The 288,358-nt window shown below is 37.8% G+C and overlaps 1 protein-coding gene across 2 annotated transcripts; it reads right to left on the bottom strand.

Annotated features, from left to right (window-relative positions):
- Positions 1-132,451: 132,451 nt before the first annotated feature.
- Positions 132,452-258,938, bottom strand: ZNF608 (zinc finger protein 608). 2 transcript variants are annotated; one of them, XM_083352000.1, is made up of 10 exons: positions 258,699-258,938; positions 254,621-255,638; positions 190,696-190,951; positions 144,584-144,671; positions 140,660-143,087; positions 136,778-137,195; positions 136,211-136,383; positions 135,010-135,163; positions 133,175-133,256; positions 132,452-132,596 (listed from the first exon to the last, which is right to left on the bottom strand). In XM_083352000.1, exons 2-10 carry the CDS (start codon positions 255,476-255,478, stop codon positions 132,590-132,592), a joined length of 4,464 nt encoding a protein of 1,487 aa, XP_083208126.1. In that variant the 5' UTR covers positions 255,479-255,638; positions 258,699-258,938; the 3' UTR covers positions 132,452-132,589. The 2 variants fall into 2 exon arrangements, with proteins under 2 accessions (XP_083208126.1, XP_083208127.1); XM_083352001.1 differs by lacking the exon at positions 132,452-132,596 and having other exon boundaries at positions 132,998-133,256.
- Between the last annotated feature and the right edge of the window lie 29,420 nt (positions 258,939-288,358).

Genomic DNA, 288,358 nt, shown 5'->3' with positions numbered 1-288,358 from the left:
ATGTAGGAGAAACCAGACTGTTGTATTTGTGAGAAGTGGTATTACGCAAATGCTTTATTCATTTATTGTGCTACATTTAAGTAATCTTCCTAGAAGCTCAGTCTTATTTGCAGGGGGAAGCATTAATTGCCCATTTGCTGTAGTAACCTTTTAAAGTGGACAGCATTTCTTACCCAGTTTGACACACACAGTCCCTTTCTCTAATTATTCTGTGCTTGCATTGAAAGGGTACTTTGCCATACAAGGTACTTAATATTGCTGGACAACCTCTATTACAACTCTTCTTTATAGAGTACGGACTTCAAAATATTGAATGGGAAAAAATCCTGTTTTATTCATATTATTTCCTTTGCTGCATGGGCATCAGATTTTTAGCATAATACATTGATTAGAAGTGTCACAGGACTATTTCCTGTTTTTGAAAATACAACTAAGGCTATTCCTTCTGAATTTAGCTTCAAGCACGTACCATCCAGTAGGAGATATAGGAATATAGCCAGCCATACCAACAGGCTGAAAAATAGCTTTTATCCGTGGGCTGTTAGGCTTTTAAATGGGACATAATCTTATGCAGAATTGACTTGGGAGGCCGGTGTGTGGTGTAGTTGGTTCACATAGTGTGGTGGGATAGAGGGTTTGTTGTCACTGTGTGTTGTGGTTGAGAGAGCATGGGGGGAGGCTCAGCTAATCTCAATGTACACATGTTGTACTTTGACAATAAAGGTTTATTATTATTATTATTATTATTATTATTATTATTATTATTATTATTATTATTATTATTATTACAGGTGCAGCCACCTGTAGTATGTTCTCTTGAGCCAAATTTAAAACTGTATTAACTGTGAACATAGTGGAGCATAACTGGGCATTGCAATGGGGCTTTGTACACAAATGCATGGAAAAAGTGGTTTTTCTATCATACTTGTTGTTTCCATATTGGATCTTATTGCTGAGCTGAACTTACCCTAGGATATTAACACAGATGTGATGGAATGGAGATGTGAAGTGAAAAGAGAATGGAAGCAATGTGAAAAGTGACTCTTCTCACATGAACATATTATATTCTTTTAGGAAACCATTCAGCATCTAACCCATATGGGGATGATGATATGGAGATGATGATGATGATGATGATGATGATGATGATGATGATAAGAAGAAGAACTAAGCAACCAGTGATCAATTGGGTCAGACTTTCAAAGATATTTTCTTACCTAAACAAAGAAACAGAATGACCACAGCTGGATTGTTTTTTTATTATTTTGGTTTTAAAAGTAAAAAGAGAACACATTTTATTACAGAAAAAATATGCATAGCAGGACAGACTGCTTGTCATTATTTTTTTCCAGTAAATTCATTAATCTATGATGATGTTGTGCCCTTCAGTCAGTGATGTCTCCTGGCAACTGCCTGGACACGTCCCTACAGTTTTCTTGGAAAAATTTCAGAAGTGATTTCCCATTGCCTCTTTTCTAGGGCTGGGCAGAATGACTGGCCCAAGGTTATCCAAATGGCTTCATGTCTAAAGCAGGACTAGAACTCACAGTCTCCCAGTTTCCAGTCTGACACCTTAGTTATTACACAAAACTGACTTATTTATTTATGTATTTTTAGGTGCTACTAATACTTTTAGTGCTGATGCTGCTCTCAGTGAGTACCATCCTAGGCACTTCAGTGTTTATTGAATTTTTACATTAAGAGTCTGAATAATCATGGATAAAGAGTCCTTCCTTGGCTATTATTTGAAGAAATTTGTCAGGAAGTGCCACTAAATGATCACATCTTTGTTAACAGGTTAAAAAAAAATCCTGAGAAAATTCTCAGTCTGAGATCTATGAATGGCAAAGAAAATTCATCCAGGAACTCTGTTAGATGTATGTCTCACACTGATTTAATTCTCAAAAACATAATATTGAAAAAGGCCTTATTATTTACATTTGACATTTCAAGCAAGCAAATAATCACAGAATATTCCATAAGAATCACCCATCTGTCAGTGTGTTTTTGTACAATATGGCAAAGCTTGCAAGAAATTGTGTTGTTCATTATGAAGCCAGCAGATGCCATTTTATTTTAAAGAAAAGACACTAGAATACCCTGCTGTGAAGCACATGGATTAACTGAGTATTACATAGCAAAATCTGGACACTTCTGAGATAGGCATGCCTCATAATTCCCTGATAAGCTCCAGTTCATATGGCTGAAAGCTATTCTGTTCTATAATACATCATAGCCAGCTGGGGACAGAATGTACCATAGGTAATAAAGGGGGGAAGTGGGCAGCCCAATGACCAGGAAGTTGGAAAGTGCAAGATGTGCACTCTAAAACATTGGTGGAAGGTATGCATCTCTTTTCAAGGGGTAATGTTTGTTCTAGTGAAAAGATCAGAAACAAAACATACACAGAAAAGGAAAAAGGATGACAGGGCATTTTGCTGTAGATGGAACTGGAGAACATGTAAGAAAAGCTATTTCTTTGAGTACATAGCTATAATTTATGGTCCAGACACTGAAACTGTAAAATCATACTATGTGAATGACTTACCCTCCTTTTGACACAGTAACAGATTAATGGCCCTTGGCAGGCACTTTCACAGATAATCTTGGAACAGATAAAATATGAAACTTGCCACTGCCATTTTATGCAATTTTTTTCATAAGAGAAATACTGAAAAGGTAAACAGACTGGCAAGAACTAACGAGTGTCTGTATGTCTCTCTGTGTATGCATGGCTGTGTGTGATATGTTTGTTTTTGGCTAAATGATCTGCTTGTATAGTAAACTACATGCTATCAGTTTGAAATCAGAAAGATTCCTTATGAGAGGTTATGTTCCTGAATATAAGTTGAATGTTGAGAGAATACTAAATAATCGGGGAACAGGACATCTCACTAATGGCCAAATAGAGCAAATATATCATGGTTGTCTGGAATGCAAGAAACAGATTTTGCCTGGCCATCAATGAAAGCTGGCTGACATTCATTGTCTTTGAAGTAAAAATTAAATTTATGATGAAATACATGAACATAGAAAAGCTTTATTTCTATCTTAAGTCCATCTTGAAAAGCAGGATGATTATAATGGAATCTGCAGCATGAGAAATAGACAAATTCCCTTTGTTTCTTAGGTGCTGGAGACTGGTTTAACTAACAATAGACCAAGTAAGAGATTGAAGGGAGGCCCATCTCTTCTCTTTCTCCTTCCATTTTCCCTTTGGTCAAATAGGGGTATAGGTGAGAGCAATGTTGCAATTCCAATAGTATGATTAACATTACATCAACAAACCAGATATAATATTTACAAAGATGAAAATTTAAAGAGATGAATTAATAGCACTAGAATATCCTCATAGGTAGTCCTTGCTTAATGACCAAAATTGGGGCTGGCTAAGCAACACAGTTGTTAAATGAGGCATCATATGACTGCAACTTATAATTTCACTGCTGGCTTCTCATTGACTCTGCCTGTTGGAAGCACATTGTGAAGCACACAAATGGTCATCCAGTGACCATGGGAGGCTATAATGGTTGTAAGTGTGATGACCAGTAGTAAAATCAGTTTTTCAGCATTGTCATAACTTCAAATGATCATTAATCAGGATAGTCAAGTGAGGACTATGTGTGTTCTCTGTTGGTTGCACATTTAATTTGATGAATAATAAGCTTTTGTTATAATTAGGGATAGACAACATGAGGTCCTTCAAATACTGTTGAACTTCAACCCCCAGTCCCCAATATCCTAGCCAGCATGGTGACTGATGAAGAATAACGAGGTCTGTAGTTTTATCATTTCTGAAGAGAACAAGATTCTTTTCATTCACACACTTGCATGTATAAACCACTTCTTTTAACTGATTCAGCAACATAAACAGCTCTTATTCAGCCAGCAATCTAACCCAGTGTTTTAAAATTCCTAATTTTTTTTTAGTGACAGTTAATCAATATCTCAAGTTACATTTGTTTAGTAGCAATTTATTTCTTGATTATAGCTGCCATTTTCCTACCAATGTCAAGCATTCCAATTATATATTACTCTGGTTCTTCTTCTTGTTATTAATAAACCAAGGCTGAAGAAGTGTTTTCATGAAACAGTTTAAATAAATCATGTCAAGGAGCAAGAATAATAAGCACATGAAATCTACTTAAATTATCTTGTACCAATAAAGAATCCAGAGAAATTTCACTTTGTAAATTGGTTGTGAGTGCCTTGGTATATTTATAATTGGTTTTGAATGTACCAGTTTTTAGTTACTGTGGGAGAGGTTAGATTTGATACATAGAAGAGATTCAGGTACTGAATTGTATAAACCAGGGATGTCCAACCTTGGCAACTTTAAGACTTGTAGACTTCAACTCCCAGAATTCCCCGCCCAGCATACACTCCAGGAGTGGACACCTCTGGAATAAACCATTGCACCCATCACCCATCGAAGGGCCTTTTGTTCTGCCAAATGCTAAATCTACTTCTACAGTTGTTTTTGGTGACAAAATACTAGTAACCATGATAAATCTAAATAACAAAATGTGTATTCTGATATCACAGTGCAAGCTCTGCTTTTCTGTTTTTACATCACAATGTCACACACAAATGCATAAAAGGGCAGAACCTAGGTCAAGACATTGCCACATACCGGTAGTAACACTATTAAATACAGTAGTGAAGTACAGTAGTGAATAAAGCCACTCATGCTTGTAAGGTTACATTACAAATATTCAGTTGGCATCTTACAAATGATTCATCTTCCTTTCATTATTTACATTGTTATTATGCTGAATCTGTTAACACATTTCTTTATAATCTTCTGCCAATCAAGTTTATTTGATTAATTAATTAGGACACCTTTTTTGCTTGTGAAAAAAGTGTATTTGTGCTAAGCAATTAATCAAATAAACTTTGCACTGCCATTCAATACACACAGGTGTTTTTTTATCATTGATATATAAGAATCAAACTTCACATTTAAAGAATAACATCCTCCAATTCCGTTGGAGAAATATCTGATTTCCAGAGCTGATGGAGAAACTTATGCTTTGTTTTAGCAATGTTACAAAAAATATCCAGGAACCATTCGAGTTTCATTCCTAATATCAGATTTCTATATGCATAAATTATTTTTTTCTTGGAGGATTATTTCAAAACTATACCATGTGATTCTGTTTGTTGGGTAGCTCAGTTTTAAAGGACTATTGGAGTGCAAAGTTCACACAGTAGTTTTGTGTTTTTTAATGTTTCTTCTAACAGATGCTAGAAGAAAAGAATGTAGATGTCTAAAAACAGTAATTAGAAAATAAATTAGCTCAGCTTTTAGATGAATATTATATAGGTTTAGTTAGGATTTGATAACATGCCTTGAGCTGTCTCTGGCTTTTGGCTTCAGCATAAAACCATCAGCCACATTGCATTCAAACATAAACAATTGGTGAGAGTAAGTCTAATTGGAGTAATGTCCTGATTTGCAGGTTTTATTTATTTTTTAAATCCTTAATAAAAACATGGAGTTTTGACATGAGCAGGTCTAATTGTAATAATAATGCCAAACCGTGAATGCTTTTAAAGTTAATTTCTTGGTCTTTGGTTAATCATCTGAGGTAGGTTAAATGTTTTCTAATTATGGCATAGTTTAACCATACTTCAGAATACGACACAGTGAAAACAGGAACCTCAAACATTATAAAAAGTGTTTAGATTCAAGGTTTCTTATTTTACTGAGAGGAGAAAGGGTTCAGTAAAAAGAAACCTTTTTGTCTTGCTAACAGTCTCTTACTATCTTTATTGCAAGTGCCTGCTTTTTTAATATTAGTATTGATTTCTTTTATGTATACAGTCTGCTCCTTCTGTTCAGACTGTGAGTATAAATGCAATACTCATTTTGTTCCTGAGACCCATTACAAATCATTTTCACTGATAGTCAATAGTATCTCAACTATTATTATTTTCTCTGGAGAACACAGTAGGTTTCCCCACAACACCCCACCCCCCACCCCTTCTCCTTGCCTGGCCTTTCACAAAGGTGCATTTTATCCCCAGAAACGAGAAATCTATTTTTGGTTTGGTCAGTTTAAATGTATATATATACAGAGAGAGAGAGAGAGAGAGAGAGAGAGAGAGAGAGAGAGAGAGAGAGAGAGAGAGAGAGAGAGAGAGAGAGAGAGAGATGTGAAGGGTTATTTTGTGAGGGAGGGTGGATTTACTTTATGAGATATTCAGCATAAATGTTTTGCTACATGGCTATAGTCCAGTATTCATTTCATGTCCCACATTTGTTTCAGTTTCATATGTGTGTGTGTGTGTGTGTGTGTGTGTGTGTGTGTATACACACAGACAGACAGACAGACAGATATAGAGAGAACGTTTTTAAATGCCAGATTCTTTGCAATTTTTTTTAATACTTGGTGGAGCACCATCTCCCATGTGATCAATACTTGTGGCCAAACAGTGAAGTTCTAGTTTCAAGGAAGCTGCTGCTTAAGATCTCAAGCCAAGTATAAACATTTAGCTATGTTTCAACACTGTTTTTATATCAAATAACTTTGGCACCGAGACCCATAATAAGTTAAACTATTTTCTGCCCATCATTGCTAGCAGGCCTATTGCCATGGTTTTCTTTAAAACCAGATTGATTATCACAGATTAAGTCCAAATATTCTTAGTCTTTGAGTCTTTCTTGGTCATAATCATCATGTTGATTTTGATACTGAGAAACTATTGTTGTTGTTAGTTGCGAAGTCGTGTCCGACCCATCGCGACCCTATGGACAATGTTCCTCCAGGCTTTCCTGTCCTCTACCATCTTCTGGAGTCCATTTAAGCTCACGCCTACTGCTTCAATGACTCCATCCAGCCACCTCATTCTCTGTCGTCCCCTTCTTCTATTGCCCTCAACCTTTCCCAGCATTAGGCTCTTCTCCAGTGAGTCCTTCCTTCTCATTAGGTGGCCAAAGTATTTGAGTTTTAGCTTCAGGATCTGGCCTTCTAAAGAGCAGTCAGGGTTGATCTCCTCTAGGACTCACCGGTTTGATCGCCTTGCAGTCCAAGGAACTCGCAGGAGTCTTCTCCAGCACCATAGTTCAAAGGCTTCAATTCTTTGGCGCTCAGCCTTTCTTATGGTCCAACTTTCACTGCCATACATTGCAACTGGGAAGACCATAGCCTTGACTATACGCACTTTTGTTGACAGGGTGATGTCTCTGCTTTTTAGTGTGCTGTCTAGATTTGCCATGGCTTTCCTCCCCAGGAGCAAGCGTCTTTTAATTTCTTGACTACAGTCCCCATCTGCAGTGATCTTGGAGCCCAGGAAAATAAAATCTGTCACTACCTCCATTTCTTCCCCATCTATTTGCCAGGAATTGAGAGGGCCAGATGCCATGATCTTGGTTTTCTTAATGTTAAGTTTCAACCAACTTTTGCACTCTCCTTCTTCACCCGCAACAAGAGGCTCTTTAGTTCACTTTCTGCCATTAGAGTGGTATCATCTGCATATCTTAGGTTGTTGATGTTTCTTCCGGCAATCTTAATTCCAACTTTTGATTCATCTAGCCCTGCCTTTCTCATGATGTGCTCTGCATATAAGTTAAATAGGCAAGGCGACAGTATACAGCCTTGCCGGACTCCTTTCCCAATTTTGAACCAATCAGTGGTTCCGTGTCCAGTTCTCACTGTTGCTTCTTGGCCCGCATATAGGTTTCTCAAGAGACAAATAAGATGGTCTGGTATGCCCATCTCTTTAAGAACTTGCCACAGTTTGTTATGATCCACACAATCAAAGGCTTTAGCATAGTCAATGAAGCAGAAGTAGATGTTTTTCTGGAACTCTCTAGCTTTCTCCATGATCCAGCGTATGTTAGCAATTTGATCTCTAGTTCCTCTGGCTCTTCGAAATCCTGCCTGTACTTCTGGTAGTTCTCGATCCACATACTGCTGGAGTCTAGCTTGTAGAATTTTAAGCATAACTTTACTAGCATGAGAAATGAGTGCAATGGTGCGATAGTTTGAACATTCTTTGGCACTGCCTTTCTTTGGAATTGGAATGTAAACTGATCTTTTCCAATCCTGTGGCCACTGTTGAGTTTTCCAAATTTGCTGGCAAATTGAGTGTAGCACTTTTACTGCATCGTCTTTTAAGATTTTGAATAGCTCAGCTGGAATACTGTCACTTCCACTAGCTTTATTGTTGCTCAGCTTTTCTAAGGCCCACTTCACTTCACATTCTAGGATGTCTGGCTCGAGGTCAGTGACCACCTCATTGTGATTATCAGGGACGTTAAGCTCATTCTTGTATAGTTCTTCTGTGTAATTTTGCCACCTCTTCTTAATCTCTTCTGCCTCTGTTAGGTCCCTGCCATTTTGGTCCTTTATCATGCCCATTTTTGCATGAAACGTTCCTTTCATCTCTCCAATTTTCTTGAAAAGATCTCTGGTCCTCCCTATTCTATTGTTTTCTTCTATTTCTTTGCATTGTTCATTTAAGAAGGCATTCTTATCTCTTCTAGCTATTCTTTGGAATTCTGCATTTAATTGGGCATATCTTTCTTTTTCTCCCTTGCCTTTCGCTTCTCTCCTTTCCTCAGCTATTTGCAAAACTTCCTCAGACAGCCATTTTGCTTTCTTGCATTTCTTTTTCTTTGGGATGGTTTTGGTTGCTACCTGTTGTACAATGTCGTGAACCTCTGTCCATAGTTCTTCAGGCACTCTGTCTATCAGATCTAATTCCTTAAATCTATTTGTCACCTCTACTGTATATTCAACAGGGATATGATTTAATTCATACCTGACTGGCCTAGCGCTTTTCCCTACTTTCTTTAATTTAAGCCTAAACTTTGCAACAAGAAGCTCATGGTCTGAGCCACAGTCAGCTCCTGGTCTTGTTTTTACTGACTGTATAGAGCTTCTCCATCTTTGGCTGCAGAGCATATAGTCAATCTGATTTCTGTGTTGACCGTCTGGTGATGTCCATGTGTAAAGCCGCCTCTTGGGTTGTTGGAAAAGAGTGTTTGCTATGACCATCGTATTCTCTTGACAAAATTCTATCAGCCTGTGCCCTGCTTCATTTTGTACTCCAAGGCCAAACTTGCCTGTTATTCCAGTTATCTTTTGGCTTCCTACTTTGGCATTCCAATCCCCCATGATGATAAGGACATCATTTCTGGGTGTTAGTTCTATAAGGTGCTGTAGGGCTTCATAGAACCGGTCAATTTCATCCTCTTCAGCACCGGTGGTTGGGGCATAGACTTGGACTACTGTGATATTGAATGGTTTGCCTTGGATTCGAACTGAGATCATTCTGTCATTTTGAGGATTGTATCCCAGTATTGTCTTTCCTACTCTTTTATTGACTATGAAGGCTACTCCATTTCTTCTGAGGGATTCTTGCCCGCAGTAGTATACCTGATGGTCATCTGAATTAAATTCACCCATTCCTGTCCATTTTGGTTCGCTGATACCTAAGATGTCAATGTTTAGTCTTGTCATCTCTTGTTTGACCACGTCCAGCTTTCCTTGATTCATGGATCTTACATTCCAGGTTCCTATGAAGAAAAAATCTTTACAGCATCGGACTTTCCTTTCACCACCAGACATATCCACAGCTGAGCGTCCTTTAGGCTTTGGCCCAGTCGCTTCATTCTTTCTGGCGCTACTAGTACTAGCCCTCTGCTCTTCCCCAGTAGCATATTGGACACCTTCCGACCTGAGGGGCTCATCTTCCAGCGTCATATCATTTTGCCTTTTGGTACTGTCCATAGGGTTTTCATGGCAAAGATACTGGAGTGGTTTGCCATTTCCTTCCCCAGTGGATCACGTTTTGTCAGAACTCTCTGCTATGACCTGTCCGTCTTGGGTGGCCCTGCACGGCATAGCTCATAGCTTCATTGAATTACGCAAGCCCCTTCGCCACGACAAGGCAGTAATCCATGAAGGGGTAGAAACTATTAGGGCTTCTTATAAACATGCAAATAGAGAATGCTTCATTTGTTTTCCTTTTGATACTTCTGTAGACCATATTTTAATTCTGTCATTAAAATTAGAGAACTAATGGATAACATGTGAAAAGAATGCAAGGGGATCAGCAGATGAAGGAAATCAATTAAAATCTTATTTCCACTGTTGGAAACTTTCTACAGGGGTCATGGCTGATATTTACCAAAGGTGGTCATGTCAGCTTTAAGCCCATAACCCTTCCATACTTTTTTTCCCTTTTAGAGCAAAGTCTGTTACTTTCAGTTTTTAACTTCACATACTTCCATGATACACAATAATCCAATATAGCCTGGATAAGTTATTTTTAGTAAGAGGTAGCATGATCTCTAGCCCTTTTCTCTGCTGATCCTGCATATGAGGCCCCATAGCACCTAAAGATCAAAAGGTGGGAAAGCTGAGGATATTTCACTAGACAATTAATTAAAGTCTCTTTTCCCTCTGCTTTAAAAAAGCAAAGCAAGATAATTGCAAATTAGTATTAAAACCTGATCAATGAGACAACTTCTCAAAAAAGTGAATATAGTGCATGACCTTCTTTGAACTGGATGCCTTGATCTCTCGCTAGAAAAAAAAAGAATTTGTCAGAAGCAATTACCTATTTAAGCAAACTTTTAAAATTTGGAAAATCACAATCATAGGTTAAATATCACTTGGTTTGCGCACTTTATTTAATAAACGGAAATAATAAATTATGCCTTGCTTTGAAGATAATTGGCAATGATATTGAATATGTCCTTGGTCCAAGGCCACCAAATTCCCAAGCAAAGAGGTAGCATTATTAAAATAAGTTACAACTTCCCATAATAACTAATTGTGCAAGTGCTGAATGCTCTGAACATGATGGACTATGGAAGTGTTTGAATGAAGTTTTCCAAGATAAATCACATAACAATCCAAATGTTACACTGGTTTATTATGAGAAACATAAATCACATAGAAGCAGGGCTGCAAACTTATTTTTGTAGGGGAAAAAAGACCTGGTAGGTTACAACAGGTTAGAAGCTAAAGAAGCATTTAAGACTTATACCTGTAGAACAATGTCCCTTGCTGCCAGATATCAATGGAAATAGGCACAAAAAAGAAAATAAAAAAATCCTTTGTTATTGGCAATGGTTGATTTCCAACTGCAAGGCAACATGACTAATTTTCTCCATACTCAGCTTGTCGATCAAGTGGTCGGCAGTTTGGTGGGTCGAATCCCGAGTGCCGCATAACAGAGTGAGCACCTGTTACACGTCCCAGCTTCTGCCAACCTAGCAGTTTGAAAGCACATAAAAAATGTAAGTAGAAAAATAGGGAGCACTACAGTGGGAAGGTAACAGTGTTCCGTGCACCTTTGGCGTCTAGTCATGCCGGCCACATGACCACGGAGATGTCCTCGGACAAGCGCTGGCTCTTCAGCTTTGTAACAGAGATGAGCACCGGTCCCTAGAGTTGGAAACAACTAGCACGCATGTGCGGGGGAACCTTTACCTTTACCTTTATGGTGAAAACAAAAAGTTTGGTATCCATGCACCCATCTTATTTACACACATACAAAAAATAACTACTCTGTCTCCAAGTTTCTACAAACTCAACTTTACAGATTACAATTTTGATTACTATTTGCTCCATCTTATTTGTAATGGAGTTGGCTTTTATTAGACAATGGCATAACAACTTGCCCCACCAAGCCCTGTCCCCTGCAAATCTCCACTTTTGTATTAAATGTGAAAAATAAGAAATATTTTTCTGCTCTTATCTGGGCTGAACCTTGTATTTTTATTATATTCAGAGTTATTTGTTTTTGAAAGATTAATCGCTGCAGGAGACTGGCAGTTATTGAGTGAAGCATCTATGTGATTTCAACAGTTTATATAAAAGAATTTAGAGCTGTTGGAGAAAGGTATGAAAAAGCTGTTAAAGGATAAGGAAGGAGTGAACCATTAAGAAGGGACTGGCAGAAAAAAAATATAACCCTGAGAGAAAGGAAAGTGTGAGAAATTAACTCAAAAAAGCTTTGCCTTGATTTGGTTTGGTGTAAGACAGTGTAGAGAGAAACATGGACAGGCTTTCAAGATTTTGATATACTACTTTGCTACAAAAATGAACAATCCTGCTCTGTTTCTTGATTTAGCCTATCTGAAAGACTAACAATCAAAATATGTCTGCTTCTTTCAATACTGTTAGTAGTTTAGAAACTGCTGTGAAAAGTTAAACGATAATGGAGGTCATAGGGAAGTCAACAAAAGTCCCACCATAATAATTGATGTGTGTCCCTATGCTCAAACCTCCACTCACCAAAAGTCAGCTTTATGCAGAAGATTCAGGAATAAACTCATTAAAGCAATTGGGACTCATAAAGCAGTACCACCTTTATGTCTGTCTCATAGGAAAAACTGGAAAAATCAGGCTGTTTTAATGAATAACGGAAGCACCACTTTTGTGTAAAGTCAAAAGGATTTCTGAGGTTGTTCTCAGATAAAGATGCTGCAAACTTGGCTAGTCACAAGCTATTCATCTTTGTTCTTGTTTCTTAAGAGACCACATATAGGCTTTTTTTTCTAGCTCCCTTGAGGGACATCAGGTTAATCAATAACAACTGGCCACTTAGAGAAAAAAAAATTTAGGCAATTTTTGTTTTGAACTACACGCCAGACTCCACACCCAACTCTTATTAGCTCATTCAATGACCTTTATTTCATGGAGCAGCACACTTGATGAGAAAGGAGTTCAAGGAGGATTTTTTTCTTGCCAGCAAAGGGACTTCATAACTGCAACTCAATTTTTCATTTTTAAAATATCTTCAACAACTCCAAAGCACTAGGACAATTAGTACTATGAAATTATAGCCAGCTTCTGAAACAATGGAGAAAATTAAATGTATCATTCCTAAGATATATAAACTGCAATAAAAATGACCTTTCTCTGTCTTTCTCTTTTAATTTCAGTTTATGCACATTATCTTTCAGATGATAAACTGAAGTACTGGTATTCTTTTGTACAATGATTTATAAAATAAATATTAAGTCTGAGAAAAGTAGATTAGTAATTTCCAAGGTCACTCTCTATTTAACATCATGTCTATACAGTATAACAGAGAGTGATTATGATGGAAATGCATCCCATAAATACAAACAGTTTCAACCTCATTGCTGAGTACTTTAAGAAAGAACCTATCTTCCATCTAGTTCTTTTATAAAAGCTGGATTAAAATGTTAGCTCCTCTCATCCCCCCTCCCAATCTTTTCTCATTATTTTTGAGCATTTAAATACAATAAACAAAAAAAAGGTTAATACTGGTTTCAGATTTTATTCATAATAAAATCAGATTCAGATTTGGACCTTTAGTCATTCAGATTTATTCATAATAATTCTTTCTATATAAATTTAATCAGTCTAGACCTGATGATTTACCTCAGAAACTTTTAGAAATATCTACCTCAGTATTTTTCAGAAATGTCATATAGAATTAGTAACTCTTGTTATAAAAATTTGAGGTTCTGTGATGCCTAAGTAGAGTCAGTCTAGTACAGGGTTAATTTGTTGGACTGATTCTGGAGAAACCCTGGTCCAAATCCATCCTCAGCCACAGATGTTTTCTAGGCAATTTTATTTCTTCATCTTCTCTTAGCTGAAGGTAACCTACAGGATTTTGGTTTGAGGAAGAAAATACAAGGAGGGAGTGATATGCATTGAGTTCTTCACAAAGAGGGGAAAAAATAATTCTGAACAATAAATATATGTGAAGGTCTAAGAGGTTACCCAAAGGCTTACCGTAATTTTAATGATATACTGTATACATGTTTAATTTAGCATGCATCTGAGTATAAAATTTGTGTAGGAAGGTTATCTCTCTCTGCCATTATCTTGCTTTCAGTGGCAAAGGATGCCACATGAGCATCCAAGATCTTCAGCACAACCACTAAAATAACTTCAGCTCAGCCCTAAGAAATATCATTGAAAAAACACATACGGTATATTGCCTTTAACATCCTTCAGATGTTAAGTTTCTATACATGTGGCTTATCTCCCTAGCTATAAAAATATTTGAAAATTAGTTGTCTTGCCATTATTGTTAACCAGTTAAAATGTTTAAGTGTGTGATGCATTACTTCTCTTCTTTATGTCAGTGGAAATGGATCTATAATGTATTAGATATTAATCAATAAGCTACCTGGAGCAGCACAAATAATAATTGCATGCTCTTAGAAGAAAGCATCAAGTTTTACATGGCAGAATTGGATATCAAAAAAAACATGTAACTTGGCTTACTTCAAAAAATTGACAGACAGTATTAGAAAACTAAAAACATGAATCAAATAGATATGTTTGTGACAGAATAAGCTCCTTTTATTTTCTCTTATATTCATTGTATTCCAACTAGTTCTTCCCCAATCAGATGTAATTTTGAAATATAGTCCTCTAAAATGACATACTGTATGTTCAGTTTGGACCACCAAGCTCCCTTATTTGTTGCTGTTTTCTCTCTCAGCCCAAGTACCTCACAGGGTTGTTGTGAGGACACTAGGAAGAGGGTGTTGGATATGTTTGCCATCTTGAGTTATTTTTGTAAAAATAAAAAGGTGGGATATTAATAAACAAAATAAATAAATATTAGGTACAGTAATGGTTTTATTTCAATATTTAATATGACTGATATTTCTTTTAAAATATTCTATAAAAATGGAGATTTTCTGAAGTGGGTAGTGAGCTGAGGATCTAAACAGACTATTTCCAATCTATTCCTTTATGTAGATCATTACATCATTATCAGACATTTTTAGGAATTTATCAGTCAGACATTATCAATGTGGAACATTATCTCCATTTCCTGAATTTTAAAGTACTGTGCTCTGATATCACAACTGCAATTTTTGATTATGAAAAAAATGAAGCACAAATGAAGTTGCTGTTTCGCTTGAATGAAGAGTGAAGGGATTCATATTTACTTCAAGCTCCATGAACTGCCTATGACTGTAGACAATATTATGGTAAACTTGATCATTATTAATATATAATGCATTTGTTCTATTTTAAAATTATGTTATAATATTTAATATTTGTATGTTCATTAATTTAAACTGGGTGTGTGCAGCTTTCTGCTCAGCTTCCATGTATATTCCAGTTTAATTCAATATGGCAATCAGGCTAATTTTTAAAATGACTCATGATAAGAGATTAAATCGAGTGGTGTGTTTGTTTGTTTTTTGTTTTTTAAATACCTCACCCTACTTTGCTTGTTTCATCTATCATTGATGTGCAATAAAGACTTCAACATATCTGTCTTATGGAAATATATTCTTCAATAGGAAAAAAGACTTTCTACCCCTTCCTTATGATAGGTGTGATGTAGGAGAAGAAGTGGCAAAACATGGGAGTGGAATCAAAACAGAAATCAGCGTAGAAACTCTTGGTAACAATAGCAATATCACTTAAAGTTATATACTATTTCACAGTGCTTTACAGCTCTCTCTAAGCAATTTACAGAGTCAGCATATTGCTTCTAACAATCTGGGTCCTCATTTTAGTAACCCTGGAAGAATGGAAGGCTGAGTCAAGCGTGAGCCAGTAACAATCGAACTGCTGAACTGCCAGCAGAATTAGCCTGGAGTACCGCATTCTAACCACTGCACCACCACCATTTAGTCCACCCCTCTTGAACTCCATTGATTCTTATCTAATGCCGAGATATTAGTTAGTACATTCTTGTGCCTAGGTACATTTAGTAATAAATTAGTTTAATTGGAACTTCGCATGTGGTCCTGATCTTTCGCACCTAACAAATGATGGCATATCTTTAAATGTATTTATATAATTATATAAAAATCTTAACTGCCTTAGTGAATATTTTTTGAAAGGCAGATTACACACACACACACACGTATCTATGTGTTTATTCTGAAATTATCATTTGTAATATAGGAAATATTATAATGTTCATTTTGTATGTCTTCCACTGAATATGAATGCTCATTCAAATATCTCAGTTTAATTTCCTATAATCAGTTCCGTGCCAATCCAATTACCCAAAACAACAACACAAACACCAGCGCATACTGCATTTCATTACAAAAATTAGGGTTAGGACGCTGAGCTTGTCGATCAGAAGGTCGGCAGTTTGGCGGGTCGAATCCCGAGTGCCGCGTAACAGAGTGAGTGCCTGTTACACGTACCAGCTTCTGCCAACCTAGCAGTTCGAAAGCACGTTAAAATGCAAGTAGAAAAATAGGGACCACTACGGAGGGAAGGTAACAGCGTTCCGTGCGCCTTTGGCATCTAGTCATGCTGGCCACATGACCACAGAGATGTCCTCAGACAAGCGCTGGCTCTTTGGCTTTGAAACGGAGATGAGCACCGGCCCCTAGAGTCGGAAATGACTAGCACACATGTGCAGGGGAAACCTTTACCTTTTTTACAATGCATTTAAAATCAAGCTTTTAAATTAAAGATATAAGAGCAGAATTAGATAGCAATCTTGGTAAAAGACGGGTTTCTGTGGGTTTATGGTAGAAATAGGAAAAGAAAAGATAGAAATATGAAAGAAACTGATAATTATATAATGCTTTTTTATTCATTTAAGTGTTGTGATTCAGGGTCAGCCTGTGGGTTCGGCAGTTGGGTCGGATGACTCAGAGGAGGAGGAGGGGGGTGTTGAAGAGCTTGCTGATGATGGCCTTGAGGCTCTGCAGAGCCCTCAGCCGGGCCCTTCCCACCTGGTCACGACGGAGACCCAGCTGTGTGAGCCTGACAGCATGGATGAAGATAACCCACAGCTGGCCCTGTTCAAGGACGCCCGACGCAGGAGGCAGTCAATCAGGAGTAAACAGAGGAAGGCAATGGGGCACCTCGGAAGGAGGCAGAGAGAGGCCACGCCCTGAACTGTATTTAAGGGGAATGTGTGGGAGGGTTGGTTTGCTGAAGGCAACCGCTTGGATAGTTCCTGTTTCATAGCTCCTGTTTCATGGTTGGTGTCTTGTCTTGCTCTGTTTTATGTTAATAAATTTGGCAGGCTTTATTCCAGCCTCTTGCCGTTTGTAAACGGGTTGTCCCTGCTTTTGCTGCAGGGCCAGTAGCAGGCTGGTACAGAACATTAAGTGCTTCTTCAAGCTATGACTGTGATACTAATCGTGTTTAGCAGATTTATATGCATTAAAGCTAGCAAACTGAACAAATTTTGTAGATTGTTCCAAGGTGACTTCTGAGTAGACAACACTTTTTTTTTCATGATAACATGTTTACATTGGAGTTCACAGCAGAAGTTTCTATACGGCTAACAGCTCAGGGAAGGACATAAGGCATGTATAGCATTACTCACAGTATTGATGTATACCAGACATGGATGGTTACAGAAGGCTGGACTTGAATTCAGTGTTATTTATGGATTTTCTGAGGATTTTTTGGCAAGTAACTTCATGTCAAGTGTCCCATTTTAAATAGTAGTGGCACACCCAGCGGGATTGATGCGAGAAGAGATGAGATTTGTAAATCAATCTGCATAATAAAATAACCAAAGAAAGGCATAGCAAGCTTGTTATCTCTGTTTGCAGCTTGAATAAATTAGGATTAATGAATTGGGTCTTTGTTATGAAGGACAATCCATCTCTTCTATCTAGGCAACATTTCCCATACCTTTTTATCTTACCATTCCTTTTGTGTGTGTTTTGGCAAGTGTTTAAGTTGTTATTTTACTTCTTGGTAGAATAAATCTGATGGGAGGGGGACTATCTGACTCTACAGCATTTTTATTGAACTTATTTATATAATATTCTTTTTATCTTAGAAACAATCTTGCTCAGAAAAGTAAATATTTGTGTTTCAATTGTATGGATTCAATTCCATACAATTCCAATATAAAACTTTATTCAACTATAACATGAAATTTTCCATTTAGGAAATAAAATTATGGTGTTTCTGAATTTGCATACTGTTTACTTTTTGCTATTTTTTACGTCAGAAAAGAGCATAAGAAAATAGGAGCTTCACATTGAGGATGAGATAGGGCATTTTTCCATCTTACTCATTAATCTCAACAGTCTAGCGGTTAGTTCTTCTAGAGATGTTTGATAATGAACTTGTGACTTTCTTTAAAGAATGCAGCTTCTGATTTCTGCTATTGACTTTTACCTTTGTACCTCATTATTTTAGGAATTATGATTTCTTAAAGCTAAGGTCATTGGCAATAAGTAGGATCAAAGTATAATCTCCACAAACTGTGTTTCAATTTCAGCTGTCATGTAGTTAGTTATTGCTGTAATTCAATCTGTTTTTCCTTATGGACTGAAAAAGAGGAAGGCTCGAAGGAAAAGAGACTTAGGGCGCTCATCCACAACTCAGTGCTATCTCGTATTAGTCCTTAAGGCATCAGAAAACAATATTTTCTGCCTCTACCACCGATCCCTAGTTTGCTCTATGGATGATGATGGTGATTGGTTCTCCTTGTATACAAGGCATATTAAAGTATAGAACTGGAGGATTCTCTCCACTTTATTTCTTTTTCTTCCCCCCTAGTCACAGATGACTGAGTTTAAGAGCAACCAATACTTGGTCACTAAACATTTGCCGTTACTGATCAGCTGCTGTTCAGCTAGGTCTCCAAGCTAGAATTTGGTTCAAAGACCTGAAGAATACAGGGGAAAAACCCATTTTGGAAGAAAAAGATTCTAACTACCCAGAGCAGAATGTCTGGGTGCCTAGAACAAGGCTGATCAGTGCTAGGTTGATTGTATCTCTAGAGATCACCTGATTACATCACAAACAGTGTGGTTAATAAAGTAAATCAAATAATATCCACGGCAAAACTGTGCTGGGATAAGAGGGAAGACATTACATTTAACAGTGGTACAGATAAGAATATCTTAAGGTAACCTTAGATTTCAACTAGGGATCAGATGAAGGCAATGTCAGGAGGTCACAATAGAAAAAGGTGACCTCAGTATGTTGTGCTGCAATTGGATGAAACTATGAAGAACAGCTCTGGTCATGCCGTTACAGCAGAAAATTATATTCTATTATTTTTACTTTATTTCTATATTAACTGGATCTACTTTTTTAAAACAAACAACCTAAATATCTTCAAAAATATCATTACTTGTTTTTAAACTTGGAATATCACTGTGCACAATTTTGATAAGCCTGCCTTTTTCAAAGGACTTGAAATGATGGCATATGTTTCTGGAGGCATTTTTAGTAGATATAATAGACAATATACACAGAATTCATACATCATCCTTTCTTTGCTTTCTGTTAGATAGCAGCACCAAGATGGAGCTGCCTTAGGATTATGGATCTTGTAAACTGTAGGGTACATCTTAAATTGGGAAAAGGTATTATAGGTATTAATATATTTGTACTCTTAAAAACTCTGAAGTTGACTTTAGAGATCAACTTAAAGCGAAATTTTTATATATGATAAATTAAAATTAACTGTAACTATCCAGCTGAACAAATGTGTTGGCCGTGAAGATTGTCAATCAATCTAAAGGTCGTTCCAAGTCCATGGGCCAGCAATCACTTTGGTTAGACAACTATGCTGTAGTCAGCATTTTACTCAAAGACAGCAAATGTACTTAATACTTAATATCCTGCATCTACAAAATGGCTTAGGTATCTCCAATTCAATTATCTATTGATCAAAGATACTTTGGAGGAAAAATCATTCTGGGATATGGTAGCCTGATTACATGTGTTGGGATTTTATGATGTCCTTGTACCTTTTTTTATAGACTTTTCAAGGTACCACTTCTGGATATGATTTATTGCTGGGGAAATATGACTGATACCATAGGTTCTGAGAAGAAAATAATTATAATGTGTTAGCAATTTGTGATTATTTCATATGCAAGTGTCTGTTACAATAAACAGCAAGTAAAAATGGATTAAAATTTACATAGAGACTTATAGATATACATGGAGACACTAGCCATGCACTTTTAATTTTCATTACATAGAACCTACTTTTTCATTATATAGAACCTCCTGCTAATCAGTTTCACTGAATGATCCTAGATCAGGGGTCAGCAACCTGAAACAGTGAAAGAGCCACTCGGAACCTGTTTCCTCACAAAAGGAAAAACTGGGAGCTGCAAAAAATGTGTGTGCATGCGCGTACATGCGCGCATGTGCAGAACAGGGTTTGACTGAAGAGAGGAGCCAAGGAGAGATATGCACCTACCCTGCATATTTGAATTGATTGGTTGAACTTTTTTAGTCCCACTTTTTTTTTTTGGACTGCACATGGCAGAGGACTGGGAGCCGCAGGAGACGGCTGAAAGAGCCGCATGTGGCTCCGGAGCCGCGGGTTGCAGACCTGTGTCCTAGATTATTTCAAAGAAAGAAAAATATTCCTCTTAACCCACTTTCTTCTCCCTTAAGCCTTCCACTTTCTCTACCTTTCCTTATCCCTCTTCTCTCTGCAAAACTTTTCAGACCAAAATGCCACTTACCTATCTACCTGTACATCTACCCATTACTTATCAAGATTGTATGCAACAATCATTCAGTCTAAGCATCTTTAATATATATGTTTCAACTCAGAATGTTCAACATTGTTTATGCTAGCTAGGAATTCTGGAATTTTGACTTCTGGAAGTGCTTTAATTAAGGAAGAGTGCTATACATCAATAAAATTATAATATAAATATATGAAACATCCATACCTCAAGATTTGTACTTCTATATTGTGTTTTTTCCTGATTAAATCATTATCCCTACTAAAAAAATGACAGAAGAGAGATTTTATAACAATTATGACTGTCAGTGTACATTAAAATTACAGGCTGAAAGCTGCCACCCAACCAATCATTCAACATACGTGGTCTTTATTTTCTGATTTAGGAAGCAGTGAACTAGAGAAGTGAATTATAAATATGATGAGATTTATTTTATTAGTTTTGTGCAGAGATTATAGAACTAGCCAGACTCTGCTTGATTTCTCTGCCAAGTATAATAAGTTAATAAATTAATTCAGGTAATGTGTGCCAAGATTTTATCCAGTCACTGTGTACCGTGAATACAACAAAAATTACATTGAATTGAACATGCTGAGTTAAACATACACAATGTATTGTATATGGAAATGTTACCAACATAAAATAATTCATAATACTTAGTAGCAAAATGCCCTTGAATAAAGGTTAAGCTCTCTTAACTATATAACAAATTATGAAAAAATGTATTTATAAAAATCAGAAATTTCAGCTAAACTGACTTCATGTTTTCTGTTGTCTGTTTCTGTAAATCTTAGAAAAAGGGAAGCAAAATGAAGCACATGGCAACAAGCAGAATTGATAAATTAATTATCATGTGTGCAAGTACAATTAACCTGAACTTCACCTTCTTACTGTTGTGGCTATCTGGATTATCCTTTTAATTACTTGCTTTACAGAGAGATCATCCTCTATAGAGTGGGGAGGAAAGGTTGTTCAATAAGAAAACAAAGTAAAAATCAGTTCAATCCTCTTTACATATTATAGGCAATTAATTTTATAAATGCATGAAGTCAATGTTGTCTAGCTTTATTAAAATTGGTACTGTATAATCTAATTACCATGCATGAAAATTTTTTATGACATTTGACCTGAGCTGCAGCCTATATTTTTATATTTATTATTGTGAATTTTGTCACCTTCACAAAGATGTTGTTTTCTGAACTTTAGCTGCACCCTAAGTGTTATTTTCTTGCTATTTATTTGAGTGCCTTCTTGGGAACTATAACCTTTGTTTGATTCCTGATCAATATAGTAAAGCAGTTCAGGCCACTATGTGAATTTTACTCACAATGTTTTATAAATGAGCAATCAGAGGCTTTTTGCACAAGCCCAGAAAAGTTTGCAACTTTTGACAGAGCACCATGTGTCTTCTTAAGGAGACGTGCTGGTGGTAGGCTTCACTCCCATTCCCATTGTTGACTGTCTTCATTTCAAATTTCACAGAGACAAGGTCTGTGTGAAACTCTGCCAGCAGTGACAGGTTTGTGGGAGGGAGGGGCAAAGTGTGGGAAGAAAAGGGAACCTTTTCAGTCCCACAACCAGGTTGCGTTATTGATTTGCTTCAAGTTATTATTTGTAGTTCTGTTCCCCAGTACGAGAACTTGTACTTCTTTCCCATCCTATTTGTTATGTATTGGGCTTAATTGTAACACCATGTGGTAAGCTGGAGCTAGCTAACGGCTCCCAGCAACTCAGACACCCCGTCTCCAGTGCTGCTATTGGCTGCCTCTAAGTGGCAATGGGTTGCTTTAAACCTATTGGCTGCCACCTAGGGGCCAGGCTATAAATTGCTGCAAGCTGCAGCTCAGTTCCTCAGTTCAGATCCTGCAAGCAAATAAACATGACCATTGCTGAACTCACTCACCTCTTCTTCATTCCTGTGCAACGAACTCACTACACAACACTATTAATTAATTAAATGGTAGAATATCAGGAAGAGCATAATACCATGCTAGAAACTGCAATGCACCAATTATTATTTTCAGGAACGCTGAACTATGTGTATTCTAACTGTAGTGCAAACGACGCATTGTGGTGTAAATCATCTAGTCACTGTATTTTACCCACGTTATTTCCTATTACTTGTAAGCAATTGGACTAATGAAGGATGAAACTGGCAGAATGGTAAATTGCAACCTTTGCTTAGTTTTTTCTGTTCACTGTAGCTAAGAAATCTCTAGCCACTACCTCAATAGAAAGGAGAAGCTAGTAATACACTGGGCTGTAGATTTACTATATTGATAAAAGTGGGGATGAGTTGGCTTTCCTTGTGACCCCCCCCCAGAGCCAAATTAGGGATAATTAGAATCACATTTAGAATCCCTGTATGATCACAGTTTACATCATCTACATTTTAAAAAGTTGATGCAATCTCACTATATAAGTTTTTTCTGGCAGCATTAATCACAAGCTTATGGATCTGAGGTATATTTTATATGCTCATCAGGATGGAAAGAGTAAAAAAAATAGGAGTATATGTGGAAGAGAGGCAGCCCACGCTTCCTCTGTAACATCTAATTATATAGTGACAAGTGCATTATTTAGTCCTTTCTTCCAACAGCTGAAGTGAGAGCAGAAAACACTGATCTCTACATGTGTTTTGCATTGCATTTTAAGAATGCTACAGATAACAGTGGTGGGTTAAGAAATTAAGTGAAATTTGTCAGAAGATTGAAAACACACTCTGTAAGAAAAGCCTGTTTTGCTTTAAGAACAGCAGAGAAAGGATTGCAATTGAAAATCGGTCTCATAGAATATAACTCTGAGATGGCCTTTAAATGGAGGTTAAATAGCTGAAAGATACTCTGCACTGAACAAGAGCTTGGCTTTGATGACCTGCAAAATCCTTAGTTCTGCTTCATAGCGGGCATTGTCCAGAGAGCAAAGCAGAGCTGAGATGCAATGTCCCCTTTCATAGGACAGAGCACTGTGTATCAGTGGGAAGACTTTGTCTATACATAGCTTAGGCCCGGGATACTTGCAGGACCATCTGCTGCCGGGAACGAATTCCCATCGCCCAGTACACTCACACAGAGAAGGCCTCCTCAGGGTACCGTCGGCTAGACAATGTCGGCTGGCGACCCCCAGGGGAAGATCCTTCTCTGTGGGAGTGCCAACCCTGTGGAACCAGCTCCCCCCTGAGCTTCGGATGGCCCAAGATCTCCAGTCCTTTCGCCGCGGCCTCAAAACACTCCTTTTCCACCTGGCTGACCTGGACTGACAGGGATTTTAATTATGTTTTTAATTTTTAACTCTAATTTTAATTTATTTTAATTTTTAATTTTAATTTATTGTACAGAGGCCTTTAATTTTAATTTTATCTTAATTTCTGTATTTATTATATGTTATTGTTGTTAGCCACCCTGAGTCCTTCGGGAGATAGGGCGGGATATAAGTCCCATTAATAAATAAATAAATAAATAAATTTGTACTTCTGCACAATTAATCATTGTAAAAAAAAAATTGAGAGACAACTAGATAAGAGATCATGAAAAGACATGGGAGGGAAAGTTGAAAATATGCAATAAAGAATCATCTATAGCAGTGTTCCATTATTTGAGGGGGGTCAACCTATTTTTCCAAAGCACCAGAAGGCAAGACAAGAAACAATGGATAGAAATTAATCAAGGAGAAAAGCAACCTAGAACTAAGGAGAAATTTCCTAATGGTGAGACCAATTAACCACTGGAATGGCTTGCTTTCAGAAGTTGTGGGTGCTCCATCACTGGAGGCTTTTAAGAAGAGACTGGACAGTCACTTGTCTGAAATGGTATAAGGCAGAGGTAGGCAACCTTGGCTCTTTTATGACTCGTGGACTTCAACTCCCAGAATTCATGCTGGCTCAGGAATTCTGGGAGTTGAAGTCCACGAGTCATAAAAGAGCCAAGGTTGCCTACATCTGGTATAGGGTCTGCTGCTTGAGCAGGGGGTTATTCTAGAAGACTTCCAAGATCCCTTCCAACTCTGTTATCCTGATTCTGTTTAAATATAGAACAAAGGATTCAGTGAGTTGAGAATTTCCATCCTGCAGAAAGCAAACCTTGTGTGGATGATGGGAAACTATGCAGCACAAATTTGAAAGAGTATATATCTCAAACCTAAATAAAATAAAACTTTTAAGTAAAATCAATGACTTTGGTACTATAGAAATTGTAAATCACATACATATACAAGTGTTAACAATAGAAACTGTAAGTAACTGGCACCTCCTTGTGCAGTAATTGAGATTTTTTTATGGACAGAAGGATTTATCTCCCTAAGGAAGGCACTGCTAGGCTTTAAGATGCACTAAAAATAGAAATTGATATATTTTATATTTCTTAAATATTTAATCCTTGCAGTGCAGTAGTAGGCATATTGCCACTATATCTTAATGGCTATTGGGGAAGAAGATTACTCTCTTGAGTCCTTCAGCTTTTAACATTAATCTGCAAGTTGTGCAACATTTTATAGGCTTATTTTTTATTCAAATATAATCTATATTTAAAATAATAACCAAAAGTATTCAGCTTTGGGGAAGAAACATGGCTATTTGCACTGGAGCTAGTTAGTCTTACACAGTACAATAATCACTGATATCACTCATCTTCTTTATTTTGTTTATTTAATAGTTTTGCTGATTCCTTTTCTGCTTTTTGACTTTTTTTAAAAAACAAATCCAAATTAGATGCAACTTAATGTGAGTTATGTGCTTGGTAAAATGCTGTAGTTGTCTGAAGTTTAATTGTATAAGCATGCAAAACTCAGGTGCTTTGGCCAGTAATGCCTCAAAAGGGATGGATTTTTATTGTCTTTATTTCAAATATAACTGAGCAGATTTATATTCCCAATCCATATTTGTTTTTTTATGAATATTTTCCATTTCACCTGCCTTCTCCTGTTTGCTGTCCCTGAGCAATGTTGCCATCCTCATATTGAAAAGACAAATGCAAGTTCTTTCCCTGATCAGTTGTAGATTAATATATTTGATGAGAAGGAAGTAGAGATAAGTTAAAGTATGAATGCTTAATAAGAATGGTTAATGGCATGCTTGACTTCTAGGTTGTTGCAAAGGTTACAGCCAGATAAATAAAGGATTGACCTGGATCAGGCAAGAAAATATTGTATTTCCAGATATAGGTGATGGAACCAATGAAAGAGCATTTGCAGACAATGCTGCCTTGTAGAGAAAGAATTCTATCAGCTACTGAGGAGTGGATATTTTATAACAACAATAAAGAATGTTCTAGTGCACAGATAAACATCAGTCTGAAAAACAATTAGATATTTTATTAAAAAAGAAGCATGTGTTTACCTTCATGCTGCTTTATAAATACATGCTGTTTAATAAATGCATATTTATTAAATACTGTTTAATAAAGGCACATTTCAGTTGAATGTAGGTAGTCCTTGACTTACATTTTGTTTAGCGACCATGCAAAGATACATCAGCACTGAAAAAAGTGACGTATGACCCAGTCCTCATACTTATCCCAGCATCCCCACAATCATCAATATTTGGGGATGGCATGTATTTACAGAGATTGCATATCCTAACTGCCATTTAATAATAATAATAAAGTTGGAAGGGATCTTGGTGGTCATCTAGTCCAACCCTCCCCCCCCACTCAGGCAGGAAACCCTATACCATTTCAGACAAATGGCTGAATATTATAAATATTTTCCATTTCACCTGCCTTCTCCGGTCTGCTGTCCCTAAGCAATGTTGCCATCCTCATGTTGAAAAGACAAATACAAGTCACTTCTTAAAAATTTTCAGTGTAGCAACCTTCCCAGCCAGCTTCTGACAGAGGAAACTGGATTTGCTTAATGCTTGTGACATGAGTCACAACAACTATGGGGGGGGGAGTTGTAAAAAAGGGCATGGCTGAATAATCACTTTGCTTGGCAAGGGAAATTATGGTTCCAATTGTCCTAAGTCGAGGATTTGTCCATATGTTGCCAAGCAAATATTCTTGGTAAGTGTCCCTCATGAAAGATATGTTGTGATTGTCCCGGTGTCAAAGCTGTTTCACGCAAGAACCAACCAGTAACTCTCTTTGAGCAGATCCAAACATGTCTTGGGTCCAAACACAACTGTGTGGGTATCTGGATCACATTTTGTCCTCTGTATAGAGGAAGCTGTGGGGAAAAAATCATTTGTGATCCAGAGCTCAGTGAAGGAAAACTATTCTGAAAAACAGTTCTGCACCTAAAAAAATGACTAATAACCTGTCTCTTTAAAAATGGCCATGTGAATAAAACTGTGTTGGACAAAAATGACTACTGAATTGCTTTGTGTTCCTCCATTTTGTGTGTGTGTGTGAGAGTGTGTGTTTAACTTTCTTTCAAAAAAAAAACCACCTGCATCACACTGAAACAATCTGACTTCAAGTACTGTAAGTGCTTCTTTATAACTGCAGGTATTTCTAAATATGTACTTTAATGGAACATAAGGAAATCCATTTCTCTAATGTATTTCCTACTAGCCCCAACATATCATGTTCAGCATTTTATCTTACAAGGCACTTAGAAGTAAAAAAAAAGTAATTGAAAGGGAGGGTGAGGTATATATATACACACCCTCCTGTGCAATACACCAGTATTTGATGGAAAGTTAATTGGGTGAGCTGAGGACAACTTGTTTTCCTCTTGAAATTGGAGGTCTAGCCTGGCAAGATGAATCTCTTCTGTTTTCCTCTGAAAAAGACTGCAATATATTTTCTCATCAGTGTCAGCAGCCACTAAAGAATGCCAGGGCAGCTAATGTTATGCTTGTCAAACACAAACAAATTTGGTTTGGAGAGAGGGCAAAGCACAAAGCTTCTCCTCAGCTGAAAGGAGCACATTAAGCGCGACCCCCTTTTTCGGGAGCGTGTGTATGCTTGTAGGAGAAAGTGCTCAAGATATATAATTAATGTTAGCTAACTCCCAGTAAGGTTAATTGTTGCTCCTCTGAACTCTAATCTGCACAAAGCTGATAAACCCCACAAAGAGTAATAATAATAAAAAAAAATTAGGTCACAGAAAAGTCATTGCCTTTTTTTAAAACAAAAATAAATAAATGCTGAAGAAAATTAATTATTAAATTTAGGAGTATTTCTGCAGAGGAATTCAGAGAAGTATTTATACTAGATACCTTTTGGTAATAAATAATACTAACAATAATAAATGTTCAGGTCTCACCTATCCTCTGAATGTGTTAATCAAAGATTTGAATGAATTAACTCTGATCTTATCTGGATGCCATAGAGATAGGGCTGCAGTTAACAACAAGACACAGTAATTGCTGAGAGCAATTGAGCTTCCATACCTGAAGATTTCCTACTATTTTCGACATTACATTATCAGAGCTATCTTGTAACTGAAATTCAAAAGGAAAAAAAGATTATTGATCCTCAAAAATATAATGAAGTAGTTCTGCATCTAATAAAATTTAGCATCACTTACTCTTATGCTTCTCCAATTACTATATCATTGTTAGAAGATGGTGATGATAATAATAAGGGTTGCAGTCCTCATTCCTAAGAGGAGTTGTTTCCAGCTTGCAAAAAACACTATATAAATATTCTCAACTCTCTCTATATATATTACTCCCAGATCAATTTCTGAATAGGTAAGCAGAAGGTCACTGGCCTCAGTAGAATTAACTTTTTTTTTAATAAAGAGGACTCTTAACTGTTTTAGGAATGCAAAATTAGTGATGATTAGTGCTAACTCTTATTACTGAACATGGACATTTTACATTTATTTAGAATTGTTAACTCCCCCAAACAAAACAAAACAAAAGGAAATGTGATACAATTGGAAATGTGATAAAATTCTATCCAGCTTTTAAGCATATTGTTATTACCTTTTCTGTGGCATATTTTAAACTATTACACAAATTTATAAATTCTTATAAAGATTAGGTAGATACATATATAAAAAGGTAAAGGTTCCCCCACACATGCGTGCTAGTCATTTCCAACTGTAGGGGCCAGTGCTCATCTCTGTTTCAAAGCTGAAGAGCCAGCGTTTGTCTGAGGATGTCTCCGTGGTCATGTGGCCAGCATGACTAGACGCCAAAGGCGCACGGAATGCTGTTACCTTCCCACCATAGTGTTCCCTATTTTTCTACTTGCTTTTTTACGTGCTTTCGAACTGCTAGGTTATAGTGAAGAAATTATGTGTCAATTAGTCAGAGCTGCACAGTTACTGTATATCCTATATATTTAAAAAACTTTAATTTTTCCATTTTCAATGTACCATTCAATTTTTTGTAAGTTTTAATTTTCATTATCTTTACTGTAGCTTCATTTTCAGATGTGAAGAATATATTGGTCATACACACTTTTATAGATTAGGTATAGTTGGCTGAATGACTATTTTCAAAGTCTACTTGTTCATGGCTTCTCTTCATCTTGGTGGGATTGTTCTGGTCAATCTTTTTATCAATGATTTGGAAGAGGGAGTATAAGGAGAGAAATGAGACAAAATTGGAAACAGTGACAAATAATTTAGATGAATGAGAAAATATTCAAAAAGGTCCAGCAGGGCTTGAGCAGTGAATGGAAATGAATAGAATAGAATTTTACAGGGAGCAAAAAGCACCTGAATAGGAAAAAAATATTAAGGATCCTAAAGGATACTTGGCTTGGCAGTAATAACAATAGCAATAGCACTTAGACTTATATACCGCTTCGCAATGTTTTACAGCCCTCTCTAAGCAGTTTACAGAGTTAGCCAGTGGTGGGATTCAAATATGTGAGCAACCGGTTCTCTGTGTGGATGCCGTTTCCGGAAGTCCATTCTGGGCCTAGGCAACAAAAAATTAGCTACCGGTTCTGGTGCAAACTGGCTGAATCCCACCACTGGAGTCAGCATATTGCCCCCAGTAATCTGGGACCTCACCTTTGGAAGGATGGAAGGCTGAGTCAACCTTGAGTCAGTGACAATCAAACTGCCAAACTGCAGGCAGCCGGCAGTACAGGAGAAGTAGCCTGCAGTACTGCATTTTAACCACTGTGCCACTGCAACTCATAATCATGTGATAGGGATCTGGCTTTTCTTGTTAACCAGGAGTTTACATGAACTAGCAACTGATGCAGCTCCACAAAAAGGCAAATGCTAACATGGGGTGTATTAACAGGAGCATAAGAGTTCTGTTCATGAGAATTGTTCCACTATAACTGAACCACGCCACAATTAAAAAATGACACTGATGAATTGGAGCATGCTCAAAGAAGAGCTACTAAAGATGGTGAAGGGTCTGGAAACCAAACCCTGTAAGGAAGGGTTAAATAACTTGGATATGTTTAGCTTAGAAAAAAGACATCTAAAGACAGAGATATTAAAGCAGTCTTCAAATATCCATATGGTCATCAGGCAAAAAGATGAGTGACATTTATTCTCTATTGTTCTAGAGGGAAAGATCAGAATCAATAAATTAAAACAGCTAGTTATCTAGAGGAACCTTCTGACCATATGAGTGTCATCTAGTGGAATTAAGTTGAACTATGTCATCAAACTAGAAAATAGTAGCAATAGCCATGTGAACTATAGGGGAAATGGTGGGTTTCCTTGTTTCATAAAAGCTTTAGAACACACACTCTAACCCTAACCCTGACAGTTTTAAATGAAAAATTCATTCTCTTTTTCATCCCAATAGAAATGGCCAGTATTTTAAAATAATTGTGTAAAGTCCTTAGAAAAATGTGCCTGTTTATTATTACAACATCTCATAATGTCTGGAGTATTTGCATATACCTCCTCCTTAATTGCTCAAGGACCCCTTTTATTCAAGTATGAATCAGTTTGTTTTTGTCCTCTGACACTTAAATTTGTCCAATGCAAAATTTTCAGATGCAAATGCCTAATATAATCTTTTTAACAACACACACACACATCTACTGTGATATGCAACAAATTTTCAATAAAATACCTTTCTTGGAGTTTTTGATTTTTCAATTTTTTAACAGCAGCAAGAAAAACAATTGCAGAATTTGATGCTAGTATTTCTGCCTAACAAAATCCAGTGGGCCTGAAATGCCCAGATTTACTTTTAAAATCCATAGTAGTGTTACATTATAAGGGACGCGGTGGCTCAGTGGGTTAGGATGCTGAGGTTGTCAATCAGAAGGTCGGCAGTTTTGTGGGTCGAATCCTGAGTGCCGCGTAACAGAGTGAGTGCCTGTTACTCGTCCCACCTTCTGCCAACCTAGCAGTTCAAAAGCACATAAAAATGCAAGTAGAAAAATAGGGACCAATACGGTGGGAAGGTAACAGTGTTCCATGCGCCTTTGGTGTCTAGTCATGCTGGCCACATGACCACGGAGACATCCTCGGACAAGCGTTGGCTCTTTGGCTCTGAAACGGAGATGAGCACCGGCCCCTAGAGTTGGAAACAACTAGCATGCATGTGCGGGGGAACCTTTACCTTTACCTTAGTGTTACATTACACTTCTACTCTCCAATGTGAGCAGAATAGCAATAATAAACTCCTATTCTGTCTTGATGCATTTGAGTTCTGTGCTGTATTTATTGGTATCTGAATTCATAATTCCATGTAAAACATATCATTTTATTCCACAATCCAACAATTTTAATACAACAATTAAAAACATTAAGCCCAGTAGTTTTGCTTGCAAACCTTCCTTTATGGATTTTTTTTTAAAAAAAAGTTAAAAAAATAGCCAAAACTGCCACCATTTAGTTCCAAATACTGATCTGCACATAGTTGGCATGGGCATTTACATTATGAGCAAGACATTAAGTGAATTTGACATTCAGTTTACCAGCAAGTTTCACAGTACATGGGCAAAATGTTGCCCTGAATATGTAAAATATTATGATCATTGCCATACCTAACTAATTGCATTTGTGGCATGCTGGCCATAAAATTAATTAGCAGTACAGAAAGCATCATGATAACCAGCTATAAATACTAAACACTACTAATTATTTCAGTCATAAAAGGGTCCTGCCAAGAAATATATAATGAAGCAATATGTTGCAGAGAGAGAAAAAGATCTTTTGCAACTTGCAACAACTGAGCTGTTCTGTTTAGTGATATTGTCATAACTAGTGGATTAACCAATTTGAGTCTAAACTAAAATGACCAAGCTAGGATTTTCAAGATGTTTAAAGACTGCAATGATTGTGAAAATGCAGGTGGATCGCTTGAATTGTCTGAGTCTATCTGAAGCTCCAACAATTGATTTCTTTTTTTTTTCTTTAAAGGGGAGGGGGGAAGCAGATGACATTTCAGTGAATAGCCATCTTTCGATTTTTTTCTTCCACTGAAGCATTCAGTGAGTGCAGCCAACATAATAGGCTGAAGTAAACAGTGTCAGGCTCTGTTATATCAGGAGTTTTTTTTAAATCAGGCAGACAAACTATCATCAATGCCTGAAGCCCTGTAAATCACAGTTGGTACTGAAAATGAGTTTGCTTTCTAACAAGCATTTTCGTGACTTTTTAAAGAATAGAAAAGGCTGATGCTTATGGTTGCTACACATAATTATGCTACTGTTTTATTAATGAGTAAGTATGAACAGTTTATGAGATGTAATAATGGAATTAGATCCCAGCTGAAGCAAGTCAGATCGAGCTGAATGTCCTAAGAATATGAATAAAAGATGCAGTGATGGGCTAAGTTACTTTATTTGGAACTTCCAGGACAGCAAAACATCCTCTTTCACCACACCTCCCATTTTCAACACCTATTTTTCTTGTTCTAACAAACTCACATAGCAAAATGTGAGACAAAACAATCAGGATAGTTTATGCTATATCCTTGTAAAGAGGCCATATTCACTCTGTTCTCTACCTCAGGAAATTCATACTAGGCCAGTTCAGCCAGGAAGATAAAAGATTATTCCAGCCTCCTGGAGAGAGACCAATCCATTGGCACGCTGGTCAGGAATCAGCTGGGAAAGACAATTTATAGGGTGATTTCTTCTGACCTCTGTCTACCCCAAGATTTCTTATTATATGAAACCCTGAAGAGAAAATAGATCTCAAAAGCAGAATGGAACATGTAGCCTAATCCAAAAAATGAACCATTTTTTAAAGATTCAGGATTCCAGTAAAGCTCTAAGGAGGATTTAGATTTTTAAAAACTATAATTCACCAAAATACCAGTGTTCATGTGCATAAGTGTAGGGGAAAAAGCAAACTTTGTGGAATCGCAATGTATGCTGACCCTTTTGTAAATGTATGAGAGACAAGGGGTAGGATTTGCATTGTAATACCATAGCTGTCATCTTGCCTTTTGAAATTCTTATTCCACTCTCCCCCACTACAAACAACTGCACCTAAATTCAGAAGAAACTATCAGCATCTACTTTTGTATTTTTCTGACCTAAAGTTGTAATACAAAAAAATCTCAGAGTGCATGCAGATTGAGAATCATCTGTCTCTCCAATCTTCTAAACATCTCAGTTAAATAGAGGTAACTCTGCTGTGATAGCTCAGAAGTTGAGAATGAATCCAGTTTAATAGCTTCAAAAATGAAATCACCAGGCTCCAGTAGTGTGAAAAACCCAAACCTGTTTATCTGTATATTTCACTTGTTATGGGTAACCAGTCCCTGGATGCCTTCCTCATAGACCATTTTCTGAATGAATGTTAGCATAGACAATGTCAAACAATCCATCTTTAACAATCACAGAGCTTTTTATTAAATACTCAAAGAAAATAAGGGACTTTTGTTTTCCAAATGTCTTAACTGCCATAGAAACAATCTGGCTTTATTTATACAAACTAAAAAATCAGACCAATTAAAAATCTAGTACGTATATTGGCTCAACTTGTGAATCTTGTTTAGTTTAGGGGCATAGTATGCTGGATGAATGAGCCTTTTGATTATTATTTAATGTTTTAACTGAACTCAAAAACTAGATTAGCATAATAACCAAATTTGGCAACTGATATGAACATGGCCAAGTGCCTTTATAATACCTGGTTAAATGTGTGACAACTGTCAAACTAAGAAACTTGGTTATCGCCTAGGTTTACTTCTTTTCACAATAGAAATTGTTGGGTATATACAAAATCCTTTTAATCCTCATTTTGCTTTGTTTGCCTTTGTTCCCTTAAATATTTTCTTAGAGTCAGAAAAAATGGCTATAAAAACATTCACTTACTTTTGAACAGCTCAAGAGATTTTTCAACCCACAACTGGAATATGATTAAGGTAATAAGGTGAGGGTCAAGTTAGTTCAAATGTAAACATATATTCACCGTGTATGCATGGGGAGCTGACTTGAACTCACTAGTATGAGCACAGATCTGGGCTGCAAACAACCAAACAAATATTAGTTGGAGCAAGGATAATGACATTAAATGAGGGAGGAGATCTTTGGGGAACTATCTCCACATTTGAGAGAGAGAAAAGGAATCACATACACATATACCTATGTGTACACACAAACACATGATTCTTTTTTATTGCTGTGTGATTGTTTTCTATTGAAAATCACAGGACTTTTATTTTATTAATGCAATAAACATCCCATATAAAAGCAAACAATTAAAATGATAAAAAATAGCATAAGCATTTCAATGAATGGTAGCCTTATTTTATTATAATGATCCCAAGCTAATCTACATCTACATCTACACTGATGTTTCATTCATATGTTATTAATAACATCAACTCTGCACACTATTGAATATTTAATCTTTTTAGGTTCTCAATGAAGAAGAATACATCTTTTATCTATGATAGAGCATGGAGAATCTGCTTTCTTTGTCCAAATGTCAATTTCCAGACAAAAGGAATACAGTTCAAAAGAATGTGAACATTTAAAAGAATATTTAATCTTTCTTGCAGTTAATACATATGACTTCCACCCAGAATGAAACAATTATCAGGACTGTACAAACATATGTTTAAAGGAAGCTTTAAACCCTTTGAACTTCTATTAACATGACAATTTTTTCAAGACTTTTCTATATAAACAGAATAGAATCCAATAAGTCCAAAATAATATTTTTACTGAATAAGATGTCATCTAAAATCTATCAAACATATTGATATTACCCTTTCCCCCCAACATCTAGGGTACTAAGGAATCTAAAATTATTTATTCCATTCAAGCATTTAGGTGTACATATTAAGTTCTGGCTTAGTATTTATATTTTAAAATAAAAGTTTGCTGACACTTTTGAGAATTAGCTTCTGTAAAAGAATCTAAGATTTTCCTTTATTAGTGTAGGATAGATAGCCCTCCCAATAGTGTTGGCTAAATTATGGGATGTCTTTTTCCCAAGATAGCACAACTTGTTTTCTTTTTGCTGAGAAATTAAATTGGCTTTTAGTTTCATTTGGCTCTGCCAGGCAGTCTTTCTACAATTATTTTTATTTGCTGACATGTTCTTATGATAGTACTTTATCTCAGTGGCTTGATTCTGATTGTATGGATAAAAATGCTAAACTTAATTAATATTTAGTATACTGGATATTTTGCTATAGACTTCAGTGTAAAGGTTTTTTTTTACTAAACTCAAAGCAATGGATTATATTCATTTGTTAAAATATGCATTAAATAAAGAATTAGCAGCTTCTATTTTTTATTAAAAGATAAAGCTCAAATTAATCTATGAGCTGATGAATGCCCATTTTAATTTGATAAATGTTATAATTCAACAGCCCATATTTCCATTGTCTTTGGGATATAAATCAAAATTAGTTATTCTGAAATAGCATAAGTCATAAAATAACACATGCAGAATTAATTGTCATTATAGATTTGCATGAAACTGATTCTGTGAATATAGCAAATCATAACTTTAGTAAAATATTGACAGAAGGTTCCAAATTCAATAATTGCAAGAAAATGAACCACTAGAATATCAGTACAGAAAAATAGTGTTGAACTTGGCCTTTATTGTTAGTGCGCTAACAATAATTAAATAGGATTTTCTATGCCATTAAGCAATTCATTTTATACTCAATATAGTAATATATATATACTGGTTCAGTTTCCATGGCCTGCTGCTACAATCTTGTGTTTTCAGCTTCTTATTTTCATTAATCCAAAGGGTTCATTGTTCGGCTGTAGATGAGCCATAATAATAGCTTGCTGTGATTCCAGTTTTGGTGAGAATCAAAATAGGTTCTATTTTAATTATTCTGTGCATTCTTCGATATAAGTGAAGCACTTTGAAGAGTTCTCATAAAATTCAATATAGTGGATCTGAAACCCAGTAAGATACAAAAAAAATATTTCTCCATTTTTGGTTATTATGATTAAACAAATTGAAATAGAAACTGCTAAATAAACAAGTTCTAAATTTAAATGGTTCAGAATCCCCTCTAGCACTAGCTATTTGAAAACTTTAGTAGGGAAAGAAACAAGGCATTGAAATGTATGGCAGATAAGCATCAGTGAAAGATAGCTTGGTATGTGTATGCAATATTCTTTTTTTTAAAAAAATGATTAATTCAACAGAATATTGTTTTGTTTGAATTGACTATATCAAGTCATTTAATGAAGAAACTGATGGGCATAGCTAAATGTTAAGATATGTTAATACTCATAATGCAACTTTGTCATGTGCTCTAGTGAGTTCCACCTGGATAGACATGATTTCACATATTCTGGGGGAAAAGATCACTGTTTTGGAGATGCTTATGTTCTCTGTACAGTAATAGTTTAGAGCAGGGGTCTTGAAACCTGGCCCTTTCATGACTTGTGGACTTCAACTTCCAAAATTCCTCAGCCAGGCACACTGTCTGAGGAATTCTGGGAGTTGAAGTCCCCAAGTCATAAAAAGGCCAAGTTTGAAGACCCCTGGTTTAGAGACTAATCTAAGGACAACTGAAATGGATATTGCATGTTTCTACGATTGGAAAGATATTTACACAAGGACAGCTATATAATCCTCCATCTATTACAAATGGAATAATACTTCATTGGGAGCCTGCACACAGGATTCTGGAAGAATGAAGAAGAGCTCACTAAGCAACTGAAAAGTGGAACTTTGTTTCATTGGATCAAGCTAGCGACCCACACAGATATTACAACTACCTAAAAACCTAAATCAGGAAATCTACAGGAGACTGTCTCTTTGGATCTGCCCAACCCTTAAGAGCAATGAAGTAATGGAGAAAGGGGCTAGCATTGCGGTGACCTGCAAGGTGTGTACTGTGTTTGGATTCCAGCCTAGAGAGGACTCCAAATGCAAACTAATCAGATTGCTGGTGGAAAAAGTGGAGGATCTAGAGCAGGGGTGTCAAATTGCCGACCCACGGGCCAGACATGTCACACAGAAGCCGCGCTCACCGCATTGCTGGCAATGGCAAAACAGTCCTGATACGTCGTGCGATGTCACATGAGGCATATCTAGCCACTCTGAGACTCATCTGTGCAAATAAGAAATTCCTAGACAAGTCAGAAGTCTATCTACAAGCTCAACACAGTAATGTGACTAGGGCAGCTGGGACTTTACTCCACACTGCTGGGGCAGTTGTAACTTCAAACTGCTTGCCTAGGCTGGGTTGATGTAGTTTTACACTGTGAGACTGAACTGAAGCTGCTGCAGCTTTGCACTGCAGCGCTGGAGTATCTTGGGAAAGTCACAGCTTCGTGCTGCAGCTCAGGGACTTCATGCAGCTCCAGAACCAGGGCATACTATAAAAGCCTTGAGCTTCAGTGGGTGGACAAAGAAGAACTGAGAGTGGGAGAGATTTCTTGTAAGCTTTCCCGTTGAATTTCCTTGAGGAAAAACTAACTTCCTTCTTTCTTATCCTTCCTTCATTCTTTTTCTTTCCTCCCATATCTCCTCCTTCCTTCTTTATTTTTCCTCATTCCATTTCCCTTTTTGCTCTTTCCTTCCTTCCTTCCTTCCTTCCTTCCTTCCTTCCTTCCTTCCTTCCTTCCTTTCTTCCTTCCTTCCTTCCTTCCTCCCTCCCTCCCTCCCTCCCTCCCTTCCCTTCTCAGCAGGCAGGTAAATGGCTGCCACCAGGTGAAGGAGGGAGTGAGGAAGTATGGTACAAGTGCAGAGGGATTGGTGCTCCCATGAACTTGTGGAACATTGTAAGGGAAAGCTGAAATTGAAGATGACATGACTGCAGCTGACCATGGCAGTCCAGCAGCAATGCTGAAGCAATCACAGCTTGTCTAAATTTCTTGGGAGTCATGGATCCCAGCATCCTGAAAGTTAGCTGATTATTTTGGTTCCTGGGCTCCACCCAGCTTCTGGACAAATAATTATCCACTGTAGCACCTTAATAAGATGCTACTAATTAACAGATATTTAAAATACATTCTGACTGTGTCATTCATTACACAGTGGATTTTTAAGTTGGTGAAATGTGAGCAATAGTATATTGGCTAGAAAAACATTCTCTAGAGATGATATCCTGTGTTGCACAGAATAGCATGCATATCCTTAGGGCATATTCATACCAGACCTATCTCTGCTGTCAGAATGGAATGCTGCATGTGGCAGGATGATGACTGGAGCTGGTAACCTATATTGTATCTAGATTGCATCTCTAGCTTGCAAAAAGATGCTATGTGAAACCCTCAACTGAAGAAAAATTTGGAGATAGATTTACAAGCCCGTCTGGTAATTAGAATGAAATATAATTACAAATTTTCATGTAAAACAAATAAATGGTAAAAAAAAGAATTAATGTAATAGAAGTGTTGTATTCTCTCACTCTCTGAAACTAAAAGAAAGAAGAAAAATATAATACACTTGAATAAAGCTAGAGTGATCTTGTGTGGCAAAGTTAATTGATGTGTACTGGAGAATGGAGGTGTAAATTTAATTATGAATGAACAAGGTAAAATGTACAACAGAAAGCATGAACTGATGTCATCTAGGTTGCTTTAGATTTGGATGACAGTAAAAGTCCATAGACTAGCAACAATTGCTTATACTGCTCCGGAATAATGGAAGAGCCAGAGATATGTGCAAGATATGTGTGTGTATATGTGTATGTATATATGAATTGAATGGATAGATGTGTGTGTGTGTGTGTATCATACATACAATAAATGAAATGAAGTGAATATAAATTGAAGTGATTGATTTGATTGTTTAGATAAATACATAACTTTTATCATCATTTTTAACTATGGGCACAATGGGACACATTAAAAATGAAATTTAGTTGCTTGCTCTCAAAGTATACACATACATAATACACATTTAAACATACTATATACAACATATTTATAGACCTACACCCTTAAATATAAGTAACATATAAATATTAATCACTGTCCATCTTGAATATATAATGGAAGGAGGAATATTATAATGAAATATTGAGAAAATTGATAAAGATTCTCTTGACAAGGTGGGACCAAACCAGGCCAAACACAAAAGTCCAAACATCAAGGCCACGTAGGATTGCTTTTCTTGCTGACATACTCTCTCTCTCTCTCTCTCTCTCTCTCTCTCTCTCTCTCTCTCTCTGTGTGTGTGTGTGTGTGTGTGTGTGTGTTGAACTGATCAGAGTTGAACTGTGGGGTCCTTGGTGCTCTCTGACCTTGGTGGTTTTCTTACAGATGTTTCATTACCAAACTAGGTAATATCATCAGTGCAGTTATCATTGTCCCATTGTCCAAAAATAGGTTACCCCATCATCTGATCCTTCTATTAACCAGAAGGATATTGTGTGTATCAGCACAGGGTAGGAGAAGCCTAATACATTTTCTACCAAAGTAAAGGTTCAGGTAGCTTCCCCATTCAATAATGAAGCCAATTAGGGATTCCAATCTGACTTCAGTACCAACATGGCCAATTTTAACTTTTTGGCTACTCTCATCTCCTATCACTGCTACATCCAATGCTTCCTTGGCTACAGAAAATATGGAATGTGGAGCCCCATGGAAAGAAAGGGTTAGATATCTCTCTTCCACCAGCCAATTGTATTATTTTGCTGCTTTTTGGCAGATTGTCAAGTGAAAGCTGCACACACCAATCTTTAAACCTCTGGCTATAAGCTAAAAGTGCCAATCTTTTTATATTTGTATGTTAAACATTCATGCAGCAAATGATTCTGTCACAGAAAACATTCTTATTTATAATGTGCAAACATTTTTATATTTTTCTCCCTATCCTTAGAATTTACAACCTTGTGGTTGTTCCTGGCCATTTGAGATTTATTGCCTTTATAGGCTTTAGTGATTAATTTCTTATTGCTTTTTGGTCCTTTGCTTTGTTTTTATTATTTTGCTGGTTGTTGATCTCTTACTGATGCTTCATTGCTGTTTGCCTGTGTAGTATATACAAAAGGGAGGCTACATGCCTTTCATAATTAATAAATACACTTAATCATAGAAATATTTTTTTACAATTAAGCTACATTCAAACAATATTGTATTCATTAAAATGAAAAACATAAGCTATTCTAAGAAGGAAAGGCTTCTTAGATTATATTTGCCATCCTGAGAATTCCTGGCTTTGGGAGGCACCATACAACTAATAAGGAAAGAATTACAGTATATATTACAGAGAACTAGATCTGGGTTGCAAAAACCCAATTAACCACTAGATAGCAGCAAAGAGTTTTCTGTACCTGTTGCTGTCCAGGTATTTGTAGTCACATCCAGTTGCCCTGTAATATCTGGTACACTCACTCACTCGTTGCACCTTCAAATCATCATCAAAACAATAAAACTAAAAAAAATTCATATTAAGACTTCCAATTGTTCAAATTTTTATTTCCAAGGAAAATGTGCTCCAATAATACCCCACTAAAGGTATGATATCTTTGGAATATAGAATTCTTGATTATACTTTTTATGGACAGGAGAAAAAGGAATAAATGATGAAAAGCTTTAAGTTATCCACAACAGTTTAGAGTTCCCCATTTGTCCATTTCTTGGTCTTTTAAGTACTCACATTCTTAAACAGAAAGTAATTACTGAGGAAATTAACTTTATAGCCACAGATTGTGGTGTCATGATAATTTAGAGGAATAGGAAGGATGTTTTCTTAGCAATCTTTCTTTATCTTTCTTTTTTGGTTATCACTTAATGGCATTCATTAAAACTGATAACAGAAATAGCTTTTCTTTTTAAATTTCCTACCCAAGCCTCCAGTTTAGTTGAGTTAACTTTCCTTGGAACAATATATTAGTGTCATGCTCAATTGACTTTCCTTATAAAGGAAATGAAAGTCCATTCTCTGCACCAGTGGAAACAATATAAATATACATGCTTCTGTCCTTTTGTTAAAATAATTGTAAACCTTAACAAAATCTGTCACAGACAACCTCTATATTGTGATACCCACAGCTTGCCAAAGTCAATTCCCCCCCCCCCCTAACCAGAGAAAGAAAGAAAGCAATATTTACCTTTGAAATTCAGGGCTGGTTAGTAACAAGCCAAAGCATGAGCTTTCATTGTCAGCCAATCAGTGGCTTCTCATTTCCTTTCCACCTGTTTTTCCCTGCAGCCAAAAGATATATTATTGACTTTCTGGAGAACCTGGTGTTCAGACTCTGAAATTGCACTCCTTATCTTTTAATCATTCAATAATACTGAAAGTAGACCAGGGAAGAAATCAACAGATCTTCCCACTCAGCTATCTTTCTTTCTTTCTTTCATCCTTGTCCTGGCTGGTTTTTAATTTCAGAACAACAAAGCTCCTTCTGGAAAATCTGAAAGAGTTCTTTTCCATCAGCTGAACTCTCATTCTTAATCTGTATCAGATGAAATGTGTCTCTACAGATTTTTAAGGGAAACATGCCCTGCATTGTTTAATTGTCTTACCCTTGCTTTTATCTTTATGTTTAACTTTGTTGGGCTCCAGTAATTAATTGTCTGATTTTAGTATATAGCCTTTCAGTAACATTAAAAATAGTAATATTAAGGATTAATATTAAGCATGGTTATAAAACTGGCCCCGTGAATGACATAAAAATGTAATCAGAAATATTTCAACATTCCCCTTCTTATTGCCCAGTATCACTATAGCCTTTGGATTGCACTGCCAGTTGTGGTTGGCAGCTGGGTTAGTATTTAAAAACCCTAATATGGAATGGGGAAAGACAATTCCTTTCTGCAATATTTCTGTTTTGAAAGGAATCTCACGTGTGACTCCATGGAGTGGAGACAAACAAGAGAAATAGAGTTATTATCTCTTTTTTTGCAATAATTCCTTTATGCTTTTTTCATTTTCCTGCAGGACTATATTTACATATGTGTTAACCATTCATCTGGGCTTGAAGGAAACAACCACAGATTAATAATATAGAACTTTGTACTTAAAAAGGAAAAGAGGATGTAAAAATCTTTTTGGCTTTAAATATTTGCACTGATTCTAAATCAAACGGATTTCCTATAGAAAAATGGAAAGGAAACTATGGCCTAAGAAATCTACAAAATAAATTTGCTTTCAATTTAGATGTAGGTTAGCTGTACAGTTCTAAGTTGTATAAGTCACCTAAGTTACTGAAGTGCTTAGAAAGCATAAATCCAAAGAACAAAATATTAAAGTATACAATAACAAAATAAAAAATGTCATTGTGCACTGCCGTGTTTTTAACTATCCTTTCAGAGATAGCTGTTTTCCTAAAACAAATTTCCCTTGGTCTCAGTCTTGGATGTCCCCACCAAATTTTAACCAGTAAATTGGGAGATAGAATGAGCTTTGTTTCTTTCCTCAGTCTTGGTTTCCAGCTTTTGCCTTTAGTTTTTTAAAAACAAGCCACCTGCATATATAAGGGAATCCTGATGACCACTGTCCTTTCTTGTGATCCATATAGGAAAAAATGAGCTATGGAAATTATCTTGGAGAAGCTATCCGGCCATCCACAATACCAGATGCAGAAACATGCATTAAGTCCAGGCTGACTCTCCATGTCTTCCTGAAAGAGGGAAGGGAAAACACATGTCAACTTTTAAGATTCTCTTCCTAATGCCTAACTCAATAAAGTTTAGTTCTAGTCTTCTTGTGGAACGGGTTTCCTAGTCTGGTCTACCTTGTATGGCTGACAACATTATTACAAATCTTTTACTATTTTCAAGAGAAGCTGATGATTTTATCTTTGTTAGCAAGGATGGCATCTAACCTTCAGGGCACTCCAGCGAGGAACACCTGCTGCAGCTTTATCACAACACCAACATCAGATAGATTTACTAACAAATAACCTACAAAATGCCATGTTGCAACTAACAGAGCCTTTTGGCCAGAATTTACCTCAGCAAGCAGCAGCATAGCAGCCTGGCCTATAGCTGAATTGTATCTCTATACTCCTATTGTAGTTTGCTAGAAAGGTTTGGAGGAAACCAGGTTCAATTTCTGACCTTTACAACTCAGTGTAAATTTCTTATAGCCAATCAGCCATAGAATTTCCAACAGATTGTGCCAAGAACCTATGCATGGAGTTTGCTGAAAGAAGGGGCAGCCAAATACCCATTACTGATATTAATGATCCAGTATTAGTCAGCTATCAGGATTTAGAGCAGGGGTCGGCAACCTAAAAAAGAAAAAGAGCCACTGGGAACCGGTTCCATCACAAATTAAAAAAAGAGGGAGCCGCGTGCGTGTGTCCATGCACGCGCATGCGCAAAAAGGTTTTTTGCGCATGCGCGGACGCACGCGGCTGCCATTTTTTAAAAAATGAGATGGAACCGGTTCCCGGTTGCCCGATGGCGACGGCCCGTCTGCAAAGCTGCCGCTTTCGGCAGCTTTGCAGACGGGCCGTGGCAGCTTCCGCAAAGAGCGGCGCCCCTGCCCATTCCGAGAGGTGCGCGCGCACCTCTCCGAACGACCGGAGGTGCGCGCGTACCTCCGCGCGAATGGGCAGCGGTGCCGCTCTTTCAGGAAGCCCGCCGCGGCCCGTCTGTGAAGCTGCCGAAAGCGGCAGCTTAGCAAACGGGCTGCGGCAGCTTCCGCAAAGAGCGGCGCCCCTGCCCATTCCGAGAGGTGCGCGCGCACCTCTCCGAACGACCGGAGTTGCACGCGCACCTCCGTGCGAAGGGGCAGCGGCGCCGCTCTTTCAGGAAGCTGCCGAAAGCGAAGGGGCAGCGGCGCCGCTCTTTCAGGAAGCTGCCGAAAGCGGCAGCTTCCTGAAAGAGCGGCCCGCTGCCCGTTCGCGCGGAGGTACGCGCGCACCTCCCCAAAGGTTTGGGGAGGTGCGCGCGCACCTCCGGTCGTTCGGAGAGGTGCGCACGCACCTCTCGGAATGGGCAGGGGCGCCGCTCTTTGCGGAAGCTGCCGCGGGCCCGTCTGCTAAGCTGCCGCTTTCGGCAGCTTCACAGACGGGCCGCGGCGGGCTTCCTGAAAGAGCGGCACCGCTGCCCGTTCGCGCGGAGGTACGCGCGCACCTCCCCAAAGGTTTGGGGAGGTGCACGCGCACCTCCGGTCGTTCGGAGAGGTGCGCACGCACCTCTCGGAATGGGCAGGGGCGCCGCTCTTTGCGGAAGCTGCCGCGGCCCGTCTGCTAAGCTGCCGCTTTCGGCAGCTTCACAGACGGGCCACGGCGGGCTTCCTGAAAGAGCGGCACCGCTGCCCATTCGCGCGGAGGTACGCGCGCACCTCTCCAAAGGTTTGGGGAGGTGCGCGCGCACCTCCGCCCATTCGGGGAGGTGCGCGTGCACCTCTCCAAATGGGCGGTGCCACTCTCCATTTGGAGAGGTGCGCGCGCACCACTGCCCGTTGGAAGAGGTGCGCGCGCACCGGGCGGCTGGGAGCCGCAAGAGACGGCTCAAAGAGCCGCATGCGGCTCCGGAGCCGCAGGTTGCCGACCTGTGATTTAGAGCATCCTTTGATGATTTAATTACAACAACTGTAACTATAACATTCACAAATTCAAGCAAAGTCAGCACAGACTGCATCCCAGATCATTTGAAGGAGCTATTTCAACATCTCCTGGTAATAGGTAAGCTAGTCAGAGGAGTTGAAGCATTGGAGAAATGGCAAGGGGAGTGGGTTTTTTGGGCTTTCTTCACCCATAACTCTCTTCCCAACAGCTTCATCAGAATCCAGCACTAGAGAGAGAGAGAGAGAGACACCTCATTTTATACTTTTACTATATAACTCTTAGGAATAAACCCAGCTCTTACACAGCTAAAGTTCCTGGACTTGGCTTTGAAGTATCAAAACTATGAATCTACAGGTGACATTGAAAGAAGTTGATCAAAATGAATAAGGAACAGGAATCCTTAGTTGCATTTGACACCATGTACAACAAACAATAGTTTTAGCTTGGTTAATTGTGGAGCAATCTTCTCCAGATTCATGAACAAAGTATTTTATGACATTTTAGACAAATATGTAGAGTGTATTTGGATGACAAATTGATTTTTCCCCCCTGGAAAATGACTCATGTCAGAAACATTTTAAAACAGAATCTGCAAATGCAGTCTTTGATAAATTGGAGAAATGTCCCTTTGATCTACCCTAGATCCAAGGCTATTTGGGATTAGACTATTCCACTTCTAGTGTCTATACTGAACTCATACAATGGCATGAGAATATACTTCTGCTTTTTAAAGCACCATTGATTTGTTAACATGAGATATTCTGATTTTCTATTCCAGACTTCTAGTAAACTACTGATATCCATCTTGGTTATGCTCTTTATTTATTAAGACAGTTGTAAGTATTGTCAAAAATAAATTCCAATATTGACAATAATTCAGGGAATTTTAGACACCGCTAATGCGTTCTGAGGAAAAACTGTAACTGATATGTTTTAATTGAATATACCTACATTTCACACCTTCAGAAAATCCAAAGTCTTCTTGCAATAACTCAAATGGTATAAAAATGTGATTACCAATAATATATTCAAAGCTGCTTAGATTGTACAGTAACAGAGTTCTGACTGCTCCAAATTTAGGAAAGCTATTCTATTATTTGAAATACATTCTGTGATCAATGAACAAATTGATAGAAAACTCATTATTACCGTATTGTGAGGGTACTAAATGTATGGTCCTAGAGCAGCATTCCCCCCCCCAAAAAAACCCTCTTTTTAGGGCTTTCCAAAAATTTCTTCCAGATTCTAACTTTTAATGGACAAAACAGGAACACTATTAAATATATAAAAAACAATTAACGGTTTATAAATATACAGTAACATAATATTAACTCACATCCACTTTTGTCTGGCCCTCCCCACTTTTGCAATGTGATTCTAGCGTCTCACTCAACCTGTAGTTCTTGTCCTAAATATGTCACCTACCTTTTCTCTCCATTTAGGGAATCATGGCCCAGATGAAACAGCTTAGGTAATACTTTTCCCACATTATGAAAAACATAATGTTAACATAGTTAAAGAGCTTTTGATGATGTATGTTGTTTTTTTTTAAAGAAAAAAGCATGAACTGTACAAAATATTTTTGGCATTCAGTTATATTCCTTCAGGGCTCAACTCTCAGCATCCTTGCTCAGTTTGCACTACACACCACCTGTGTGTTGGGGGAAGACCAAATAGAGGATATGTATTGCTTTAATGAAAGTGGTCCTTCTTCTGGTACCCAATAACCCCCATAGCATATTCTGCTTCTTTTCCAGATGGTCGTAGATATGCAGTTTAGCACTAAATAGCCACATTTGGAACACACAGAGATACAGTCTAATTGTCTCAAAAAGGCATTTTAAAAAAGTGACTAAGGTGGTGTGATACAATGGGGAAATTTGAAAAGCCACAAGTAAAAGACGTTTTTAATCTAAGAAGCCTCAGAGCAGACTGCAAAATGGAATGGGTGCCAAACTCAATCCATTATTCTACTGTGGTCACAAACATTGCTGAATGGACGCCAACTAAGCCAGCAGCAAAATTCCAGGAATAATGTGGCATCAAAGTCATTTTGTGTTAGCAGCTTTCCATTATGCTCATCCAGCTTTGCATTAGCATGCATTTCTCTCAAGGCTGCAAAAAACCTGTTCATGTGGCTGTTTTTTTTTTTTACATTGGGCTAAATAGTTCATAGTTAACCCATAGAGTTGGAAACGACTAGCATGCATATGCAGGGGAACCTTTACCTTTACCTTTTAAATAGTTGATATACTGCTCCATAGGAAAATATTATAATTTGTCTATTCTTTTCTACAAATAATTTTCAGTGTGTAATCCTCTGTAAACCAATAAAGTATAGGTAATTACATTTAGTGATCTGTTTTTGGCCATCAAGAACTCCAATCCATTTTTGTGGGATTTTTAGCAGCTCCATGCTTCAGAGATAAGGGGCTATTAATTCCTAGAACTCAACCACAAAAGCTGAATCAGCAGCAAGTCAAATATGTTATAAACATTTTCAGCTTTATAAGTTAACAATACAATGTTGCTTTTGGATCATTTATTTCAATAGTAGAACAATTAAAACACTATACCAGGTGTAATAATAATAATAATAGTAATAATTTAATTTTTATACCGCCCTTCTCCCGAAGGACTCAGGGTGGTGTACAGGGCAATACAATAAAATACAATATATAAAAATTAAAAGAAATATTAATTACAATAGCCCAATTCAATAGATTAATACAAAACATTAAAATACCCCTAAACCCATCAGACCAGGCCGGCTTGTTCAAATAAATATGTGTTTAGGTCACGTCGGAAGGAGCGAAGGTCGGGAGCCGTCCGGAGCTCCACCGGTAAACGGTTCCAAAGGTCTGGCGTGCCCACAGAGAATGCCCTCTCCCTGGGGGCCGCCAGTTGACACTCTTTGACCGACGGCACCCTAAGGAGGCCCTCTCTGTGGGAGCGTACTGGACGAAGGGAAGTTGATGCTGGCAGCAGATGCTCCCGTAAGTAACCCGGACCCATGCCATTTAGGGCTTTATAGGTCGTAACCAGCACCTTGAATCTTACCCGGAGGACAACCGGAAGCCAATGCAGCTCACGTAGAGGTGTTACATGGGAGTATCGGGAAGCCCCCACCACCACTCACACGGCTGCATTTTGCACCAACTGGAGCCTCCGAGTAGTCCTCAACGGCAGCCCCATGTAGAGAGCATTGCAATAGTCCAAACGGGAGGTCATGAGTGCATGAGTGACTGTGCACAAGGCATCCCGGTCTAGATAGGGCCACAACTGATGCACCAGGTGAACCTGAGCGAAGGCCCCCCCTAGTCACAGCTCCTATATGATCATCCAAGGAGAGCTGTGAATCTAGGAGGACACCCAAGTTACGAGCCCTATCTACGGGGGGTAATATCTCACCCCCCATAATTAACGATGGAATATTCTGAATTTCCCGAGACGCCGGCACACACAGCCACTCAGTCTTGTCAGGGTTGAGCCGAAGCCTGTTCCTCCCCATTCAGACCCGGACCGCCTCCAGGCAATGGGACATCACGGAGAGGGCATCACTGGGGTGGTTTGGGGTGGAGATAAAAAGCTGGGTATCATCAGCATATTGATGATACCCAACCCCAAAACCACGAATGATCTCACCCAGCGGCTTCATATAGATGTTGAACAGGAGAGGCGAGAGGACTCACCCCTGAGGCACTCCACAAACAAGAGGCCTCGAGGCCAACCTCTTCCCTCCTGCCAACACCGACTGTGAACGTCCCAGGTGGTAGGAGGAGAACCACCATAAAACGGTGCCTCCCACTCCCAACCCCCAAAGACGCTGCAGTAAGATACCATGGTCGATGGTATCAAAAGCCGCTGAGAGGTCTAATAGGACTAGGACAGAGGAACAACCCCTGTCCCGAGCCCGCCAGAGATCATTCACCAGCACGACCAATGCCGTCTCCGTGCTGTACCCAGGCCTGAAGCCTGATTGGTATGGGTCTAGATAATCAGCTTCCTCCAGGAACAAAGGGAGCTGCTGCGCCACCACACTCTCAACAACCTTCGCAAGAAAGCGAAGGTTGGAGACTGGTCGAAAGTTGTTTAAAACATCTGGGTCCAGGGCAGGGTTCTTGAGGAGGGGTCTCACCACCACCTCCTTCAAGGTGGCGTGAAAACTACCCTCATTCAGAGAAGCACTTATCACTGCCTGGAGCCAGCCTCGTGTCCCCTCCCGAGCCGAATAAACCAGCCAGGAGGGGCACGGGTCCAATAAACAGGTGGTGGAGCTCAGCCTCCCCATAATCCTGTCCACCTCTTCCGGAGTCACAGGGTCGAACTCTTCCCAGATGACATCGACAAGATCACACATGTTCTCACCGTTAGACTCTGCCCAGTCGGAGGCCAGACCGGTCTGGATCCGAGTGATTTTGTCTGACAGATGCTGGCTAAACTCCTCGGCACGACCCTGCAAGGGCTCCTCCCTCACCTCCTGATTCAGGAGGGAGCAAGTCACCCTAAACAGGGCGGCTTGGCGATTATCTGCGGACGCGATGAGGGCAGCAGTTTAACCTCGCTGTCCTCATCACCGCGAGGTAAGACCTTGTGAAGGACCTTAGTCGCAATCGGTCGGATTTAGACTGGCTAGACCTCCAACAGCTCTCTAGGCCCCGTCTCCAACACTTCATCTCCGGGAGCTCCATGGAGAACCACGGAGCCCACTGGGATCTGCACCGGGTCAGGGGCCGCATGGGTACAACTTGGTCGAGTGCCTCAGTGGCTGCCTTTTCCCAGGCTTCCACTAGGGCCTCAGCCGAGCTGTGAACTAAGGCGGCAGGTGGGGACCCAAGGGCCGCCTGGAACCGCTCAGGGTCCATTAGGCACCTGGGGCGGAACCATCTAGTTGGTGTAATGGAAAGACATCTGTATCTGGAACTCTGTCAAACATTTAGACATCAGTATCTGTAGAGACTGAAGACTTTTTTTCAAATTCCTTGGTTTTGATAAAATTGGTTTTTATCCAGTGGTGGGGTTCAGCTGGTTCTCACCACTTCGGCAGAACCAGTAGCTAAATTTTTGTTGCCCAGGCCCAGAAAGGACTCCTGGAAGCAGCAACCACACAGAGAACCAGTTGTTCACATATTTGAATCCCACCACTGTTTTTATCCCTTTGGTTTTTTATTTTTTATTTATTTTAATTCCATTTATATCCCGCCCTTCTCCGAAGACTCAGGGCGGTTTACAAGCTTAGCAGTAGCCTTCATTCTATGTATATGCCTGCTTCTAAGGACTTTCACACACACACACACACCCAAGCGGCATTATTACAAAGTCAGCTTAATTGCCCCCAACAATCTGGGTCCTCATTTTACCTACCTCAGAAGGATGGAAGGCTGAGTCAACCTTGAGCCTGGTGGGATGCGAACCTGCACTAATTGCAGGCAGCTGGTGTTACTTAAGGAAGCATTAGCCCACTGCTCCACCAAGGCTCTTTTCATCATTGGTTTACCAAGTATAGGTTTTCACAGTTTTCCTTTTCGTGTAACTTATGTTTGTGTGCAGTAATTCCATTCCCATAAACCTGCTCCTTGAAATTACAGTTTAAATAAAATATACATAAAAGGTTCCTGCCCTTATTGTTCATTCTTCACTTCTTGGATGAGAAGTGAAACGTCTTCAAAGAAAAGCAAGAAAGTCCAGTTGCCTCTTGAAAAAGCACCTTTGGGACAACCATGACCTGGATGACTGAGAATCTCCATAGATACTTAGAAGATGGCAAATAAACAAGATGAAATTAAACTGTTAGCACAGGAAATAAAATACAGCTTAATAGATATAACAGACCTGATGTGGTGATTCTCATGATTGGAAAATAGCAACTGAAGGATGCATTGTTTTGTTTTTTTAAAAAAACAACAACCCCTGGAACAATCAGCCACAACTGAGCCCAACATTTTCTGTTCCTAAGTGAGATAAGATAAGATAATATTTATTGTCATTTGTTAACTGAATTTTTCCCCATTTTGCAACCTTTCTTGCCACATTTGTTAAGTGAATCACTGAAGTTGTTAGGTTGGTAACATGGTTGTTAACTGAATCTGGCCTCCCTGTCGAGTTTGCTTGTCAGAACGTTGCAAAATGAGATCACATGACCCTGGGACACTGCAACCACGATAAGTATGAATCAGTAGCCAAGCACCTGAATTTTAATCACGTGACCATGTGGATACTGCAACAGTCATAAGTGTGAAAGACAGTTATAAATCACTTTTTTTTCAGTGCCGTTGTAACTTCAAATGGTCACTAAATGAACTGTTGTAAGTCGAGGACTATCTGTATTAGGGAGCATTTGGAATAAACGCTACCAGGTAACCAGAGTGTTCATTGGGTGATTTCAAGCTAATTAATTTCATATGGTGGTATTTGTAGGGATACAATTAGATCAGACATGTCAAACACAAGGCCCGGGGGCCAGATCCGGCCCGCGAAGTGGTTTCATGCGGCCCGCAAAGCCATCCTGGAAACAGTGAGGGAACGGCTGCCACTGCCTTGGCCCTGGCCCAGAGAGCCTCCTTCTGCCAGAGACCCTCAGATCTGTTCCACTCCTGCCCAGGCTCCCATAGGCACCCTTGATGCGAACGATGTAGAGCTGGCCATGCCCACCAAGTAGGCCATATGCACTCTAGCCACGCCCACCCAGTAGGCCACGCCCACCCTGGCCATACCCACCCGGCCCCCTGAGGGCAACTGCCATGCTGATGCGGCCCTCAATGAAATTGAGTTTGACACCCCTGAATTCGATTATACAATCTATTTTGAAATCTCTTAGAAAAGGTGGAATAAACGTCATAAAAAATAAACAAAGGAAGAACACAATAGATCAGAAGATATGGTCAATGATTTGTCTGCCACAAGAAATCCAACAGAAAAGCTACAAGCCAGAATAAAGAGAACATCCACTGATCCTGTAAGACCTTCCTTAACTCTAGAATTCAGACATAGAGTTAAGAATAAAGTTGTACACATGCTTTAAACTTAAGTCATAATCTGCAAGCATGTACTTATTTGGTTTGTCTGAGACTGAACCTAATAATTTGGAAAAAAATGATTAAAACATTAGCCCCAATAGCCTGTCTTATCAACAAAACTGGAAGAAGGAAGAAATTGTTCAGAATGGGATGGAAGGCAATTAGCTAACTGTAAATTGTCCTTGCAAAGCTATAATTTATCAGAAGCTTGCACAAAAGAAAAATGAAATATGGATGCTATTTCGGTCAAATTCTCTTAACTTGCCCACATACTACATGACAGAATTTCTATTTATTTTGAATGAGTTTAAAGTATGAGAAGCAGAATAATTGTACAGTAAATTGTGAAAGGAATTTGCTAATTGAACATTTTAATGTTATCTATTCCAAATTGTGAAAAACAGATTAAATTGCAAATTAATGGGGATGGAGGTGGGGGGGGTCCTAAAAGAATGAATGGTCATTAGGAATACACAGACAACATCCAATAACTAATAGGCACATGGCAAGATCACATGGGTTCCAGATGTTTTATTTTATTCAGAAACAAAGGCAGAAATAAGTGAATGTAGGCCATGTTTAATCAGAATATATAAGCAGTTTCACTTTTTACAAGCTTCAGCATTGCTAGTATTTATATTTTAGTGAATAATTTCCTATCTCCCAGCTAATAGCCTAACATAGTAAACAAGTTCGAAACATGATGATATTACTTAGGGTAATAAAGAAACATCTGCAAGAAAACCACCAAGTTCAGAGAGCACCACAGACCACACAGTTCAACCCTGAGCTATAAAAAATTCTTCTATAAGTGTCAAGCAAGTATGTTTTTTTTCCTCTAGACCTTTCTTTGTTCTCAAAACCATTCTAAAGAAGCTACATAAAATAAGATGTGCCTAAAAGATGTGTATTCCTAGTATATGTCCCTAGATCCCTAATAATCCCTTGTTCTGGGAAATATTTTACTTATCATTCGAGGTATAAAGGACTTATTGAATAAATTGGTATGGTGCCATGCACTGTCAAAGTGAAAAAATGTTAAGTGATTCCCCGGTTAATTCTCTGGCAAGCAAATATTTACTCTTCTTTCTTCCTCAATCCTCAGTGGCTTAGTGGTTAAGACACTTGGTTTGTAGGCTGGACCTAAGCACCATGTGACGGGGTGAGCTCCCATCCTCACCTCAGCTCCTGAAACCTAGCAGTTCTAAAATGTGCAAATAAGAATAGATAAATAGGTACCACTTTGGTGGGTAGGTAACTGTGCTCCATGACATTGTGCTGGTCACATGACCGTGGAAATGCCTTCAGACAGTGCTGGCTCAATGATCTTGAAAGGGAGAGGAGCCCCACCCCCTATAGTTGGCAATGATTATCAGAGTAAAATCCACAGGGACTCCTTTATCTTTTTTTTTACTTCCTCAGTCAGTCATACACTTGCATGCCAATCCCTAGTCCAGATAAACAGGAAGGGTTGAGGTAAGACCTGGTGACCTGCTTTTTCTTTTTTAAGAAAATGTTATAGAAAGGTTGTCCAATTAATCAGATAAGGTGCCCAATGGTAGACACCTTCAGGCTAGAAAAGTACCCAATAAGCTACTGGGGAAAAGCAAGGTTCTTGCACTAAGTTGTCAAGGCATTAATGAACTGCCTGGGGCAAACCCAGAAGGCTTCTTAGCCGCTGATGCTGACACTGGTGAACTCAAGGGTCTGCACTACTTGAAGACACATTGGATAGCAACATGGAATGAGCCATGATAAATTTCATATCATTAAACAGGAGATACCAGGTTGAAAGTTGACTTCCTTGACATCAGTGAGCTACATTGGATAGATAGCTAATTCCAGTCTGAGGAATTCTTTATTCCTTAAGACTTGACACCAGGAAAACAGATGGAGCGGCATTTATCAAACAAGAATGCGTTGAAAAGTTTCTCAATGGTTAATGTTCATATTATGATAATCCAAATCTGTGCCAAGCCCCTCAAGATCACAGTTGTCCAAGCCTATGCCCCAAAAACTATTTCTAAAAGAAGAGAGACTGAAGGAGCTAAAATGTTTAACTGGGCAGAAAAACTAGAAGAATTAAAATTCTACTGTTCAAGAAACAGGAAAAAAATGACACATACAAGTTTTAAGTCACGGAGTTATGGATTAAAGCTAGGAAGGCTTAGTTTTAATGTTAGGAAGAGTGTTTTAACATTAAGAACGGTGGACAAAATGACCCAGAATAGTGATGGATTTCCCTTCATTCAATTCCTTCAAGTAGTGGCTGAACAGCCCTCTGTTTAGAACAAGGAGTTGAACTTTAAGTGGTTCCCTCTGGCCATATAATTCTGAAATTTATTCCTACAGAATACAGATTGTGTAGATTTTCTTTCAGTGTCTCTTGAGCATCTCTCATTTTGAGATGGATGATGCTTGTATATGCAGTCATCTGGTACATTAAACTGAGTTGTTGCTAAGGTTTCACTTCTTTCTGTTTTTAACTACAAGGATCAAAATCATTGCTCCATGTATCTGGGTGGTATCATATCCACTACAAGGTTGATAGCAAGATCAACACAAGTTTCATGCCAGCAATGCAACATTCTTCAGGGTAGACCTTTGTGCATTCCTTAATACTAGAATATTTCTTCAAAAATGTCTGTCAAATGTTCATAATCTTAATTATTATAATATTTTAATGTTTTCATTTCTTAAAAAAACTTTCTTAAAGTTTAGTACTTTTAGCTACTTTTATTTTTGGGTAATGCCCTCACACTCATAATATTGGTTCAGCACATAGACAATGGGGAGAAAGGAAAAAGAAAAAAGAAGACATTCTTTAAGTAGATTTTCTTTTCAGTATTGAACTTTGTTAATGTTGCAGGCACTGTTAGAACAAGAAATCTGAAAAGTTTCCCAAGAGATAATTTGGACTCTGTGTGCCAGTTCCAATAACGTCAATATTATTGTATGGAATTAGTAAATGATGATGAAAAGTGACTTGAACAAATGCCACACACATACACAACCACACACATAGCCACACACAAACACAAAACCACACATACAGACTTAAAAGACTTATTATACTTTTATATTACAAAAGTTCATAGCCAATCACTTTGGGTGAGGATTGCTAAGAATTTTTCTTCAACAGAATGCCAGGAAAAGCTATTTTAAAAGAGAGAAAGAGGAGAGGGAGAGGGAGGGAGAGAGAGAAAGAGAGAGGGAGGGAGGCAGAAAGAGGGAGAGAGAGAGAGAGAGAGAGAGAGAGAGAGAGAGAGAGAGAGAGAGAGAGAGAGAGAGAGAGAGAGAGAGAGAGAGAGAGAGAGAGAGAGAGAGAGAGAGAGAGAGATTATAAAACAATGCACATGTTTTCTCTAAATAACCTTTCTTGCTACTGGGTTTGTATGTTTGAGCTTCCAGACAAATTTACTATTCATCTAGTAAATCACTGAAAATCTGCTAAAACATATGCAGCATATGCAATGTAAAAAGACCAAGACACATTTCTTATCTTGTAAGTAATGGTAAATCAAGGCACACCAGTGAATCTTGCTTCCTGTTTTCTACACTTCCTGTATAAGTATGATTTATAATTTTCCTCTTTCCTGCACTGGCACAAATGTTCATATAGCATTGAAAAAACTTTCCTGCCTCTTCTTAGGAATAAATCAGTCCATTTCTAGTCTATTTGGTAGCCATTTAAGATGCCTTCATTTCCAAATCAACTGTAACCAATTTTCACATGAATGAGAATTTTTTTTAATATTCATATATATTTAAATATATGTGGATCTAAGCATCTGCCCCCATCCCCCACTCCACCCCCACAATGTTTTAATGCATATTCTGGTAAAGATTGTGAGCCAAGAGCTGCACTGCAAATTTCTAAGAAGAAAATGGGAAATATAATTATGTTCCAATTCACACATTAGTCTATGAGAGGGAGATTATATTCATGTGCATCAAAATTCATGAAGATCAATTTGGCAGGCATCCCTTTCTCTCTCTGCACTGTTTGAAGAAAAAAAAATAGCCTTACTTTGGCACGCCATTATAAATATTCCACACTGTGCTGACTTGAAAGTAAATTAACATTGTTTCTCCAGTTGAGGGTCTGAGATATAAGCAGGACATGAAAAGAATCTTTCAGAAATGATTAACATTTGAGCAGAGAAATAATTTCACGCAGATGCAAAGATTTAGAATTGCTAACATTGGAAACAATTATGAATTCTGGTATAATTCTCCTCATCTCCCCTCCTTCCTTTTCCAAAAGACTGTAATAGTATAAATTTTTAATTTAACCAATATGCATGGCTGTTAGATGCACTTACTTTGCATTTCAAAACAGAATATGGCGATGGAAATATGGATTTGTCTAACTCCAAATTTGTCCATATTTAACAGCAAATTATCCAGGAAAATGAGTTGAAGAGTCTCATAATACCTAAGTAAATTTGGTTATTTTCATTGCTGATTTGCAGTAAACTAGTGAATTGTAGGGTTCCACAGTATGTTCTTTTGTATTGTATTACCCTCCTCAAAGCCTTTTATTATCTCTTTTAGTTGAGACAAAAGACAGATGTGCATTCCCTTTTGCCATCTGCTTTGTTGTAACAACTTACAACCAGGAAAAAAATTGGAACAGTTGTTTATACTGACCTCTGTCAGTCTCTTAGAATGTTTAGTTTAATTGAAAATCCTTGCAAAATTGATAGATGCATTCTGGGGACCTTTGCTGGTCTGCTTATCATTAAATACGGTCTTTCTAAATTTGCCATTTTAGCTTTATCCATTTTTAATCGTGAATGAGATGTTTATCTGCATTTCCATTCATAAATATATCAAAGGAAATAACCCAGCCTACATTCTTACCCCACTATTTTTTCCAGTCATCAACCTTTTTACACATGAATTCTTTCCCTAATAGTTCTATGATTCTGCTAGTTTGTAACTATGGTTATTCAAAATGAGGGAGGAAATGCTTTTGAAATCTCTTTTAGTGTAGATCAGAGATGTCCAAGCTTGGCAACTTTTAAGACTTATGGACTTCAACTCCCAGAATTCCTCAGCTAGCATGGGAGTTGAAGTCCATAAGTTGAAGTACACAAGTCTTAAAAATGCCAAGGCTGGACACCTCTAGTATAGAAGTACTGTAAAATTCTTCTAGGTAAGACTGAGTTTTTGCCTTTATCTTCTGATAGCATTACTACACTTTTTCATAGTTCAATCAGGTGTCCTGTCATCTTTACCCCCCTTTGTTTTCCATATGCCAATTAAAATCAAAAGAGATTTTTAGAGGGGACATGGATAAATTTTAAAAAAACAAAACCTTCATATTAATATACTTCACCACCTCACGACAATACACTAAAACCATCTCTAAAGAAACTGGAAATAAATTCCAATGCATTCTAAGTAATAGGAAGGAAAATAGAAGCTTATCTCATAGGAGAAGATTCCAGCACAGGATTCATTTTGTTAAAATACCTGACCATCTGCCAGCCCCATGCTGAAGTCAGATGGGTTCTTGAGGTATTGGCCTCCAGATGAAATAAATCATAAACTTGGAAAATGTCAGGCTTGGAGAGCGACCCACTGCATTGTTTTAGCTTTCTTACAGACTGCTCAACCTTCTCTGAAAGTAGATTGCATCTGTTCTGTAAGCACTTGGATCCTCCGAACTTCTGCCAAGGACATTCAGTGTAGAATCATCCCAACAATGTACTTTCTGGCATGCAAAAGCTTCACAGAAATTTATGGTATCCAGTGTTGAAAGAAACTGTAGCTATTATTAATGCGATTGTGTTTCCAAGGATAAACTCTTTTTAGGGGGTTTTAAAGGAAAACACATTTGTAATTAATGATTTATTTGTACCAAATTTGCCTTCTTCAAATAAATTCCTTAGTGAATAAACACCTTTTCTCAGCTTCTGTTTGGCTCTTCCTGGGTGCCTGAAAGCTTTCTGCAGCTCTTAGAACCCCACAAAATTGTATCCCACAAATTTGGCCACAGATTTCCCATTTGGAGCAGTGCAAATGTTGTTGGTGAGGGAATTTAAAATTATGTCTAACGTAAGGCGAGTTTTATGTTTGAGACTGTAAGAAAGAAAAAGTATTAAAGACATTGGTCCTGCTCTTCTAGTCATGTAAGAATACTGTGGCCATATTTCCTCTGCTCTGCCCTTCTGTATGATTCTAGATGAAAAAAAGATAAATTGTTGTCTAGAAATAGTGTGGGGGTGGGGAGAGGAAGCTCAAAAGTCGAGATGTTACCCCCTCTCCAATTAAAGTCCAGCCACATGTTCACATTTCTTATTCTCACCCAATCCATCCCTACAATGCCCTTGTTATTATTGACAAATTGCATTTAGTGACACATCCATTTAACAAGGTATGAAGAAGAGATGTATTTCTTCAGGATTCAAATCCTCCTCCAACACAGTTATCCGTATTAGATGGCTAAAAGCTTTTTTTAAGTAACTGTGTCTTAGAATTGTTTAATTGCAAATCAATTGCAAAAGATACCAGGTTTCAAACAGATTAACATTCCATTTATATCATAATTAGGGACGCGGTGGCTCAGTGGGTTAGGACGCTGAGCTTGTCGATCAGATGGTCGGCAGTTTGGCGGGTCGAATCCTGAGTGCCGCGTAACAGAGTGAGCGCCTGTTACTCATCCCAGCTTCTGCCAACCTAGCAGTTCGAAAGCACGTAAAAATGCAAGTAGAAAAATAGGGACCACTAGGGTGGGAAGGTGTGCCTTTGGCATCTAGTCATGCCGGCCACATGACCACAGAGACGTCCATGGACAAGCGCTGGCTTTTCGGCTTTGAAACGGAGATGAGCACCGGCCCCTAGAGTTGGAAACGGCTAGCATGCATGTGTGGGGGAACCTTTACCTTTACCTACGTATATCATAATTGTCTCCTAGCATGGAACCACATGGTTTTGATATTTTATTTAACACATTGGCTTTTACTTCACCTTTTTGGCATCTACATATTCTTTGCCTGTATTTTATGTATAGGCAACATACTATAAACTCACGTGAAAAATGTGTTTGGCTGATTCAGATAAACATACATTCAACATTTATTTCCATTTTCTGATGCTTCTACAATATAGCTCTTTTTCTTTTGCTGCTAGTGCAATAGTGGAAGAAATTCTAATTTTACTCTGTTGGTATATAAATGCGCCATTTCATAGAAGTTGCCATTTTTCTTTGTTGTAACTTCTTTTTGTCTGTTTTAGCCTGAGGCTCTGCTTTTTATTTGATCAGTACAGTTTATATCATATTCCAGGCACCATTTTTTTCCCAAGAGAAAAAAGGGATTTCAGATTTGCTATTCATGATTCCTAAGGCAAACTGAAAGGGCACTGACTGAATTAATGTTACCTTTACTGTTTTCAGGGCTTATAGGTTTTATTTCTATTAGCTTAGAGGTATTCATTCTATCTTAATATAGTCCTTGCTCTCTGATTGCCATTTTTTTTCCACACAAGAGTATAACTTCCACTAAGCATAAAATTACTGAAGCTTGATTATTAAGTAAGCTAAAAATAATTAGTTTAAATAGCTGACAAAGAGAAACAATAGCATGTGCCAATTCTCCCTATAGCGAGTGCAAATGCTTAACTTAAGTGAAATAAGGGATGTGAGTCCTGTTTATCGTGATGTTCAATCATTTATGTAATAGCATAGTTTATGCAAGCAGGTGTTTTAGACTGTTGTAAAAGTGCCTCCTTCATAGAGGAGTTGGTAACTGAGAATTATTTAGAGGTGTTATAAATAATTATACATCCATTCATGCATTTAAGTTATTAAAGTCTTTATGTGAAGATTGATCATAAGAATGATTGTTCGGAGTTTGAGCTTTCCTGCCTATTTCCATACTATTTACATATGGGAATGTTCATTTTTCTGGTCCCTCATATGTTTGAGAGAACAACCATCTCTTATGTTGTCTCCTTCAGCTTTTAAAAATAAATACTACTTTTATTAAGAATATACCATTCAGATGGTAGGAATTTTTAGTTAATTAAAAATTAAGGCATTGGAGGAGCCTCGATGAGTGCTATGCAGCAGAAAGGACTGTTACTATTATTCTTGCAGAACTGAAGCAGCTTGCAATTGGCTGTTCTTAGGGATAGTCCCTACATCTAAAGCCCCTTGGTTTCCAGACATGATCTCAGAGAAATGAGAAAAACATACTGTATGTTAGTGAGGTGATTATATCCAGCAGAACTTAGGAAGCCAAGAGTTTTCTTCTCCCTTCTGGGCATATCCAATGCAATTCAATTCAAAATCTCATGGAATTCAGTGGGTTTGTTCCAAAGGTAAGTGTATCTATGAATAATTGAATAATGTCTTAGAAGCATACACTTGACTTCCCTTTGAGCAGAAATGTGTAGAACTGCAGCAACTTTATGTGCTAAACAAATGAATTTATTAAATTCATTTATTATTCATTTATTATTATTTATTCATATAAATAATTTGAAGATAAAACAGCCTCCAGAACAGAGAAATGACTAAATTGGAGGGTTATTCCAGCAAGACAGAAAGAAGAGACAGATAGCCTGAGCAAGAGGATGGCAAAAGTAGAAAATAGATTTGGATGTCCCTTGGAAATGCAAAATTGAAGTCTAAGCAGATATTCATCATATTCATCTTACTTCATTTTTACATTTTATTTTATGTATAAGTTGTTCATGAATTTCAAACAATAAATGCATATTTGTAGATTTTTTCTGCACAATTCAGGCTTAATTTATTTGTAAATGAGAATTACTTCTAGGGATTAATCCTCAAAAGTCAGAGTAACCTTACATATATTTCCAGAAGATTTCTTATCCAACACCCTTAGTAGATCCAAATCTACTTAGTTAAAACAATATAATTCATCATCTAATACTCCTCTATGCCCTGAGATACAAAATTAGGATTGTTAATCCTACTTATTCCAAAAATTAATATTTTCATGAAGCTGTTTGCCAGAACAGATGATATCCCCAGCTTGAAATTTGTACAATAAACCTGTTTTATCATTATTTTCTTATTAATTCATTTTTTCATGAAGAATACAATGAAACAGGGAAACGTAAATTATTTTTCCATATAGATTTAACCTAATATCACCTGTGAAACCTATTTTGAGTATGCATTTATTTATCTGTGTATTTAGTTATTTGACATCCTACTTGTTTTAGAAAGGTCTTGGTGATCTATATAAAATATTTCCCCAAATTTTATCTCAGTATCATCAGTCCTTTGTAGTAATTTGAGCTGAGATAGAATGATTTGGCTTAAGGCAATTGTGAACTCCAAGGAACCAATATCTAAGTCTACCTCCTTAATCATTACATTGCCATTATTTCCTAAATCCAGGGAATAACTTGAAAATCTACATAGATTGCACTCCTTAAAAATTAGAAGACTTGGACATGGACTACAGTACATGATTTTAGCCCAACCAGAAAATATTTACTAAGAATGTATTTGCAGTATAGACCTCATCCTCGGAATTCATCAAAGGTTTATCTTCTAATTCCATGTTATTATTAGCCCATCAAAGATGAAAATGCCTTTGTAAGCCTGGCCTTCGCTGACAACATGGATTACTAAAGTAATAACTGCAACCTGTGGTTTTCTCCCAGGAGCTCCAGTATGATAGAGTCAGCATCCTATTCCTTGCTGTTGGTCACTGGCATTCTATTGAATATCAATTGACAAAGCTGCAAAAATGCTGACGGCTTTGCCTTTGACATTACAAAATGTAAAGCCCTACTTTGGGATGCACTTACAAACCTAGCAGAAAATGCTGGGGTAGCCGAAATATTGCTACATAATTGGATTCTTGTCGTGTTAAGGGACGTTTCATGCTACATCAAAGCAAGTAACTCATAATAACAAGAAGTTTTATTTTTATACCGAAACCTTTCTCACTCATATCTTAAAAGCACTGAAGGTATTGTCTGCATTATGTGTCTTAATTTTTTTTTAGTACTGCCTTATTTAGATGGAGGTCTTTTTATCCGAGTGCTTCTTTACTCTTGACAGATCATCAGTTGCGATGGAGGTATCAATAATTTATCTGTGTACATCTTTGGGTTGGGAAGAGACTAGTAACTGGAGCTGAAGTATATCTTGCATTACTTTATGTTTAATAAAGTTTTTAAGGTAATTCCTTCAAGGAAAGCTGGCTCAGAGATCTTTTCCCTTGAGAGAAAGAGAGAGAGATTTCACAAATTAGACCTTTGCTCTATCCCTATCTATTTCACATAAAACCTCTTTTTACTTATTACTTTGCACTGCCAGTGAAGGAATGCATTCTTTTCTATCTCTAGGTAGACTGATTAGCATTTGAATTGATACAATCTCATGGTTCAGTACAGATGGTGGGAATTGAAATCCAATGTACCTGACAGGCACTAAAGGCTGGTAAGATGATTATTATCACCTTATTTGCCTACAAAATATAACACTTTAAATTTAAAATGAGTGGTCAACAAGAAAGGCACAAGTTATCCAGTCTATCTCTTTGGTATTGACATATCCTAGAATATGGTGAGGTAATGAGAGAATAGGATTCATGGAAGATGAAATAAAAATATTAATCAATAAAATAAGTTTTGGTTAGTGGAAATTGCTAAACTAGATACCCTGGGGATTGGAGAGAAAGGATGGATCCTCCTATCGATGCATAATATTTAGTCTCTACACATTTAAAAAAATGAAGGCAAGCTCAGTGGAATTTCAGCAAGTCACTTTCATTGTAATTTTGGAAACATCATTCTTAAATGCTTTTGAGTGTTTAATCTGTTCCCATAAACTTTTCACAGCTGCTTTCCATGTGTACATGTTGTAAACAAATAAACAGAACATACACACTGGGGAAAAATATTCATCAGCATTTTTCTCCTAAAGCCATGTTATATGCATAAAATACCAATTTATTCTGGAGTCACAGAGACAGTATTTTAGCAGTAGCATAAGAAATAAACAGCAAAATACATAATTTTTGATTCAGAAGATGCCCTAAAATAACTATCACTGTTTGGTTCGAATTGACGAGGACTCAGAGTGGTTAACACTGAACGAGTTTATTGAATACACAAAGTCAACTGTCAACTGTCAAATGTTGCAACCCTTTTATAGAGAAAGCGTTTGAACTGTAACCAATACAAGCAGTCTGTTTTCCCGCTCCTTGGTTGTGGCGTCCAATGATTGCACCTTATTTTCCCGCTTTAAACCTTGCAAAGCTGCACTGTGTTTGCAATCTCTTCCATGGCTTATTGCTAACTATTTACATACACAACACCCCTTACCCCCCAGTTGGTGTCATTTCTTTACAAAATCCGTTAGGTATTTTGGTGGCCTATGTATTCTGGACGGGTATCTGTTACTTTGGCTATTAGGGACCCTTCTTCCTGGTTGACTGCTTGGCTGCTGGTTACTATGCTGGTTACTACTAGACCTGGGCTCTGGGTTACTGGCTTCAGATGTACTGCCTTGTGTATTAGGTTGTGTTTGGGATTCAGTGGTCACTGGCCTACTTCGCAGGGGTATTTCCCAATCAATTGGACTGAATTGTTGTTGTTGGGCATCAGGGAATGTGTCATCTTGCCCAACCTCTACACCGCTTTCTGGCCTAATGTTGTCTGTACTGTTTCCCCTTACTGAGCTTTGGTCCCCCTCAGCAGGCACACACCCACTAGATCTTTTCCTCAGCTGGTCTATGTGTCTTTTACAGATCCTATTCCCTTCCCCCTCAATGATGTATGATAGGGGACCTAAGATTTCAGTTACCACCCCTGGAATCCATTTGTCCCCTTGGGCGTAGTTCCTGGCCCAAATCAAGTCCCCAACTTCAAATGTTCTGTTAGGAATGTCTAATTCAATGTTTGGTTGGAGTCTGTCAGGGTGTAGTCTGTCCAACTTGGTCAAAATTTTCCTGCCCCACCTCATTTCAGCTGGACTTTTCCCTGTAGCCGAACAAGGGGTTGTGTGCTGAGCCAACAAGAACTCAGCTAGTCTCTGATGCCAGTCACCTCGAATGATTCTTTTAAGCGCGTCCTTCGTGGTCCTCACATTCCTTTCAGCCAATCCGTTGGTGGAGGGGTGGAAGGGTGCAGAAGTCTTATGCTTAATCGAGTTGGCCTTGAGGAAATCCTGAAATTCAATAGATGTGAATTGTGGCCCGTTATCAGACACTATTAAATCCGGCAACCCATGAGTGGCAAAGAGGCCCCTTAATGCCTGTATTGTTCTGCCTGCCGTTACTGAACTGACCGGTACTACTTCTAGCCATCTAGAGTAGCTGTCGACCACTACAAGGAACGTTAACCCCTGGAAAGGTCCAGCGAAGTCAATATGAATCCTGGACCAAGGATTCCTAGCTAGCTCCCATTTATGTGTGCGGATGTGTTGTTGTTCAGGCCTGGAACGTTGGCACAGATGGCAATTGGCAACGCATTCCTCAATGTCGTGGTCCAATCCTGGCCACCACAAGTGACTCCTAGCCAGGGCCTTCATCCTTACTATTCCGGGGTGTCCCTCATGCAATTCAAATAGAATAGCTGATTTGTGGATTTCTGGAATTACTACACGAGTTCCCCAGAGTAAGCAACCCATATGAACTGATAGTTCATCTTTCCTTCTGAAAAATGGACTGTATTTTACGTCCGGGTTGGCGTTGGGCCAACCGCTCATGACCCAGGCCATTACTCTCCTTAAGATGAGGTCCTTATTGGTTGCCTCAGCTATGTCTTTAGCAGTTAGGGGCAGATCAGGAATATCTTGTAGGGACATTACTTGTCCCACTGGGGCAGTGTCCTCCTCTGTTGTGCTAAGGGGCAATCTGCTAAGAGCGTCTGCGTGACCCATGTCCTTACCTGGTCGGTATTGGAGGGAAAATGAATATGCTGAGAGGAAAATGGACCATCTCAGCATCCTGGGAGACATAATTTGGGGAGTCTGTTTATCTGTGGTAAACAGTCCCAGCAGGGGTTTGTGGTCTGTCAGTATTGTAAAGTTCCTGCCATACAGGTAGTCGTGGAACTTTTTAACTCCTGCCACTATGGCTAAAGCTTCCCGGTCTATTTGAGCATAGTTCCGCTCTGCCTTGGTTAGTGTGCGGGAGTAGTAAGCAATGGGTCTTTGCATTCCCTGGGTGTCTAAATGGCTGATTACTGCCCCAACGCCATAAGGCGAAGCATCGCACGCCAGGTAGATTGGTCTGTTTTCTATAAAGTGGGTTACAGTTGAGCTACTGGAAAGGATGTCTTTTAAGGTCTGGAAACTCGCTTTGTGCTTGTCTTGCCAATGCCAAGGGGTCTTCTTATCTAAAAGCCTGTGCAGTGGTTCTGCAATGGCAGCCTTATGTGGCACAAAAGTGTGATAAAAATTTACCAAGCCTAGGAAGGCCTGTAGCTCAGCCTTGTTCCTTGGTTCAGGAGCCCCTTTTATTGCTTTAATTTTTTCAGGGGTAGGGTGGACTCCGCTTTTGTCAATCCTGAACCCCAAAAAATCAGTGGATTTAACCCCTATGCTACATTTTTCCTTTTTTAATTTTAATCCAGCCTTTCTAAATCTACCCAGTACCTGTTCCAGCCGCTCTACTAACATTCCTTCATCTTTTCCAGCTATTAGGACATCATCAAAGTAAGGGCATACTCCAGGTATGCCCTTTAAGGTCCTCTCCATCACTTCTTGGAAGATGCCTGGAGCTGCTGCAATTCCAAATTGCAGTCTGTGGACTCGGAACGCCCCCTTGTGGGTAACAATTGTCTGTGCCTCTGCAGCCTCTTTGGAAACAGTCAACTGTAAGTACGCATGCGCCAAGTCGAGCTTGGCGAAGATGGCGGCGTCCTGGATCGTGGCGAGGACCTGCTTCACCGTCGGGACCGGGTAAGCATGCTTTTTCATTCCAATGTTGAGGGTCGCCTTGTAGTCGGCGCAGATTCTCACATCCCCATTGGGTTTGAGGGGTGTGACAATCGGCGTCTCCCACAAACCGCCCTCAACAGGTTCTAAAACTCCGAGGCCTACAAGCCGGTCGAGCTCGGCCTCGATTTTTTCTTTTAAGGCAAAAGGTACCCTCCGGGCCTTTAGCCTGATTGGATTTACTGAGGGGTCTAGGTTAAAATTAATGGGGGGCCCTTTGTACTTGCCTAGAGATCCATCGAATACGTCTGCAAATTCTTTGCAGACGGATTCGAGGGTCTTATTTCTAATCACTGAATTTATTCCCCCTATCCAAATTCCCAGGGCAGGAAACCAATTAAGCCCTATTAAGCTGGTCCTATTCCCCTCCGTAACTATCAAATCTAAGACCCCCTTAAACCCCTTAAAGTTTACTCTAAGGCTGGTCTTTCCTTTTACGATTATTGGACTTTTTTGGAAGTCCATTAATTGAATATTTGTTGGACTAAGTGGAATTCTTTTTCCGCTTAGTTGTTCAATTTTCTCAAGGGTTTCAGTGGAAATTATCGACACTGAAGCCCCTGAGTCGATTTCCATTCTGCAAGGGACCCCTTGCAGAAGGACTGTGATTTTTAATTTTCCGTCCGGAAAATTGTGCCCCCTTCCCCGCCGTCTCCGATTGACTCGGGCCACCTCCCTTAGGTTTGGAAATTTCACCCGGGTTCTAGGGGTCTCCTTGCCACTAGCATTGGGGGTTACCTTACCCTCTGGCCACACATCGACTTCGTTCAGACGGGAGTCCCGAACGCGGTTTCTGCAGATGGCCTGGATGTGGCCGGTCTTGCCGCAAGCCCTGCACTTGGCGGTGCGGAATCGGCAGGAAGCACGGGGATGGTTGCCGCCACAGCTGCCACATCGGTTCTGGGTGTCGTTGTCGCGCGGTCTGGTTGCGGTGTCCCGCCACGGTCGTTGTGCCCCGGTCGGTGGTCTTTGCGGTGTTGCGGGTTGTTGCCGGCGGCCAGGTTCAGGCCCCTCGCTTCTGAGTTGTCTTGGTGCCATCTTTCCGAATCGCCTGGAGACTTCGGCGATCTCTTCCTCCCACTGCTGATCCACCTCCCCGCAGTCCACATAGCCCTCTTGGTTAATTTCGGGTGCTGCCGCCATGCTACTGCGGGGGGGGTCGCGATACCCGGTTGACTCATACGTTAGGAGTTCGTCGAGCACTTCCTGTAAATCGCCGGTAGGTTTGGCGATTATTCTATTTTGTAATTGTTCATCACGTAAGCCCAGCACGACTCTGTCCCGAATTCTAATTTCTAAATTATCGTATTTGCAACGTACTGCGGCTTCCCTGACGGCAGCGACGAATTTCTGTATGGACTCCCCCGGTCTCTGATTTCTCTTCTCGAAGATGCACCGCCAAAAGAGTTCGGACCTTCGGGGAGTAAAGTGAACCTTTAGTTTTGCGAGGAGGTCGGCATAGGGCACGCTGGAGACTGGTTGTGGCTGGCACAGCCCGACAGCAACTCTGTAGACCGGTGTGCCGCAAATTGTCAAAAGTGCCGCCGCTTTTTTTCGGTCGTCAGTGATTCCGTTCACTAACAGGAATCCTTCGACCTGACCGATGTATTCTTCCCAATCTTCGGGGAAGTTAGGGTCGAATTCCTTCAGTGACCCGATTTGCGCCATTCGGAGAATTTTTTTCCTATTCTGCCGCGGCCGCTCGGTTGACTGTGACTCGCTCTGAATTTGCCGCCTTCACGACAATTCTTCCTAATCTCTGGTCTTCTGTCAATCCCACCTTTGTCGCCAGTTGTTTGGTTCGAATTGACGAGGACTCAGAGTGGTTAACACTGAACGAGTTTATTGAATACACAAAGTCAACTGTCAACTGTCAAATGTTGCAACCCTTTTATAGAGAAAGCGTTTGAACTGTAACCAATACAAGCAGTCTGTTTTCCCGCTCCTTGGTTGTGGCGTCCAATGATTGCACCTTATTTTCCCGCTTTAAACCTTGCAAAGCTGCACTGTGTTTGCAATCTCTTCCATGGCTTATTGCTAACTATTTACATACACAACAATCACAGTTAACTCACTGAATCTATTTATTCTGAAGAGAACAACTGGGGTTATATACTGTAACGTAATTCAGTCAGGCTAATGAGAACCTGCTTGCATATGGCATTAGCTAGAATTTATCATGTTTCATAGTGATGGAAAATAATTTACCTTCTCTTCCTCCCTCACTTCAGTTCCTAACTTTTCCATCAAATTTTGCAGTTGTTTTTCTCTAATAAAATGATTATACGAGGTCATTAGTTTATTGCTTATCTTTTTAGTACTGTTGCAAGCTGATTAAATATTTAAACAATTATAAAACAGTATACAAATGAATTCTGTGATGAAATCTACCTTGTAATTTTTCTATTTTTTTGTCCTGTGAAAAGTGTTGTTTTTATCTTGTTCTCAAACAGTTTCCTCTTAGTAATATTTTTTAATTTACATTTTGCTGGGGAAAAACCCAGTGTCACACTGTCACAAGATTTTGAGATGAAAGAAGCCATTGCTTGTTTATTAGTATTGTGCACAACAAATGTGATTCAGTACACATTTGAAATATAGGATTGTCTTTTTATTGTCTTGTTCCTATATGCTTACTGTCATTTTTGCTAACTTATTCAGCCAGCATCTATTCCAATTTTTTCCTATATCTGAACATACATTAAAATGAAATTTCATTGCATATAGATCTCAAAGGGCCACCACCTCCAATATACACTACATAAATATTAAACCCCCGCAAATTTGCATACTATCATCAGTCCCTGCAATGAAACTGGATTCTTAATTTCATATACTGTAGACTCCCAGCAACCCAAATAACAGCATATTTTCATATATATTCTTTAGTCTTTTCATTCATAATTCACTATACTTTCATTTCCCTGCATGTATTCATCTCCATTCCTCAAAACTGGTCCATCTACATTCAAAACTATTCCATTATTCCCCTTTCTATTAGTTTCACAGACACACAGCATATCCACTTTTGTGACATTTAATTTAATTTATTGCTTTTATATTCAAAATTTCAACCTTTCATATGCTGAGGTTATCATCAGATAAGCCCATAGATATTAACCTCTGCTACCCAAAATGGCTTTGATCAATTATGGTTTTTATGTAACATTTTTTTGGAAATCAGAGATGATGCAGAATATGTTATCAGCTTAGTATTAGACCAACCCACATGTGCTGTAGTACCTTCTCCTAACTCTAAGAACAAAGCTAGTCAGTTATGACATATTTCTGCCAATAAGCCACACAGGTTTATCCCAAACATATTCATGTTATTCTGTACAAGCTAGCTATCTAAATATCAGATTTCTCTTGGTCACTCAGCTAGGCAAGAATTTGCAGGAATAGCTTTCCAACAACATCAGAGCTGTGATAAGTAGATGTTTTGTGGCAACATTAATAAGGTCTTTATGAAATATGGCTGCTATTATCAAATGCAAGTTCCATTTAAACTGGAATAAGACTAAATTGTCGCTATTCTTCCTTCCATCTATCTGATGTAATGGCTTAGAAACTGTTCACCTTTGTGATGGAGGGATAATTTCTACCTGTCTCTTGCTTTGGCAATGGATTAATTTGGTATCAAATTCCTTGCCAGTGACCATCTGAGATTTTTTTTGCCCACAAATATACAGTAGATACTATCTTGTAATTACAGATATGCTTTAGTTATGCCCAGAGCAGGCAGAAACATTTCAGATCTTTTTTAGATACTCTTGTTGTTTCCATTTGCAGTTTGCTAAAAGAACAATACTTTTTTCTGGACTTGTATGGTAACTGGACAGGCCAGTTTGAATTTATTAAAGAGCTACCAACAGGTAGCCTTTGACTTATGGCCATAATTGAGCCCAAAATTTCTGTTGCTAAATGTTAAATGAGTTTTCCCCATTTTACGATCTTTCCTGTAACAATTGTTAAGTGAATCACTGCACTTGTTAAATTAGTAATAGTTATTAAATACATCTGGCTTCCCCTTTGACTTTGCTTGTCAGAAGGTTGCAAAAGACAAATATAACTCTGAGTCAGTTGCCAAACATCTGAATTTTGATCATGTGACTTTGTGGATGCTGCAGTGCCTGTAAACATGAAAAATGGCCATAAGTCACTTTTTTTTACTGATGAACTGCTGTGAGTTGAGGACTACCTGTACAGTTAGTGTCTATGCCAAATCCAAAGCATCTATTCTGAATCACATCCCACCGGTCAAAAAGTATATGTAGGCACCTTGTAAGATTTCAGTAATTTTTAAGCAAATAGTAATAATTTGAACTTCATAAATAATATTTTGGGAATGTTCTGGGAAGCTACATGTCCAATCACTGATTTAAACACCTAATGAAATATGGCCTCATTATTTATTAGCTTTATTGATCCATGACCTGGTCCATGTTCTCCTTTACAACATATATCTACAACATACATTTTGGAGTTTCATTGATGCAAAAGAGATAGAAACTCCATTGGCAATTTTCCAGGCCCTCAATTTGGATAATGTTTGGCAGAAATCGTAGGTTTTTAACACTGCTGTTTTTCACTGCTATGTGGTATGTGTTTTGCCCTAAGTGTTGATTACATTTGTTATGCTTTTCAAAATGATTTGTTCTACCCCAGGGCCAGTTCAGTAGGTAGATAGGATATCAATAATTTATTCTTATTTATTCAGCGATTTAGGAAGCCTTTGGGGTATGGCTGCAGTGAAACATACAAAAGACCAAAATCTTGGACTGATGCTGTTTTTCTTGGATTAAAAAAATCTGGCAATACTACGCAAGTAATTTTTTCTGTTGCTCAAGGATTCAATAGAATCTAAAATGCCCTTTACATGCAAAAGTGCTAAAAGTTAAATATACAAATTATGTTATGTTAAATCATGGTCACTCTATATATATTCCAGGAGACAGTGGTAATAATTTTTGCTTAACAATGATAATTTTGCTAAATCCAGTTCCATTTTTAATCACCAATCCTGCTGATTAGGTGACTATGTAGGGAAGTCAACTATTTGAGTTCACATATGCAGAACACCCATATTAATGTTATTTCACATTGTCAAAAGATTTTCAAAAACTGCAAAATCAATGCCTATATGTCTTATATTTTTCTACCGCACAAATCATAGCAATAGCAATAGCACACAAGTTTTATTGATTTTTTAATATCTACATATACATGTATTTGTGAAACAATATGGTGGTTGGGTAGTTAAAATAAGAGATAACCAGTTGTAAATAGTTCAGGCCACATCAACAGAGATGCCCTCTCTAATTCTCTTAGTTATTACATAGTCAAAATAAGCAAGTTAGTATACTTCTAGTTGTAACCTAGTCAATTAATAAAATTCAAAAAATATTTTCACTAATACATATCAATATCCTGTTTTTAAATTTTATCTAATTGCAATAGGATATTCTAGAATAGCCTATAGTATATAGGAAAAAGCTTAATTTTTGGGTAACCCACAATTCCCTGTTTCAATACAGAATAATTCTTTTGTCTACAAAACTTACATTGTTCATTACAAAACATTCTTATGTTTTACCATTAAAGTCTAGTTTTCATCTTAACAAATCACCAGTTATTAGAAATATATTTTTTGTCTTAATCGTTCAACAATTATTAAAATACTATCTTTTATATATAAAATTCTAGATTCTATATTATAGTTCAAAAGTAACCACTGAATATTCTATAAGTCATCTTGACCGTACATCAATTATTAAAATGCTATCTTTTGATATGTCATTCCAAGTTCTATAATATAGTTCGGAGTTATATTCTAAAAGCTTACTTTTGTTTTCCTTTACAGATCTAAAAGCTAAATGTAAAATCAGTTATATTTTTTAGAGATTCCCCTTAATCCATAGAAAGATATTTTTATAGTCTATCTTTAGGAATCCCAAAAGAGAAACAAGTTAAATCTAACTCTTGCCTTCCTTTTGTGCCAATCATGCTTCCCTCTTGGCATCTTTAAATTCTCAAATGTATCTTCCTTTCTTCCTATACCCCTTATTTGAATCCAGAGAGCGTATCCAAATGTCAGTTTTGCAAGGAAGATGTCCCCTTTGTAACCATTGTATTTTTGCTTTGATAATTCAGTTTTTGATGGTTGATATAATTAGTTGTCATTAAATCAATCAAATCTTTTTGTTCTTCCAATTCTATCTGGGTTAGGTAGAAAGTAATAGCTGGTATTATGGTTGTCATTTGATTAATTGAATTCTCAATATAGCGTATTTGAAGGCCTTTAGTGTCTTCGCTCTTGGTGTTGCTTTCTTCAGGTGCTGTTGCTTTTTGGCTTGTAAGTTTTGCAGTTGCCATTAAAGTTTGGACTTTAAGGTTTTCTGTAAGTTGCTTTTGTTGTTCTATTTTAGTGTTAGTGTTAGTTTCCACCTCTTCTATTTGGTTTTGAATTATCTTTTCCTCATTTAAAGTCAAAATTTGATTTGGTGGCTTTACGTTGTCAGATTTTTCTTGCAGTTTGGCTTTAACTTGCTCTGTCATTGCCAAAATCGTGTCTAGTATCAGTTTATAATCAAGTGGTGGGATGTATTCATCCATTTCATTGTTGTTTGCAGTTAAATCTTCCATGGAGGCTGTTTTAATAATAGTCGAAGATTTTCCACCTCCTGAAGAGTTGTATTCAGTGCCAGGTGTTCCCACACTTATCTTTAAGCATAGTGTCAAGGACAGCTCTGTTATTCAGTCAGCTACCACAACAGAAAAAGGAAATTTATTTGCTGTACCAGTTTTCACCACAAGATGTCAATAACATATAACATGCAATGTAAGAATTTTCTTTTCTTTTTTTCCAAATTAATATAGAAATTTTGTAGGATTAGTCCAAATTTTTTCCTTAATTCACAGCTTAGAGAGAAGATAGGATAGTGGATCCCCAGCAACAAATAGAAGCTTTTTAGTAAATACAAATGAAATTATTTAATTTCTTTGCTGAATTAATTGAGTTTCTTTTGTAGCTTTGAGGCTTTAAGATTTGTTCCCAAAGTAGATATTCGCCATTTTCTCAAAAAATGGGGAAGGAGATTTTCAGGAAAGTCCCACAGGAAAATGGTTAAGGGAATAGGAAAGGTAAAAGCTCACCCAGGTCCTCCAGATTGCTTCTTAGTGCTAGCTAGTGCTTTTGGCTTTCAGCAGGGAGCGGCTTAGTGATCGGCCATCTTTATGGCTGGTCTCTTCTTCTTTGGGCCAAAGGAGATGATCCCGGATTCCAGCGGAGGGCTGCCGCCCTTCTGAGATTGCAGGGAAGTCCTCCTCTCAGTAATCGCCCCTCCAGGGCATTTTTTGACCCTTTTCAGGGTCCTCCAAAAAAGAAAGAAACGGACAGCAGGAAGCAGACTGTTCCTGCACATCTAGAAGCGCCGCGCACATGAACCAGAAGCCTGAATCTAACCAGTTGCTTAATAAATGTAAAACTGAATCCATCCTTTTCATAGTTTACCGATAACAGGAACAGCTATTTTTAAAAATGAGTTTAAACATAATTGTTGAAGGATTCTACAATAGTCACACACACACACACACACACACATGTACATGTGTATATGTGTATATGTGTATAGACACACACACATACATATATGAATATATATATTTATATACACACACACATACACACATGGGTACTGTATATAGATACTGTATATAGATACTGTATATTAATAGATACAGTAGTGGGATTCAAATATGTGAACAACTGGTTCTCTGTGTGGATGCCGCTTCCAGAAGTCCTTTCTGGTCCTGGGCAACAAAAAAAAAATTAGCTACTGTTTCTGCCAAAGTGGTGAGAACTTGCTGAATCCCACAACTGAATACATTCCACTTGATAAAAAGCATCCATGAAAGAGACCTAAAACAAGATGGATCAATGACATCAGCAAGTATTGCAGTTCCAATTGGCAAAAGAAAGCTCAGGACAGTATTGATTGGAAACATGTGGAAGAGGCCTTCATCCAATAGCTAAAATGACTGTGATGATGATTATATATATATATTATATATATATATATATATATATATTCAGGCAATGGAAAGTACCAGGCAAGGGATTTTTTTTAACAGTGGTATTATTAGATTTTTGTTGAAAAACGGAGAGGTCCTTGTGGGTTTTGTTAATGAAAGTATTGTTAATTTAAATGTATCCATTTAAATGCAAATTTAAATGGATGTAAATAGTCTCTTGGAGTAAAAAAAAGAAAAAGGTGCTCAAATGGACAAAAACAAAAGGGGAGGGGAAATCAAGCCAGGATTGAATAAGGTACAGCAAAAGATGGTGACATTTCTTAATGTCTTTTTGGCATGGAAGAGAAAACATATTAACAATTGTGTAAATACTTTTTCAATTGATTCTTTCATCCTTGATGCTGAGAAACAGAATTATTCTTTGAAGGTCAAAAGAAAAGTATTGAAAAGCATATATATGCATTCTGCATTCTCATGACAAAGCATTCATCTCTACTTTCATGCAAATCCAATTTGTATTTATCTTTCAAATTATCATGTTTCTCTACCCACACTAAGTTCTGATCTCTGAAATATATTCAGAAATTATTCATGTGTCTATGTGTTTCACCAGGAAAAATAATTTGAGACTCAGCATAATGAAATACAATAATATCAAAGGACAATATTTTGGTGTAATATTTCACTCAAGCTAGTGCTTAAATAGGAGAAAACAGGACATATTTGGACTATAGGTATCAGTGTCTTTCCTGTCAGTTGCTATTGTTATACCTTGGTGTTTATCAATCTTTATCTCTGTCTCTATCTATCATCTCTCTCTCTCTCTCTCTCTCTCTCTCTCTCTCTCTCTCTCTCTCTCTCTCTCTCTCTCTCTCTCTCTCCATCTGTTAAATCTTAATTTGTCCCAAATGGATATACTTATTAAAAAGTGCAGAAATGGTAGTGTGAAGAAGAAGAATACCCACCACAGCTATTCCATAAAGCTATATAAAGTTCTTTGGGGTTTGCTCATCACTAAACCTATTTGACCTGCCATATTTATGAATGAAAGAATATATGTCATGGGACCAGAAAGATGTCAATTGTGCATCCTTCCTTAGATTTCTTATCAGGTATTCTTCATCTTATAACTTTTGGATTAATGCCAGTGACCTAAAAGAATCAACACTGAACTATTTTTATGTGCTTGGGCAACACACATGTATAGAGAAATCAAACTACTGTATTTTACTCAGGATAACATATTTTTTCCACTTGTGATGAAGCACAGGTAAAAAAAAGTGTGATTAAGTGGGCATAATAGAATAAAATGCCAATGGATTCTGAACTCTTTCAGTTGAAAATGTACTACCAACCCAAGGATAAAATGAATCCCGGTGGACATGCCATGCATAATTGGAAGCTGAGCAATTCTGGCATGTCCCTATGCCTGTGGCATTTTATCTGTAGGAGAGGAAGTGACATTTTAAGGCAACAAGGTCTGCTTAAGAAACAACAATAATATTGTTTCTTACACTTCAAACAGCAATGTTTGCTCATATTGGAGGGTTTCTTGACTTGTCCTGCAAGTCACTTTCTGGGATTATAGCAGTTTGCTAGCATAGTTAGGAAGAACATCACAACACAGAGCTCCTAGCATATCATGGTGGAGAACTACCACTGCCTTCAAAATTCCTTCTACAGGTGTATTGGTTGCTCCTAACCAAGCCAACAATGTCCAATCCCATTATTTCTAATACAAACAGTGTAGAAGAATGATCCTTTCCACACCCAGTAGATGCAAATGAATGTATTGGCATCTACTTTCAGGGCCCGTCCGACGATTCACCCAAACAAATGAAACCGGAACGGGAGCTGGTTCTTCTAAGCCACGTTTATTGCTTCATAAACAAGAGCCCGAAGAGTGATGAAGTCAGCGTTGATTTTACAGCACAATCAACGCTGCTAAATAGCCAGTAACGGCAGCACCCTCCACCACACCCTTAATTAGTCCACCACGCCCACACCTAACTTAACTACCACCCCCTACAGTATCCACCCTTTGGCACCCGCCCCACCACCATTGCAGCCGGTAAGCCACCCCCCAGCCCAAACCACCCTCCTTTCCCCCAGAGCTCCGCATACTTTCCTTTTCCCCCTCATCTCTCCGGTCTCTCCAGTCCGACGAGGGCTGTGCCTCGAGCCCCTCCCTAACTCGCCGGCAGTCTCCACCTCCCCTTGAACCCTCCTGGCACCCGTCCTTGTCCTGCCGTTTGAGTTGCTCCTTGGCCCTCTGGTCTTTTGCTCTGCGACGGCATCCTTGCCCTTCCCCCCAGCTCCCAAATGTCAGCTGGCCGCTCCATGGCCTTGCACGCCAACCGCACTCCCTCCCGACTTGCTGATCACTTCCGGGAGTCAGCAAGAGCGGCGCGGCGCTGTGGAATGTGCTGGCAAGCGGGCCCCAGGCTGGGAGGCTGCAGCCGATGCCTCGTGGTCGCTGCTCTCCGTTCCGGGCGCCACCGAGGGAGGAAGAGCGAGGAAGACGCCGCCGGGAGTCCCTGGAAGCCGGTAGGTTGCTTTCTGGCTTCCCCGGACGTTGGGCGGGCGGTTGCTGAGGCGCGGAGAAGGCCGAGCGTTGTCCCGGCCGTCTAGGAAGATGCGGGCACTGGCGCCTGACCCTGGGGCCTGGCGGGGCGCTCCGCGGCCGCCGGCGGTGATTTTCGGGCCCGGGCAGGCCGCTCCGCGGCCCCTCCGTATGTCGGGCTTGCCAGGCCCGACATGCCGCCCCCCCTACCAAGGGTCTACCTGCAGATGTAGAGCACCACCTCCTCCCTCTTGCTGTCAAACTGTGGCATGCGGGATAGGGCATCCGCCAGAAAGTTTCGACCCCCCGGCACATACTTCAGCACAAACCTGAAGCGACGGAAGTATAGAGCCCACCTGACATGCTTGGGCGACAGGCGGCGAGGGGTTTGTAGGGCCTCCAGGTTTTTATGGTCCGTCCACAGTTCAAATGGACGGGAGGCCCCTTCCAGGAGGTGTCGCCAAGTCTCTAAGGCCCAACGGACCGCAAAAGCCTCCTTCTCCCACACTGCCCAGGCCCGTTCAGTGGGAGTCAGTTTCTTGGAAGCGTAAGCACACGGCTGTAGGACCCCGGCACTACTCCGCTGAAGAAGGACGGCCCCAAGGGCAACATCGCTCGCGTCCGCCTGTACGACATAGGCCAGTTCGGGGTCGGGGTGTCGCAAAACGGGCCCTTTAGCGAAGAGGGACTTCAGTTCCTCAAATGCCCGCTGGCACGCTGTGGACCACTCCAACTTAAGCCCCGGACGTGAACGTGTCTTTAATTGTCGTGTGCGCAGAAGATCTGTTAACGGCAGGGCGATGGCCGCGAAACGTGGGATGAACTGTCTGTAGAAGTTGGCAAAGCCAAGGAAACTTTGCAACTGTCGACGAGTTCGCGGAGGCTGCCACTGTTGAATGGCGTGTACTTTTCTAGGATCCATCTCCACCCCTGCCGCCGATATACGATACCCAAGGTAGTCCAGCTGGGCCCTATGGAACTCACACTTGGACAGATTAACATAGAGCTGCGCTTCCAATAGTCTAGTCAACACCTTGCGTACTAGGAGTACATGCTCCTCCAATGTGTCCGAGTAAATTAGGATGTCGTCTAAGTACACCAGAACTCCCCGATACAGGAACTCATGCAGGACCTGATTGATCAATTGCATGAATACAGCCGGAGCTCCCTGTAGGCCAAACGGCATCACTCGGAACTGGAAGCTACCAAGGGGGCAATTAAACGCAGTCTTCCACTCGTCCCCTGCTTTGACCCTCACCCGGTAGTAGGCTTCTCTCAGGTCCAATTTAGTGAACACCCGGCCTGTTGCCAAATGGGCCAGCAGGCCCTTCATCAAAGGAAGGGGATAGAGGTGCTCCACGCACACCGCGTTAACCCCCCGGTAGTCCACACACAAGCGCAAGCCCCCATCCTTCTTCTCGCGGAAGAGCACTGGCGCCGCCACCCGAGATCGGGCTGGTTGGATAAACCCCCTCTCCAAGTTTTTATCTATGTACCGCCGTAACTCCTGCATCTCCTTCGGGGACATGGCGTACATACGGGGTTTAGGCAGTCTGGCACCAGGTTCAAACTCGATGGCACAATCCGTCGGCCGGTGGGGTGGTAACGAATCGCACTCCCGCTCATTGAAGACGTCCATTAAGTCGGAATAAACTCGGGGCACATGCACCATCGAGTCATCCGCAACCCCGCATACCTTCTCCCGTGACCCTATGTCCTCCGGCCCCAGGAAAGAATGGTGGAGAGGGGGCTCGGGGCCCAAACCCACCCGGAGATGGCGACAACCTCCCTCCCACCAAATCGTGGGACCCCATTTATCAAGCCACGTAAGGCCCAGGATAACAGCTTCAGTCATAGAGGGCACCACAATGAAATGCAAAGTCTCCCAGTGGGCCCCCAACTCCAGCCGGACTGGTTCGGTAACATGGGTGATAGGGGCTCCCCCCAGGAGCGACCCATCCACTTGCTGGAAGCGAAGGGGGGTTACCAGGCGTTGCAACCGGATACCCACTGCAGCCGCTGTTTTCCGGTTGATAAGACACCGGGTGCTCCCAGAATCGACCAAAGCCCTAACTGGCCGCCTTTGCCCAGACACTGGGCTCACCAACACCACCGGGAACGCGAAGGGACACACCGGGGCGCTTACCATCGGATCCTCCTCCAGCTCCAGATCCTCAAGGTCCTCTGTTGGTGTGGGCTGGGTGGTTACGGGTCCGGTCGCCAAGGGAGTAGTCACCCGCCGGTCGTCATCGACTGCCTGATAAGCAGTCCGGGACCGCTCCGAAGTCTTCCTAGTGGACAAAGCCCGTGTCGAGGTCGCAGGGGGAGCCATTCGGGCTGGCGGGAGCGGGCATTCAGCCGCCCGATGACCTGGCTGGTCACATCGGAAACACCTGATACCAGAACGTGGTGGCTGTACGGAGGGGGCTTTGGACGCCGACAAGCCAGGCCGCTCCTCCACCTTCTTTTCGGCCGGCCTACGGACTCCGGTTGCCCCCTCAGGTCGTCCTCGAATATCCTGCAAGCCAATGTCCAACTCAACAGCCACCCGGTACCAGTCCTGCAGACGGGCCGGCACCCCCCTTACCACACAAGCTCGTCGCAGGGCACTGTCCAGTCCTGCCTTGAAGTGGTGCACAAGAAGGCGTTCAGGCCATGACCGTAACCTCCCGGCCACTTTCCGGAACTCCCCAACATATCGCACCGCTGGTCTTCCTTGCTGGCGCAGATCCAACACTTCGGCCTCGGCGCGGAGCACCCGTGAGATATCTTCAAAACGGGCCCGTAGAGCCTCCAGGAAAAGACCAAGGTCCCCGAGCTCACGGGCATGATCGCCGTATAAGTCGGCCGCCCAGACCGCGGCCTCTCCTTGAAGACACGCCGTCACGGCCACTACCATTGCCCACTGGGACGTATAGGCCGGTCCGTACTGGTCCATATGATTAATCACCTGGCCCAGAAACATCGCCAAACGGTCTGGATGACCATCATATGCCGCAGTCAGGGGCGGAGGGCCCCACTGCAGCCCATATCAGAGAAGATATGAAGAAGATATGTAGTCAGTTTCAGATGCAAACTGCAAGCATAATCATTCAGCTCCAGTTCACAGATTTATTTTGGCCAATGCTGAATCAAATGGCATCTAAGAACAGCATGAGCCTTCATTCCACAGTAAATAGTTAATAAAAATGTACATCCAATAGTAGCAAGGTATGAAGGAAATGATGGACTCTAGTGACCTATTAATCTGGATGAATAGAAAAGAAAAATCTACACATTTCTACGGGCAGCTGTCCAGGAGGTCCCTTTAGAATTCTGTTCAAGCTGCTGCCTTTGGTTTTAAAGTTCACAGCTGTATGGTAGTCATGCAGTGTCATCCCACCCTATAACTAAAATCAAAGGAGATAGAGCAAAGAAAGCGTGTACGAAGGACAACCAGGAAGGATTCTGAGGAAGTTAAACTTCCCCACAGGCTACAGAAAACACTTTTGACATGGGTAGAAAGGATGTTCTTGCCTTCAAACTTTCAGATTCTTAATTCCCTAACTTAATGAAACATGTTTAGGAGGGTATAGTTCACTCTCTCAATGGCTGAAGAAAAATGTTCAATTAAATCTTTGAAATTCTGGACTGTCCCTTTCTTTATATAGAAACCTTTGGAGGGGAAAAAAGTAGATGACTACTAGTGCATATATGTATTCTTTCCTTTGATTGCCTGATGTTACTGTCCAATAGAAAAGGTCACATAAAATCACTACAGCTGTTTATATGGCTTTCCATGGGACGTGAATGCAGTCAAATAGTTTCAGGGGAAGGAGGTGGAGGATAGGAAATATGCAGACTATGAACTGCATATCCAATCTGCTTTAGATTTCAGTAGGAAATATGCAGACTATGAACTGCATACCTATCCTGTTTTAGAATCCTCTATGCACTTTCCACACTCTTCAGCATGTACCATATTACACTCTGGTATTTTCATTTAACGAATGGTATCTCTTTTATGTCTACCATTTTTTGATCAAGGAACAATGGTAACATATATATAAAAAAACATTTATTCCATTCCAGTTGAACAGATGGCATCAAACTGTCTGTTTTCTTTTTGTTTTGTTTTTTTAATGGATGCTGTGTATACTGTGTTATCCACACTAACGCTCCTACTATTTATCTATTTTTCTGAATATTATTTCTTGAAGCTCCTGCAGCTTCCTCAGCTACAAGTGACTGAAATAAATTTATCCATTTCACATCGCTGTTAATAGGACAAAAAGGATATTTCATAGCTATGCAATTCTGCCATCATCATTGCATTGTTTGACTGTTTTTGCCTGCTCGGTTTATACAGTAAGACCTCAGGATAAAATAATTCAAGACAATTTTCCTGAAAGATGAGTGTGAAACTCCTCCAAGCACTTTGCGGCTTTTCTGGTACTCAGATGGCCTATAATTCTCCAAGACATGGAAAGATTATAAAATCTCCTTGAAGCAGTGCCTAAAATCCTCTAGAATTTGTCTGCAAGCATTCAGGCTTTAAGAAATAAGTGTTTTCATAAGTAATAGGAATCATAAAGGACAAATATTTCTCTCTTTTAAAAAAAACTATTGATTTTAAAAATAATAAGAAAAGAAAATACAAACTAAACTCAGAAAGGAAAAGAAAAAGAATAGAAAGTGCAAGAGGAAAAAAAGAAGAAAAAAGCAAAAAAGCAAAAAGATATTTATAGAAGCGACTTCCAATCTTCGTCACAGCAAGTACAAATGAACAGTATCAGCTAAATGTAGACTGATAGACTTCCTAGGTTATGTTTATCAGAGCAGATAAAATCACAACTACAAACCTCTTGGATTACTAAACTGGCAAATTTTGTACGCAACTGTGGCCTTCCTGTCCCTTATGTAACAGGAGAACATGTTTGTACCTAGAAGCACAAAATGATATACCGTAGTTACTCTTAGTAAGGCTGGTAACTTGAAATGGCTGAGTAAATATAAATGTATTTTTCAAAAAGGCAGCTATTGAAAGTTACAATTTCCAAAACATCTTAGGGAGATCTTTACACGAGTGAGATTTGAACAGCTCAATACAATGGTTTGATATGGGAGGTTCCATTTTATACCATATGATGGATGTATCTGCACTTGCAGATTGGTAAAGGTAGAAGACTTGGCTCACATACTATTTGATTGTTGTTTGTATAAGAGGGTGAGAGACAGGTACCTTGGTTCATATATTAAATGAATGACCCATTGGGAACCCCATATTGAAACAACATACCTTATGTGCAGTCAGAATCTGAAAACAACATTTAATATGGCACAGTACTTGAATAAAATGGTTTGGCTGAGATCAGCATATGTGGGATTGATTGGGATAGATTGTAGGGGTGATACTGAAACATAATTCTATCTTATCTCATTATCTATACCAGAGGTCCCCAACCTTTTGAGCACCAGGGACCGGTTCCATGGAGAAAGTTTTTTCCACAGACTGGAGAGTGTGTAGTTTTGTGTGTTGCCTGCATCCCATGGATGTAGCTTTGCTTGTTTGTGCAGACCAGTTGCTGGCATGCTGTGGCCCGGTACTGATCCACGGACTGGGGACCCCTGATCTATACATCAAATTATTTTATTTTACTCCAATTTTATTTTGAATTATTTTTATAGGATTTTATTAATAATTTGTGTTTGGAACTCTGTATGTGGATAGGGCCTATGGGCTAATCACTAAACTAAACTAAACTAAACTTAGCAATTCTTCACCTCCTATAAGATTACTTGAAAGTATATTTTCTTCCCAAAACCCATCACTTATTCATATTCAAATCCATAAATCATTAATTTTTCAGCCCTAGTGTCAGCAAAAAGTTCATAAAGAGTTTCCAGAATTTTATAGAAACTTGTCTTATTTTAATCTTGGTCAAACAAATCAACATGCACTCTTTTCTTTTGCTTCTAATAATCTTGATTTTTCACGTATATAACCCTATAACAACATCTTCACAGGATTTAATGTTTCTTTTTTCTTTCTTTGAAGTGCCTTGCCTTCTGATTTCTTTTGCCTGATAGGAATAACGGTAAACTCACCAAATGGCTTAGAAAACTTGTCATTTTGAAGATTTCTTAAGGTGGTTAAATAGGTAATTCACAAAAATGATTATAAATTGAGCTTAGCATACCAAGTATCCTTTAAATGTTTCTGCAATGGTTGATGGCTTCCTTTCATCCCTTGATGATCGTATCTGTAGAGCACTACTATACTTTTATTTATTTTTATTTATTTTTATTACATTTATATCCCGCTCTTCTCCGAAGACTCAGGGCAGCTTACAAGCTTAGCAGTAACAACACCTTCCTAATGAGAAGCAGATATCATGAGCACAAGTGGACAATCTCATTTTCTCCTTAGGTTCTGTGGGACTAATCTACTTACTGGTCCTTCAGTCACGGTTATTTGGTTATTTGCTAGCTTGCCATTCCTCACCCAGAAGTCCAAGGACAAATATTTCTTAAATCTGTATGGAAATTAAAAGAATGCTAGCGGTACAAGGTGGACCAGTCTCTCCCCACCAATAAGGTGCATCTGGACCATCTGAAGATATCATAGTCAATTATCAATTTTGGTAGAAGCTGTACATGAAATACAGGGGCCCGTTTTATCTTTTATTTCAAATAGTTACAAGATCTTGAGATGGCCTAGATTTAGTGAGGAATGTCTACGGGAGTTAGAAAGGCAGCACAGTAGGCTTGCTATCCTGTACCTAATATAGGCTTGCTTCATTCTGCCTAATAGTAATAGTTCTCCATCTTATTTCTTAACAAGCAAATATTCAAATGAGTGCAAACCTATGAGAGACATTACTATGATGGATGTTTGTGGAGAAAAAACACTTCTATAGAACACTATATAGGAGTGTGGATGAAGAAGGAAATATTGAAAGCATAAATCCTGTTTTAGACCAAAGGGGAAAAAAAAGGAATCATAAATTAAGTTTCAGCCAAATTCTCGCTCCCTCTGCAATTCATAGGACACTAGGAGAACCAGATTTAGGTTCAAGAACTACACCGTTTCTGGAATCTTGATAACAAAAAAAGTATGCTCTGAATTTCAAAGGGAGGAGTAATTACAAGAGAACTCGGTGCTGTTAAAGAAAATTTGAGCACTTTTAATCAAAATATTTTTAAACGTGGTCTTTTAGGACTTATAGATGATGCTTATGCAGATTCGATCACATTATATTATTCATTTATATATCCACCTTGGTACTAGATTTTACTACACAAAATCAACAAATCATGCATTTGACATTAATGAGGCTGTAGAGACATCATTTTTTACAGCTGAGATCAATTAATAATTTTATGGCTGAAAAACTCATTTTAACTGTTTGCATTTGTTGAAAGGGAAAATGAAGGTGGATAACCTGTTAAATCCTCCCTGTATAAAACAACTTTGCTGAAATGTGCCCTTTTTCATGAATTAGCTATAAAATAGTAAAAAAGTAAGAGTCCTTCTGGATTATGTTACTGGTTCACCTAGTCCAACTTCTAATCTGGATAGTGACCAGTTCCAGGAAGTTTGGAAACCGATGTTGTTTCTGTTTCTCAGATAAACAGAGACAGCAAAGGACTATTTCAGATGTATGAGGGAAAACCTTATCAAGGTGAAAGTGATTCTGTCAGACACCTGCACACACAAACACACACACACATACACTTTTTCAAACTGGGCTTGAAGAATTATACACCATCAAAAAAATAGAAGAATGGTATCTAACTGGTTTGGTTATGTTTGTACAAACTCATAGTTGCATTCTGCTTCTTTTTCCAAATAAATGACACAATCTCAATAGCTCAATAGCTCAGCTTGTCGTAATCTCTAAATTTGAGCTGTTCATCTCTGTGCTCTCCCTGCTTGTGGTCCATTAGCTGGGTCCTCTGCCACCTGGAACTCTTTTAAGACATGCACAGCTCAGGAATGAGGCTACTCTGTTTTACCACTAGAAAAGATGACAGAATAACAGAATTGGAGGTTTTCTAGTCCAACCTCCTGCTCAAGCAGGAGACTCTAAACCATTTTGGACAAGTGGCTTTTCCAGTCTCTTCTTAAAAACCTCCAGTGATGGAGCAACCACAAGTTCTGAAGGCAACCCATTTCACTGGCTAATTGTTCTCACTATCAAGAACATTTATCCTTAGTTCTAGGTTGGTTCTCTCCTTGATTAGTTTCCATCATTAATTCTTGTCTTGCCTTCAGGTGCTTTGGAGAATAGCTTGACTCCCTCTTCTTTGTGGCAAACCCTGAGATATTGTAACACTGCTATCACATCCACTCTTAGTCCTTCTTTTCAATAGACTAGACCAGTGATGGCAAACCTTTTAGAGACCGAGTGCCTGAAAACTGGCCCGCCCCCACCCCACCCACACTCCTGTGCTGTTATGCCCCCACCCAACGCAATGGGGCATGAGGGTGGAGACTTGTCTCTGCTGACCAGCTGCCATATGCTTGGCTGCACTGCTCCATACGGGCTTTACCTGGGGGCGACTCTCCTCCAGGGAGGGCTGCTAGTGAGGAGGGGGCCATAAGGGGGAGGCAGGGTTGGGGCAATGGCATGCCTGCCTGCAGAGAGGGCTCCGAGTACCGCCTCTGGCACTGTTGCCATAGGTTCGCCACCACTGAACTAGACATACCCAATTCCTGCAATTGTTCTTCATATGTTTTAGCCTCTAGTCCCCTAATCATCTTTGTTTCTCTTCTTGCACTCTTTCCAGAGTCTCCACATTTTTTTATATTGTGGTGACCAAAACTGGATGCAATACTCCAAGTATGGTCTTCCCAAGGCATTATAAAGCAGTACCAACACTTCACATTATCTTGATTCTATCCCTCTGTTAATACAGCTGGCACACTGCTGGCTCATATTTAAGTGAGACTAGGGACCACAGTGGGCCTCTCAAGTTGGAGAAAAAGGAGGCAAGATGAGACAAAGTCAGTTGTTTGGAGTTGAAATAGGAGGTGCACATACAGGACAGGGTGGACATTGCCATATGGATATAGCAAGCCTCTTGTGGGAGGCAAGTAATATTCTAATCTTATAGTACATGCATGATGTTCAAGTAGATATTAAGCAGAGCAGGAAGCCTCCTGACCCTGAAGAGGAAATAGACAAATAACATATACAAGATTTCTGCCTTTTCTGTGCTGTGAAAGGAATCAATATATGGGTATAATGAAGGGTATTGTTTAGATTAGTAGGTACTAATATCAATAGAAAGATTGGCTTTGACTACAGTAGACTGTAGAGGTGCTAAGATATTAAGCTTACCTCATATTGTTGTCAGATCCTAAATTCCATGTTATAATTTAACCTTTTATAAATTCTAAGTATCATTTCCATTGTCTGTATAATCCATAAGCTAAACAGCTTTGGGGTTGTTCTGCATTCCTTTGTCAAGGAATACATATATACTTTTCCTACCCCCTTCATGGATTACTGCCTTGTCATGGCGAAGCGGCTTGCATAACTCAATGAAGTTATGAGCTATGCCATGCAGGGCCACCCAAGAGGGACAGGTCATAGCAGAAAGTTCTGACAAAATGTGATCCACTGGAGAAGGAAATGCCAACTGACTCCAGTATCTCTGCCATGAAAATCCCATGGACAGTACCAAAAGGCAAAACGATATGACGCTAGAAGATGAGCCCCTCAGGTCGGAAGGTGTCCAATATGCTACTGAGGAAGAGCAGAGGGCTAGTACTAGTAGCGCCAGAAAGAGTGAAGAGACTGGGCCAAAGCTGAAAGGATCCTCAGCTGTGGATATGTCTGGTGGTGAAAGGAAAGTCTGATGCTGTAAAGATCTATTCTCCATAGGAACCTGGAATGTAAGTTCCATGAATCAAGGGAAGCTGGACATGGTCAAACAAGAGATGACAAGACTGAACATCGACATCTTAGGAATCAGCAAACTAAAATGGAAAGGAATAGGTGAATTTAACTCAGATGACCATCAGGTATACTACTGTGGGCAAGAATCCCTCAGAAGGAATGGAGTAGCTTTCATAGTCAATAAAAGAGTATGAAAAGCAATACTGGGATACAGTCCCCAAAATCACAGAATGATCTCAGTTTTTTTTTAATTCCATTTATATCCCGCCCTTCTCCGAAAACTCAGGGCGGCTTACAAGCTTAGCAGTAGCCTTCATTCTATGTATATGCCTGCTTATTAGGGCTTTCACACACACACCAAGTGGCATTATTACAAAATCAGCTTAATTGCCCCCAACAATCTGGGTCCTCATTTTACCTACCTCGGAAGGATGGAAGGCTGAGTCAACCTTGAGCCTGGTGGGATGCGAACCTGCACTAATTACAGGCAGCTGGTGTTACTTAAGGAGGCATTAGCCCACTACTCCACCAAGGCTCTTGGTGGAGTTTGAATCCAAGGCAAACCATTCAATATCATAATAGTCCAAGTTTACACCCCAACCAATGGTGCTGAAGAGGATGAAATTGACAAGTTCTATGAAGCCCTACAGCACCTTATAGAATTAACACCAAAAAAATGATGTCCTCATCATCATGGGGGATTGGAATGCTAAAGTAGGAAGCCAAAACATAACTGGAATAACAGGCAAGTTTGGCCTTGGAGTACAAAATGAAGCAGGGCACAGACTGATAGAATTTTGTCAAGAGAATACGATGGTCATAGCAAACACTCTTTTCCAACAACCCAAGAGACGGCTCTACACATGGACATCACCAGACGGTCAACACAGAAATCAGATTGACTATGTGCTCTGCTGCCAAAGATGGAGAAGCTCTATACAGTCAGTAAAAACAAGACCAGGAGCTGACTGTGGCTCAGATCATGAGCTTCTTGTTGCAATATTTAGGTTTAAATTGAACATAGTAGGGAAAATCACTAGGCCACTCAAGTATGAACTAAATCATATCCCTGATGAATATATAGTAGAGGTGACAAATGGATTTAAGGAATTAGATCTGATAGACAGAGTGCCTGAAGAACTATGGTTGGAGGTTTTCAACATTGTACAAGAGGTAGCAACTAAAAACATCCCAAATAAAAAGAAATGCAAGAAAGGAAAATGGCTGTCTGAGGAAGCTTTGCAAATAGCTGAGGAAAGTAGGGAAGTGAAAGGCAAGGGAGAAAGAGAAAGATGCACCCAGCTGAATGCAGAATTCCAGAGAATAGCTAGAAGAGATAATAATGCCTTCTTAAATGAACAGTGCAAAGAAATAGAAGAAAACAATAGAATAGGGAGGACCAGAGATCTCTTCAAGAAAATTGGATATATGAAGGAAACATTTCATGCAAAGATGGGCATGATAAAGGACCAAAATGGCAGGGACCTAACAGAGGAAGAAGAGATTAAGAAGAGGTGGCAAAACTAGCCAGAAGAACTATACAAGAATGAGCTTAACATCTCAGATAACCACGATTGGGTGGTTACTGACCTTGAGCCAGACATCCTAGAATGTGAAATGAAATGGGCCTTAGGAAATCTGAGCATGGCTGAATGCCAAAGAATTGATGCTTTTGAACTATGGTCTTAGAGAAGACTCCTGCGAGTCCCTTGGACTGCAAGGCGATCAAACCAGTCAGTCCTAGAGGAGATCAACCCTGACTGCTGTTTAGAAGGCCAGATCCTGAAGCTGAAACTCAAATACTTTGACCACCTAATGAGAAGGAAGGACTCACTGGAGAAGAGCCTAATGCTGGGAAAGATTGAGGGCAAGAGAAGAAGGAGACGACAGAGAATGAGGTGGCTGGATGGAGTGACTGAAGCAATAGGCGTGAGCTTAAATGGACTTCTGAATATGGTAGAGAACAGGAAGACCTGGAGGAGCATTGTCCATGAGGTTGTGATGGGTCAGACATGACTTTGCAACTAACAATAACAACTTTTCCTACAACAGCTTAATCTGAGGCACCCCAAAAGCTTATTGCCACCACCACCCTATGACTGGATCTTCCATGGAACATCAAACTAAGCACTTAAAGTTAAGATGAACATTCAGTTGGCATCCATTTGCCAGGTTTTTATATCTGTAATGATGTCTCATTTCATTGCTGTGACATATAAACTTATTAATCTTACCTCATGAATCACTGAGATGCAGAGAGAAAGTAGGAAGAGAAATGGGAGACATGAAAACCCAATTTGAGCTGAGAATGGAACAAAAAATTAAATGAAAGCTATCTAGAGCAAAACTAAAACTTTTTTGACTGTATCCTGCAGACATCCATGCACCAGAGTTTACATGACTATCACCTAGACCAGGAGTGTCAAACTGCCGGCCCACAAGCCAGATGCATCACAGCAAAACTATGCCCACCCCATTGCCGGCAATGGCAAAAAAGTCACAATACATTGCAACCTGTCACGTGATGTTGCAAGTTTGACACCCCTGACCTAGACTGAAACTGCATGCATCAAATTGGTACAGATTTGTGTACCACCATCTTTTATTGCCTTTTAATTTATTCTTGCCAACAAAAAAAAATCAAATGTTTCAACGATATCCTGTTGTCAAACATCTGAGAGTCATTGAAAAGACAACTTCAAAAGCAATTTATAGAAGGTGAAATGGATGGCAGTTCAAAATGTTCTTTAAAATCACTCTGTGCCTAACACACAGGAAGAAGAATAGAGCAGGATTTTATAGAAGTCAGTGGGATATAAGAGCCAAAAAAGAAAAGCCTGTGTAGAACTTTGAAGGTAGATACAATGTTTTTGTCAGAAGTGATGGGACAAGAGATAACTAGAGGGCCCCAAGGAAAGGGCTTATATAAGCCATAATTTATATAATTTGATTTTTTTCTGTAGTGTTCATGCCATGTTTTATTTTGTCAACTAAAATCCTTAGATAAGGGAGCCTAATCATTCAATTATTTCTTTCAAAGTGTTTCTAATTAGCATAATATTCTTGGCCAATCTTCAGTCTTTTAACATCCAGAGACAAAAATAAAAAAGTGTTGTGGGTTACACAAGTGGTTTGCCAGATGGACGTGCCTTCCACATGGCTCCATTTCAAAAGGCAACCACAGTAGTTTTTACAAAGAAACAAATTGGGTCTAAACAACGTTTTAACTCTCCTTCCCTATCCTGCTTCTTGAGTTTGTTCAGAATTGAAGACATATAACAAAATACCTTGCTGTTCAATTCATTCAAGCTAGAATTGGAAAGTGCTTGTTTTTTTGTTTTGTTTTTTTACCACTGGGTAACATTTCTGTTTGTTCTTTTGTATGTCATACAGGTCCATTAATCATTATAGCAGCTTCTCAATCTCACAGGAGATGTGGGGAAATGATAATGTTTTATGTGAGTAATTAATTCTGTGCCAGATGTGTAGTTTCCAAGACTACTGTCATTAAGAGTATTGATAGTTTTCAGAACAAATATCCAGGCTTTAGCTCAGTAATGATTTTAATATGATAATATTCCATTTCTCATAAAAGAGAATATTTAGGCCTAAAGATTTTTGTTTTAAGTATTCTAATTGAACAGTGTCTGAGGCAAGAAAAGGCAATAGGTTTTCTTCACACAAGTTGAATAAGCAGCATACAATTAACAAACCAGCTGGAAATGCTTAATCCCTCACTTTCCTTCGTTTGCTTAAGGAATAGTGTCATTTGTAAAGGGGGGTAGCTTTCCACAAAGAAAGGTCACACAAGAAAAAAAATGGTAGCAAGCTGAGCTGGATCCAACATTATGATAGAGGCTAAGAAGTAAGTTGTACTACACATTCCTGTTTCCTTACCCCATCCTTTTTTCAGAAATATTCAGTACAGATATGTTCATTCTCTGCATCTGAAACACTTCTAATGTTTCACACATTTTTCTGTATGTTTGTGGCAGTTAATCTGAATGAAGGCTGTACTATGACATGATTTTAACACTGATTGGGCTGAGTGAGAAAATCCATGTGAAGCTTAATAAATGTTCTAAATTTGTAATAATAAACTTGTAGAAATACATAATCTACTGTGAATAAAATACTACAAATGCTAGTAAAATATATAAAGTGCTACAAGTAAGAATGTGTAGCAATACATTTGAAGTACTACGGTGTGTGCCAAGAAGTATGGAAGAAATGCTAAGCACGTTGATTTGTGCTTCTTAGATTGTAAGCCGCCCTGAGTCTTCGGAGAAGGGCGGGATATAAATGGGATTTTAAAAAAAATGAAAAACTTGCACCACTGGGCTACTCATCAAGTAAGCAATCTATGGAGTAAATAGATTACTCCCATTTGGGACATTCCTGCAAATCTCCCAAATGGGCTGTCTTTTACTTTTCTATAGAGATTCTCAATCATCCAGGTCATGGTTGTTCCAAAAGTCCTTTTTCAAAAGGCAACTGGACTTCCTTTGTTTTGCTTTCATTTCTCATCCATGAAGCTTCTTCAGCTACAGGACTGAAGAAGCTTCTTGGCTGAGAAGCAAAAGGTCTTAAAAAAACAAAAAAACAAAGTCCAATTGCCTTTTGAAAAAGCACCTTTGGGACTCTCACTTGTATAGAAATTATTTTTAGCAAACTCTCCACCATAGAGAAGTTCTAGGGGATGAATTCCTTCCTTCCCTTAAGAAAAAAAACCAAGCCCTTCACCTCTTCTTGTGAAATATAACACTAAGCTATTTGTATTAATATTTGTATTAATCTTCCTACTGGGAAGATTGCTTGAGCACTCTCCTTAGAAGTGCAGTCCATGTCAAAAGTGCAATATGTATTCAGGTGATCTCACTCTTTTTTTTTCTGAGTTGGGCCTTTAATCTGCTTCTCTCAAGCCTTTACTCCTCTACAATTCTGCTTGCTCAAAAACAGTCCTTTTGCTAGCAAAGGGATGGAGAAGTGGTTGGTTTCTCTTTTCTCCTTCTTCTTACCCTCTTCTATCCTAAACTGCCTATAGTAGCAAACATTGCTGAGCTATTTAAGGTGCTGGTACTTACCTTTAAAGCCCTACATGGCTTAGGCCTGGGATACCTGCAGGACCGTCTGCTGTCGGGGACGACTTCCCATCGCCCAGTGAGCTCACACAGAGAGGGCCTCCTCAGGGTGCCGTCGGCCAGACAATGTTGGCTGGTGACCCCAAGGGGGAGGGCCTTCTCTGTGGGGGCACCTGCCCTGTGGAACCAACTCCCCCTTGAGCTTCGGATGGCCCCGGACCTCCGGTCCTCTCACTGCGACCTCAAAACGTTCCTTTTCCATCAGGCTGACCTGGATTGATGATGGGTTTTTAAATATGTTTTAATTTTTAACTGTGTAGTTATTATTTGGGGCTGTTATTTAATTTTTTCTTAACTTTTGTACTGTTGTTTTTTATTGCTCTTAGCCGCCCTGAGTCCTCTGGGAGATAGGGCGGCATATAAGTCCCTAAATAAATAAATAAATAAATAAACAAATAAATAAATAAATAAATAAATAAATAAATAAATAAATAAATATCTCTCTGTTTCTCCCAAAACCAGCTTCTTTTCCTTCCATTCCACCATTACCTCTACTATCTGATCCAGGGGTCTTCAAACTTGGCCCTTTTATGACTTGTGAACTTCAACTGTGGTCAAGTTGAAGTCCACAAGCCATAAAAGGGCCAAGTTTGAAGACCCCTGAAATCTGTTTAGGGGTGATTAAACTCTATCCTGCATTCAGTAGATTTAGTGGGGAAAACAATCTAGAGCTTATGATTTAACTTAACTTTATTTTTCTGTGTGTGTACCCATCTTTCTGCAACCATGCTCATAATTTAAAATATTTTCAGTTTGGATTTTTCTTAGTGTATGTTAATATATGTTTAGAGATATCTTCTGTATAAAGATTGGAACCAAGGTAACCTATGATTTTCAGAAAAGAACTTTCTACAGGATAATTCAGTATATGCTGATCTTGAGGCAGAAGGAAATGCATGTATTAGGAAGGAATAAACTGAATTTAAATGCTGAAAAATTATAAACATTGCTATAAATTATAGATAGAAAATTAAAGGCTTAAGAAACTGGAAATATAGAATGAATCAATAGGCAGGCAGTTTAGACATGTCCTTTTTTTCCAACTCAATGCCTCTAATGAATGGTTGTGGTGTTGTATTGTTTTCTTCTATTCTTATCTCCCTGTTGGTATAGTTCTCTGCTTTATTACATTTGCTGATCATTGTGCTAATGTCCTCTATATATCTACAAAGACTATCTGGTGTAGGTTGTATCATTATTGAAAAAAGATAATATATGCAATTACAATTCCATGAAAAAAGCAAATGCATTTTTCATTTTCTTTTAACTACAGAGAGTGACATTTGGTGTTTAAGACACAGATTGCATCTATTAACAACACCCTTAATTGCTTTACTATAGAGTTCTTGTATATCGATTTTATGATCAATATATAGATAAATGGGTGGATACAAAAGCAAGAAAGAGGCCTGTTGCGACATCTGCAGAGACAATGACAGTGTCAATGAATACGCCAAAATACTTAGGACAAAATGAGGATATTACCAGTGTGAATTGAGAGCACAATAATTGCCCCTAGCAGATATGCCATAAAGCTAACATTCATTCTTAAACTATTACATCTATCTAACTATAACTGACAGCAGTTCTTTTATCATAAATCTAATCTGATCCTTTGTTTATTTTGATTTCCACTGTAATTATGCCCATGCCACTTGCTGCTAATTTCTCTTTTAATTTAATAATTTAATAATTTAATTTGTATACCGCCCTTCTCCCGAAGGACTCAGGGCGGTGAACAGGGCAATACATAATAAAAAACAGAATACAAAAATTAAAAAGTGATTAAACCATTATGCCCGTAATAATTAATACATGTTAAAAATTAAAACTAATTATAAAAACCCAACCCCATCCCATCAGACCAAGCCAGCTTGTTCAAAAAAGAAGGTTTTGAGATCGCGCCGGAAGGAGCGAAGGTCGGGGGCCATCTGGAGCTCGACCGGTAAGCGGTTCCAAAGGTCTGGCGCGCCCACAGAGAACGCTCTCCCCCTGGGGGCCACCAATCAGCATTCTTTGATCGGAGGCACCCTGAGGAGGCCCTCTCTGTGGGAGCGCACTGGACGGAGGGAAATTGACGCCGGCCGCAAGTGTTGCCATAGGTAATCCGGACCCATGCCATGAAGGGCTTTGTAAGTCATCACTAACACCTTGAACCTTTGTCTTACATCTTTCCTAGCATTACATAATAATAGATTTGGAAGGGATCTTGGAGGTCCTTCAGTCCAACCCCCTGCTCAAGCAGGAAACTCTATACCATTTCAGACAAATTGTCCAATCTCTTCTTAAAAACCTTCACTGTTGGAATACCCAAAACTTCTCGAGGCAAGTTGTTCCACTGGTTAATTGCTCTTGCTGTCAGGAAATTTATCCTTAGTTCTAGGTGGGTACTCTTCTTGATTAATTTCAATCCATTGCTTCTTGTCCTGCCTTCAGACCCTCTCTTCTTTCTGGCAGTCCCAGAGTTAATGAAACACTACTATTATGTCAGCCCTAGACCTTCTTTCACTAGACTAGACATAACCATTACATCTTTCACCAGAGAGCTAGTTTTCCACATGATGCATCTGAAATAGGATAATCTGAGCCTGGTTCTTTGTGCTTTGTGTGAGAACCCTGGATTGATTTGTTTGATGATATATTTGTTTGTTTTCTTGACTGCCTTGGTGGAGCAGTGGGCTAATGCCTCCTTAAGTAACACCAGCTGCCTGCAATTAGTGCAGGTTCGCATCCCACCAGGCTCAAGGTTGACTCAGCCTTCCGTCCTTCCGAGGTAGGTAAAATGAGGACCCAGATTGTTGGGGGCAATAAGCTGACTTTGTAAAAATGCCGCTTGGGGTATGTGTGAAAGCCCTAACAAGCAGGCATATACATAGAATGAAGGCTACTGCTAAGCTTGTAAGCCGCCCTGAGTCTTCGGAGAAGGGCGGGATATAAATGTAATAAAAATAAATAAAATAAATAAATTCTCTGGATTCATCATCAACACCAAAATTCAAAACTGTCAATTATCTTTCTATCCTACTTCTTCAAATTCTAACCTTTGCTTCAGTATACTGTCACTAAGAATATCATTGTGCCTAACATAAAGATATATACTGAGATGTACATATTCAGCATATATTAGGAGAGAGCATACAGCCTTGTCTCATATCTTTGCCATCTTAAAGCCAGTCTATTTCACCATGTTCTGTCCATATGTGCCTTCTTGACCTGTATATATTTGTTTTATGAGGATTGGATTCTCATTTTTCAAAGCACATTCCACAGCCTGACATGATTGACACAATCAAAGTCTTTCTATAATCAATGAAACATATAATGACTCTCTTTTTTTGGTATTCTTTGGCTGTCTTAATTATCCAGCATAGATCAGAAATATTATTTCATGGTATTACAATATATGATATTATAATATATATTAATATCTGCCTTTTCTAAAGTCAGCGTCAACATTTGGCATCTTTTTTTTTCAGGCAGGTTCCTATTTGTGTTGGGTGATAGTAAGCATTATTTAACTGGCATTTGAAATTAAGGGTATTATACAATTTGTAAACTCTCCTTTGTTTGGAATGAAAATTAACCTCTTCCACTCAGTTGACCACTGTGTCATTCTGAGAAATGTTGGCATAGTTTAATTAGAGCCTTTACTGATCCTTATTCTGTTGCTTGCCATATTTTTGTGGGTATTCCATCAATTCCTGAAGCATTCCATTGACTGTAATGGAATTGCTCATTTAATTTCATCTTCTAGTTATAGAGGTTCTTGTAAGCAGGGATTATCTTTTAAGATATCTATTGATTTATTATCATAACTTAAGTATCTATTAAAATAGGTCAAACTGTGAAAGACACACACACATTAAGCAATATAAATAACATTCAAACTCCTTCAGAAAGAATTAAATGAAATATAATGATGTATACAATTCAACTACAATAAAGGTTTAATTAAATGTCATGCTGGTTGCATATCTTAGAATTACATATCAAATATAAGCCACCAAATCATCTGTCATTGATATGGTGACCCAACATAGGCTCAATAAATATCTAAATATCAAATACATATCTGATGAGATTCTCTTTATTTAGAATGGAAGGATCAATAACCAAATGGGAGAAGACATCTGTTAGACCTTGTACTGAATTCAGTTAAATACTGTATATCTTATCCAGTTATTAGTTTTACACATGTATGATAAGTGAGGATAAGTGTGTAGTATGATTGCAATATTGCCATTCTTAGGTTTTCAGTGAAAGCTTTCAGTGGTAGTGAATGGGAGAAACTGTTCAGGAAAATGAAATTCCACACTAAACTTTCTAAACAATTCTGAACTGTAAATGCAAATATTTCAGTTATATCTGTTTATTATCTCGGGTCAATATACATCCAGCTTCCAAGAACTGGAAAAACTCGAAATCTTGGTATCAGGAATGACAAACATTGAAATGAAATGAAAAATGAAATGAAATTGAAATGAAATGAAGACCACTCATAAAGTGTGAGTTCTAGTAAAGGGTTTTTGTTTACTACTGGGATTTTATATTCTTGCCAAACATTTTGAGAAGCTTTGTAATTATGTGGCAGAATAATTTTTTTTTAAAAAAATAAAATTATCACATATACAAGGTGGACATGCATAGCATAACAAGTATGATTGTTTGAATAGACCGTATACCCCATTCTTATCCCATTGAGTCCCACCAATTCCTTGGGGACTACACTGAAGTTATATAAGCTTGAGCTAAATTTAATATACTCACTGATTTCAGTGGAATACATTTAAGTCAGTATGTTTAAAATTGCATACTGTTATCTGGATTCACTGAGCCACAGAGGGAATGCAATTTATCACAGTGGTTCTGCAAAGATGTAAACACCTCCCGGTAATAGATGTGATAACATCTACACTCTGCAGTTTAGAAATAGAGCTAGCCTGGTTCTTTTTTTCAAAGAAAAGTACTGTTAGCATCTGCTTTAAAATCATTGTTGAACATTTTAATTGTCCATATTTCAAACCTTTAAAATAAGAATTACCTGAGCAGTACCAAATGACCTTTCTCAATTTTTTTCACGCAGCAAATGTTGGGTTAAAATTATTGAAAATGTTGTGAACTAGTTCAGTTTGATGTTATACTTCTGTATTGGAGGTTCACCAACGTTTTAAGAAATGGTCTCCAGTGTGTTCAGATATTAGCGTTCTTCTGCCTTGTACTGTTTTTTTTTAATTTTGTATATGTTTAAGTGTACATGTGAGGATGGGGTGGGGTGGGGGTACGATGTATTACAATACAGGATCTACACAATGATTTCTACTATTAGTTTTATTGCAAAGAAATTTACCCTGCAAAACTACTCAGCATGCCTTGATAGTTTCAAACATTGCATACTTACCCATCTATTCAATATCTCTTCAGCTTCATTCTAAAAGAATGCTAATCAACATTTCCAGAATTTCAAAATAATCCAGATTTTCAGTGCCTCTTTGTTGCCTTTATTATTGTTTAATCACTCAGTTCCTTCTGACTGAGCCAATGGGTAGCATTTTGCCAAAAGTGTCAGTCATTGTTTTTTCTGGGTTCTGGAAAGCTTCCACTTGAGTCATCAATGATAACAACTAGCCACCTTGTTTTCTTCAGCCTCTTTTTCAATTGATTGATTTTTGCAAGCATGATAGTCTACTCCAATTATTCTTGCTCTTACATTATATGAGCAAAATATTTAAGCTTTGGTATTATTAATTTTTCTAGTGAGCAGTCCTGATTTTACTTCATCCAACATTAAATGATTTGTTCCTCTTGTAGACCATGATATTTGCAAAGTTTTCTCCAGTACTACAATCCTTTTTATTTCATTCTGTTTTTCTGATGGTCTAGATATCACAACCAGATGTTACAACAAGGCAAGGAAGCTCTCTCCTGTACTTTTGTTGTCAGTGTGAAGTCTCTGTACTTTAATATTTTGACTAGTTTTGACACTATATAAGAGCAGTCAGGGTTGAGAGAGAGAGAGAGAGAGAGAGAGAGAGAGAGAGAGAGAGAGAGAGAGAGAGAGAGAGAGAGAGATTGAGATCTGTGTGTGTCCAGTGGCGTAGCGTGTGGGGTGCAGGGGGGGGTGGCCGCACCGGGCGCAACATCTGGGGGGGCGCTCGCACTCGCAGCTGTCTGCCCCTGCCTGGCTCACTCACTCTCTCTCACTGCAGTGCTGGCTGTGCGAATCCGATCCGAGCCGCCGGGTCACCATTTTACATGTGCTTAGGGGGTAAGGGTGCTAAAATCCACGGGTTAGGGGGCGCAAATTACTTGCCTTGCCCCGGGTGCTGACAACCCACGCTATGCCACTGTGTGTGTCTGTGTGTCTGTGTGTCTCTGTGTGTCTCTCTCTGTGTGTGTCTGTGTATTGGGCAATAGTTTAGCTTTTTCATTCTCTTCTTTCCCTTTCAGACTCCTTAAATATTCCTTGTCTGTCTTCAATATTAATGTACCTGCAGTATAACCAGCATGTCTGAGTTTGCTGAAGTTTCAGCAACTGTTAATTGCAATTTCTGTTCCTAGTCTAGCATTTCTCAAATTTTGCTTATGAATTAAATAAGGTGTCAGTGTAAATCCCTGCATCATTACACCAATTTGATTAGAAACCATTGATTAATATTTTTAGTATGATTTTCAAGACAGCCAAATATCAACTTAGCTTTCTTGCCTCCTTGTTTATAATTGTCTTTTTAAATCTTCGCCTCCCTCAGATATTCTTGTTGCTGTGAGGTTCTTTTTCAAATGCTTTACTATCATGTTACCGTATATTTCATCTACCACATTTTTTCAAATGATTTACTTTAAAAAGTTTTCTAATTTTTAAAAGAAAAAAAATCATGCTGGTATCCTGTAACAACTTTATTTACTTAATTACTCTGATGTTGTAGATATAAATTTATTCAGAGTAAATTAATTTAACATGAGCAGGGAGTATTGATCTCAGACTTCTATTCTGTCCCTTTATTCTGCTGTTGCTATCTATAAAGGCAATTATTCTGCTGTAATACTCTAAGAATGTGAAAGTTGGATTTGGAATAGCAGGATAGAGAAGGAATCAATACTTTTGGACTTTGGTATTGGACAAGACTCCTGGGAATACCACAGGTAGCCAAGAAAACAAACAAATGGATCATTGGACAAATAAACTCATAATTGATTTGTGCTTAGATTGTAAGCCGCCCTGAGTCTTCGGATAAGGGCGGGATATAAATGGGATTAAAAAAATTTCTCAAATTACAATTAACCAGACTCAAATTATCCTACTTCAGACCTATTATGTGATGATTAAATCTCTGGAAAAGGTGGAAGGAAAAAGAAGAGTACACTTTTACAGTGGTGATAAATGTACTGTTGGCAGACTTAAAAGAACCAGGTTGGGGACAGAGCATTCTGGAAAAGATCTATAAATGTGGTTGCTAAAAGTCAACGTATACTTTATGGAACATAATCAATTCTGCTGCTCACAACTGCCTGGTTGAATGTATACAGTTAAGAATAGGGAAGGTTGATAAAATAGGAATTTTAGGAAAGCTCTTTTTTGTTAGCATTCTGCCATCTATCCTGAGCAGATAATGTAATTTTTTTTCTGCTCTTCCTTTTATTTAAACATACCTAAAAGGCCCTTTGTATTATTCATAAGATCCTTTACCAGTCTCAGCTATATTGAGCTTTAGCTTTTTAAACAACTTCTCTTTTTACTAGACTTTATTCTTTCTTGATGTCTTGTGCCTTTTTCTATTTCTTATATTTAGCTCTATCTTTATTGCTATTCCAGATTATCCAATTCATCTACAGTGCTTATTTGCAGATAGATTACTTCTGAATCTGTACAGCAATATATTTCAACTATTCTGAAGTAAAAAGTGGGGACTTCCGGTTTGCCAAGCCAGCCGACATGGACGTCTGGAAGACAGTTCTCATCTTTCATGTCCAGTTTTCGCATCACTGGGGGGTCCTAAAAGGGCTGAAGAGCCGCCTTGGTGGGGCAACCAGATAGAAGGGGTTTTTGTAGAAACGCAGGGGAGCCACACACACCCCATTAGTGCCTGAATTTCCTTCGTACTGGTGGATAAAAGACTGGCCAGTTACTAGGCTGCAAACAGCCGAAGTCAAACTTACCATCAGGCAACATTAAAGCAGCATGGAAGAGATGGGGGTAAGATTCCTCTTTTATACCTTAATCTTCTTCTTTTCACCTAAATAAGCTGCTAAGTACCTTCCTCCCTGTGGAGAGGGAGGGGGAATTCAACCCTCCCTTCAAATAAGCAGCAAGTAAGCTCAGGGGTGTTTTTAAAAAAATACGTTGAAAAAAGAAATGGACTAAAAGAAAAGAACTTTCAAAGTACTTGGGGGACACCTAGTGGCTAAACCTGAAATTGCAATCTGACTTTCTCTTTTAAAAAAAGTCAAGAAAATATTTAAGAAAAACAAGATAAGATTAACCTTGAACACCAGATGTGAAACTTCAACATGGAAGAGTTTCAAAAACAAATCTATGCTATGTGGGAAATGTCTTACCAAACTTATCAGTTCCTTTCTACAGCTGGCGATGAAATAAGAGCTTCTGGAAAAGAATTAAAAAGCATCTCGAAGAAACAAACTTAAACTCTGACTACAACTCATATTTTATCGGGACAGAACTTAACAGAAGAAATTGAACAATCAAATACATTGGCAGAAGAATTAAATATTCAACTAATAAAGACTTTTGAAGATCATAATGGGAAACAGATCGGGAAAAAAATATTCAGTCCAGGACAATTATATAAAGAGGTGAAAATAATGAGAAGATTTGGTGCTGTTAACAGACTCCTCAATTCTTCAAAAATGGAGACTGGAGGGCTACTTCAATATGATATAACAACACAAGAATGTTTTGATAACCCTGAGGCAAAGAAGCGAAAAATGACATGGCAAAGGAAGAAAGCAAGAATAAGATTGAAGAAATATGGACATTCTTAAGAGGTCTGAAATAGATAATACCAAAATAAACAAGATTGTACTTGGATTACAAGAGATTGTTTTGATAAGTAGATAAAAATGCTGATTAATTAAAAATAAATAAAACACAGATGTATGAATACTAACATTGAATGATGTAGATTAAGATGTATATATGTTAAGAATGATAGAATGTAACTAATATACTTGGATGTAGTGACATGAAAGGATGTATTAAATGTTGAAACGGAAGAAATTTTGGTTAATTTTTAATATGTGGAAACTATAAAGGAGAAATAAGAATATTATATTGTCCTCCTCTTCTTTCTCTTCCTTGCAATTGGTATCCTACTGACTACCATTTTAATATTGTACTACTAACGTTGATATGGAAATGAGATAAATAAGAAGTGTATTTACATTAATAGGTATTGGAGAAAATTGTGTAAAGGGAAAGGAGGTTATTTAGCAATATGAAGATGAGAAATTTTAAATGTTTAATTTTAATATCAATGTAAAATTAAAGATGGAAAAATATATAAGATGTTACCTAGCCTGGTAATGAAATGTTTGGAAACCAACCCACAAACTTGGACAATGAAGCTTCATCCTCATCCTACACCTGAGGTACAGATATTCTCCATTATTGCAGGTCTTCATTTCTTTCTTTTTTACCAGACTAACTGCTGTTTGATTTTGAGTAGTGTGCCATATGCTGACTCCAGAAAACAATGAATAAGACCAGGCAATGGGATTTAATTGCTTTCTTGTCAAAATTAACATAATATAAAATTAAAAAGTAAATATAGTAGAAAGAAAAGCTGTCCTATAGTGTTTAATAGTGTTTCCCTCTTATCACATTAAATTATACTTTGGTAATAGAAGCTCTTTACAAATCATACAGAAGAATTTTATACAGACTTGGGACCATAAGTTGAGTATTGATTGTGTTACCCCCAAAATGTTGGAAAAGAAAATCTTACTTACAGTTCCAGGCAGATAACCATAACGTTTTCCAGGATTGTCTATTCCATTCCTTCTGATGTTCTGTCCCTTTATCTTGTATACTCAACATTAGAAAGCTACTGGAGCATGTTCCTTCCTAATTCAATTTAATTTCTTTCATAGATATGTTTTCCTCCTGTGAAGTTTACTTATACTTGTGAAAACTGTGAAGAGGCTTCCCAGAGCATGCTGATACTTCTCTTGTGTTGCGTATTGGCTGTATTATCATAACTAAAGAGCATGTTTCTCATTATTAGGGGGGAAAAGCATATCTAAATACTGTTTATTTGTATTTAAAAAAGGGACATCTGTGATTGATATTTCAAATCAACTACTGCTCACCTCTGCTTTTAAACTAATTGGAAAAACTGAAGAATTAATTAAAGGCAAATTATATAAAAGCTCTTACAGAACTCAAAATCGAAACCTGGATATAACCATTTGACAAAATGTTGCAGCTGTGGATATTTTCTCATGCAGTTAACCACTGAGAACTAGGGGAAAAATAAGGACAGCAACCCCTGAAATTAGACTTCTATGAGCTCAGGCACTTTTATTCCTAAATAATTTATTCAACTGGGTTAATACTTTAATGGCCAAGTGCCTAGAAATGCAGCCTTAAGCCCTTAATGGATGTTAAACTTCTTTATTTCAATGGAAATTAATTGTAATTTCAGTTTGACACCTAAATCTAAAATATTGATACACAGTGCAAGCATGTTACAATTAGTAGTTCCTTTCCCAATCAGAAAAGGCAAAGGAAGCATAGGGTAAAGGTAAAGGTTCTCCCACACATGTGTGCTAGTCATTTCCAACTCTAGGGGCTGGTGCTCATCTCCGTTTCAAAGCCCAAGAGCTAGCGCTTGTCCGAGGACGTCTCCATGGTCATGTGGCCGGCATGACTAGATGCCAGAGGCGCACGGAACACTGTTACTTTCCCACCGTAGTGGTCCCTATTTTTCTACTTGCATTTTTACATGCTTTCAAACTGCTAGGTTGGCAGAAGCTGGGACGAGTAACAGGTGCTCACTCTGTTACACGGCACTCGGGATTCGACCCGCCAAACTGCCGACTTTCTGATCGACAAGCTCAACGCCCTAACCCACTGAGCCACCGCATCCCTTAAAGGAAGCATATGTGTCCCCTTTTCTACATCCATAGCTACATTTCTGAAAGTCATCGGAGTGGGTGGGAAATTTCACAGGCAGGGCTTGTTTGGAATTCTGGCAGTATTATGAGGTCAAAAAGAGCCAATTTTCTTCTTTCTGGTTCTGATCAATTGAACCCATATTTCCCGACAAGCAGTGCTGCTCTATTAGCTGTCCCAGCCCTAAAATTACATGCATGATATATACAGTCATTTATATTCTAGGCACAGAAGATGAAATAATTCCTGTGCCATGTCCATTTTTGTGCTGTTAAGGCATTCTCTTGCTTTGCAAGCAAAACAGTAGATCTTTCATTTGCCAGTGACATTCCACAAAGTGCTTATAATTCAGTGTTCGCTTATCAGCTGTCCAATCTCCCTCTCAAGGGAATGTGTCAACCATCAAAAGCAGTGGAGGAAGTGTACTGAATCTTAATGGCTTCTATTTAATCAGATTCACTTTCTTAAGGGCATTTAATCAATGAGGACAAGTCGTAGGCAGATTTTTAAATAAATGTGTCACTTTAGCGTAATCCACAGCACAGCTGAATGTATTTGTTTATGAGATTCTCCTGCCATGGGCCTTCTTGCTCAGCTGAACCGACAGTCTGGGGGGAAAAATGTGTTGCATGTAATTTTAAATTAGTCCCTAACCAATAAGTTTATTTGGAATATCTAAAATATTTCAGAACTGTTTTGAACTGAGAATGTACTAGGTCCATGTTATACTTATTGCCAAATTTGGAATGAGGGAGGGGTGAAAAGAATAAGCTGTTCTGTCAGTTATGATTCCCAAATCCTTTAATAAATTAGCATTAATCTGAATTGGAAAAAGCTCCTTATAAAGGAATAATTCAGTTCAGACTGCTGGAAAGAAGCAAGCAAAGTCCACTTTTGTGCATACTTATCTTTAAGTATGCCTATGGGATTTATTTTCATCAAGTAAGCATGTAGAGATGAGGCACAAGTTCTGCTTAAAGATATAAGACATATTTTAATCAGTAAACCAAGTAATGAAATCATGAATTCAATCATTTTCCTTACAGTGAAAACATCTTCCACCTCCTCAAAAGTAAGCCTCAGAAGTTAAGGGTAAGTTACTCCCAGAAATGTGTGCGTATATAGCAGATTTAGTTGCTCTAATGTTCCATAGATCATTCCATATATAGTCAAAAGCCATGATGGCTGAGGCTGTGGTCCAACACTGCCATAAGAAATTAGGAAAGGCTGTGCAGACTAAAAGGCTTAACACTAAGCAACACGATTTTAATCTTTATTGTTCAAAGGTGTCCACAAAGTTACATTTCAACATCAAGTAATACTAAGCATTTAGAGAATGATTAAGTTTTACAGAAGTTCAAATCTGTGACAGATTCAATTACTAACCAAAGAAGAGAACAAAAATACAAAATCACAGATTTGCATAAGAAATTCAGATGACAATAAATATATTGTCATACTTCCCTGCCTTTCCTTGTTTTTCTTATATTGACCTTTCCCTAATAAATTCCTTTTTATATCCAAAGGATGCACTAGTTTAATATGAGGATTTCTTCCTTCCTTCCTTCCTTCCTTCCTTCCTTCCTTCCTTCCTTCCTTCCTTCCTTCCTTCCTTCCTTCCTTCCTTCCTTCCTTCCTTCCTCCCTCCCTCCCACCCTCCCACCCTCCCTCCCTCCCTTTCTCTGGACTAAAATGATGTGTCATTGATAGAAGGGCTAAAAATTGCTCAGCTGGATGGACTTCAATATGTCAGGAGCTTTGACTTGCTTATGACATCTTACCATATCTTTTAGTGGAGAAAATTTGGAAGAAGGTATCTTTTGATGAGGTTTTCAATTATCATAGTGTGATGGACGTTACCGAGTTGGGTGGCATATAAATGTAGTAAATAAAAGATAAAAAATAAATCGCTTCTCCCTGACTGGAAAATTGCTTCCCTGTGTCCAAATGTTACCTGCTGATGAGCAACCTCAGCATCCCTCATTTCACCCTTCTCTCTCTCTCTCTCTCTCTCTCTCTCTCTCTCTCTCTCTCTGTCTCTCTCTGTCTCTCTCTGTCTCTCTCTCTCTCTCTCTCTCTCTCTCTCTCTCTCTCTCTCTCTCTCTCCCCTCTCTCTCTCTTCATGCTCAGGCTGGAGTTAGATTGGATAAACATGTCAGGAGAAAATATCTTGGAAGAGAGATCTGAAGTGTGCATGCAGGGCACACTAACATCTGGATTTTAAAAAGAAATTGTCAGATTTTTCTTTTTTTGAGAAAATACAGGAGGAAGATAAATATTGAACGTATCATTTAAAGTCAAGGAGAGCAGAAGACATAATTAAAAGATTGTGGATTCAATAGTTTATTGTTTATTATTGTATGGATTTATATAGCTAGTTGCAGATTCACATTTAGCAGAAGCCAAAGAAAAGTCAATTGTAACAGTCAAAAACACCATTCAGTTTACCTATACCTTTAGAAAGGAGTAGCTTTTTAGCTTAAAATGTGACGATAACATTGGATTTTATGATTGTGCAATGCTATGCAAAACCTTTTCTCATAGGCTTTTATTAAGAACTCGAATGAAATTATAAAAAAAACATTGAAAATAGTGTCACAGCTTCAGAGGAAGAAATGAATTAGAACAGTCTGCCAGATAATGTACAGGATAAGTAAATACCTACACACACACTTTATGTTTTATAAAAGAAAGAGACACCTTCATATATTATATAGGGTGAAATAGAATTATCTATATGAGATCAGAGGAACTAAATATCCAGATAGATGTAGCTGAGAATATTCTCATCATTTTATCCTTACACCACTCTTTTGCTTTACACCCACATGTCTTTGTTTCACAGACAGTTATTCAGAGTACAGTACTAAAATGATAACCATATTGGAAAGTAAATACAAAAGGCTTTTTGGAGATATGTTCATTGTAACTTTTTGTTCAGCAAGTCAGTTCTTTAACATTAGTGACAAATGTGAATAAATTTTGTCTGTATTACAAATAATATAGTATACCACTCTCCCTACTTTTGTAATATTTAACAGCTTTTGACAATAACACGACTGGCTTCTTTTCTTTTCTCTTTTCTTTCATCTTTTCTTTCCTTTTCTTCTTTTCTCTTTTTTATTAAATAATCTTTAATATGTATCCCCAAAGTCACATAAATCAAACCATTTTGTAAACTGTGTCACAACCTTTTAAAATATATCTTCGTGTTAGCTTTAACATCATTATGTGCCATTGTGATGAAAATGGACGTTCTGTATTCTGTGATAATCAAAATAGCCACTTTATGTAGTTTTTGTCTGCAATTATCCAGGCTTTTCTCAGACTCTAGAGAAATCTAGGCTAATTGCTTTGGGACTTTCATTACATTTCCATAAATTCTTTGTTAATTTTTCATGAGAAAGTGTTATTGCAGTTGGCCTTAAAGTTCGCATTGTATTCAATAATATAAAGAAGTCGTTTGTGAAAAATATAACTAACCCATGTATGTTTGAGTTAAAGCTTTCTTCTTTTTATCTGCTCATATTCTCAGGTGAAACTAGGGGTGATTCATCCAAATCCTTCAATGCTCTTCATTTTGATATGAGCTTTCCTTCCCCTCCCCAGTTCCCCATTTCAAAGCAAATCTAAAAGGAACACTGTGGTGGTGCATGACCTTGTCATTATAGGACATGAATTGAGTTTGCTTTATCAGACAGTTGGGCTTGATGAAAAGGGATAAAAGCAATTCCACTGCCAAGACAAAGAACTCTAACACAGTAGAAGCAACAACGAAAACTACCCTGAATGGGAATGCACTGCAACTTGTGATCTCATATTTGATTTATTGATTGTTTCAAGCTGAAAAGCCACAGCTTCAGTGGACTCTAAATAACAGCAAAACAAATGCGAGTCTATTTTATTGCTCAGATGCATTCAGTAGTAGAAAAGATGAATTCTCTACAGTGCTAAGCATTTGGGGGAATAGCATTGACTTGCCAAATCCACAAAATCCTCTTCATTCTCTCATGTCAATTAAAAATGTCCTTACCCCAGTGCTGTTATTGCTTTTGACCATTTCCAGCTACTGATTTTCCCCGGGCAAAACCTATTCACACAAGTGGTTAAAATAATTTCATGACACCTTCTTAGCAGCATTCTTACAATAGTGAAAATCACAATGGAAAATATTTAGAGTTGGCAAACTATTGATCTCAATCTCAGCAACTGAGACTTGGTGTTGTTGGAAAAAAATGTAAAAAAATTTATTGTCACAATAAAAATCTGGACAACACTGACATGGCAGCAAAGAGATACAGAAAATCTCAACTATTTGCTACTACATGTTTTGCTATGGTCAGTGACCTTCTCACAAGCATCTCTTCCAGTTATCCAGTTTGGTATAGTGGTTTAGATGCTGAACCAGGAAACGGAAGCCTGAGAATTCTAATCCTCTCTTAGGCATAGAAGGCATCTAAGTGACATTGGGGCAGTCACTCTCTCTCAGCCCACAGAATTGTTCTTGAGGGGAAAAGATGCAGAAGAAGCCTTATGTACACTGCCTTGAGTTGCACAAAATAAAGGTGGGATATAATTCTAATAAATAACTTCCTAGTCCATTTACCAAGTATTCCTTTTTTCTTGCAGTAGTCAAGCTCACTCCTCTCAAGAAAGAAAGAACACCTCAGGCCCTATTTAACAAAATATACAGTAAAATAGCACAATAAAGTAGGGCACCCCAACCATTCCATTGATTTCTGGTAGTGGCTGTTACCATTAAATCATGTTAGTGGGACATTGATTGCAAAAACTCAGTAGAATAATTACTAGAATTTAATACTCGAAAAGGCATACCATACCACAAAAACATATATGGACACACATATCATGCTTATGAATTGTTCAGAACAGAATTAGAATGTCATCTGAGGTAACTAGGTTAAAAATGGGAGTGAAACGAGGCTCATATTTTATGGAAAGAATAAGCTGCAGAGCCTCTGTAAAACTGAAATAGCCCTGAAGAGCCTTTGTTATGTCTGTCTCACTTGACTTTTTTTAAAGGAGACCTAATGGTTTGGTTTTGGTTTTGGGGTTTTTTTTTGTTGTTTTTTTAAAAGGAAAACTGCCATGTTACTGAGGAAAGAACCATCATATTTATTTTCCATAATTCTCACCAGGCCCTACAGAGTTTGCAAGAGGCCTTTTAGAGAAGAAAATAGGGAACAGCTGAAGCCCAAACAGGCATTTGGAAATATATCCATAAAATATAAATAATAAAAAGTAACCTTAATGGTAGAAAGAGTGAGAAATAATCTTTTAGATGGCTTTCCCATAAATGAGTGTGCTGTGACTGGCTTATCCATCATGATGGATCTTCTATGAATAGCCCAGTCTAGGACTAGCATTGACTAATCTGCACAAATCCAAATGATTGTTAGATAGTAGCAAATAGTTGAGATTTTCTGTATCTCTTTGCTGACATGTCAGTGTTGTCCAGATTTTTATTGTGACAATCCTAACTGCTCATATGTCTATTTTCCAATTGGATTTTTTAAAAATATATTTTCAGGACATTGTAAAAATGTGCTGTAAAATATCAGGGATAGGATAAATTGATGGGTGGATTGATAATCACAGAGCTCTATAAAAACCATCTTGTGAGAGCGCGGCAAATTTTCAGCAATCAGGATGTGTTTATCAACCTTACAGGTTGTGTAGTTTTGCAGTCTGTGATTACATTCTAAAAATTATGTTTAGTACTGATGTCATTGGCTCTAGAGACAGGATTTTGGCTGTTTTTATGTTTTACAACGTGCAAAATCGCCACTAAAAAGTGACTATTTTTCTGCATCTTAATTGGTGATTAAGGAACAGAGTGCCCCAGATATCAAAATCTGACACCAGCAGCTAACTTCCCAGGTTTTTTTTTCTAAATAGTACTTGACTGGCAATGGACAGGCTCAGTCTGGATAGAAAGAACGAAGAATTCTTTATTCTTTATTTAAAATATTTTAAAGCTGCATTAAAGCATGGAGGAAAAAAACCAATTTTTAATTTTATCTCCCACATTGTGTCTTTTTATTGACATCAGTAGCTACCGCTCAGAACGGAGTTCCGGCACCTTTTTTGGAGGGAACCTTGTAGGGTAGGCAAGGCGGGTTGTATGACATGTGTGAGTTCCGGCACCTTTTTCTTTTACAAAAAAAGTACTGCTTCTAAGTGTAAACCATATGAAAATACTGAACACTAAGAGTTGGCAAAGGGCTTGAGAAAGATAAATTAGCTAATTCCTTGAATTGAACCCATCTTCCAGTGATTGCATTCAGATGGCCTGTAATTTTTAGCAACAACATAGAAATAGTTTACCACTGTTTTCTTCTGGGATGTGTTACTTCCTGGCCTAATTTATAATCCTGGTTTTCCGTTAAAGTAGTACCTGTTTAACTTTTCAAGGGCAGCAAAAACTTGTACAATAAACTTGTGCTGTGTGCAGAAAATAAGAATTTGGCTTTCTTAGTAGAGAAGAAAAGAAAGTATTTAGAGCAGGGGTGTCAAACTCGCAACGTCACGTGATGTACCGTGACTTTTTTTCCATTTCCAGCAGTGGGATAGGTGAGGTTTTGGCATGATGCATCTGGCGGGCTGGCAGTTTGACACCCCTGATTTAGAATAACTATGGCAGTTATTGGAAGAGGGAATGCCCTTCTTTGTATAGGGTCTTCTTTTCCTAAAAGTTCCCCTTTCCCCAAATACTGATTTTTCATTGTTACAAATACCATATATTATAGAAATGAAAATATATACCAACTCAAATTATTATATGCACAATAGCTTTAAAAAACTATTTGACCCATACCAAGATCCATATCAAGAAGCTGTAAGAGGTTGCTACCAATGATATATGTCTTCAACATTCTAGGCTGTCTAGATGCTTCAGAGACTTTATTGGCAGATTTAAGTTCATAAGGAATTATTCTGTCTATGAAATATATTCATTCAAACACTTTATGCTAGATCCAACTCCTAGATATATCCCTATGCTTTGCTTATTGTTCAATACATTCCTTTTTCTGACCTAAAGATGCAGCTGTCTGTATACTTTCACAAAGACTTTATAGGACTGACACTTGACAATAAGATTAATGTCCAGATTGGCATTGGTGTCACTTCCATTCTACATTTCCCCTCATTAATTCTGACATGTAACCCACTTCTTATTAAATATTTATATAGCACCGATGCCAGCTTCACTGTTTCACCTATGGTGAAAAGGGGCAATGAACCGCCAAAGCAAGATGTCAATAGACTCTTCACAATTTTTTTTAATATTGGAACTAACTTGGTTAAATGGAAGCTCTAGCTTACTTTGTCCATGCATTTAGGAACATCTGCTTGTAAAAACCTTTCACTTAGACTGATCTTTGTTCTATCCTAGAATGAATGTAATTCAGAAAAATAAATACTTTACTAATTCAAATAACAATATTTTTAATAATGTTCATTTGCATGTCTGTGAACTCAGCATATATGCAGACATTGTGACAAGTATATTTCTGGTTTATAATACCATCTAAACAATCATGAGTAAAATCAATAAATGCACTCTTTCTTCTTTCCTTGTTTCTTTCAGTACAATTCAACTTCTCTTCTGAAAACTCTACAGAAATTAATGAAGCTTTACTGCTAGTCAGGAAAGATTCTCAGTAGATTTTATCCCCAAATCAATACGTGACCTTGAAATTCACTATCAAAAGAAATGCAAAAAAGCTTTTTATGCACTGAACAGCTATTTTTCCTACAGACTCAAAGGCCTACAAATTCCCCAACCACAGACAAAGATTTGCCTTTAGTATAAGTGAAGTCTAGTGTTAGCACATTCAATTCCCCTCACTGATGTGGGGAAACAATTGGCTCATTGAAATCCTTTGGGAAGACAAACGTCCATGTGTTTTCCTAGATGAGGAGTCTCTGGAACAACTAAATTACAAAACCTGTGAATAACCCATTGTTTTACAGGATGTTTGTGGCTTATGAATTTATTTTGCAGACTAGTCAGAAATAAAAAGTATCTCGTGGCTTTCTTCAGTGGTCAATTTTTAGAGTGCTGCAGACAGGTAAGAATGGTGCTTGACTTAGTGGCATTGCACTGTTAAGTTATGCAGACAAGCATTGTCATTACTTAACTGCCATGGAAGGCTCTGAATACATCCCTGTTGGTTTTTATTGGGGAGGGGGCTGTCAGGGTCTATAATGCACACCTCATTAACTGCTTCATTAAGGCTACAGAAAGCCTTCTGGGTGTAAAACCTGTTCCACATCCAAGGCAATGCAACAAAACATGCACCATCTAAACCTTTCAGGCAACCTGGGTGACTGTTGGTCAGGGTCCCCCGCCCATGACCTCAGGGGGAAATGGTGGCAATAGAGAAGGAACCAAGTTGTCCTTCCCAAATGGAGAGTAAACAAATCCATCTTCAAATTCAATCGGGATTTTATCCCAACGGCATTCTTTTATATTGTTTTGTCATGCAATCAATGTGCTTAAAGATTTGTGTGTTGCTTTTAATTTTTTTTTGAAAAAAAACATGGTCTGCTTTATTTGATAAATGAGGTGTTAATTAATTGTAATACAATCAGCCTTGCCATTTCTCCTTCCATGAGCATTTAAAGAATAATTTAAATCTAGACAATAGCTTTCTTTGAGCACATTACAGATCCAAGAGTGTAAGAACATCCATGGCAAGAGAAATGGAGAAAATTCTTTATATATACCTAAGGCAGACAAACTGCTGTCCACTATCTTTAGCCCTGCTATCTTCCATGTAATATTATATTTATATTATGCTATGTTATGCTATGTTATCCTATAATATAACGTAACGTAACATAATAGGTAATAGGTAGGTAATGACCTACAAAGCCCTTCATGGCATGGGTCCAGAATACCTTGGGGAGCACCTGCAGCCGGCGTCAACTTCCCTCCGCCCAGTACGCTCCCACAGAGAGGGCCTCCTCAGGGTGCCGCCGGTCAAAGAATGCCGACTGGTGGCCCCCAGGGGGAGAGCGTTCTCTGTGGGTGCACCGGATTTATGGAACCATCTTCCGGTTGAGCTCCGGATGGCGCCCGATCTCCGCTCCTTCCGGCGCGACTTTAAAACCCATCTCTTTAAACAAGCAGGCCTGGCCTGATGGGACGGGGTGGGACTTTTATTAATAATTTCAATTTTAAATTTGTATTATTTATGGGCATTGTTTAATCATGTTTTAATAATTTTAATTTTAATTTTTGTATCTAACTTTTATGTATTGCCCTGTTCACCGCCCTGAGTCTCTTGAGAGAAGGGCGGTATATAAATTAAATTAATAAATAAATAAATAAATAATAATATAATGTAACATAACATAATATAACATAATATATAAATATAATATAATAATATGTTAAATTTCAGGAACCAAATGTTATGGTTTATATGTATGAAGATGCACTGCTAGACCTTGGGTGTCAAACTTGATCGTGTCACATGACATATCATGATGTATCACATTTTTTGCCTTTGCGGAGCCGGGATGGGTGTGGCCTATGCGTGACACATCTGACCGTGGGCCGCCAGTTTGACATCCCTGCATTTGACCCTTTTTCATACTTTTTCGTTAGGAGCAAAACTGTGGTTTTTTTTAAAAAAAATTTTTTGGTGGAACACAGTTGAAAATATATCTCTGAAACCATTTCTTTAAATCTTGTCTTTTCCCTTATTTAGAGCTTGTCTTGAAATGTTTCTGAATAAATAGCATTATTTCTTTAATATTATTTCTTTAATATTAATATTAATAATAGGCCTAATACTCTGTGGGACTTCCAGATTCAGACATATAGGGGGTACATGTAGTCCTTGACTTACAACAGTTTATTTAGTGACCATTCACTAAATACAACAGCGTTGAAAAAAGTGACTTATGACCATTTTTCATACTTACAGCTGCTGCAGTATCCCCATGGTCACATGATCAAAATTCAGACAATTAGCAACTGACTCATATTTATGACAGTTGCAGCATCCCAGGGTCATGTGGTCCCCTTTTGCGACCTTCTCACCAGCAAAGTCAATGGGGAAGCCCTATTTGCTTAACATTTGTGTTACTAACCTGACAATTGCAATGATTCACTTAGCAACTGTGGCACGAAAGGTGATAAAATGGGGCAAAACTCACTTAACAAATGTCTCCCTTAGCAACAGAAATGTTGGGCTCACTTGTGGTCATACGTCGATGACTACCTGTACTGGCCAATCACTCGTTAGTTGCATTATAGAAAATATTGCAGTGAGCGTAATGAAGAAAATCTCTTACACTCTGCAGCTATAGAAAGACAGTTTTACATCTTGAGTTTTAATAATGCGATCCATCGTATTATCCTCCAAGTGCCTTTGTATCATTTAAAAGCTACATGAAATTGCAGGGGAGGTCAGGCACCTATAAGCACGTGACGCCTCTCCGTCCATTTCCTAATGGAAAAGAATAAGGTGGGCAATTGACTGGATGTAAGTATATCGATATAAAAAACTAATCAATCATCTGTGCATCCATGAAAATGCACATCTAGACAGTGGTTGCAATGCCTTTGTCCAAACATTTGCTTCTCTGTAAACTTTCTTTTGCAATAATTTTATTTTACTTTTAGGGTATCTTTGCCCTGGTTAAAGCACTGTTTAGAATTATACTCATATACTTTCTGGAAAATGTATTTCTGGCCGTGATGGTACATTTATCACTGTAGCAAAGGACCTTCCATAGGCCTGTCTTTGAAGTATTTCCAAAATCACCTTTAATTGGGATGAGTTTTCCAGAGCCCCTCAAAAAAAAATACTTCTTGCCACCTGATAATGAATTGTCAGATACTGAATGTAGAATGCTGTGTATGCTATCATGGCAGCATTACTAAAAAAAGAATAAAATTACTCTCAGATTCACTTTAGTTTTCTTGACCTCAGTTTCCAATATGAAAACGTGACTTGTGCACTATTATAATTTATTAAACATTAAAACACTTTCAAAGCAAGAAATTGGCACTGTGTATTTCATAGACAACTTTCTATTATAGCTTTCACATATGTCTGAAGGAACAATGCTGTATGCCGCCGATAATCGCTTTCATGTAAGATAGGTGGCTATACAGATATGATAAATAAATAAAATAAACTGCTCTCAAGAATTTGTAGGCAAGCCATAGAAACGTTACCCACGAGCTATCTCAGAATAGCTAAAATGTTTTGAAATTTGAGAACAAACACACCTAAGATTATGCAGATGATCAAGCTAGCGAGCAATGGGCAATAGCCTTTCCTAACAAAAATATGAATTTATGAAAGCATCAGATTACACAAGGCAGATTTGACATGAAGACAATAAATAAGAAAAAGGAGGTAGAAGTATATTGTGATTGTTGTGGCTCGTTTCCTAGTAAGTATTCTCTAACCCACAAAACATGACAAAAGCATTATTATAATACTTGCATGAACATAATCATGATTACAAAAATGACTTGGAGTTACATGATTCACTATACATTTCTTATTAGCTGTGTCATCAGAAAAGCATTTTGGTGGTTCCTTGAAAATATTTTGAGAACCAAGAAGCAAATTATATAGAGCTGAAGGTTGAAGTATGTGGCTGAGGCACAAAGTGGTCAGTCTCTCAGGCCCATTATTTCCCATGTTCCTTTTCATTCCTAGGCAGAATCCTTTGTTCACTTTGAACACCACAAACCATAAACAGGCAAATAGAGGAATCTTTTCCACTGTGACACACAAAAACACATATATTGCTAATCACTTGGGAGAGTCCGGTCTTTTTTTTCTTTCTCTTCCTCATTGCCCACCCACGTCAATGGCATTAGGAAGTATACCCAGATACACTCTCCTTCATTGTTCCTAATCTGAAGCAGCTGGGATGGGGAGAAATTGGTAGGGAAACCTATGCTTTCAGAGAAAAAGAAATGGGCTGGTGGATTTGGCAAATCAGCTGATTATCACCTCTACCCTTGAGAGTATTTGCTGTTAGAAGCCAATACAGTCACCCTCATTTAGTGGTTACTTAATTTAGCAAGTGTTGGAATTATAACAGTTTTTTTTTTAAAAAAATCATTTTCCAATCAATGCATGCATTTAGATCAGTTTCATGCACCTGACAATAAAAGGCTTAACTGTGAAACTGATTAATATCTGGTCAGTTTCAGGCAGCAGGGTGAGCAATATGGAAGGGTCTATTCAACAAATTAAGGTCACAGGCCTGAACTTGTTAACCTGTATTAGCACTTTTTAGGAAAAGGGGTGGGCAACTAGGACAACTTTACAACCTATAGACATCCTAATCAAGGAGAGGAGCAACCTAGAACTAAGGATAAACTTCCTGACAGTTAGAATAATTAGTAAGTGGAACAACCTGCCTCCAGAAGCTGTGAATGCTCCAACACTGGAAGTTTTTAAGAAGAGACTGGCCAGCCATTTGTCTGAAATGGTATAAGGTTTCCTGCCTGAGCAGAGGGTTGGACTAGATGACCTCTAAGCTACCTTACAACTTCTTCTTCTTCTTCTTCTTCTTCTTCTTCTTCTTCTTCTTCTTCTTCTTCTTCTTCTTCTTCTTCTTCTTCTTCTTCTTCTTCTTCTTCTTCTTCTTTTTCTTCCTCCTCCTCCTCCTCCTCCTCGTCCTCCTCCTCCTCCTCCTCCTCCTCCTCCTCCTCCTCCTCCTCCTTCTTTCTTTCTTCTTCTTCTTCTTCTTCTTCTTCTTCTTCTTCTTCTTCTTCTTCTTCTTCTTCTTCTTCTTCTTCTTCTTCTTCTTCTTCTTCTATTGTTATTGTTATCTCACAGAATTCTGATCAGCTATGCTCAGCCAATTCTGGGAGTTGACATCCACAGCTCGTAAAGTTGTCGTTGTTGCCCATCCCTGTGCTATGACATGGGGGAAAAAGCAGCTCAGTATGAGATAGCTGGTTTAAGCAGCCTTTCTGTCCTGCCAGTGGGCAAAAAAGGCAAAAAAAAGTGAGGCACAGGATACTATATCACAGAACTTTAATTGAATAGATAACCCAGCAATTAGGTGTTCTGTAAAGCTAAGGTAGTCACTACCTCCAAAATTACACTGTATTTTCTAAATATTCGGTTGAAAAAGGCTTTAAATTTGAGTATTCTGTGATCCGGGAGGGGAAGGGAAGCAAAGCCTTTCTTTGTCTTGCATACTTTGATCCAAGGTTAAGAGTGAAGAAAACTAGGCAGACAGCCCCATGAAGCCGAGTGAAAGACCTGCTGTTTTGTCAATGCATTTTCTCTTTATGGCCAAAGAAGGTGAATCTTTAAATGAGATCATTTTGACTTCCTTTGCATGCATGCTAATGTGGCCATTCTTTCTTTCAGCTAAAACCGGTCAGCCATGCACCAGAGTTCAGCCCTGCATTGTATAATATTTCCGAATCCTTGCCGACAGCGCTGTGACTTGGGTTTAGAAAATGGGGCCAAGCCTCTGATTCTCTGGTATCCAATGGCTATTTGTGGGCTTGGCATTCACAGAAGCTTCTTTTGGGATTGCCCCAAAATCTTAATAGCAAAAATAGCAAAAAGACTCAGCAACTAAAGTGTTAGAGAGCAAACACTTTAAGTGGGTTTGATTTTAAAGCCAGCTATCTCTCGGAAGGATTAGGAAAATGAGTGGTGAATGTTTATCTGGCCTCCTTGATAGCCCACTAAATTTTAATGGGGATTTTCCCAAGCTTTCAGAAGTGCCAGATGTTCCATCTCACTGCAGTGTTTAATAGCAATGTTTTTATTTTTCTTTGGAAGTGGGGCAGGGAAGGAGGAGATATCTTGTAGTTAATCTATACATATCACTGCTGTCAGTTTCTTTTTGTTTATTTTCAGCTGCATTGTGGCACAGAGTAATCCTGTTTCTGAAACAGTTATCAATTCAAGCCAGTACAAAGGATTACAATAACCAATGATATAAATCACCAAACTCATATACACAAACATAAAACATGCTACTTTATTTATGAAAAGCCCTGGCAAAGTCTGTCTTATGGATGCTGTCAGTCTTCTGTTGCTTTCTTAAATGCAATAAGTGATACAACTTCATTACCTCAGGGGAAGCTGTGCTCTACCCCTCAGCCAGGTATCCTGGGCTAGATTCTCTGTGGAGTATGTCAAACTGCCGGCCCACCTGCTGGTTGCATCATGCAGAGGCCGCGCCCACCCCAGCTCCGGCAATGCAAAAAAAGTCACGATACGTTGCAACACGTCACATGATGCAGTGAGTTTGACACCCATGGTCTAGAAGAAATGACTTTTCCATCTTTGATAGGACAGTCTAGACCAGGGGTCAGCAACCAGGAACAGTGAAAGAGCCACTCGGAACTGGTTCCCTCACAAAAGGAAAAACTGGGAGCTGCAAAAAATGTGTGCGCATGCCCGTACATGCGTGCATGTGCAGAACAGGGTTTGACTGAAGAGTGGAGCCAAGGCAAGATATGCACCTACCCTGCCCCCTCCACTCTCATTCACTCACGTTTTGTTTGGAAAAGCTTCTCTCTCGCTCTCATTCACTCGAAAGGCCAGCCGCAGCGCCTCCGTTGACTTCTATGGGGACGCTTGGCAATGAAGGGGCCAATTGAAACCGCTCCCGGTAGTGCTGCTACTGCTAAATTTTCCACTTGCTGCTTGGTTCCGATGAAACCGGAAAACCTCCGGATGCCACTGCTGGGGGTGGAGGAGGCTGCCCGGGTTCGGCTGTAGAGGAAGCCGACAGTAGCGGTGGAGGTGGCGACAAGAGAGACACTGGAGGTCTGCCGCATCTCCGTCAGCCTCTGCCTCCCCCGCAGAAATTGCAGCAGTGGGCCCCAAGGGCTGAGCAATCGTTCTGGAGATGGCTTCTGCTATTGGGGTGGCCTAGTGCACTCGCTGAGAGATGCTGGAGGTGCTCCAGGCCGGCGTGGTAGCTGCTGTGCTCTCCATCTTTGGCCCAAAAGAAGAGGACACACACACACACACACAGAACTCCCCCTCCCTGGCACACCCCATCTGACCGACCCACTCATCTTTCCAGCAGTCCTCCTGTTTCTTCCTCTGCTGCTGCCATGTGCAGTCCGAGGAAGAAAAGAGGTCCCACAAACAGCTTGTGGGAAGTCTCACAAACCAAAGAACTTCAACCAATCAATTCAAGCTTCGCAAGGTGTTTTTTTTTCCCATGAGAAGCTTGAATTGATTGGTTGAACTTTTTTAGTCCCACTTTTTTTTGGGACTGCACATGGCAGAGGACTGGGAGCCGCAGGAGATGGCTGAAAGAGCCGCATGCGGCTCCAGAGCTGCGGGTTGCAGACCTGTGGTCTAGACAATTTAAAATGCTCAGTTGAGCCCTGAGCATTGGTGGTACAGTGATTAGAATGCAGTATTACAGGCAAACTCTACCCATAGTCTGGAGTTTAATCCTGACAGGGCTCAAAGTTGAATCAGCCTTCCATTCTTCTGAGGGCCCAGATTGTTGAGGGCAAAATGCTGACTCTGCAAACTGCTTAGAGAGTGCTATAAAGCACTATGGGGCAGTACATAAGTTCTAAGTGCTATTGCTATTCCTAAATTGTTTAGTATGGTGGGTATTGTGTATATTCAGCTAGATCAGTGATGGCGAACCTTTTAGAGACCGAGTGCCCAAACTGCAACCCAAAACCCAGTTATGTATCATTGGGTGCCGGCTGGGCATGGCCCGTTGGATGTGTGTGGCCAATTGGGTGGGCTTGGTTACGGTGGTAACGGCAGACTGGGTGGGGCTAAAATGTTCAATCAATCAAATCCAACTTTGCGAGATCTTTTTTTTTCCACGCGAGAAGTTGAAATTGATTGATTGATTGAACCTTTTTTTTTTTTGCACAGAGCAGAGGAGGCCTAAAGCGAAAAGATTTTATAAAACCCAGCTAAAGGGCTGGGACTGGGGCAATGGTGTGCATGCCCACAGAGAGGGCTCTGCGTGCCACCTGTGGCACACATGCCATAGGTTCGCCACCACGGAGCTAGATTGTCCTTAGGCACCTTTATATTATCATTATTATTTTGTTTATGTTGTTTATTTGTTTCTATTGGATCATGGTAATAATTTCAATTTGTTACAGGAATCCCCTTCAGCAGACTTTCAGTGACTTTAAAAATACAAACAATGATAAATTCAGTTAAAATAAGTCTCTCTGCTTGTGCTTTTATAGTTTATTATAGTTTTAATGGTGACTATTTTAATATATTTATTTATTTTTCTTTTAATTTCATTCTTATACGCTGTTCAGAGTCATGTTTTGCGAATGGGGGGTGTGACCATATAAATAAGATACAAAAATAAATAAAATCATAAAACAACCCAAATTAAAACAACTATGATAATAACAAGAAACCACAGCAGAGCCCCCACAAACATGTCAACATCAGGCTTGAGAACAGAACTATGTTTTGGGGGCTTCCTGTTTATATCATGGTGTGTGTGTGTGTGTGTGTGTGTGTGTGTGTGTGTGTGTTTGTGTATGTGATGATCCAAAGGGCAGAGCCAAGACAGAGAAGACATGCTTAATTTATTGTTCACCACTGAGGATCATAATGAGCAAGATGGGTGGCTATATAAATTGATAAAATAAATAAATATTGTGTTTTGTTCATTGTATTTCATAACACAGTATTATTAAAATTTTGCCTTCTAAATGTTCATTTGAAAGTTTAAACTAAATAATCATGTCCACAATTCAGGGCATGATTAATTCAGAATTCAATTCCCAACCCTCTTATTGTATTTTAAAAAACAGTGTATGTGTGATTTACTCTGTTTTGACACATAAGAAAAATAAAATAAAGCAAATTCAATTGTTACTTCTCCTCTCTTATTAGGTCAGGAGGCTGCTAGCCAGAAGCTTTGTTTAGCATGGGGTCTGCAACATTGACAACTTTAAGACTCGTGGACTTCAGCTCCCAGAATTCCTCAGCCAGCATAGTTTTCAAGGTTGCAGACTCCTGGTTTAGCATACTGAACTTCTAGTTGGGGAGGAGACTATTTTATGATCTACCACTGGGCCAATGTGTCAACATTTCACCAACAAAGTTGATTAGATTCCATGTACTGTTGACTCCTGGATCCAGTGGATAATTATCAGCCACACTCCAACCTCCATTTTATATGGAAGATTGTTGAGCTGGTGATGGCAGATGTATTTTGCAGCACCCTACAGGAAGCAAATTACCTGAACCTTTTTAGACAGAACCTGGGTTCAGGATGGAGACAGCATTAGTCACTCTCTTGGATAACAGCCTCCTGGTAGACTAGCCCTCTTGTTATTAACTTAGCTGAAGACAGAATTCTTTTGTAGACATTTTATGATGTCATCTTCTGTAATATTCCCCCCTTTGGGGGGCTTTTTGATACTGTTTTTATAGTTTTTATGTATGTATGTATTCCATTTGTATAGCTGCCCATCTCAGTCAATGACTGGGAAACTTACAATTCAAAAATATATACTACAATTAAAACATTTTTAATTGGAAATCGAGCATATCATGCTTGACATTGAGAAAGGCTTCTTCTTGACAGTCATGTCTCTTCTTTGTGACGTGATAAATCTCAATTATTTTGCTTTCAATCATATAACTTATCAGCTCTCCATTTGACAGGTTAATATTGCCAAGGACATTTGGTGGGAAATGTAAAGCTTAAAATAGTGCTGGCCTAAAATTCACAGATGATGATTGTTTCTAAGAAGAGAATTCTGAGCTAGATAAATCTAGGGAGGGAGTTGTGATCCAGCAAGGAATTGTTCAAATGATCTTGCCCTAGGGTAGAAAAAAACACAGTAGATAAGGTCAACATTTGGAAGGTGACATATTCTGTATTATAGAAAAACCTTCATCAACATCACACGTAATTGCCTATCCTACACAGACAGATCATGCCTATACATTCAGCTGCAGCAAGACTATCATATGAATTTGTTTGTGAGAGCACCTTTGTGTCATTTATTTTAAGTACTGAATTGCCAGTGCTGACTTGAGAACACCATCTGACAGGTAGAAATGACACATTAGTAAGCAGTGCTGAAATTCTGAAAGCACCGGGTGCCAAATTCCCATTTATGCTTTTGAGAATCCTTCTTAATGAGGCCTTCCTTGCTGGACTCCACAGCTCTTTTCTGTCATTCATTTCTCAGTGTGATCGCTCAGAAGCTCTAAGAGCTTTCAGACGCAGATGGGTCAGAAAGTTCACACAAGCAAAGCCTCAACTACAGCACTGTAAAAAAACAGTCTGGGAATGTGTACGCAGAGACTTCAGTAGGGGTTATTTTTTGTCCTTTTTACACACACACACACACACACACACACACACACAGGGGGGGGAGAGTGTGTGTGTGAGAGAGAGTGAGAGTGAGAGAAAGAAACCTGGGGGCTTGGTTTGCAGGACAAAAGAAGGGGGAGCTTTGGTAGCCTCCCTGGAGCTGATTGAACATTAGATTATTCACTTTCCCAACTAATCAATAATTGTCATAATTAAAATTGATAGCTGCAAATAACATGACCGAGGACCAGTGCCAGAATACTGATTGTGCATTTGGCTCCGGAAAATGGCGACTAGAAAGGGGGGAGGGCGGGGAAGGCAACCATGGAGCACTTATTTTCCAATTTGCTTTTAGCTGGGTGCAAATTGCTTTAGCTGTATCCAGCTGATTTAGACCTTGCCTAGAGGTACACGAGATTAATTGGGAGCCACACTTTCATTGCTTATAGAATAGACTCTGTAATTGGCGAGATTTGTTAGTGCCAGTTATAAAATAACCAGAGACTCCTGCTTTTCAGTTTGCCTCATTATTACTCTTTCAGTCTCTCTCTCTCTCTCTCTCTCTCTCTCTCTCTCTCTCTCTGTGTGTGTGTGTGTGTGTGTGTGTGTATGTGTGTGTGTGTGTGTGTTGGGATGGGGTGGGGAGGGGTGGGAAGGGTGAAACAATTAGAACCTTTCAAACCATTAAAATTGCTTTTAATTCTTCTTGTAGAACCCAGCAGTGTGACTGTGGTCAATATTTCAGGCAAGCAAACATTAGCACACATATTGTATTGATTTCCACATCAGTTCTTACCTCAGGCTGAAAAATATTTCATGTACACCGTACAAAAGGAAAGAAGGCCTCTTGCAGCTCTAGATGTGTGGAGTGTGAAACTGTTGTCTGTATGAACCACTATTTTGGAGCTGTGCAGCAAGACATAGGTAGAGCTTCAAATTCAGATATACTTTCATTCACATTTCTTTTCATTTTGAAAAGAAAAAGTCCTCCTTTCATAATTAAGTACCAATGAAGAGTGATCTGTCTGTAGATGATAGCATATGGGGAGCAGACAACTCTCTTTTTTCCCTGTCCCAACAAAGTTCAGAGAAATGTCTTACTTCCTCCTGCAATTATTTTTTTAATATCCTCCTGGGAAGGATATCTTTAATATCCCCTCAGGAAGAACCAATTATGTCAGCTTTATGGTCAAAAGCTAATGGCTGACACACAAGCTAAGCAACTGCAAGGATACATTAATGAAGTTTTCTAGGTAACAATGTGGAAATGGTTTCCCACTGCCTATGGTCCTGTTTGCCAGGGGGAGGAGGGGGCAAAATTGTTCCCTTTCTTTCCTTTGTTAGATATTTGACAAATCTGAAATTGACACAATCCAGAAAATCAGGTTATTAAGATCCTCTGTCATCATTTAGCCATGCCATCATTGGAATAATATATATATACATACATACATACATACATACATACATACATACATACATATATATATATATATATGCAAGGCAGATTGAATGGCTCTCATTCATTTGAGAATAGGAGGGCATGCAACAGACATATACCGGTAAGCAGGCAGGCTTCTGGTTCTGCTCAGCTAGCGAGATAGCTGAGGGATCGCGAAGCTCCGCTCCCTACGGCTGATTTCTGTTTGTTTGGGGATCCTAAATGGGCCCAAAGCCACCCCAGAGAGGTGGCAATGAAGGAGGGAAGCCCCACCAATCCTGGGGAGATGGTGGTTGATCCGGACATCTGGGAAAAGCTCTCCAAAAACTGACAGAAGACAGGCTAGCATCATTCAGGAGTTTAGCCCAAGCTACATGCAGCCAAAGCCAAAAAGCACTAAACTAAGTGTGATTGTAAACAGCATGTTTAACTGGGTAAAAATATTGATTCTCTCTTCTACCTGATTGATTTCTTGAAAAAAAGAAGAAAAAACCCCAGAAGTAAAAATCTTCCAAAAGTGAGAGGGGTGTGTGTGTCTTTGCTCCACCCTCATCTAAAGGGAAGTGGTGAATTAAATTTACAGGGAATAAAAATACAGAAAATTGAAAGATGGACTGGTACTGACATCTAGTGGTACATGAAAATACTGCCCTAAATATACAGCCCAGAAAGAAAAGCCTGTTATTATGACCTTCAGGGCTTTGATTAAACAAAGAACAGCTCTAACAAAAGAAAAGAAAACATTGTGGACTATCTACAAAGGGAGAACTATAAAACTTAGAAAAAATTGACCTTCCTGGATTATAAATATTTTTTAAATTGTGACTTCAAAGTGATTGGCAGAGAAAGGATTTTTGGTCATTATGGAGCTTCAGAGGTCTACAGAAAGAACATATCAAGAAAAAATAAATACTTCCCAGGAGGAAGTGTATGTTCTGTTACAACAAATACAAATGATATTAATTTCAAACCACAAGGAAATTAAAAATGAATTTGAAAATTTAAATGAATGTATTTTCAATTTAACGCCACAACAAATAAATGATCAGAAAACAAAAAGAGAGAGAAATCATGTAAAACAGACAACTGAATATAAACTAGTGGAGACTCAAGTGGAGAAGGACTTACAAGAAACATTGGACATGGAAAAGATAACTTGTACTCTAAGACCACAAAGTAAATTTGAGGATAAGGAAAAAGATTTGACAAAATGGATTGCAGAGCTGTTGGGAATACCCCAAGAAATGGGGAGACAAGGAATGATGAGAGAAATCTTCAATGAATATGAAGGGGCAAAATCTTTTTACAAAGATATGATGTTTGATTTGCCTATTATATTGACAAAATATTTACAAGATTACGGAAAGACTCTTTGATTCAACGGAATATACTGATTGGGAAAGATGCTTGACAAAAGAAGAGGGTTAAAGTGAGAATTGAGGAATTAGATGATGGGGTGTATCAGAGGGAATATTTAAAAATTAAACACTTGTTTGGATATGGTTGAAGAAATAGAAAGATTTTAGTTTAAGAGGGATGAACCCTCCAAGTAAGACAGTATTTTTTCTTTTCTCTTTTAATTTTTTTTTAATATGAGAAATACAAAAATGTTTGGGATGGTCAATATAAAGGAAATGTTTTAGATATTTAAATGTAATTGATTTTAAGAAAATTCCAATACATAACTAAAAAAATGTTTTGAATAGAGTTAAAAGGTTAGATAATTGGATTTATTAAATGGAACATTTAAAGATTAAACATAGGTTTAATTATAGGTAAAAAGAACAGAAAAAATTGGAAATAAGTCTATACTAATTTAAGAGGGATATGTATTTTAAGTAGTATATTATTTTCTTATTTTTGTCTCCCTTTTTTTCTCTCTCGTTTTTTTCCTTTTTGTTTTGTGACTTTTTCTTACTTACTTTTCAAGACATGAAAATAGATTTAAATACTTTAAGGTAATTAACTTTAGGGAAATTTTAACCAGTAAGAATGTTTTGAGCATTGTAGGGAAAATAAATTTAAATAAGAATTGTAAAGAGGATTCATGACAAGGCAACCAAGATAACCAGATAGAAAAGATGTATGATATTGATGTGATTATTATTGGTAGAAATTTTAGAAAAATCTTTATGTTTAATTGTTACCTATCAAACTAATAATTGTATTAATTTAAAGTTGGTAAAGAGAATATTGTTGGAAGAAGAGAAAAACAAGCAAAGCTATTATGTGGATTTTGGAATACAGAAACTGATCATTAGTGATTACTTTGTAAATATAAGCCCAGATAACATGCTGTTTACCATATATATATATATATATATATATATATATATATATATATATATATATATATATATATATATATATATATATATATATATATACACACACACACACACACAAAGACAAGAGAGTGCCAACATTGCTAAAGAGATTTGGTGTGATTTGTACAAAGTTTTTGTCTTTTGCCCAATTCTCCAAGAAGGTGTACAGTATTTGAAATAAATTGGCCCTTTCCTAGTGGACTGGCAAATTTTTGTTTGCAATTGCTGGTATTGGTGAAGATTCATCTTGTTTTCTATTGTTTTCCTTGTTCTACCTTCATCTCATGGATTAGAATAGTTCCACTTCCTCCAGTCATAGTGAGCAGAAATGTGAAGTGAAGGATATTCTGGAAACTATTTAGAATAGTTGATTCAGTGAAGGCTATCCAAAATCAAAGAGAATACAACAAACATGTATGTCCCACAATTTGCATGTGTTTCATCTGCTATTTTCAAGGAAACTCCATTCACACATGAGCTATCACTGTTATAAGGATCTGGATGTGTTAGAATGGAACATGATTCTGAATTTCTTGGAGTAGAGGGTACCACAAAAGAGAAAGAGGGGGTGGAGAATCTTTTCCACCTCCAGCTATTTTGGGATTGCCAAACTGATGGAATAGGATGCAGAAACCACCAGAACGGGATGAAGGAGCCCAGTCTAAGATGCAGAGGAAATGGGATGGAGGTGAGGAATTGTATAGCTGCATAGTAGGACATCTAGTGATAAAGGAGAATTGGCAGCAGAAGGGCAGAGGAGTGAATATTCAATTTGTTCTCTTTACCTGACCTGGAGATTTTCTGGGTCCCCGGGAAACTGAGGCCAGCAGAGAAGGGTGATGTAGGAAGTAAAGAAGATATTCTACAGGCAACACTGATCTAATTCATCAACTTGGGATTTCCAATGACCTGGTCCAGAACATCCTTTTCTTAGTTAACATCCTCCTTCACCTAAACTGGCTTAAAATTCTATGGGTGATACTGTCACTCTCATTGCAAAGAATGCAGTTTGTTTATTCCTGACCAGGAATATCATCAGGCTTCTATCCTGTAACATATCTTGCTGGGTTTCCAAAAGAGGTGATTTCTCCTTTATGGATAGCAATAGCAATAGCACTTAGACTTATATACTGCTTCACAGTGCTTTACTACAGCATTCTCTGAGCAATTCACAGTGTCAAGACGGATTATATAATTCTGTTTGACATTATACAGACGTAACAGTCCAAATTACTAAAACTAGCAGAGATTGAACTGAATCTCTTCATGGATTTTACAGGTGCCAATGAGTGAAAGATGTAGATTAAAGGGACTGGTCTATTTGCATCTATTAAACTATGTGTGTGTTTTTTAAAGGATTGGATTCTTGGGTTCATTAAGGTACATGTATGATTCACAATATAGGACAACTCAATCCTCTTATTAATAGGTATTTCCTCCTTTCAAATGTGTATATGCTGTCATTTAAAAAAGCTGTACTAAACAGAAAGAAGAGAGATACTAAAAGAATTTATGGTTCTGTGGATATGGTGGACCTGTCAAAGTATTGTTCAATCATTTTATTTAGAGTATTTGGAAAATTCTACACAAGACATCTCCCTGGGATTGTTTAGAATTAAAAATATCTAACTAGTAGATAATAGGTTGGCTTTAACATGGATTTATTTACATTTGGTACTGTTTAATTTAGCACTACCAAATAACACTGAGAAATAATATTTTTAGTGATTTTATATAACATTGATATTTGATGTCAGAAAGGTCTATATCTATAAGAACACTATGTCTGCTTCTGGGAAGCACTTCAATATAAGTTCTTGAAATCTAATTTTGAAGCTTCCCAGTGCTAGCTTTTCCTTAGAAGCACTTTCAATAGAAGCCCAAGAACACTTAATTCCACTGATTTAGTTACATTATTTTCATTCAACTTGGAAGAAGACCTTGTTGATGGAACTATAGTCTTATCTTTTTTTAAGTTTCCCTAAAACTAAAGCATTGTTAGATGACAAAAAAAAGACATTGGTTTAAGGAGAGATTAAACTAAGAGCAATTTTTGCTTTCAGAAGGGAAATCTAAGCTAAGGTTAGATTTGGCTAAATAACTATATAACCTTGAGACTGTAAAATATGACAGCTTTTCATCTTAGCTTGTTTCAACACATTGCCTTCAGCCTCACTGGAACAAGATATTGATGCATTCCTTTTACAAAGAGGCTATGCCCCTATCATCAAATAACAGTTGAAACTTTGCCTTATACTACTATGCTGCTAGTTTTATAATGGAATTATTACTTGTGTTTAATTCCAACCTTAAATAAACACCCTAGTAGTTGAGTATTTTGTATGTTTTATCTTCTCATAAATCCTAATAGGGATGTCAGTTTTAAAACTGCCAAATTCTGTTGGGAGGTTGTGTTTTTAAGAAAAAAATATATGAAACTTATCCATTTTTACTCCATCTGGTTTCCTAAATGCATCAGGGTATAAATTCATTGCTAGAAATTGATTGAGGGATGCATGTTGTTGTTTTTTTTAAAAAAGTTTTAGAATACATTTTTATTATAGATTATGAGGAGAGTAAAAATACAAGTAAAAATAAACAATGGTAGTTTAATTTTTCCCCCATAATGGAAATTCTTAATAAGTATTATAATTGGTGCTGTTGAATGTGTTTGCATGTATGTAAGAGAAAGAAATGTTTGTAGAAAACATCTCTTTGAGAACTGCTACTAGCTTCTAAGACAGGCTTATACAACTTTTTAATAGGCCAAGAGCTTCATTTGACCATTTGTACTTCAAATGGCTGTGGAGAAGTCCCAAACAAAAATTAAATCCCATTTCATTTAATTTCCTTAACATTCAATAGATTTAACATGCTTTCTCTTGTTTAATAAGCGTTCCCTTCTGTCACATTAAGGATTACAATTTTGCAGCTATTTTAGCTTTGTACTGTGAGCAATTTCCAGTTTGATTTCTACCCAGCACCCTCTCTCTATCAGAACAGAGCAAGCATACACACCACTTAGTTCAGCTAGCCAAAAATATAGCTTTATTATTAAACATTGGCAAACAACAAAAGAGTTCATTGATAAAATGAGACAAAGGCAGGCAATAGCAGGGAGACATGAACAATGGGCAAGAGATAAAGAGACGAGGGATGCTATCAAAGAACAATTTATATGACATTTCTCTCTCTTTCTCTCTCTCTCCCATAGAAAGAAAGTTCATATATATAACTTTGCAGAAGCACTGGAAAGAATCCTGCTTGTAATTAACATGGAAAGTCCCAAAGAGAGTGCCCTTGGGTTATACCAGCCTTGACTCTTTTATGTACGTCATGGCAGCAGAACAGACAGGGAAAATACAGTATTAACTGATCTCTTCCTTGATTCTTCAACATGAAAATAAACAGTTTGGAGGAAGGGAGTGATATATCCAACAGGTTTGAGGAACATTACATGACATGTCAGAAGTTTCATTTTGCAGAAGAGTGGGATAGGGCCTTTTTTGGGAGAGGGGGTCCTTAAGTCACGAAACTTTGAAGAGTTAAGGTATCACTTTTATTTCTTTAACCTACTTCTACAAAATTCCAAACATACTGCCCGTCAAAAAAAGGGTGGGGGTGAATATTTTCAACTTCTGAGAGGGACTTCAAGGAGCTGGAGAAAGTACCTCCTTTTTCATCCTAGCTATAAAATCCTAGCTATATCTATTCATCTATTATTCTCTTTTTAGCATGAGTTACAGTATTTAAACGAAGCACATGTTTTCAAAGTGAGGTGGAAAACAATATTTCTGTTAAATTGTGGAATTACAGAATTGAAAGCAGGAAACTTGGGGCTATTATATCTGGAATGCCAAACTCCACATTATTTATGGCATTTCTTTGCTGCTCTCTAGTGACCATCCAGATTTTTGCAGTCAACATGTGTTTAGTTTTAAAGAAAGCATAAGGCAGTTTTCCAACTGAGTCACTCCATATATTATAGAACTGCAATTCATATGTTACAGGGCAACTGTGGAAGTGTTATCATTAAGGACCACAGCAGTCTCATGAGGCAAAAAAGGAAGATTTTGCCTGTCCAGTCTCTTTAGCTTTGTAGTTGAGTAATGACTTGAATTTGATTGAAACTAGGAGACTGTGAGTTCTAGTCCTGCCTTAAGCTGTTTCGCACCACTTCAGCAGAACCGGTAGCTAATTTTTTGTTGCCCAGGCCCAGAATAGACTTCTGGAAGCAGCATCCACATAGAGAACTAGTTGTTCACATATTTGAATCCCACCTTTGCTTAAGACACAAAGCTAGCTAAGTGACTTTGGGTCAGCTACCCACTCATCTTAGGAAGGGGTAATGGCAACACACCCATACCCACACCCCACTTGCTGTTATAACCAGGTACCAGGGTAGAAAAGGGAGTGCTAATGGGTAAATCATTTCTTACCAATTTGAAATTGTAATGTACAATATAGCTTATAATGCTTGATATAGAGCTGATGGTGCATAATTTTCCTCTTGATTTTCCTTAATATTGTTATATTTTTGTTTTTGTATTTTGTTGTAGTTTTTTTGTATTTTTGTGTATTTTTAAAATAGCTTGCAATGATACAATAAAAAAGATTCTAATTAAAAAAATAAATATATAACAAGTAAACTATATAGAATAGAACTTAACACAAGACTAATTTAGATTTTTTCTTCTGGGTGCAAAAATGTTATAAAACTCAAAAAATTATCTACTCCATTCATTGGGGTAATAATATTTTACTTAATTTTGGGCAGTTTTAAATTATATCACCAAATATATTATACCAGAATTCTTAATACTAAGGTGAAAATCAATTAGATATTTTAATGTAAAGCCCTTTTAAGTTTTTATTAGTGGGAAATACAATATTGACTCCACAAACAAGTTCCACAATGATACTTTTTTCAGTTACCTCTTCCTTGATAAACATTAAATTGTAGAGCATTAATATATTAGCATCTAAATACTCAAGAAAAGAAAAGCAGGTCAGTGTTGTTAAATTGATAATTCTGATCACTAGTCATTAAAGAGGTTGAATATAGCACTGCAAAACCACAAGGACAAGAATGCTAATGTTCATTACACACACACACGCACGTTTTTTACAATAACAATTTATTTCAGTTAGCGATTCCTCATTTTGAAGTATTGTGGGCATTTTATGTTCATAACGTTTTTATATAAGCTGTACAGTTTAAAAATTGTAAACTAACAGGTAAGAGTAATGCTTAAAAGTGTAAACTTTATGAATCCCTTCTTCTTTTGGATTAATTGCTGCCTGTCTTAGAAATATTGCAGTGTAACAAAATACTTGCCACTGTTATATGTATTATGGTGAGCTACCATTTCTGGCATCTCCTGTTCAATGAATTAGATGGTAACACAGGAGCCTTTTTTCTTTCCAGAGATCATAACAACTATTGTGACTAATAGTGGAGAAGTTTTCTTCAACTTTGTGTCACCCTGCTGTAGTATGTATCAATTCTACAATCCCAATCAGAACCATCTTTGGTACATAAAGCAGACATGATCTCTTTCTTCTTTGAAAGAGTCAAAGGCTGACCTATATGAAGCAAATTTCAAAAAACAAAATTCTAGCAAGAATAGAACAACAACAGAACCCTTTTAACTGGTGAAGGTTATAAGTCTGCTGCATGTTTTAATGCTTTAAAAAGAATTTAAGATGCCAAGGACATGAGATATAAAAAGAATATTGATAGAGAAGTCAAAGGAACTGTTTTGTTTCTTATTGTGGGGGATGTGGAAAAAGGGCATAATTAAAAAGCCATTCTAATCAAGGAAGTAGGTCAGGAAGGTTATTCAGAATCAAATTTTAACAAAACTCGAATTGTTCAATAGCCATTCAAGAATAGTTGCCACTGAATCTCATTAATATTTTTAGATTTTAAATGTTGAAATTTCTTGAAGGAAAGCAAGGGAACACATATATGTACGTGGTTTATCTTCACAATAATCCTATGGGATTGATTAGTTATCAAGTCTGTCTAAAAGTCACTTAGCTGGGAGTGAATTGGTAGGGATTTGAATTTTGACCTGATACGTCTAACTGCTATATAATCTATAGATAGGATGTAAATACTGTAAACATGGAAAAATGAGGCTGATGAGGCATACACAACAGGTTAAATGCATAAAGAAGTTATTTCTAAACATATTTTAGGTGTTTGCGTCTAATTTTTACAGTGGGACTATTTTGTTTTGGGCAAAGGTTGTTTCTGGAATGAGAGTAGGAAAACAAGGCCAGCAGCAGCTGAGGTGAGGAATAGGAAGCACTGGGAAGATTGGGATTGTTGAACCAATGCAACAATGCAACCAATGCTACCTCAGGAATTGATGAGAGGAGGAGTGACAACATCCACCAGTATTGCCCTGTTCACTCTACCTGGAGTTTTTGCCTTAAATCTTGAAAAATCAAACATACTCATTCAAGCTGGGTAGTTCAGCAGAGCCTCTGGAACTTCTGTCTACTATAGCTCTGCATTCAGCAATTTTGCCGATATAACTGGAACTCAACTTTTCACAGACTTTCTGGCTTGAATTATTATTATTATTATTATTATTATTATTATTATTATTATTATTATTATTATTATTATTATTATTATATTTCTATACCGCCCTATTCCCAAAGGACTCATTACAGGGCAAGGTTAAAAACAGTTAAAACAGTACAAAAATTAAGATAAAATTAAGATTAAAATAGGATTAAATAACAATAGCCCAAATATAAAATTTAAATTTTAAAATTTTAAAATTTAAAACCCCTCAGTCCAGGCCAGATAAATCAAACAACCAGGTTTTTAGGTCCTGGAGAAACGAACAAAGGTCGGGGGTGGTCCGGAGTTCCACAGGCAGGTCATTCCACAGGGCAGGCGCGCCCACAGAGAACGCCCTACCCCTAGGGATCACCCGCCGGCACTCAGTGACCGGTGGCACTTTAAAACTGAATAGATGCCAGCTCCTCTCACAGTAAAGTCCATTATTAAATTATAGAAACAAATAAACCAAAACAATTGCAAAATACCCAAGCCCCAAAGAGGTATGATTCTCCTTAAAGGGTCAAGTAAGGGCTGTGTGATAATAACCAAAGTTTTCAAAAGGGTCCTGAAATTTCATTCTTCCTCCTGAGGTAGCTTAGCTTTTCTTCAGTTTCCATTTCTTTTTCTCCTGACACCTTCAGCATTCCACTCCAAAACTTAGAAACTTTAATTTTTCTACCCTTCCCATTTCTATTCAGATTATCCCCTGGAGAAGAAGAGACAACCTGTCCCTTAAGATTGAGCAGTGGCAGTCCATTTCAACTCCAGCTAGCAGCATGATCCTACTCTTTAGCTGTAAATTTTATTCTACAAGCCCCTTTCCAGACTGCTCACACAGTTCCCAGGGTCCCAAAGTTGAGGGGCATGTCAATCGAGTCCATGTTACACTGTGTTTAAGACAGGAAAAGACAATAGATAGGATTTGAACTTCCGCTGTATTCTGTACTAGAATTTCCTTTCCCAAATTCTGATCAGAAATGCTCGTATAAATATGAGAAAGTGTTCTATGTGCAACGATTTCTGAATAATGATGTGACACCAGAAAATACAAAAAACAGCATTTTTTTTTAATTCTGATTGCCAAATTATTTAAGGCAAGTATAAAAATGAAAGCATTCAATATACATCTTACATAAAATAAACTAGATTACAGCATAAAACAAGTAACGAGGCAATGGCATTAAAGTCTCTCTTCTAAAACGGGATAATTGTAAACATTAAAAAAAAGACTGCAGGACTATTCAAGTAATAGAACAATCACAGACGTCTTCTGGTATGCAGGCTATTGGGTTATTTGCCATTCAAGATTATAAAAAAAGACATTTCATTATTCACAGATGCTCATTATTTTCCCATTTTAAAATCTATACATTATGTACAACACAGTTTTTGTGGTACTGGCAAGCCCATGCCTTCCAAATGTATATTTTTCACAATACACAATTACAATGAAACAGTTAATACAGTAACATTTTATACTGATGCATCTTAAGAGGAGCCACCAAATGGACATCTAAATTGTACCAAAGTGTCATCATCATTATCACAGTTAGCCTCTATTGAGGTTGTGGGCAATATTAGAAGAGTATGCAAGTTTCAGGCACACAGATACATAACATTAGTTATTTACAATTTTTAAAAAGGAAAAAAGGAAGAAAAAAGGGAACAACCAACTTTTTGTAGATAACGCTTTCTAAACAAGACAAATACACTTTTTTCATTTACTTGTGTGGTTTACAATTTAGTATTAGACTCTTTGTACAAGCCTAATTACAGATACAAAAAAGTAAAGAATATATATATATATATATATATATATATATATATATATATATATATATATATATATATATATATATATATATATATATAAACAAACAAACAGAAGTCTAAATACAGCAACATTTGTTACTCTGAGATAAAAATCTGCAATTTACAAAAATGAAATGACTGGTTTTTGCCTGCCATTAAGGCATTTCAAATTAACACCATGGAACTGATGTCTGTAATAAAGCGCTTATTTTCATGTGATCCAGTCACATGATGATGTACATGTCCAGACTTATCATTCTCTGAAAAGAAACAGAAAACAAGAGAACCTTTTAGAATACCCTATTTCTAACTCTGTAACACCAACAGTCTCAGTAAGTGGGAAAAGTACTATAGCAAACCAGACAGATATTTAATTATCTGTTAATTAATGTACATTTATTCATAGGTAGGGTTTCCAGTCGTTAAGAACAGTTGAATACTGATGCAGATATTTTATTTAAAAATATATGCTATCTCAAATTGCCCATTTTTCTTACAGATTTATGAAACATCACAAAGACGAACATATGTATACACACACACACACACACACACACACACTTACACACACACAGCTAAATCATACTCTGTGGAAATCTAAATGATTTGCTGTTACATGATGGACTGGATGGTTCATTTTTTTCAGAAGAACAGAGTCTGTTTCAGTGATCAATTAACTATGCTATGGTAACAGCTCTGTGGAAAATGTTATGATGAGGACGAGGATGCTCTCATTAACGGACAAAGCATCTTTCCTACAAAGACTGCCCTCAAAATATGGAACAATTTTTCCCTTTTCTTCCTATTAAGATAGCCGAGTATAATTCACAATATTTACCTTCTTTGTGCAGGAAACATACCAGATGCAGATGCCTGAGCAGCCACCTGCTGAGTAGCAACAAGGGCAGCAGAGGTCAGCCCTGGAGAAAAGTGAAATGGTATATCTCAGGACATGTGTGCTGGTACTCACAAAAGTCGACAATAGCTACAGACCTCCATATTAACAAGACATGAATCACAACAGCGCCATTATATTTTCTGCAGAAGGCATACCTAATTACTGCAAGCAAGCTGGAGAAAACCCTGCCTAGCTGTTCCAACCAGCATGCCTTTTTTAGATTCCACCTAATAGGCATTTTATAAGAAAAGAAGGCATTCTGCCTTATTGTATTATTTTCCAAGTACTGCACTGCATGGTGCTAAATGGCTTGCATGAATTCCTGAATAGGAAGCTCAGTAGAAATAATAGGCACCAGGAAACAACAAGAATCAAAAGTCACAGTGAGTTACAGCAAAGATGTTATAGCTTCTCAAAACATAATGCTTGCATAATAGCAATCATTTTAGTGTTTTTCTTTCTGAACACATATAAATATCCCATAAAGCATATGGGACCACTGAAGCAGTCAGTATTTTGCACAAAAGAGAAATTGGCAGGGCACTAAATGAACACAATGAGTTAACTTTTTCAGCTATAAACATCACAGAAGCTCTTTGGGGCAGGTAAGAAAAATAGCCTTTAATATTAGTAGAATACAGGTAAATAGCAAAAAAAAAAAAAACCAGCAGAAAAATATTGCTGTTTATGATTAACCTCCATTAATATATTATTTAATAAAAACAATCTTGGTTCTAAAACTATGAGCTAAATGACTAACAGAGGTCTTACTCATTAATAAACTAACCAAAGAGAGAAGCAACCTAGAATTAAGGAGAAAATTAGAACAATTAACCAGTGGAACAACCTGCCTCCAGAAGCGGCGAATGCTCCAACACTGGAAGTTTTTAAGAAGCCATTTGTCTGAAATGGTGTAGGGTTTCCTGCCTGAGGAGGGAGTTGGACTAGAAAACTTCCAAGGTCTCTTCCAACTTTTTTATTTATTATTATTATTATTATTATTATTATTATTATTATTATTATTATTATTATTATTATTATTATTTTGTTGTTGTTGTTGTTGTTACTATTCTCACTTGGCCTTTCCCCATTTTTTAAAAATCACATGAATCTACTCATACTATTTACATATTTAATGTAAGTTCACCCTGTTACCTGAAAAACCCTTAATGGACTATTTGGCTTATTAGCAGAAGAATCCTTATAATACCTACTCAATAGTAAGCCAACAAACTTTACTCCCTATTAATACAAGAATTAGGTGTTTTGGAAGACGAAAGTCCTTTCTACTGGGCAGGAAATCAGCTGAACCCTCCTCCCAATTCTGCTAGCAAGGGTGCCCTATTGGCTGCAGTATGTTGACAAAAAAGCTTAATAAGGAGGACAGAAGGAATGAACAAACCAACTTATGGTGTACCCAAACCTGATCAAGAATAACGGCATGCTCACAATGCCACCACAGAGTTAGGTATGGCTGAAGGCAGTCTTTGAATCCATGGAAGCTCCAACACAACACAACACACATACACACACATGCACTCCAATTGCCTAATTTCCTCACCTTCCTACAGCCATGCAGAGAACTGAAAATAGCACTCTTTAAGTCAGCCTGCTGCACCTTAGATGACTATGGCCATTTGAACCAGTTGGGCTGGCTTTAAGATTGCATTTCTATACCCATATCCTGGCAAAAACAGTAGGTTCTATCAACAATGTGGTCACTATCAAAACCAAGTATTTTTATAATCAACAATATTAGGAAAGCTGACACTCACCTTGAAATGGGTCATATTGACCTGGAATTAGCGGGTAGCCCATTCCAACATGTGTATGGTGATGTGTATGAAGATGCCGTTGACTAAAGGGGGAATGACGATCTCGCTCCCTTTCTGCTTCTCTCTCACGTTCAGCTGTAGATTTTTCCACAGGCTGAAAACAAAACATATTGAGAAAAAATCATGGATGACTCCACATTTTTCTAGATGTGAGCTATTCAGGCTCTAGTTAATGTATCTCCAATCTTGTATCTCCAATCTATCCCAGGTGGGTGGCAACATCTAGCTAACCTTGTCATGTTAAAAGCTAAGCATGGTTGAATCATGTTAGTTCTTCCAACAAAGAATTCCAGACTATAATTCAGATTGGGAAGAAAAAAACAAAAACCACTTCTGTCCTGCTGCCAAGAAAACTACATGGAAATAACCATTAAGTTTATTTACTTACAGCATTTATTTATCTCCTCAACTGGCTATAAGCAATATGCAACATCTGTCAGTTATCAGAAAACTGAGCATAACTCAAAGAAGACTTTACATTTAACCTGTCATCTGAACTACTGACACCTTATACCAGGCATGTCAAATTGCCGACCCGCGGGCCGGATGTATCATACTGAAACTGTGCCCACCCCATTGCCGGCAATAGGGAAAAAGTTGTGATATGTTGCGCGACGTCGCGAGTTTGACATGCCTGCTTTACACCACCCTGCACCCTGCACCAATTACTCTACTAACAAAAGCTATAACCAGCTGGCTTGAAAAAGAAGACAACTATTTTAATCAAGCATTAGGGTGAAGAACTTTTGTTACAGCAATTAAATTTTCTTCAACCTATCTAAAAAACACCTGATTTTTTTTATAATTTGATGGTGACATTCCAAAAATTAAGGAGAAGTGCAAAGGCTTTACTGCATTCCTTATTCTGATTAATGTTTGGAAACTTATTTCAGCTTTATTACTGTACCCTGAGATTTTTAAGCACCATTTAGGAGAAAATACAATGAAACAGAACACAGTGCAATTAAAAGTAGGCCCATGCCTCTTTAATTTTGGTTCCTGAAAGAAAACGCAAACTAACTTAAATCATGATTAGTTCTCAAATATATATATATATTTAGGTATACCAGTTAAAGTTAACCCTCTCACTCTTCCAGTTATGCCAATTTATGCAATTCTTTAAGAACAAGATATATCTTACCACAGGCGACTTGCTGCGATACTGGTTGGCATGCTGCTGCAACAAATCCAGTGCTTTAGATTCAGTGGTTGATTTTACACTGATACTAGGGCTGGTATTGACTTTTTCCACCTCTTCTCTCCCAGACATCTTTCCGTAAACAGGATAATGAAATCCTGGTGAAAGATAGGCACCTACAGATAAAAAAATAAAGGTGCTCTCAAGTTAATATTTACAATTGGGGATAAGGCAATTTCAAATGCATGAAATGCAAATTACAAAAATTGTATTCAAGGGAATATATTTCTTTCTCTTGTCAAACGTGGCTATTTGAACCTGGCAAATGAAAAGGGCTGAACATATTTCTATTTCAAACATTTAGGGATTTAAGTGAAAGAAGTAATAACGGTAATGGTTCTGAGATTCGGAAATGCTGATAATTCATAAAAAAAATAACTTATGTTAAATTTATTTCACCCCTAGACCCTTTGCAAAAGAAATTGAATCTCTGAAGCTTCTAATTTTCCTTTGCTTCTAACAGGCAATGTAAAAAACTGATGGACCTATTCAAATTAATTTGGTACATACCTGGATAACTATGCATGAGAACAGGAGAAACAGCGCGGTATGCAGGATGATTAGGATCATACATTTGTGGGTAAGGGTAAGCATGCAAGTACTGTATATATGATTGATGCTGAGTCATTGGAGAGGAAACAGCCACTCTAGTACCCCGGGTTTCCTTCCAGTTTACAGGAGTCTTTTGATCATCATTTTTTATCTTGTTCTCCTCCAGTGGCTGAGACTCAGAACGCTTCATCTCCTTAGGCTCTTCTTTAATGCTGTTTAATGAAACTGGAAGGCTAGTGAAGGAAGCTTCTTTATTAGGTGTTTTTCTGGGGCTATCTTCTTTTAACTTTTTTTCACGGTCCAGTTCTTCCACTTTCTGCTGATCAAGATATTTCGGCTGATATACATAATGATGCCATGTTCTTGTATCTGGATCCTGATAGGAAAGGAAGAAAAAAAAACAACCCACCATTTTAATACTTACATTCTAAAAGAAGAACCTACAACTACTGTGGTCCAGAGAACAGAGCCAAAACAGCCAAGAGTAGAACTGGCAAATACAGAAGGGTTTGCAGCTTGCATAAAAAAAAATGCAATGTGTTGAAAATGCTATTGTCAACCTGAGTGAACAGTATTGGAACTGTGGTCATGTCTTTATCACTGTAACATTGCTGGAGTTTGCATGTGACATAACTCTTTTACTGGCATCTCAGTCTGTTCTCCTGGCAGATCTCTCTTGCAGTTACTGAGCAGAAAATAGCTTCAAGTCAGCAGAAATGCCTCATTAACTCCTTCCAGCTGGCCTTTTGCTTTATATATATATAAAGGTAGGAATGTAATCTTAGCCTCTGTCTAAATTTCACAAGGTAGAAGTCATTTTGTGATGTCACATACTGCTTTGGAGACTTCTGGAAAGCTGGAAAAGGATTAATGAGCAACGCAAGAGGATATAGTATGTCATATAGAAATCCTGTTTGCCTTAGGAAAATAACAAAAGGTTGTAATTTTTAAAGCCAGAGTTATGAACAGAAATGAGTAGCAATAGTATTTCATTAAAAATTAATATAAAGTACAAAGAATTGCTTGAACTTAAATGAACCCTCACTACCTTAACGGATAAAATATATAACATTTAAAGATAAAATTTAAAGATACAACTATAGTTTTGGTTTTATTTTAGGAAATTTGTAATTTACTTTGAAGGCAGAAATTGATTTCTTGATAAGCAAATATGTATCTTTGGGTTATTGAGGTGGTTTTTTTATTTTTTTGCTGAGGAAGGTTTTTGCAATAGGAACTATCAACACTGAAATAAACAATACAAAGTTTTTACCAACTGGCTTAGCTTGGATATAGAAAAACTGGTCACAATCCCCAAAAATCAATGCTTCCCAAACCAGAGTAAATTACCCCAAATTGGATAAAAATGGTTTTTCTTTGGGTAAGACATATAAAACAATAACCCAATCACAATGGGGGTATTTAAATTAACTTAAAGTGTTTCACAATGGGCAAGGATTTTCTGATACTTGGTTTTGAATAATGGAAAGTTTTAAAAGCCGTGTAATGAATATACGACGAGTTCCACAAACCAAACTGAGTTACGTTTATGCTTTTTGCATAGCAATCTCCATTTTTGTGTTTTGAAACTGAAATAGTTTACATATGACACTGAAGTTTACTGTGCAACAGAGACAGAACAGACTGCTCAGTTGTAGAAAACATGCAAAGGAGCTCTTTCGATAAGGGCCTCATTCTTACCATACAGAAACAGAAATTCACATTTACTGGGAAAAGTAGGAGAAAAATAAAACTTCCTTATAACGTAATTAAGAAATAGCAGTAGTACATTTGCATACTCAATTACACATTATACGATAAAGGTATTAAACAGTAGGCTTCTTTATATATAGTAATGAGCAATCATATATGGAGCTTGAGTAAGCATGCATAAGTCTAATATAAACTAGAATAAGCTTCCTGACTGTACAGATAGTCTTTTACTTACAACCAGAATGGAGACCAGAATGTTGTAAATCATTGTTACGTGATTGCAAAAATGTGGATTGTTTGTTGAGCACCCAAAATGCGATCATGTGAGTGGGTGGGAGCGTTGGAGTGTTGAATCTGGATCCTAAGTACCTTTTGGGGGCTCCACTGTATAAGGCTACCTGTACTTACATACTATATATTATTGCAGCAGGTTGAGAAAATCTTAACTGCCCCAAAATTACACAGCTGACTTTGTGTCTAAGCCGAGACTAGAAGTCATGATCTCTTGGTGTCTGGCCTGGTGGCTTTAACCACTATACCAACTGGCTCTCTAATTCCGTAAAACAGAAAACTTCTGTTGAAAATTCTAGAGCTAGCCAAGAAAGCATCATTATGATACATATGCCTTGCAAACCAATGTAAATTGATTCCTGTTGGTGTATGTTTTTGATCTATTATTTTGTGTTTTTTAATTGGGTATACTGCAGATTTTAGCAATTTTCTATTAATTTAACCAGGGATCGTCAACCCCCGGGCTGCGGACCAGTACCAGTCCATGGCCTGTTAAGAACTAGGCTTTGCAAGCAGTGGGTGAGTGAGCAAAGCTTCATCTCTCCATACACAGGATCTAGATTGTGTACGAAAACATGCCTTCCCCCTGGTCCGTGGAAAAATTGTTTTCCACAAAACTAGCCCCTTGTGGCAGAAAGGCTGGGGACCGCTGATCGAAACCATTCATTCAAACATCAATAAAGTATTTCATACTGGGGGTGGGTGGGTTTATGAATATAGATCTTGCTGTGTAATATAAAGGCTAAGATTTATGACTTCCATCAAAGACTAGCATGAGCAAGATCTATTTATATTTACCCTGTCTGAAAAAAGTTAAAACTCTTCTTCTCATACTTGAAAATATTTGCAAAGTATAACATTAACACATTATCTTTATTGATATAATAAGCCGAATTACACAGTGAGATTTATATCTGCCACTTTATATAAGACAGGGATTCTCAGATTTTACCACAAATCTATCAAATGATAAATCCTCCCCATGAATATTGCTATTACTAGTATTTCTACATATGTGAATGACTTTTGGAAGCATTATGCTTTCCTCAATTATGTGTAGCTTTTTACACTATAACCTAGAAATTTGAGATGCCAAGTCCTGCCAGTCCCAGCTAGTTGGCTGGAGATTATGGAGTCTGAATTCCTTCTCATACTTGGAAGAAAGCCAATTGGGAATAACTATTGCTGAAGGTCTCAGAAGCAGCCTCTCTGCCTGCTCACCCCTTTCAACTCTTCTGATCACCACAAATTTGCAACCACCTTCAAATTTGCTTACAAACAGAAGGATAATTTAACATAACAAGTGACCAAGGAAAAAAGACTTCTGGTAGAGCATGAGAAGAAGCATGCAAAGAATCTCACTTCAGTAATTCCAGACTGAAAGCAGAGCAGGGCTCCACAAGGTTTAGAAATATCCTTAAGCTTCAAAAGCCAAGTGACTCAATTACTTCTTTCTACCCTGCTCTTATGTGGATTGCACACTCCACTGAGGTTTATTGGCCTTGAACCTTGGAAGAATAGGGAATAGCAGTGTTCAGACAAAACCCTGAAGTTATGTCATCATTTGTATCCTTCAAAATACAAATTCAGTACATCACAAGGATAGCTCTCTTTTTAACATTGGGCTTAGTTGTGGAGGTCAGTTGCTACTATCCTGAAATCTAGGTGAGAGCATAGCGACAAATCTTGTTTGAGAAAGCAAGAAAAAAACATCTACGTGAGCTGCACAGAAATATCTGCAAGTAAATGCCAAAAGATTATAGCTTAAAGCCCTAGAATAAGCTTAGAATCTAAGCTTATAGAACAATTCCGCCACTCAGCCTTCTGCCTTCTCACCTGTTTAAACCTTGTAGTAGGATCTACTCCAGCCTGCTTCATAGAATCCATAACAGATTTCATCTCCACAGCCTCCTTTATAAGCTGATGGTTTTCCATTTGTTTTGCTTTGAAGCTATCGGACTGAGTCTGTTGCTGGTGATTCGAAAGCATCTGAGGTTTACTTGTTTCCTCAGTCTTATTAGGGACTGATGACCCTAATTTAGTGTTGTTTTTATTGGTCTCTGTAGCTGAAGGTGCTTTTGAGATTGTAGCAGAGGGTATGTTTTTCAACTTGTCATCTTTTCCCAGGTCTTTCAGGGGGAGCTCGTTTTTCCTTTCACATTCTCTACCAGTTTGAGTCACTTTCTGCTCTGCTAATCTCTGGTCCTCATAGTACTTTTCATACTGCTGCCTATAAGCAGGATTAGAGGCCATTAAGGATTTTTGGTCCATATAAAGCCCATAAGCATACTGGCCATAGTAAAGTGACTGGGCAAGTGCAGGATGCCTCTGAGTTATTACAGACTGGTGTTGAGGCTGCAAATTAGTGGGACCAGCTTCACTTTTTTTGGACTCTGGAGGCTCTGCCTTATCTTTTTTCTCAGCCTCTTCCTCTGCCTCCTTTTTGATCTTCATTCCCTGGGGGTTATTGCTGCTGTTCCCAGCTGCGGGGGTGCTGACCTGTCCAGAGTGCATGTAGCTTGGAGAATAATAAGGATCGTAGCCATGGTAATAAGGAGAATGAGCCTCTTTTACTTGGGGTAATTGTACCGGTGTTGAAGAATGTCCTTTTCCAACACTGTCTTTATTAGAAATAATATCTGAAGGAGAGCTGGCCTTTGACCTCATGCCCTCTGACCTGCTGTCAGAACCACCATCGTCTGCAGCATCGGAGATATCCGAGTAAGCAGGACTGTTAGTTTTAGCAGCAGCACCCTCTGCCCCATTCTGTGTCAACACGTGCAGTGGCGCCACTGAAGACTGTCCATTCACTAAAGGGCTGCATTCCATTCTGGAGGAACTCCCTATCGAAGGGCTGGGGGCATTGTCTGTGAAAGTGTAAACTTTATCAGCTTCAGCTTTAATGCTTGCCATCCTGCTCTCCTGAGACTCTGACAGTCCGTTAGCTAACACTTCATTCTTGCTGAGATGTTCCTTTAAAAAATGCCCAGTAATCTCTTTCCCAGACCCCTTGGTGTCTTCTAATTTTCCCAGCTTCAAATCCACTTTAGGATTCCCAGTCTCTTTGCTTTCTTTGTCCTTAAGTTTCCTCTTCTCTTTTTTCTTTTTGTCTTTGAGTAATGTGAGAGCTGGACTGGCAGTGCTCGGCTCTCCCATGATTGTGGGCTTTGGTTGAATAGGTTTTAGCGGAGGGCTCTTTGGTGTAGCCTGCACAACAGTGGTTGTCAGGGAGGGCAATCCTGATATTGACCCAGTGGTGGTGGTTGTAAAGGCTGCGGTGGGGATAGCTATTAATTGAGGCGGTGTGGGAGCTGGAGCTGGGGCAATGGGTCTGGCAGTTTTCAGCTTGGACAGATTTTTATCTACTTTGCAATTACTGGCTTTTTTGCCTTTGTCTTTTTCTCCTAGGTTTTTCTTGTCTATTAGTCCTTCAGCTTCTAGCTTGGGCATTTCACTGGCCAAACTGTTTTCTGCCACTGAACAGTTTTCCAGAGTCACAGTCATATTGGAAATAACCGGTAGACTATTCAGTTCACTGTTCAAGCCCCTCTTTTTGGCAGAATTCCTGCCATTGTGGGCCTGCTCCCGTTTCCCCTTTGGTGTTCCAGGGGTACTCAGGGAACAAGGAGACAGGGGCCCTTTCAGCTGATCGAAATGTGATAAACTTGTGCTTGGGTCACTGCATTCAAGTGCCACGTTGCCAAGTGCTTCCTCACAGTCTGAGATTTTGTCCTCACTGTCAGGCTCAAATTCCAGTTTGCTTTCTGGGTCTAAATGTGCATGAGCTTGATGATACCTTAACCCATTAATGTGCTTGTATTTTTTGTTGCAGTTAGGATGGGGGCAATCAATCAACACTGGAGAAGAGCAGCCTTGGTCTAAAAAAGCCGTCTCTGGTTTCCCTTGGGGAGTGGTAGGAGTGCTTCTAGAATTGGTGCGCATGCGCTTTCCAGATTTGTTGTCCTCTGAACTGGAATTCAAGTCCAGCTCCATGGGTGGCTTGTTTTTCCTCTTGTTATTAGACAAAGGGCTGACTTTCATATCCTCCATGGCACAGTTGGGGGGTGTCCTGCGGCCACTAGAATTAAGGCTGCCCCGTCTTCCTTTTCCATTGGCACCACCTCTGTTCTTGTTCTGTAGTCCTCTGGACTCTGTAAAGGTAATGTCAGTCCCAGGTGTGGTTGTAGCTGCTGCAGACCTTGCTCGCTTTCCTCTGCCCCGACCTCCTCGCATTTCCAGGTCACTTGTTGGCGATTCACAAAACCTGTTATAAATAAAATCAGTTCTCAGAATTGGGTACATGGGGGAAAAAAAACCAAATCTCAAAACTGTCTCAATGGAAAACCAACATATAGGACGTCCAGACCTCCCCGCAAATATCAGTAATGTATAGGGAGGGGGAGGAGGAGAAGGACACTTCCCTAAGTCATCTGAAATTAAGAAGGGAGAAGGATCAATCAATCAGAATAGAGCTGGAAGGGAAAAGCTTCATTTAAGTTTTTTTATTTCTTCTTTCTCTTTACTCTCTACCTCCTTATGTGACTGGTTATCTAGTGGTTTTTGCTTGGAATTAGGGTTCTAAAGGTCAGGAAGATTGCCCCCCCTCAATTTAAAGCCCTTTAGATAAGATGAGCCAGTCATTTACCAAATATATTATTTCCAGTTCTTGTGAGGTACAGCCAGTAGCCCTTCATTTAGGTAATGCAGACCATGGTCTAGGAAGCCAAAGGTTTGCTGACGACATCATTTTTTTAAGCCAGGGGTTTGTTTCTAAAATCTTTTGCTCCCTCATTGGATGTTGGTCTTTTGTTGGAAGTATTGGTGTATTGATGAAAATACCACTCCTAATTCTACAGCTTTCTTTCCTAGCTCTTCGTAATGTCCTATTACTGTTTTCAGATTCATTTTTGTGTCACTGGTCCCCACATGTAGGAGAAGAATGAGGTAGTAATCTGTGGGGTTGATTATTTTAGTAAGGTACTCAGTTACTGTACATCTTTAATTTTTGATATGCCATACAAGTTTTGCAAGAGGTGATTTATTTGCTATTTCTTACTATTTTCTTTTTCTTTTTTAAAAGATTTAACAACAGAATAAACCATATACACAGAAGCAGTAAAATGAAATAACACCAGACACATAAAAAGATAAACAGTGAAATACTGCAAACAACATGAAATTGTTAATTAACACCATAGTGTTTTCTCCCTTTCTTTCGCCTTAACATGCTAGAATCAAACTTAGTAGATGTGAGAGGAAGCAGGAGAGGCATCCCACATTTTCTCTAACTGTATACTGGATATCATTCAGTATTCCTTATTTTAAGAAATCCATTCATGTATTCAGCTAAGGATTGCACAAATAATAGCCTATGGGAAACACACACCAGATCTCACTTTATGGCCTTCTACATTACAGTGCTGAAACTCGGAGCTAAACCAGCAATTTTGATGGCAAGATCAATGCCTTCTTTCTAAAATTAGAACCAAAATAGATGCACTGAAATACAGTACTGACAAGACTCCCTCTTAAAGCTTTTCAAAATATGGGTACATTCTGCAAGTCTTGGAGGAGTGGGATAAATATAAAGTCTATTCATTTGGAAATAATTTCTTCTGCATGGCCTACTTTTCCTCCAACATATGGTATCACTTATGTGAAATGATTTTTTTTCTTTAAAAAAAACTTATTATCTGTCTAGTTCTCATGTCAGAATGTGAACAAGAAAGCAGACCCCACTCCCTCCAGATAATTACTTACCTGGGAGGAGCCCAATCGTGTTTTGTGCAATCAAGCAACGTTCCAACATAGGTTTTATTCCTCCAAGTAACATTAACAACAAGGACACCTGCAGATGGAAAAGAAACAAAGGCTGGTCGGTGGGAATCATGACTTTTGGACTTAGTTCAGAAACAGAATGGTAAAAAAAAGCTAAATGTTCATTTGCTTTCACGGATTGTGGTTTGCCAACTTCCTCTTGTTTGGTTTCAGTGACTTCCATTTAAAACCCACAGGACAATGAATGTGCATGCAAGACAAAGAATAAGGGAGTGATCAGGATGCTAAAGTGAGAGGCAATGCTTTTTACTGTGTCTGCTTTAAAAACAGTGACCTCTTATTTTTTTTCTATTATTGCATAATTATTGTTGAACACTAATGAAATTAAAGCTGAGTATCAGTAACTGGCCCACTGAGCATTGGGTAGCAAGAGGAAACGCTTCTCAGAGAGTACACAGAGTATATTTATTTGAAATGATACCTACTTTAGAGGCAATTACACAATATAAACACTATACTGTAGAATTAATATTTCTAAATATTATCAACATAGCTAATATTGCATGCTCTTTATTTTTCTTAAGAAGGCATTTCTTTTAAGTATGAAAATTTAGAAAAACTGGAAATATTTTCCAATATTTAACAAAAAGCAAACTGAAAATCAATGTGTCAATGAGTATTCTTTATTAAACACTGAAAAGCTATCAGATTTCTCTTTTGGAGTGCTCCCTCAAATAAAAAGCAATTTCTAATATTTAGGCTTATAGACAATACCTATATTCCACCAGATTTAGAATGTATATGAACACAAGTAATTGTTTCCATAATATCCATAATAAAGACATGCTAAAAAAAAGACCCAGAGTAACAATATCAAGTTGTAATTCATTGTAAATATTTAGCACCAATTGGCAAATATGAAAGTTTTCCCCCTCCCGCTACATATTTGTATATTCTAACTCCATCCCAGCCTTTAAACTGAGAAATAATGTATAAATAAATAAATAAATGACATCCTGCCTCATGTTTCCAGCTTGTCGGCTCAATTTACGTCACTAGTGTGATTTCTAATTTGCATTCAACCTTTTTCCCAGACCAGAACATCAATGTAAAGAAAACATGTAACCTGCAACTTATTTCCTTAGGGACCTTTTAACAGCACGAATGTATTTTGAAATGCTATTAGCTAAAGTACTAAGGAAGAAGGGATTTCCTTTAAGCATTTTCAACAGCATATCAGAGGAGGGAAAATGGTTCCCTGCATGGTTTTAGCATGTTATTGTAAATGCAGAAGGCCACCGCATAAGATATATATCCTGACTTGAGGTCTTTTTTTAAAGAAACAAAAACATAAACTCCAGATATGGATGATAAAATCTTTGTTAAATAAAACTAAAAGCCACAGCATGTAGTGGTCTCACAAGCCAGAAAAATATATTTCATTTTTCGCAATTAAAAACAAAAGTAGAAAGGAAAATACCTCCACTCCCAATTATACTATAAAAATACACATTCAAACAGATGCAGAATGGATCTGTTCTTCTCATCATGTACTCTCCAGGGCATTGCATGTGGTGTTGGAGACCTTTCCAATTGCTTAACATTTTTTCAATCTATCTCTGCTGTATTTAAATTACTGAAACATATTATATTGTTGGAAGATTAATGCATTTTTTTTAGCTTAAGATGCAATAGGCTAAATCTCTTTGTGCCTGAATCTCTGATGTACCACAAATGTATAATTAAAATTACTTGAAAGAGAAACATGAAAGAAACAACAAGGCTTCCCTTCTTGGAATAATAGCATTAAAAAACAGGAAAAGTCTGCACAGACACTTAACATTTGTCTGCAGTGAAAAAGGCCTTTGTTATTGTCTTTCCCTAAGGGCTTCATATTTCCCTCAAATTCCGTCTCTGGATTGGCCAGGGCTGGTCGACAATGCTGCCATCTGATTGGTTGGACTTACCACTGCAGCAGAGGCACAAAAAGAAAGAAAAACAGTGATGTAACACAACCCTTCTGTGCAAGCAGAAAGTGACATGGTGAGGGGGAGGGGAAGGGAGTGAGCCTGGAATAATCTCACGAGCACAAGAGGCTTGGTTTAAATGCTTCCTGCTTCTGTAATTACGCTCTGGTTTGTTTGCACTATCTGGGCTTGTCAACTTGAAAGGTTACTGTCTGCTCAACTGGGCTGTGTTAAGCATTCAAAATCTTTCTTCTCTGGATCTTGAAAAAAGGAATTTGTTTGCCAGAGTAACAATTTATAATAAGGAACAATTATAATTGTAAATTATATAGGCTGATAAGTTACAACTACTGTATCTGATTAATAATGGCAAATTTAAAGTCAAAGCTAAAATTAGTGAACTGTAGTAACTATGTCTGGAAGTTTTTCATCAACTACTTAACACTGTCTAATTTAGACCCTTGCTTGATGTCGAAATACGGTAATATTAACAAATGACTTATTTGTGTAGGGTAAAAAGCACCCTAATGAAGTCAGCTCAATAGCCTATACTCTTTTAAATGGTTCTCTTCCTAAAATTCAAACTGAGCATTGTTGCACAAATGAGATCTGGTGGGGGAAAAAAATCTGCCAAAAACTGTGAGATGTGCCAGTTATGTATGTGCAGTACTGCCCATATGATGGATTTAAAAATATATGATACAAATTCTCCGTTCCTTAGAACTTGAACACTGCTTCTCTGTGCTAATATACAACATGAACCCAAATTTATTTTTAACTAATATGTATATTTACCCAAGGATGTAGACCAGGGGTGTCAAACTGCTGGCCCGTGGGCTGGATGCGACATGCTGAGACTGTGCCCACCCCATTGCGGGAAATGTAAAAAAAGTTGCAAAATGTCATAATATGTCATGTGATGTTGCGGGTTTTACACCCCTGACGTAGACACTTAGTTCCACTGAGGCTAATGAAAAGCTCACAAACAGAATATGTCTTGATTGTGATTGGTAGTTACTGATATGGTGATCCTTTATATATTTGCCTGCTGTCCAAATAACATTTAGTGTCTTTATAAATTATTACATAAAATGCTTGTGCAAACTGAGTAGATTTGTTCCTTGAAGCAGCTGCAGCTGCTTAAGACCCTCCTAAAATAATCTGGACATGTATGATTAAACACAGATCAGATTTCCACCAAGATACCTAATGAAGCAAGTGGGTGTTTCCTTCAAAGAGCACATCTAAGAGGCCCTTTTCATACAGTTCATTCACTGAGTGATTGGCACAGGCTTACAATGCACTATGTAGCCAATAATTCAGTATGTGCGTGGATGGGGCAAAGATCTGTAGTTGTGATTGTACATTCCTTCTCGTTGTCCATAATCTGATTGGGGCACTATGCATCACTATGTTTTTAATTTGTAAGAGGGAGTAAGACTGTATCATCTGTATGAAATATTTTAAAGCAATCATAACTTTTCCCAAGATCATGTGGTTGATCTTACCTCTGCACCTGCTACATAATCCTGTAAAAGGACTTATCTGCTTAAAGGAGTTGGGAACACCTGGTATGTTTACCCCCATGTGTTCAAAAACACCTATTTGGAATCAAAATCAAATTATCGTATAACTGTTAGCTAAAGAAACCTGCCTTGGACCCAGCTATTTTGAATAATTTTCGTCCTGTCTCCAACCTTCGCTTTCTTGCGAAGGTTGTTAAGTGTGGTAGCATGGCAGCTCCCGCTGGTCCTGGAGGAAACTGAGTATCTGGATCCGTACCAATTGAGTTTCAGGCCCGGGTACAGCACGGAAACGGCATTGGTTGCGCTGATGGATGATCTCTGGTTGGCCCGGGATAGGGGTTATTCCTCTGTCCTGGTCCTATTAGATCTCTCACCAGCTTTTGATACCATCGACCATGGTATCCTGCTGTGACGTCTCAGGGGGTTGGGAGTGGGAGGCACCGTTCTACGGTGGTTCTCTTCCTACCTCTCAGGCCATTCACAGATGGTGTTGGCAGGGGGGCAGAGGTTAACCCTGAGGCCCCTTGATTGTGGGGTGTCCCAGGGATCGGTCCTCTCTCCCCTCCTGTTCAACATCTGTATGAAGCCACTGGGTGAGATCATCCGTGGTTTCAGGGTAAGGTATCATCAATATGCTGATGATACCCAGCTTTTCATCTCTACCCTGAACCAACCCAGTGATGTCCTCAACGTGATGTCCCGTTGCCTGGAAGCAGTATGAATCTGGATGGGGAAGAACAGGCTCCAACTCAACCTGGCCAAGACCGAGTGGCTTTACGTATCGGCATCTCGTGTATATTCCATCTTTGGTTATGTTACCTCCCGTTGATAGGGCGCGCAACTTAGGCGTCCTCCTGGATGTACGACTCAGTTTAGAAGATCATATAGGAGTCGTGACCAGGGGGGCATTTCCCCAAGTTCGCCTGGTGCGCCAGTTGCGCCCCTATCTGGACCGAGATGCTTTACGTATGGTCACTCATGAGCTCGTCACCTCCCGGGAAGATTACTGCAATGCTCTCTACATGGGGCTGCCCTTGAAGACCACCCGAAGACTTCAGCTGGTGCAGAATGCGGCCACGCGGGTTGTGATGGGAGCATCCCGATACTCCCGTATTACACCCCTCCTGCGTGAGCTGCATTGGTTACCAGTTGCCCTCCAGGTGAGATTTAAGATGCTGGTTCTTACCTATAAAGCCCTACATGGCTTAGGCCCGGGATACCTGCAGGACTGTCTGCTGCCAGGAATGACTTCCCATCGCCCTGTGCGCTCACACAGAGAGGGCCTCCTCAGGGTGCTGTCGGCCAGACAATGTTGGCTGGCGACCCCCAGGGGGAGGGCCTTCTCTGTGGGGCTACCTGCCCTGTGGAATCGGCTTCCCCTGGAGCTCCGGATGACCCCAGACCTCCGGTCCTTTCGTCGTGACCTTAAGACATTTTTTTTCCAGCAGGCTAACCTGGACTGATGAAGGGGTTTTTAATATGGTTTTAAGGTTTTATTGGTTGTAGTTGGGGCTATAGATATAGTTTAATTTTTAATATTTGTATTTTTACTTGTATTTTACTGTTGTTAGCCGCCCTGAGTCCTTCGGGAGATAGGGCAGCATATAAGTCCCATTAATTAATTAATTAATAATTAATTAATTAATTAATCTGGATGGTTATCTATAGTTCTTTAAAAATTGAAATCCATCTCTGAAAGTTAAATAGTTTTCAGCTAGCCACTTTACAGAATTCTCTCCTCCTGGAGTTATGTATAGCTCCCACCTTCCTTATTTTCTCAAAAACAAGTAAAAAGATTGCCTTGTGTCAAATTGAATTGGAGGCATCACAATCATTTTATGTTTTTCTGATGCTTATTTTAATTTTTGTTATTCACCATCTGGAATCTTTCAGGAATGGGACAACCTAGAAATTGTATAAATAAATAAACACAGAAGAATCATGGCCTAAAAAATCTGAATTGCTATAGTTTTACAAAGGAATAAAGTTTAGAAAATTATTAAGAGCAAAGTGTAAACAAATTATTTTTTCTAAGTGCTTGTATCTGCTGCTACCACAGTTAAGTCACAAACTTTTCTCTGTATTTTCTTTTGCCAAATGGATTTTTTAAAAAAATGCATTTGTTTTAAATATTCAACCTAATAATCCATGTATTTGATGCATTACTTGCTTGTTTTAGGGTTAGTAATAGTAACTGAAATAACCAAAGACTTTGATTCAGGGACCACATATATATGGATCTTTGGTCATTCACTCACTCAGAAAGGGAGAACAAACTTCATCCCTGGTCCAACACTTTGAAGCCACGGGACATGAAATTGATTTAAAAAACAAAACAAAACTATCACCAAAATTGAACATTTTAACAACAGAATAATCAGAGAAGCCATTGAGATAGAAAAACGCCCCCACAGCATGAACAAATGAGATGATACCTCTCGCCTACCAGCCATTTGGAAACCCGCCTTGATTGACAGACGAGTCCCAACCACCAAGAATGATACCAGACCCAAACTCATGATAACACCACATGACATCACCACCACACAACCATTCAAAAAGCAAATCCGAACCCACAATAACGACGCACAACCACAAAACAGAAACCTAACTACAGCTGCAACATCAGCCACTTTAAACCCCTCCAAACCACACAATAAGCAAACTGACACCCACTATAAAAACATGGCACTACCACAAACACGAAGCCGAACAAAAGCAGCACAACTCACCAGCTCAGGTCTAAGGCTGGCAGCTGAGACCAGCCCATCCACTCAAAACACACCCCCATCCAATCAGAACACACCCACCATTCAAAACACACTCCCACCCAATCAGAACACACCTAATCCCCCACCCAATCAGAGCACACCTCCACCCACAGAACACACCCCCTCTGGCAGTTTAAAAAAGAGGAACAAACAGCCACTACCACATGCTTCTCCCAGAAGAAGGAAGCTGAAGCCACCAGCAAGAGGATGACGGATGGGATTCTGTCGAAACGTTGCTCCTACACCTTCAATTCTACGCGGGAAAAAACCCGAATGACCAAAGATCCACAAACACCCGCGAAAACCTCAGAAAACATATATATATATATATATATATATATATATATATATATATATATATATATATATATATATGCAAATTATTCAAATATTAACAATTTGAATAATTTGCACAAATAATGAGCTGTCATAAGTTGACTAGTTCCTGTGGATAAGCCCTGAGTCGGGCCAAAACAGGAATGAAAGAGTTAATTAGCAAGGTCCATTCAAAAAGCCTTGATATATATATATATATATATATATATATATATATATATATATATATATATATATATATATATATATATATATATATATATATATATATATATATATATATATATATATATATATATATATATAATTCATTCCTTGTTTTACAGAATAGCATGAGAAAAATGGATTCACTGCCTTGCACACATCTACTCCTGGTTCTTTCCGTCATAAGAATGCAAGCAATGAAGTTGGTTCTTTCCGTCATAAGAATGCAAGCAATGAAGTAAGAGTATTTAATTTAGGAAATCTACTGCAGAAGTGAATCATGCGAATAAAGTGCTTCAACCAGAAAGCATGGAACTGAAAAGACAATGATAGTAGACAGAAATATATTTGTAATGAAAACTCTAACCTGGTTCCTTTCTGCTCTATATGCTCTTAAGACATTTTATTGTCCCACTTCTGTCAGAGTAATACTTTTCTGAAGATGATCAGATTTTCTTATTCAGATTTTCGCACCAAAGATAAGATGGCTTTCTGTTTTATGATGAAGGCATCCTACTGCTCAAAGTCTGCTTGATGTTTCAGATTGCCTTTTCTACTTGTAGAATTTCTCAGACAAAGGAAATATCTCTTTCCCCAACCCAACAAAAGGAAAGAAGGGGCTTATGACAGTGACACTTTCTGTAGTGTAGCTGACTTTTCAATCCAAACTCAACCAGAGTTTGAATCAAAACTAGAATAAAGAAATTAATATGGAAGATAACAGTATATGAGCTAGTGCTCAAAACTAAAAGCAGAAATAAAAAAGTTCTGAAATATTGATGGAGATAAAAAGAAGCATAAGCTTTTCCCCTGAAATGTATTTTAATGCACATCAAGAAATAGAATTTGGAGGTGGGAGTATTATTTATTTACTATATTTATGCAGCTATTCATTTATTCAAGGAATTCTGGCAGCGACAGAAATAAAAAGAAACCAACTATGTAGATCAACTAAAAGAAATTGGATCCTAAATATCACATTATCAGCTCATCATACAAACCACCTCCAAACCAGACCTCAATCAACATCCTGGCCTCAGAACCCAGGGGAAGAGTCTTCACAGCTATTTACTAAACCAACAAGCTCAGGGATTGCAGTATCTTGGGATAGGCTGTTCCATAAGACAGGTGCCATGACAGAGAAGGAATGTTTCCTGGAACCCACCAGGTGACCTGGATCCCTCATGGGATCCAGAGCATGCTCACTCTGGAAATTCTAGTAACTACAATCTAGTTGGAAGGACAAGACACTAAGTAACTGAAGTGAAAGAACTGCATAAATGGAAGTTGACCATGTTTTCACTGGTTCAGCTTATATTCTATAGCATGGCCAACTATAGTACTTATACAATTGTCAGAACATTCCTTTCACTTTGTTCCCCTTGTATGCCTTCACTCTTTGGGGGCAAAGCACTTTATTTGGGGACATTATTGCAATGGATATATTTAGAGATTAAGTGTAGCTGTTTGAATTTCTACAAAGGATTTCCCACATAGATAAATCCTCTAATGTTGGGAAAGTGGAAGGAAAGAGAACAAGAAAACAACCAGTAGCAAAGTGGATGGGCTCACTTACTGTGACAATTGGGTCACCATTAGAAGACTTGAAAGACAAGGTTAGAGACAGATTGTTCATGAAAAAAAACCTATTCATGCAGTTGCTAAAAGTTGGCACTGACATTATGGTACATAATAAATCAATTTGCTACAAATTTTGCATAATAAATCTTTTGCTACAAAATACATGTAGATACCTAAAGTATTACAATAAAATGTGTAGTCATTAACAATGGTTCTGATATCCAAGTGGTGCATTATAACATATGGAAAAGAAAATTTTCTATAAATAATGATAGTAATATTTGCAGGAGATATATTAGATGAGAAATTGGCACACTAACTAGATGGCCATTAAACTTAAAAAGATGGACAGAATATGGAATAATTTATCAGCACAAGAATGGAGGAAAATATAGATTGAAAACAATAAACCAGTAAGACAATCCCTTAATTTTTAAAATATATAAATCTTATTTCCTTAGAAATGTCCAAGGTTGCACACACTGTCTTCCCTCTTTTTCATATTTGGAACAATGAGGTATGAATTAAGACACCTAACATTTCTCATGACTCCGTAATAAAGTGGTTATTTGTTTAATAAACAAGTCAAAGAAACATGCAAAGTAGATCCAAACTGGTTAAAAGATTAAAAAGATTTTCACAAAAATTTCTCTAAGGTTATCAAGATTCCTAATTCAAAATTGTCTGACAACTTATATATTACCTTGTAGATAATCTACATTTGTCTTAGTGTGAAAATTTAGAATAAAGCATGCTCATTTTTAACATGATTAAATTAATTTATTCTGGTATTAATTATGAAAGGACTGCCTGCTTCAAATTGATAATTTATACAAAAAGCAGAGGGCTGTGTATAGTGATTTTTAAAGAAAACCATTGCTAATATAGCCGAGGAATCACCCATTAAATTAATCTTATACTCAAACCATCTGGAATAGAAGTCTGATTAGTCTACCTTGCCTATGGAAACAAAGGTAAGGACAGTGGGCAACTTTAATAACAAGCATCGTAATGGCACACTTTATGTACTAGCACATTTCTGCCACAATTATAAACCTCTGAGACATACTGCTGTGGTGTTAGTCCCCACAATACAGTGAATTTAAAGATAAAGGGACTGAAGGATCTTCTAATGCAGGGGTCCCCAACCCCCGGTCTGTGGACCAGTACCGGGTCGTGGCATGCCAGCAACCGGTTCGCACAAACAAGCAAAGCCCCATCCACGAGATGCAGGCAGCAAATAAAACCACGCATCCTCTGGTCCGCGGAAAAACCTTTCTTCATGGAACCGGTCCCTGGTGCCCAAAAGGTTGGGGACCTCTGTTCCAATGAATAGACCGGCAATATAGACAGCCTGATGAAGACAATTTCTTTTGAAAAATGGTTACTTCTAAGATTCACAGTTCTATTTAATCATACTGCTTGTCAAGACTTTAAAATATGTTACCTTTCAACAAATGTTCTATATAATCTCACTGCTCTGCATAATCACATGTATGATTTAATATATACTAGTGCATAATAACATATAACAAGTCAAAAACAATCCTAGAATATGTAATGTACTATATTATGTGTAAGATTACTTACACATAACTTACACTCTAAAATATTTACATCATAGTACGTTAACAAGGAAGGAAAAGCATTATCAAAACATTTGCTTTCCCATGGGCTTTTGTGCTTTAATACTCAAAAGAACACATGGCCACTTTCATCACTGTCACATACTATGCAGCCTTTGTTCTGAAGCCCAATGAGTTGTATTGATTTGGGAAAATCATTGAGCTTCTTGGAAAACTAGACTCTAGCTTATTCACCACCATCTATTTCTCTCTCAGGAAGACAGCGGGTCAATACTGAACTGCCTAGGCTACTAAAATAAGCTCTCATCATTTTTCTTCTCTTGCATCTCTAGTAGTCTTCTGCTTTTGTATATTATAGTGGAAAACCTGGCTTCAACATGAATTCAACATTTCTGAATTAAATCTCACCTCATACTTGAATCAAGGTTTTCTTTAGCATAAAGAGCAAAAACAAAACAAAACAAAAAACCATGATAATACAGCAGTGCTCCTTAAAGAACGTTATTTTTACAGCAGTTTATATTGGAATGAATTCTTACATTTTTCTCTGACGATGTACACTGCTATGTTTGAGCAAATATAAATAGTGGGTTGGTTCCAGTATAGGCCTGGCAGAAACAAAGTGCTTTTCAATAATAATTTCTAGTGTGAGAAGATTTAAGTCAGTGCCATTCCACTTTACACTCTTCGGACTATACTGGGTAGGTAAATAATTTATCTGTTTGGCAAAGGGTGAGAAGGAAAATGTACAAACTGGATGTGGCTGGGCTGTCAGCCAAACCAGACTCGTGCCTCAACAGTTTTTCACTACCCCACTACTCTTATACTAGCTATTAAGTATTGATCATCACATTGTTTAATTGATGATATATATCACTTAAAATATATATAAGACATAAAGCTAATTCTGTTACTTTTAGCATTTATTTCATATCACTGATGAGTTTAGAAACTCATAACTAGTTGACAGATATATTTAATTCTGTAATTCTTAATTACTATAGAGAAAATCAAAGGCACTTTATGAACCTTTAATGCCAAAAAAGAAAAAAAAAATCTTCAAAATGTTGGTGAAATAAGTGCATCCTTACAAGTAATAAGTACATCCTTACAAGAACAAAATGATAAACTTCATCTTTAACCTGAAATAATGTCACAGAGTGATCCAGCTAGATCCTGAAAAGTATATTATTTTTTAATTTTAAAAATGGTATTTGAATACTGTGCTTTCATACGTATGGAAAGGTGAAACAATGTCCAATGTTTTTCTACATAGTTTATAAAAACTATTTCTCCATACTTTTGAATGCTCAAAATCTCCAGAGTGATTCTCCCTGAGGTGAAATTAGTGAGGCAGGGTGGAAAGCTGACATAGGAAGAGGTGAGATGGAAGGGAAAGCGAGAGAAGAAACAACATAAGAAAGACAAATGTGGCACGTGAGAAAGAAATCTAATTAACACTGGCACTGTTGTTTGGTGGGCGAGGGTGCAAAATTCCATTTGCGCAAAAGGAGCTTTGTGCACCCACGTGTGCCCGCTACTTGCACAAAACCATCCCTACCCACCCGCCAATCCCTAGAGCCAGAAAGATTGGGTATCACTGCTGTAAAGTCTGATCCTGCCCAGGATCCCAATATTCCCTGAAGAAAAAAGCAGCTGATATCCTAATTTGAAGCATCTGCAAGTAATGTACTGCAAAACTTTTGCTAATCAATTAAGAGATGAGAAAACTGTATTATTTTAAAATACCATAGGTTTTCTTTAAAAAGGACCCATACTTTTTAAAAAGCATTGTGGAAAAATCCCAAAATATGACACTCATTACACTAAATGCAGAATAATTCTCTTTTCTTGTCAAGGGAAGGTTATGCAAACAACATTTTGGATTATGTCTTTTACTGCTTGAATGTGTATGAACATTTTCAGTTTGTTCATGTGAACTCTGGAAGGTTGTTGAAACTGGACGGAAAGTACTTAAATGTTTCGGAAATCTTCCATCTTGACTTGTTTATATTTCTTCCAGTGTCTTCAATTCTAGCTTTAAAAATATAGTTATTATTTTACTTTTTTTCCATCTCTCCAAGAATGCCATTCTTTAAAAATATGTAAGAGGAACAGGCCTCAAGAGGATAACCACTTTCACATCAGGCACATATTTATCAAATTACACATTTAAGCTTACATTTTAAAAGACAATTATTTCCTTCATCTTGCTTTATTTTAAGACTTCAAAGAAGGCAACTGTAAACAACTGGATATGACTGTGAATTACAAAGCTGTGCAAAACAAAAAACCCATCCTCAAACTTCCAGACACAACTTTGTATACTGTCAAACCTTGCATACTAACTTCCAAAATGATATTGTGAGTTCTTTGCTTCCTGTTCTCTCAAAACAGTGAAAGGCTTAGAAAGGACTCAGCAGGAAGGGCATATGCAAACCATAAGTAAATAAACCTCAAGGTGTATTTGGCAATTACTCTCCCACTGTTTTCTATGGCTATAAAAGGCTGCCAGGTGTGAACAATAGGAAAATATCCAACAACAGATAATGAAACATTAGGAGGAGGAAGTCGATTCTGTTCCTTGAAATAAGAAACAAGAAAGGAGGGGTAAGGGAATGGAGAGGGCAAAAGGAGGTAAAAATAATGCTGTCTATTTCAGGATATGGTTATCAAAATACAGTGGGATCAGACAATTAGATAAGCACAACCTCCAAAAGCTGTCTCTGATCCACGAATCTCATTGGGACTGAATAGCAGAGCCTCATATAAATTATGATGCTTTATTTAAAGTCAAAGCATTTTATTTGCTTTTGTGCCAGCTCTCGGGTCCTTTTCATCTTTAGCTACCAGACCCAAGAGAGAATACATCCCTGCAGCTCGGTTGGCAGCCAGCTGTGGCCTCTGTAAATCATAAAGCCTTTTAGCCAGTCAGTCTTTACAAAGGCCAACTACTAGACATGATCACTCCTTTATTATTCCACTCAATGGAATTTAAAACAGCAATTTAAAAAAGCAGCTGAAAAATAGTGAAACTCACTGGGCTCCATCTTCACAATATGCAAATTTCACATACTATTTAAAGATATTATTGTTTTCCCCTTTGAAGAGGTTCAGAATGGCACAATTGCCTAAGCCAATGTGCCCTTAACAAATGAGGAACAGCTTTTAAAAAGGATTTATTTTAAAACCAGATAATGGTAGACTCATGAATGTTTCTATATCATTCATGGGCAAGATGTCAGAATACAGGCGCCACAGCAGTTCCATGAGAACTATACCCTATGGTAGTAAGAATCTGGTCTTATATTTATAATACAATCTATGTATTTACAGATTAGGTAAAGGTAAAGGTTCCCCCGCACATGCGTGCTAGTCGTTTCCGACTCTAGGGGTCGGTGCTCATCTCCGTTTCAAAGCCGAAGAGCCAGCGCTTGTCCGAGGACGTCTCCGTGGTCATGTGGCTGGCATGACTAGCACGGAACGCTGTTACCTTCCCACTGTAGTGGTCCCTATTTTTCTACTTGCATTTTTACGTGCTTTCGAACTGCTAGGTGGGCAGAAGCTGGGACGAGTAACAGGCGCTCACTCTGCTACGCGGCACTCGGGATTTGATCCACCAAACTGCCGACCTTCTGATCGACAAGCTCAGTGTCCTAACCCACTGAGCCACCGCGTCCCTTATTTACAGATTACATGATTGTAAATAAAAAAGGAATATAGTATGGTATGTTTTCCTTGGATGAACATATAATGGTTTTACATCAGCAGCTTTTAAGGACTTGGTATGCTACCCTACCTGTCACAAAGCACTTTGATTTGATCTGTGTCTGGTTAAAAAAAGGGGGGGGGAGAAGCACTGCCCTTGTGAGTTTTGTGTCTTTTAAACCCATTAAAGTATCCATGAATTCAGGCAATGCAATTTGTACTCAAATACTAGCCTTTCTTGAAATAAAGTCACAGAGACAAAAAAAAGGTCAAGCAAACCTATTATGTTAGAAGAAAACTAGATCTCAAATGGCTCTCTTTGAAGTCTTAAGTTTTTTAGAAGCCAAAAGCAATGATTACTTCCCTTGCTCTTTCTACACTTTAAAGATATTATATTGTGTCAGAGAAGCTGAAATGTATTCAAGCACTTTGAAAGATTCGGTCCTTTAATAAGCTTACTGAACTGTAAATAAAGACACCCCACATCCTTAGCTAGCTTCTACTAGAATTAGGTAGCTTACTAAGAAGAGAGATTATCTATTGCTTTAAGTCTAAACAAACTAAATTGGTGCCCCTATTCTAATATCCACAGAGGTTTTCTATGGTTGTTTTCTTTAACAGGAAGTAAAAACAAAGTATCTCATGTGATTTTTCTCTAGAAAGTGATATTCTGGGAGGCTGCTCCCACAAAACCAAAAAGAAACTCACAACGTTTCCTTTTCACTTTCTCAAAATTAAATGGTCAATTTTCTTGTATTTTTCCCCAAGCACATTGGGCTGATTGCTTTTCTTGTTTTTTTTTATTAGGAGCACACTGACTTGAACTTTCCTTGACCTGCAGTGATCCAAGCAGCTAATACAGTTTCCTTTTTCTTGTATACACTGTAAACCTAGTCTACCTTTAACCTGATTAGAATGAGGCCAAAACTATTTTAGATTCTAAGGGCGGGCTGCAGGTTTCTCATATTTCTTTTTTTTTTTAAATCTACTATTTTCCATCTCAAATGAAATCAGCTACAAATTGTAACTCATATTTACCTTCAAATATCACTATCAGCATAAAGTGCTTTGACTTGTTTCACTTTGGGACTACATGCAACAAATTCATCTGAATTATCGACTGCACTTTAGCCTCATTTGAAATGTTGGCCCCCTCAGTCTGATAAGCGGTGACCCAAGTGGCACATAAAACTGTCTCCAAAGAGGCAGGAACATTATTGCTTTGCACTAGGGACTGGAATGCAAGAGCCAATCAATCACTTTTCTTGACAGCTTTTACAGCTTCTCTACATTAGACCCAAGTGAAACTCCATAGCTCCTATTGTTCACATTCTTCTTATTATTTTCCTCTTCCTGCTCTCAGTGTTCCCATGGATAATTCCCTTGGCGTCAGCTAGACTCCTTCTTGCCCTTTTGATTTCTTAATAGAGATTGTTAATTATATTATTATTATTACTTTAAGTGGGTAGATGGCATGCTTCAAAGAAAGTTTCGGTATCCTGTGCCATTTCCAAAAATGCTTCAATAATATTTTCAGCTAATAAAATTAGGAGGTAGTTGCAACTTGGTGTTTAGCTTTGAAATGTATTCAGCTAGCTAGCCAACTCACCTACCCTCAGACTTGGCAGAAACCAAGAGGTGGGGTAGAGGGGGAAGAAGAGATATCTAAAAATATATATAGTACTCTGCAAAAATATTAGACAGTTGTGCAAAAAGCTGCAAAGTAAGAATGCTTTCAAAAATAGAAGTGTTAATAGTTTATTTTTATCCATTAACAAAATGGAAAGGAAATGAACAGACAAGCAATCCAAATCTATCAATATTTGGTATGACCACCCTTTGCCTTCAAATCAGTAATTCTTCTAGGTACATTTGCACAGTTTTTGAAGGAATTTGGAATAGCCATGAAGGAACCTTCCCAAACATCTTGGAGAACTAACCACAGCTCTTCTGTGGATGGAGGCCTCCTCAGACCTTTTCATCTCTTCAGGTAATCCCAAACAGACTCGATGTTATCAGGCCTCTATGGGGGTCAAATTATCACTTCCAGGATTTCTTGTTCTTTATGCCGAAGATAATTCTTAATGACATTAGCTGTATGTTTTGGGCCGTTATCCTGCTGAAGAATAAATCTGGGGCCAATCACACATCTCCCTTATGATATGGCATGATGGATAAGAAATCTGCATGTATTTCTCAGCACTGAGGATACCACCGATCCTGACTACATCCATTTGCAGAAATGCAGCCCCAAATTTGCAAGGAACCTCCACCATGCATCACTGTTGCCTGCAGACACTCATTATTGTACCATTTTCCAGCACTTTGGCAAACAAACTGCCTCCTGCTACAGCCAAGTATTTCAAATTTTTACTTATCAGTCCAGAACACCTGCTGCCACTTTTATGCACTCCAGTTCCTATGTTTTCATGCAAAATTGAATCATTTAGCCTTGTTTCAGAGGTATGGCTTTTGGGGCACAATTCTTCTATGAAGACCACTTCTGGCCAGACCTCTCTGGACAGTAGATGGGTGTATGTGGGTCCCACTGATTTCTGCAAGTTTTGTGCTTATGGCATTGCTGGTCACCTTTCAATGTCAAAGGGAAGTAAGCCTGATGTATCTTTCATCTGCTGTATTAAGTTTCCTTGGCCGATCACTGCGACTACAATCTTCAATGTTGCTCATTTCTTTGTGCTCTTTCACAAGAGCTTGAACAGCATATTTTGAAACCCAAGTCTGCTTTGAAATCTTTGTCTAGGAGAGACCTTGTTGATTCATTATAATTACCTTTTGTCTTGTTCCTCTGCTGTTTTGCACCTGTGAGATGAAACTGTCTTCCACAACCTCATCTTAGTAGCAAAGTTTCTGTTCCTCACCCAGTTTTAAACCTCCTACACAGCTGATTCTGATTCAGTGATTCAACCTACATATGAAATTGATGATCATTAGCACCTCCTTGGTATAATTGGTTAATCATGACTCTAATCCTACAAAATCCTGACTTTGTGCAAGTGTAAGAATTGATTCTGTTTCGAAGCCAAAGGGTGGTCACGCCAAATATTCATTTCATTTGGATTTCTGTTTTGCTCATTTCCTTTCCATTTTGTTTCTTGATAAAAATAAACTATTAACTCTTCTACTTCTGAAAGCATTCTTAATTTTCAGCCCTTTTGGACAACTGCCTAACACTTTTGCACAGTACAGTATATATAATTGTATATTCTGGTGTGATGGTAAAACAAAGATGATGTTTACATGTTACATATGAAGGCACTGAACATGGCATATATTGTGCTGCTACTGCATGGTGCTTTTTTAATGGAGGACATATCTTTCTTATGTTTATTTGCTTCATTACTTTTTATCTTCTTAGAATTAGTGGCCTATTGTATGTTAGCGTACCAGCTATATGGTACATATAATATCTGACAGTTGGAAATCAGAGCATACCTTGGCTGAGTAGTCAGTTGAATGGCAAATTCTTGTCTCTGAACCTTATCAATTTTAACTTAAGTTCTAGATTGAGATCTGAGTGACTTGTAGTTTGTATATTGGGAATTTACCTTTCTACCATTTTGGCTTGAACTTTGGCAGATTTTTTTCAAGAACTAGGTCAGTTAATGAGTACCCTATAAAGGTAAACAATTTGGGAAGCTATACTGAATGTGAGCAGAAAATTCTAAATATATTTACTAAACCCCAAAAGTTTATTTATTGATTACAACTGAAATATCTTTCCTTACTGCTAACAATCAAAAATAAAATTGGACACATATTTCATTTCTTGTGGAGATAACAGAATTTGGTTGGATTAAAATGTTATATAAATTTTATAACAGAATAAATAAAATATGTATAAGCAATTGTGTTATTTCAAACAAGTTTAAAAGAATATATAAAATATAAAGCAAAACATGGAAAGGAAATGTTTTAATGAAATCTTAAGTAACAATGAGTTAGAGAACAAGACATGTGATGATGATGCAAGGCAAAAAAAGTCCTTAATAATGAACTCAGCATGAAGGTAAATTAACAAAGCTATTGACACAGGATACTGACATCAAGGTTCAATAAACCTTTCTACTACTCATAATTTCTGTGCCATATCAATAAAATAATTCTACAGAAAAAAAGCTATGTAATGATTTCAAAAACTTATCAGGACTATATTTTTGCATAATCAAGTTATTTTTTTATGTAGCTTTGATTTAAAAAAATGTATAGCACCGTTTTATGAAATCTCCAAAAATAATACAATAACTAATTATGGGAAATCAGGTTTGGATTTCAGCAAGCTATATTCACTGATAAAAAGAGATTAATTATGCTTGTATTAATCTCATATTTCCTTTATAAATTTCAAATTTTAAAGGTACACAGAATATTAAAAACTAAATACATTAAATATTCAACTAATATTTGCAAGATCCAGTATATTAGTCATGTTTCAACTTCAATTGCATTTTGATTAATCAGCAATTTTTGACAAGTTAAAATTAAATATGGGAGTTTAACAGGATCCCAAAAGTGAAATGAGCAGAATTGAGTGAATGTCATTCCTGTCCTGCAATAAAGATACTATTGATCATTTTGTCAGAAATCAGATGCAGCCATTCTAAAAATCAATTATCTTGCACTTTAAATGAAAATAAAGCAAAGTATCTCTCTCTCTTGGTAGCTAGTTAAACAACTGGAAAAAGAAAATGAGGTAACTGAAGCAAAACCCAAGTTTAGATAAACCTTAATTCATATTACCTTTTCCTCACATTCATACATTTGTCAGTGATTTGCTAAATAAGAAAATAGTCCTCTTTGACGTAAAACTGTATTACATTTCCCACATTTGGCTCACTGTCGCTTTTGTACCTTTTTGATCAAAATCTGTCAAATACCTTTGTAAGTACACAAAAACTAATTCCCTTGAAGTTTCCCCATCCAATCTTGCTATATTTCCCCTCTGTATTGGGGAACAATTACAATCATCAGGCACAGATGCTCACACATTGTTTGAACAAATCACAGAGCTATTCCATAAGCCAGCCACATCAATATTTTAACATTTCAACAGTTACAAAACCTCCATCTGCAGCCTCACCATATTTCCATACTTTTATATTTGTGATTCACTTATCATACATATTTTCTTGGATACAAATATGTATAACATTTGTTTCAAATTCATTCTTGAACTGTTATTCCTATACAAATCAGTAAAAAAATATTTAAATCATTTTCTACTATTGGTTTTATCCCAAAACTTTTTATCACTTTTATTTTTAATTTCATTAAATCTATTAATAATTCCTTGTTTAATTCTCTTCATCAATGGCATGGGTCCAGATTACTTATGGGAGCACCTGCAGCCGGCGTCATCTTCCCTTCATCCTGTGCGCTCCCACAGAGAGGGCCTCCTTGGGGTGCCGTCGGTCAGAGAGTGTGGGCTTGCGACCCCCAGGGGGAGAGCATTCTCTGTGGGCGCACCAGCCCTTTGGAATCAATTACCAGTTGAGCTCCGGATGGCTCCCGACCTTCGCTCTTTCCGCCGTGATCTGAAAACCTATTTATTTGAACAGGCCGGCCTGGTTTAAGGGTTTGGGGTATTTTTAATTATTTATTGTTATTATTGTTAGGGCTTAATTAATTTAATTTTATTTTAACTTTTGTATGTAATGCTTTTACTGCCTTGTACACTGCCCTGAGTCCTTCGGGAGAAGGGCGGTATAGAAATTCAATAAATAAATAAATAAATAAATAAATAAATAAATAAATAAATAAATAAATAAATAAATTTCCAATTTTATTTCCATTAACTATCAGTTAATTTTTTCTTTCTCTTTTAGTATCAACCATTCAATGCTCAAAGGACCCTGATTGTTGGGGGCAATAAGCTGACTTTGTAATAATGCCGCTTGGGGGGGGCACGAAAGCCCTAATAAGCAGGCATATACATAGAATGAAGGCTACTGCTAAGCTTGTAAGCTGCCCTGAGTCTTCGGAGAAGGGCGGGATATAAATGGAATTTTTTTTTAAAAAAGTTACTGTTCTTTGCAGCTAGTTTATTATACAACTTCTGCCCCTTATTCTTACCTTTTGACATAAATTTTCTATTATTATCCAAGCATTTTCTCATGCATTATCTTTGTCTTCACTATTTCACCATTCTTTTCCATTTTTCCAATAGTGTATTTCTACAGAATTCTGTTTCTATTTTTCTTTCTTTTCCTTAATTCTAAGATATATGCTTCTTATTATTACTCTTATATTCTGTGTGAAATTTCCCAAGTGCCATAGTCATCAACCCAAGGGTTCACATATATCAACCTCCACTGCTGATCAAAACTTTCATGTTTTCAAGATAAAGAAAGTGTGGACTTCATCACTAGTCTTAGTTACATGCAGCATCCCCTGCTAAAAGTAAGTATTTTGGTGTATTTTGGCATATTTTGGCTAGTAAACCACAAATACAACTAAAGCCAAGTTTTATTGCAAGCATGTTCATACTATTTTATGGAAGCTACAATCTCTAGGGATTACATTACAGTTAAAAGTTTGATGTTCACGTCCCACAAACTTGGAAATACATACAATATTCTAAATATGAAAAAAATAAAACCTAAAGATGTGCATACAACTACCAAAGAACAAAGTTGTTATATTCATTATGATTCCTTTTATTGTTAATGTCCATTTGAACTGAATTGGATAAATAAAATATAGCATCTCAAATACTAAATATAATAGACAGAATTATGCTATACAGACTCAAAATGTATTATATAGGGTGTCCGTTCATTTCCAAGTTCAGTTAAAGGTTCTAGAGAATACCCAGCAGCCAGAAATTCAAATATACTACCAAGTTATTTTTATGTATTTGTTAACTTATATCTTAAGCTCTTCTATAAGTACTGTCAATATGTTTTACATTCATAAGGAAAAGAACTTTGGGTAACTCACACTTATGGAATATTCTTCCCACATAGGGTTAACTACAGATAGTCCTTAACTTACAGCCATTCATTCAGTAACGTTTTGAATTTACAACAGTGCTGAAAAAAAAATGCACTTACAGCATACGCCCAAAGTTACAGCCATTACGTCACCCCTGCAGTCACATGATCAAAATTCAGTTGCTTTGCACCTGCCAATTCCTCCTGATCTATGCCCCTTTGGCTGCCCTGCCCCTCCCCCCCAGTCACTCTCATGCTCCTTACCTGGGACTCCATCCACTTAATAACCTGTGATTCTTGCTTAATGATGGCAGCTGGGAGTCCCAGGATTGTGGTCGCTAAGCAGAATGGTCACAAAATTCTTGCTTAATGGCTACCTTGTTTATTGACTGAGACTCTGGTCCCAACTGTACTGGTAAGCTGTGATCTACCTATAGTGGTGAGGATTACAATATTTCTACACATTTCAACAATTTTAATTTTTCTCCCTGTGTTAGCATACATTGATTGGGGGAGTCATAATTTCTTTACATTGCCCTAGTATTAGTAAAGTCTTTTTTTAAAAAAAAATAACCATAAAATAACAAGAGCAAGACTAGAATAAGAGCAAATCAACAAGACCCAAATGTTTCTTAGTTAACATCTATCTGCAGTTTCCATTGGTTCCCGACAGGCAGCTTTTATCTTTAGCTCTTTGCACTTTAATGAACAGTCATACTCAACAAATCTCTTTGCAACAGTTTGACAGAGGTTACTGTCTTTGAAACAGGGCTTGAAAGAGAGATTTGGCACTGCTTAAATAAATTTTATAGATGTAATAGTTAAGGGCAATAAAGAAAACAAGACCTTTTTTTTAATAGAACAATGCAACAGAGCATAAAGCTGCATCTCCAAACTACGTGTGCAGGTGCACCTTTGCTAGTGGGCACCAAAGGGAAGCACACTGAAAGTACTGAGGATTTTCAGGATGGATGCATTTTATTTGCAGAATGTAAATCTAATATGGCATTTCTTTGATCTGTACATTTACATCTAAAATTGATTTCACAATTTATTAAGAAACACTGTTTCTATCCAGCACATATACTATATTAGAAAGTAGTCTCACCTTGTATGATATTCAAGTATATCTATTCAGCTTACAGATTCTTTGCAGTATTAGGTTACCTTTTCATTCACACTGACACAAGTCTTATATTAATGTATTTTGGGGAACACCTTCCTTAGGATCAAAAGAATTTCTTAGTGGCTATTTAAAGGACTTAATGGAGACTAAAGCAATTTATCTGCCTCTCCAAGACATAGAAAAAATAATCCACTCCAAGTCCCATCTTGTTTTACTTCATTTGCTATTTTCATACACAATAGTGACTTTTTTTTATTAAGAAGCACTTTCTGGAATTCTTAAAAGCAACTGTTTCTCACTTTGTATTTGTATGTATACCTTGTGTGTAATTTCAAGCAGATTAATGAAATCCCTCATTTTGCTCAGAAGACAGAACTAAAATTACTTTTTTCTTTAAAAAAGTTCAGAGAATGACTATTCACACTGACAAAACTGATATGAGTAAAGAGATGTATGTTAAATGCAGCCATATTCTTCCCATGGTCCAATTTCTCATTTTGTTTTCAACAACTCCCAGTGAAGTAGGAGAGATGAACAGAGGTGACCTGACCAGAGAACACTACAGATTATACACAGTCATCTGTTTTATCTTCAAACATTATAATACACCCCTAAAAGGGAACCCACATTTTCCCAACCACCTCACTCTCTACTGATAGAAAATGTTTTGACATAGTGCTCAATCTGATAAAGCCAGTAATCAAGTGCAAAGAACACAAGCCACTTATTACTCATTCTTTCCACCTCAACTTTGCTAATTGCTCAGTTCATTGCCCTCCAAAAGCAATCTTTTCCCTTTCCCTCATAAAAGACTAGCAAAAACCATTTTTAGCACTCCTCTCTAGTTCTCTGAGTGTACAAGCACACATAAATATGAGTCAGTCTACTATTTTCTGATAAGAGATATGTAACCTCAGCAAATTCTGAACATGGTGGGGAATTCTCTTCAAGTCTTTCTTCTGGTCAGAATTGAGTAATAAAATGCTGATGGGGAAGTAGAGAGCAATAGTGGGAAGATGCAAAGGGTGGCTAGAAGCCAGATTCTGAGGTTATTGGGAATGTGCTAGGGAGACTGCTGACATCATGCAAAGAGCAAGGATGGGTCAATAGCAAGGGCACAATCTGGACTTTGATGAATTTCCAAAGGAAATTATTTTAATACAAGGTAGTCCTCAACTTAAAAGAGTTCATTTAGTGACTGTTAAAAGTTGCAACGGCCCTGGAAAAAGTGACATATGACCGTTTTCAGAGTTATGACCTTTCCAGCATCCCCATGATCATGTGATCCAGTTCAGATGCTTGGCAACTGGTTCATATTTCTGACTGTTGCTGTGTCCCGAGATCATGTGATCCTCTTTTGCAACTTTCTAACAAGAAAAGTCAATGGGAAAGCCAGATTCACGTAACAACCAATTTACTAACTAATCAAGTGCAGTGTTTCACTAAACAACTGAGGCAAGAAAGGTCGTAAAATGGTGCAAAATTCACTTAACAAATGTCTCAGCTAACAACAGAAACTTTGGGCTCAATTTGATCATAAGTCAAGGACTACCTGTATATGGGATAAGACGTCAAAAGTATTTATTTATGTGTTTCAGCTTATAACAACTTTGAAAAAAAACTTCTAGAGTACTTTACCTATTTATGGAGTGCAAAAAGGCTGACTGCTGAGGTCATGGGATGTGATCTAATCTACAGAAGTATCCATATATTTGGATAAGAGATCTGGATGAAGGAAAGCTTTTCCTGCACAATGATACAGCAAAGACCTGGCTCTTCGAGCTCCCCGGCCCAGGCTGAGAGTTTTTAGTTTTTAATTGGGGTTTTATTCTCAGGGATTAAATTTAATTGTTTTTAATTTTTGTATCACTGTTTTTAAGTACCCTGTAAACCGCCCTGAGTCCTTCGGGAAAGGGCGGTATATACATCAAATAAAATAAATAAAATAAAATAAAGACCATGAGATCTTAAGCTAGACATCATTCTGGTTCAGTGGACGCAAAGTGTATTAGTTGTGTCAGAAAGCCTTCCCCAATCTGTTCTTGCCAAGTTTGCTGTTTCATACTAAATACAGGTAGTCCTCGACTTACAGCAGTTCATTTAGTGACCATTCAGTTACAATGGCATTGAAAAAAGTGACTTATGACCATTTTTCACACTTACAATCGTTGCAGCATTCCCCTGGGCACGTGATCAAATTCCCGTTGCTTGGCAACTGGTTCATATAATATCCCACGGTCATGTGATCACCTTTTGTGACCTTCTGACAAGTAAATTCAATTGGGAAGCCAGATTCACTTAACAACTCTGCTACTAATTTAACAACTGTGGTGGTTCACTTAACAACTGTGAAAAGAAATGTTGTAAAATGGGACAAAACTCACTTAACAAATGTCCCCCTTAACAACAGAAATTTCAGGCTTAATTGTGATCGTTAAGTTCAGGACTACCTGTAAAAAACTCGTTTTCCTTTCTTATAATAAAATTCTTCTAATTAGTATGAAATTATTCATTTTCTAATTTTTAAACGAAGTTAGATAATCTTTATTGTCATTTTTTTTACTGTGGGCACAATGGCACACATTAAAAATGAAATTTAGTTGCTTGCTCTCATGGTGTACACATACATAACACACATTTAAACATGCTACATACACCATATGTATAAACCTACATCCTTACATTAAGTAATATATAAATATTAATCACTGTCCATCATGAATACATAATGGAAGGAGGAAGCTTTAGAGTTCACATGGTTAATACCTTGCAGTAAGCATCCACATTATCATCATGAATAAGACCCACTACTGTTGTATCATCTGTAAACTTCACAATATGGATGGTGGCAAATCTAGCACAACAGTCATGGGTCAATAGGGTGAACTGCATCGGACTTAGGACGCAGACCTGAGGAGAACCTGTGCTCAAGAAAATGGTGTTAGAAAAATATTTGTTCCAGCTTGCACATATTGGGGCCTGTTAGTAAGAAAATCAAGAATCCAGTTACACAAAGGAGCGTTTAAGCCTAAAAGGCCCAGCAAGTCCTTTGCTGCTTTGTTAGTTAAAATTCAAGGATTACAAGCATAAAGGTCTTTAAAATAAATAACCAGCCCAGCTCATTGAAACATTTCCAACTACTATGAAAGGTACATCTGGTAACCGTACATTTATGGATTTGGGAAATGGACTTATAATCTTGCCTTGTGCCAATATGATTTTTGCAATTTATTTTATTTTCCCATCCCAACAGTTATCATATCCATATCAGCTTATGTTCAGCAATGCTGCAGCAACTGTTACTAAGCCAAACTTGACAATCTATAAAGTTCAACGCAACTTACTTTATAAGTATTGGAAATGCTTCTAAATATGATTAATTTATTAACCTGAATCCTTTTAAAGGAGAGCGGTAATAGTAATGATGTAGTTAATTATATCAGGGCTTTTCAACCTTTTCACCCATTGTACCACTTTTAGGATATGGCCACATCCGAGTATCACCAGTCGCCTAGCAAGGTGTCAAAAACTTGATGACCAAAAAAAAAAAAAAAAAAAGGAAAAAAGTGATGAAGTATGGCTAGTCCTCGACTTACAACAGTTCGCTTAGTGACTGTTCAAAGTTACAATGGCACTGAAAAAGTGCCCCCCAAGCTACAGCCGAGCAAGACATCTGCCTGCCTGCCCGGTGGCGCTCTTCCTCCTGTCCAAGGTTTTCATTGTTGTGAGCATTTCTGTTGAGGACTGGCAGCAGGGGTGGGGTGGGGGGTGTTTGGTTTTTATTCCCCCCACTATGGTGTAACTCATATGATGACTTCAATCAGGCTTGTTTGCTCATCTGTCACTCTATGTTTAGTCATTTGGAAATTGTTTCTTAAATTACCTGAAATCCAGTTGTCACTGCAAATAAAATAATAATAATAATAATAATAATAATAATAATAATAATAGTAGTAGTAGTAGTAGTAGTAGTAGTAGTAGTAGTGTTGAAAAGGACCTTGGAGGTCTTCTTGTCCAACTCTCTGCTCAGGCAGGAAACCCTATACCTGTGGTGGCGAACCTATGGTACGCGTGCCACAGGTGGCACGCAGAGCCCTCTTTGTGGGCACATCCTAGGCCTTCAGATGGGTTTTATAAAACCTTTTCACTTTAGGCCACCGCCGGCATGTGCCAAAAAAAAAGGTTCAATCAATTTCAACTTCTCGCAGGAAAAAAAAAACAATTTTGCAAAGTTGGAATTGATTGAACTTTTTAGTCCCACCCAGCGTGCCGTTACCACTGCAGCCTCGCCCATCCACTGGGCCACACCCACCCACTGGGCCCTACCCACCCAAAGGGCCATGTCCACGCAGCACCCAATGATACATAAGTGGGCTTTGGGTTGCAGTTTGGGCACTCGGTCTCTAAAAAGTTCGCCATCACTGCCGTATAACATTTCAGACAAATGGTTGTCCAGTCTCTTCTTAAAAACTTCCAGTGTTGGAGCATTCACAACTTCTGGAGGCAGGTTGTTCCACTGATTGTTCTGTCAGGAAATTTCACCTTAGTTCTAGGTTGCTTCTTTTTTATTAGTTTCCATCCATTGTTTGTTGTCTTGCCTTCAGGCGCTTTGGGGAATAGTTTGATTCCCTCTTCTTTGTGGCAACCCCTCAGATATTGGAACACTACTATCATGTCACCCCTAGTCCTTCTCTTCATTAAACTAGACATACCCAATTCCAGCAACCATTCTTTATATGTTTTAACTTCCAGGCCCCTAATCAGCTTTGTTGCTCTTCTCTGTACTCTTTCTATTTCAATAGACTGACTCAGTGATTAGTGATTCCCCAAACTTATTTTCTTACTATAACTAAACACACTAAAAATGCCTAAAAACAAATTATTTTTAACTTTAGCCACAAAACCCTATTTTCTGCATTAAAATGCATACCTAGTCCTTCATTAAAAATAATTGCTTTCAATTCTATTGGTGTTTGCTACATTAATTTAATATTTTCATACTTCAACATTTCTCTTAAAAATAATTAGGATTCAGGTAATGTAGTCATGAGAATGTTGGATTTGGATAACGAGTTTGGTTTGGACTACAGAAAACAAAGTTCATTGAGAGAACTTGTGCCAATCTAGTCTGTTTTGATGAGAAACGGGATAATTCTTGAGAAACAATTTTGAGGAACAGATTATATTTATATCTAGTTATGCAGATGGAAACAGATATCACACACGTCAGAAGCTCCTGCAGGCATCTGACAATGAAACAAACAAATTCATTTCTCAGAATGCAATGCAAGAAAAATGCTGCTTCTAAGAGGCATCCAGATTAAAATTTCTGCTATAACCCACATTTTACAAATAAAAGGAAAGATGGCCATCACCCCAGAAAAGAAAAGGATGTAGCCTTTACTGAGCTGCTTATCACAAAAACATCCTGTGGGCTTTGAGTCTCAATTCAGCTAAATGCAAAAATGATGTTCTCATTGTTCTGTTCCCATAGCAGCTTTTCAAAAAGACAGGATTTCAATGAATCTGTTTTCAACTGGTTTTCCTTCCAACCTGAGTCTGCTATTCAAGTGTCTTTTTGCCTTTTCCTGACTCAAAAATAGAAAATTTCATAACCACCGATTCCGCATCCTGCTGAGACATGATATGTAGAACTGCATTCTACCTACTATTAAGCTGCTGATAGCAGTGTTTCTGTTGCAATTTATGAGAAATGTCACTTGAAGCACAGAGTATTGTACACATTATATTTTCCCAGCTGGATGTCTCTGTGAATAGAAAGCAAACCAGAGACATGTATGCAATATAGATTTCAGTGGAGGTGAAGAACAGATAAAGAAATAAAGTGCAAAGGTTAAATTGTTTGAGTGATTCAGCCCATAAGGGAATGATAAAATATAAACAAATAGCACTGCTGTAATTTTATATCCATGTCTTAAGGATTAACTACCAAAAGACTTATGCAGGACTGCAACTTTTATATACTCAATAATATAAATTCAATACACTATAAGAATAATCAATTTGCCTAAAAGTTCCAATGAACTCTACAGACAGGAAGTCTGTTTTAATGAACAGACAATAGCCAACAGGCAATTGTTTGAGCTAGCAGAAAGCACATCAAACCCAAATGTTAAAAGTCCAGCAAATAGTAAATAATGTGAAACTTAAATCATAAAAACATAAACATGCTTAGCTCAGAAAAAAGACTTGTACAAATAACTGAATGAAGAGTACAGTTATAGTGCCAAAACCTAATATTTAAGATGTAGTCATAATAATTTAGCTATGCTTTACATTGCTTTGCATAAGAGTATACTCTTATGATGTCATTTATTTTTTTCTAAATGAAGTGGAATTTTATACGATCTGTAAAAAGTTGTTTCTATGACAAATTTTTGCTGCCAAGGTGAAATGTTATTTTTTTCAGGAATGTGAGAAGTTCTGACACGTGAGGCAAAAAGTGAAATAAGAAGCCAGACAAAGATTGCTGAATATTCCCCCCACTAACTGAAGATTTTCATCATTGAAACAGGGTAGGATGGGATGTGCAATCACTTTCCCCACCTATGAACAGTTCTATTGTAAGCTTCAAAAACCTGGTCTGAAAACTCTTGTAGATGACCGGTGGTGGCAGGGCTGAACTGCTGAGAATCATGGTATTCTTTCTTCTGTCATCATAACAAAAGTAGGTAGATTCCATCCCTCAGTTCATTGCTGAATGAAAATGCCACTATACTGCCTTTTAAAATTATTCTGCCATCATCAGATGAGCAAACTGAAGTTTACGTTTACGTTTACGTTTTATTTAATTTATATACCGCCCTTCTCCCTGGGGACTCAGGGCGGTTCACAGGGCATATAAATAAAAATACAATACTATACAAAAGTTAAAACAGAGATTAAATCAATGCCCAGTTAAAAAACAATAATACAATCTAAAATAACAATTTAAAACCCAGCTCCCCCATCAGGCCAGACCGGCCAATTCAAACAAATGGGTCTTCAGACCACGACGGAAAGTTCGGAGGTCCGATGCCGTCCGGAGCTCCACCGGCAGTTGGTTCCACAAAGTGTTACCTTCTATACATAAAATTCCTCTAGATGTAAATGAACTTATCAAGTAATAATTATGACATACAGTGCAAAAATATCTTCTGACGGAATGCATTTTCCTGGTATCTACACATGTTCAATATTCATGCAGACTCCTTTCTGCTCAGCAGTTTACTAGCTTGGAAGTGTCTGATATTGTCTTCTTTCAAGGCAGTTAAAGCATGCTATTGGTTCAGTTCAGTGAATTACACAGTGAGTGTCTGATGTGTAAAGTGAGAAGTGGCAGGACTGAAATCTTCTTGGAATCCATACTATTTAATCATTGATGTGTGAGGAATAACTGCTGTTATTCAATACAGAGGGGAATAGACTTCTGCAGATACTCAGAGGCACTTTCTTGCCGGAAGAGTTCCAGATTTTGTTTTTGCAACTAGTGATGAAAAATATGTCCCCAGGCTGAGTCTTGTCTAAAATATAAGTTCTGACAATGGAAAACTTGGACAAATGATTAGCCATACATGTTCTATAGGAAACAAAGCCAAAGGTGGTTAGATTCATTGGCTTCACTTCTGCATAGATTACTGTACCAGACAAAACATTTTCAAGGAAGCGGTGTGATCAAGTTTCATAGTTCAAATTTAATAAATAGTCACACTATAAGGAAAACTTTCAACTGCCTGTAAGAAAACTACTCCAGATGTGAAATTCAATACAAAGAAAAGACACAATTGCAAAAGCAGAACCAGGCATTTGAAACATGTGTTACTCAAGTAACTCCGTATTTTCCAAATTTTACCAGCTCCTCACAGAAAAATAGACTTTTAGTTTTGACTTAAGATTTTGTTTCACCCTTACTTTCTATTAGAAATATAAAATAATGAAATTAAAATCCAATGACTTCATTTCATGAAGGATAATGGAGCCCATTATCATTTAAGTACAATCTGAAGCTTAGACTCCAATCAATGAGTGTCAGTAATGGATGACCAAGAAGATAATTATTTTGCCTTATGTTATGAACCAAATCCCCAGTAATAGTTTTTTCTTGTAATAAGTCACTTTGTATTTTATCTGTCTTAGGAGAAGAAAACTATAAAAATGTCCATAAATTACAGTTATCTAAAAAGTGTCCTTAAAATAGAGTTTAAATAAAATCAATAAATGCTGTTCAAATTATGTGATACTTCTCTATACAGCACAAACTCATCAGCTTTCCCTTACATGCTAATGTTTGGGTTTCTAGGCAACCAGAAATGCATTGTTCACGGTTCTAATGACATTCATCTTGAGCATATCCAAGAATAAAAAAAGGTTTATAGGTTCTTGGCTCTTTCAATCTTCTCTTCAGAGTCTCAAAATGTTATTGTTAAATGTAATAATATGATAGATGACAAATTTGTCTGTTATTCCATATCATAAACATAGTCACTGGAAATGCTAAAATTTATTTTTACATTTTAGTACTACTGATGAACGAGCTACATTACATGCATGCTGGTATTGACCAAAATATGTAAAGCTGTTCTTTCCACTTGCTATTATTCTCTCAATAGTTGCAAAATGCTGTAGGCAATATATTTCTGAAATAGTTACTCAGCCCTTATGAGGTCAGTGATTCAACAATGGGCTTGCTATGGAATGCTATTTTAACTGCTCCCTTTTTAAGGGTAAAGTAAAATTTCTTTCCCTTTCAGGAAAAGTCATGGATAAAAGACACTTTTGAAAGCTGCTCTGGCCTTTGACAGCTTGGGTAAGTCTCCTGATGTTACTCCTCCTAATTGACACAATGCAGGGTTGCATGGCACATTGCTGCAACATTTGTTCTACAAGTATACACTTTTCAGGAAATGGAAGGATTAATCTTCCCAAGTCTTACATAGATATTCTCCCCAAAAAAGGGGAAAATAAAATTGCTATCTATACAAATAAAAATTCATAGGACAGTGGCAGACAGCCAACAAACTATTTCAGGTCTGGCTTGCCATCTGTTCAGCCTGTTTATGATTAGAAAACACAAGCAAATTGCTTTTTTCAACTAATTCTCAGAAGGACTCCTTGAAAATAAATTCCATGATAAAACTGTAATAAAGCAGAAGAGGTTACAATGATCAATAAAGCACATCCTTCTAACAATGAGAACATTAGGCGATTTCAACAAATAGAAATAATCTTGTTTCCCTTCCTCTTCTCACATCAGAATTATGTTTGGTCAAGGAACTATCAAAAAGTAAATAAGAATTATTATCTCAATCCTTTTGCTGTAAAATCCAAAATTACTTTACACTTCATTGTATGGCTGTTTACTATATAGCACTATTAACAGTATTTACTGATGTTTCACTTTTAAAAAAATGAAACCCTTTTTCAAAAGGTGTTCACCTCTTGCCAGCTAATTCTGTGTTATTTTTACAAGAATGAAAAAGAGAAAGAAGACTGCTAAGGAAAAGATTGGCTTGACATCAAATAAATTTTGGAGTGGACTCAGTCTCAAGTATTTTCAATTGCACATTATAGCTATCATATTCTTATATTTTTTGTCATACATAGTCTGATATGTGTCAGTTTCACGATTACAAATTATCAAAACAGGTACTGTGCTTCCATAACACATCACACTTCAGGCATAGCTCCAAGGACTTCAAAAGGTGAGAAGCAGGACAAAAAATGTACTCAACATTTCATGCTTTTTTCTTTACACACTAATCCTAGTCAACTAGATTGAAGATTAAGGGACAGGAAACAATTACATTGGACACTGCTCCCAAAATACAAAGGCTCCAACTGTCCTTAAAGGTGAAAACAAATTAGCAGCTTTGCCTGAATAAGCTACCCATCTAAATGTAGACTGGTTTTCTGCTTTCGGCTACTGGCTTTATTGAACTAAATTGCTGTAAAATACGCTTCTCTTAGATTATTCTTGTCTAGACAGACAGGCAGAGATGTTTAAGTTGAATAAAGTATTTCCTCTTAGTCCATCAAATTTATACTTCAGAAACGAAACGGGACTTGGAAGACAGCTTGGTGCCTTGGAACTTATATCTGTGTATCACAATCCAAAATTTCAAGCTTTAAATCCTACTGATTCTAATTATAGGCTGGGTGTATGATTAGGTGAGTGGCCTTTTCAGTATTCTGCAAATTTTATTCACAAGAAAATGCAGACACAGTACTTAATTTGACAGGGAGAAGCTATTTTTCAAAAAAGTCTTTTAAAAAAATAGTCCACCTGCATACAATACACACACACACACACACACACACACACACACACACCCCTTTGGACAACAGTGCAGATTATGTCAAGAGTTATTTAAGAATATTGTTTTTTAGCTGTTTATATCTTCAGACTTTCACACTATTTTAAATCAATCATTTAAACAGACTATAAGTAGCAAAAAAGCATGTTTATTTGGCAGACTGAGCCTACTTGCCTGAAAATGGATGTTGCCAGGATGAGCAGCTGTACAATGTGTGTATGTAATAGGGGATGGGAACACAATTTTGCCGACTATTTACTGTTTGCTTATTTCATATTCATATATAAATACTTAAAGCAGTAATATGTAATTGCAAATGTGTGGGGAAAAGATGCTAGCTATTTTGAGTGTTCATATATGTTATAAGAAGAGCTGCCAGGACTTCACTCGATTTTCAGTTTTTGGCTTGGTTTATTTTCTCTAGTGGTCTGTTCTGCACCTTTTTTGATCTCAGTTATTTTTCCTTGATTTTCAGTACATGATTACAAAATCAGTCTACATCCAAGAACTACTATAAACCATTTCCTCTTTGCAGTAACACTCCTCAAATAAAGCAACAGTAAAACCACAGTTTTTGAGCTATTAAACAAACTATGAAAATAACATAGGAGAGAGAAAATAAAATAATTTCATCTTAGAAAATTTAAATAAGATTTTTGAGGATGTTTATTAATTTATTTAGTCTTTTAATGCCTTAAAGCACAGTAAAAATGCTTAGTTGGTAGAGTGACTGTTAAGTTAAATTCTGTTCTTTCCTCACACAAAAAAAATCTTTTTAGAAGAGCGGATCCCACCTTTTCTGGTTTTGTGGATGGCGACGGCAGCAGCGAGGGGGGAGAGGGATGGTTCCATGCAAGCAGCAGGCTCACTCTAAACTTAACCCAAGTGGAGCTGCGTGTGCTTGCCTGCCACTTGCGTGACCTGCTTCCAAATAGGCCGGAGCCCAGGGATTAGGGATCACTGTTTCAGAAGTTATATCTCAATATCTTGTAAGGTAAGAGAGTAGTATTTCAGTGTTATGGAAATGTTTAGAAAAACACACTTAGGAAGTAAAAGTTTGGAAGTTATAAATTTAAATCTGAAACTTCCATAACTTGCAGGCCACTTCACCTCTCTGTACAATCATTTGTTATCTTTTAATCCTAAATGTTGGAAGCAGTACAGGCCAGGCCAGTTTGCTTTTCTTATTGCTTTTAATTAAGAATTAAATATATTAATAATAATAGGCTCTATATTTATTTATTGTTTATTGTTATCATAGGTATTTCTATACTGTCTTTTCAGTATGTTCATGACAACATGAATATTTTAAAATGTCATATACAACAAATGATATATAAAGTGATAACTAAATATGTGTAGGATCTATTTCTTCAATACCCTGGCTCTATCATTGATTAAAATTTATTTATTTATTTATTTTATTTATTTGTTTTTATAAACCGCCCTTCTCCCGAGGGACTCGGGGCGGTGTACAGAGTAAGATAGGCAACAAATGAAACAGTATTGAAAAACAAAAATGATAGAATGAATTAGTTAAATAGTCAGAATTTATAAACAAGTTTAAGTAAACTGAACAATTCTGTTGATTTTATTTGGGGGCTCAAAAAGCAAAAGTGAAATGCAAGAATAAGTATGTAAGACAGTTGGAAATATATTTATTACATACATAGAAGATAAAAATGAATTTAATTTTTGATTTTTTTTCTTCAAGATTTGAAAATCCATTAATTCTGTTCTTAAAATCAATTTTTTTCTTACAAGAAAATATTCCTCTTTAAAATTGGGATTTAAACGTTTCTGTGAAAAATCAAATAAAACAAATAATTTGATTTCACTATAAGAAGAACTCAAAAAAGTTAATTTTAATTGATTGGACAGATTTTCAGTATTAGATACAAATTCCATGTTAACCGGCAAAAATCTTTCTTAATGATTTTAATAACTGTATTTGCTTTGCTATCCATCCTTGCTTTATCTAAAAACTTGGTCAAATGAAATACAAATTTAGAAAGCAGGTTCAACTGAGCTGTCCTTGCTTATCTTCATGCTTTTTATGCTTTCCAATTCAGAGAAATATTGGAAATGAATTACATCAAGGGCCTTGGATTCTGTCTCTTTGTCAATTGAGGTAACTTTCTGAAAACAAAACAAAACAAAAAAAGGACCAATTTGGTGTGGTAAGAGAAGCCAGAAAAAGATTAAGATAGAAAATAGGTTGGATCCTGCTAGGAATCTTGGGAAAAATATTCCTATGGGAAGAGTTTGAAATTTTGCAATTGCTCCAATTTAAGTATCCTAGCCTACTCCCTCTTGTATCATGTGGCTCAGAGTGGTATGTATGCAGACTGAATATTTATGTAATTTCTCAAATACATACCTACAGTAGTCTAAAACCATGTAAACACAATACATGGGGAGAGCAGAAACACACACCCATATATATGTATCCACTCTAATCAGACCATCTCACATCCAGAAGCATATATTTAAGAGATTAACATATATATTTGCAATGGGAAGGTATAATTTAGATTTGCTTGTTTTTGCTATCAGATTGCTCTAACATACACTTTGAGCTATTACAAAACTCTAAATCAGTAGGAGTCAGACGTTTAACAATTGTATTGATCGAACCAAGCAAACACCATGTTATACAGTCACATTATTTCACTTAAGTAATGGAAAGCCTTCCCCTAATAGTGGAAATTATATATCAGAATAGAATCAAATGTATAATATTGTAATTATAAAAAGAGTCTATAACATATAGACTACTCACTAAAAACTTTGAATATCTCTGCTATCTTAGGGAACTAATTACATGACTCTCTGGAATATATTCTAAGGAGGAGAAAGCAGTTTTTGTTGGATTAAATGGACTGTGGCCCATAAAAGCTTAATGCCAGAAAAGTTTATTTTCTCTGGAACATGATATATTTATTCCTACCTTTCCTGCTAAATCATCTATTCATGCCATACCACCAAGCTATGTAACAATGCAGTCTTACTGGTAATCCATAAAAAGCTGTTGCCAAGTATCCTAGATATTATCCACCCAATCTCTTCACAAATGATCTCCACATCACTTTGATATTTTGTTTCTTCTCTCCTGTCTCCCCTCATAACTCCAGTTGCTAGGATGAACTCATCCTGGTATGTACATGTACATTCCAAAGTAAGAAAGCTGGTATTAAACAATTTTGAAACACTAGTTTCATTAAAAAACTGAAACCACATTTTAGTTCTACATCTGCTGCTATGTTTATCAGATCCAAAGCACATGCTGACTGCTTGTCAACAGACACGATCTCTAAATCCTTGTAAAGAGATTTTTTACTTTTAGCATATTCATTTTACAAAGAACCAATTTCAGAAAACTCTTTTAGATGTTTTTAGAATCTGCTACAGCTGTCTTTCTGATACAATTATATTTTGCTATAATCCCATCAATATGTTGACTGGTAAATTAGAAGTAACAATATAGGGTAAAATGTAGGATAAGCTGGGAGCAAGACCAGAAGTTACATTAAACTATTGATACTAGAACCAGAAGCCATACTTTTGACAATTCAAATTTACTGAAGCAGAAATGGACAGAGCAGGGAACTGTTCAAGGGCATAGGAAGGGAGGAAATAGTAAATGTCCCCACTGAACATCCACTGCATATCCGCCCCATAAACTCTGATAAAATTCTGTGGGTATAATACTTAACAATGATGGTATGTTTCCTAACAGAAGTGGATTTTCCATTCTTTTTAGATTCCTCCCCACCCCAATTTTCCATCTCAATGTATAAATTAATCCATCCTGAGAATAATTTCAGTGAATGTCTTAAGAAATAATGATTTACCAATGGAGCAAGGGCAGACACCGCTTCACTATAAGTAGTCAACATATTAATTATGGCTCTTTTGCCTTGTAATGCCTTGTTAATCAATCAGAACTACTCTGCTATTCTGAAATCTTATCCCACTTACCAATAAGCCCTATTGAATTTAATAGCATTATCTCTGAATAACCATAGTAGATATTTACACTATTTATGAATACAAGATAAATTGAAAATAGGAAAGAGAAAAACCAAGCATCAAACAAGCATTTTTTCTCTTCTTATTAAAAGATATGATTAAGTAGAGCCAGTTTGGTACAGTGGTCAAGGCATCTGGCTGGAAACTTCCATCTTAAGACACAAAGCCAGCTGGGTGACTTTGGGCTAGTCACTTTCTTTCAGCTCTAGGAAGGAGGCAATTGCAAACCACTTATAAAAACTACAGGGACTTGTCTAGGACAGGGGTCCCCAATCCCGATCTGTGGACCAATACCGGGCCACAGCATGCCAGCAACTGGTCCGCATAAACAAAACCCGGTCTGCAGGATGCAGGCAGCACACAAAACCACGTCCCCTCTGGTCGGCAGAAAAACCTCTCTTCATGTAACCGGTCCCTGGTGCCAAAAGGTTGGGGACCTCTGGTCTAGGCAATCTCCTCTCTGAACTGGACACAATTGAACAGGGAAAAAATTAAGGAAAATAGAAAACTATAGGTCTCTTCCCATCAGTTTTCTGCATAAAGTTAACCTGCATAACTATAAAGCAAGCTGCTTGACAATAAAATAGATTGATTATAAGCAGTAAATGCAACTTACATATATCCTACTGTCAATGATGGAACTCCATCTACTGTATAGTTAACCATTCCTAAAGGTTCAGTGGTATGTTATCTTCTACTTAAAAATCCTAAAGTTATGCTACAAAATGAAAGAGGCCTGGTAACACATTTTCTGACTAACAACTCTGATTATGAAATAAGAACTAACAAAAACTTACACCTTTAATAAAATGTGCTAGCTGGAAAAATTACTACCAGACACTTCCTGATCTTTTGCTACAATAGATTAATAGAGGTCTCTAAATGTCCCTAAAATCAAATAACAAACCAGAATAAAAAACACAAGATTTTATGGAGAAGAATGTTTACATAACTATTGTTCCTGGTGGATATATATCAAGAGGAATTTCCATGTTTTAAATTAAAATGTTAATTACCATATGAAAATTGAGGGACAGAGGTAATTTTCTCACACTCAACTTTAGCATTGACCTTATGTATATTTTAACTGAGTGATTAGCTTTAGCCAATATGCCAGCATTAAAGAACACAAGACATATCTGAAAGATATAGTTGAGAAATTTAACTTTGATTTTTGTTTACATGAAATATCCATACTTTGGAACAATCCTTATTTGAAAATTACAAATGAATAGTATTTTAACAGCATGGCAAAAGAAAATGGCATTAGTATTCTATTCAAAATTTTTATCAGTTTTTTCCAATCATTCAATGTTCTGTAATTATTGTATGGTGTTTTAGAATACTTAATCTACATTTTATTTTTATAAACAGTTGCAGAGTATTAGTAATATAGGTTAAAATTTACAAGAACTTTAGAATAAAGACTTTAAATATCATATTTTAACCAATCAATAGTCTTATGTTTTGAAGAATAATAAATTTATTATGGTGCTTATTCATCAAAAATTCTAAACTTCATAGATGTTTAAGAAGGGATGGGTTGACCTCTTTATGTTGGAAATACAATCTTTGAGGAGACATTGATCTATGTAATTCAGGTCTGTTCTATGTTTATATCATTTTGACTTAATACTGTATTTACATGGTTGGTAAAAAAATTGGAAAGAGACATAAAGTTTAAATATATTTATTTGGTGTTGAATTATATACTAACATATGTTATTTATTAATGCATGCCAAATACTGGATTGATTGAGCATGCAGTGTAACTAAACTGATAGTTCTGCTCTGTTGGAAAGAAAATTGTTACTCCAGATTTTCAGTCCTGGATTTTTTGCCTTTCAAATGACTCATACTCAATATAATGAAAAAAATAGAACAATATCATCCTGTGTGGTTGAGTTAGAACTTGTTCAAAAAATAATTTCAAAGTTAATTTTATACAGTTACTCTATATTTTTTCTCTTCTGTTTCCTTTCTTCCTTCCAATTTCCTTCTTTCCTTCCTGCCTCCCTCCCTCCCTCCCTCCATATACAAGTACACAAACTCAGAAAGTAAAGATCTGTTTATTCCAAGAAGTGCTGGCTATCTTAAGTTTTGCAAACAGATGACCAATGTGGCATAGCATTCTTAAGAACCTAAGGGATATTATGTAGAATAAATCCAACTTGAATGACATGAAATCAAGGTCTCAAATTATAAGTAGGCAGATCGATCAACACATTGTTTTTAAGAAGCAATACCATCCTAACAGTGAAGAAAAACAAATGCTACAGGAGCAGCTTTTTATATGTGATGGCTTGATTTGTGATCAGCTTTCAAGCAAATACACCATCATCTGAACAAATCACTGTTATTACTGGATAACAGTAAAATTCGTTTCAACATCAAAATACATTTCAGTAACAGATAATATTATTTACTTCCTCTCTTCAAAATGACTTTATAAGTACTTCTCTAAAAGATACTTAAAGTCCCTTATTTATGAACTTAAAAAACAATTAGTTCTTTCCTTCAAGCTATCCAGTGTTGCTTATTGTAAAAAAAATCCTATCGTTTAGCAGTAGCAGCAAAAGAAAAGTATCTCTTCCTTTCTTAATTTATTCCCTACAGTATACTGTGAGTCTGAATGAGTTATACATACATACTAGTGAGAAAGAACATACTACTAAGTCTTTGGCTGCCAAATATTTGACTCATAAAAGAACTTGTGTTGGTTGTGCTGAAGCTTTTGGCAAATCTCCATTGGTAATTTGAATTCTTAGGAGTAATTGTGAAGACAGTATCTTACTTCCTGATTGTATTTCTTATTTTTAAGCAATATTTTTCTCTCTCTCTCTGATACTTTATTTAAGACTGATTTCTTGCCGAGACTTCCCACCAGTGAAATGTAGACTACTTTTTTCTTCTGTCTTTCACTTGAACCTATGAAATATACTTTCTTACAATCCCCAATCTTGCAACATATTTTTAGTTATTACAAAGGATCATCCCAGAGAGATTCACAAGAATGGTTTCTATTTTTTTAAAGAGGGGAACACAACTAATAATGTACATGATGTTATCTTACTATCCCTAAATTTTCTTCTGAAGTTTCACTGCCTCCAAACTTAATAAGAATAATAATCTATAGCTGTTATTTGTCAATTGTACAAATGCTTTTATGATCCTTACAATGATGAAAATATTTTGTAAATTCTAGTCATTGATTAGGAATTAGAAACTAGAATGACAGACAAAATGAATCTACAAACATTTTGGCCAAAAAGCAGATTTGGAATTATTTCTTGCAGGAATTATTTTAAGTACTTATTCACAAAAATGGCTGCCATGCATAAAAAACCAGTTACAAAGCTAGCTTATCACATTTATACATATACAATCTTAACCTGTTCTTCCACTTCCCAATAGGAACTATTTACTGAAATCAAATATTCTGTCCTGAAGATAGCACACTTAGAAACAAATATATTGATAAATAAAATATCAGAGTACTTATAAGATTTTATACTAAAATTTAAGAAATGTAATGATGAAAGCAGGAATATTAGGGTTACATAGATCATCAACTGCCATATTCTAAAAGCTCAATAATTAATTTTTGTGACATAACAAGAAGGAAGGAAGGAAGGAAGGAAGGAAGGAAGGAAGGAAGGAAGGAAGGAAGGAAGGAAGGAAGGAAAAGTTAAATAGTACACAGTAGTGTTAGGTATATTCTGGATGATGCTGCCTATTTAATGATCATATATTTAGTGACTGTTCAAAGTTACAAAAGCTTTTTAAAAAGTGATCTATGACTGCTCCAAACACTGACCACCACAACGTCCCATAGTAACGTGATTGGGATCTGGGTGCTTGACAACTGCCATACATTTATGACAGTCCCAGCACATGATTGCCATTTGGGACCTTCCTAGCCAGCTTCTGACAAGCAAAGTCAAAGGGAAAGCCAGGAGGAGGTCGCAAATTGGAGTCATATGATGTCTCACATAATGACTGTGGGTAACTTTGTTTAATGACTAAGGCAAAAAAAAAAGTTTGTAAAATCAGGTGTGGTCACATGATGCCTCATTTAATAATTGCACTGTTAACAATAAATTTTCCAGTCAAAGCTTAGCTGTGCAATACATGTCTTTGTCCTTTTCTTCAGAAAAAAATATTTCTTTAAATATTAGAGAAGGACACTAAGCATCATTGTTCTTGTTGCCTTCAAAAAATAAGGTAAGTAATGCAATGTGACAGTAGTTCTTAAAGGAGAATATAAGTGACCTACATAATCAGTTCATATCCAAATGTAATTCTTTCCAGTGCTAGATCAGCAGGTATTGCTTTTTTAAGAATTCATGCCAAATATAACATCATCCTCTACAGACACCGTATCATTCTCATCAATCAAAATAGACCTGGAAGGGACCTTGAAGGTCTTCTAGTCCAACCCCCTGCTGAAGCAGGAGGCCCTATACCATTTCAGATAGGTGGTTGTCCAGTCTTTTCTTAAAAACCTAGAACTTCTGAGGGCAAGCTGTTCCAGTGGTTGTCTTTACTGTTTGGAAGTTTCTCCTTAATTCCAGTTTGCTTCTCTCCTTGATTAGTGTCCATCCATTGTTTCTTCTGGCGCTTTGGAAAATAAGCTGATCTTTTTTGTGGCAGCCCCCTGAATACTGGACTATTGCTATCATGCCACCCCTAGTCCTTCTTTTCTCTAGACTGGCCATACCCAATTCCTGAAAGCATTCTTCAAATGTTTTTGTCTCCAGGCCCTTAATCATCATAGATGCTCTTTTTGCATTTTTTCCAAAATCTCAACATCTTTTTTGTAATGTGGTGACCAAAACTGGATGCAGTATTCCAGGTCTGGTCTTACTAAGAATTTATAAAGTGGTACTAGTACTTCACATGATTTTGATTCTATGCCTCTGTTTAAACAACCAAGGATTGTATTAGCTTTTTTGGCTGCTGTTGCACACTGCTGGCTCATGTTTAAGTGATTGTCCACTAGGACTCCAAGTCCCTCTCACAGTCACTGTTTTTGAACCAGGTTTTGCCGAATCTGTACTTGTACCTTTGGTTTTTCCTGCCTTGCTTTTCTCCACATTAAAATTCATGTTGTTGGATAGGGTCCATTGTTCAAGTCTGTCAAGATCTGTTTGGATCCTGAGCTTGTCTTCTGGGGTGTTGGCTGTTCCTGCCAGCTTAGTGTCATCTGCAAATTTGATGGTTCCCCTTCTATTCTCTCATCTAAGTCATTTATGAAGACACTGAAGAGTACTGAGCCCAAGATGGACCTTTCTAGTATCCACTGCTTCCTTCCTTCCATGTACATGTAGTACCATTAAGGACAACTTGTTGAGTATGTTTTGTCAGCCAGTTATAAATCCATCTGATGGTGATGCTGTCTATCCCACATTTTTCTAGTTTACCAAGAAGTAGATTGTGGTCTACTTTGTCCAATGCCTTGCTGAAGTAAGTGTACTATGTCCATAGCATTTCACTGGGCTACTAATTTAGTCAAAGAATGAAATAAGATTAGTTTGGCATTACCTATTTTTAACAAACTCGTTATAACTTATAACTTTATTTGTTTCTAGATATTTACAGATCTGCTTTTTGATTATTTTTTCTAGTATCTTCCCAGGTATTAATGTTAGGCTGATTGGTCTGTAGTTTCCTGGATCTGGTTTTTTTTCCTCCTTTCTTTTCTTGAAGGTGGGAACCATATCAGGAACCATATCAGCTCTTTTCAAATCCTCATTATGATTAATACCATATCCCCCCCTATTGCTGCCTTTTATTGAGGAATCATTGTAACTGCTCAAGATACATTCTGTAAATAGTTGCCGCCATACAGTAAATATAGTACAGACCTCCTACAGACATATTGGATCATTGCAGAATTCATTCTGGTAGGTTAACTTGGTAGCGGAAACATAATTTGCATCCTTTATGAACAGAATAAAAATAGCATCTAGTGCTGATGTAATAATAATATTTAAAGGTGCTAAAAATGCACGATCATTATGGGGTATTTTGATCATCATTATGGTGGAGTTTATTCCTCCTTATGAAAGTTGATAATGAGAAAATATACAAAGGCACAAAAACTTATCAGCCAATTTGAGCATGTTTTAAAAAAAATAAAAACTAGGATATAATTTTTTAAAAATATATGTATACTTAGAATTGGTGCAGAAATATAAAAATGCAGATAACTAGGACCATTGATATCTCAATCACACTCTTGTAAATTAGCTTGTTACTGATTTAATTATTAAACCGCCTGACTGCAGACTTCAAACCTAGCAAAGTGTCTAAGATGAGACAGGCAAGATAGCTATTATAATTTCCTAAGGCTATTAACAATTCATCATCTTAGTCCAAGTGTAGTTATTAAGCTTTCCCTACAAAAGCAAACCAAGCTACCTTTCCAGAAGCCACAGCTACTAAGTGGGAAATTCTACTATTACTGTCATAAAAAATAATATTGTTAATTATTTTCAAGTAAGGAATTGTTATTTTAATTTTTTTGCAATATTTCACGGTTTGACCTATTGAAAGAAATACATTCTTGGGCATTATGGAATTCAAATGCAAGCATCTTCTAGATTATATTTTTATTTTTATTCCATTTATATCCCGCCCTTCTCCGAAGACTCAGGGCGGCTTACAAACTTAGCAGTATGTGGCTTATATGTGGCTTCCAAGTAGTTTTTCCTTAATGACTACTAAAACCCCACAACACATTTATATTTTCATAAATGTTGTAGTATTACACTATTTTCTTGCATTATTTTGGCCACATTTTTAATCTCTTAAAAGAATTAAAGTACAGTTACAATATTTGATGCTGGATACATCAATTTACTTTAAGATTAAAAATTATAATTTAGCCTAAAGAACTGGCTCTGCCAGTTAGCTTGGGGCTCCAATGGGGAGGGGAGAACTTCACATTGGGGGTTATTGACAGATTTATAACAGATGCCATCTCCCCCTTGCTCATCCAGTCTCTCCCTTGCATCTTTCATTTAGGGTTGAATATTTATATTTTTATATTATTGTGTTTGTATTATGTATAGGTTTTGTACAATTCTATCCTTGTAATATTGTAAACCACTCAGAGTTACCCTGTGGTAAGATGGGCAGCCAAAAAAAAAATAATTAAGTAATTTTGTTCTGGTCATGATTTTTTTATAAAGCATATCCCTTGAGTATCAAATATAGTCAACCAACGTTGCTTATTCTTAAAAAAACTAAATGAGGAAATAAATACAATTAATTTTATATTTGGAAATAGAGTTATACCTTGGTATTTGACTGCTTTAAAATTCATCAAATTTGGTACTCAACGAGTTTTGAAGCAAAAATCTTGCTCTGGTATTTATCTTTCTCCTGGTACTCTATGTACAGGGTAGAACTTCCTGGCATCGGCTACCTCATGACTTGTTACACTTTCCATCCAAAATAAAGAGTCACATGGTTAAATCACGTGGCTTGCTTGGTACCTGTTGCTTCTAGTACTCATCGCACCTTCCAGAATGAATCCTGGATAAGTACCAAGGTACTACTGTATGTATCATTAAATCAAGTTTATAGCTGATTTATACTTTTCTAGAATTTGGCTTGAATTATTTTTCCTGTTTAAATTAGCTAAGTATGACAGTTTTCACAGTGTCCTAGTCTATTGGTTCACCATTTAAAATGATATGCAAAGTGCCAGTTAAGAAAAAAATATGTTCCATTACTACCGTATAAATCAGAACCTTAAACCTAGTCCCACAGTAAAATCATGTTAGGAATGAAATTAAAACAATTTATTTCCAATTAAAAAGTTTAGATGAAGATATATTTAGTCTTCTATAACATAGCACCAAAGTAATAATTCAATTTAGTAAATTCTTTAAAAAAAATCTGAAGCATTCCTTTTCTTTTCTTTTAAGAAGCTTATGCGGTTAAGCAGTATCATATGTCACTCTTTCAAGTTATTCATTATATTATCAGTATAATTTGAGAAGTTTTGTCAAAAAAAATAGCAAGTTTTAAATTTCTTTACATTTGACGTTAGGAGATAGTGGATTTATCTTTATCTTGTTTATGCCAAACCAATTCCCCAGATTTGTAAATGCACAATCAGAATAGGAGATAAGTAAGAAGGGTGATAGACTACTCTTTTTACCAACAACAGGAGGAGGGAATCTATAAGCACAGATCAGGCGTTATCTTTTATCAATAAGTAAAAGTCTTCTCAGCTGAATATATCTGAGCACAGAAGGAAAACAGATGAAATGTCATTCTTGCAAGTATGAAGAACATTATAAAACAGCACACTGTTGCCCTCCAGACCTTTAACAAGAGATGTTTCTTAATTCTGTGGGGGTCAGATGTTTAGTTTACTCAGCAAAAGTAACAGTATTAAAAGCCATTGCTCTTCTGTGTCACCATAATTCTTTCCCACATATTCTGATTTTCTCTGAAAATCACAAAGGTGAACACTGAAGCCAAAATAGACAGCTATCTCATTTAAAGTATTTTAAAACTGCTTATGTGACCTTTAAAAATAATCTTAAAGTGTCAGTCTAGTTTATGAATCTGATGAAGATATACATACAAAGAAGACAAGTGGAAGGGCAGAGTCTAAAACATTTTGCAAACCTAGCTAATGCACTCTGATAATATTTCGTACTCCATTCCACAGAATCAAGCTTTGCTGTATCTTTTCTAACCAAAATACATTAGGATTTATTATCAATGGAGTGCATTGTACACTTTTAAAATGCCCTTTCTTTGTTTCAATTCACACAGGCTATTACTACTGCATTCATATCAGGAGCACCAAAGCGTTTCCGGGTTGAAAGGATTGAATGGTGACATCACTGTTGCCTGGTTGGGGGCTCCTTTCATATCCCTGTTAAGGTGTCCACCAAAGTGATAACCATCTCTCTACTTGTGGTCACCTGCTTTCAAATTGCTGGGTCGGCAAGAGCTGGAGCGTTGACCACAGTTCACTCCAGCCTGCAGCAGTAAACGGGTCTCAAATGCAAGCCTGTCAGTTGTCAGCCCAGTGTCCTAACTTCGTGAGCTACCATATTCTTTTTACACTGGCTATTAAATCACTAGTAATAAAATACTATTCAAACAGAAAGAAGAAAACATCTGTAAAAATCCATTATAATAATTCTCAATATTTCAGACCATATCCTCCAAAATAGGTGGCCATAATAACTGTTCAGTACTATTTATAAGTAGTTCACATATGAGGGGAATTTTTTGAAAATCAATATTGAAAAATACATTTTTGTGTGGCTTCTAATTTGTCAAACATAATTATCCTTCAAATTCATTTTTAGTGTCTAGACTTTTTGCTAACAATTTTCAATTTATTTTTCAAGCTGTAGCTTGAATTTTTATTCATTATTTTAAGGAAATCTATATTTATATGAAACTGCAGTTGACTGACATTATTTCCAAATCTCCAATTCCCAAACAATTATCCCAAAGCTCTCAGGTCACTTAAAACAAAATATTTAAGTAGCTAACATGCAATTATAAATTTGCCTATGCACACAAGAGATTAATCAAATTTGCAGCAAATCCAGTAACAACCATCTATGCTACTTATATGTTTTACTGCAATATTGCAGATGCCAAAATAATTTGAATATTAATGTATTGATTGCAAATTTTATAATTCTTTTTGTAAGAGTATCTATGCATACCTTATAACATATGTAAAATCCATTAAACCTTATATCAAAATACCACCAACGTGATAGTTTAGCAAGATTTTAGAATAAAATCTAACCCCATCCTTCAAAAACAACAGAAACAAAAAATATTATTTGTAAAATTATGGCTAGATTCAGACTCAGAATAACAAGAAATTCTTTTACAAGCAGAAACAAAACAACACCAAGCATACTATTTAATTATTTTTCAGCAATATTTCTTTTAAATCAAATGCAATATTACATTTGAGAGATGGAAGAAAACATCTTACCTTCTTCAGTTTCATGCCATACAATCCCTTCCAAATTTACACTGGTTCCAGGTTCACATGGTCCAAGGCATTCAGGTTCTGTTACTATTCCAACATCACAAGTATTCACTCCCACTGAACGAGTCCGTACCAAAAGTTGCTCCACTGGGGCTGCAATGTTGGATGAAGATGGTGAAAAATAGGAAGGTAGAATCTGAGTTGTCAAATTACTGGAAATAGGAGGTGGAGGTGCAGGCACTGTAAAGAGGGGGTCAACCTACAAGTAAAAAGGAAAAAAAAATATTTTTAAAGTAAAAGGAAATACTGATATTAAAAATGTATAGATAAATAAACATATTAATTCCATATAATAATACCGCAAGATGGATGAAAAAATACCTTACTTTAGAAAGAAACTCATTCTTTTAATTTCCGGGCATAAGAACAGCAGAATATAACAGTCTTATTAAATTAAGCCAAGGTTCAACTAGTTCAACATTTTGTCACGATAGTGCCCAACCAGATGCCAATGGCAAGCAATGACTATTTCATTTTTATTACACCATTCTCCATCTGTCAATTACAAAAGGCCACACTGCTTAGATCTGTATATACACTATGCCAATAGTTTACAACATTCTAGATTCCTGGGAAGAACTGAATGCATGTGCAGACCGATACTAGCTAAAGAATTGGCAGTGAAGACTTTGCATTGTTAACAGATGATATTATTTATTAATAATTGGAAACAATTACAAAACACCAGGATTTGCAGATCGAAATTGAACCCACATGGAAAAAGAAATATGTTATTATACCAACTGTGACTGAAGCCCGCAGAGTGATACCTAAAGAACTTCCTCGACATCTGGAAATATTGAATTTATCAGATCTGAAAACCCTAATTTAATAAAAACCCACCCTGCTTAGAATTGCCTATATTATTAGATGCTAGCTTAATAATTTGAACAAATGCAATCAAGGCCAGAATTGAAAAATTGTCAAATGATTCAAAGTGCAGATTGTGCAAAGAAGCAGAAGAAACAGTAGATCATATTTTCAGCTTGTTCAAAAAGATTCACACAAAATACTTATAAATGACATAACACAATGGGGTCTAACAAAGTCTGAAAGACAGTTGGGTAAAATGAGTATTGATAGACTGAGCTTTAAAAGCTGAGTTTTGAAGACATCTTTATCTGGCAACATCACCTGGCAAAGTCCTAGAATGGTGGAGGTGATCAGAGCAATAGCGTGTTGTTGAAAGTGTATTTCCTGCAGTACAAAATTGTGCGCAGATTTGCTATGCTATGTTGTGTCCAGACCTTGGGGAACAAGGAACTCTTACAAAAAGGAGTGCTTCTCCAATAATGAAGTGTGCGTCTCCCATAAATAATATGGTAAAAAGTAATTTATAGAAACCTATACTCAATCGGTTGTCACCCGGGTCAACAACCACGATTCTAGGTGTAATAGTTCTTGGGCATTTTGGCGATAAGTGAGCTATAGAACTCAGGACAAATGACTGAGTAATCAGGGTCAGCAGATGTAGGACTACAAGAGGAAAATGTTCATACCCATCTCAAATATACAAAGATTGATAAAGAAACAATGACCTGCTATTACAAATCAAGTCTAAAGATAAAGCATCAGTTCTGGAAAGAACAACGTATAGAATCAGAAAGAAACAAACAGAAGCTAGCAGACCAAAGTTTATTTATAATACAAAATATTCACAGAAGTTGAATTAGAAGAATTACAAGAGCAAAGAAATCGATGGAACCCTTATCTGAAGTAGCTCGTACCACCGAGATGAACCAGGAAAGCCAGCAGTAGAGGAAGCCAGTATAGTTATTGAATTGTTATCATTCCAAAATCAGGCACCCTCTCTTCTGCCTTCTCCTCAGAAAGAACAAAGCCTTCTAAGTAAAAAACAAGAGGAACTGAAACAATGAATATCTGAGCATCTGGGACAGTACAAAACAAAAAATAACACAAACAACATTGCCTTCATTGAAACCTTACAAAAAAAAAAAGACTGCGGTTAACCTTTCCAGTGCATCAAGTATTCAATATGTTTCCCTCTGGGACTAGATTCCAGCAACATATTTACCCCTTATACACTTCCTCTTTCCTGATGAAAGAGATCAATAGCCTCTCTTCCTGATGCCAGCTTTTGTGTGTTTGCTGATTTTTGGTACAACTCAAAGATGCATGGCTCAAGTAGTATTGCAGGGGATATGGGACTGGGCAACTCAGACTCCGGCTTACATATATTCTGATACGGACTTGCTCGCCCTCAGGGGTGCCCCCCTCTCCTGGGTGCGTCCCGCCTTCTTTTCTATCCCCAGTCTCGATGAAGGGCCCAATTATTGGGACCCTGAGAGATGGCCGGGTAAGACCAGGGGCTCTCGATATAAATTTAATAAGAAGCCCCTGGTTAACTTTTTAGTCAATTTTTTAGGGGGTTGGGGAGGGGGGTGGGGGGTAGTGGTTGTCTGGCTGTGGGGGGTGGCCATACAACCGTGTTGCAGGCCAGGCCTGGGTCTGACGGCGTTCGGGGGGAGCGGGTTGTGGTTACATCTGCGGCTCTGGAGCGGGTCGTGGGATTACCGATTCCCACGACACTGGGGTATGGCAGCAGGCGTATGGACAGAGGGCCGTATCGTTACCGGGAGGGCCGTCTCCGCTGTTTGCGAGCGGTGAGGCGCTCCGACCCTCTGGTTCTTCCCTGAGGTGCCGGGAGCGAGGATGTGCAGCCTCCTGAGCTCCGGCTGGTGTACCTGAATGCCAGGTCCGTGGTTAATAAGGCTCCCCTTGTGCGGGATCTGGTGGAGGGTGAGCATGCGGACCTGGCTTGTATCACCGAGACCTGGTTGGGTCCAGAGGGTGGGGTCCCTTTGGTTGACCTTTGCCCACCAGGTTTCCGAGCGTTACACCGGCCTCGGGCTCAAGGTAGGGGCGGGGGGGTGGCGGTTGTTATTAGGGAGACCTTATGTCCGCGGGAGACCACCGTTCCTCAGATAGTCGGGTGTGAGTCTCTCTTTTTGAGGTTTGGTTCGGGGGCTCAGTTGGGCTTGCTGCTGGTGTACGTTTCGCCTAGTCACACAGCGGCAGCCCTGCCCGTGCTACTCGATGTCCTCTCCGGTTTGGTGATTGAGTTCCCCAAACTTCTAGTTTTGGGTGACTTCAATCTACCATCCCTGGGAGGGTCATCTGAGTTAGCCCGGGAGTTCATGGCTTCCATGACGGCCATGGACCTGACGCAGGTAATTTCTGAACCAACTCATGAGGGAGGCCACACCCTTGACTTGGTTTTTTTATCTGGACGGTGGTTGGATGATCTTGGTGGGGGCTCTCCATTTATTATGCCCCTGTCATGGACCGATCATCACCTCCTGCGGCTGGTCTTCTGTCTTGCCACCCCCCACCGTGGGGATGCGGAACCAACTAGATGGTACCGCCCCAGACGCTTAATGGACCCTCTCGGGTTCCAGGCAGCGCTGGGATCCCCACCTGCCTCCGTCGCTCACAGCTCGGCGGATGCCTTAGTGGAAGCCTGGGAAAGGGCAGCCACTGAGGCACTGGACCGAGTTGTACCCCTGCGGCCCCTGACCCAGTGCAGATCCCATCGAGCTCCATGGTTCTCCGCGGAGCTCCGGGAGATGAAGCGTCGGAAACGGGGCCTAGAGAGCTGCTGGAGGTCCAGCCGATCCGAATCCGACCGGTTGCGGTTAAGAACCTATATTAGGTCTTATCTCGCAGCGATGAGGGCAGCGAGGTGCAATTACTTCTCTGCCCTCATCGCGTCCGCAGATAATCGCCCGGCCGCCCTGTTTAGGGTGACTCGCTCCCTCCTTAATCAGGAGGTGAGGGAGGATCCCTTGCAGGGTCGTGCCGAGGAGTTTGGTCAACATCTGTCGGATAAAATCGCTCGGATTCGGACCGGTTTGGACTCCAGCTGGGCAGAGTCTGACGATCAGGACACGGGCGGTCTTGTCAATGTTATCTGGGAGGAGTTTGATTCTGTGACCCCTGATGAAGTGGACAAGATTATGGGGAGGTTGAGCTCCACCACATGTTTATTGGATCCGTGCCCTTCCTGGCTGGTTTATGCAGCCAGGGAGAGGACACGAGGCTGGTTCCAGGCGGTGATATCTGCTTCTTTGAGTGAGGGTAATTTCCCCACCGTTTTGAAGGAGGCGGTGGTGAGACCTCTCCTCAAGAAGCCTGCCTTGGACCCAGCTGTCTTGAACAACTTTCGTCCAGTCTCCAAACTTCGCTTTCTTGCGAAGGTTGTTGAGAGTGTAGTGGCGCATCAGCTCCCTCTGGTCCTGGATGAAGTGGATTATCTGGACCCGTACCAATCGGGTTTCAGGCCCGGGTACAGCACGGAGACGGCATTGGTCGCTCTGGTGAATGATCTCTGGAGGGCCCGGGATAGGGGATATTCCTCTGTCCTGGTCCTATTAGACCTCTTGGCGGCTTTCGATACCATCGACCATGGTATCCTGCTGCGGCGTCTCAGGGGATTGGGATTGGGAGGCACAGTTCTTCGGTGGTTCTCCTCCTATCTCCTGGGACGTTCGCAGTCGGTGTTGGCAGGGGGGCAGAGATCAGCCCCTAGGTCTCTCGTTTGTGGAGTTCCTCAGGGTTCGGTTCTCTCGCCTCTCCTGTTCAACATCTATATGAAACCGCTGGGTGAGATCATTCGTGGTTTTGGAGTTGGGTATCATCAATATGCTGATGATACCCAACTTTTCATTTCGACCCCAAACCACCCCAGTGATGCCCTCGCTGTGATGTCCCGTTGCCTGGAGGCGGTTCGGGTCTGGATGGGGAGGAACAGACTTCAACTCAACCCGGACAAGACTGAGTGGCTGTACATTCCGGCATCCCAGGACATTCAAAACGTTCCATCACTTTCTATGGGGGGTGAGTCTTTACACCCCGTAGATAGGGCTCGCAACTTGGGAGTCCTCCTTGATGCACGGCTCACCTTAGAAGATCATGTAGTGGCCGTGACCAGGGGGGCTTTCGCACAGGTTCGCCTGGTGCGGCAGTTGCAGCCCTATCTAGACCGGGATGCCCTGTGTACGGTCACTCATGCGCTCGTGACCTCTCGTCTTGACTATTGCAATGCTCTCTACATGGGGCTTCCCTTGAAGACCACTCGGAGGCTCCAACTGGTACAGAATGCGGCCGCGAGAGTTGTCTTGGGAGTTTCCCGGTACTCCCATGTTACACCTTTGCTCCGCGAGCTGCATTGGTTACCAGTTGTCTTCCGGGTGAGGTTCAAGGTCTTAGTGATGGTTTTTAAGTCCTTACATGGCATGGGTCCGGAATACCTCGGGGACCACCTGCTGCCGGCGTCAACTCCCCTCCGCCCCGTGCGTTCCCACAGAGAGGGCCTCCTCAGGGTGCCTCCAGTCAGAGAATGTCGGCTGGTGGCCCCCAGGGGGAGGGCCTTCTCTGTGGGCGCTCCGGCTTTGTGGAACCAGCTGCCGGTTGAGCTCCGGATGGCACCAGATCTCCGCTCCTTCCGTCGCGGGTTAAAGACCCATTTATTTGAACAAGCTGGCCTGGCCTGATGGGGAATCACTTAGGGTTTTAATATTTATATATATTTTTATTGTTTTTATTGTGGGCAATAATTTAATTCTTTTTTAATTTTTGTATTTTTGTAGTTTTAAGATATGCCCTGTTCACCGCCCTGAGTCCTTCGGGAGAAGGGCGGTATAAAAATTTAATAAATAATAATAATAATAATAATAATAATAAGAGGGAACCTGGAAATTTGTTTGGGAAGCTGGAACCTATGAGATGTAAAAATAAAAGAAGGATAAATATTGTGTCCACCTGATTTGCTGAGGAGTGAGAAATTAAGTGTTTTGGAGAACTTCTAAATTCTTATGGTCTGTATGAACTTGCACAGAAAAGGTTACCCTTTTCAGGAGGTGTCACTAATTGGTGAAAGGCATTTCTTTACAGCCAGCAACTCTTCATTGAAAATATCATAGTTCTTTTCTGCTGGGAGGAACGGTGTGGAATAAAAGGCCCATGGTAGTAAATCTGTCACCCTTGAGTAGAACTGCATCTATGACCGCATCTGAAGTGTCCGTCGGCACAAAAATGGGGCAGAAGGCATTGGGATGCTGAAAGGGTTGAGAGGAAAAGAATTATTTTCACTCTAAAAGGCCACTTTTTTCTGTCAACCAAAGGAGTATTGCCAAGCATTTTTTAGGAGCTGGGACAGCGGTTTTACAGTGGATATAGAAAATCTGCACACCTGTTAAAATGCCAGGTTTTTGAGATGTACAAAAATCAGAGCAAGATAAATCACTTCAGAATGTTTTTCCACCTTTAACATTGTACAAATTCAATTGAAAAACAAACTATAATTGTTTAGTGGTGAAAAAAATAACAAAAAACTAGAATAATGTGGCAGTGTAAGTGTACATACCCTCTTATAAGTATATCGTCAGCAAAATTAGGGCCAAGTTGCCATTGGTTGCACTGATACTGGTTGAGGCAAATTCTATTTCAGGTGTCACATTATGTAAATTAGCCATCTGTATATCCATTTGCTGCTGGTTTTGCAATAATGCTGCTGCCAGGTGCTAGGCAGATAATAGATTTCTTTAAGGATTGGGATTACTCCTAAAATTTCTTTCTTTGGAAGACTGCATGAGACTTGAAAGATTAACGCTGGCCTTAACACAGGGGTGTCAAACTCAATTTCATTGAGGGCCGCATCAGCATTGCGGTTGCCCTCAGGGGGCCGGGTGGGTATGGCCTAGGTGGGCGTGGCCTACTGGGTGGGCGTGGCTAGAGTGAATATGGCCTACTGGGTGGGCATGGCCAGCTCTACATCGTTCGCATCAATGGTGCCTATGGGGGCCTGGGCAGGAGTGGGACAGATCTGAGGGTCTCTGGCAGGAGGAGGGTCTCTGGGCCAGGGCGAAGGCAGTGGGGGGCTGTTCCCTCACTGTTTCCAGGATGGCTTTGCGGGCCACATGAAACCACTTCGTGGGCCGCATCCGGCCCCCGGGCCTTGTGTTTGACATGTCTGCCTTAACAGGTAGGCCAGACAGGAAACACAACAAGATAAACCAGTTCTACTTTATGGTAATGCTATGTTAACAGAATCTTGCAAGTCTGAAAGTATAATTATCCTGTGGTCACCTTTCCAGCAGAGAACTTAGTGAAAGTCTCTTCTGAGCCTACTGCTCTGCCCACTATATAGCTGCAGGTTATGCTGCCTCTTATCTGACTGTTCCTTAGACCAGGGGTGTCAAACTGCCGGCCTGCGGGCCGGACGCATCACGAAGAAACTGCGCCCACCCCATTGCCGGCAAGTTCCGATACGTCGCGCGACGTCACATGACGTCGCGAGTTTGACACGTCTGCCTTAGACTGTTCATCTTTGTCCCGTCTTCCAAAGTCTTTCCCACATACCACTACAAGATGATTTATAAAGAATGACTTTTAAAAGGGATCTTATAAAATAATGTATTTCCCTATATAATAAAGGATAGTGGAGACATACATTTATAAATGAGCTACTTTAGAAATTCATTGGTTTATTGTGACTTGAAAACTGACACAAAAAAATACTTTTTTTGCAGAAAAATCTTTTAATTATAGTAAGAGAATATTAACAATTCTCCAAAAACTCAATGAAATTTTGTTCTGAAGAGATAACAGGGATACAATATGGTAAGTTTGCCAGACGTCTACTGGGGAATAAGGATTTCTACTCACTATAATGCATTTTTAAAAATGAGAAATGCCACTAGATCAACTGCTGTATATAGGTAAGATACAATCTTTTATTCAATTTGATGCATCTAATAGTGACTGTTGCAAAACCAAGTTGGTCTCTATAATAGTTGCACAATGGCAAATACCATAAAACACTGGACGTTTTTAAGAAGAGACTGGACAACCATTTGTCTGAAATGGTATAGGTTTTCCTGCCTGAGCAGGAGGTTGGACAAGAAGACTTCCAAGATCCTTTCCAACACTACTACTATTACTACTACTACAACTACTACTACTACTGTTGTTGTTTTTATTATTATTATCTATTTGTGCAGTGACAACTGGATTTCAGGTCATTTAAGAAACAATTTCCAAATGACTAAACATAGAGTGGCAGATGAGCAAACAAGTCTGACTGAAGTCATCATATGATTTATACCAGTTTCTCTTTTTTATGTGCTTTAATAATGTTTTAAAGGCATATGGAATTATTATTTTTTTTAAATTTTTATGTATATTAAATATTTTCTAAAACAGTGGTGCTTGTTTCCTAGTAAGAGAAATTATTATTACAGATGGATTCCCTTTCCTATTCAGCCAGAAAACAGAAATTTAAAATACATGTAATCACACAGTGAAAGTACATTTTTTATCACATTTTGAGATTTCTGAGTTTCACACTGCAGAGAGAGAAGAACACTAGCAGTCTTTAAACAGCCTTATCCAGAAAGGTAACATCCAGTTACATTAGACTTCATTTCCCATAATTGATACAGATAGTATAGCCACCTGGCATTATGGATGCTGAGGTCCAATATAGCTCTAACATTCCAAAGTCAGAAAGATGGTTGAAGATTTTTCCCTTTCTCTTTATTTCAAATGTAGCTATTAGCTGCTAAAATGCATAGATGAGAAAACACAAGGAAAAACACAAAGGTAAGTGGCTACAATATAGTGCTTAATCAGAACTCAAAGTAGCAGTTTAGACCAGGGGTGTCAAACTGTCGGCCCGCGGGCCGGAGCGTCATGGAGAAACCGCGCCCATCCCATTGCCGGCAATGGGAAAAAGTTCCGATACGTCGTGCGACGTCACATGACGTCGCAAGTTTGACATGTCTAGTTTAGACAATTTTGTCTCCTCATAGTCTCAGAAAGGGACTGAACAAGTCGAATTTTATATATAAACAAATATAATGCAAAAAGAAACTGAATATAATCCAGATCCTATACTAGAATTCTACCCATAAGCTTGCATTCAAATATATGGCTAATTGACTGAAGTACGATTTTGAATCCCCACATTTGACATCTGCCTAACAAAAATAAAAAGCATGATTTAAGCATAGACGCTCCTGCTGCCATTAGACTTTAAGATGTTGGCAGCATTAAACAAAAAAAAAAAGCTTCTCAAGAAGAAGCCAAATATGCAGGCAAATGTAAAAGCAGCTGACCTCAAAAACAGATGTTCTTTGCAAATCAGTCATCAGTTAAGTAAGGATAAATAAAGCAATATTTATCTTTCAACTAAGTTCAAGATACAGAGCCAGAGTTTGCACTACATGGGTTTTGGCTATTGTAGAGTCTCCGGGTAACAGAGTTCTTCTAGTTTTAATTTCATGCTTTTGGAATAAAGATAATGCAGTTTATTTCTGTACTTTCCTCAGTATTATCTCCAGATGTACCATACTTTAGTATCAACTTATGTGTCCCATAGAATTTGATCAAAAATTATTTTAAGATAATTCATATATGCCATTTTAAATTGCTTAATAGAAAATTAAATTTAGAAATAAAAGCAGAACATCCATGAAATGAAATACAGATAGTTCTAGACTTATGACCAAATTTTACTGAGACAGTTGTTAAGTGAATTTTGCCCCATTTTATGACCTTTTTGGCCACAGTTGTTAAGTGAACCAATGAAGTTGTTAAATTAGTAACAAAGTTTGTTAAGTAAATCTGGCGTCCTCATTAACGTTGGTTGTCAGAAGTTTGCAAAAGATGATCATATGACACTGGGATACTGCAACCATCATAAATATGAGTCAGTTGCCAAGCATCTGAATTTCTTTCACAAGATTATGTGGAGGTTGCAACAGTCATAAGTTTGAAAAATGGTTATAAGTCACTTTTTTCAGTACCACTGTAACTTCAAATGGTTCCTAAATCAGACATGTCAAACTTGCAACGTCACGTGACATTGCACGATGTATCATGACTTTTTCCCCATTGCTGGCAATGGGGTGGGTGCAGTTTCAGCGTGACGCATCCAGCCTGTGGGCAAGCAGTTGACATGCCTGCCCTAAATGAACAATTGCAAGTCAAGAACTACATGTATCATATGACACTGCACTTAACAACCAAATGGGATTTGTTTAACAACTGCATAAGAACTTCCATGTTAAATTAGTGCAGTTACATGACATTGCAATTTAAGACTTGTTACTTAGTGACATAGTTGCCTGTCCCAATTACAGTTGTTAAACAAGGATTGTTTGTGTTTCCTACAAAGTTACCTTCCTCTTTCTAAATCAGTACCATATTTTCCGGCGTATAAGATGACTGGGCGTATAAGATGACCCCCCAACTTTTGAGATGATTTTCATGGGTTAAAGTCTTATACGCCAGAAAATACGGGTAAGCAGGAAGTCAGGGCTGCTTCTCAATTAGGTGAAGGTTTATCAAGAGCTTTCGGCCTCGAGATCAGCTTTGCTCTGCCTCGCCTAAACCTCGTCTCCTCTCGCCTTGGCGCCCCCTTCTACTTCAGCCACACGCGCTGGCTGTTTCGGCCAGGAGCGACGAGCATTGTGGCCCAACACTTCGGGAAGGCACCAGGTCTGAAAGAAGGCGGTTCTTTCCGTAGGTTAGTTAATGAACAGGGCGGCAGATGGCGGGGTGGTGGTGGTGGTGAAAGAAACGGGCTCAGCCCTGCGCTGCAAGTTTGAGATTCCCTCAAAGAAAGCCCTGAGTTTCCAAGTAACTAGAAACCAGAAGGAGCCCTGCGTGGCACTGAGATCGAGAAGCCCGTTTACCCTCCCCTGCATTTTGCTGTGCTTTTCTAAAGTTTTCCAATAAAATGCAAACTCGGGGTTTTTCCTCCTTTCACTTGCATAAGTTATCGCTGGAGTATACAGAAAGGGGAAAAAGAAATAAAGGGGAAAAACCCCGCACATATTATAATATTTATTTTTCAAAAGGCCACCTTCTACTTCAGGGCGGAGGGGCGACCCCAGGTTGCTGAAGCCCCAGTGCCAGCTTTCTGCTGCGGTCTGCCTGTCGCAATTCCCAAGCTGCGCCTTCCCGGGTGGGTGTTGTTGTAGGTCTGGCCACGGCACCACGCCCTGAAGTTGAACTCCCAGGGTCAGGTGAAGCTCAGCTCCGCGCGAACATGTCAGGTCGGCCTCCGCCTGTGTTCCCGCGCTCCCTTGAGCTCTCGTGCTCACCGAGCGCTGGCGGCTCGGCACGCGCTTGACTCCCGCTCCCTTCCAAAAAAAAGGGAGGGTCTGCTGACCTAGGACGCCGGTAAGCTGGAGCCTCAGCCTCGGTTGGGCTGGTCAGTTTATTTATGAGGAGGCTGTCTTTTGCCATTCTCGAGCGCTGGATTTGTCCGTTTCCACTAACGTCTCTGCTCCTGAGGATTTACTATTTTCCGGCGTATAAGGCGACTGGGCGTATAAGACGACCCCCGACTTTTGACAAGATTTTCATGCGTTAAAAAGTCGTCTTATACGCCGGAAAATACGGTAATTGCAAAATTAATCAAAAAATTAATTTGTTTTTGCTGTGTGATTGTTCTCAAGGAGATTTGTGGGAAACATTCAGAAGATGACAGAGGTGAGCAATTAGAGACAAAACAGCAAAATCAGGAAGACAGCCATCTTGCATGGGGCATGGAGAAGGAAAGGTATATAAGTCCAACATTTGCTGAACAATGTGAAAAGATAAGGAAAAGTAACATAAAGAACAAATGACACTGCAGGTCCTCATTGATATTTTGGTAGGTTTATTCCCAAGTGTTAGGGCATAGTGGGCATTGGTGTTGCCATTTATCACAAACAGGTTTCACTGAAGGGAAGAAAAAAACACCAAATGGAAGACAGGTTATGCTACCATAATATTTTCCTCTGCTCCTCTCACCTGATTGCATGATTTTTTGGCAATGAATATCTGCCTATAAATAGATCAAGCACTAGAGTAAGAGCTCTTCACATCACACACACACAAACACACACACATTTTAAAAAACCTCAACCAAACAAAAACAAAGACTGGAAAATGAATGTTGCTATGTCTAGTCAAAATTGTTGTTTTATATACATACATACTCACTCTACCATTTCTTCACCAGCCCTAAAATTAAGCTGTGGATGTGATAATTGGTCTCTGATGCACTAAAAACTCCTCTGAATTACAGTCCTGGAGCAATAAAATCCCACAATAGAATCCAGTGACCAAAACAGTTTCTATTCAAAACACACTCCCTTCCTACTACATTGGTATAAATACAGATGTACAAATACTAGGGATTTTCTTTTTGCAAGTGTGGGAAAACTACATTTAACAAAAATGCAATAAAAAAGATCCAGGGACATTTGGTCATGCATTCTACACAGCACAAACATCTAATTCAGAATTAGAATATTATTCTAATGACAACAACCCCTTATCATACTTTTAAGCATTTTATTTTTCAGTACATGCCTTAAGGGTTACTTACACTCCAAATCTTGTATCCTTTCATAAATTTTGTTCCAAAAACCAAACAAAAAAGTCTTTGACTTTCAGTAGAAAGTGCATATATGAACAGTGCTTGAGCTCAGCAATCGAAAAAGCTAACTTCCAGCAAGCTTTTACTCAGCACTAGTCAAGCTAGCTGAATTCTCACTTTGTATCACATCTAGTGTCAGAATCCATTTATATCACATTTCATAAATGTATAGGTAGAACAATGTGCTTATTCTGGGGATTCTGCCATCTCTCCGAAGGGAGGGGGAGAGGATAGACTTTAGGCATCTTCAAACAACAGGGAACATTTGAACTGGGGGAGGGAGGGGGAGTGACAGATTGAATTGCATCTTCATTTACAACAAAAAAGGAAGCAATAACCATAAAACCAAGGAGAGTTCCCTTTCCCATGGAAGGGCCTGACATCTGACCAAATGGATGAGGGGAGGGGCTGAAATGGGAATGCTTTATATAGGATTGAAATGTAACTTTGTTAGATTCCGTCTTGTATTGCCACAATCGATTCCATCCTAGTAAACATTTTCCTTTTGGACTAAACTTGCATCCAAGAGTTCTTATTTCCTAAGATGTGGATTCAGGTGGGTCCTGACATCTAGTACCATTTATATTTGTTGTTGTTGTTAGCTGCGAAGTCGTGTCCGACTCATCGCGACCCTATGGACAACATTCCTCCAGACCTTCCTGTCCTCTACCATCTTCTGGAGTCCATTTGAGCTCACACCTACTGCTTCAGTGACTCCATCCAGCCACCTCATTCTCTGTCGTCCCCTTCTTCTATTGCCCTCAATCTTTCCCAGCATTAGGCTCTTCTCCAGTGAATCCTTCCTTCTCATTAGGTGGCCAAAGTATTTGAGTTTCAACTTCAGGATCTGGCCTTCTAAAGAGCAGTCAGGGTTGATCTCCTCTAGGACTGACCGGTTTGATTGCCTTGCAGTCCAAGGGACTCACACATGCGCAAAATGGGAGGCACCTGCACGGCGGCAGCGACGGATCTCCCTGGTGACGGGTGCTGGGTTGCGGCACCGCCTTCAGCCCGGGCGCCGCTGGAGCCACCCCTGGGACCTCCAAACTGCCGCCCGTTTGGAGAGGTGCGCGCGCAGCTCTCCAAACCTTCCCACTCTCTGAATGGGCGGCGGCACCACCCGAAGGCGGCATGTCTGCAAACTGGCCGCGGCAGCTTTCCAAACGGGCAGCGGCGCGCACGCTGCTGTCCAAACATTTGAAGAGGTGCGTGCGCACCTCCACCCGAACAGGCGGCGGCACCTCCCGTTCCGAGAGGTGCGCACGCAGCTCTCCAAACCTTTGGAGAGGTGCGCACGCACCCCCGCCCAAATGGGTGGCGGTGCCTCCCGTTTGTAAACCTGCTGCTGCCAGTTTGGAAAGCTGCCGCGGCCAGTTTGCAGACCTGCCGCCTTCGGAGGAAGGCGGTAGCTCTTCCAATGGGCCACAGCAGCTTTCCAAGCGGGCGGCACCACTGCCCGTTCCGAGAGGTGTGCGCGCAGCTCTCCAAACCTTTGGAGAGGCACATGCGCACCTCCGTCCGAACGGGTGGCGGTGCCACCCGTTTCCAGACCTGCTGCCGCCGGTTTGAAAAGCTGCCGCAGCCCGTTTGCAAAGCTACTGCCTTCGGAGGAAGGCGGCAGCTCTGCAAATGGGCCGCAGTAGCTTTCCAAACCGGCGGCAGCACTGCCTGTTCGGAGAGGTGCGCGTGCACCTTCGTCTGTTTGGAGAGGTGCGCGCGCACCTCCGTCCGTTTGGAGAGGTGCACGCGCACCTCCGCCCATTCGGAGGTACACACGCACCGGGCGACTGGGAGTCGCAGGAGATGGCTTAAAGAGCCGCATGCAGCTCCGGAGCTGCGGGTTGCCGACCCGTGGTCTAGGAGGACCTTCAGATTGTGCTCTGGGGCTATCTGGGGAATGTAATCTCCTCTAGCACAAAAGATGGTATAGTTCTGAAATTTGCGGGCTCCAAAATCCAGAGCCACTAGGCCTTCCCAGGGTTTCACTGAAGTCTGTTGTTCCCCATCCAGATATATCCTCACAGCCTCCAGACACTGAGATAAGACATTTATTTACATCTTCCAATACACACAAAGGGAATAAACCTGTGTATAGCAAAACATGTGTTCCTGCAATACTTTTCTGTGAGAAATACTTGATTTTCTGGAAAAATTTCTGGGGTGCCAACAATTTCGGCCATGACTGTATTTAGGTATCTGCATATTGATAGCTGATGCTGTGGTGATAAATAAGCTCACCCAGAAGTATCATGCAGATGTTAAAAAGGAGGGGAGAAAACACTCCCAATTTTCTGAATTAACTTAATCCAGAAGGATATCATGGTCAATGGTATCTTTGTGGATTAACTCAGTATCAAAAGCTACTGAGAGGTCAAGTAGGGGAATGATAGATACAGTATCCGTATTCCAACCATAACAGAAATCATTGAAAAGTCTGACCAACGCCATTTCCATACCATGCCCAGTTCTAAATCCTAACTGAAAGGGATCCAGATAATCCATTTTCTCCAAGGTTCTCTGAAGCTGCTATAGAGCCACCATATTTCAGTATGATGGAATCGAATAACAGCTTCTTGAAAAAGGGATGAACCAGATTTCTTTAGGAGGTAAAGGAAAAATCTTCTTCCACAAAGAAGAATTAATCACCATTAGAACCTACTCACATGACACCCCTCCGGCCGCTTTAACAATCCAAGAGAGACATCAGGGGGCTTATGGCATTAGGGCTTATGGAGCTGGAATATAAAACTATTTCAAAACAATTCAGCAGTCCCCAGCAGCCACCCATTCCTTGTCTTCCCATATTTCTCAATGGCCACCAATAAAATGATTCTATGGCCCACTTCTATCCCTCCAATGACAGCCCCATCCCCAGAACCAAGCCCTCGGGGACAGGGAGCTGCCTAATGTCCTCACCAACCATCCCTTGGAGGGGAAGCCTGGAAAGTAAGGGGAAGCACAATTTATTTCTATCTGAACTTCACATGTAGTAACTAGCAAACTGTCCTCTAGGAATGACTATCCAAGGACACAGTTGGTTAAAGAATTTCTAAAAATATTCCAAAGAATTACCGGTAAATGCATTCAGCATTTAAAAACCACTGTTATTTAAACCACAGTTTAAAAACCACTGTTATTTATTTACAAAATCAATTCTGAGAGCAAAATGTGCAGCTCTATACCTATATTGTTAATACAACACAAATAAATCAAGGGTGAATGGATAAAAACTTGAGAAACAAAGGAGATGCATTACTGAATCCTGAAAATGATGTCAGTTATCACCTTCCATGCTGTAACACTAGAAACATTATGTTACGAGAGGCAAAACAAGTGTAAAAAAATTACATTCCACAGAATTACTCAAAAGGGTGATGAAGTAAGTCAAGTCATAGCACTACTAATTCACATGACCACAACTAAATTTTGTTATATTTTAATATTTGGAATATTTATATTTTTGGTGAAATATGTTTCGTAACTTTATCTGCTTAAAAAAAAGCCTACACAAGATCAGTATTTTTTTCCCAGTATATGTACTTTTCTATTGTTCTAGCATGCATTCTTTTCTTTTTTTTTGATCAGTGCTTTTACCCTTCATAGAAACTCAAATCTTTTGCCCAACCAAATGTAAACAAGCACAACCTAAAATCTTGTAAAATCATGACATGCCCCTGGCAGTTTTATCAAAGCGTGTAGATGTATACAGAGCCTTTGAAGAAATGAAACTGCCATTTATCAAGCGTGATTTATAAGCAACACTGATTTAGCTGGGAGATAACACGGCTGTCTAATCATTAGTAGTCAGACAACAGCCATGTGAACACATAAATTATGGACCAATGCCAAAAGCCCTCGAGATCTTGAAGATTAACAACCAATCCTGTGTTTTACAAGTTCACATCAAAAAGAATATTAATAAGAGGAGGGGCATTGTGAAAGCCTGTCAGGCTGACTCAACCACTAAAACAAGGCATTCTTCTCTCTTGCCATGCTTCAAACTGGCCTATGAAAATAGCTGGCACAAGTTATGGTATGTAGCTTTGCCAATTTTCAGAAATGTTTTCATTAACATATGGGAAGTTGTAAAAGGTTGCAGAACTCTAAGTTGTGCATTAAGAGAATAGTGTAATATGTCTCTCTTTTAAAAATGTAGCAATTGCAATCATATATTTAAACTATTTGGGCAATAAAATCTCAATCTGGTTCTTAGAATAATATCAGTTTGAAACTTTCAATGACATCTGGAATCTTTAAAGCCAGAATAAATTAGGTAGATTCTAAGGAAGGGTTACTACAAATAATAGCTCAAACTTTACTACACCTAAAAACCAGCAATAAACATACACAGAAGTGCAGAAAATAAACATGATTTATATGGATGGATACTGATATTTAGTAAGCATTTTGCTGCATTCTTGAAGATACATAATAAAAGTTAGTTGACATTGAAGGGGACCTAGACATTTTTGTTGGCTGGTAGGAAAGTACAAGATGACTATTCTGACTGCCCTCGGATTATTGCTAGAAAAGGAAAAATAAATTTCAATGTAAACCAAAATAAAATTTGCAGTGTAGCAGCCCATCTGTGATATTTCAGCTTCTTCCAAACACAAGGGAAGAGGTGGCAAGTTAGACAATTATTACACTATCTTCCTTGCAATTGCAGAGTGAAACACATTAAAATGTAGCCTTGGGAAAACCCAATGATAATGTATTTAGGATAGATCAGTAAGATGCTAGGGTCCTTTGAAATCTGGACAAAAGTTAATAAGCGAAAAAGAATAAGTCTAAGCTTCATATAACCGTATGTCTTAACGTTCTAAAATGTTGTTTAGACACCAAAACCAGATCACAGGGTTAAAACTCAGCAAGGTATTGAATAGAGATTTTAAATTTCTGAATAAATAATAAATAAATAAATGAATTAATAAATAATAAATAATTTATAATACAGGTAATCCCCAAGTTACGAGCACTTAACACTCGTTCAAAGTTATGCAATTAGTGCCCCCTAGTGCTTACGAGCAAGTCCCGAAATTACAAATATTGCAGCACCACAGCAGCCGTTCGCCCTTACGAGTGACTGCAGAGGCTCTGCAACATCCACCCTGGTTATTCCCTCTCTTCCCACCCCTGCCCTGGGTCTTCCTAGGCGCTAGGCCTTCAATACTCACCCTGCAAAGATCGAGATCCTTCACTTTCTTGGCTGCTCCAGGCCTTCAGTGCATTCACAGAGAATGGCCTAAAAAGTAACACAAGATCGCATGAGATCAGTGGGGCGAGATCTCATGCTACTGATCTTGTGTGATCTTATGGTACTTTAGGCCTCTGTTCTCTGCATCAGGAAATGGAACCGAAGCTGGTGGACGCTTCCACGTGCCTCCAGAGGTTGGATTGGGACATTGGAAGCATTTTCCATTCCGCTGCCGCCCGGATCTGAGGTCGGGGAACGCTTCTGTGGCCCTCTGACATCCTGATCCAGCCTCCAGAGGCACACGGAAGCATCCCCCAGCCTCATATCCAGGCGGCAGCAGGAACCGCAGCAGAGAGGAGATGGATATTTTCAAGGTGAGTCCAGCACAGCAAGAAGACAGAGAAGCATGAGGTATCTTAGTGCGTAGGGGAGGCCTTGGGGTCCTGTTCCATCACTAGGCCCTCCATGGCCTTCCCCATCCTGAGATACCTCATTTTCTTAATGAGCCACGTGCCTCTTAACGAGCAAGGGAGTGATCTCGTTCAAGGTACAAGATTCACTCCCATGAGTTTTCGAGTTACGAGTGGAATGGGAAGGCTCCATTACACTTGTAACTTGAGGACTACCTGTAATATATCTGGATTTTGCTTTTTATTCCATACCTTTTCATGAATAAATAGAGCAATCACACTTTAGTATTAATATTGGGATTGTATACAGAGTTCTGAATATAATCTTTTAAAGTGTGCAAGGAAGGAATACATGTTATATAATTCTACAAAAGCATATTTGCTGCTTTTGTGCTTTCTGAATTTTTGCATAACTTTTAAAATGAATGTTATCATAACTTCCTGTTGGTCCTACAGATAGAGAAATCTAAGTGAACAAATAACACTGAAGTTTTTTGATCATTTCATTAATTTCATAAAAAATATAATACATGTGATATTTTGGATATCTCTGTTCAGGTTGATTACTATCTTTAACTGTACTTTTTACTGTGAGAAAATGTTTTCTATAATTGTAGATTAGTCTCTCACATACTGTGTAGGAATTTGGGTTCATTCCTTCATGGGGAACTGCTTCAATTAAAGGATTATGTCATGAACTGCTTAAGGTTTAATGCTATAACTTTATGAATGTTATGTTATTAATTAAAAATTTGTCAGAAACCTGGAAAAATTGGATGATAGAAATATTATCAAATCACTATTTTTCAAAGTAATTGGAAAGCTATACAATTATTACCATGCAATATTTCAGCATACTGTACTGGTTAAAAGTTCAGTAACCTTACTTATAAAGCAGTTGCTAACTCAATACTTCTGTAATATGTTTAATTTCAGAAGAACAGTATAAGAATTAAAACCATCCACCAAAACCCCTTCACTGCCTCCCAATAATAACATGCTAATGGATATACTGGGTCAAATTACAGGTGTTATGTATAGGTGTTATTTTCAATTTTCAAGGCGATCCATGTTATTACATTTTAGTTTTATAGAGGGTTCCATTAATAAATGAATAATACATACCAATGGAAATGGAAATGATCATGAATTAATTATTAAAGACATTATTATAGCCTTGTATAGAAGCAAAACAAAACAATGCACACTAAATTCTTTTAAATAATATAAGGAGCTACATTATGGCATCTTGTAAATAATAAAATAAAATAATAATAAAATCACATTTAGTATAGGTATGAAAAGGGTTCCATTGTATTTTTAATCCTGTTATAGCAGCTCATTTTATGTTTACAAAAATATTTCACAACTCTACCTCAGCATTGAGAACATAGGGTGTATGTAGGCAGAAGAGTAAAATGTGTATTTGCACAATAATGTGCATTCAGATCTGGTTCTGTAACATGGAATATTATTTTAAATATTAAATAAATAGTATCTATAGAAATAGTATACCATGTCATAATGAAAAGCATATCCTCATATTATTGATGGGCACAAGGCTCACATTAGCAGACCATTTTAACCATAATTAAATAATAGGGTATGTAAATCTGTTAAAAGGTGCTTTGCTTGATCAGCTACTATATTGGAAGAGACTCCACTTACATAAGACTGCTTTTCTGGCCTTTGCAAGTAAGGAGGTAGTAAGAGAAAAAAGAATGCTATGTGGCTACATTAAGTGCTCTTCCAGCTATACATAGTGTTTCCATATGGTCAAATTGAGTTCCATTAACTCCCCCACAGATCTTTCTACAACAGGCTTACTGTACTGGAGACTTAGAATTCTCATCCTGCAATTAGTCTGCTATTGCATATTTTTGGGTAGCAGAAATGTGTTGAGTGGAACATTTGAGAATGACAACATGATACTATAAAATTAGCAATTATTGAGGCAAATAAAACTTTACCACCTTACTTTTCTGTTAATGGGGTGCTAGTGAGAATTAGCCAATCAGGCACCAAGACTAGAGTGAGCAGGCTGTAGGAGGAATAACAATATATGCAGCAATGTAAAAAAAGATATATGTATAGATAACTTCTCAATATATACATGGAAGACAAAAAGATAAAAGAAAGATCAACTGCAAAACAGATTTTATATTCAACTCAAACAGAAAAGCAGAACTCTCCTACAGTAAGCCTTAAATCAGCAGATGGTATCACCTTGTCTGTGCATTGAAATTGAGCAGATTGTGATTGAGTAGTAATTGAATGGAAGAGCTCCAGGAAATACCAAGAGCTGGATACTGGGGAAAAAATCCCAGAAGGCAGCAATCTAAACCACTTCCGTACAAATGCCAAGAAGTTAATGGAAGTGTCCATTAACTGAAAAGGAGTGAAGCAAAGCTTGCTATGGGTTTCACATGGTGATTATTTGCTGTGCATTGCTGGTTATTACTTATATTTCAGAGAACTCTGCCAAAAAGAATGAATTATATTAAATGTTTGTATCTTTTGTCTTAAATAGAGGGAAAGTACCAGGTAATTTATGTTAAATAAGAAATTATAAGTGACTATACTTTACACCAGGGGTCTTCAAACTTGGCCCTTTTATGACTTATGGACTTCAACTCCCAGAATTCCTCAGCCAGCAAAGCTGGCTGAGGAATTCTGGGAGTTGAAGTCCACAAGTCATAAAAGGACCAAGTTTGAAGACCCCTGCTTTACACTAAAGAATATTTACATGGGTTCAGACAGGATATAGATTCAATTATTATACTTGGAGTATATTTATATATGAATATGCAGCCAAAATGTGTCCTTTATTCAAATTTATGTATTTTACTGCCAGGTACTCCATTGCAGAATGCTATTTAAAAACACTTGCAATTCATACAAAGTTAACAAGCTGGTACCAGCATATGAATTTTTACAAGTTGGTATTTTTCAACTGAAAAACAAATGATTATACAATTAAATATTCCACTATAGTAATGAATGTTCTTAAAGTATATAGTATCACACAAAAAGGTATCAAAATGAATGACTATAAAAAAGTCATTAACACAGATTTTCTATATATCACTTTAGGAAAGACATTTTATACAATGAAGAGAGAAAATCTTAAGCAGATCAGCAAATTCTTGAGGTAAATCAAGATATTTATTATTCTAAAACAGTAAAAAAACATTGTAAATTTATTCTTAGAAGCAGCTGTCAGCTGTCACGTTTCGAGTAGTTCAAGCCAAATGCAATCTAGACTGCTGAATCTATGCTGGTTTATGGACTAAAAGTAAATTTTAGTGAAGGTTTTTGTTAGGAAACCTGTAGGATTAACCATCTTATAACTAACATACCACATTTATAATATACCTCTATATATCTCCATCTTCTATTAAAAACATTAAGTCAACTATAAGTGATGCATTAAGCATTAAGCATCTCTTATAGTTTGGTCTATTAAAGTAATTCCTTGTAGACATTATGAAAATGTGGATGTCAGGCATACAAAAGGCTCTCAAAACTGCCAGGCAGTTCCAACTGTTTGATCCCAGATGTGTGCATCCATGTTCTAATTAACCAAAACATAGAGGAATTATCTACTTCTAATATAGTATACATGTAGCTCTTTTTAAGACTTAATGTGGTTTACTCATTGGCTGGAGATGTCACTACCAATAAGAATATCATAGTCTTGAATATATCACTACAAATAACATAAAGATACATAAAGAATGTTATTCATTATTAGGCTGGCATATTTGGGAAGCTTTGGCTGGGTGTGTGCTTTTCCATTTTTCCATTATTCCTTAAAATGCAAAGGGGAAAAAATATTTTTATTCTGTTTTGAAATTTATCTTTCAACTTATTAAGGAACAAGAGCTTTCTCAAATCTTGCTGACCTCCCCTCCCCTTTTTTTTCTTCCTAATTTCTATTGAAATTGTTCTTCCATATCCCCCAGGAACTAAAACAGGGCACAGTACAACTTCTGGGAAAGAATTATTTCTCATCTCCCCTCTCTACTAAATTGTTACTTCAGAAAATATGTTATGCTCCCATAGTAACTTATGAGACTTACACCTTGAATAAACAAGCAATGCTGTTAAGTACTTGAATCTCTACACAAGACAGATGGCAACTGATCTACAACAGAAGATAGCGAACACTGTAGTGAAAAATGGTTCTTCTAATAGGACAGACTTATGAGAAACACAAAGATGCAAACCATACCCCAGGAACATTGGAAGCAACTCTTTCCATCATTTCTGGGCTGGATGTGAAGTAGCCTGCAGGCACATATATGGACATGTGTTCTGAACAAGCACAGAAATAATGGGGACTTATATTTGAAACAGACATTCAGTTTAAACTTCTGCAAGTGTTTGTGGCACAAGATTATGAAACAAGATATTTTTCAATTCTCTTTCTATAGCAAGCCTTCTGATAAATCATGCATATCCAAACAAAAATTATATATATATACACATACGTACATACGTACATACACACACACTCTACATATATGTTACATATTTTTAAAAGCTTCTTAAGCTTGAACCGATTGAACATTTGGACTGTATTCTTCCTATTCAGTTTAGAATAGAATAGTAGAGTAGAAGGGACTTTGGTGGTCTTCTAGTCCAAAACCCTGCTTAGGCAGGAAACCCTACACCAGGGGTCTTCAGACTTGGCCCTTTTATGACTTGTGGACTTCAACTCCCAGAATTCCTCAGCCAGGCATGCTGGCTGAAGAATTCTGGGAGTTGAAGTCCACAAGTCATAAAAGGGCCAAGTTTGAATACCCCTGCCCATTTCAGAGAAATGGTTATCCAAATGATTGTCCAGTTAAATATTACTAAAGTTGATCACATGGATTGAAAAGATATTCTTATAAAAATTGTTCTAAAATATCTTTCTAAAATATATGAAACCAAATATGAAAATAATGTCATCTTTGTTTCATTTGGAAGACCATGCTTCAATAATTACTTTTAGTCAGTGCTTGGCAAATAGTATTGCCTTCAAATACCTTAAGTGGGAAAGAAGGAAATTTGTATTATCATTTAAAAGACTCATTCAGAATATAATCTTTCTTCATATTAAAAGCCTTGTATTCACTAAAAGCATCATATATCATAATTTACAATTGTTTTAAGAGATCATGAAACTGCCAAACTAAGTATTGCCAGTTAAAAAAAATATAGCAAACTTATTTTAAAGTAATGGATTAAACATGAAATATACAGGGACTATTATACAGGGTTTTTTCAGAAATAAATAGAAAAGGGAATTTGTCTACAAACAGTGGAAGGTGTTATATTGAATCCATATTTATTGTATAAAAAACCATTTATATTTAAAGGCCGCAGAGAATTTTGAGAAATTTATTTTCTTAGTAAAAACAATAGATGATTTTTTCCGTATTAAGTCTTTTCATTGCAAATTCATATTCTGAGGCTGGGTATTAAAACCACACCCAGCATAATAAAAGCACCTTTGTCTTTTCAATTATGCACTATTATTTTATGAAAGCAGTATGACATTTCCTACTGACTTACAGTAAAATTTATTTCTTTGCCTCTTTCAGCTAAAATAACTTGTCAGTCAAGGCCACTTAAATTAGGAATGAAACATCTACTCTCCAGAGTGAAAAATTGTATCAGTCATCACTGGTTAACTCCCATAATTTCTCTCTGTAAACATGGAAAGGAGAGAGTTCCAGAATGTAATGAAGGGTTTGTGCCAGTTGAAACTGTCAAGTTCAACAGAAGGTTAACTGTAAGCCAGGCAAAAAAACAACAACAAAAACCTTTTTTCCTTTCATCTGAAATCTTGAAAGATAATGAAGTAGGGAGATACACATCTTGTGCATTTGTTTTCTAAATGAAGCAGAAATCTTGTTTATAACTATAATAAAGCGATATGAAACCTGAAAAGCTGTAATTCCTCACAAGAAGTAAAAGGAAAGAGTTTGAAACGGCAGCTCTAAACCCACTCACTGAACTGAACTGAAAACAGTACTTAGTCGCCAGAAATGGCAGTTGAACTGTCAGGCATCCCAATTATAGATTAAGGTGCCAGCCTCTAACTTGCAGACTTTCAAAGTACTGACTCTAAGACAAAAACTACATCTGATAAATCAATCTTGTAGATATCATTAACTGTGTATCTGGAATTACTTTTTCTTAATTAAACCAGCTCCCTTTGTTTAATAACACAAATTAAATCAGTAAAACTTTCTTACCCACCCTTTTCATGATAAGAAAAACATGACCTGCTCAATATCTGTCTATAAAATTGATAATACAAAAAGAAAGAAAGAAGAAAGAAAGAAAGAAGGAAGGAAGGAAGGAAGGAAGGAAGGAAAGAAAGAAAGAAAGAAAGAAAGAAAGAAAGAAAGAAAGAAAGAAAGAAAGAAAGAAAGAAAAGAAAGGGCAGTAAAAATAGTGATAACTACATAAATCTCTTACATAGCTGTCAGTTAACATTCTGGTATTTAGATTTTACCTAGCCTTTTTTCCCCTCAATTAAGTCAAAACTGAAATGTCTGGGTTTTTTCACCTCCATCTCTAATGCATCACACAGAAGATAAGGGCTTTGGGATACTCCTGTTTTCAGTGCCAGATCACAGGCTGGTGTGAAATAAATCTCAATCACAAGGGTGCCTTTCAACAATGTACTGTCACAGCTCTCTTTAAGAATTAGAAATCTTACCTCCAAGACTCTCATTTTTCCCCCCTGGGATTACAAGAGGCAGACAGAGCAACTGATGAATCAGGACTGGAGCACGTTTACAGTTGGTCTGGTGCCAGCTCTGTCCTTAACGTTCTTTTTATATCCCAGTCTGAAGTAGAGAGACCCACCTAGCTTTTCAAGACAGGACAACTGTACAGAGGAACACACAGCTCACCAACGAAAACTCTTCTGTGATATCCAAAGAGATTTTTCCCATGGTCTTTATAGTGAAAAAGCCATAGCTCATAATTTAAATCTTTGGAGTTTTGTGCAGCGCAATACTTTTTCAGCATCAGAATCACAATGAGCTCTTAACCAAATGTAACAAGGATGCTCTGTTTTAGGCAAATGAGAAGAACATATGGGGCTGAATAAGTTTGGCACTAAAGTAGTTGAACTGGATAAACCTGTGTTAGAGATGTTTCATAAATGTGCAGTTTGGTTTCCATAAAAAAGTCACATAATCATATATTCATGTTAACTGGTGTCATAATAAAACTCAAAAATTTAGGGGACTAAATCCCTGTGATTTCAGTGGAATTACATTTAATGTGCTTAGAACTGAAATAGTGTTCCATACTACTACATAAAAATGCATACCTAATCTTGATGTACTACAAATTATCATTTTTCTTCATAAAAATATGTAAAGCAAGAATTCCTGTTTTAAATTTTATTTTAGATGAGAATTACAGTTGATTATGTTGGAAAAATTGGAACCAGTTTCCAGAAATTGTTGAGTTTAAAAAATAGAAATAGTTCTTGATAAAATAATTCTACCAGTTTGTCAACTTTTTGCTTAATTTTTTAAATAATATGCTTCCTCTTACTGCCCTTACCACTATTCCATTACTCCAGTCTTTTAAAGCTTGAAAGTATTTAAAGCTTGAAAGAGGAGCTATTTCTGCTTTCCTGAGCTTCTGGAGCAGGGGTCAGCAACCTGAAACAGTGAAAGAGCCACTCGGAACCGGTTCCCTCACAAAAGGAAAAACTGGGAGCTGCAAAAAAATGTGTGCGCATGCGCGTACTTGCACACATGCGCAGAACAGGGTTTGACTGAAGAGTGGAGCCAAGGCGAAATATGCACCTACCCTGCATATTTGAATTGATTGAAATTTTTTAGTCCCACTTTTTTTTTTGGACTGCACATGGCAGAGGACTGGGAGCTGCAGGAGATAGCTGAAAGAGCCGCATGCGGCTCCGGAGCAGCGGGTTGCAGACCCGTGTTCTGGAGAAAAGATGAGATAAAATATATCACATAAACACAACCCTTGTTGGCAGCTGTATCTTATGCTTTTATCCTTAAACAATGATAATTGTGATTTACTATTGAGGCATCAGTTAAAATAAGTAAACAAGTGGTAAATTATAAGATAGATTTAAGCAGTTATTGAAATAATTCAAAACTAAAAAAAGAGTGAAATACAATCTGTAAACTCTGGGTTTTTCATCATTCATTTTAATGGAAGGGAGTTGTTTTATACAAATAAAAATACTTGTCATGAAAATGTATTTGCATTCTGAAGCTTCTGCAGTAACAAGCCCTTGCCTGTCCAGGATAATCTGATTTAACAGGTATAATCCATAGTTCTTTAAAGCAGAACCCACTATTCTTTGAAATAACAAGTGAAAGTATTTGCATTAATGACACATTAGCATCCCAACATAAGATATTATGTACTTTATTAAAAATTGTAGTTGGTATCAGCTAACACAATATTATACTTTCTTAATAGAAATCCATTAGGATATGCTGAAAAAGATTGTGATGTGTAAACCAGAAGGAACCTGGATCAGATCTTCCTTCACTTATTTTAACATACATTCATCCTTTCAGAAATATGGAACTAATGTTTGAGTTGTAAGAGTTAGTATATAAAGTAGTTTGAACCTTCTATGATAGCATTTTTTACATTTCATTCAGCAGAAGACCAATTGTCCCGCTTCTATAGCTGAGAAGTCAAAAGATGTGAAAACTGCTTGATATATTCAACATCTTTTTATAGATATTTAATTATTTTTTTATAATTACAAATCTTTAGTGCTTAATAAGCAATGTGTTGTCTGGGTCCACATTGTTGCTGTTGTTAGCTGCGAAGTTGTGTCCAACCCATCGCGACCCTATGGACAACGTTCCCCCAGGCCTTCCTGTCCTCTACCATCTTCTGGAGTCCATTTAAGCTCACGCCTACTGCTTCAGTGACTCCATCCAGCCACCTCATTCTCTGTCGTCCCCTTCTTCGCTTGCCCTCAATCTTTCCCAGGATTAGGCTCTTCTCCAGTGAGTCCTTCCTTCTCATTAGGTGGCCAAAGTATTTGAGTTTTAGCTTCAGGATCTGGCCTTCTAAAGAGCAGTCAGGGTTGATCTCCTCTAGGACTGACCGGTTTGATCGCCTTGCAGTCCAAGGGACTCGCAGGAGTCTTCTCCAGCACTATAGTTCAAAGGCCTCAATTCTTTTGGCGCTCAGCCTTTTTATATTAAATTAATTAATTAATTAATTTATATTAAATAAATCATATTAAATTAAATTAAACTAAATTAAATTTATGGTCCAACTTTCACTGCCATACATTACAACTGGGAAGACCATAGCCTTGACTATACGCACTTTTGTTGACAGGGTGATGTCTCTGCTTTTTAGTGTGCTGTCTAGATTTGCCATTGCTTTCCTCCCGAGGAGCAAGCGTCTTTTAATTTCTTGGCTACAGTCCCCATCTGCAGTGATCTTGGAGCCCAGGAAAATAAAATCTGTCACTACCTCCATTTCTTCTCCATCTATTTGCCAGGAATTGAGAGGGCCAGATGCCATGATCTTGGTTTTCTTAATGTTAAGTTTCAACCAACTTTTGCACTCTCCTTCTTCACCCACAACAAGAGGCTCTTTAGTTCTTCTTCACTTTCTGCCATTAGAGTGGTATCATCTGCATATCTTAGGTTGTTGATACTTCTTCCAGCAATCTTAATTCCAACTTTTGATTCATCTAGCCCTGCCTTTCTCATGATGTGCTCTGCATATAAGTTAAATAGGCAGGGCAAAAGTATACAGCCTTGCCAGACTCCTTTCCCAATTTTGAAACAATCAGTGTTTCTGTGTCCAGGTCTCACTGTTGCTTCTTGGCCCACATATAGGTTTCTCAAGAGACAAATAAGATGGTCCCATCTCTTTAAGAACTTGCCACAGTTTGTTGTGATCCACACAATCAAATGCTTTAGCATAGTCAATGAAGCAGAAGTAGATATTTTTCTGGAACTCTCTAGCTTTCTCCATGATCCAGCGTATGTTGGCAATTTGATCTCTAGTTCCTCTTCGAAATCCTCCCTGTACTTCTGGTAGTTCTCGATCCACATACTGCTGGAGTCTAGCTTGTAGAATTTTAAGCATAACTTTACTAGCATGAGAAATGAGTGCAATGGTGCGATAGTTTGAACATTCTTTGGCACTGCTTTTCTTTGGAATTGGAATGTAAACTGATCTTTTCCAATCCTGTGGCCACTGTTGAGTTTTCCAAATTTGCTGGCAAATTGAGTGTAGCACTTTTACTGCATCGTCTTTTAAGATTTTGAATAGCTCAGCTGGAATACTGTCACCTCCACTAGCTTTGTTGTTCCTCAGCTTTTCTAAGGCCCACTTCACTTCACATTCTTGGATGTCTGGCTCGAGGTCAGTGACCACCTCATTGTGATTATCAGGGACGTTAAGCTCATTCTTGTATAGTTCTTCTGTGTAATTTTGCCATCTCTTCTTAATCTCTTCTGCCTCTGTTAGGACCCCGCCATTTTGGTCCTTTATCATGCCCATTTTTGCATGAAACATTCCCTTCATCTCTCCAATTTCTTTGAAAAGATCTCTGGTCCTCCCTATTCTATTGTTTTCTTCTATTTCTTTGTACTGTTCATTTAAGAAGGCATTCTTATCTCTTCTAGCTATTCTCTGGAATTCTGCATTCTGCCATTTGTAAAAGTTATCCCATGTTTGAAAATATTCTGTATCTTCTTTCCCTTTCATTTTCAATTTAAGCCTATCCATTTCTGCACAGTCCCAAATTTTCCTATATGACTTCTTCCGTTGGTGTTTCTTCATTTTTCCAAAACTGTGCAAATGTAATTCTCACTGCTGTTAATACATGTAATATTAAATATATACTTTTTTGTCATACATTTCTGTGATTATACCTAAAAGAAATAATTCTGGCTTAAAATCTACATGTTTTCTTAGCATTTTCTCTAGCCACATGTGTATTTTTGACCAGAATTTTTTTTTCTTTGGGGCATGTCCACCAGATGTGATAGTATGTGCCTGGCTTTTGCCTACATTTCCAACAATTACTAGACATGTTTTTAAACATTTTTGCTAATCTTGCAGGGGGTAAATGCCATTTATAAAATATTTTATATAAATTTTCTTTATAAGCAGCTGCCCTTGTTAGTTTCTTTCCCACAAGTTTGCCATTTTTCTAATTCTACATTGTGCCCAAAGTTTTTTGCCCGTTATCATCTTTTCTTTAACTTATTCATCTTCCATCTTCAAGTTTAACAACAATTTATAGAGTTTCTTAATTTTTCATCTGATGACAATAGCATCTGGTCAAACACTGTTTGGTCTTTATAAAAACCATATATTTTGGCATCTTTTTCATATCTCATTTGCATTTGCAAGTGTGGCCACCATGATAGCTCAATGCCCTGTTCTTCCAATTCTTGTTTAGTTTGTAATTTTCCTTCAGTATTCAAAATGTTTCTATACGTCACAAGTTTCTCATAGTTGATTAAATTTGGGTGCGATATATTCAACATTTTGATAAAATTCATAAACAAGACCAAAAAACCAAACGTCCATCAAATACATAACAGAAACATAGCCATATATTTATATATAGTATGTCAGAGAAACAACATGGCAATATAAAGACAAGCATTTACACAAAAGTTAAAACAAGATATGAAATTGTGTTCCAAAAGACAAGGCTCCTTTAATGTTCTAAAGCAGGCATGTCAAACTCACGACATCATGTGACATTGCACGACGTATCGCGACTTTTTCCCCATTGCCGGCAATGGGGAGGGCGCGGTTTCGTTGTGATGCATCCGACCCGCGGGCTGGCAGTTTGACATGCCTGTTCTAAAGAGAAGCGATTCAACTGCTCTAACATGTTTTGTGAAACAATTATTCTGAATGGTTTGCACAACCCTACTCTGCCATATTTATTATGCTGTCTTTTTTCCTTCCCCTTTATGAGATAAGTGAATCTTCTACCCCTATTGACATAAACGGACTTATTGAACATAACTTGCCTTAGTTTATACTGGCTATGTTCCAGCTACCCATCAATTTTGTGATATTACTATGTCATCAAGAGTTTACATTGGATTTATTTGGTGAGACTGGAATGCAGTTGTCTGAAAAAGAGAAAAAATGCCATCTTGGAAGTGTCAAGCCAAGAGATTCCAAGTTTTGTATGTATCATCTCTCAATTACAAATTGCCAGGGTGAGCTGAAAAATTATATTATGCAACATACTGTAAGGAGTCATGCTTCAGAAATGTCTACAGATACTATTTATTATTTAACATATTATGGAATTTTACTTAAGAAAATGCTACTAATGGAAGAAGAATTCAGTTTTGCATGAGAAAGAGGCTTGTTTCTTTCAGAGGCAAGAAAGCCTCACACATGAATACCATTACTTCTAAATAAAAATTCATTTCTCATGCTAGGTCTAAGGTTCAGAATCATCCCTAATTTAGACATGGTGGTCTCATATGCCCATGCATGACTTGCTATTGTTTTGAAAAGAGTATCAGATATTTATGATATCTGAAAAATGAAGACTGCACAAAATCACTGCAAGAAATATTATACAGTGAAATGCTTAACATTACTTTGATAATGAATTATCTTTAATGACTGAAACTACTATGCAGAAAATTATTGCTTGTATGTATTTTTTTTAGTTCTCTTATGAACTGCAGTAACTATAACAAAAAGAGAGAGCTTTCAGTGGCTGGTAAAGCTCCCTGATTTCACAGTAGGGAAATTTCATCTCATAGTGCTGTTCCAGTTGCCTGCACAGTGGGTAGGGCAGAACACAGCATGGCAACTAAAGAGCTAACTATGATACAATCACCTAATTCATAGGCTGCTATCCTTTTCTCACTTGCATGAAAATAATTCCCACTGAGATCAGCAGAAACTTGCTTATGAGAATTGAATGGGTGACAATTGTAGTCTCTTATCCAGATTATTAAATATTTTGTAACTGAAGGAAGTTCACTGATCATGAAATCATCTGACACAAAAAATGTTTAATATCTACATAGGGAAAGTTTTTTCTTTTCACCACAAGCAATGAGGAAACTTATTTTGTCTTGGAATGTGAACATAAATCCTGGAATCAAATTTAACCATATTGCTATTCTATCTTGCTGCTATGCATCTCCAGACATTATGCAACACTAAAATATATTTTGTAGTACTTAGCACAACAAAGACACAAATTAATTTTAAGTTATACTATATGGAAAAATAGACATGAAAATTACCTATATAAAGTTGGGACACTTGCAATTGTCTGAGATAAATAGCAGTAACCTATGTACAAGTCAATACATTTAAATGCTAGCGAATAAGCAATTGCAGAGGGAAAATGTATTTATTTATTGTAATGCAGGAATTCTGTTCAATATCTCTACCTTCAAGTTTTGAATGTGGACTATCTTTTAGGGGACTAAAAACTGTATACAAATATTTTGGGTAAACTTGGGAGGAATAAGAACACAAGCTCTGTCTGCTTATCATGCACGCAAGCAAAATTAGGATTTGGGAAACAATTGTTTTCAGGTTTTAATACTCTATAAAGCCTATCTATGCTTGCAGATAGTCCTTGACTTATGACTGTTCATTTAACAATGGTTCAAAGTTCTGATAGTCTCAGAAAAACTGACTTACAACCCATCTTTAAAGTTACTACCACTGCACCATTCCTTCAGTCATGTGATCACAATTTGGGAGATTGGTAACCAGCTCACATTTACAACAATTGCAGAATTCCGGGGTCACATGATCATGATTTCAACCTTCCTGTTGGCTTCCTACAAGCAAAGTTACTTGGGAAAGGTGGATTCATTTATCGACCACATGATTCATTTAATGACCATCTGATTTGCTTAACAATAGTGGTAAAAACTGCTGTCCAGTCACATGATAATTCAATGACATTATTTAGCAGCTAAAATTCCAGTCCCAATTCTGGATTATAAATCCAGGACTACCTATATGTATGTTTCCTGCCCAAACTATTAGGAAATCAAAATTTAGCTGAATCAAATCAAATCAACCTTTACTGTCAAAGTACAACATGTGTACAATGAGATTGGCTGAGCCTCCCTTCGTGCACCCTCCCCAACACAACTCACAGTGAAGACAAGAAAAAAAAATCCCTAACCCAGTGAATCCTACTAACAAACACACAATCTTACTGTACCATGTGAGCTTATTGCACAGCATGCCGGCCCTGCAAGGGGCCTTTGGGGTTACAAATAAAAGGAAGATTCAAACTGTAAGCTACCCATTCCTGTTCTATGTAACTAAAGATCAAATTATCAGCACCTTGGATAAATAATAGTGTACGGATAATTCTGCCCTTATTCTTTCCATTGTGAACAGAACCTATTATAATTTATTCCAGGTAAGAGCCCAAAATTTAACATATATATATAGCACTTGCCGCGTAACAGAGTGAGCGCCTGTTACTCGTCCCAGCTTCTGCCAACCTAGCAGTTCGAAAGCACGTAAAAATGCGAGTAGAAAAATAGGGACCACTCCGGTGGGAAGGTAACAGCATTCCGTGCGCCTTTGGCGTCTAGTCATGCCGGCCACATGACCACGGAGACGTCCTCGGACAAGCGCTGGCTCTTTGGCTTTGAAACGGAGATGAGCACCGGCCCCTAGAGTTGGAAACGACTAGCACGCATGTGCGGGGGAACCTTTACCTTTACCTTTTTATATAGCACTAACTAGAATAAAACTAGCTCTCCTTTTTCCCATTGAAAAATGAATGACATGGTTTGCATATATTTTTATTAGCTCCTGCTATACACTAATTATTTAGAATAGTGAAATAATGGCAAACTTATGCAATTTTACCATCTCTTTGTTGATGACAGACTCAGGTAAGGAAAGACAGGCTTGAGCAAATGTATTATATTTGTTCAGGTTCGAAGCAATGTCTCATTGGCTTAGTTTCTATTTTTTCCAACTGAAGCAAACCAAAGAGCCAAGCTCCATTTGCTTATAACAATGATGGTCCAGAATAGTCAGGTTTCTGACAGATAGCAGAGCTTGATAGTTCTCTTCTTCTAATCTTTTGTTTCTTTTTCAAATACGCACATTGTGTTGCAGCCTTATCTATCAAACAATCCATTTACCCTTCCCCCTTGTCCCTCTGCAAAATGTGTGTGTGTGTGTGTGAATAGCAAAAATGTGTCACAAAATATAAAGCCAGATGTTCATTTCCTGAACTTTAGAGTTTCATTCTTTCACCTAGTTGTCCAGAAGATTTGGCTACCAAGTAAGTCTTAATCTGCAAAGAAATGATTTGCTGTTCAATTAAAGCTATTCATCTTTTTCCTCTTTTCTCTGCCTCCTTGGCTACAATCCAATGGAGAAGTTCACAGATTCTAATTATTTTGTTCTTGTGATATTTAAAAGCAACAAATTCATCCAGAATGTATAAAACTATGCAGGACTGTGAAATATATTTTTGCCTCTCAAAAAAGCATGAGCTGATTTTTTTAACACACCCAAACTATTACTAAACGTAACAGTTTAGTAATGTCTTTATAAGAATCAACAAAATGTTAGAGAAGGATGTGCTAACTTGTGAGTTCAGTTCTTCAGAACTGAAGAAGCTTCTTGGATGAGAAGCGCAATGTTTTCAAGGAAAAAACCCAAGAAAGTTTAGTTACCTTTTGAACAGCACCTTTGAAATACTAGTTTAATTCTTTTTCAAATCAATATATTTGTAGATTTATCATTCTATTATACAGTAAGATGTGATTGTTGCCCTTTTTTAAAACTGTAAAATTCCTTCAATGTTTACTATGTATATTGCAGATTGCAAAAAAACAAACAAAATTAAGCACTTCAATTATATTGAAATGTTCCTAAAAAATTCAAAAATGATATTTGTATTTTGAAAATTATACTATTTTGCTAACTAGTATATTAAGCAATATGTTATATCTATTTGGGATAAATATGAGTATTTATACAGATTCCAGAGCTGTTAACCAGTGATTGTTAAAATGTTATTCCAGACTGTATAGTTACACTTCTTTCCTACAGAATATGAGATTATCAGAACTTTATTTTAACCTCTTTTAATCTCAAGAAACTATAACATGTATTCCAGAATTTACATTTTTTTTATTCCACTTACACAATTATTTTAAGCAAATTTATATGATATTGAGTAACTTTTCTGGCAGACAAAACAATCAAGATTCTTAGCATGTAAATTTCAACTCTGTTGAGAAAGACAGTCTTCATTTTTCTCCACTTGCTAATGCATAGCACTATGGATTTATTTTTGTTATGGTTACTCGATGACAGTTAAAAATTCATCTTTCTTGGCTTTTGATAATTACTATGTGACCTACTAGGACCCTTTTCTAGGATTCCTGAAATTCATTTCAGTATACAGTATATAAGAGTGATACTGTAATGAAATTTTATTTATTAGATCTTTATACTGCCTTTATTACTTTATAAGTAACTCAAGGAGGCTAACATAATGTACATAATACTCCTTCCTCGTCCTATTTTCCCCACAACCACCCTTTGAGGTGGATTAAGCTGAGAGAGTAACTTAACACTTAAATCTTAACAATTTTACTACTATATGTAACTACAAAACATATCGTTTTGAGATAAAAGATTCCAGAAAACACTGGATAACCCGCCTTTTTCAGGAATAGGCCATGTCTAAAAATTGCAAATTTGTTTTTGAAAACTTCTACCCATTTTTCCCTGACAATAACACCAGGCCTTATATTAATTTTTGCCCCCAAAGACACATTAGGGCTTAGGGTTTATATTTTGGGAAATATGGTACTAAATGCATCCGTCTGGCTGAAGTTTATATTACAAGCATCCTGAAAAATCATAGTAGGGCTTATTTTCCGGTTGGGTCTTATTTTTGGGGAAACACGGTAGATCATCCATAGATCAGCCAGACCTGGTCTGAAAGAAAAAGAATTGTTCCAGGGAAACTGTCATTTGAACATCATTACCCATGAAAAAGCTTGCATCATAGAACATTTGAAATTTAAAAATATTGCTGGATATTCCAGGGTATTCTTGGTGATAACTCATAAAATTATTACATGGATTAAGTTAGTTCTAATAAAAATTTTAAAATGTGGGGTTAAAAACGTTTAGTGTTTTTTCTTAGAACATTTCTTGATACTTTATTCAACTCAAACACTTGATATCTGGCTTTCTATTGAAGATACTGATTCTGAAAAATATCAAGAATTTCCTACACAAAGTAGCCCTTCTTTTATAAGCATGAAATTATTTTTCAAATGTTTATATGTATTAATATTAAGATATATTCATGTGTTTTCTTTCTGCTTCTATTAAAATAGTTTTTTAAAAATACGTGGAGAGACCTCAGCTTCATAAAAATTGATATAGACCTTCATAATTACCATCTAATTACTAAAATTTAATTTGTTTAATAAAATGGCCAGTTAGTCATTATGCTACTGAAAAGACTTCATAAGTAGGTTACCATACTTCCCTTCATTATTTTTCTGTTGGGCAAGTGTTCTTTTAATAGAATTCATTGATCTAAATATTGGAATTCCATCCAATACAGCATCAGTAGTCTGAAAGGTTGTAGTACAGTATTCATAGCTAGTAACACTATCTTACACTGTTGATAACTGCCAACAGCTCCTAAACACAAGTAGTAGTAGTATTACTAGCTAAGATCCAAAGCAGGCATATACATAGAATGAAGGCTACTGCTAAGTTTGTAAGCCGCCCTGAGTCTTCGGAGAAGGGCGGGATATAAATGGATTTAAAATAAATAAATAAATAAATAAATAAATAAATAAATAAATAAATAAATAAATAAATAAATAAATAAATAAAAATTTTGTGAATGGTAAAAAAAAATATCTGAGGTCCATATTAACATGAACGGAATACTAATTTCTTTTTTTAACTGTCCATTACACAGCTACACTGTATACTAATTGTGATAATCAAGATGAAACGCTATGCATTAGGTCCTCTAAATCAATATTTTAAAAACATATATTCTTTATACGGAGTTTAAGAAACAGACCTTTTGCTTATTTTTGTTTCCAGTACAAAGCCATTACTGAAAACAGAATGAATTACTGAAAACTCAGCAATACGTAACTCCTCCCTCCCTAATAAATGACCAAGAACCTCAAGATGCCAAAAACATTTTATTCACTTTTTTAGTTATAAAAAATTACATTTAAAGCCCATATTTAACATTTTAGTGAAAATGTATCACTTAAAAACATTTTGCAATTTCCTCCCGAAAGTAAATCTAAGAGCTCACAAAATAAATATTCAAGAGCATTAATTTGTTTCTAGATGTGTTCGTGCAAGTAAAACAGCAGTCATAATGTGGAAATTTCAGTCACATTTTGCAACTAATTGGAAGCAGATTAGAATTCTGCCTCAGGGGAACATTGTCAAACTGAAGCTGGAACAAATGAAGAAAGAGGTGAAAGCATCGTGAAGAGCTGACAGATTTACAGTGCTCAGGGCAATAAATGGGTACTAGATGAAAATGAATGTGCTGTACTGTACGGCATGCTGTTTTCTCAGTCATATCTCAGCAATAAGGGCACAGAGCTATGAAGCTATTATTTTCTGTACAGGCTGGGAAGGAAAGTATCAAAATGCAAAGCATCTATTCATATTGTACTTATCAAAAGCCTACACAATTCGATCTAATAGAGTAATTATCAATCAAATTATTAATTTAAGTATATATTTGCATTATTCATATGCATGCATTATTATTGGTAATATCAGAACTATTTCTACAGTTACTATAGGATTATAAAGAGATAAAAAGAATGATCATTATTTTCAAGATTATGTTAGCCAGGAGACAGGAGACAGAAATAAAAGCACATTACTGGAAACAGGCCATCTGCTATGACTAGATAATACACAACCTTAAAAGTCTAGCTTTCTTGCTTGAGGCACATGGCATCCAGAAAATAAATAAGTCTACCAGAAAGAAAACAGTCTATATGGATGGAGAAGCTTTGGTTTACATGGTAGTATCACTAAATTTATGATGCTTGCTACCTTACACTGGGAAATTTTAATCAATATAAATGAGATGCATCCAGAATGCAAACAAAGAAAAAAAGAGTAATGGAAATGTTTAAGGGAAAAGGTGATGGTGAAGAATATCATGCATTGGAATATCCTGCCTGGTCAAACCCACACTAAATTTAACTGTTGTCAAGTGCAAATTGTGATGGGCAACACATTTCTTTCTTAGGTTTCAAATAACAGAGAAAATGAGCTATCATTCTCCAAATATACAGATTGTCTGAATATGTTTATGAAAGCAGGCCCTAAGAGTTTAAAGAAAAATTGGAGAAATAAGTAAAATTATGCTTGGTCAAGAATTATAAAGGAAGCAAAAAAATGAAATCCATCAAAACCTGTTATATTTAACTGTGCCAGCAGGAATAATAAGCATAGTGATAGTTACAAATACACTGTCATTAAATAAACAGCCTTTACAAGGTTGCACAGAGTCATACTATTGGGTTGGGTGTGTGTGTGTGTCTTATAAATCTTGAGTAATTGGTGAATAAATAAATAGATGACTAGTGACTAAGTACGGTATATGTACAACTTCTGAGTTTCCTCTAGAGATTAAGGCTCCAGGCTAGAAAGCGGGAAACCATGAGTTTAAATCCTGTCTCAGCCATGAAAGCCAGCTGGGTGACCTTGGGCCAGTCACACTCTCTCAGCCCAACCCATTCAAAAGGTTGTTGTGGTGGGGAAAGTAGATGGAGGAAGGGGTGTTGGATGTGTTTGCCTTCAGTTATTTGTATAAATAATAAAGGTGGGATAAAAAATAAATAATAAACAATTCTTGGCTATTTTTTATGATTTCAGAGGTGCACTCTGGAAAATAAGCTTTTAAATTTAACTAAGTATCAGTTCTCAGTGGCTGTTTTTTCAGGTGTAGTACACAGCGACAGAGCAGAGTACACTATAATACTAATTAACCCCACAGGAAAGAGCCTTTGGGAGCCAAATTATTCTCTAGAAAATTAAATGAAAAGTTCAAGTATAGGATTAATATAAAAAAGAACCATCTCTTAATAAATAGAGGGAGGGTTATGAAGGACAGATAACTGCAATATTTCCCAAATAAAAAACAAACATCTTACTAGAGCTATTGAATATCTACCAAATACAGTGTGAAAACTCCAAGATATATCCACTAATTTGTTTATTAAAAACATTTTAAAGTCATCCTTCAGCCTAAAAGCTATACAAGAAATATATATTGTATACATGGTGTGATTGTGTGCATGTGTGTGTATGAAGAATAAAAGCAAATAAAAATCAACTTCAAACTTTGCCTGTGCAAATAATTAAGCTCTAGCCTAGCATAAACCACATCAGGCCCAGCTAAGATCCTGGAGGAGACATTTCCAAGCTAATTTCTGAACACAAAGGAAGATCTCTTTTTCTGTATACAGCAAACTATGGATGAATAATGATCACAATGCACAATTCTCTAACATTCTATGTATATGTTCCAATATATCTGCAAAATGTCCTTATCCCAGAATTTGAGTTCTCTTACAACATTACAACAATTGCTAACTGTGGGAAGTCAGCTCCCCAGAGAGGGAAATATTAGGGGGGCAGGAAAGTACATTTCCTAAAAAGAAGTTAAAGAGGCAGAAAAGCATGCCCAGTTTTTCTTAATAGCCCCAAGTCTCCCCCAAGCAGAAACCAACTCTATAGAAATGCAGATGTAAACCATTCAGGAAGGTTGAAGCTAAGAAGACTTCAGACTTCTAAAATCTACATACCCCGGCCCCAGGGAGGTGGGCTGGGACAAGCAACCAGCAAGAATCCTAGAGGGGCACACCTAGGCTCAGGACAAAATGCTGACAAAGGAAATACAAAGCTTGAAACAGGAAATAACTCCAGACAATAGTGTCCAGGGGGTATAAAAACCCACTACCCACATGTGCTCAGCCTTTCTTTTCCTGTTGGATCCATCTTTCTGTCTGCCTTTCCTCTGAAATAAACTACAACCTTCTTCCCAAAGCAGTTGCCATGTTTATTCCCCACTTGGAGGAACCATGACGGAGACTTTTCTTACTACACTACTGAAAAGAATTTAACAAACTTCCTGATTATTCCAAAAGAAAAGAGAGCTCTGCTAAGAAAACCCTATATTTTCCTCATCAGGCTGATCCAACTGAGTAACTAAATGGAATTAGAACTACCATATTTTTCGCACCTGACCATAAGACGCACCCAGTTTTTAGAGCAGGAAAACAAGAAAAAAAATATTCTGAACCAAATAGTACTGGTATAATAAAACAGGGCTTTTCAACCTTTTCATCCATTGTACCACTTTTAGGACAAGGCAATGTCCGAGTACCACCAGTGGCCCAGCAAGGTGTCAAAAACTTGACCCCCCAAAAAAAGGAAAAAAATGATAAAGTACAGTTAGTCGTCGACTTACAATGATTCACTTAGTGACTGTTCAAAGTTACGATAGCACTGAAAAAAGTGACTTACGACCATTTTTCACACTTATGACCATTGCAGCATCCCCAGGGTCATGTGATTTACATTCGGATGCTTGGCAATCGATTCATATTTATGATGGTCACATTGTTCCAGGGTCATGTGATCGCCTTTTGCAACCTTCTGACAAGCAAAGTTAGTGGGGAAACCAGATTCACATAACAATCATGTTACTAATTTAATTTCTCTCTCTCCTTCTCTTTCTCTCTCCCCCTCCCTCTTTCTTTCTCTCTCCTCTCTCTCCCTCTCCCTCTCTCTATTTTTCTCTTTCCTTCTCTTTCTCCCTTTCTCTCTCTCCATTTCCCTCCCTTTCTCCTTCTCTCTCTCCCTCTTTCTCTCCCTCTCTATTTTTCTCTTTCCCTTTCTCCCTCTCTCTCTCTATTTCCCTCCCTCTTTTTTTCTTCTTGTCTCTCTCTCCCTTTCTTTCTCTCTCTCCCTTTCTTTCTCTCCCTCTTTCTCTCTCTCCCTCTATTTCTCTCCCTTTCTTTCTCCTTCTCTCTCTCCCTTTCTCTCCCTCCCTATTTCTTTTTCCTTCTCTCTCCCCCTCTTTCTCTCCCTCCCTATTTCTTTCTCCTTCTCTCCCTCTTTCTCTCCCTCTCTCTATTTCTCTCCCTCCCTCTCACATTGTAGCTTCCTTCCTTCCTTTCTTCCTTTCCTCTCTCTTTGTCCTTCCCTCTCCGCGTTAGAGCAGTACCGGTGGAGGTGGCCCTGCGGCCTGGCTTTCTCTTGCAGAAAGCAAGCTGAAACGGAGCGAGGGATATTGACAGGAACGCGAATTGGCCGATCTCGCGCTCCTGCAATCTCCCTCGTTCGGTTTCAGCTTCCCTTGCTACAAGAGAAAGCAGGCTGAAACGGAGTGAGGGAGATTGCAGCAGCGTGAGATCGGCCAATTCGCGTTCCTGGCAATCTCCCTTGCTCCGTTTCAGCCTGCTTTCTCTTGTAGCAAGGGAAGCTGAAAGCAAGTGAGGGAGATTGCAGGAGTGCGAGATCGGCGTTTCTCAGCACGTGCCGATTCACGCTCCTGGCAATCTCCCTTGCTTTCCACTTGAGGAGGTTGGGGCTGGCCATACGGATCACCTTTGGACCATAAGACGCACCCTCATTTCCCCCCCCCCCTTTTGGGGGGGAAAAGTGCATGTTATGGTCCGAAAAATATGGTAAATGCCAAGATTATAGATGACAATGAAGCAAAACATGAGAAATAGACAAAATTTTACTGATCTGAACAACAGCATAGGCAGTCTTAGAGTGAGTGTTTGTCCTCCAGAACCATAGATGGCATAGTGTCTACTCAACAAAAATGTTTTCCTATGAGAACATCCGGGGTATTACAGAAATAGTAGGCTAAAATATGTTACTGGCAACAGTATGGAAGTGGTTTTGCCACTGCCTTCTAGATCAGGGGTCATCAACCTTGGCAACTTTAAGACTTATGGACTTCAACTGAGGAATTCTAGGAGTTGAAGTCCACAAGACTTAAGTTGCCAAGATTGAGGACCCCTGTTCTAGAATGCTTTTATGTTTACTTCCCAATTTGCCTACATATATGGCATTCCACATCTGAGTACTAACTAGCTCCCAAACCCAGCCAAATTCAGGCCATCCCATTTCTACAACTTATTTGTATAATCACAGGAAAAAAAATAATGAAAAAAAAACAAAATAAAAAAATAAGATTTCTTTAAAAACAGCAAATTTATATATGCAAAATAATGCTCTTATCTATTTCCTTCAACTTGCTTTCCAAGAATAAAAATTAGCAAAACTTTAAAGCACTTGAAAGCTTTTGTTTATATACATGCCCTTGAGATAAGCTTGACTCCTGGTGACAACATTCATATAATTTTCTTGGCAGGATTGTAGATGTGGTTTGAGGTTACAAAATTAAAACACAAGATGGCAAATGCAAAAGTATATTACTGAAAAGATGTACACAGATGCTTGGTGAACATCATCCCTCCCATATCTATCATGTCAATTATATCCAGCCACTTGCATTTCTCCTTTGCCCAGCTGAGTGATGCTGGGAATGTGAATGGCCCTCTCAGTATGTGTGGTACGGAGGTGACTTTGAAGAATGAATTCAACAGCTGTTATCTAAACACCAACCTTGTACCAGAAAGGAGGAGAGAAGGAGAAAGAAACTTAAGTTTGCCATGCCTTGATTCTCTTAGGTAAAGGATACAAAGAGGGAATCTCTCTCTATATCTTTTAATAATAAAACTGAGTACCAGTGGTTCTTGTGGTGTCCAATTCCTGACCTGACCAATCTCAAAGGGCTGACAGGATGCAAGTGGTATGTGATGAGTTCTCATCAAAAGGGAGTGAACACTTAAACTTCCTCACTACTACAAGCTGCAGTGTGTCTATATGTGTGCTTGAGTGTTTTGTGTCTGTGTGTGCATATAAAGAGAAATTGTGAAAATATATACAAAGAGGCTGTGCTCTCTCTGGATAGCAATGGAAGTTGCAAAAGGAATATGGGTGCCCATATCTTTTCTGAAGTCTTCATTAGAGATTGTCCCTCAACATTGAAAATATATATAAAAAAAGAACAAGGATGGTATAGAAAGGTCTTCAATGAGATCTGAGAATATTTCAGCATTGGAAAGTCATATACAGGTAGTCCTTCCTCAACAATTACCTTGTTTAGCAAGTATTTGAAGTTATGCTAGCACTGAAAAGGTAACTTATGATGAGTCCTCATACTTATGACCATCACAATGACCCTGCAGTCACACGATTGGGATTCAGGCATTTCTCAACTGGCAGACATTTATGACCACCTCAGAGTCCTGCAGACATGTGATCGCCATTTATGTTCCTCACAGCCTGCTTCTGACAACATGTCGTCTTGCTTAATAACTGCACAGTTCAGTGACAGAGTTCTTAGTCTAAATGTGGTTGTTAAATATATCTGCATATCTGTATAAATATCAAGTTATTAGGATCACAAGAATAAACAAGAGCCAATTTGGCTAAATGGATAAGATGTTGGTCTAGAAACCAAGAAACTGTGAGGTCCAGTCCTATCTTAGGAATATAAAACTGGCTGGGTTACTTTGAGCCAGCCTCTCTCTAAACCCAACTTATCTCACAGGGTTGTTTTTGTGGGGAAAATTGGAGGACAAAGGATAAATGTTTGACATCCTGTTTACCGTATCCTCATTTTAAAAGAACAGAATGTCCACAAAAGTGTTTAATATTCTTAAGAGTCACTTCTGTTGTTAAAGATAAAACAATTATTTTCTATCATGAAAAGATGATGAATGCAAATCCAAAAAAAATCTACTGGTTGTTCAATTATACTTAAGTTAGGGAAATTTGACAAAACTCCCATATACTATACACTGTAGAAATTAAATACCAGTTTACATCATTAGTTGGGTGGTTTTCTGCATAATGCTGAGGTATATTGTACTTCAGGGCATAGTCCAAAATAGAACCAGCGATTAAGATCTGAAACCATGGCTTGATTTTGGTTTATATACCTTGACAGATATCTTGTCATTTAATCCTGGATAAATGTTAAATAATAATGAATTGGCATCCAATATGAGACAAAGGCACTGTAGCTCTAAGTCTACATGCATAGAAAACCTTTTTTTTTAATTGAAAGAAAATTGTTTTGGAAAGAATTAACCTTATCCTCTTCAACTGACTCTGACTATTCATTTTCTAGAAAGATAAATTATAAGGAAAAAAATATTTATACAAAACAACAACAATCAACTGGTGTAGTCATTGTTAAAATGTTAAAATGCTGTTGACAGCAGTGTGTTTTTGAGGCAATGTGTAAGTTTTGACAACTGAATATCAAAAGGTAACATACATTATAGTCTCCATAGCCAACATAATTTACTTTTGCTCACTCCCTCTCCAAATTTGTGGAAAGAACAATTAAAAACAAACCACAAAGAAATCTAATTTCTTAGGAAGAAGAAAAAGCTTCCCTCATAAAGCACTGGAATAAATCAAAAGAAAATCGTTCCTAAATAAAGATTACAGTTAACAACAATTTCAGATAAAATCAATACCTAATAAGAAGAATGTAGCAGTGCAAAATTAAGCAATATACTGTGAACTACTAGTGATATCAGTGATACTCAAAAATGTCTTGGGAAACGGGGTCTTTCAAGGCAGATACTTTATTTAATCAAGAGGACGAAAAAAGAAGCCAATGTTATGATCAGTTAAAGTTCAGTCTTTTGCTGTTACAGAAATATAAAAACAGAATTAGATTCTTCAAGAAAATTGCAAACCTACTTTTAATAGTCTGTTGCAAAATGATAAAAACCAGAATCAAGCTGACTTGTATAAAATTGACTAGCAACCAAAAACCATGCTATTACTTGAAACTGTCTTGGGAAGGCAATAAAATTGCTACCAGATCTCCTCAAGTTACCCTTCAATAAAAAGAAGCCATCAGGGAAATAAGAAAAAAAGAAGAAAAACATCAAAATCTTTAAAGTTCTTTTAAGTAAAATTATACTTCTGTGGCGCAATGCCATCTGCTTCCTGGTTAACATGAACCAATTCCAAAACTTAAGTATCAGCTTCCTAAAATTACTGAATGAATACATAGACACAGTTAAAATGTTTAGTTTTAAAGACTTCCACTCATAAAGAACAGGCTTAAACATCTCTGTAAATATATTTCTCTTATTACTGTCATTCAAGGGGCAGAAATACACAGTTCAGAAGTGATAGTGAAAACTAATAATACTGCAGAATTGGGCACAGCACAAAGGTACTTCACAAGGTTTCACAAATAAAGCATCCATTTGAAGCTTTAAGCAGTTGAATCCTCTGAAAAGCTTGCTGCAGCTCTTTTGAAGCATCTTTCCAGTTGTCCATAGTATGCATAACTGCATAGATAGTGCTTCTGTTGGAATCACCAGTGAAATGAAATGTATGTTCAACTTCTCACATGTGTTTAAACAATGTATCCGTGGCATTAAACCTATGCACACATGTTTGGCAGTAATTGCAATTGAACAGTAAGATTTACCCCAAAATAGACTTGTATTGTCAATCTGAAGATAAAAAAATAATTATTCATACCTTATGGCCCTACTTCTTGTCAGCAGGTCAAGACACATGCTTTAAAGAACTATATTTGACTTTATATTTAAATTATGATCATTGTACAGTATGCACAAAAACACATCAAATTAATAATTTTATTTATTACAAAAAACAGAGTTTTATATTTATATACACAGACACATGTTGTGTTTTCTAAGTATGAAAGTTCTACAAGTGGCTCATGATAAAACAGAAGATGCAATTAAACTTTTAAACAAGAGAGGTGTTTGAATAAAAATAATTAAAAATGTTTTTTTCCAATATTGTCAATATACTATACTCTATAAACTGTTTAGGATTTTATAAAATAAAAGTGACACATTGAATTGAATCTGGGGAAAAAATCTGGGGGCCAGTAGGGCTCTGAGTGAACTTCCAGGTCTTATGCATCTAGTTACATACTTTTTCCAATTACATTTTTCAGACGATCTTCAAAGGTAGCTAAAATAGAATATAATTCCTGAAAAGGTCTGAATGCAATGGTAACTATGAATAAATCATAGTTAAAAATATGTCCTGTTCATGGATTTATTCATACCTAAAGAATAAAAGCCCTGCAGTTGGCCTCATTGCAATACTGTTCTGTTGATATGTATATGTACAGATATACACACATTCGAACATAACATAAAAAAGAAATAAAAAATGAAACTCAAAAAGGCTATTATGGTATTCTAAGTCTGAAACAAACATCAATAATTTATTTCAAGATTTCAAATTGAGTTTTAAATCTCATTTGTAAATTCTCAATCTGAAATCTTTTTTGTGGCACTTGTATTTTAATTAAAACTGCTTTTTAATTTTTTGAGGCAGAAATATGGAAATTATACTACAATGTAAATAGGCTTCACATGGTTAAACAAAAGCCAAAATCAACCTAATGAAGAGGGGAGGGGAGGGGAGGGGAGAATCCGTATCTTCATTTTTCCCTCCCCAATATCATATATTTGCTGGGAATGTACATATATAGACACCCACACCCCAATATCTACACCAACACCTCTCAGATATTAATGCCAAACAATGATATGGTGTTTATTTTTTTCTACAATGCATATTTTATTTATACAGTACTCACAACTCATTTTGAACAATACTTTTTGTCAAAGGAAAACTAAACTGTAACAAGCATACTAGAAAACTTAACTTGTCCTTTTCAGCCAAACCAGCGAGGAATATAAATAAAATATATAATGCAGAAATGAAACCTTGTTTGGGTTTTTCTGTATTGCTTCCTACAGCTGTCTAAGTTCTTGTCTTGTGACTTTGATAACAGATAAATTCATGCTGATTTTCTCACTATGCATACTACAATTTCTTTTTTACATTCATTTTTTCCTTTTTAATTTTTCAGAATTTGTTTTTGAGATTCATTTCAAAGAAAATGTTGGTGATATTATTGTGATTAGAGTATAAGGAGATTTTTAGTCATACAGGTCATGGCTGTCCCAAAGGTGCTTTTCTAGAAGACAACTGGATTTTCTTGGTTTTCCTTGAAAACATTTTGCTTCCGAAGAACTGAAGAAGCTTCTTGGATGAAAAGCAAAATGTTTTCAAGGAAAACCCAAGAAAGTCCAACTGCCTTTTGGAAAAGCACTTTTTGGGACATATTGTGGTTAAACATTCTTGCACTAGTTTTAAGGTGCTCAAGCAGTGTCAATGAACTGCTTTTGACTATACAATCATTCTCTCCAATAATCTCTTCTATAACTAGTAGGTTAGAAAGTATACTTTTAATTTGGTAAGGTTCTGTCCAATAGGTGTAAGCTAGGGGTCTTCAAACTTGGCCCTTTTATGACTTGTGGACTTCAACTCCCAGAATTCTTTAGCCATGCACACTGGCTGAGGAATTCTGGGAGTTGAAGTCCACAAGTCATAAAAGGGCCAAGTTTGAAGACCCCTGGACTGTAAACAAATAAAGGATTGAACTCAACTGAATTTCCCAGTGTTGTCTCTGGGCTTGGGCCTGACACTTCCCTAATAGCTTCTCACAAGAAAAAATAGTGGGAAGTCCAATAGGCAACGTTGCAAGTCGTTCTTGCCTCCTTTTCTCCCAAAGAACCTAGCTACAAATGAAATCACAGGGATTCCGTACACTGTAGCACATGTTCACGCCACATTTCCCCCCCTGTCCTCCCCAGCTGAACTCATGTAATACAGTACAACAACAGCCCTTTTTCAGCCTATACACATTATGAAGTGTTGTAGCAACCCTTTCCCAGCACACATGCATTCACCACAGTACTGTCCTGCCTTCCTCACTCCACAGTACTCACACCTTTTGGGCTGTTTGTGAGCTACCCAAGATAGCACTTAAGACTTCTGTCATTTCTTAGTGCTTTACAGCCCTATTTAAGCAGTTTTCAAAGTCAGGATATTGCCCTCAACAAAATGTGCAACTTTCTGCTGGCTTCTCCATTGAATTTGCTTATGGGAAGCCATTAAGAAACCGCAAGTCTTGCTTATGTGAGGTTCTCAAATGACCCTCAATCCTTATTTGTTGCAGGGTTTCTCCTCACTAAGCAATGTAGTCACATGAATTTGTACTTCATGATCACATCATTTAGAAATGGAAATTAAGCGAGAACTAGTTGTGTATTCTTTGACATCATAAGGACTACAATCATAGCTTTTTAATGGGATTCTCAAGTTAGTACTGGAATTCTTACATTTGAATAAGTATGTAGCTGCTATTATGATAATTTACAGGAAGAAATTGTCTTTTACAATTCCACTTTTATTAGTACGTTCACTCAGAAATAGTAAACAAGCAACAACTATACTAAACCATACTGGTGTTTTTTTTTACTTAGGGGAATCTCTCCTCAAAATCTAAAATTCCAGAGGGCTGGTTCAATGTCATTATCAGTGTGTTTCAGCCTTAACTTTATTTTAGCATTTGCAGCTGTAAAAAAGCATGCAGAAATTGGCTTTTACAACTTTGTTCTAAAATCAATAGTTGATATCACAAAACAGCTAATGAAAAAATGTTTGCTTTTTTATTTATGCAATAACCTTTCTGTTCCCTGAAATTAAGGACAAACACTTGCTACATCACTTTAATGCCATACAGACAATCCAGCAAAGCAGTTGCTGCATGAAGAGTGCTTGATAAGATATACTGTAACTGAAGAATATGAGAATGTAGAAATAATACAGAGGGAAAACCTGTTGCCCTGAGCCTTGATGGATGAACAGGATCCATACAATTCTATCATACAAGTAACCTTGCTTAACAAATGACCTGTTTAGTGAACATTTGAAGTTACAAGATGATAAAAAAATAACTTTACAACCAGTAACACAGCATCCTGCCGGTCCTTTAATTGCCATTTGCACACTTCACAACTGATAAGCAGAGTAAATGGAAAAGTCAGCAGTAAAATCTCAAGTTGCAATCCTGTGTTGTCTTGCTTAATGACCAAACAGAAAGTGACATGTAAGTTTGGCGTGATGATGTGCTGTTTTGCTTAATGACCATGTTGCTTAGTAAAGGAGATGCTGATCCCAGTTGTAATCACTAAATGAAGATTACCTGTATATGTTTGCATATTAAAAGGAGGCATCTTTTTTTACTGAAACAGCAAAATACACACTGCTAAATATTTATCTGTAGAAGCTATAGTAAATTTTAAAAGGAATTTCAAATGCTTTGTAGGTAGTTTTTTTTATTATGCCATTATATTTTTACATTTTTTAAAGAAACTGAAGAAGCTTCTAACCTAATAGCATACAGTTTCATTGCTCATTTAATAGTCATTATTAGATTAAGGTTATGCTTGACTATAGTGGCTTAGATTTATGACTTCACTGCAGCATTTTATGAAGTTGACCACAACCATAGCCTCCTGACTGATGAAATGGAATAATGCAGGAAGGGATAATCCCTCTACCAGATAAAAATCACTGTTAATTGAATAACTGTATTCAGTGCATGATTTTTAATGGTTCTACGTTAACATAAAAGGTATAGAGTAGGATATCTCTGGATTCTGTCCTATGCCCAGTACTCAACGTTTTTTTATGCATGACTCAAATGATGGAATAGAAAGGATACCCATCAAATATTCAGATGACAGAAGTCTGGGAGAATTGATAACACCTAGGAAGACAGGGCCAAACTTCAAAAAGATCATGATAAGCTTTAATATTTTGCCCAATCCAAGAAAATGCAACTTAATGATGACAAAGGCAGAATTCTGCATTTAGAAAAGAATAGCCAGATATATGCTAGATAAGGGGTGTCAAACTGCCAGCCCATGGGCCGGATGCGTCGTGCCAAAACTGCATCCATCCCACTGCCGGCAATGGAAAAAAAGTCACGATACGTCGCTACACGTCAAATGTTGTTGCGAGTTTGACACTCCTGCGCTAGATCAGGGCTTTTCAACCAGTGGTACGGGTACCACCTGTGGTACATTGGCACCTAGCAGGTGGTACGCGACCATCCTAGAAAAGTGGTAGTAGGGGACGGGAATGAGCTGAACTGGTGGCAGCACCGCACAAGCTTGAGTGAGACAGCTGTAGCTGCAGGGCTCAGCAGAAGCGCCAGGATCAGCGCCAGGCTCCAGCTGGAGTTCAGCACTGATCCTGTCCCTTCCGCTGAGCCCAGAAGAAGCGCCAATCAGCTGGAATGTTGCAGCAACTCCAGGGTCTTGTGATTTACATTCAGATGCTTGGCTACTGATTCAAATTTATGACGGTCACAGTGTCGCAGGGTCATGTGAAGTGAACAAAACCTGCTGCAACCACCCAGCAGGGGGGGGAATAAAAACCAAACACCCACCCCACCCCCGCTGCCAATCCTCAACAGAAATGCTCACAACAATGAAAACCTCGGACAGGAGGAAGAGCGCTGCCAGGCGGGCAGGCAGGTGTCTTGCTTGGCTGTGGCTTGGGGGGCACTTTTTTCAGTGCCATTGTAACCTTGAACAGTCATTAAGTGAACTGTTGTAAGTTGAGGACTACCTGTACTTCATCAATTTTTTCCTTTTTTTGGTCATAAAGTTTTTGACACCTTGCTAAGCAACTGGTGGTACTTGGATGTTGCCATATCCTAAAAGTGGTACAATGGGTGAAAAAGTTGAAAAGCCCTGCGCTAGATGGTATGTGGCTTGACAGCAGTACTCGTGAAAAAGATATGGTAGATAGATCACAGTGTGTTGCAGCTATCAAAAAGTTAATGCGGTCTTTCAATACGATCAAAGAGGCAACAAGTCAAGATCACAAAGAGGTACAGTTCTACTCTGTGCTGCACTGTTTAAACTGTGATGGCACTACCACATCTATTTCTGGTTACCACAATACAAAATAGATGCAGAAGAGCTAGAAAGAGTGCAAAGAACTATTACAAAGATAGTAAAGATTGTCAAACCTAAATCCTGCAAAGTACATCTAAAAGAATTGGGTATGTTTCACCTAAAGAATGACAGGAGTTTACAAATACAAATACTTGAAGGCCATAACAGGGAAGAGGATGTGGGTTTATTCTTTATAGCTCTCAAGGGTAGAACAAGACCTGGCAGGTGGAAGCTTTAAAGAGTAAAGAGAAATCTTAAGCAATGGAGTCATGGATGCACTATCACTAGGGATTTTCAGAATGAATAGCTAGCTATTGGTCTGAGATGACATGAGGATCCCTGCTCTAGGCAGTTTAGACTAGATCTCCAAGGTCTTCCAACCCTATGATTCTAATGTACCCCTTGGCATAGCTTCAACAGTCCAGAAACAAAGACAAATGCAATACATACTACAAAATGAGAGCAACTTTGGTCTAGTGCAGGTGTGTCAAACTCAATTTCACTGAGGGCCGCATCAGCATTGTGGTTGCCCTCAGGGGGGCGGGTGGGTATGGCCAGGGTGGGCGTGGCCTACTAGATGGGCGTGGCCAGCTCTACATCGTTTGCATCAAGGGTGCCTATGGGGGCCTGGGCAGGAGTGGGACAGATCTGGGGGTCTCTGGCAGAAGGAGGGTCTCTGGGCCAGGGCCAAGGAAGCAGGGGCCATTCCCTCACTGTTTCCAGGATGGCTTCGCAGGCCACATGAAACCACTTCACAGGCCGGATCCGGCCCCCGGGCCTTGTGTTTGACATGTCTGGTCTAGTGATTAAGGCACCACGCTAGAAACCAGAACCTGTGAGTTCTAGTCCCCCCTCCCCTTTAGGAATGAAAGCTAGCTGGGTGACTTTGGGTCAGTCACTTTCTGATCAACTCACCTCACTGGATTGTTGTAGGAAAAATAGGAGGAGGAGGAGGAAGCATTAAGTATGTCGTTGTCTTGTGCTATATGTTTATTAATAAAGTATTTATTTATACTTTATTGTAAAATAACAAAAGTGTGACTTTTATAATAAAATAATTAAAATGTGAGTATGATTGGTCCAAAGTCACAAAGTTATCTTCTGTGGCTGAGGATGGACTGATTTCGCTAGCGCAGGGGTAGGCAACCTTGGCTCTTTTATGACTCGTGGACTTCAACTCCCAGAATTCCTGAGCTGGCTCAGGAATTCTGGGAGTTGAAGTTCACAAGTCATAAAAGAGCCAAGGTTGCCTACCCCTGCCCTACAGCCAATCCAACACCTTAACCATTGCACCACAGTTAGTTATAAGGTCACCTTTTAACTTCCATAAAATATGGGTTAACTATGAAATAGGTAGTCAGCAAATATAATTCCATAATATCAAGAATGATATAATTCAAGCAAGGGGTCACTTCTGTAAGAAATATGTTTCCTGGCACCATTTTTTTTTTGCTGAAAAAGAAATGATCTGAAGAGCAGCTATGTCATTTAAACTTTTGGGTTCAGAGTTTTACTGAAGTAGTAATCCCACTTTTACCAGCAGTAGTAGCCTTGGAATAATTTATTCAAACCTGTGAAAGTTTGGAAACTAGAAAGGGTATGCAAAGCTCTTAGGAGCCAACAAAAAGCAACATTTTCTCAGGCTTTCTTTAATAAAGTTTTATTGATAAAGTATAGAGCTATAGAAACCTTAGCAATTAATTTGCTTTTACATTAGAACACTATCTTGTACCTAGATAAGTACATATTTTTTTCATCTTTTCAATAATGACTGTTTAGGCTAATATTTCCTCAATTGGTAAATGAGGGATTTCCTTGTGGCCTAGAATTTGCAATGGGAATGCAAAGGACAATATGTATTTTGATTTCAGCAAAATATCTGATAAAATTTCACATAAAATCTCAGCATAGAAGATAGAAAAATGGGGGTGGGGTGATAGTAGTTCATGCTATCATCTGATGTGATACAAGCTGGTTGAATAATAGGTTCTTGTGATGCTAACAGGTGTTGAGTGATGCATGGCAGAGCTACATTCTTGGCTCTGTACTGTTCAATATATTTTTAAATGAATAGAATGAGTTGTTGAAATACAATAATTAAATTAGTAGACAGTATGAGGATGAGGGTGAGAAAATAGCAAACACTTTAAAGACAATCTAAAGACTCAGGCATCTTAATTTAAAGAATGGGCAGAAGCCAACAAGGACAAGTGCAAAGTTCTTCATTTATTGAAACCATATGTGGTAGCAACGAATAAGAAAAGGATCTATGTATCTGGGTGGATCACAAGGTAAACATGAGCCAGTTGTTTGATGCGGCTGCAAAAAAAAAAGCTAATGAAATCCTAGATTGCTTTAAAGTAAGTATAGTGTCAAGACTGAGATAAATCTTCATTACTTTATTCTGTGTTGGTTGAATCACAACTTCAATATTCAGTTCTGTCTGCTGTATTTAAAAAGAACATTGGCAAACTGGAGCCTATCCAAAGCATAGCAATCCCTGAAACTTTTAAGTAACAGCTGGAGGTGTTGAGTATGCTCACTCTGGAAAAGAGACTGCAGGGAAGCATGATAGTTATTTTCAAGAATCTAAAGAACTAAAGAGCCGTTATAGAAAAGACAAGATAGATTTGTTCGCTTTGTTGTTCCAAAAGAGAAGTCAGGAAAAAATAGATTTCTATTGTATGCAATATCTTCCAACAAAATAGATAACTTTTTTATCAAAAAGTGCCAAAATAGCACAACCAACACAAGCCATAAAAAGAATAACACTGTCATATATCAAGAACATCTCATAAACTAACAGACTACTACAACCATGTGGAATCATCATAGCACACAAGTCAACTAAAGCCCCCCAAAGCATCCTAAGTAAACCAAATCCAGCAGCCCTAGAACAAAAAAAAACAAGAGTCATCTACAACATACAGCCACTACATTGGAAAAACAGGCAGATGACTGGCAGAATGCATCCATGAACAGCAACTACAGGCAGAAGACATGATGAAAACTTTCTAATTTCACAACATATGGATAGACTTAACCATAGTTTCAATTGGGAAGCTGTGACCACGCCAAGTACAAAAATGTCCGACTCTCTTTGGTGAGGTAGAATAAAACATTAACATCAACCTTTTACTTTTACATAATAGTATAAACTAGCCATTTTGATAAAAAAAAATCTATCTAATTGGTAAAGCCCAAAATCAAAGTTTCTTTTTTTCACCTCAAGCATAAAGTCCAGAAGCGGTTTCCACATAGAAATAAAAGTATTTATATTTTTTTCTTTAATCAAAACAGTCAATTTAGCCATCTCTGCTAGTTCGATCAGTTTTTGCAGCCATTCATCCATTGTGGGGATCAAGGTGATCCTCTGGTATAGAATATTCCTAACTAGCAAGGAAACCATGATTTAAATCACTGACTCCCCTTGACTGAATTAAAATGATTTTATTTAAATCAATTTAAAATAAAACCTTAACCTATTCTAAAGGTACACCTTTATTTTTATTTCTGATGAAGAATAAGAAACTACACCCTCTTTAATTACATAATCACTTTACCTTCTATTTAGCACACCCGGAAAAAAACCCATAATTCTGGTGACAAACTGATCTTATCTATATGGACGTTATATGACTTGATTTAATACATTAAGATGGATGAACTGCAGATTTATCAAGCTTTCTATCACATTCCTATCATAAATAAAATTCTGTATCATATTGTGTTACTTTTATTCAAAAGCATCCAGTTACTATTCACTTATGGGATTTTATCCAGTTACTATTCACTTAATGGGAAATCATTAAAATGTGCAAAGACAGGGCTTCTACCCATGTCTCTTTATCTTTTGAATTAATAACGAGGAAACAATAATTCTAAAATGATTGTTTGAAAAGGTTGTTGTGTACAAATTTTAGATTAAATCATACACCAAAAAGCACATCACAGACACTGATATGAAAGAGGGATGGTGATTAAATCAGGAACGCTGCTTAGTCATCTTATTTCTTTTGGACAGCAAGAAAATTATAAGGAGTAGTTCTTGTTTGAAGGGAGTGAATCCAATTATATTGGAATAGTTTACCTAACCTGTGAACAACTGAATCTTCAAAATAAAATTGCTATAGCTAACAACAAGATCAACTGTACCAATAACAACACAGGGGTGGAAGAGACATTTTCCCACAATAAAATGTTGGAAATAAATTAGGTAAAGCGTTTGGCATTTTATCAGAAAGATAATTTTGCAAAAACCTAGCAGGAAGATCACAGTGAATATGGGCTGAACATTTCAGTCATTAGGAACTCTTCCTTTCCTTCTTTGAATCATTGGACTTCTTTTCATGGAAAGGAAAAAAAAGGCTGTGAATCACCACAGGACTGCAGCTGTGGCACTTATGCCATCACTGATTCCCTTCAGCCTTTTTAGATCATAAACAATAGACCTATGAATATATAAACCATACTATCAAATTTTTGAATAAGAAAGGTTGGAGAAAGTGTACAAACAGAAAAAGTGAGCAAAAGAAATTAAAGCTATAGAATATATATAGAAAAAATATAAAGATATAAAATATATAATTATATAAATATATTGTTTAAATATACTGTAGGTAGATAAAATTATATAAAAATTATATATTGTGTAAATATTTATTTTTTTATTTTTATTTTAATTCCATCCGAGGACGTCTCCGTGGTCATGTGGCCGGCATGACTAGACACCAAAGGCACACGGAACGCTGTTACCTTCCCACCATAGTGGTCCCTATTTTCTACTTGCATTTTTACGTGCTTTCGAACTGCTAGGTTGGCAGAAGCTGGGACGAGTAACAGGCGCTCACTCTGTTACGCGGCACTCAGGATTCGACCGGCCAAACTGCCGACCTTCTGATCGACAAGCTCAGCATCCTAACCCACTGAGCCACCGCGTCCCTTATAATATATATTACATATACGTAAATATATAAAATACATTTCTATATATACAAAAGGAAATATAGCTAAGTTTACACCATTGACTGTGCATCTCCATACACTTCGGTCTTACAAACCATTCTTGCTTCAATCACATCATATGATGCTTCATAAATACCTTTCGTTGTCTTTTTGAAGCTCAAGTCACTCAACCTAACTTTCTTGTTTTTTTTCACTCTTTCTTTATATATTTAACTTGCACGTTAATCCAATTTGTTTTCCTTATTATCACATTTCTACTGGATCTTATTTCATCCTAGCTAATTTCTACTCTACCATTCTCATATCTATGAATGCCACTTATAAACGTTCAGTCAATTATGTCCAAAGCAATAGCAAATATCCATTTGAAGGGCTGTTCAAAGCACCAGCACGGGCACGGGCACAGTAGCACCTTCTAGCTTAAGCCTCCTGAACCTCTCAGGAATATCACACTATAAACCATGAATCTAGAAGGACCCAGATCACTGGTAGTGTTCCCTGTCTAGTTTATCTGTGAAGGCTGACATGACCAGAGCTATATTCCTTTCCCAACTATGTCCCTAAGCATCCTGGAGAACCTGATGCAAGCTAGATAGATCTCCAGTAAGGTGACAATTGTTGCCTGCCCGTTCAACACTAAATCATGAATGAATGAAGATGGTCTTATTGCAAATAGATCTGGCATTAACCATCAGCACCTTGAGTCTAATGACACATTTTCTTTTTAGATCAAATAACCACTATGTTTTTATTGTGCCGTTTACTCTCTTTTATATTCTACTGTTAGACCAAGATACCAATTGAACCAATCCCCCAAAAGAGGCTACTTAGGGACAATAAAATCTAGTGCTCAATTCAACTCCCACTGCCAACTGCTTACCAGGCTCTAAACAGAACTGTTCAGAAGAATTAGAAATTCCCTAAGTGCCATTTAAAAAATAATTGGATCCATAAGGCTCAAGAGGTGGACTGTCAAATAGGTGCCACCACACCACAGTGATCTCAAGTGGCTTCTAATTGCCAGGATGCAGGTTATAATTTGGTCATAACATTCCCTATTTATTTAACACTTATCCATTCTTGATGTTATATTTTCTTATTTTTTCTAGAAGTAACAAATTCCCACTACATTAAACATTCTTTAATTCTCCTGCCATACTCAACTTTCATTTCTATATAGCAGGGGTGTCAAACTCGCAACGTCACATGATGTCTTGCAATGTATCACAACTTTTTTGCCATTGCTGGCAATGGGGTTCCGCTATGATGCATCCAGCCCGCAGGCTGGCAGTTTGACACCCCTGCTATATAGCAACAAAAAAGAGAAACCTGCACTTCGCACAGTCATTTTCTTTGAACGTTTCTTCCTCCAGGAGACCACACACTGCCTACTACTCAATATTCGCACATATTAAACGTGTCCATCCATTTTGACATTTTGAGTATACTTATCCAAGTACACAAATAAGCAACTGATTAGGAACAAAATTTAATTTCACCTCATGTCCCTCATGAATGCAAACAGTTGTTCTCATTTGGTTGCTTTTATAATCTGCTGTGATTTTTTTTTAAAAAAAATATACATTTATTTATTTAAAGGTAACTGTTCTCATAGAAAGCATAGCTTAATTTCTGGCATATTTGTTGGTTGGGGAAAGAAAAGAAAGCCACTTTTTCCTAGAACTCCCAATAATTATACAATTATTGGTATTTAGTGAACCTCTAATTCAAATTTGTTCTTCCTCCAATTGTTCCTAAAGGACAATCTTATGCTCTTATATTTTGTCTACTTGGAAGAGCCCTAAATGTTTCTACAGCTGGTTTCTGTGCCACCCAAATACTAAGTCACCTGTTCTCCATCTTTGCTTTCTAACTTATTTTTGTTTTCTATTGAGGACTATTACTATAACGCACTGCCCTTGTTCACTGTTTTCTGATTTCTCACTTTCCATGATTTATGATATAAAACAAGTGGCAAGAAATTTCAACATATTTTCAGTCTCTCTATATGAAGTATCTTTCTTTACTAGCTACATCAAAAACTATTAGATCAATTCACCTTATTGCTTATATTCAAGGAGAAAGCAACAGAAAAGGGCTTAACGATTGCTTACAGTGAGAAATCTTAGAAAGTGTCATGTGAAACCAAAGTTGAGGTTAAACAACGTCTGCTTAGCTTTCAGGAGTTTCCAATGTCACTTTGTCCAGGATTTTGATGTGATCTCCACAGTTGTGGGATCAACTGACCAGAAGAACCACCAGGACGGAGGCAAGAAAGACAGAGATGACATAGGCACATATTAGGTAAAAATAGGAATCCTTCACAATTTTGAGTATGGACACAACTGCTTCTTATGAAAATACTGCATATTAAAAAATACCATAAGAATCTTGGAGGCTCATGAAACCTCATTGAGACCATCCATGAAAGCTGCAAGTCTTTATCTAGCGTATATATCACTAGTTTAGCATAACAGTTGCTATAAGAAATCAATCAATGAATATTCAGAGTCTTTAATACATACTTTAATTAATACTAATAAACTGCACTATAAATAAGAATGATTCTGTCCTGTCAAAATGTTTAAATTCAGATATAAGATAAATGGCTAAATTGAGTTTTAAGTAGTAGCGTTCTGAACAGCATTTCTTTCTCCAAGGGCCAAAGAAAAGTAGGAGATTCTGGATGATAAGGAGTAAAAAGACATGAAAATGTAGTGATTATGTGGTATACGGTTACCATTAGTATATCCTTAAAAGTTTCAACTTCCATGAAATTCAAGTTGTTTGCACATTTTAATAAACATTTTATATATTCTTACTGCTGTAGGTACTAGTACTATGAAGACATAATACTAGTACCTACAGCAGTACATTGATCTCAAAATGTTTTAAACTAGATTATAAATTTAGATTGTTTAAATAATTTAATAATACAAGATATAAGTACCATATTGCCAATTAGATTCCTAAGAGGCATTGTAGAAGTCAAGCCATCTTAGTATATGGTAGTCAAAATCAGGAGTCTGGTAATACTTTTTCAGACTATAGCAAATCATAACTTCATCTTGATGATGTAAAAGTGGTAATGCTGATGCAAGTTACATGTGAAATAAGATTATAATTATCATATCAATTAGAAGTGATAGTGTATTTAAAGCCATTATTTGTTAAGACTTTTTGAAATAGTTGAAACCTTTGATGTTTGTGAGATAAGCAATCTCTCATTCAAACCTGCTGATGTAGTTTCACTGTTCCAGAACAGTTACCTTGAGATCTTGAATGTCCTGGGTTAAAATGTGCCAGTGTTATTTTATCTTCATTTTGAATGTTGACATCAAACTTGTGTGAATTTGTTATTTTGTGAAAAATATAGTCTGCTTTTTCCAACACAAAATCCAGGGTGGCTTTTTTCAGCAAATACCGGTAGTAGAATATATCAGATTAAAGGAAGAACATATAAATTCACAAAATCCAGGGTGGCTTTTTTCAGCAAATACCAGTAGTAGAATATATCAGATTAAAGGAAGAACATATAAATTTATCTCTAATCTTGTGTATAAACTTTTTGGGTCTGTGATGTACTGTTGGCATAAATGTGAGGGCAAATTAGACATTCGATTTGTTAACAGGGATGTTCCAAGTTGTGTATTGTTTGTATTGCTTGTGAAGATTTGTTTAAGGTTGGGTGATTAACAATATTGAAACATGGGTCTGCTATCCAGTGCAGATAATGCACTATGAATAGAAAATGCAGCATCATTGCAAAATATGAGTTGCAGCTTATTAATAATATGTTTCAGTGGCCTGAGGTAAGTTGTAGAGGACAACCAACAGTGTTCTATTTATTTGTTTTTGTCGCCTTTTAATAGGTTCCCCCTGGGAATTGATCCCAACAAGGTTCATTCATTACATTTTTTTTTCATTTTAAAGCCAGTGATACTATAATAAATATAACTCATACATAGAACAGAATCCCTGTTACTAAATGCTAAAGCTTTTTTTTTCCTCTGAAAAGGACCACAATTTTTATAACTGAGATGGGGACAAGTAGTTTTAAGGTTTAAGTAATTGTTGATAAAGTAGCTTTCCAATTTTTACAGCCCTGCCAGGAAAAGCAAGAATGCATTGTTTGTTAATGATCACAACCATCCATGCTTAACTCTTTTGTCAGAACTACAGCAGATCCTCCCTGCAGCTTCACCATTAACATGCCTGTTTCCTGTCAGCCTACTCAGAGATAATGTCATTTATCTCAAGGGGGCACAAGACCAGTCATTAGCTTCAATAACAGACTTCCAACAAAGACCGGATGTTTTATCCAAGGTGTGTGATCAACAATCAAGAATCTTACTGCTTAAGAATTAAGAAATTTAGAGCTTCCATTAAAAAAACTGTTTTCACCTAATATATCATTAATTTTACTTAACATTTTAAAGTGTTCATTTCTTGGAAATGTAAGTGGACAGCTTTTATCACATACAATTTGATAAATGGTATTAACTCACTAAATTTATCCTTTGGGAGATTTCCCTCTCCCAAGTTCCTTTTTTGTCTTTTTTGCCTCTGGGAAAAAAATTGATGGAATAATTCAACCACTTGCTAAGTAATGAGTTTTTTGAAAAACTGACCCTCATTGTGGTTGCCTGCTGGAGTCGATTATGTATTCTCTAAATTATTCAGTGTCAAACTAACCTTTCATTAAAAATATGGGTGGCTATAATATATATCATCCCTGGAATTTTTTATATTAGCAATTTAAGATTAATCTAGAAAGTTAGAGTTAAACATTTGAAATTTAAAAACAAAGGTCAGCCAATCAGTTTATTCATCTCTGTTTTGCTCTGGAAATTAGAAGTAACATAGCATACATTCCACTTTATTTGGAATGTTGTTACTGAACACCTCTGTGGTTATATGATATTTATGCTTGGCAGTTTTAACATTCTTTTCAATTACTGAACCATGAAATGCTGCTTTACAAAAATAGTACTTGTATAGATATAATAAAAAAGCTATAATTTAAGGAAAACTCCTTAAAATAAAGAGAATAAACTTAATCTCAATATAGCTTTACATTTTTTTTCTTTTTTCAACTGGGTATTTATGAAGTTATTTATAATAGTAACATTTTCTGCCATTTGTTTTTGCCATTTGTTCACAATGAGAAAATCTTTTTAAATGTTTTGCTGTATAAATGCTTCTCACCATTCTCTACTCTACTGTTCAGTGTTACTTTAACCTTACTGAGGAATTCAATACAGAATGGACCTTGTCTGAGGGGGTCAGTAAGTTCACAAAGAAAGCTTTCGTCAGCCTAAACACAGCATCTTTTCACCTCCACTCCCCCCCCCAAAATGTGGTCACACTACTAGACAACCCTATAGAACATTAAGAACTCCAAACTGAGCTCATTGTTAAGCACCCCATAGTTATCAGTGTTTTCAACAGCTAAATCTCTTATGTAGCTTTCAAAACTGTTTGCTGTCAAACCACAATGGACTTTGTTCTTAGCTATAACCCTTTCTGCCCCCTCTCTCACTCAACAATGAATAAATGAGTCCCAAATCCTAGCATTCATGGGCATTTTTAAATACAACATATACTTCCATAACCCCATGAAGTCAAAACATTTTCAAAATGTCCACAATCCTACAACATTAAAAGAAACATGAAAAAGCACAGGATGTGTACAACAACCAGTTACAAGTTTCATACTATAATAAGTGTACATGAATAAAGGGAAGCAACCTCATTCCAACAAAGTATTGCTTTGCAGGCTGATAAAAGTGAACAGCCCCATCCTGTACTATTTTTTAAAAAACATCCAATTAACACACATCCCAATTAAATGCATTAAGTTATATTATATACATTATATAACATTATATATGAAGTTATATGTAAAGTTATATAAATTCTCATGCAAACTGATGAACACGCAGAAGAACAGGAGCCAAAATATCAAAAACCTCCAGACAACAAAATCTTAGGTTGATTAAATTTTTCTGTAACTTGATAGTTGAAATTTGGCAATGTTGAAACGGAGCAAGTTTTAACATTCCAGCCTCTCCTGTCACATCCTGGCAACCAAACCTTTTCCTTTGTTTTACTCACTGAAACATGTAATTGGTATGCTAAATACCAAAAGGGTTGAACAAGCACACAACCTCTGACATTTTGCAAACTTAAAAGAAATAGTTAGTGGATGCCAAAGGATTCCACTGAACATATTTTTGCATGGCTTCAACAGACAAACAGAAGAAACCTAAAACTGGCAATAAATAAAAAAATAGGAATCACCACTAAGGAAGCAGTTTTTATGCTTTAACTGTCTTTTTGTTGTTGTTAAAATAAAAGCTCCATTCCAAAAAAGAAACCTCAGAGTTTAAATGTTCAGAGATTGCTTAATTTAAAAAAGAAACAAGTTAAAAGACATTCAGATTTACGTGTATAAACTAATTCAGTCACCCACTGTTGCCAGAGCCATGCTGAAGCCAAGAAAGATTTTATTTTGGGCTCTTCACCAATTTGTCTTTCAATAAATGCCAATTTAATTTTCAGGGTTTTTTTCCCCAACAAGGCTGTCCTTGGATTTTTGTTTGTTTTTAAATCCTGCTTGAAAAACAGCCATATTCTTAGCTTTACATTCACATGACTTGATTAAAAGGAATTTCCCTCAATAGTAAAAGAAAAAAAATTCAGGATGTTTAAGACAGCAAGCCAACATCCTCCTTTCAGAGACAATGGGCAGCTCTGCAGGGCTCTAACAAGTGAAGCCATTAAAGTCAATATAAGGCAGCAGCAGTGGGTGTTACTGGTAATTCAAGCTCTACCAATTCTATACAGACAAGAACTGAAATGAGAAGTGTTCTTTTGGTAAAAAGCTACTCCAGACTGGTTTGTTCCTAGTTTACACATTACCTCATTTACATTACACTGGCTGAAATGTACTTGCTTGTGTATGAATTCATTCCTCATATAATTTCCTGTGCAACTGGTATGAAAAGGAACACAAAAACTGGAGAAAACCACACCACTCTCTAATCTCTTGTTGCCATGACAGCAGCCTTTCAGATACTGAAATGTTCAGATTGCCAGCTAAACAAAATTGTTGAATGTGAACATTTGGCTGAAAGATTAAAAGGCTAAGGGGGTTACAAAAGGGCAGCACCTCCCACATTCCAGGCATCCACTGAATCCAATCAAATGCCTCTGACTCTTTAACCACAACTATTGTGAAGACTGGATTAGGGCAATTTATCTAGATAGTTAAAGCAGATTAGAGAACTACAATTTGAAGACTATTGGCAACAAAAGCAAATGCCTACTGTACTAAGTTAATAAAAAAAACAAGCATGGGATTTTAGGATAGTTTTCAGACCAAGGAGAAGCACTGCACTAACCCAGAAGACAAACCAAATTTAGGATGTAAACCGAGCTAGTTTTTTTCAACTGGCTGAGGGTAGCAGCAGGGAACAGGGGGAGGAGGAAGAGAGTGTGAAACACAGACCACTCCAAGTCCTAGTTTGCAGGCATTATAATGAGAATTACGGTAAATTTTATATATTAAATAAGGTTTATGTACTCTAAATTAATTACCTCAGCAATAATCTCTCATCTTTTAAACAACACATTTTTTGCAGCAAACAATTTACTGATGAAGAGTTGCAGGAGTCTAATATTTGCTGAAGTATATTATGCAAATTCACCAAACATCTTTTAAATAAAACATCTTTACAGTTCTTTAAACTGTAGTGTACTAAATGAACCAGCTAAAAACTTTTCTCACTTTTGGATATTAGGCTGGGAATTGTAAAGAGGAACAATGTCAAGATAATTGTATACAATCATGTTGCAAGTGATTATTCTGTATGGGAATAGGGAGGGGTTGTTTTTTGTTTAAACAACCTGTGGAATTAATTTGAGTCTTAATTATAACCTAACAATAGCTCCCTGGATGACAAAGAAACCTTCTGTCTTCTGGATACAGAACAATTGGTGCTTACTCCAAACCCTGCCCCAGTGAGCCGCGAAGAGAAATCAGTAGCTTCCACTTCCCCTCACAATGCAAGGCCATTTATCCTGAACAGAGCACATTCTTCAGACTTTAGTGAAGAGGAAGAAAAACATGCACATTTTTCAGCTATTCAACAAATAGGCAGTGCACATCCAGGAACTCTCTGAGAATGTAGATAAGAAGAAAAGAGACTTCTGGACAGAGGACAAAGTGTTCATCTATATTTGGAGATAAAGGTTGTACACACAGGTTTCAGGACAGTGTGGGTTCCCCTCCCCCACTGGACTTGCACCAACAGCTTCTAAGCACACGGCATGCCTGCTGACAAAGCACGCCTTATGGCAGTTTCTGAATTATGTAGAGCGTCTTGGCTTTTGTACAAGAGGCAATAACTCTCTAACAACCCCCTCCCCCCCACACACACCAAGATTATCTCTCTAATTCAAGGAGCTAAAGGAGTTAAGAACCTGTTTAATCGCTCTTCCTTGTAATCAAAGGATGGTGCAAGTTTATTCAGATACCTGGAGAGACAGAACACCTCCTCGCCCAATAGAAATCACCAGGATTTCAATGTAGGTTGCACACAAAAGGCTGCATTCCAAACAGCAATGACAACAACCTCCCAACTTGCAAGATAAAACACAATGAAGGCAAAACCCATCAAAGTGACCATTTAGATATCTTTTCCTAAAAACCAAACACTCCAGTCAGATAACATATAACCCCAGGCCATAGGTAGGCGGGTTGAGAAAATTAATCACAAAGAAATACTGGACAATATACAAACAGAAGCAGAGTTGTTCAAAGTTTATCAAACAATGAACGGTGAATTACTCCTACCTTTTCTGTTTTCAGCTTTTTTATTCTCCTGTGGCTTTCCTCCTCTTCCTCTTCTTTCTTTATCAAAATAGAGTTCCCCATTAACCCTGAATCTGGAACACTTTTGTTTGTATCTCCAGCTGTGGAGGAGGAGGTACAATTGAAAGGGATGTTGCTCCCAGCACAACTTCCCTTGGCCCCAAAACTATACAAGTGCCCAGGAGCAGTTTGGCTAGAGTTGTTTGAGGGTCCTTGCTGTAGATCAAGTTGCCTATCTTTCCTGGATTTCCCTCCATCTTTATCCCGCTTGGAGCCTCTGCTGGCTTGTGTTTTACCTGTTTTCTCCTCTTTATTTTTCCCACAAGAGGCAAGAGTGTTGTTATTGATGCTGGTGGTACTATTATTGCCATTTGGGCTGCTGCTCATACTTTGACCAAGTGCTGAATTCATGCCACCTGCCTCGCTTGGGCGCCCTTGGACTTCCTGCCTCTTGCCAGCACTGCTGATTTCAGGAATTCCATACAAGGCAGCAGAAGGCAGAGATTTACTAGCATCCTTCGAAGTTTTACTCCTTTTCATTTTTGATTTGCTAGTTTCTTTGTGTGAGGAATTCCCCTGAGAAGCAGGGGGCTGAACAGAAGAAAATTTTAGGCCATCAGCTAAGGCTGAGGTAGGATTAACTCCACTGGAAGCAAGACTCCCACAATCCTTGGAATTGGTGGAATTATTCATCTCAAACTTTTGTCTGTCTTTCTCCAAATCTGCATCCAAATCAATTATTAAATTCCCAACCCCAATTTCCCAGTCATCACCACTGTCGTAGGTATCAACTGTGTTTGGATCCACACCTTTGCCAGCAGTGGAAGTGTTCAATGACATCCTGAAGATGAGAACTCTTGAGTAAAAATCAGACGAACTTTCCTTTGTAGATGAGGGGACATTCGTTTATCTCCGTGGGGCTTTTTAAAGTGTAACTCTTCTTGCTTTCCTCCCCCAGGTATATCTGGGTATATATCCTGAAGTCCAGGTCCACCTTTTCCTGTGAGGAAGGGGAAAAGTCGAATATTTCTTGGCTGGGTCTTATCAGAATACAGTCAAATTGATATTAGAGGCACATAAGAAAAGACACTCCATATATTAATTTTTAGAGGTCTGTAAAACCGAAGCCTTTGATAATAAGCCCCTTTTCTACAGTTGCATCCCATCATCCATGATCATTTCTTAAAATGCCATGTGCCCAAAAAACAAACCAACCAAAAAAAAACCAAGCCCAAAATAATCAAACTCTTTAAATTACAGCATTTAAAGCCACAAAATTCAAAAATATCAAATGTGATTCTTTATCATTTAAGCACAAAGACGGAACTTCTTCTAAAACCCATTTTTACCCCCCCCAAAAAAAAATCACCACCCCCCTTCAAGTTATGTATCTGTTCCCTAGAGTGAATTAGCTCGTTTCTCTAAGGAAGTCACTGAGAACAACCGAACAGCAATAAAAGTGCATTCATTTTAAGATTTTTAATCTGAGGGAAGAAAATGCACCATTTCTATTTAAAATGCGTTCAAGATAACACATCTCAAAGTGGTTCTAATGTCCACTTAGCTCACCTATTGCTCAGACTGTTAAATATAGTATTACTGACTGTACAGGAAACTGATTAAGACATACACTTTAAACGCTATACACCAAGGTGGCCTCTAACCGCAAAGGAGTGTGTGCTTGACACAGCTTAGCTAGAATTATTTTAAAAGGAAATTTTTTTCTCTTAATGTCTGTGTCCAAATATTTACATATATAGTATGTACATTGCTTACCTTTAATCCTTTATCATTTTTTTTAAAATTAAGCCAGAGAATCAAAATTCTGTTCTTGCTGGTCTCAGCAAGAACTCAATATCCCACTTCATTTTACTTAAAGAGCAAGTAATCAAGAAATAAAAACCAAGTAACATTTCGGGCAGAGTAATCGGCAAGAAACATATTTCCTTCCTTTTTGGCACACGAAAGAGGTTCTTTCCTCCCACCTTTTTTTTTTTGGAAAAAAAAATATGGTTTTCCTTCTTAAGTATTTTGTTCCTCACAACTTCACAGGCTGGAAGATAGTATTTCACATTCAAAACACCAGAAGCCACAAGCACCAAAAAAAAATAAATATTTTTTTTTCTTCTTTCTTTGAACAAGCACCAAGATGTGATTGTAATAAAGAAATAAAAATTGCAAAATGTTTTCCGCAACTTCAGATCCAGTCTTCAGTTCCAGCTTCTGTAGCCATCCTGATCAGTAAGTAATGATTCCATGAAACAAACCTACAGGCGTCCCGGTTGTTACAAGGCAGAATGTGCTAACATCGAGGAAAATTAGTGAAGGGGGGGGGGGAAAGGACTGAAAATCTGGGCTGGATTCCGCCCGTTAGTTGGGAAGTGGGGCTTTTTTTTTTTTTTCCCCTCCCGTGCTCATAGATCTGACTTCTTGAACTAACTTGACGGGAGAACGGAAGGGAGAAGAGGGAGGGAAATAAAATCAGGGTCTGATGAACCAGTTATCAAAACATCTGATGGAGTGTTGAAAAAAAGAGAGTCTGAAAATGAAGCAAATATTCCTAAGCAAAGGAAATGATTTCAAGTTTTTTGGGGAATGGGTTTCTTTTTCCCCCCCCCCCTTCAATTAAATACCAGTTCCTGGAGGGGAGAGGTAGTTTTAAAACTAACAGCTCGGTAATTAAGAATCCGAAGAGATAAAATATGTGTCATTATTTTTAGAACAGAGATTTTGTTTGGTCCTCCCTTCCTCCTCCCCTCGAAAAATGTTTCAGCCAACGCATGGGTTCATCTTTCACATTTCCTTCTTCCCTCCTCGCCTTTCGATGCTTGGCTTAGTATTTTTAATTAGCTGGTGTTTGGAAGATAAAAAAAAAAACCTGTAATGAATTGTTGATAGATTGGAAACTGCAGAGTCGGTTCGCTGGAAATGTATCAGGGAGAAAACAGAAGAGGGAGGGGGATGGGCGGGTTAGTAGCAGCCAACCACCTAAAAGGAGCGATTTTGTTACAGTTCAAGCTTTTCACATCACGTGAGGATCAAGGGCTCAATTGGTTGTCGTGAGAACAAAAAATGGGTGACAACCGTATCAAGAAAATACTGATCTGGTCTTTAAAAAAAATGGGGGGGAATCTATTTCCTCTTTTCCTTCATCTATTTTCCCCCTCCCTACTTTATGGGGCTGGAGCAGCTACAAGTTATGCATCTGAAACATTGCTCCCGAGAAGTGGCTGCTCCCGAGGTAAGAGGTGAAACGAGCTCCCCAGGTTTGCAAACCGGCTGTTGCAGAGAGAGGAGGGCTTCCTCATCCTTTCCATGAATTCGGTGCTATCAGGAATTAGTCAGAGACCCGCCATGAGGAGGATGGCTTCGTGGAGGGGTTTTGAAATGCCTCTTTCCAGCACAACAAAACATTCCGTGGCAATCAAATTAGTATTTTCTTTATTGGATCATGGCATTTCTGTGGCAACTTTTTTTTTTTTGCTATGGGCGGGGGAGGGGAACTGGAGCAGCTTTTTACATGGTGGTAGAAAAATATTCACTGCACCCACAACACACACGGGCATCCTCCTCCTGCCCACTTTTAACAGCAGATTGTTTATTTGCATGTGACAGAAGACAATCTTCCCCCTTCCAAAGGATCTTAAATTCGATTTTCTTTATCAAAGCTCTTTTGATTGTTTTAGGGCTGGTCTCGAAGCAAGGGGACGAGGCGATACGCAGGCTGATCTTTAAGTCTCGGGTTTTTTTTTATTTATTTCCCCCACTTGGTCAGTTAAACCCCAAAAGGTAATACGCTTTAGCGCGCTCCCTCCCCCTGCTCTTCCCCTTAAGTGCACTTTCAGGATGATTTGTGTGAGAAATTGCAATGCTTTCACCCTCTCCTACGTACCCTTTGGTGTATTTTAGTTTTAAACCCACCTACACCGATTTCTTTGCAATGCACACATTTCTTAACGCTCGCTCCCCTTTTCATATGAAAGAGAGACAGATAAGAGAGATAAGATAGCTCTAGATATCCCCTCTAAGTGCTATCGATACACCACGCAGTCGTACTTACTGTATCGAATCGAGTTGACCTTTTTCCTTCTACAAGTGCAATGAATGTGTTTTGTTGCAGCCGATATTTTTTTTTTTTATTTTTGGAAAAAAAAATTAATTTCCTCGACAGATTAAAGGGGGGGCTTTTTGAAGAAAAGAGCACCAGGTTTCGTGAATCATTAAAGGCTTTTTCTAAACTGAAATTAAAAAAAACTTGAAAACATAAGAGTCTTTCATTCTCTCACATGAGCTCGCTCTCTTACACACACTGCATAAATCAGCTGCCTTTACTGCACTACTGAACAGCAGAAATCAGAACTGGAGAGAAGCGAGAGTGTGAAGCAAGCCCAGACTCCCGTACCTGAAAGGGACTTTTCTTTGTTCCCAATGCCCTTTCCCTTCTGTCCAATCAGAAGCCAGCTTTTATGAAACTGAGCCTTTTCATTGGACGGTGGCTCCTCTTAGCTGCCGGAGGGTGTGAGAAATGCGCGTACACCCACATTACACACAGTCTTGTATTTTGCAATCCTCAGCCTATGGGAGTCCTCCATTAGGGAGTCTCTTGCTACAGCAAGAGACAAATATGTTTCCTATTTCAATTATGGCATTAGTCTATATACGTTTTATTTAAATTAAAGGATCAGGTAAGGAGGGGGGGGGGTAGGACTGCACCATATATCCCGGAGAAGGAATATGGGAGACTCCCTCTTTTATACAATTTCAGCGTGTAAGATTTGCGTGTGCGTGCAAAGCCACAACTAATGGCTTCCTTGTCTGCCTTTTCCAAGAACCAGTGGAAAAATCTTAACCGTTTCTCCAAATGCTTCCTTTCCCCCCCCCCCCGAATATCTGTACCATTTGACTCTGTACGAAGGTCTTTTCTGATATTGATGTGTGTTTTCTAGAGCTGAAGGAGAGGGGGAAGAGACAGTTTTCCCAAAGGAAAACTGTCCCCTTCCCCCATCCTCTCTGCTTTGCAGGGGTATTCATTCAGCCGACATGCTGCGCGATCGCCTTTCTCATTCTTCTTCCCTTCGTTTTTCCACACTTTATTTTCTGCTCATTTTTACAATATGACTTAAGTAGGGCATTTCGATTTTTATTATGGAGAAGAGTAACCCTTTTGTTTCCAGCCTGCTGATTTACTGCTGAAAGCAGTGAACTGAAATAGCAAGAAACCACTTACCAACCGCGTGAACACATGAGTAAGAATGCAATTATTTTCTGGTCTCCCCCCCCCTTCTCCCAGTTAACCTCTTTCCAGGGAAACACTTCATCAAGAATTATATTTTGTTGTAGATGTACAACCAAGAATGTACTAAAGCTGTGGTATATTCTGATGTCAGAAAATTGCAAAGTCTGCATTGGCGGAACCTAACCCGGCAGCCCTTCCCCCACTCTTTCTGTACAGAGTATGTTATTTTGTTCCAGACAGCCTATTTTACATACTTAAGCAAAACCTGAAATAATCAAAACGTCCAATTATTGGAAGATAATGCTCTCAGAGGTCATGCTTAATAAACCATTAACTATCTGCATGGTAGTTAATAGCCATTGTTTAGGTGGACATATGTGTTTTATAGCTTCTTTAAAATCTTTTAGTTTTGCTGTTATCTTTCATCAGTGGAAATCAAGAATGCATTTTTAAAGAAATACTTGAACAGATAATGAGCAATTTTCTCCAAATGTTAAAAGTATAACATTTTAAGTATGGGGTTTCAAATTATAACAGTTTGCAACCAATTGTGTGGTTTAATATTTTGATACATAAAAGGTATGTTGTACTCAGTTTGATATTTAGTGCTAAATCTCTGGATGAATAAACATTATGAGCCTCCTTAAAACAATATAATTGCCTGGCAGGAATTGCATTTGATCAGACCTAGAGTTGAGCCGCTTTGTGTTCTTACCACTGCTGTTGAGGTCAAAAAGACTTACAAGTGTAGCCAATGTACACAAAGCCCAGTTATTCTTGCTCACATCTTACATATTTGCTAATTGCCCTAAAATTCTTCTGCAAAAAGCATCCATAATTGAGTTTCTTTTTAATAAGTTAACAATGGTTGGAACAGTTCTGCGCTGTCACTAAAATTTGGTACAGTAGTGAATGCAGCCAACAAATGTATGGAAGGAAGGGTATTTGTTACAAACACGGATCATCTGATAGAGTTACATATGTCACTAAATTATAAAGTGATTTGTTGGATTTGGCTTAACATAATTTATAATCCAGTCATTTAGTTTATGTGTTTTTATTTTTTGTAAAGTTTATTTTTTATTTATATTTATGGCACAGAATTGTTTGTGATCCCAGCCATTGTGGCTTATTCAACAAAATTTAACAAAAACATTAATGCAATGTGTGAGCTGCATTATAGTCTAATGACAGTAATGCAAGACTACATATTTATGTAGAAATAAGTTCTGCTTTGTTCAATTGTGTACTTTACAGCTATGATGATGTAGACCAGGGGTGTCAAACTGCCGGCCCACAGGCCGGATGCGTCACGAAGAAACCGCACCTACCCCAATGTCGGCAATGGGGAAAAAGTTCCGATACACCGCACGATGTCATGTGACATCGCGAGTTTGACGTGTCTGATGTAGACCATATGAAACGCAGAATAGGCATGTGAATTGACCCTAATTCATGCCGACAATTCATTGTTAAGTTGTAAAAAAGCTCACAATTTCGAATGCATATCTTAAAATTATAATTCCCAAACAGCCTACTAAAAGTAAGAACTTGCATCAGTAGATTCAGTTGTAAAATTTTAACCCTCCACCAAAGCAAACTGGATACTTGTTTGGGATATCTCAGGATTCAGTATTTGAGTGCAGCAAGAAGGGCTCTGTTAATTTTGGTCCTGCAACATAATCTGTTCTTGCAAAGAGATATAAATCATTGTGTCCCTCCATGATGCCCCCAATACAAATGATATTTGGTATAGAGTAGAAGATGTTTTTGCATTGCAGATTCTTGAAGCTGAGAAAAAGTTGTATAACCTTCTTATTCAGGAAATTACAAAAAAGGTATGGAAAATAATGTCAGAAAACCATCCCTTTTACTTGGAGAAAGGATTAAGTGATTGAGTGACACTTTATATGGGATATACTGTAGTAAAGGGAATTCAGGAAAAGTAGTTGTTAATGCTGAGGCTAATGCTATTTCAGGAAGAGCTGAGATAGCCAGTTCTATACCTATCAAAATGTCAGTAGTGTATTAAGCATCTCATTTCATAAATACAGCAAATTCAGTGCTCTCGCTCTCTCCCTCCCCCCCCCCCCCCCCCCGTCTCTCTGTGTGTAAATAGAGTAAATAGATGAATGACTTGAACATCATTACAGGACCTTTTGTTAGCAGTAAAGTAGAAGGGGGAAAAAGAGTACATTTTAAAGTGGTTGAATTGAGGAGTATTCAACAGTTTGAGAAACACTTATTAATAAATACAATATTGCTTAAAATGGAAGGTTTCTTGGAAGTGAGAAGTCTGGAAAATAAGTCTGTTTATAGCAGCGTAGCTGCAATGTAAATAAAACTTTTTTTCCAATTCTTAGGTTGTATTCCCACACAGAGTGTCTCAGAATATACAGCAATATGCTAACAATAGCAAACCTTGGGAAGTGAGCTTTTGAAACAAGGTAAAATTTATTGGTTAAAGAAATGAAGATTGCTATAAAAATGTTCAACAATAATAATAAAACTGGACTTTGTAAACTGCTTTGAAATGCTTTTCTTGTGCTGTTCTTTTACCTAACCTTGAAAGCCAGTGTTTTTGCCAGTGTGTTAAATAATGTTTGTAGATGAGGCTTCAAAGTACTTTTTAAAATGGAATTGTGAACAATTAAGTCTTAATAAGATTGCAGTCTGACAATCCTATGTATGTGTACTCTAAAACATATTGTATTCTGAAGCTAGTATAAGATTTAATTATATAGAAATCAGATTATAAAACAAAAATATGACTGCATATGACCAAGGTATTTAAAAGATGATAGAAAAAGGAAAACATTAATAAATGTATATTATGCTAATCTCTTCAGCATATGATATTTGGATCTTTTTGATTTACAAAATGTTGCTAAAAGAATACTTGGACTAAGTATTGGATAATAATACCAATACTGGATAGAGAGAATTATGTCAGTGATCAACACTCATAAATGAACCTCTAAAATATTTTTCTTCCTTTGCTTCTGTTTTTCCCATGATGTTTTTTCAATGAAACTGCAAATATTCCCTCTTATTTTTACTCACTACTTTTCACATTACTATTTATAAGAAAGCAACTTTGAAATGATTAGGGTTTTGGGGGAGGGGAAATTAAATAAAATAGTACTTACACAGGTCACTGTTGGATTTTTCTTTTTTTCTTTTTGAATAATATATATTTTACTTATTTGGTTAATAGCCCTCATTTTTCAAAATCAACCTCTTGTTTAGACATGTTTCACTTTAGGCTGTTTCATGTCTGCAAAATTACAGTCATTTGCACATTATTATTACAGTGAGTGGGAGACAGATTGTATTTAACACTGGGTAGGGGGAGGGTTATTATGGGAAGTGATCTTATACGGTCAGCACATAAATTCAGTCTGAAGAAAATTGCTTCTGAATAGTTAGTCTGTTCTCTCGCCAAGGAATGGTCACTGGGTGAGATTGCAAACATGCTTCTGCTTTATTTGTATTATACAATCCTAATGTTACAGAAGGATAGTCCATTGAACAAATGTTTTTGTAACTGAAACTGACAGGGGTGAAATAGCATCACTCCATCCTACCACATTCTTATAATTCAGAATATGGTTAATGGGAAAAGGGTAGGTGTTTTCAAAAATAACGCTACTTTAATGACTGTAGATATTGAATCATGCTGTTTTGTAAAAGGCACAATTACCTGGAGCATATTAGCTGGCCCATGTGGATTCTTCGTATATTTAGCAGCAACATGTTGTTAATAAATCAGGAATGGATGTCTCATTATCACATGAAAAGGAAGACAAAATATGGACAAAATAGAAGTAGAGAGGCTTTAAAAGTAGGTCGTTGTGTTGTTAGTTTCCAGGTTTTAGAACAGTAGTTACACAGAGGGATAACAAAATTAAGATTATTAGTATTGATTACCATTCTACAACTAAAACAATGATAATTTATATATGGCAGTTATTAAAATACTTTTACCATTACCTACTTCCTATCAATAGGTTTGCATCTAAGTCATCTAATGGTCTTCAAAAACTTTATTTCATATATATATATATATATAATTAGATTTACCTAGACCTGATTTTGCTAAAGGTGGAAGATGTTTAACTTTAGTTGTTTTTAACTTTGCCATTATTTTGATTTCAGATCCCAATAATTTGAATGGTAAAGTGAAATGCAGCATTTATTTAACCACATCAGCGGGATTTTTAAGATGGTTAATTTTAATCGTCCCATTTCTTGTCCTCCTCTTTCTCCATCTCTTTCTATTAATTGACCAAAGAACTGAATGTATTTGAAAAGTACAATGACATAAGCTAACAGGCAAATATTAGAGGTTTTTCATGTACCATTCACATAATATATTGGTGCTATAGCAGTCATTAAATAATCTAATGTGTACACAGATTACACCTCCTGAAATCAACATATATCTATAGACATTTAATTGCTCACCCCACAAATAATCTCATGAACTTTAATTCTTAATCAAGCAGGGATTGGCCAACCTTTTTGCCTTTGAAGTCTGCACAAGGGCCTCAATTAAACATATACAAATATATAAGTAATTGCATGTAATTGTGCCTCACTTCCTGTAAAACAAAAGTGACAGGTATGTGTTATTGTTACCAATTATGCTCAAGTTATTTCTCAAAATTTCTTAGAGGGACTTTATAACATATGGGGAAGCACAGGACAAGGAGAGTAAGGACAATTTCAGATATGTAAATAAGGACTCACTTCCATAGCATTAGATGCAACTGGAATTATTATTTCAAATAACAAAATAGTATAGTTCTGAATTATTTTAAAAATTAAATGACAAGCCTATCTTGCATATTTCCAGTTGAAGGGAGTGCACCTTCTACTTATTTTAAGAATTTTGTATGTGATTTTCCATTTTTTATTCTTAAAGATGTGTGACTTGACTAGGGCTGCTGTCCAAGGAAACAAAAGACATTACTGTAATAGAACTTGGCATTCAGAGATAACAAAGATGACAAACTTTCCAATTATTTTTTTTCTTTATTTGCTATTCTAATTAATTTACATATTTACAGCTGAATATGTTTTGAAGGCAGATTTAAAATCCAATCATCCATGTTTATCAATAGGTGACAAATTTCCATCAGTGAACTGAGTGGGGTTTATTGCTTTTGCAGCAAAGCACCAGTGTAGATAAAAGAAAGCCTTGTTTAGCTAGAGACCTGTGTGATTCATTGTGACTGTTGAAGATGTATTGGGAAAATAATGAGAAAAAAGAGGCATTTGGGGGATAATTATATTAACCCCTTTGGCTATATAAAGTGATTAATAGTGTTGGGGCCAATTGTTTTAATTTATGCTTCTGTTAAATTTCTTAAAGAGAAAATTAATCAGAAGATCCACTGTAATAAACATAAGCTAGAAATATGCTTGTATTCTCTGAAGGCTTTCCATCTTATAAAGCGTTTTGTGAATATGCTGTATAACTGTTATTATGGAAGAGTTCTTTTATAGCACTTCACTGGTTGCTTTTCAAACCCTTATGTTCAGATCTCTGATTGCAACATAGCACACCGTTATGCCTATTTATATAAAGCCAACAGAGCATCTCTTTTTTTACATTATCTGCATTGCTAAAGAGTCTTCTATAAACAAGTTGTTCAGGATCATTAAAAATTTGGGCACCATTTTAAATATAACATAATGGCAATGCTAAAATATGTTGTTTTAACTGGTTGTTGTGAGCCATCTAAGGAGAGGACATTTGTAGGATTACTGCATAGATAGGCAGCTATATCAGTTCTTTAAATAGAGAAGGATAGGTAGTCCTTAACTCACAAAAGTTTGTTTAGTGAATTTTTTGAATTTACAACGGCACTGGAAAAAAGTGACCTAAGACCATTTTTCACACTACGACCATTGGAGCGTTGCCATGGTCATGTGATCAAAATTCAGATACTTGGCAACTGACTCATATTTATGATGGTTGCAGTGTCCCGGGGTCATGTGATCACCTTTTGTGACCTTCTGACAAGCGAAGTCAATGAGTAAGCCAGATTCACTTAACAACCGTGTTACTAATTTAAAAACTGCAGTGATTCACTTAACAACTGTGGCAACAGAGGTCATAAAAAGGGGCAAAATGTCTCAGCAACAGAAATTTTGGGCTCAATTGTAGCCCTAAGTCAAGCAGTATCTGTATCTAGCAACATGCTACGCATGCCTCTAAGTGCATCCATGGAATTAGTTTTCTTGGATGTCTGATTTTAAAACAATTTGTTTTTATATGTCTTTGTATATGCTTGAAGATTATCTCAATCTTAAAGAGCCAGATCCTTTTTTATATACATTTCTGAAAAATAATTGAGTGCACAAATGTCCTAAAGGTAAAGGTAAAGGTTCCCCCGCACATGCGTGCTAGTCGTTTCCGACTCTAGGGGCCGGTGCTCATCTCTGTTTCAAAGCCGAAGAGCCAGCGCTTGTCCGAGGACGTCTTCGTGGTCATGTGGCCGGCATGACTAGATGCCAAAGGCGCACGGAACGCTGTTACCTTCCCACTGTAGTGGTCCCTATTTTTCTACTTGCATTTTTACGTGCTTTCAAACTGCTAGGTTGGCAGAAGCTGGGACTAGTAACAGGCGCTCACTCTGTTACGCGGCACTCGGGATTTGACCCGCCAAGCTGCCAACCTTCTGATCGACAAGCTCAGCGTCCTAACCCACTGAGCCACCACGTCCCTTACAAATGTCCTAATGTATAGCAAATCAAGCTTAGATTCATAAATTATTAAAACTGTTTAGCTTATTGGCACATACAATGATTGACAGTTGTTCCTCAGAATTTCTGATAAATGTAATAAAAGTTTCATTTTTTTTTGTATGGAAGCTGCAGTGCAGGCTTTTTTGTATGTAACCTGTAGAACAGGGATGTCAAACTCACAACGTCACATGATGTGTCGCGACGTATCACAACTTTTTTCCCATTGCCAGCAATGGGGTCAGCGCGGTTTCGCTATGATGCATCCAGCCTGCAGGCCACCAGTTTGACACCTCTGCTGTAGAATATTTAACTCTGCAATGTTTATTGCCCTTCCAAATTTAGCCGAAATCATACACACTGAAACAGTGCTAATTGGTATATTATAACTATTTGGAAATAAAAATTAAAAGTGGTTTGTTAATTAAATTGATGTCATTTAAATTAATGTAAATGTATTACTTTTGGTATTGTTACAACTGAGTAAATGGACATAACTAAAAAGGTTCTGTTTCAAATTCACACATTGTAAAAAAAAGGTAAAAGTTCCCCCGCACATGTGTGCTAGTCGTTTCAGACTCTAGGGGCTGGTGCTCATCTCCGTTTCAAGAGCCAGTGCTTGTCCGAGGTCATGTGGCTGGCATGACTAGACGCCAAAGGCGCACGGAACGCTGTTACCTTCCCACTGTAGTGGTCCCTATTTTTCTACTTGCATTTTTACATGCATTTGAACTGCTAGGTTGGCAGAAGCTGGGACGAGTAACAGGCGCTCACTCTGCTACGCAGCACTCAGGACTAAACCATAAACAGGGGCATCTAGTTTTCTGAGTGGTTTTTGTTTGAGTTTGGATTGGTTTTCTTTAACTCTTAAGTGGGAAATCAGACATGGATTTTTGCAAACCATGGTCTATAAATTGCTATAGTTTGTTCAACACATCTTATGCCTGAACATGATAAATAAACCCAAGTGCTTCCAAGAAATCTGTTTGATAAATGACATGATAGCATAAAATACCCTATCAGAGATATCATTGCTACTATCAATATAATTTAAATGGGACAATGGTGTCCAATAAATAGGTACTCCTCAACTTATGACCCCAATTGGGAGTAGAACTTCCTCCACTAAGTTATGCAGTTGAGTCATGCTTGATTTTACAGCCTTTCTTGTTGTGGTCATTAAATGAAACACATAGTAATTAAGTGAATCATACAGACATTTTAAGTGAATCCAGCTTCCTCCATTAACTTTGCTTGTTGGCAGTCCCCTGGGACAGATTACCACAAATGGCAACCAAAAATAACCCCACAATGCTGGAACTATTACAAATATATTCCAGTCACGAAGCCTCAAATTTTGATCACATGATTGCAGTGACACTACAACAGTCTAAGTGCATGGACTGGTCCAAAGTCACTTTTTTCAGTGTCATTGTAACTTTGAACAGTCATTAAATGAATGGTCATAAATCAAGGACTACTGGTACTTTAGATTGGGGCTGACCAATGCAAAAGGTAACAGAATGATTATCTTCTGTCAATTACTGTTAAAGTTGGCTAATATTGCGATTTGCCTTTTTTGTAACCAAATCACAGTGCTGATTCATATTCAGTGAACTATACAATAGACTTTCCAGATTTGGAAGTAGATTACAAATTCTGGAGATGCTATTTCAGAAGAAAACATAGAGAGATTGTTATTGTTCCTATAATAAATAAAGCAAAGAGCAACATATTATTACAGTGATTTTGCTGATATGTAACATTTTCAGAATGTGCTGAATTAACATATTCACTTTGAATTTGTTAAAATGTTGTGTTCACAGCATTCTCTCTGCAGCACAGATCTAACCCTATGAACAAAAATTGAGCCCTCAGGATGTATTCTTAATTATTTAAAAAATCCATTTTGTTTTGCTGTACTTTCCCCAAAGAAAACTATTGGAAGAAACACTGTAAAATATGTATGTAAATATGGATCATCTTTAATAAATCAGGGAACAAGCATGCTCATTTGTTTAATTGGGTTCTCTTTATTTAGTTTTAGGACTTGTGCGGAGAACAGATCGTGTTTTAGGGAATATTTATGCAGAAATATTGAAAATTCAAGAGTTCACAAACAATGCACACATGGACGTGACATTTTTGACAATGGTCAAAGTGTCTTTTTGTGAAGGAAGATGGAAGGGACGTATTAATTCACAGAGTACTAGAAGGTATGGGAGCAGCTGTTTGAAACAGAAGGTGCAAATCAGCAACAGAGCTCTGGTGGTGAAGTGGTTAGAATGCAATACTGCAGGCTACTTCTGCTGACTGCCGGATGTCTGAAGTTTGGCAGTTCGATTCTCATCGGCTCAAGGTTGACTGAACCTTCCATCCTTCCAAGGTCAGTAAAATGAGGAGCCAGATTGTTGGGGGAAATATGCTGACTCTGTAAACTGCTTAGAGAGAGTTGTAAAGCACTGTGAAGTGGTATATAAGTAAGTGCTATTGCTATCATTTTATCAATCACTCTGCTTTTGGCTACTTAAGCTGCACAGCTACTGAGGTGTTGCCGGCTAGATCTGTAGTTCCAAACACATCAGAAACACAAGCCAGAAAGTTTTGAGAGTTACAGAGGGTGTGGAAAATGTGGAGAAACATTACCAAGTAGAGAAACTATACCGTAGACTTTGTATGCAACATATCCTGTCTACCAGTGAACTACGTACTGTCCACTTGCAAAATCAAAATGCTTGTGAAGAAAGTGGAATGTGAAGTGTTTTTGTCAATGTATACTGCAGTTAAAATGGAAAGTAAGGAAAGCGTATGTCCTTCAGAAGCGTAGTACAGGTAGTCATTGTTTAACAACTGCTTTGGATAGCAATTGTTTAGTTACAAAAGTGATGAAAAAGTTAACTTTGAAATTTTTATGTTGGGATATCTGGAAATCTTTTCCCCTGCCCTCCTCTTATATTTTTTTTTTCTGCTGGAAACCACAGTTCCTCAAACTTAATGTATTGGGGCTTGCATGGATGAAGCCAATTCATGGATGAAGTCAAAACTTGGGCATCCAGTCTCTTTTGGCCAACCTTTTATTCTCTTGCTAGGACAAGACTGTATAGAAGCGCAAGAAGTTTCTGACCAGAAATCATTTCTTTCAATAGTGATTTGAAATTAACCAAAAGCTGCATGAAGGTTGGCTGAAGGAAGTTTGTGGGTTGGACATGGATTGCTTGCACTTATCTTGTAGTAACATTTAAAAAAAATGGCATTAGTGATACCAAATTTATTGATTGATTGATTGTTATTTAGTTACTGCACTAACTAAATGCAGATTAGTTAATGCAATACTTTTGCCAACTGCTACTTATGGCTGCAAAACCTGGACTCTGAAAAAGGCAGATAGGAGAAGGGTGGAAGCCTTTGAACTGTGGTGCTAGAGGTGACTATTATGCATGGACTGCAAAAATGAAAACAAAGACACTCTAGACCGAACCTCACCAAAAATATCACTTGAAGTCAAGATCCCAAACAGACACTGTCATACTTTGATCATGTCATGAGAGCTGACTCACCGCTGGGAGTGATCAGTGGAAAAAGGAGAAGGGGCCATCTTACCACTTGCTGACTGGACATTATAAAAGAAGACACTGTGGCAGATCTGAAGGAGGCAGTGCAAGACAGAGAGTCATGAAGAATGCTGATCCTTAGAGTAGCCGAGGGTCAGGCATGACTAAATAGCTGATGGTGATGATGACGATCATCTTTAAATAATTTTATATTAAAAGGAGGGGAAACAATGGCCCAGATAAAACTTTGGGTGCTGTTTGTACAGTTTTTAAACACATATGCCAAATTGATAAAAGTTATAGATCCATAAATTATAGCACTGTTTAGTTTGTTCTTTTTTGGAACTTGTTTAACTGGTATGCTCAGCAGGAGGTAAATTTATGTTTAATTTTTTCCTAATGTGGAGCTATTCTGATTTTTGCAGTTTATACTATCTGCATTTCAGTATCATCCTTTAAAAAAAGAAAAGAAATCCTACAAGGTCAAAATAAAAGACAAGTAGGCTAATATGGCTCAGCTTGATATTTTTTCGAATTCCAATTTGAAAGATGTACAGTTTAAGACTGAGTTCCCTAACCTTTTGTGGCTTTGCGTACTGCCCAGGGGAGGGGGGAGGAAGTAGATGGTTCCATGTGCGTACAGCTCTATTTGTGCAAGCAGCGGGCACAGTCGTAAGGGCAACTAGATTGCCAAGCACCCAAATTTTGTTCATGTGATGGTGGGGTCATTGCAATGGCTGTAACATTGGATACAGGTTGTCAACCCCTTTGTTCAGCCTGGTTGTAGTTTTAAATGGTCACTGAGTGTGTGATTGTAAGTTGACAACTGCCTCTATTAAAGAATAAAGCAGGAACAAATGTTCTTAGAAAGCATAAGAACAAACACTGAAGCATTATTCAACTTGGATGCTTTTTATATTTTCTGCTGTGCATGAAAATGCTTTGTTGTGGCAAGATGTGAATCACATCTTGTAAGATAGTTCTGCTTTTCTGAAAATAATGGTTGTTGACAGAACAGAATGACTCATTTTTTTCTTTTTTCTTAAAAAAAATCTTTGCATTGAAAATGAAAGAAAACTGATGCTATTAGTTTGTTGAGATGTGATGATAAAAAAAGAAAACTATGGATCTTGGTTTTACTGCCGGAATAGCTTTTTATAAGGGGCATTAGATACACCCAGACCTGGTACAGCATTCATTGCTGTAGTGGTCATTGAGGAAGAAAGTGGGTTGGGGAGGCAATTCCTTCTCATATTTATTTATCCAATTCTGATTTTCTGTCTGTGACTCTCTCTTTCTCATCTTTCACAATCCCTCCCTCCCTCCCTCCCTCTTTCTCCTTTGACTGAAGAAATTTGATCCAAAAAATTGTTGTCCTTTCTCCCTTTTCTCTCTCCCCTCTCTCTCCTGTATAGAGTCCTGAAAACAGGTTGATCAAGTTAAGGCATTAAAAAGATCAGTCTTTGGCTGTTGAATGAAAGCCTGTTGTGTGTGACTCATATACTAAATGAAATCTGCCTTCAAAGACTATTTTACTGCCTAATTATATATACACAAAATGTAGCTGTCTGTTTCAATCAGATCATAGGAAAAGAAAGAAAACTCTTTAAGATGCAATTTTCATGGTTTGTCATAACCTTCCAATACATACTGCCAGTGCAAAACAAGGAAATACAGCTGCAAGGTCCAGATAAGACTACTGTAATTGTTTCTTTTTAATTACGGTATTACAAGCTAAAGATATTATATTTCACATTCAGGAGAAACTATGACCTTTTTAAAATTTCCTCTTTTGAAAAGAAAGGCTTTTGATGTTCATCTTCAGATACTTGACCAATGACATTTTTATTTTATTTTAGGATAATTTTGAAGAGTAGTTTTCCTGATGGTGCACCTTCAGACTTAGCTTATGTTGGGAAGCAAGTGTCCACAGTGATTCCTACTCATTGGAGATGTTTTCTGTTGTTGTTAGCTGTGAAGTCATGTCCGACCCATCGCGACCCTATGGACAACATTCCTCCAGGCCTTCCTGTCCTCTACCATCTTCTGGAGTCCATTTAAGCTCACGCCTACTGCTTCAGTGACTCCATCCAGCCACCTCATTCTCTGTCGTCCCATTCTTCTCTTGCCCTCAATCTTTTTCCCAGCATTAGGCTCTTCTCCAGTGAGTCCTTCCTTCTCATTAGGTGGCCAAAGTATTTGAGTTTCAACTTCAGGATCTGGCCTTCTAAAGAGCAGTCAGGGTTGATCTCCTCTAGGACTGACCGGTTTGATCACCTTGCAGTCCAAGGGACTCGCAGGAGTCTTCTCCAGCACCATAGTTCAAAGGCCTCAATTCTTTGGCGCTCAGCCTTTTTTATGGTCCAAATTTCACTGCCATACATTGCAACTGGGAAGACCATAGCCTTGACTATACGCACTTTTGTTGACAGGGTGATGTCTCTGCTTTTTAGTGTGCTGTCTAGATTTGCCATGGCTTTCCTCCCGAGGAGCAAGCGTCTTTTAATTTCTTGGCTACAGTCCCCATCTGTAGTGATCTTGGAGCCCAGGAAAATAAAATCTGTCACTACCTCCATTTCTTCCCCATCTATTTGCCAGGAATTGAGAGGGCCAGATGCCATGATCTTGGTTTTCTTAATGTTAAGTTTCAACCAACTTTTGCACTCTCCTTCTTCACCCGCAACAAGAGGCTCTTTAGTTCTTCACTTTCTGCCATTAGGGTGGTATCATCTGCATATCTTAGGTTGTTGATATTTCTTCCGGCAATCTTAATTCCAACTTTTGATTCATCTAGCCCTGCCTTTCTCATGATGTGCTCTGCATATAAGTTAAATAGGCAGGGCGACAGTATACAGCCTTGCCGGACTCCTTTCCCAATTTTGAACCAATCAGTGGTTCCATCTCCAGTTCTCACTGTTGCTTCTTGACCCACATATAGGTTTCTCAAGAGACAAATAAGATGGTCTGGTACTCCCATCTCTTTAAGAACTTGCCACAGTTTGTTATGATCCACACAATCAAAGGCTTTAGCATAGTCAATGAAGCAGAAGTAGATGTTTTTCTGGAACTAACTCTCTAGCTTTCTCCATGATCCAGCGTATGTTGGCAATTTGATCTCTGGTACCTCTGCCTATTCGAAATCCTGCCTGTACTTCTGGTAGTTCTCGATCCACATACTGCTGGAGTCTAGCTTGTAGGATTTTAAGCATAACTTTACTAGCATGAGAAATGAGTGCAATGGTGTGATAGTTTGAACATTCTTTGGCACTGCCTTTCTTTGGAATTGGAATGTAAACTGATCTTTTCCAATCCTGTGGCCACTGTTGAGTTTTCCAAATTTGCTGGCAAATTGAGTGTAGCACTTTTAAGATTTTGAATAGCTCAGCTGGAATACTGTCACCTCCACTAGCTTTGTTGTTGCTCAGCTTTTCTAAGAGCCTTGGTGGAACAGTGGGCTAATGCCTCCTTAAGTAACACCAGCTGCCTGCAATTAGTGCAGGTTCGCGTCCCACCAGGCTCAAGGTTGACTCAGCCTTCCCTCCTTCCGAGGTAGGTAAAATTAGGACCCAGATTGTTGGGGGCAATAAGTTGACTTTGTAATAATGCCGCTTGGGGGGACCCAAAAGCCCTAATAAGCAGGCATATACATAGAATGAAGGCTACTGCTAAGCTTGTAAGCCGCCCTGAGTCTTCGGAGAAGGGCGGGATATAAATGGGATTAATTTTTTTTTAAAAAGGCCCACTTCACTTCACATTCTAGAATGTCTGGCTCGAGGTCAGTGATCCCCTCATTGTGATTACCAGGAATGTTAAGCTCATTCTTGTATAGTTCTTCTGTGTAATTTTGCCACCTCTTCTTAATCTCTTCTGCCTCTGTTAGGTCCCTGCCATTTTGGTCCTTGATCATGCCCATTTTTGCATGAAAAGTTCCCTTCATCTCTCCAATTTTCTTGAAAAGATTTCTGGTCCTCCCTATCCTATTGTTTTCTTCTATTTCTTTGCACTGTTGGAAAAGAGTGTTTGCTATCACCATCGTATTCTCTTGACAAAATTCTATCAGCCTGTGCCCTGCTTCATTTTGTACTCCAAGGCCAAACTTGCCTGTTATTCCAGTTATCTTTTGGCTTCCTACTTTAGCATTCCAATCCCCCATAATGATAAGGACATCATTTTTTTGTGTTAGTTCTATAAGGTGCTGTAGGGCTTCATAGAACCCATCAATTTCATCCTCTTCAGCACTGGTGGTTGGGGCATAGACTTGGACTGCTGTGATATTGAATGGTTTGCCTTGGATTCGAACTGAGATCATTCTGTCATTTTGAGGATTGTATCCCAGTATTGCTTTTCCTACTCTTATTGACTATGAAGGCTACTCCATTTCTTCTGAGGGATTCTTGCCCGCAGTAGTATACCTGATGGTCATCTGAATTAAATTCACCCATTCCTGTCCATTTTAGTTCGCTGATACCTAAGATGTTGATGTTCAGTCTTGTCATCTCTTGTTTGACCACGTCCAGCTTGCCTTGATTCGTGGATCTTACATTCCAGGTTCCTATGGAGAAAAAATCTTTACAGCATCGGACTTTCCTTTCACCACCAGACACATCCACAGCTGAGCATCCTTTCGGCTTTGGCCCAGTCGCTTCATTCTTTCTGGCGCTACTAGTGATAGCCCTCTGCTCTTCCTCAGTAGTATATTGGACACCTTCCGACCTGAGGGGCTCATCTTCCAGCGTCATATCGTTTTGCATTTTGTTACTGTCCATAGGGTTTTCATGGCAAAGATACTGGAATGGGTTGCCCTTTCCTTCTCCAGTGGATCACATTTTGTCAGAACTCTCTGCTATGACCTTTCCATCTTGGGTGGCCCTGCACGGCATAGCTCATAGCTTCATTGAATTACGCAAGCCCCTTCGCCATGACAAGGCAGTAATCCATAAAGGGGGATGTTTTCTATCATATATTAAAAGATATTAAAAATAATGAAGTTAGTATATGCAATTAATTTGTGATCACTCCTGCATTCTTCATTTATTGGTCGACGTACAGTGGACATTCCAAAACACTTTATTTTCTGTGTATGCTTATTTATTCTGTTGCTCATTTTGAGACATCTTTATCTAGAAATATCCCTCAAAAGGTAAGATCTTTGTATATTCAATCAAGATCATGAGCAGAGGATTATAGTTCTTGACTCTTGACTTCTTTTACCTATTGAACCATTGAAATTAATAGGGCTTCAGGGGAAAAATGTAGAAGATTGCACCTTAAAGTAAGGTAGCTAAATACACTTAAAGTAGCTTTTAAAGAAACAAATGGGTCTTTAAAATGGAAGTGATACATAAAGATATATTGTTCTTGGAAGAACTCTCCCAAAGTGGGCTATCATCATGCTCACTGATCTCATCAGCAAGCATACAAGTATGACTTCTAAAGCTGATCTCAAAGCACAAGAGGTTAGTTCAAGTATTCCAATTTGTCTTGGTACAATAATGCTTAGCAATAGTAACTTATCAAAGACTAAATAGCAAGACCCAGAACAGAAAAGAATAGAAATGTGTATGTTTATGGTAGTGTATTGAAATCTGTGATACTTATTTTTAGGCAAGCATATTAATGCTTGAAATGTGAAATTATTGATGTTATCTGGCCACTTACTGTTCTTTTATATATCAATCTTTTGTAAAATTTCAAGTGAGTCTCTGTAAAGAATGCATAATTATATATGCACTTGTGTGTGCACATGCAAATGACATAAATTAAGACAAGTAACATATATTCTCTGTTATAAACTACTCTCCAACAATTTGTGTGACCCAACAATTTGTGTCCATCTCTCCAATTAATTTGCTAAATAAGATTTCATGTATTCTTGTATAAATTCAGTGTGAAATAAGAAAAATTCTTGCAGTTAAGATAAAGTTAGGTAAAGGTAAAGGTTCCCCCGCACATGCGTGCTAGTCGTTTCCGATTAGGGGCCGGTGCTCCTCTCCGTTTCAAAGCCAAAGAGCCAGCACTTGTCCAAGGACATCTCCGTGGTCATGTGGCCGGCATGACTGGATGCCAAAGGCGCACGGAACACTGTTACCTTCCCACCGTAGTGGTCCCTATTTTTCTACTTGCATTTTTACGTGCTTTCGAACTGCTAGGTTGGCAGAAGCTGGGACGAGTAACAGGCGCTCACTCTGTTACGCGGCACTCGGGATTCGACCGCCAAACTGCCGACCTTCTGATCGACAAGCTCAGCGTCCTAACCCACTGAGCCACCACGTCCCTTAAGATAAAGTTACTATGCTGCAAATAGGGTATTTTTTTAAAAAAAATCTACCTGCAAAAGAATATTTTGATCAGTTATTACATTCTATGGAGGACAGGATGCATTGTTGAAGCTAAGTAATTAATCTGTTTCTGAGTAGGAGATTATCAAAAAGCTGCCTTGGATTCTGTGATGGAATTTATAAAATGCAGTATAAACAAATGCATTCAATAATCCACATAACTAGTCTATTAGACCCTATGCATCAGTGATCTGGAAAATGGAACAACTATTGATATGTACAGATTTCTATATATGTTTACTGATCATATTGATGCCTTTTGGGAAATGTACTCAAATCACTGCAATTTAAAGTAAATATTTATTATAACACAATTGGTACAAGGAATAAATGAAAGAGTTGAGAGAAGAAAAGGGCTAGTGTACTGGGTAGAGTAATTAAATATGAGTATAAAATAATCTAGACAAGCTTGTTATATCTATAAAACAAAACAAATTTGGTCCTGGTTGGGATGGGGACCATCTGAGAATTCTAAAGCTGTAGGTTAGTCTGAAAAGTTGACAAAATACCATTAATGAAGGCAGTGTTGATTAACTTCCATATCGTGTCACTGGGAGTTGATCTCATCTGAAAGGCTTATAGAATTACTATAAAATATACAAAGGCAAATGTAATGGAAAGCCTAATAGGAGAAGTAAACTGAACACTTAGACTTTGCTACTTCATATTTCCTAGTATGGACAACTACAATAGATGAAGGTGGACAGTGGATTGTAAATGTGCTTCACTGTGATAATTAGAGAAACTTCAGTTCTTCAATTGCTGAGGCTGATTTTTTCCTAATATTTAGTTAACTATATTGAGTTGATTTAGATCTGATTAAATTATTTTGCTAATTAAAATACTATTTCTTTGTTTTGTTTCTTTCATTTAAAATGGTCGTTGTTTTTCTGGATATTGATGAAACTGTAGAAAACTTCAAGCTGAAAACTGATAATTAATTCAGTATGAATTATATTGAACTACAACTAAATACATTTAATAATTTTGATTCCTGGAGTTGGGACCTGACCTACCATTCTTTTCATAGATAAATATACATATAATCAAAGTGAGGCTCACAAGGATTACAAGGAAAACATTTTTTTTAAAAAAAAGTACATTACATTGTTTGTTTTGTCCTGGATGCCTTTAAAAATCATATCTAGTTCAGGTTGTGAATACTCAGAATAAATTATAATAAGTTCTCTTCAAAGATCTAATAAAATAAATGTTAGTTAATTGCAATTAATTTAATTCTGCAACCTCAGTCTAATTTGTGTTCTCTCTTACCATTATATATTTTTGTCAATGTTGGCTTCAGGTATGTATCTGATAGATTTTAAACTTAACAAATAGCAATAAAAGCATTGTTTACATCTACCTGTGTCAACGGGTCACATCTACTAATGAATCTCATCTGACTGGGCCCAAAAGAGAGCTTTTTCTCCCATAGTACCTACCCTTTGGAACCCCATTTGGCCCCAACCCTATTGGCTTTTCAGAAAGCTCTGAAAACACAGTTTTGCCACCACACTTGGGGATATAGTGGTGGTACATATATGCAGTATAGCCTGTTTGGTGTCTATACTGAATGTGTATGTTCTGTACCTTGGCTACAGATTGCAGTGATTTTAATAGTCTAATGCATGAGTGTCAAACTCAACGTGTCACATGACGTGTCGCAACGTATTGTGACTTTGCATTGCTGGAGCTGGGGTGGGCACATCCTCTATATGATGCAACTGGCCCATGGGCCAGCAGTTTGACACCCCTGGTCTAATGGATTTAATACATTTTTCTTTGCAATCTTCTTAATGTTTTTGGTCTTTTAATTGTTGTGAGCCATCCAGAATCATGTATGTAAGATATTCAAATTGAACATTTGAATGAATTAAATTTGATTTTAAATTGTTTTAAAAATGTGTCTGGAATACTACAATCTTCTTGGAAGTTGTGACTTCTTGGAAAGCAGCTTTTGGTTTTACCTTAAATTGTTCCTCTTTCAGAAACAGCTGACATTTGGAGGAATTTCAGATCCAGACACAATCCAAACTCATCTAGTGCCTAGGTGAGAAATTTGGTATGTGATGTTCTCCACCATAACACAACTTCCAATATCAGCTAGTTATTTACATAATTATGTGCTGTAGACTTTATCACAATAATCCTACATTTTAGGAATAATTCCTTGCAGATGTACATAGTCCCATCTTCATACTTATTTAAAGTTTATGCTTCACAACTGTAGTTATCTGGAACAAGGAACCTATTTCTTTTCTTTTTTAATGAGCTGTATCAGCCACCAAAGTAAATATATAAACTAAGCTTAGTCATTCAGTTGGAGTGTATGTAGGTACATTTCTCATTAAGAAAGGTCCATCCTAATCATAGTTAGTCTAAAGATCACTTAATTAACTTGCATTTATTTACAGGCCATTTGTGTTTTGCCTTTCCGCTGTAAAAAAGATCCCCCATGGTGATTTACAGCAATAAAATATCAATACAGTTAAAAACAACACTAATCATTCCCTGTAGTCTATTTTCTAATGAAAAGCTGACATGGTAAACTACACCAAAATTGAAGAAGAATCCAAATAGGTATCAAATTCTTGATATACTAACACATTTTTGTTATCTTTTTTCTTCCTTCCTCCTCTCCCTCCCCCCTTTTCTCTTTTACTAATTGTATAATTTCAGATCCTTTCTGCTGGGTCTCTTGCAGGTTTTAATATATGTGATTAATCTTGACTCGGTGTAATACTGCTAGGAATGTGGCAATGACCTCAGCTGAACACTGGGAAAGTGATTAATGTTACATGAACAAGGATATTTCTTACTCTGGATCCTGAATAAATACAGACATGCAGTATTCAGTTACAGACCTTTGCTCAATTGAAAATTGGTCCTGGATTCAAAGAATAATGTTTCAGATGACATAAACAGTGTTAGGGGAAACACAGCTCTTGTTGAACAAATGCTGCTTCAAGCTAAAGTTCTAGTGAATATAAAAGATATATGATGCAATCAACAAACTGAGCCATAGTAAGACAAAGCTTTGCAATGAGTAACCATGGATTGAATTTCCCAACAGTTTATGTTTTGTGAAATAAATGGTTCACCAAAGATCTATGTTAAATAAAAGATTTTCACTTCCTTCTCCTGTTTCTTTTTCTTTCTAGTAGCAAAGTTCTGTCTGTTGTCTATCTATCAGTGTTTTTAAAAAATTTATGATATGGGAAGACAGGCAAACAGTTGCTATGATTGTCAAATGATTTAAATCAAGTAGAGAAAATGCAATAAAACACTGTTTCCATGGCAACACATTGTAACCTAGTACTTTTGGATTATGAGCCAACTCACATCTATGATCATTACTTGTTGACAGACATAAATTCACCCTAGAAGCATTAATTTACAGGGGGGAAAATGTGAATGTTCAGCTACAGTATAATATCATTTAACTATTCTGTGCCACAACTGAAAAGCTCTGGTTCATGAAGCCATTCTACTCTTGTACTAATAAAGTAAATAAAAACATTTCATTTTTAACAAATACACTGCAACAATTATAGATATCTCTATGTTTATTGATATTTGAAATATATTCTTCTTAAGAAATAGAAGACATGAAATTGTCAATAACATTTTTTTTAAAAAAAAACAAGTTATTTTTGAGAAAATTGAAAGTGAAGCATTAAAAAACATGGGTTAAGATGAGTCTTCATATATTTACAAAAACCTTTTATTCTACTCTGGTATCCTTGTTGATATCAATGTACAAGAAAAAATGAAAAAGTCAGTTTGCTGCTTTGACTATCTGATTTTATTTAAAAGTGTGCAGGTTGGTCATGATGACAAAAGTAATTTTTAAAAATATTTGTCACAATGTCTTAATTATTAATCAAAGCAACTCCAAATCTTTTTAAACTATTCATTATTTAATTGTTACTAATTAGGAGGATATTATAACTAAAAATGAGAAGAATTATGCAATAGCTACTTTTGAAAATGATCTATGTATTGTGAGTGATAATTATTTGTGATGAAGAAGGGGTGGTAGAGACAACAGAGATGTATCCATGGCTGCAGGGCAGATGACAAAATGGAGCAAGAGCCAATGGACCCGAAGACATTTTCTCCAGCTCCAGATTATACCTGAGCAAAATGGGACTTCTGCATAGTTTGACTACATTTTAGAATTTACATCCAGAATTTCTAATCTAATGTTATAATTTTAATGTGAGAAAAGATAAAAATTATTCACTGCCTTATTGACTGAAAACAATTTTAATATTAATCAGTCTAAATCTAGCTTATTTTTATATTTCCCTATCCACTTTGATATCCATGGCCAACCATTTTTGAAATGTGGCCTCTGCAGGTCACTTAATAAATAAAGTGGGGCCTTGTCTAAAAAAAACAGTTTTAAAAGATTTGGGTTACTTAAATATATTAGCCACCCAGCTCCTTTGGACTCTGGAGGGCATGAAAATCAAAACAGGGACCATTAAACAAACAGCAAACATCAATCCAGGCCTGTGAGCAAACCCAGGTTTTCAGAGCTTTCCAGAGTCCTAAGAGGCTGGCACTATCCAGTATTTCTGGGGAAATATTGTTGCAGAGAGGGGGGGCTGCAACAGAGAAGGCATGATTCTTTGATTTCATAAGATGGCATCCTTTAATAGAGAAGACCTGGAATGAGTCCATTCTGCCAGAACATGCTGAGTGGACAGAACGACTGTAGAAAAAGCAGTTCCTCAGTATCTTGGCCCTATGACATATACGGCATTATAGATAATAGCCAGCACTTTGAATTTCACTTGATATAAATAATAGTATATGTATGTAAATTTTATTTTGCCTAGGCTACCATTGTGACATTTTTAATATCAGAAGTATAGATCTTCAAGAGGTTTTGCTAAGATTTGCTCAAAACATCCTCTTGAAGCTGCTTTATGAAGCAAGGTGAAGCAATGATGAAGCAATCCTTGATCTTAAGAGCAAAAAAACCAGGCAGGTTACATTGTTTACAGTCTGTAATTCATCAGTTTCTTCCACCACTTTCACACAGCCATTCCTGGCTTTGGGAAAGGATAGAAATCACTATCATAAAAGAAGCTGTCAGGAAGCTGTCATCCCCAGCTGCTCCTAGAATCTACCATCATTTGTAAATTCTGGGAAAAGCTTCTGTACATGAACAATATCTGCATAAAAGTCTTTCTCTGGATTTTATAATCGCTACAATAAGCTTTGAGGAAGAGGTAAATGATGATAAAAAGACTTGAGGGTGACATAGATTACTTCTTAAGTATCACCATACTCTAATGCCATACAGTGATTTTCTAAAAATAAAAAATAAAAACCCAAACCTTCCATAATGTAACACTCTGAGAAATTTGTATTGATAGTACAGGATTTCTTTTACTTGAAATACTGTTGCATTTTCCTATTGAGTCTCCTCTTTACTGTAGTCATCTTGTGCATTGTCCTGAATATCCTTAGGCTGAAGAGCAACTTTTGAATAGGCTAGATCAGGGGTAGGCAACCTCGGCTCTTTTATGACTCGTGGACTTCAACTCCCAGAATTCCTGAGCCAGCCAAGCTGGCTCAGGAATTCTGGGAGTTGAAGTCCACGAGTCATAAAAGAGCCGAGGTTGCCTACCCCTGGGCTAGATAAATAAATTGCAGTTTATAAAAGAATAACCAAGCATAACAATGAATTGTGAAGTTTTGTAGTATCTATATCATGAGCAGCAATTGAAAGATACTTCTATCTATTGTCCTAGCCTTCTCCTTGAAAGTCAGGTGGCAAACCATGTCAAGTGCTATAACAGTATTGGCTCACTTACCAGAAAAGTGAGGGGGATAGTACAGCTTCACTGGGTGCTTATGAATAATTTAATGGTATGTCTTCACTTGAAATGTGAAATCAAATCAAATCAATGGTTGTAAAATGGGTTGTATGAATATATTGAGAAAGGCTTTGACTTCAAAATTAGATCTGATTTAAAATATAAACACTTCCAAATAACCTGAAGCCACTGTCTTGCATTCAAAATGGGTGTTTTAAATTCAAGGCAATTCAAATTGAAATGTTCTGCCCATTCCTAATTCATTTTCTATATTTTCTTCTTTACTAATGTGACAATGATTTTTATGTATAATAGTGCACAAAAGTGACAACATTGGACAGTTGTGTTAAGTACAAATATAAAGAGCCAATGTTCCACCATTCCTAAAACTCATCATTTGTTGCTCTTTGGAATAGAGTCAGCGTTTTTCAACAACTGAGGGCTATGCATACCCCCATTCCCTGTGAAATTTCTCATAAAATGTGTGGAGTTTATAAAGATAAGTACAAAGCATAAAATCATACATCTAACAGAATGCAGATGTGTAAACACAGCTGGTCATGAGCCTAAAATAACTAATTACAGTATATTCAGGTGCAAGTGATGCTGAACTCTGGTGAAATCTGGTTAACCAACTCATTGTATGGCAAATAATATATCCTTGCCTCAAGAATCTTGAAACAAGTCTATATAGTTATTAATTATTTCATTGCTGGCACCTGACCAGCAGGTCTACTGCAGAACTCAGTGTAGCACATGCCCCTCCAAGATTTGATCTTCTCCCTCTCTTAGAAAAAAGCAGGGTGTTATGTATGCAGGCATCTGCATAGCAACAGCCATCAGGGGGCGTTGGCCTGGACAGTTTCGGCGGGAAACCTAGGGCCAACCCCATTGGCTGTTAGCTTACCTGGCCAGGTATATAAGGAGGCCAGGTAGCCCTCATTCCTCAGTTCACTTCCCCTTCCAATAAAGAGCTGAACTCACACACCGGCTGGCGTCTCTCTTGCGTCGGACCCACTACTCAATACAGGAGATTTGTAAGATTGATGGCATCCCTTTAAGGTGGTTCAGACAGGAAACCAAAACTATGAGTACTTTTATTGAAAGGACTCATTGACACAATTTTGCAAGTCCAAAAGCACTTTTCTTTTCCCTTGCTTTTACTTTCCAGAGTATTAGAGAGGGTGTCTTTTGATATGCTTTTCTTCACCTATTCCTTCTTTGGCCTGAGGGACGTCTTGTCTGATTCTTGTCCTTGTGGCTCTTCCACCTGTCTTTCATCCTGACATTTGTCATCTATGTCACAGCTCCTTACAGATGGTCAGTTGTCATGACATGTTGTGCAGGCTGAGACTTTTCATGGTGCAGCTGAAGGACTACTTGGTGATTTGAAGTTGATTTAAGGCAGGGGTGTCAAATTGCCGGCCCGCGGGCCAGATGCGTCATGGCGAAACCATCCCCACCCCATTGCCGGCAATGGGAAAAGAGTCACGATACGTGGCAACACGTCAAGTGACGTTGCAAGTTTGACACCCCTCCTTTAAGGGGAAGAGAGCTGCTATCCAGAAGAGGGTAGTGGGTGCTTTTGGAAGCTTCAGAATGTGATGGGGAGGAACGGCAGGAAGTATATATTGAGAAACCATGATAATAACTGTTATGGACTATCTGTTCTTCAAGGTGGCCAAGAAACAAGCAGCAGGTTTTCAGAAATATTCTTTATGGTTCTAGAGTAAAATAACAAAATCTTCAAAGCCTGTCTGAGTTTCTTTGCACCACATCTTATGCCAAACAAAATCAAGACAAAATTATTTTATCAATTAATTTTGTTAATATTTTTAGGATTTTTAAATTCCATTTCCTTGTTTATTTTCTTTTTTCATAAGATAATTCATGTATTTGTTGGATAACTATATATTGCTTGGTGTTTTTTTAATTTGCCTTTTTATATTGTTTTCTTTGTATTTCTTTCTAAAAATTGTGCTGATTAGGATTTTTCACCCCAGGTGCTTTGTACATTCTTTTAGTTTTATGCAGCAACTTGTGGATTTTTGCAGCAACTTGGAAGCACTTTTACTATACATCTTGTTGTTGCTCTGGAACTAAAAGGTGGTGAAAATGTTGAATAAGATTGCTTCCAAGCAGGCTTTCCTTGGTTATCAAGGACTTCCTGGAGATGAACTACAGATACCCACAGTGATGATGGCAGAGTACAGAGAGTAAATAAGGCTAAACACATGAGAAGATGGTGTACACATTATTGAGTCATGCAAACGTAAATAAATCATAGTTACTGAATTACTAAACTAAGTCATGTTAGTAGAAAATAATTTGAAGTATTGAAGAAAAGTTCCACTTGTCAGTGCAGAAACAAGACAAACTAGTTTGATGAAGTATAATAATTGCTTCATAATGGCTAATAAATAACTAATAAATAAATAACTAATAAAAAAGATTGGAAAAATAAGATTTAGTACAATCCACCAAGCTGTGCTTTTCTTAAACCCTCTAACTTAGATAAACATGCTATTACACAGGAGCAATGATTGATGATTTTCATGCCTTAATAACTATTTAGAATGCACTCAACATTCTAATTTAGCTATGTTGATTTATTTATATGAAATGGAAATATGCCTTCCTCATAAGACACTCAAAATACATAGTGGAATGCTTCCCACATTTTTTGAAAGTTTCTAGGTACTTGAAGAAACAGCCTGCACCCAAAGTAGATCTGTGAAAGTTCAAAAAGGCAAGCTATATCTAAATCGGGGGTGGGTGGGTGGGGGGTAGGGGGAGAGACAACAGCTACAAGAAACACTGCATTTATTGGTTGCAACTCAACCTTTGAAAAGAGCTGACTATAGGCATGAAAATTGAGAAGTATTTTTTGATGGAACTTACTTTAGGTACCTTGTGAGAATAACTGTGATACATATGCCAGGCTGTGCATCTGACAACAGCCTGTCCTCATTTAAAGGAGAACCCCAGAGGCTGTAATGTGCCCCTAAAAACCTAGAAACATTGCAAGTAAGTTGGCTTTTCCTTTATTTCCAGAAACATGTTACTCCATTTCAGATGAATGGCATGTCAGTGTTCAATACTGAAATGAAGCAGCAAATAAAAATATTTTATTATAAAATAAGTCTTAGGTATAATTTTTTAAATGGTAAAAAAGTTATGAGGTAGGACATGTCATCTTGTGTTTTCATCCCTGTTTTTTCTTGGCATTATGGGATTATTAGAGAGGTAATATTTATTTTTTTCTAGACAATCTAGCCTGCAGTGCTGGAATTCCCAGGTGCAGCCTTTCCAAGTACCAAGCAAAGTAGTTTAATACTGCTTAATCTGTAAAGTGGAAGATTAATGCATAAATTATATCTCTTGTCTTGGATTTAAAACTGTATGGACCATCATGGACCACAGACTGTATGTTACTAAGTTTTTTCTGCTAGTTACCAGAATTAACACTTCTTAAAATCACACACATACACAAAACTTTGTTATGTATTAAGGTTTAAAGAAACACCTAAGCACTGTATAACAGTCACTACCAGTATGCATTTGAACTGTAACCATTTTGGCGGGAGTCAATTATGGCAGGAGATTTAAGTTCAATCTAATTGGTTGGCTGTTTACTCAGAAAGGTATATAAAGAGTGCAAGTACCCCCTAACCCTCAGTACAGTTATGGTCACCTAATAAAGAGCTGTTTGATTGTACTCATCTGCCCGGCATCATTCATACTCTTCAGAACCCACTACACAACAAACTTCCCACCAAAGTCTCTCCTGGCACTCTAAAAAATACAAATTGTGTAAATCTCAACTCTGTTCATTTGCACTGCATCATTGCCTAACCTTACCACCCAAAAGTTCAAAACCAAAAAAAATTCCTAGTTTAGGAAAAGGTACACAAACCTTTATTATTAAAATTAGGATAGCCTCATTAGACTAAAAGAAAGCTTAGGAGTTCAGATTATATAAATCAGAGAATATAAATCAAATAATTTGCAAAAAAAATACCTTTTTTTTTCAAATTCTTGTGGCTTTGCCAGCTGGCAAGAATTCATTCAGGATATCTTATTTAGAGCTTGTATTGGACATTGTGGGGAAAATGTTTTCCAAACTAAAATAGGATTACCATTCTCTTATACTGATGTGCAGTGCTACATCTAGGATAAAGAGAAATCATCAGTTGAATTGATATTTTCACTAAGTTTACCTTACTTGCATTTGCACTGCATAAATTATAACTACTCAAAGTGCACATTTTCTATTTTTTAGCCACCAGCACTACCAACATGGAACACATGGAATAGAATGCATGAAGGAAGTGGAGCAGCTTTGCATATGCTCCTACAGCAGGGAGCAGCTTCAGAAACAACTATGTGAGTCTAGAAAGAGATGGCTGCTTTAATTATTCCACTGTTTAATCACCAGCATGCCTACAGGTATGCTGAAGCCTTCTTTCTGAAGAGATACAAACCTTGTTTTCTCAGATCCCTACATGCTTGAATAAGCGTCCTCCATACAGCTGTGAACCAAGTAGGACAGGGAAGCACCCCAATGCAGGCAGTAAGAGGGGGCACTGCCAAAGACACTTCATACTGGGTGTGAACTCTGATCACTCTTGCCCTCATCCCAATCAATTATTTGGTAGTCAGAGGCAGCACAGCAGGGACAGAGTAAAAAAAAATATGTATGCCTCCAAGTTAGTTTAGACATCTGGCGACTGCTGGTGTGTAGTCTGGTGCCCAAACCACTACATTAAATTGGCTTTCAGCAATGAAGAAGAGAGAATGTTCAAAAATGATCTGTTCCAGGTGTCAAGTATTAATATAGCCCTGAATACATCTGACAGTCTGCTGCAAAGAAGAGTTTGCAGTATAATTGTGGCTTTCTTAACTTTCATTGTGCAGATCTCATTATTTCCTTAAATGAAGAAGCAGTTCAGATTGTTGGATTCACTAAAGGGACTTAGTTGCCAGCACATTTTAATTTCAGGAGTTGAAACAAAAGCTACTGTTCTTGTACTATTCAGACACTTCTTGTTTCTTTCATTGACTCCTTCTCCCTCCTGAGGGCTCAAGGTAACTCCTAAATGAAGTGACTTCATGTACTGTCTGCCAGAAGTTGACTTCTTTACAAAGAATATATATATATACACACACACACACACACACACACACACACACACACACACACACAAATATAAAGGAAGTTACACATTGCTTAACAGAATGAGTATTTCAGCAATAAAACATCACCTTCCTGGCTGGTTTGAATAAATTGAGTATCTGCTTATTTCTGAAACTGGATAAGTGGCTTTGCTGCTGAGCTGTTTCACATCTTTACGTACAGTGGCAGGTGGAGATGGATAGACTGATTCAGCTAGGAATTTCCAAAACTCTGAATATATACTCAAATCTTGAAAATGTGTTGGTTGAAATTCCTAACACATTGTTAAAAATGGAGTACACTTTTGACCCTTTTGCTTTTGGCTTGCTTTTGATTTTAAGGGATGTGAAGCATATGTCTTAACCACTAAAACCTGTTTCCCACCATCGAGGGCACATTCTTTTAAAATTCTGTCAAATTAGAAACATCCAGTTTTAGCATGCATGTTAGTAATCTCTTGGTGCTCATTATTTAGGTTGAGAAGAGTTTACATTAATAGCATTTTTGTCATTCATGATTCCTGTGTCCCACTTAATTACAATTTATGTGCTGCATCTATTTCAGGTAGATTTATAACTTGTCCCCACACCCCACACCTCCACAACAGCCTTGCCTATTACCAACCATGAAGGAAAGATTCATTTAAGTTATTGTCTTTTGGTTTGGAGAAATGGCTAAATTCTGTTTTTCAGAAAGGAAAATGACAAATGAGTTTCGTATCCATGGATTTTTAGAGACCAGAGTTGAATTTTCTACATGGAATGTCCTAGAAGCTTTGTGGCATATAATTTTTTAAATATATGAAGAATGTATACATATGGGATTTTGAAAG

This window comes from Vipera ursinii, assembly GCF_947247035.1.
Source record: "Vipera ursinii genome assembly, chromosome: 2".
NCBI classification, from domain to species: domain Eukaryota; kingdom Metazoa; phylum Chordata; class Lepidosauria; order Squamata; family Viperidae; genus Vipera; species Vipera ursinii.
This window is presented reverse-complemented; position numbering and strand designations above follow the sequence as displayed.

What these genes read in the sequence shown, in the direction of transcription:
- ZNF608 (XM_083352000.1), bottom strand. Translation starts at nt 255,478, where the DNA reads ATGTCATTGAACACTTCCACTGCTGGCAAAGGTGTGGATCCAAACACA. An exon ending in ATCGCAGCAAGTCGCCTGTG is followed by an intron (nt 135,164 to 136,210) that starts GTAAGATATATC and finishes TTTTGTTTTCAG; the next exon opens with CCTGTGGAAAAATCTACAGC. An exon ending in TCAATATGACCCATTTCAAG is followed by an intron (nt 133,257 to 135,009) that starts GTGAGTGTCAGC and finishes ACTTTTCTCCAG; the next exon opens with GGCTGACCTCTGCTGCCCTT.